Here is a 275,670-nt window from a genome sequence, read left to right as displayed (position 1 = left end):
CCCCCGCAGACAAGAGGACAAATGGCCGCCACCCACACACAGCCCCTCCCAGCAGCTGAGCGGGCCCCTGTCGGCCCTGGAGCCAGCCCGCACTTCTCCGAAGTTCAGGGACACACTCCTCATCGCTCCTGCGGCGCGGGGCCCTGTACGCCTAGCCCGCTTCTGTTCAGCTGCAGTGGGTGGGGGCAGGCCACCACGACCTCCGACCCGGGCTGCAGCTTGCCCACCACCTGCCTTGCTCTTACCCGTCAATCCAGCCTCACTGGCCCATGGAGAGCCCAAAGCGGCCAGGCCCACTAGGGGCCCATCCACGGGAAGCCCGCTGTGAGCGCAGGAGTGCTTTCCCTGCTGGCTGGCGGGCACCCAGCCACACCCTCGTCCAGCCCCCAAACGCCCGCAGCTCCTGTCAGCGGCTTCCTGTGCCACCCCACCGGCACCCGCCCTCCGAGCGGACGGTCACCCGCCAGTCCCCGGTACTCTCCCTCCTCTCTGGCAGAGCTTCCCCGGCCCCTTCTCTTCTCCGGCCTCCGGACGCCGACCCCCTGCACCCATGTCTGCAACCGTCCCCCGCTCCAGGTCGACCAACAGGGGACCTGCCGTCTCGCCTGCCAAGCCTGTGCCCCTCCGGGGTCCCCCCTGCAGAGGTCGCCCCGTCCACCTCACAGCGGGCCGTCACCTGGACAGAGCTGGGCACCTCTCCTGCAGAAATCCGGCTGCGGGTCCCCTGCGTGCTCGGCCCCAAATCCAGACTCCTTCTAGGCCCCCAGCCCCCCAGCCCGTGTGCCCACCTCACCCTGTGTTTGTGACACCAGCCCCCCTCCCCGCCGCCGCCCTCCGCCACGCCTCCGGTCGCTAGCTGCCTGAGAGATCACGGGCCAGGCTGCGCCGTCTTACCAACGAGGAAGAAGTGGGGGCCTCAGAGGCCAGTACCACCCAAAGGGGGCTGGGCCCGAGCCTCCAAAAGCCCTCAAGTCTTGGGGTCACCTCTCAGGGAGGCTGCCTAGACTGCATGAGACCAAGGTGGGAAGTGAAAGACCATTCTGTCCAGTTCCCACTCAGCCCAACCAGAGGTCACCTCCTCCAGGAAGCTCTCCTGGGGGCCACCGGGCCGCAGCTGACACTCCCAATCTGGGGCTGTCTCGAACCCCCCCCCCCCCCCCCATGGCTATCTCTGGAGAAGACGCTCCTCAAAAGTATCTGACAGACCAAGGCAGTGCGACCGGCTGCTTCTCCACCGCTCTGAACGGCATTGCCTGTCACTGCCGGGACGCCCGGCTCTCAGAACGACGACGTTAAAGCGGTTTCCTTTCATTGGGCAGCCGATTCCCCTTTTCCCCTTGCTTCCAGGAAACTCAGCATTACTCTAGGGCCCAGGGTTGGCTCCTCTGCCCTGCTTTCCTCCTGCTCCCACTGATGTCCCCCCAGAAGGCCCGGCCAACCCTCCGCCATGGCTGGGTGGAAGATGAAGACGTGAGGACAACACAGAACGCGGGCCCTGGAGGGACGCAGGCAGGGGCGGGTGACGAGGTGGGTGACAGGTGGAAGCGGGGCGGCTCCAGTGTCTCACAGCTGGTGCAGCCTCCCCGCCCCTACAGAGAGAGCGGAGACCGAAGACCAGAAGTGTCGGAGGTGGCGGGGGGCGGGGGGCACAGGGCTTCTTGTTCAGGGGCTCGGCGGGGAGAGGACAGGGCCAGGCCCAGGGCAGCGGGCCCCAGGGGTTCGCTCCAGTGCTAAGAATTCCGCCAGCACCGCATCGGCCTGGTGAGCCCAAGCTCCCGGACAGCTTTCTGGCAGTTTCTTCTGCCCTCGACCCACAGGCCCTGCCTGCTGCAGCCTCCGGGCAGTGGGTGGGGAGGCGCAGAAGTGGCTGTGCCGCCAAGGTTGGGGCGGGCCAGGCCCGGGAGGTACAGACCAGGCCTCCCGGCAGCGGCCCCTCCATCTGGGCGGATGTGACCCAGCCTCACGGCACGGGCTGTGGCGGGCAGCGGTGGGATGAGGGCAGACGGATGGACAGACAGACGCACACACAGAGAAAAGAAAAAGAAGCAAGTGGCCCGGGCGAGGGCCACCTGTCGCTCTCACCTGGCAGGCGCTCACCTGATCTACAGGCCAGATCCACGTCCTTCTCGAAGTCGGTCTGCAAGACAGAGGCGGGGCGGGGTGAGGCCCCGGGCCGAGCGGGAGCCGCACCTCGAGGGGTGTGCGTGTGTGCACGCGCGTGCCCGCCACGGAGCGCCAGGAGGGTTACAGCTCACGGCCGGGGGGCTCCGGTGCTCAGAGAACCCCCGGCGGGCGGCCCCGCCCCGGCGTACTCCGTGTGCACGCGCGCGTGCGTGCGTGCGCGCGCCTGCCAGGGCGTTTGTGGATGAGCTGGGAAGGCCGGTCCCACTGCGGCTCAATCGTGCTCCTGTTCCCCCCGGCTCTGTCTCCCCCGGCCCCCGGCCCCTGGGACTCCAGCACAAAGACCCCTCTGCCAGGGCCTCATGTCCCTTCCGGGGGGCAGGGCACGCAAAGGGTGTCACGCCAGAGCCCCCGGGGCCGCCGCCTGCTGATGTGCAGGGCGTGGGGGGCCCGCCCCCATCACCTGCGTGGTCCTCCCCACAGCCCCGGGGATGAGGAAACAGAGGCCAGCCGACCAGAGAGGTGGAACGGGTTCAGGCACAGATGTCCGGTGCCAGGGTGAGGCCAGCTGTCCCCTGAGCGGTGGCTGAGATCCCCGCTGCGGCACCTGCCCCACCCCAGCCCAGGAGCTCGGTGGACTGGGAAAGCCGGCTCGGGCCACCCCAGGCTGTGGCGTGGCCTTCTCCAGGGGCCGTAGGGCCGGGTCCTAATCCCAAACCTGGAGGCTCCTTCTCTGCAAACCAGAGGTCGGGTCGGTGGGAAGACTACAGAATCTGAGGGGAGAAGTGGGGCCCGGAGCGGTATCGGGGGCCCCTGCCCACGACCGTGAGGGTACAAGCCTCCTCCCGGTGCCGGCCGCTGGCATCTGCTGAGGTCCCGGCTGCGAGCCTCACAGCCGCCACGAGGAGGCTCGGCACCCCGAGGACTGAGTGAGCAGCTCCCGGCTGCCAGGCTCACTGCATACCGGGGGGGGGCACCCAGTGGGCGGCAGGCGGCGAGTGACAGCGTGGAGAATTCACCCAGGGCGCTGCCAGGACCTGAACAGGAGGCCTGATGGCACGGGTGGGGGCGGCGGTCAGGGAGGGCTCCCTGGAGGCGACGTCTTAGCAGACACCGTGAGGTGGGCAGGCGGGGTGGGCAGTACCTGGACCCGAACGGCACGTGTGATGCCGGAGGGCCTGCGTGGACCCGCCTGGGGACAAGGCCACGCGGGGTGGAGGGTGAGTGGACAGGCCAGGGCTGGTCCGCCCGACGGAGGCTGAGTGAGCCACGTCCCACACCGGCTGAGCCGGAGGACAACGAAGGGGGCACGGGAGGTGCAGAGATGGGGGCGCCGCAGCTGAGGCGAGGGCCCGAGGGCACTGTGGCACCGGGGGCGGGCACGGGCCGGTGGCAGCCTCGCCCAGATGCATCATCTGGGCCCTGCCCGTCCCCAGACCCCGGACCAGGGATTTCACCTTGGTGAGCCCCAGTCTCCCCAGTGTTGGACTGGGCTCGGAGCTCTTCCTCAGGGGCCGCTGGAGCCCAGAGCAGCTCCGAGCAGGGCGAGGAGACACCGCCGGGGGCACCGCGCGCTGAGCCCCTACCATGAGCTGGGCATGGCCGTTCTGGAAGGAGCCCCCCGAGTCCCCGTTGCCCTCCTCCTGGCGGTCCACCACGCGACACTTCACGGCGTCCTGGACCTGGCGACGGAGAGCAGAGCGGTCAGCGGCAGCCCTAGACCGCTCGCCCGGCAGGGTGGCGGGAAGGCAAGGGCGAGGACCGCGGGGCGGCCCCTCCGTGAGGGCGGCCTGCGTGCCGGGGCCCCGCCTCCCTTCCCGTCTCTGAGATTCTCTCCGTGCCCTTTGGGGCACGGAAATTCCAAACTCAGAGAGTTCCAGGCCTGCTGGGGACGCGCTGCAGCCCTCCGGGCCGGAGTGTGTCCGTGAGATCCGGCCGTCAGGCTGAGGAGGGGCCTGGAGTCCACACCCTGTGCCGAGTGACCACGGCCTCCGCTGCCCCCACTGCCCTGGAGGCGCTCCGCCCGGGCTCCACGAGGGCCCTGGGACGGCGCGTCTGTGGTGGCGGCGGGTCCCAAGCTGCGTCACTAACAGCACGCTCCACTGAAGGGGATCTCACCCATTATGGCCATGGACTCTTCAGAAGGGCGGGGACGGCGGCTCTGGGCCAGAGGCCACCCAGGCATCCGGCACAGAGCGCTAGAGGAGACCTGCTTCTGCAGGGAGGTGCTGGTCCGTGAGCGTGAGGAGCAAAGGCCGCACCTTCACCCGCGGCTGGGGCAGCAGCCAGCAGAGCCCCCCTCGGGGAGCGGACGCTGTGGGGCCATGATGCGCAAAGGGAGTAAGCGAAGGCACGGGAACAGTGAAAGCACAGAGGGCTTCCTGGAGGAGGTATCTGGAGTGGGGTGGGCAGCTCTGGGAGGAGGGGGTGCTGAGGCTGGGGCTCCTGGCTCCCAGACCCAGCACAGACCCGCGGACCTGCCCCCACTCACTCCAGGTGCTGAGCCCAGGGCGCCCGACGCTCCACGGCTGATCGGAGGTGGTGCTGGGGTCTCGCCGGCCTCAGGGCCACTGCCTGGGCCTCCCCTGGCAGGTGCACCTTCCTTCCATCCTTGTGACTCACCGAGCCACCTAGCAGACATCTCTAAGCACCTACTGTGCGCCCAGCGCAGGCAGGCCACGGGCCAGGAGACAGCAGATGGGAAAGCAATGTCTCCATTGGCACAGAGAGCAGATGTTCTCCCAGAGGGCCTCGTGGCCCCTCCTCCAGGAAGGCCATCCGGCCAGCCTCATCCCCTCTGCTGCCCTCAGGAGACTCAGACGACCACGTTGCTCATCCACCTGCCAAATGTTCCATGCCCTCCCCACAGAGGCCCGACTTTCCCCTGGTGGCAGGGTCCCTGTAGCATGGGCCCTGCAGGTGGGACCCAGGAGGTCACAGAGAGCTTATGGGGAAGTCCAACCATCCTAGGAAATCATGCGTCTTCGGGAGTGCCTGACTGTCCCCCAGAGCAGGCCCCTGAGGCAGACATCCCTGCTCTCCACCCTGGCAGCCTGTGCCGGGTCCCTGGAGAACCTCCTATTTGGGTCAGGTGGGCCTGCAGAACGCGCCTTCTGTTTTCCAGTTTCCACCTTCTCTCCTTTGCAGGACACAGCCTCTGTTTTATCCGGTTACTGAGCTTCTCCGCTTCTGTTCTCATGCTTTGAATTCCCACAAGCTCCCTTTCTGTTCCTTTTTGGTAGCCTGCTGTTCTTGTTTCACAGAAGCCGGGCAGCTGAGCGCCAAGGGCATGAGCTTAGAGCCTGGTCGGTGACATGTGCTCACACCCCACCGAGGCAACCACCCCTGTGCTGGCCTTGGGCCACCCCATCCATAGAAGATGGAGTAACTAGCAGTGAGAATTGGTAGCACGGATCAGTCAGACCAGAGCCAGGCACGCGTGGCTGCCAGGCTGGGGGCGTGAGCGCTCTCTCTGAGGACGTCGCCTCTGGGCTGTGGAACAGCTTCTTCCTGGGCTGTCTCTGGGGCCCGCGGCTGCCTGGATCTGAGACTCGTCCGGCACAGGCTCCCCTCGGGTCCTCCGGATTGCAGAGTGGACACGCGGGACCGGCCAGACGTGGACGTGTGGTGGAGACTGTGGCGGCGGCTTGTCAACAGGGCTGTTCCAACATCAGAAGCTTCGGTCTTCGCCATCTGGTCTTTCCCTGTGGTCGGAGCCCTTGGAGGGGGGTGATCACCTCTCCCCCAGGCGGTCTGAGGCTGGGGGCCCCAGCTGTCAGGGTGACCAAGGGCCAGCACACAGGTCTACGCACCCGTCTCGCCATAGCACCCCAGGGCACCCCCAGACCAGGGCCCCAGAGCCCCCACCTGGGGCGGTGGAGCTGCATGTGGGGGAGGTGGGGTGGGGGCTGCGCTGCCAGCCCGGGGCGGGGGCGTCCAGACTGCTACCTAAGCGGACAACCAGCCATCCACCGCAGACCTTCCCTGGGCATCCAGGGCCCCTGCAGCGCCACTTCTGGAAGCTCTCTGGCCTCAGTGCGCTGGGCCCGCCCCACCGCCAGCTGTAGACCCGGCTTCCTCAGGCGGGCTGAGTTCCTGAGCCCTGTCCTTCTCCCCGAACTCCCAGGCTTCACTGCGAAGCCCTTCTCCTGCTTTCTTTGCAATCTGTGCTTTAAAATCGCTTTGCCATCTTTCTAGGAGGTTCTAGGAAGGGGAGGTAATTCTGCGTGTCTGCCCACCCGCTCCGGCCCCTTCAGCCTCTGTGGACATCCTGGCTTCCTCTGGCCTCATGAGGGCACCTCTTCCGCCCACGTCCGGACGCACGTTCTCCGCGTGTCTGCCTTCCCGATGCGAGAGCGCGTCACCGGAGCTGTGGCCACCGGGCAGGTGGCCGTCGGGAGAGTTTGGTGAAAGCCTCCTCCTGCTCCCTCTGGAGAGGCCCAGAGACACCGGGCCAGGAGTCTCCGCCATCGTGAAAGCTACTGACGTTTCCGGTGGCTCTTGGTCCCACCGAGCCCAGGAGGACAGGACCCCTCCGGTCTGAGCCGGCGAGGGGCGCAGGGGCGCTTCCAGGAGGGGGCCTTACGCAGACGACGGCCCTCGGCCGCCCCAGCTGTGCCGCGCATCCCCGCCTTATGGAGCGAGTGGGGGTCCCGAAGCCGCGCCCCCCGCCCCCCGCACCCCTCCCGCAGGCCGCGCACCTCTCGGCGCAGGATGCAGTGCACCATCACTATGACGAAGCCCTCCAGCGAGTCGAAGACGGCGAACAGGATCTGGAAGAGGGCGGAGCGACGGTCGGTGACGGCGAGCACAGCCGACATCCAGGTCAGCGCCAGCAGCGGCAGCACCACACAGGAGCTCCACAGCGACGCCCTGCGGACAGCGCAGCGGGGGGCCGCGTCAGGGCTGCCCCGGCCGCCCTCCCGCCAGGGGGCGCGTTCCTGGGGGGGTCCCGCTCGGCGCCCCTCTCCCGGGGCTCTCCACCCGCTCCGGTCCTGGTCCTTGAGGAGGCCCCGGGCCCTCCTGGGGAGCAGAGTTCTGCCCGGCAACCCGCCCGGAGTCCAAGGGCTCCCAGAGACTCGGGAGGGTGATCTGCGGGGGGTGGGGGCTGGGCAGTGGTGAGAGAGGAACTCTCTGGAAGACCCGGGTTCCTAACTGTCCAGTAGGCCACAGGAGGGGAGGTGCACTGGAGGCAGGAGCTGGGGGGCTACAGGGTGGCCACTGGGGGACGGTGTTTGGCCAGGCCTCTGAGCTCTGGACAGAGAGAAAGAGAACAAGAGAACTACTCCAGGAGGAGATGACAGACAGACAGGGCCAGACAGGGGTGGGGGTGGGGACAGAGACGAGAACAGAGACCCACAGGCACCTCATCGTCTCGGCAGGCCCCGCTCCGCTGGTGCCCCCAGGAGCCCCCCACGGCGGCACTGCCCTCTGCAGCCTGGCACCTCCTGGTACCACTATGGGCCACGCTGTGGCCGCTCTGAGCCTGTCGCGTCTTCCGAACGGCGCAGTCACTCTTTCGTAGCCTCGGGGCCTGTCGTGAGGGCACCAGCAGTGGGGCTGGCTCGAATCCATGTCTGGGAATTGTGCCTGACCCCACCCTCACCACTGTTACAACTTCCGGGGCTCTGCCCCCATGGGCAGGTGACTGCCTTGCAGGAGCTCCAAGGAGCCTCTGGGGCCATGGTCATTCCCACCAGGGGTGGGGGCTGGGGTCCAGGCCACCCGCTCCCCTCCTTACAGGACACTCTCATCAAAAGGATGAGGCAGGTGCAGGTGGGGCAGGAGAAGTGCAGGGGCCGCAGGAGCGAGGGGCACGAGGAGGGGAGGCAGGGGTGAGGGCCACGAGGAGGGGCCGCAGGGGTGAGGGGGCACGAGGAGGGGAGGCAGGGGTGAGGGGCACGAGGAGGGGCCGCAGGGGTGAGGGGGCACGAGGAGGGGAGGCAGGGGTGAGGGGCACGAGGAGGGGCCGCAGGGGTGAGGGGGCACGAGGAGGGGAGGCAGGGGTGAGGGGCACGAGGAGGGGCCGCAGGGGTGAGGGGGCACGAGGAGGGGAGGCAGGGGTGAGGGGCACGAGGAGGGGCCGCAGGGGTGAGGGGGCACGAGGAGGGGAGGCAGGGGTGAGGGGCACGAGGAGGGGCCGCAGGGGTGAGGGGGCACGAGGAGGGGAGGCAGGGGTGAGGGGCACGAGGAGGGGCCGCAGGGGTGAGGGGGCACGAGGAGGGGAGGCAGGGGTGAGGGGCACGAGGAGGGGCCGCAGGGGTGAGGGGGCACGAGGAGGGGAGGCAGGGGTGAGGGGCACGAGGAGGGGCCGCAGGGGTGAGGGGGCACGAGGAGGGGAGGCAGGGGTGAGGGGCACGAGGAGGGGCCGCAGGGGTGAGGGGGCACGAGGAGGGGAGGCAGGGGTGAGGGGCACGAGGAGGGGCCGCAGGGGTGAGGGGGCACGAGGAGGGGAGGCAGGGGTGAGGGGCACGAGGAGGGGCCGCAGGGGTGAGGGGGCACGAGGAGGGGAGGCAGGGGTGAGGGGCACGAGGAGGGGCCGCAGGGGTGAGGGGGCACGAGGAGGGGAGGCAGGGGTGAGGGGCACGAGGAGGGGCCGCAGGGGTGAGGGGGCACGAGGAGGGGAGGCAGGGGTGAGGGGCACGAGGAGGGGCCGCAGGGGTGAGGGGGCACGAGGAGGGGAGGCAGGGGTGAGGGGCACGAGGAGGGGCCGCAGGGGTGAGGGGGCACGGGGAGGGGAGGCAGGGGTGAGGGGCACGAGGAGGGGCCGCAGGGGTGAGGGGGCACGAGGAGGGGAGGCAGGGGTGAGGGGCACGAGGAGGGGCCGCAGGGGTGAGGGGGCACGAGGAGGGGAGGCAGGGGTGAGGGGCACGAGGAGGGGCCGCAGGGGTGAGGGGCACGAGGAGGGGAGGCAGGGGTGAGGGGCACGAGGAGGGGCCGCAGGGGTGAGGGGGCACGAGGAGGGGAGGCAGGGGTGAGGGGCACGAGGAGGGGCGGCAGGGGTGAGGTGCACGAGGAGGGGCCGCAGGGGTGAGGGGGCACGAGGAGGGGAGGCAGGGGTGAGGGGCACGAGGAGGGGCCGCAGGGGTGAGGGGCACGAGGACCATCAGGCAGGGGCCAGGGCCACCAGGAAGCAGCTGGGGGCACGGGGGCTGTTGGGAGAGAGGCTGGGAGGACCTGGGGTTGGGGCTGGACCTTGCTCACCGGGCGGGGGCAGGAGCTCTCCCCAGAGGTGCACCCTCTCTGCCCTGCGGTGGGGAGCCTGCCACAGGCCCTGCCCGAGCCATCGTCCTCCTCTCTCCAGACCCTTCTGGGTGGCCTGCACAGAGGACAGGCCTGTCCCCTCCCTGTCTTCTTCCTCCTCCTTTCCCCTCCCCCTCCTCCCCCTCCCTGCTCCAGGACCCAGGTCCCCATGGCAGCCCCAGCCGCAGCCCCATTTCTTCTCCAGGACAGCCCCCCGGCCAGCTGCCCAGTGGCTCGAGCCCGAGCCAGGAATCACCCCGAAGCCCCCACGCTTCTCTCCTGACCACTGCGTGGGCTTCAGACCTAGACCTCACAGACCCGTCTCCCCTCCCCTCCCAGGGTGGGGGACCTGCCGATCCCCGGCCCCCCTCCACCCCCGGGTGCTGAGGCCCCCAGCCGCGGTGCCCGTGCCCACGAGGGGTGCTCTGCCTGCACGAGGGGCACAACCTGAAAAAGTGGGCCCTGTAGGACTGTGCACACACTGCCCGGCTGTCCTTTTCCCTTCCCGGCTCTGAACCTCTGTGTCTCCACCGTGGCCGGCAGGGCTCCCTCGTCTCTCTCCTCCCTCCCAAAGCGGACCCTCTCTGGCCACCTTCGGAGCAGGAAGGCAGGGCAGAGCCCCTGGGGCGGGCAGAGGGGCAGTCTCATCCTGCTGTGAGCCATCTTCCCTCGGGCCGGAGCCCTGACATCTACAGCCCGAGGTGGCTGGCAGATGGCCCGGGCTTGGGGACCTGCCTTAGTGGCAACCCCGCAGCCCCGAGTTCTGCTGGGGCCGTGAGGAGGAGCCCGTGCGGGCCTGGGTGCGATCAGTGGGCAGGAGAGGGGCTGGCGGGGAGGCCCGAGGGCAGTGGTACCGTCTGACCCTTCGGAAGGTCAGATGCCCCTGATGCGGAGGAGGGGCGTGAGCCTGGCTCAGGGTGGGCCGGGCCACTGACCGGAACCTGCTGCGTGACCTAGCAGGGAATGTCCCCCAGGGCTCTTGTGACAGGCCCAGGATGGCACGCTCCACCCCGAAGAGACTGGCGTGTGAAGCAAACAGTGCGTATTCCCGGAGCCTCGTCCCTGCCTGGGCCTCCCAACTTGGTTTCTGTCTCAACAGATCCGTCCCGACCTGAACCCGGGTCCCCCCACGGCCAGGAGTGCCCCGCACACTCCCCCGTGCTCGCTCACGGGACATCCCCCCACCCCCCCGCACCCACCCACTCACGCACACGTGCGCTTACAACACTCAGCGCACAACCCAGACCCCGGCACAGCCACACGCCGATGGCAGGCCGGTGCACAGTGTTCCGACGCTGACCCGGCCCCATCCCGTCCCTGGCCGCACGGAAGAGGGGAGCCTGGCGAAGGGCCGGGTGGGGAGGATCCCCAGAGTGGATGGCAGAGGTGACAGAAAAAGCTTAAAACAAGCAAAATGTGACTCAGAGAGCAGAGCCGGGGGCGGGGGGCACTGGCGAGGAGAGGCACTAACATGGCGTTACTGGCGGCTTCGGAGGCGGCGTCGGCCGCAGAGGGGACTCCCCACTCGGCACGTTTGAGGGCGCGCCCAAGGGGGGCCCCCGGCGGCTGACTGCAAGTGAAATGCAAAGGCAGACACTGTTCTCACGGAAACGGGGCGGGGCAAAGCAGGCACACGGACCAGAGCAGTCCTGCCTGAGCCTTCCTAGGCCGGCCGGGGTCCCAGGAGTGGGCTGGGGGTCGGGGGACCGGGTCCCGGGTCCCGGGAGTGGGCTGGCTTGTCAGGGGGAGGGGGAACCGGATCCCAGAAATGGGCTGATTGGGGTGGGTATCGGGTCCCAGAAGTGGGCTGGTGGTGGAGGGGGGGACATGGTCCCAGGAGTGGGCTGGCTGGTGGTGGGGGACCGGGTCCTGGAGGGGAATGGTGGGGGGCCCCGGTGCCGGGAGGGGCTGGGGGTGTGGGGACCGGGTCCTGGGAGCGGGCTGGCTGGTCAGGGGGAGGGGGCACCGGGTCCCAGAAATGGGCTGATTGGGGTGGGTACCAGGTCCCAGAAGTGGGCTGGCTGGGGGGGGCGACGGGTGGGACCCGGTCCCAGGAGTGGGCTGGCTGGTGGTGGGGGACCGGGTCCTGGAGGGGAATGGTGGGGGGGCCCAGTCCGGGAGGGGCTGGGGGTGTGGGGGGACCGGGTCTGGCGGGTGGTGGGGTGGGCTGAGTCCAGGGTTGGGGTTGGGAGGCTGGGGGGACCGGTTCTGAAGGGTTGTGGGAGGGACCAGGTCTGGGAGGTGGTTAAGGGTGGGGGGAGGGCACCAGGTCTGAGCCGGGTGGGGGGGACCGGGGTAGGGGGTGGGGGCTGGGGTGGGGGACTGGGTCTGAGTCGGGTGTGGGATGGGCCCGGATGGCTCCGAGGGGAAGGAGGGTTGCCACAGGAAGTGGGTGCAGGCTGGGTCCTGGGGTCAGAGGGTTTGGGGTCCACGAGATAGATAAAACAGGGTCCTGGGGGACGGCAGGGCCGGTCCTCGCACACATCCGTGTTAAGCAGAGGGTGAAACGATGTGCCCACGTTCACACGAAGAACTCCCGGACTGAGGGCATGGCCACTTGCCTCCGGTCCCCCGTATCTGCTCCGACCGTGCACTACCCCAGGCGGCTGCCCCAGCCGGGGAGCACGTGCTGTACCCGACCCCCACCAGTCAGCTACCTGGGCAGCACGCTCCCACAGGCCCTGTGTGTGCGCAGCTGTGCGTGCGTCCGCGTGCGTGTGCACACGAGTGTGTGAGCGTGGGGAGGACTCCTCCTGCGGGGGGGAGGTCTCCGCGCAGCCGTGCGGGCACAGCCGGGAGTGCGTCCGCGCCAGGGCACCGGCTGCACGCCCAGGAGGGGGCCCCAGGAGGCAGGTAGCCCCACGGACAGACGCCCTGGGCTCTGGCGGCTCAAACCCGCTCTCCCCGCCACTCGCCCCACTCGGCTGCAGGGAACGGAGCGGAACGAGGGAGCCCGCCCAGGGGCGACTGCAGAAGCCGGGAGCCGAGCCAGCTCCGAGTGAGCGCCGCGTACCCATTGCTGCAGTGCTCCGACGGGTGTGCGGCCCTCGGCCGGCCAGGGATGGGCGTGGGGGACGGTGTGTCCTGAGGGCGGGCGGGGTGGGGCGTGCCAATCCCCACTTCCAGGGGATGAGGCCCAGGGAATGGGGGACCCAGACTCCCAGCCACCGCGGGCACTCCGGGGTCGTCGTCCACTTCCCCTAAAGCAGCGTTAGCGGCTTTCTAACCAGGACCAGAGAGGATGGTTTCCTGAAGCTTCTGTTCACTAGGGTTAGCAGGAAGAACAGGAAGAGGAGGAGGGAGACGGAGACAGAGACAGAGACAGAGACAGACGACTGGCACGCAGGGAGGGAGTGGGCACCGGGGAGGGCAGAGGGATGCGCAGAGCGGCAGGCAGAGGTGAGGTGCGGAGGGCTCAGAGGGCTGGGGCAGGGTGGAGTGAGGGGGTCAGTCTCAGCCAGTAGCTGCCCCCATCCGTGACCTCAGGGCTCCCATCCCCTGGGGGGCGGCCGGGGCACACTCGGGACCAGCCTCCTGCAGAGCCACGTGCCCTGTGGCCAGACGCTGCCCTCTGGGCTCCGGCTCCCCAAGTAGGAGGAGCATCCTACCTGTCCCCTCCTCCCGTCACTGAAGCCACCATGAGGATGGGCAGGTTGTATCCTCACTCGGGGTCACCCAACCCCAGGGTAGGGAAGCGGGGGGCCAGGTGCACCCTTCCACCGTCCCTGTGGTCCCCGCGGGGGTAAGGTCTCCAAAAACAAGGGGCTTCACTGTTTCTGAGGACTAGACGGAGAAACTGAGGCACAGGGCAGGGGCTGGCCGTGAGCCTTGCACAGGCCTCTGAGCCTCCTTGGTCCACCTGCTCTGGGGCCCGGGGGCAGCGGGTGGGCTCTGGGTCTTTGACTCAAGGCGGGTGAGGCGCCCGGGGCCAGCCCTACCCTGCCCGCTCCTTCAGCTTCTTGTCCGTGATGCCGTCTTTGGACACGAGCTTGTTGAACACGAGGATCCCGATGACCATGTTCACCTGCAGAGAGGAGCAGGGCGTGGGGGCGGGGCTCCAGGGGAGAGAGCGCCACCCAGCAGGCTCGCCAGCCCCGCCGGCCTGGCCACCTCCCCCCGGAGCAGCCGTCAGGTGGGGTTCCCCCGCCACAGGGCTCCACCCAGGGCGAGGTGCTGCTGTTCAAGTCCCCCACGTGACCCTCCCACGTGACCTGCTCCCCAAGGATTTGGGAGCCCTGCCGGCAGGGGTGGACATGAGAAGGGGCCGGGCTGACCCAGCTGGGGCTCAGAGGGTGACGTGCGGGGCTCCCTCCAGAGGCTGGACCCCGGGCTGGCCTGCACTGGGCAGCCCAGAGGCCCATCTGCTGTCCCCACTGCGGTGGGCAGCGTTTGCCGAGCTGGGATGCCATCTGTCCAGAGGTCGCAGGTCAGGGATCAGGCTGGCTCTACACACAGGGTGCCTGCCCTGCTCAGACCACAGAAGGGACCTCGTGTGATCCAGCCGCCATCATGCTTGGGCGTGCCCTGTGCCCGCGCAGCCGCTCACCCCCCCGCTCCTTGGATTCCTCCCACAACAGGGAGCTCAACCCTCGCTAGGGCCCAACCGGAGGGCCGTCTCGGGGACATCCTCCCCGTGCTGGGGCCACACTGCTCCTGCGCTGCCATGGTGCCCTTCCTGACCCCCTCCCGCCAGCCACCCGCACCCTACGAAGCGCTTCCTACTGTTATCGTCGCGTGAGCTACCGCCTACGCGAAAGAGAAGCTGTCCCCAGGGTGCGCCCGTCGGCCCAGCTACGACCCTGGAGACCTTGGCCCCTTCTCCTGGGTGGGGAGGCTTCCAGCTCATTTCTGTGCTCCCCTGAAGGCCCTCCCCTTGGCTCCCACACAGCTGCCTGACAGCTGCGAGGACTGGCCCCAGACTGCTCGGATCTGGATATGGGGCGCCCCGACGCCCCGCAGCCCCTCGATCTGAGCGCTCATGACCCCACACACAGCAGCGGCCAGGCCCTGCCTTTCATCCCCGTCTGAACGGAAAGTTCCCGGACTCCGGCACCGGGGCTGGAGGCATGTTTCCTGGGTGACCTCATTTTCCGACAAGGCCAGGGGCAGAAGGGGCAGGACAGCCAGCGCTGCCACCACCCTGCCTGTAGCGGGCTCTGTGCTGTCTCTACCTGTGTGTCCCCGTGTCACTGAAGGGGCCCTGGGCTGGGGTCCAGCCGTGCCCTCTGGACGCACCCTGGGAGGAGGTGTGGGGGATGGGGGCTCCTGCCTCCACCAGCTGAGCCTCCCATCCGTCCCGGGTCGCCTGTTTGTAAAACGGCGAGCCGGCCTGGCCTCTGAAGAGCGGCATTGACACGCACAGCACGCAGCCCTCTCCCTTCAAGGAATAAAGGAGCCGGGACCCTCAGGCTAGGCCCGCCGCCCACCGCCTCCACCCTCACACGCGGGGCCTCCCCCGGGCCTGGGCCCAGGTGCCCCCGCCAAGGCGGTGTGGCCCTGCGTGGAGAGGGCTGGGCTTGGGCAGGGCGGGCGGAGGCCCCCAGCCGTGCCCAGCTCCCCCTGCTCAGCCCTAACTTGGGGACAATAACCCTGTGTGCCACATGGCATGGTTTCACATCCATCCCCAAAGGAGTGTGGGAAGTAGGGGCGAGGGAAAACAAGGAGGTGCTTCCTTCTCGAGAGCGTGACAGCTGGTGGCAGCAAGGGACAGGCCCCTGGCCCCCCAGCCTCAGGCTCTGCCGGCTCCTCTGCTCCTCACCCAGGCCTAGCTGGCCCTCCCTGCTACCCCGTCAGCCATCTGCCCACTGTCCCCACTCGGCCAGTCGCCCACCCGGTGAACTCACACCGATCTCCTGGCAGGTACACGGCCGGTGCCCGATAATCACACATGCTGTGCTCACAGAAATAAACGGCCACTCGTGCAGCCCAGCCTCTGTACTCCTGCACCCCGAGGGCAGGGCAGGGGGACCGTGAACGCCATCCACCCCTTGGTGATCAAGGCGACCCAGAAAGGGCAACGCATACAGCCCACGGCCACCTGGGACGGCGGGGAGGGTTCAGTACCAGCACGACAGCGGCGGCCGGTCCCACGAAGGCATACAGCAGTCCCCCCTCCAGGGAGAGCCAGCAGCTGGGGAGGGAGACGGGCTGGTCAGTGGCCAGGCGTGGGCCCAGCCCCCACCCCCCGGGAAGGCAGGTGAGACGCAGGGGAGCGGCAGAAGGAGCCGGGCGCTTAGCAAGCCCTCCTGTGTGCACGCCGCGCACTCACGCTGGCTTCCCAGCCCTCGGGGCCCCGGGCGGCACTGGCGGGCCCGGCTCACAGACGGAGAAGCGGGCGCAGGGCAGCGGCACGGCTGCTCGGACCCACACGGCACAGAGCCGGGCTGGCCAGGTAAGGGTGCCCTGACCGCCCCAGGCTGCCCCCCACTCTCCTCCTAGATCCTCTCCCCCTACCCCGCCCCGCCCCACGCCAGCCTCACACACAGACCCTTCTTCCCGACAGAATTCCAACATTCTGGGTCGGGCCCCTGGTCTGGCCCTCCACCTGCCCACTCAGCCCAGGCCCCACAGCTGGGGGCACCCGGTGCTCTGCTCACACATCTGGCCTGGTCCTGCCTCATCGCACGCATGGTCGCCAGCCCCGCCACCCACGGTGGCCCACGGGAGCCCCGAGCCCAGCGAAGACACTATTCTTCTGCGCCGTGGCCTCTGCCCTGAGCATTCCACCCCATGCTGTCAGACAAACTCCTCTTCGTCCTTCAGAACCCCCACTTTAATGGCCTCACCCTCCCCTGATCCGCCCCTGACCCTCTCAGCACTGGGGACAGTGTCCATATTTACCTCCTGGCACTCACGCTACTGGGGTTTCCGGTCAACGGGTTTTCATGTCCACTGTCCCTGCTGCCCACGTGGGGCACTGCTTCAGGGCCCAGCCGTGGCCTGTTCCTCTGGGGCTCCACAGAGAGCCAAGCCCATGCAGCCTGCATCAGTCCCTCCCCTTGCCTCTGGCTCCCTGTTCCTCCCCTGTGGCCTATAGCTACAGCTCCCGGCCTTGGTTCCTCTACCCCAACCCTGGGAATCATCACACTGCTTTTAGGATAACCCCAAGCTTCCTGGCTTGGCATTCAAGGCCCCTGGACCTCGCCCAGCTGACCCTTCAGGGCCTCCCTGACTTCATCTGCAAAATAGGCCCCCTACCACCTGCCTTGCCCTGGAGCTATGCGCCACCCCTGTCACCACAGTCATGCAGAGGTGCATACGTGGGTACAGAGGGGAAAACAGGCCACCGGAGCTGTCCGAGGTACCTAAGGAGGAGGCGCAAAACTCCAGTGGCCCTGAGCCTCATGTTTCTCCATCCTGCTGCCCAGTCCGGGAGGAGCTGGCTGATTAGGGGAAGCAGCCCCTCGAAGAGCCCAGCCTCCAGCCCCGGGGCCCCCACCCTCTCCCAGCCTTAGGTCTCTCCTCTGTGAGACGGGCACCCAGCCAGCTGTCACCTTCTAGGGCAGTGGGAGGGTCTGGGGGAGCCGAGCGGCCTCCACCCCATCCCCACCCTGCCCCGACTCACTAGTTCATGGTGCTGTACCCTTTGGCCTTGGTGAATCCCACAGAAATGGCCACGACCAGCGCAGGGAGCCCTGGGGAAGGACCAGAAAGAAAGGGAGTCGGTCCCCCCACCATCCGAGCCCCGTCCACCCTCTGCCTCCTTCCAGCCCCACGGGTGGGGTGAGGCGGGGCACAATGTGCCTCTGAAGCCCCTGAATGGGGGGTGACACCTAGCATAAGAGAAGGGGACAGGAGGTGGACGGGGATGAGGGCCTATGGAACCGTGGTCGTGACAGCCAGGTCAGCAAACGACATACAGGACACCGAATCACACTTGAATTTCAAATAAAGAAGGAAATATTTTGGGGGCACCGAGGGACTCAGTTGGTTAAGCACCTGATTCTTGATTGCAGCTCAGGTCACGATCTCACGGTTCGTGGGGTCGAGCCCCGCATCGGGCTCTGTGCCGACAGCGTGGAGCCTGCTTGGGATTCTCTCTCTCCACCCCCCTCTCTCTGCCCCGCCCCAGTCATGTGCACGCACACTCTCTTTCTCAAAATGAATGAATAAGCGTCAAAAAATTTTCCAAAAAGAAAACACGTTTAGTACGAGCGCATCCCAAATATTGAATGGGATGTACTTTAAAAATCAGTCGTTACCTGAAATTCAAATGAACTCGGTGTCACATTTTATCTGGCCACCCTGTGGAGGCCCAGGAGGACGAGGGCAGGGCAAGGGGGGAGGGGGAGGGGCTGCAGCAGGGCAGGCCCAGGGAGGGGCAGCCCCACCGCCCACCTGCCCCGGCACCGCTCACCCCAGCCCAGGCAGAGGAAACGCTTGCGGATGAGGCGGTTCCGGAGGCGGCCGGTCACGGCCATGTAGGACTGCCAGGCCTCGGTGAGCACCCAGCAGAAGGAGGACAGGAAGAAGAAGTGGAGGAAAGCAGCCACCAGAGTGCACACCACCTGGGCGGGGCAGGCGGGCAGGTTAGGCCGGGCAGGTGCCCACTCACCTGTTCCCTGCCCGCCCCGAGTGAGGCTGACAGAAGCTCAGTGTCTGCAGCAGCAATGAGGCCAAATCCCCAGGCACGAAGCCACCGAGGGGTCCCCCGGTCCACTGCCTGTAGGAGGGCTGCTGATCGGCTAGCCGCCGCCCCCCCCCCCCCCCCCCGGAGTGCTTGTGTCACCCGGGCCACAAACTGCCGGGGACAGAGCCCCCTCTCCCTCCATCTTTCCCGACTACCCAGAGATACACCCAACGCCGGCGGGAACCCGCTCAAGGGCTCTGGGTTCAGTCCACCTGTTCAGCAGGTGGTGAACCCGACACCCAGGGAGGACAAATCACCCTCAAGCCCGCATGGCACAGACAAGATCAGACGGTCTGGGCCCCAGTGGTGGGCCAGGGCCAGGGTCCTTGAACCGGCTCATCTCAGAGCGCCAGTCCGGCTGGAGACTCCAGACATCGGGTCCTGGCCGGATGACAGCTGCAGTCGGAGGAGAACGGGGCACTGTGTGTGGCCCTACGCTCTCCTCCCGGAGCTTCCTTGGGATCCTTTTGGGGGGCATCACCGTCACCCCGTCCCACCCGGGCACGCTGGGGTGTGCACGGTAGGGCAGAGGTCACCTACCTTATTGCGGGTCTGGGTCTGCCCGACGAGGATGAGGGCGTTGGAGGAGATGATGGAAAAGCAGAAGTTGATGAGGATCACAGACCGCTCTGAGCGGATGTACCTACGGGAGACAGTGTGTCAGTGCCCCACGGGGCCTCATCTTCACAGGAACTGGGGTCCTGTGGATGTACCAAGACCAGGGCACCGCCTCCTCCCTGCAGACCTCGCTGCGGTCACTGTCACCACCACCGCCCTACCCTTCCTGTCTGCTGCACGCTAAATTCCAGCACGTAGTCAGGTGCCAGGGAGGGTTGTGGGGAGACCCTGAGCGCAGTTGACCGTTCCCGCTGGGGACGGCTTATCCTTAGAGTCGCTTCCCCTTTTTGCGTCAGATCTTCTCCCTGTCACCGGATCCCTTGGACACAGATCATTTCTGGGCTCTCAGTCTCTGCCTGCTCCTGGTTTTCAACCTAGCTTTCCCCCTGTCCCACTAGCCCTTCCCACCCCGTTTGATCCCGACTCCGAGGCCAGAAGACAAAATGGTTCCGAGTGGGGGCTGCAGTGGCTTAGCTATACTCCAGCTGTGCAACACTGGGCAAGTGGCCCAACCCCTCTGTGCCTCCGTCTTTCCATCTGTGAGACTGGTGGAGGGAACAGGATCTGCTGCTCAGGACGGTGACTGAGATTCAAGGGGCAGGATACAGAAAGCATTAGCCCCCATCACTTTTTCTCCCATTTTCCAGGGCAGCCAGCCTCCCAGTGGCCTTGGGGGCTGAGATCCAGGCAGGTGGTGAGCAGAGGGTACAGGGCTGCCCCTCAGGGGCCAGGACGCGGTCTGATGTGGTGTGTGACCTTGTGGGGGGGGTCACTTTCCAAGGGGTTGGGGTCCTGACTGCGGCTCACAGGGGCAGTGACTCAGCCAGCAGAGCTCAGAAAGGAGGCGCTTTGAAAACCTTCAGCAAAACCCTCAGAACTGCAGCAGGCAGGGACGGAGGGCGGGAGCTGTCCCAAGCCTCCTTTCCCAGAAGTCTCTGGAAACCAAGGCCTCAGGGGAGGGGCTGGCCCAGTGGGCCAAGCGCGCCCACGGGGATTGGGACAGATGGTCTGAGGAGGGGCTGAGTGGGAGGAGCACTGGGTGCTGGTTAGATGCCGGGGGTTTGGTGGTTCAGTGCTCCTGCCCTAGGGGAGGGTGGGGGGTACGGGGAAACAGGCCCACCCTCCCCCGCCAACACGACACATCGATCTCTCCTTGTTGGCCTCAGGGTTCGGCATCAGTTCTGCTGCCCATGGAGCCAGACACCAAGAGGCAGCTGCAGGGCTATGGGGTGGGTGACCTTGACTCATACTCCCAGTCTGAAACCTCAGTGGGGCTCACAGCAGGGCTCTGAGGGCAGGGAGGTGAGAGCTGCCTGCAGGCGCCCCCGTGCCCGCACACACTCATGCTCGTCTGTGGCCCGCGCCTGCGCATACATGTCCCTTATCCCAGGGCTGGGGACGGCTAGGGACTGCTGCCTTTGCCCCACCCTGCCTGGCAGGGGGAGCAGTCCAGGGGTCCTGTGACGAGGCCCCGCGGCCCGGGAGAGGGGAATGAGGGGCAGAGAGGCCAGTGGAGGCTCTTGCCCTGAGACCTGACCCCGGGCTCAGAGAAGACCTCGCACGCCCGTGCGGCAGGACACAGAGTTTGGGGGCTGCGGGGTCCCAGGGCAGGGCGCTTGGCTGGGGAGTAGGCTGGCTGGCATCTGCCGGGGGAGGGGGCATTCCGAGGGCAGGAGGACGCGTGGCCACCTTCTGTGTGCAGCAGCGTGGGCACAGCAGAGGGCAGGAGAAAAGGGTGACCGGTCGATCCCCGACCGACACCTGCCCCACCTCTCCAGTGCTACCCGGCATCCAGGCAGCGGCCCTCAGGGAGCCCGTGGGGACTGTCGGGGAGGGAGGGGGACAGAGGGAGGAGGGTGGTGGCAGAGGTGCGGTGGGGGTGCGGTCCATCTGTGATGGCGGTGGGCAGGGGGAGACAGGGGCGGGGTGGTGACGACAGAGGGGACGGTACCGCCGACTGGGAAGGGGGCTCTGGACCAGCCTGTCCCCGTGGCCGCCCTCCAAGAAGAAGGGACAAGACTTGACCCCGGCCGCGGGGTTCCTGGGGCCCACAGGGGCCGGCCCCCCACCCCGGCCCCTGCCCGCGCTCAGGCAGCACCTCCACACGGAGACGTAGATGATGATCAGCATGAGCAGGGTGAGGGACGACACGCCACAGCCCACGATGAGCGTCACCGATGGCACGGTCCCCTTGTCCATGTTCTGAGGGTTCCAGGGCGGAAGAAAGCGGAGTGAGGGCCCGGCCTCGTGGGCGCTCTGTGGCCCTGAAGGCTGGGGGGCGGGGGTGCCAGGGCGGAGCCTTCCCTCTGCACCCCCAGCACTCCCCACCCCCCCACCCCCGTGCTGCCCCTACCCCTGGCCTGGGCAGTCCCGTGAGGGGCTTCTCCTCTCTTGCTGGAGGCGGGGCCTTCGCTGGCGTAGGTACAGTCACCTGCTGATGAAGCCTTTGCCTACACTTCACAGACCTCCCGCCCCCACCCGATTCCAGAGGAGGCTCTCCCCGTGTCACAGGCAGGTCACAGGCCCCCCCCCCCCCCCGCCCCGCCCCAGACAGCTCTCCCAGCCTGCATGCCTCTGGAAGGCCAGCCGACAGCAGAACGCGGGGCTCCCTGCGCCGGCCCCTTGGCTCCCGCTGCATCCGACCGGCATCCGACTGGCACCTCCAGCCTCCACTGCCTCGAACCCCGTTCCCTCCGCCGACACCGCTGCCCCGCAGCCCCTCCAGGCGCCCCGGCTTTACGCTCTTCCCTCGACGTCCCTTCTGCTCTGCCAGGTCCCTGTGTTTCACCTACCGTGCTTGGCCCGCTGATCTGCACCCCCACCCCTGCCCTGGCCTGCCCCTGCCCCACAGCTCTTCTCCAAGTGGTAGCCAGAGAATTTTGTAAAATGCCATTAGAGGCCACGTCCCTGCCCCACTCAGAATGCCCCCTGCCCCGCTGGAAGTGCTCCCTGCCTTGCTCAGAGTGCTCCCCTGCCCCGCTGGAAGTGCTCCCTGCCCCGCTTAGAGTGCTCTCCTGTCCTGCTCACAGTGCTCCCTGCCCTGCTCACAGGGCTCCCTACCCCCCTTGGAGTGCCCCCTGCCCCACTCAGAGTGCTCCCCTGCCCTGCTCATAGTGCTCCCTGCCCCGCTCAGACTGCTCCCCTGCCCCACTCAGAGTGCTCCCCTGCCCTGCTCAGAGTGCTCCCCTGCCCCGCTCAGAATGCCCCCTGCCCTGCTCAGAGTGCTCCCCTGCCTTGCTCAGAATACTCCCCTGCCCCGCTCAGAGTGCTCCCCTGCCCCGCTCAGAATGCTCCCCTGCCCTGCTCAGAGTGCTCCCCTGCCCCGCTCAGAGCGCTCCCCTGCCCCGCTCAGAGTGCTCCCCTGCCCTGCTCAGAATGCTCCCCTGCCCCACAGTGCTCCCCTGCCCCGCTCAGAGTGCTCCCCTGCCCCACTCAGAGTGCTCCCCTGCCCTGCTTACAGCACTCTGTGCCCCACTTGGAGTGCCCGCTGCCCTACTCAGAATGCTCCCCTGCCCCGCTCAGAGTGCTCCCCTGCCCTGCTTACAGCACTCTGTGCCCCACTTGGAGTGCCCGCTGCCCTACTCAGAGTGCTCCCCTGCCCTGCTCAGAATGCTCCCCTGCCCTGCTCAGAGTGCTCTCCTGCCCCGCTCAGAGTGCTCCCCTGCCCCGCTCAGAGTGCTCCCCTGCCCCGCTCAGAATGCTCCCCTGCCCTGCTTACAGCACTCTGTGCCCCACTTGGAGTGCCCGCTGCCCTGCTCAGAGTGCTCCCCTGCCCCGCTCAGAGTGCTCCCCTGCCCTGCTCAGAATACTCCCCTGCCCCGCTCAGAATACTCCCCTGCCCTGCTCAGAGTGCTCCCCTGCCCCGCTCAGAGTGCTCCCCTGCCCTGCTCAGAATACTCCCCTGCCCCGCTCAGAGTGCTCCCCTGCCCTGCTTACAGCACTCTGTGCCCCACTTGGAGTGCCCGCTGCCCTACTCAGAATGCTCCCCTGCCCCGCTCAGAGTGCTCCCCTGCCCCGCTCAGAGTGCTCCCTACCCACGCCCCACCCCCAAACTGTGAATGCTCCCAAGGCCACTGGGCCTAGCCCTGCCCACCTTCTGCCTCCGCCTCATGAGACTGCCCCGTCACCTGGCTGCCTCCTTGTTCCCACCTCAGAGCTTTGGCACCAGACCGTCCCTCTGCCCAGAACACCCTTGCCAGTATGTCGGGGGTGGTGCCTCTGGTGCCTCTCAGAGGGGCCTCAGGCTGGAAAACAGACCAGTTTCTCCCCCCCACGTAGCTCAGCGCAGCCCTGAGCGCCTAGCCGGTCCGTGCTTACGCACGCACCACGTGTTCGCCCTGCCCCCCGCGTGACTGCCGGCCCACACGTCCACGTCAAGGGCCACGCCGAGCCCCAGCGAGCAGGGCACCCTGCTAAGCGGCATGCTGGCACGTGGCAGGGGACGGCACGCTTGTTGAGCACTGACCGCGGCTCCTCGGCGGGAGGGACCCAAGAGGATGGTCTCTGCGGGCCCTCCCCGGCCCGCTGCCTCTGGGCTTGAGGGGGACCGGGTGTGCTGGGGACATGATCAGGAAAGCATGGCTGGGGGACAAGGGGCTGCTTAGGGGCCCCCACCCTAAGGGGGACACTCCTATCCCTGCTCCAGTCTGACTCGGCCGACACTGTTCAGGGCAGCTCTCAGACCCCGGCTGAGCCCGGCGCCCTGTACCGGGCCTCTCCCACTCCGCTGGCTCCTGAAGGCCCAGCCCCGCAGTTTTGCCCTCAGATGGTGCCTCCCGCCTTCCTCAGGCACCTAGAGTAGGAGCCCCCGGACAGGGCACCCACACCCACCCGACAGCGTGGGGTCCACCCATGTGCATGCTGTTCCTGCGGCCTGGACGGCCCTTCCCCACGCTGGAAACACCACTTCCCGCCCCCCAGGCCCTTCAGTTCCGGCCTGGGTCCCACTGCTGGGGGAGGCTGGCTGTCCCTGCAGCCGGTGTCCTCATGTTCCTGAGCCCCCTTGGGCCAGGCCCGGCCCGGACGCTCAGTCGATGAGGCCGGCTGGGTGAACGGACACGGGAAGGCAGGCTCCAGGAAGATGAGGAAAGTCGTCCAAGGTCAGCCAAGCGGCCAGCAGTCCCTGGAGGCATGACCCAGGGTGCAGCTCCCACACAAACTCGTGTGTCCACACAGGGAGGTGGAGAACCCCAGGGAGGCGGGGGCTCGAGGCCACGGCCCGCACCCTTGAACTTGCCAGGTAACCCTGAAGGCCGGCTGGCCACGCAAGTCACGGGTGGCCAAGCAAGTGGCTCGCACCCGCTCCGTGGCCGGCTGCGGCCCTGACCTCCGTGGCCATCTGCCTCCATCTGCCCTCATTACGCCTGGCAGCCACGTGCCTGCCCACTCCCTCCCCCTCCACCTGGCTCATCCGTCACTCCTGACAGCCCCGGCCCCGCAGGTTCTAGACGACGTGGGGAAGAGAAGGGGACAGGATGAGTGGGCAGGGGTCCCAGGGAACTCTAGCTGTTGTTGGGGGTTGGGGGGGCAGATTAGAAATCTCCAGGGCAAGAGACTGGCTCCGACCCACACACAGAGAGAGAAAAGGTAGAAGCCAGCCGGCCTCCTGCTGGAGACAGGCTCCCCAGCCAAGTTCGGTGCCACCCCAGGGCCTTTGCACATGCTCCTCTCACTGCCCAGTGCTCTTCCTCTGACCTTCACAGGGCTGGCTCTTCCCTCAGCTTAGATGTCACCACCTCACAGAGACCCTCACTGAACACTGAGTCTGAGCCAGCCCCTTATCTCTCCGCCCCCTCATCTCCTTTTGAGACTTTCCAGGGTCCCGGCCCTCCCCCTACCCAGGGGCTCTCTCTTTTGTCGTCTATGTGGTTACGTTCATTGCCACCACACCAGCTCCCTGCTTTCAATCTTCTCCCCAACCGTGTGCACATCCGATGCATCCTAAACACAGATTTCCTCCTTCCGGCACCACCATGGCTCACAGCTCCCACGTAAATGAGTCCTCATGCCACCACAGCCTAATTCCTGCCCCACTGAGGCTCGACCCCAGTCACAGGCTGAGCCCTGACCCTGGTGAGGCTAGGAACACGGTTTCAGGCACATCACAGAAACACCACCGGCAACAACCGTGCTTTATAGAAGCCCGTACTTGCCAGGCCACGCTGAGTGCTGTGAATATCTCACGGGGCTCGGTCCCCGCTGCAGCTCGGAGGCAGACAGCATCGCCCCCTCACAGATGTGACTCAGAGCAGTTACTCAACCTTCCAGCGGTCAGCGGCACGGCTGGCATCTGACATTCTGCTTCCACGCAGAGCTCGGGCGGGAGTGGGGGACACCTGGGCCCTGTCTCCCTTCCCTCCTTGCCCTGGCCCGGGATCTCATCTGTCCCTGGCTCCTGGGGTGTGATCACAGCACCCCATCCGTACCATCATCTCTCGGCCCCGGCTCTGGACTCCAGTCCCTTGTGGCCACTCCATACCGCAGGATTCCCGGTGCGTCCACCTGCTCAGACCCGGATCCCCACGCCTGCCCAACCCCATCCCGCCCCAGCCCAGCCCAGCCCACCTCTGCCACCACCCCACCTGCCAGCCGGGCTCTCGTGCCGCCACTCCTGCTGGGATCCCTCCAAGACACCAATCCCACACCGTTCTCCAGCCCCCCCCCACAGCCCCCCCCGGCTCCCCACTGCCCTCAGGACGCAGCCCCAGCTCGCCCCAGCCCTGGCCTTGCCACGGCGCCCGCACCCCTGCCCTCTGAGCCCCACCTTGTCTCCCGCTTGCTTTGTGCTGTCCTCACTTTGCCCGGGACGACTGTCACTCCTCTCCTCTAAGCTCAGCTGCTGAACTCCTGCTCACCCCTCAGGGCCCCATTCCAAACCTCCTCTTCATGTGCGCCTCCCGAACCACCCCGCCCCCCCAGGAGGGAAGGAGGCTGCTGCCGTGTCCCCCGCCTGTCTGAACACACATCCGTCCCCCGCATCGGACCCCGTGCTCCTCCAGGACGGGACTAGACCTGGCACGGGCCGCACCCCAGGCACTCACAGGGCTCGGACGGGCTGATGGGGTGCACGGCAGCTCAGTCCCTCCCGCTCAGGATCTCTGGGGTCACCCCTCACTGGGGCCAGAGCCGGCCGGGAAAGGAGAGGGAGACGCTGGCAGGCAAGCACGGGGTGGGGGCAGAGCCCACCCCAGCTCTTCTGGCGCTCTGACTCGGAGCTCACCCCATGTCCTTGAGGGGGTCACGCGATCAGGCAGAGCCAACTCTGGCACCGTCTTACAGATGAGGAAACCGAGGCTCGCCGTGGCCAGGCAGCTTGCCCTCGGTCCCGCGGCCAGTGGGGGAGAGCTCCTGTACCTTCCGCCTCAACTCCTTTCAGGGGGACAGGGACGGGGTCCCACCTTTACGCACACAGACACGCTGGGTCCGCAGCTGCCGACCCCCCTAGCAAACAAAACCTCAAACTGTTCACAGACCGAGACTCTGTGCTCCCGTCCGCCCGCCCCGGCACAGAGGCCTCCAGACGCTTGCCCCTGGAGGCACCCGGCGCAGGTCGGTGTTCCGGGAGAAGTCCGGGACACCAAGGCCTCCGCTCCTGGTTTCACAGCACCACCACCCACCCCTCACTGGAGCTCGGCCCCCGGCCCGGACACCGCCTTTCTGTGGGAGGCTCTGTCTGCAGCACACGGGGGCCCTCCCACGCTGCAGACCCTGGAGGAGACCCCCCCCCCCACATCAACCGGTCGCCCCCTCACAGTCACCCTGAGTAACACACGGCCACTTCCGTTCTATAGGAGGGGAAACAGAGGCTCCGAGGGATGGAAGGCCAGGCCAGAGTCACTGTGTGTCAGGGCCAAGCCAGGGTTTCAACACTAACTCCAGGCACGCATCCCACTCTGGAACCCTCCCCTGCCCCGTGCCTTCCTCCTCATGCTCCGGAGAATGAGCAGCCACCCGGGGGTCCTGTTTGCTCTGGCCTCGCAGGGGACTCAGAAAGCCCCCAGCCCCACTGGTGACAGAAGAGGCCTGCTGCTTTAGCACTGACGACTACCTATGTAGACAGTCACCTCTTCCAGGGAGCCCCCAGGGTGGCCCTGGCTGCTGCCTTCAGGACCCTGGCCCAGAACCAGCAACACCAACAGCCCTGTCACAGGGACAGCCGGATGGGGGAGGGTACACTGAGGTCAGGCCCAAAAGCAGAGGCCCCCCTGTCCAGCTAGACTTGCCCCAGGACCTAGGGCCTTCCCCAGAAAGGCTGTAGACCCTGAGGGCACGCTCCCCAGGCCTCAGTTTCCCTGCCTGTTAATGGAAGGTTTACGGCAATGACCTCTAAGGTCCTGTCCAGCTCCATCCCCATCAGGGACCCTGGCTGACAACGTCACTCTCCGTACCCACGTCCCACTGGACAAAGAGGGTGGTGGGCAGAACATCCCCAGAAAGGCCTGGAGCTATTTTCCACACGGAACCCAGGGGTTCCTGAGGGCAGATATGTGATACCCCCATCCGACGAGGGCCTGCTACCCCAAACACCCAGGAAAGCCCGGTCCCCCCTCCCCACGGTCCGTCCTCCACATCTGCTGCTCAGTGATCCTTCCCCACCGGGCTTGGACCCAGGGTCTCTGGGGGCAAAGACCCCAGCCCCTTCCCTCCTCGGGGGACCCAGTGGATGGGGGGGCTTCCTGGGACCCCGTGAATGGAGCCCGGCACTGGGCAAGACGGCCCATCAGCTCCAGTGGGCCAAGCCCAGCACCCAGGGCTCCAGCCTGGGAGCTGGCCCCAGATGCCGTCGCCATAGAAACCGGCAGCCCCCACAAGAATCATGGGAACAAAAGGGAGGCCCCTGAGATGATGGGGCCTTCCCCAGGAGGGCTGGGGACCGGGGCCAGACCCAGCGCCCTCAGGCACTCCAGGACTCCTACCTGGGGACACGGCTGCCTCCAGAGGCCAGGGTCTACTTGGGGAGGTTGGGGAAGGTCTCCCATTTAGGTGGCAGCTCCTCCCTCTCCCAGGCGGGCCAGGACCCTGCCCCCCAGCTGAGGAGGACGCCGACCAGGTGAAGGGGGACGCCAGCTCCGCCAGGCCAAGCCTTCCCCCACCCGCCCGGCCCCCAAAAGCCTGGGCCCAGCCTGCCCGGCTCCCCGAAGGGTCGGTTCCCTCCAAGGTCCCAAGCCCCCAAGGAGAGTGGGGGAGACTCACCCATCAGTCACTGGGGGGGGGGGGGGGAGGGAGGGGAGGGGTGCCCAGCCCCTCCCCGGCCAGTCCCCAACTCCACACCGCCACCCACCCGGCTCCCACCCGCCGTCTCCAGAGGCCGGCCCCGGCCAGGCCGCGGGGGGCGGCCGGGCGCACGGCCCCGGGCAGGGATGAGTCCGGCCCCTCCCGCGCCAGTCCTGCGCCGGAAGCGCCCGCCCCGCGCCCCCCGCGCCCCCCGCGCCCGTCGCCCCCGCGCGGCCCGGCCGGGGTCTCACCGCGTCGGCGCTGAGCTGGGCTAAGATGGCGAAGGTGGAGAGCCGGTCACAGAGGCAGCGCGTCCGGAGGGCGTCGAGGGGCACCGTGCGGCAGCCGCGCCACGACCAGGGCCCGAGCTGCGGGGGGGCGGGGGAGGAGGGCCTGGGGGGGGGGGCGGGACACACGGGGAGGGGGGGACAGGGGCGGCGTGAGCGGCGGGCGGCCGGCGGCCCGGCCCCCTGTCCCCGCCGGCCCGCGCCCGCACCTGCGCCCGCAGCCGCGCGCCCGCCCCGCCGCCGGCCCCCGGAGCCCCGCGCCCCATGGCCGCCGCCGAGCCACGGGAGAGCGAGTCGCGGGAGCGCGGGGCGCCGGGCCCTGGCCCCGCGCCCGGAGAGCGCCCCGCCCGCCGCGCCCCCAGCGCCGGAGCCGAGCCGGAGCCGGAGCCGAGCCCGAGCCGGACCCGGACCCGGACCCGGAGCCCGAGCCGGAACCGGAGCCCGAGCCGGAGCCGGAGCCGGAGCCGGAGCCGGAGCCGGAACCCGAGCCCGAGCCGGAGCCGAGCCCGAGCCGAGCCCGAGCCGAGCCGGGGGCGGCGGGCGGGGCGGGGGCGCGCCGGGAGGGGTGCCGGGGCCGCCCCCGCTACTCCGCCCCCGGAGCCCGGCGCGGCGCTGGTGACCTTGGGACCGCCCCCGCCCCCGCATCCACCTCCGCCGGGCTGGTCGCCCCCCGGTGTGCGCCGCCCGAGGCCTGGGACAGAACAGCCTTCCCCGCTGTCTAGAGGCCCCTCGTTGCGCCTTGCCATTTAAACACGGGGACTGAAGGACTCCGGCGCTCTGCGCACCGGTCGCTGTGGATGCGAGTCCCCCACCCTTCAAGGCCGGCCCGCGGGTCCGGGAACTTAGGAGCCTCCGGCCGGCACACCTGGTCCTGTGCTGGGCCTGCCTTCCCTCTGCCTGCCGGCCGCCCGGCAGAAGGCGCCCATGGGGCGCGGGCCCCGGGGTGGGGAAGGGGGCTCCGGGAGGCCTGAGGGGGCCAGACTGCAACTCGGCACTTGAGGCCCCACAAAGCTGCGCGTGCCCTGCCTCTGAAGCCGGAGCCACAAAAGGCCTGCCCTCTCCCCAAGTAACTGGGGCCCCGTGCCTGCCCCCAGGACTTTCGGGGAACATTCTAGGTCTCGGCAGCGAGGGTCTTCCCAAGGCCCGCCCCGGAGTCCCGCTTCAGCTTCACTTCCTCGGAGCCGGAGGGAGCCACAGAATGCCTCCAGAACCTTCCGCTCGCCTGCTTCCCCCCCCCCCCCCCCAGCCAGCTCTCCTGTGTGCGGGGCAGGCTGGGGGCCGAGCCGCTCCCTGCCCAGTGCTCCCCACAGGAACCCTGACCACAGGCGCGTGCACGCACAGACACTCACACACACCCCCCGAGTGCCACTCTGCTAGCTGTGTCCTAGCTGTGTCACCTCGGGAAGGTTCCCGTCCTCAGCCCTAGCTCGCTCCCTCAGCTCTAAAACCGGGGGGCAGGACAGCCCAGAGGGTGAACACTCTTGAGGCGCCCGGCACAGGGCTGGCGTCTGCAGGGGTGCTCAGGCTCCGGAGCTGCAGGTACCGGAGAGCCCAGAGTCTGTGGAATTGGAGATGTTACACAACCCCCTTCCAGAGCTTCAGGCCCAGGGGAGAAGGGATATATACTCGCAGCTGGGCCGGAAGCCAGGGCCTGGGCCTTTGTCCGTTCTCCTCCCTGGGGGGGGGGAGGACACGCCCCCTTTGTACCCCGGAGGAAAACTGAGGCCGGAGGGGGCTAGGCCCAGGAGCCAGCCCTAGGCTCTGCGGGCTGCATTGCCCCGGGAGTGCCCCCCGCCCCCAACCCCGTGCTCCAGCCAGTCTCTGAGTTCAGTGAGAAAAGAGGACGCCCCCAAGGGTTGGGGCCCTCCATAAAATGAACGCAGGAGTAGCCATTAGCCCCGGGGGAGGGTGGGGGGGGGCAAAAATCAAAGCCTACTGAGGCTATGGCAGACACCTCTCCTCTTCCTTCCTCCCGAGAGGGAAAGACCTCTCACCGCAAACGAGAACCGACGACGCACGATGGAAGGAATGCCAAGGGAGTCCCGGAGCTCCCAGTGACACCCCAGGTCCAGCCTGGTCCTCCCCACACCATTGGCCAGAGGTTTGTCAGGGCCTCGCTGGGGTGCCCTGGTGCACCCCACGCCCCCCCTGCATCCCCCAGCACCGCGCAGGACAGGGCTGCAGGGCGCGAGGCCCTGGCTGACCCCAGCCTCTGCTCCTGCCGTCTGTCCCCGCTCCTAGCAGGAGCGGCCTGTTCTCACGCCCGGGGCTGCATGCGTAGCTACAGCCTTGCAAGCGCCAGCCACTGACCAGACCCCGAGACGGCCCGACGGCACAGGCAACGCGCTCCGAGAGAGAGTCCTGCAGGCCGATCCTGCCTGGAGACGGAGCCCGACTGCTTGTCCGTGACATTAGCCCGGCAGCTGCTCGGAAGAGCAGGCGTCTGTGGCCGGCCTCCCGAGCTCGGGTCACGGCTGTGCTTCTCACGATTCAGGCCCGGACGCGGCCTCTGCTCTCGTGCACTGAGCAGAGTCGGGCAGTGGGGTGGGGGTGGGGGAGAGACTTGGAACCCGGCTCTCTGCCTGGGAGGACCAGGCGGGGACAGCTCCCTGAGGCCTGGGGTGAGAGGAGTCGGGCTGGCTGGGGCCGGCAGCCTGGCAGGTTCCCAGCCGGTGCTGGAGAGTCTGCAGGGCGCCAGGCTGATGATAGCTGCAGGCCACCTCCTGGGAGAATGGCCTCGAAGGGCTCCTGATGAGGACGCTAATTAGCTTATCAGCCTCTCAGAGGAGGGGGTGAGGGGCCGCTGCCCACTTTGCCTGCCCGGCAGCCTCGGGCCACGGAGGGCACAAGAAAACACCCACGCCCGCTTCAGAGAGCCTCCCTTCGGGCTGCCAGTCCAGGAGGCCGGCAGCTGGTGGCGGATCCGGAAGGCGCCGGACCTGGAACCAGGGGGCCGGGGCTCATCCAGACCCCGCAGGGCCACGGGGCACGCTCCCTCGGCTGCGCCTCTCCCCGGCTCCGGCAGGCCCCCGTGGCCTGTATCAGGCTTGGGCTCCTGACATGCAGCACAGGGACAGGGACCGTCTTCCGGCTCTCTCTCACACATGGATAATAACCGCGCCCTGTGCGTTTTATTTTAAGCTTTGCAGTAACCCTCAGCTCCACTGTGTAGATACAGAAGCTGAAGCCCGGAGTAGAGAGAGAGGTGGCCCGCCCAAGGCCCCAGCCCAGGCCAGGGAAAGAGGTTGCTCCGATGGTCAGCCAAGCCTGCCGTGCTGCCCTTCACACCAGCCAAGGACTGACATCGAGCAAGACAGGTGGCTGGGTGGCCCCTGACCCGAGCACCCCATCGGCATCCCAGGCACCCCCCGACCTGGGAAAGGCCAGGGAGTTCTCGGCGCTTCTGGCGGCAAAACCTCTAGGAGGCATCTTCTTATACCTCAACATCTGGGAGCTCTTGCCACATGTGACCGGAATCCTTCCTGCCTCGGGGACACCTGTTCCCATCTCTGCAACACGGGCAGGTCATTGCCTCCTCCTGCACACAGCGACCGCACTGGGAGACCGTTTGCTGCCTCTTGTCTGAGCTTCAGAAACTCGGAATACTGGGTCATGGAGCCAACCCCCCACCTCCCTGAGCCCAGGCCTGAGGAATCTGGGTCACTGACACCTGCCCCTCCCCTCACCAGGCCCAGGGTGACAGAAGGAGCTGGGGCAGTGGCACCTCCCAGGACCAGGAGGGCGGGGGGGGGGGGGGTCCAGGGGTTAGAGCAGGAGCCCCTCCCTGCCTGGCTCAAGGGGGTCGCTGGGCCCCTTGGATCGGGGCTCCCCTAAAACGGCTATGTCTCCTCCATCAGACCAGGGCTCCCAGGGCAGAGCCACGCCTCCCTCGTCGCACCACCGACGTGCTGTGAGGCCAGGCTGGTTCTGCCCCTATGGCCCCCACGGCCACCACGGCTACCATGGCCATCATGGCCACGGCCAGCTCCCAGCCCCCGCAGCCAGGCCGTCCCTGACCCACAGCTTCCGTCTTCGGGGACCTTCTCCCATCACACACTCCACACTGCTCACGGCTTCGGGGTCCTGTTCGGCCTCCTCCTCTGGGAGGGCAGGCCCGGGCCCAGCCGCTCGGCGTCGGCACGCAGTGGGGGTGGGACGGCCCTCTGCCCCTCTAAGCTCCCGCTGCCCGAGGTCAGCCTCCAGGCCCCGCCGCCTCCCTCCCACACCTGCAGCCGGCCACTCAGCAGACCCCACTGGCCCGCTTGTAAGAGGCACCAGAGTCTGACCGCCGCTCGCCACCCCCCGAGGCACCACCCTGGCGGGACCCCCACTGAATCTCCCGGCCACTGTGGCCGCTGCCCCCCCACAGTGCCAGCGCCACGTCGTCCTCTGCTCAAGCTCCCCCAACCCCCTCCTCCCTCAAGGACCCCCACCCTCCCAGAGCTGACCCAGCACTCTGACCCTCCAGGGCTCCCCTCTGGCCACTTCTGGGCGCTGGACCCCAGCTCCCAGTGCAAGCCCCCACCTCGTTTCATGCTTAGTTCGGTGGGGGGCCACCACCTCGTCCCTCCGTCCCACGCCAGAGCGCCTCAGAGAAGACAGGCTGTCTCCCATCCGCCACGGGCCTGGTCCCCAGCCTGGCTCAGGCAACACCCCCAAGGCACCTCCCCGGGGCCCCAGCAAGGGGTGTCAGAGACCCTGGGAGGAGGCTCAGCCTGTGGCCCCTGGCCAGCGCCCAGCCCACGAGGGGGGAATGGGGCAGCCAAGGCCGGTCCCCCCTTGGGCAGATCCCATCCCGGCCACTCGGAGCTGAGGTGCCCCTCCTGTTAAGTGGGCACAGATCCTCACCCAGCACCCTGTTCGGGGAGACACAGGGACACACGGCCCACAGGCCTGGCGCCCTCATGGTATATCAGGGGACGGTGATGGGGAGGGTGTGCCGAGAGCCCCCACCCCCACCCCCGTCCACTGCTCCACCCACTGCTCCAACCAGGGCATTCGCTGCTGGTTCACGATGCCTCCTGCCAGCCCACGAAGCAGCTCTGTTACAGGACTGTGCCCAGCAGGGTCCCCTGGGGTTTGATGGGCTAATTCGCACCAGAGTGTAAATGACTCACGGGTGTCCTCCCACACAACAGGAAGAAGGGAAGAAGCCAGAGTGGCACAGCACAGCCGGATGGGGCAACAGGGAGCAGGCAAAGTGTCTCTGCAGGTGGGGGCTTCTAGGGGCTCCTCAAGGCTTCTCAGCCTGGCCTTGGAGGTCCTCAACAGCCAGGCCTCGACTTGTGCTCCCCAAACCGACTATGCCAGGCCCAGGCCCTGCTAAAGGATGCTTCACCCATCAGGAGGCCCACCTCCCACCTCTGCCTCTTGACTTTCGAGCCATAGATCAAGGCTCGTGCTGAGTCTCCTCCTCCAGGGAGCCTGCCGGGATAGCCTATGAATTCCTGAGCATTGTGCCTGACCCCTCCTTCGGGTCCTGCCCTGCTTCTGTGCTGAGACTCCCCTCCTGGGTCCTACCTCACCCAGCAACCAGAGCTCATCATGACTCCCAAGCCCCCTGGGCCCGGCAGGAACCGCTGATGACCCAGAACACGGAGAACACAGCTGCCCTCTCCTGCTTCCAGGCCTTGGTTGTGGCCGGTGCCTCTGACCACATGTCCTCCCGTCCCCTGGCTGACTCACTTGGTCCTCCAGGAGTCCCCAGAGCCCCTGCTGCCTCTGGGAGGTCTCCATGAGCGCCCCCGCCCCTTCCGTGCCCAGCCCCTGTCTGCTGCCAGCTTGTGGGAACCAGCAGGGTTGGCTGAATCTGCTGCCCCAGGGCTTGGCCCACATCAGCCCCATCCTGTCTTGGTTCAGGGCCTGGGAACAACACCCGTGGTCCTGAGGGGACCCCGGTGTCTGTGACCCGTAGACCCAGGGGGATGGATACCTGCCTGACCTGGGTCTTGCTAAGTGAGCCACCAGGCCCTCAGGCCCGTGCTCCTGCCTGTGGGGCCGCCTCTCCTGGTGCTGACAGCGTCTGGGCCTCGTGGCTACAGCACCCGTGGCCACTCTCGTTCCTCACGACGCCTGGTGCCGGCCTCCCCGCTCCCTCCTGGCGCAGCGGGCCCGCCTGCCCCGGAAACGCGGCTCTCCCCACGGTCTGGACTCTCGTCCTCACCCCCTCCACCCACCCAGGCGACCAGGGTCCCCGGAGAGGCCGGGACCCTGGGCTCCCCAGCCCTGCAAGAAAGTGATCGGGCCTCAGAGGCCAGGCTCCCGCCGACCCCGTTGCCCTCCCTGGCCCCTCCCAGGTCGGAGACCGCCACCCTAGAGGTCCTACCTGAGCCTGTCGCTTCCCTCAGAACTTTCCCTGGTGCTCATCCAGCCAAGCCGTCCATCATGTCACCTGCCCCTGCCAACCGGGGGGCCACTGCCCTGACACCCAGCCCCGCTCATGCTCCAACCACGGGCTCCTTCGCTGGTCATTTGGGAAGCGTCTCCCCGACCTGTGTGTGCAGGCCCTGAGCTGAGTGTCCCCTGACTGCGACAGATCCCAAACCCGGCCACCCGCCGCAGCCAGCCCCGGTCACCTCCAAGATGCCCTCACCGCTGCCCCCACCCTGCGGTACCAGCAACATCGCCACGTCACCGCCATGTCGCCGCCACGCTATTTCCAGCCACGCCGTCCGCGTGCATGGGGCCGCCACCACCGTGCGGCACGAGAATGACGCCATCACACGGCCACCGGGGCCATTGCCACCGCCAGCAGCAGCTTCGAAGCCATGGATGCCACCGTATCTGTCCCCTCCGCGACAGCGTCAGTCCCGCCACACCCGCGACCGCCGGCCGTCCAGCCCTCGCGGCCACCGTCACCACCCGCCGCCCACAGCCGTGCCACCAAGAGCGCACTCGTCACCACCACGGTCACCGCGCGGCTGTGCCCGCATGGTCCCCGGTGTCACCTCCACCGTTAGCATCACCATCACGCCCGCCATCACCGCCTCAGAACCAGCCGCACGACTAGCACCAAGAGGGACGCTGGCTCGCCACCCCCGTCACCGACACGCAACGGCGTCTCCTCGGCACCCGCCGCATCTGGGGCGCTGCAGAGGCGGAACCCTCACGTCCCGCCAGCCGGGACAGAGTGCGCGCAGGCGGCCAACCCCCGGGCCCCACGCCGTCGCCGTGGCCTGCCCCTGACCCCACCTTCCAGGGAATCACCTGACTCCCAAAGGCCCGTGATTCAGGCCACCTCACGGCCGTCCCACCACCCCCACTTCTAAGGGCCTCTGCAGCGAGGCGTAGAAAGGAGGGCGGACAGCCACCACGGCCCCTGGCTGACCACCTGGGAGTCCTTCCCGGGCCTGCCCCGCGTGTGGCCGGCCCACGGGCAGGCAAGCAGGCAGTCACCGCCCCCCAGGGCCACCAGCAGGGGCAAGAGGCCGGGCCCCCCGGGAAGTGGGACTAAGACCTTCCTGCCACAGAAAACGAACAGTTGCGCCCCGGCAGAGGGAAGCAAGTGTCTCACGGGAGGAAGATCACCTCCCAAGTCCACCCCATGGCACAGACGCCTGCCTCAGTTCCTTTGCACATGCTGCACCGGGGCCCAGAGAGCCTCTGCCACCCGCCTCCGGGTTTTGCGCCCAGCCCAGGAGCCCCCTACCGGGAAGCCTGTCCCCCACCGGTTTGGCCCCTCGCCCCGGCCCCCCCCCGAGGGCACGTGCTGTCCCCCCAGGGCACCGTGCCAGCTAGTGACACTAGCCCCCTGGAGTAGGCTAAGGATGGCACCTACTCACCGGTTATTTCCCGGCCCCACAATCTGTGCTCGACACACATCACCTCGCTTCAGAGCTGTAGCAACCCGTTTACAGATGTGGAAACTGAGGCTCAAGGAGACGAAAGGCTCGTCCACGGCGACCCCATTAGTAAGAAATGGGGCCGAGATTTGAGTCCAAGCTGCGGCAGATCAGACGCCTGCCCCCTGCCCCCCGTTAGCTGCTGTGTCGTGGTAGGACCCTGGTGGGCACCCCAGACACGTGGGCGTGGGCAGGGATGGATGCCCACGCAGGGCAGCCGGTGGTGTGGGTGGGCCTGGGAGGCCGTGGAGAGCGGGGCTCCCACGAGGAGGAAGGAGACTGGGCTCCAGCGGGAGGCGGCAGGATGGGGTCTGGGCAGCGGGCAGGCCCCAACCCTGACCCCTCCTCCGGGGAGGATGATGTGGGGCCACAGGGCTAGTGGGGTGAGCCTCACTGTGAATGCAGTCTCGGCAGAGCACGCGTGGAGGGACAGAGGGACGGATGAACGGAGCCCCGCTAGGAGCACCCTAGAGCAACTGTGTGCTCGTCAGGCCCAGGCCCTCCCCAGAGCCCCCTGCTCTGTCCCCACACGCACCCCTTCCTGCGCCAGCATGGCCCCACAAGGCAGCTCCCCCTTCACCCCGAGGCACCCACCCCTCCAGCCCAGGGTCCTAGGGCCAGCACGGCTTCCTGTGGGCCCACCCCCTCCTCCCCGAGGGTGACTCCGGGCCCCTTTTCCTCACTCCCCACCTGCCCCCAAGGCAGGGCCTGGCACGGGCTCACGGAGCAGGGCCTGTGGGGTGGGGGTGCTGAGAGAAACGGCCCCGCTTGGTCCCGGGCCCCTCTTCCAAGGCCTCTGGCTGCTCGGTCACGTGACCAGGGACAGGCAAGGTGGTTGACTCAATCTGCACCCACAGCCACCCTATCTCCCACCCCTACAGGCCTCCCACCCCAGCCAGCCACGTGCCACCCAGTGTGACCCCACTCTACCAGGCAGATCCCGTGAGCCCCGGGGCCTGCCCTCCCTGACTTGCCACGTTGGCTCCCCTCCCCTTCGCTACGCTCACCGGGCCGCCTGCGGGTGTGGAGACGCTAGACGACGGACAAAGGGGGACCCGGTCACAGCTGGACACAGCCCGCCAGGAGGCTCGCGGGCCCTGACCCTTCTTCCAGGAAAGGCCCCCACCCCCAGATGCCCCCTCCACGCCAACGCCCGCGGGTCCTCGAGCACGTGTCTGCCACCCCCACGGTGCCCCCGGCAGGTTCCGCCCCTTCCCCTGCGGAAGCCCCTCTCCAGACACGCCTCACCAGCACTGTCACCGGCCGAGCAGCAGCTGGCAGTGCTTTTCCTCGCAGAGAAAGAAAGGAGAGCAGGGGAGGGGGCTGGGGGAGGGGGCGGGCCAGGGGAGGGCTGGGGCCAGGGCCAGCTCTGGGCCTCCACTGGCAGTTTCCACCCTCTGCCGTCGCCTGGGAGGCGCCTGGTGGGGGCTGGGGGCTGGTGGGCGCTCATCTCGTCCATTGCACGGTCAAGGCAACCGAGGCCGGGGCTTGCGTGGCCAGTGTGAGCAGAGCCAGGGATTCCTGAGCTGGAGGGAGGGGCCATCCTGACCAGCCAGCCGTGGCTATTGGACCCCCACAGACCCCCAGTCGTTGGGACAAGCAGGTCCAAGAGGACCCCCAGTGGGGACAACTTGGAGCCGTGTCAAGGGCAAGCTCAGGTCCTTTGACCCTGCCCTCCCGGGAGGACCCCTCTCACCCCATATGTGAGAGTGGGATGGGGGTGGGCTCACCCGGGTGGATATCCTATTGGGTGGGTGCTACGGGGGCACCTTGATGGCAGGACATTGTCACCGAAGTCAGACCACGCTGGGCAGATTGGATGCAGGAAAGATGTGTTCAGGGAATGAATGAGTGAATGAGTGAATGAATGAATGAATGAATGAACAAATTTCCAGTCCCCCGAGGATGAGGGGACCCCCTTCAATGGGGCACATGCCAGCAGCCTCCTCTGTTCACCTCCTGAGGATCCCTGGCAGGGGAAACTCTTGGGCAGCAGAAGAGACCCTGCCCTGGGGCGGGGCCCACATCCTGCAGGGGGAGAGGCAAGCAGGAAGCGGGAGCTCGGGGACCCTCGGACTTGCTGCCAACTGGGGTCTGAGCTGGGAAGTGGTGGACAGGAGTGCGGGTGTAGGAAAATGGGCGGGAAGGTCTCTGAGCCTCTCCGAGCAGGCGGCGTTTGAGGCAAAGCACAGCTGGGCACAGATGGGCTGAGAGTCCCGGCTGCCCCGAGGGGGAGGCCGTGAGGGGGCCCGTGGGGTGCAGAGCAGTGGCTGGGGCAGCCGGGCTGTGAGCCGGGGTGCAGGACACTGGAGCTGTCAGCGGGCCACGACCTGGGGACCCGTCCGCCCCCTCCAGCTCCCGGCCCTGCAAGGAGACTCAGCAGCCCCTTCGGGGGAGGGCAGGCCCACAGGAGGGCCCCGCCAGCCCCCTACCCCCCAAGAACAAAGTCAGGGGAGGCTCAGAGGAGGGAAGGGCACTGGCGAAGGGGCTGGGCAGAGTCCAGGGCTGCGGAGGGTGGGTGGTTTCGCCATCCCCTCCCGTCTCCCCCCTGCCTGCCTCCTCTGCTCCCATCAGAAACCAGCCTTCGTGGGAGGAATCCATCTGGGAACCAGCCGCTGACAACGACCCGGGGGCCCTGCCAACTCTCCCTTCCGCTCGCCACCCCCCCCCACCCCCCCGCGGCCTGCCCCTCACTGCTCTCTCCAAGGAAACCAAGGATGGGCGCAAGGCTCTTAAAGGGACCAGGACACACACAGGTGCAGGGACCCCAGGGAAGGGGCCGGGCCCCGGGGCCTGAGTATCCCTGTGTGGCAGGGCCGGGGAGGGGCAGGGGCTGGGGCTGCAGCACAGACCGGCATGGGCCGAGGGGGGGCCCCCGCTTGTCAGACAGCACCCTGGGTCTGCCTCCCCGGCAGACCGAGAGCTTGTGTGTGCAAACGAGGCACATCGGAAGAGCCTGCAGCGGGGTCAGGCTTTAAGACAGGAGCCCCATGGAGCGTGCAGGACGCCGGCCTCTCGGCCAGCCTGTCCCAGTGTCCACTGTGCCGGTTCAGGTGGCAGAGAGTAAGGGTGCCAAGAGCCACCGCACGAGGGAACCCCCAACCCGGTGGGATTCCCAGAGCCTCCACGGCCGATGTGAGCGTGGGTCCCGGAGCTGGGGACGCGGTGGGGGTGGCACCCGGCCCTTCCCGGGGCCCCTGCGTGGCAGGCCCCCAGCAGACACCCCCAAACGCTGGCGTCGCAGGAGGAGCCCTCTCGGAGAGCCCCTGCCCCCGGCCGGCACGCTGGGCCTCAGCGTACCACAAGCAGGTCAGGGCAAAGCCCACGTTCTCCGAGGATCCCACCAGCTCTGACTCTCCCGCTCTAAGTCAGCGACGGCCGAGGAGGACAGCAGCAGCTGGCTCAGGAGCACAGGCCCCAGGTCCCAGGAGGTGCTCCGGGCCTTCGCGAGCCCCCATCACCCCCCGGCCCCCCCATCCCGCGCTCATCAGAGTCCTGAACGGAGCTCTGCGAGAACCCCTCTCTCTCCCTAACACCCCCACTCCGCAGGCCCTCGCTGCTGCCGGGGCCGGGCCGGCGGAGGGCTGCGGGGGACGGCCCCGAGCCACGCTGCTGGCTGAGGTCCCGGAGTGGGCGATCGGGGTCTTTGGCGGGGAGGGCGGGATTCGGCCACATGACTGGGGCTGCTGGGGCAAGGGGGACTCCAGGGGTCGGTCAGGGCCCGTGTTTACAGAGACGTCAGGCGTGGGCGTCGAGCCTTCGTGTGGAAGTGTGTGTAGCTGGGGGCGAGGCAGGTGGAGCGTCTGTACTGTGGGTGGAACCCTCTGACTCATTTTTTCTAAGACAAGCGAGTCACATGGTCAACTGTCGCATGTGTCTGGAGGAGGCGGTGGCCCTGCAAGCATATGACACACGTTTTGTTATATGTGCACAGGCATGAGTGATTTCAGATAAGACACAGGGGCAGGGCTCAGAGCGACCAGGGTCAGGGCTCAGCACGCGAGCAGGGTCAGGGCTCAGAGGGTGACCAGAATCAGGGCCCGGAGTGTGACCAGGGATCAGGGCTCAGAGTGTGACCAGGGTCAGGGCTCAGAGGGTGACCAGGGGTCAGGGTTCAGAATGACCAGGGTTAGGGCTCAGAGCAACCAGGGTCAGGGCTCAGCACGTGAGCAGGGTCAGGGCTCAGAGTGTGACCAGGGTCAAGGCTCAGAGTGACCAGGGTCAGGGCTCAGAGTGTGACCAGGGTCAAGGCTCAGTGTTTGATGAAAGTCAGGGCTCAGCAGGTGACCCGTGTTAAGGCTCCATCTGTGATCAGGGCCGCCGGGCTCAGTCTTGGATCGAGAAATCACTCTCTCTCAGCTGTGGCCACTGGCTCCCTCTCCCCCAGGCCCCCACCCACAATCCTGCAGATGCCTGGCACTCTTTCTCATCCCGCCTGCACACACAGGTCCATGCCAGCACAGACTCAATTCCTGGGCACACGGGTGGAAGTGGACCGGGGCCCCTGCCCTGGACCCTGTTTCAGGTCACCTAGGAAAACCTGGGCTCTCGCGAGCCCACTCACGTGGTGAGGAGCCGCCCACCCGGCCATGGAAGGAGAAGGTGTCCGGGGCAGAGCAGAGGGGGACCCGGGGGACAGAGCCAGCTCCCTCCAACCCCCACCCCCCCAGCCTCTGACCCTTCCCCGTGGGCCCCGGCTGCCCAGTCCTGGATCAGACGCCTCAGCTCCCCACCCCGAGCCTTCAGCTGAGTCACGGGCCTCTAGGAGGCTCGGCTTCCTCAGAGGTGACAGGCACCGTCACCCAGGGCTCCCAGGGTCGTGCCCAGGACCAAACAGGGAGCGGTGTGCAAATGCCATCCTTGGGGTCCTGGGTCCCCGGGCACAGATGTGATCCCAAGCATCCAGAGGTGACCAGGGATGGATGGGGCACATTGGAGCAGTGGGCAGGCCCCCCCACAGCTGAAGGAGGACGGGCAGGTGGAGTTCACGGCCAGAGGTGAGAAGTGGGGACCTGGCCACAGTGCTCTCCCCGCTCCCACCCAGCTCCTACCCGTGAGCGGGCGGACTCTGGCCACAGGATGGGAAGCCGGGGCTCCGGGAGGGCGGGGGGGGTCTGCCCCAGGCCGCACAGCCACACGGTCCTCCTTGGCTGCACGAGGGCCCCCGGGACAGTGAACTGGACATACTCTGGGCTGGCCTGACCTCCCACAGCCTGCTGTCCAGGAAGGGCGAAGGGGATGAATCCCACCAGTCTGGAAAGTAATTTACTTCCCAGAGCTTAAAACTGTCCAGGGACTGGACGCCAAGGAAACAATCAGAAATGTGGGTGCAGCTGTCCGAGAGGGTGCGGTGTTTTTCCGGAGAAAGCGGGAGGCCCCTCCAGCGGGGGTCAGTCATGTGCCCCGGGGGCTGCAGGTGGCCTCTCAACAGCCCCCGGGGAGCAGGCTTCTAGCTGTGGGCAGGGGCCAGGCGCCATGGACTTGAAGTCACAGCACAACCCCACCGCCTGCAGACGTAAGGCTCTGGGGGCTGGGGGGGGGGGGGGCGCAGGCCTGTGGGCCCCACCTCAGTCCAGTCAGACACAAGAGGCTGTGCTGCTTGTAAAACTCGAGAAAAGCAGTGGGACAACGACCAGAGCCAGAGTGCCAACTCGCCAGGGCTACAGGTGACCCAGCCCCCACTCAGGCCTGTCCCCACGCCCCAGGCCCAGGGCAGGAAAGGCCGGTGACGTCTGCCGAGTGGCCCTGCACGCCCCCAGAGCAGAGACCTTGCGCGGCCTGTCCCTTTTGCCAAAATGCCTCTCTCCAGGCACCCACATGCACATGCTGTGTCAGGCCTCTGCTCAAACATCATCTCCTCAGAGAGGCTTCCCCACCTGCCACCAGATCCATCTGGCTTTGCTCCTTGGCATGTGGCATGACCTGACATTTTCATAGGAATCGATACATTCCTGCTTTGCTGTCCGTCCTCATTGGAGACAGGACAAGAGGACAAGGCTGAGGGTACAGCCGTGTCTTTTCCACGGTCAGTAATCACTGGAGGATGGATGGGTGGATAGGTGGGTGGATAGGTGGATGTATAGGGATAGATAGATGGGGATAGTTGGATGGAGGGATGGATGGGCAGATGGATGGATGGATGGATGGATGGATGGGGCTAGCTGATGGATGGGGATAGATGGGTGGGTGGGTGGATGGATAGATAGATGGCAGTGGATGGATGGATGGATGGATGGATGGATGGATAGATTCGGATGGATGGATGGGTGGACGGATGGATGGGGCTAGCTGGATGGATGGATGGATGGATTGATGGATGGATGGATGGGGATGGATGGGTGGACAGATGGATGGGGCTTGCTGGATGGATGGATGCATGGATAGGTGGATGGGTGGATGTGTGGGTGGATGGATGGATGGATCGATGGATGGATGGATGGATGGGGTGGATGGATGGATGGTGGATGGATAGATGGATGGATGGATTGATAGGGGTGGATGGGTGGATGGATGGATGGATGGATGGGGATAGATGGGTGGGTGGGTGGATGGATAGATAGATGGCAGTGGATGGATGGATGGATGGATGGATAGATTGGGATGGATGGATGGATGGATGGATGGATGGATGGATGGATGGAGATGGATGGGTGGACGGATGGATGGGGCTAGCTGGATGGATGGATGTGTGGATGGATGGATGGATGGATGGATGGATGGATGGATGGGGTGGATGGATGGATGGTGGATGGATAGATGGATGGATGGATGGATGGATGGATGGGGATGGATGGATGGGGATGGATGGGTGGACAGATGGATGGGGCTTGCTGGATGGATGGATGCATGGATAGGTGGATGGGTGGATGTGTGGGTGGATGGATGGATGGATCGATGGATGGATGGATGGATGGATGGGGTGGATGGATGGATGGTGGATGGATAGATGGATGGATGGATTGATAGGGGTGGATGGGTGGATGGATGGATGGATGGATGGGGATAGATGGGTGGGTGGGTGGATGGATAGATAGATGGCAGTGGATGGATGGATGGATGGATGGATGGATAGATGGATAGATGGATTGATAGGGGTGGATGGATGGATGGATGGATGGATGGTGATACCATCTCGACAACTTCCATAGTTCCTGACACAACCACTGCCACAAACTGGCACCACCCTGTCTGTTTTCCAGTCACCTGCTCTTCCTGGCCACACCTCATGTGCCACCTGTACCTTCCAAATTCCATGTTTTTGCTCAAGTTATGCTTCTGCGTCCCCTCCTCTGCCAGGCAAACCTGTCTTACTTTAGTGTCAGCTCCTCCGGGAGGCTTCCTGACCTCCCAGGACACACATTTATCACCACACCGCCCAGAGCACAAGGGATCACCGCACATACCCCCAGGCGCAGGGGACCAGGCTGCACACACTCATGCTCCTGGCCGGCCTAGGGCAGGGGTGCAGGGGAGCCTAAGAGAAGGTGGTGCCAGGGCTGAGAGAGGCAGGTGGTGGCGGTGTCATCCAACTTCCTGACCATACCCTCCCCAGCCGGGGAGGCCTAGCTGCCCCCAGGCTCACCTGGCCCACCGGGATCCAGCCACCAAGCTCTCTCCCGCACCATGTGTCCCCAGTTCTGACCCTCCTCTGGAGGCTGCTCCCTCTCTGGGGCCTTTGCACAAACTCTTCCCTGAGAGGGCTGGGAGGCAGGCTGGGGTGGGGGGCTCCAAGCTGCCTCAGAGCCAGACCTGGGCAGTGGGGGATCATTCAAGACAGACGGACGGGAGGACACGGCCTCCAACCTGAAACCGCAGCCCTCCCCTGCGGGTCAGCGCCCCCCCCCCCCCCCAGCCCCGGTCCACCCTGGAGGCCCCCCCAGGCCACAACGTCCACGTGAACTTACACATCTGTCTCGTCCCACAGGATACAGGTCTGGTTGGTGGTGCCCTGGGGGAGAGAGAGGAGTCAGGGTCATGTGCCCACCCTCCAGGCCCCACCCAAGGTCACTGCTGGGACCCACCCCAGGCATGCTAGGCGGGTGCTGGGACTGTGCGATTGCCCCAAGAGGTGGAGTTTGAGGAGGAGGACACTGAGGCCCAGAGTGGGGAAGGGACTGGCCCAGCCCCCAAGCCCAGCTGCATGGCCTTGAGCAGCTCTTGTCCCCTCTCTGAGCAGCTCCCGGCAGCAATGGCTGCGGTCCGTCTCTGGGTGCCCAGGCGGCCAGCCCAGCTTAATACAAATGGTGGAAGAGGGAGACCCCTTCCCAGGGGCCCTGAGGGGTAAGCGAGCAGGAATGAGCAAACGCGCCTGTCCTGCAGGCCTGGCGTGCCAGCACTGGGACCACGGAGGTGAGAGCGGCAGGGTCCGGGGCCCTCGTGAGGGGTGGTGCGCTCTAAGCACTGGTGGTAATTGTTCAGTTCTCAGCCAAGCCTCTAGCTCACATCTGATAAGGGAGAGAGCCCAGGCACAGAGAGGTTGAGCAACTTGCCCAAGGCCACACAGTGGGAAAGAGCAGGGCTGCAGGAGAGGACTGAAATCTGTCTCCCACACAAGCTCGCTGTGTGAGCCTGGGCAAATCGCTATACGTCTCTGAGCTGCAGTTTCTCCTCCCTCGTTCAGGGATCAAAGCGGCTCTCCCGCGAGGCGGACATGAGACCCAAGGAGGCCGTGGGATCCCCCTGGGATCAGGTGGGAGGAATCAGGCACGCGTACACAGATGTACACGCGTCAAGGGCACTCACGTTATACACGTGGGCGAACTCGATCTCCAAGGGCGTGAGCAGGGAGCGAGGCGGGGGCTTCACGGTCACCGAGATGACCTTGGAGTTCAGCACAGTCGTGTTCCTGGGGCAGAGCCAGCAGGCCGCGTCAGCGAGCCTTCCCCGAGACCCAGGCCCACCCCGGAACGCCCCCCGCAGGCCCACACCCCTCGCTCGGCCCATCCCTCCCAGGCTGGGCCCCCCACCTCTGCAGGGCCAGGAAGCTGCCCAGGTTTCTGTAGAGCACGGTGCCCACCACGAACACAGATGAGTCGTCAGCCTCTGGAAGAGGGCGCCGCGGTCACCTCTCCCGGCCGCCCCCGCCTGGACCTTGCTCCGGCGAGGGAAGTGTGTGTCCCCAGGCGGAGGCCCGGGCTCCTGGGTCATGTCCACCCCCATCACGCGCACAGCGCTGCAGTCGGAGAGCTGGGGTGGCTGCCTAGGTCCCTCTAAGTGACCCCCGAGGGCTGGGGGCGGGGGGCGGGCAGGGTGGGCCTCCCGTCCCAGGAGCCAGAGTGGCAGCTGTGCGCCTCCAGGCGGACCCCTCCCCTCCCTGCGGTGAAGGTCCCTGGTCCATTCAGCAAAGGTTGTCTGGGAGCCTCCAAATGCAGGGAGGGCAGGGAGGGCTTCCTGGAGGAGGTGCGACCTCAGGAACACGGAGAGGAAACGACTACTGGCCTGGTCCTTAAGGTGGCAGGCCAGACTCCAGAAGGAACCTCCCGGGGGGGGGGGGGGGGAGGTGAGTCTCCCGTAAGGGCCCCTCCCGCAGCCTGGGGCCCCTCACCTGCCAGCCCCGTGGAGAAGACACTCTTGGACACGGTGACCCTGTCCTCCGGCACCTTGGCCCAGTCGCCCGTGGCCCGCCAGCCCTTCATGGGGAAGCTGATGTCTGTGGCTCCGCTGGCCGGGAGCTTGTGGATGCTGAGGACTGGGCGGAGGGGACGGCCAGAGACATGGGGACGGACGGACAGAGGCGGAGGGCAGTTACACGACAGGGGCCTTGGCCCTGGGGAGCTCCCGGCTCAGAGCGGGCACCAACAGGGGCAGCTTTCCCGCCTTGTCCGAGCCCTCAGACAGCCCCCACCTCCCACCCCAGCGGGAGCCCCCCGCCACTGTGAGGACCCAGGCTTGGATGTGGCCCCCAGGGCCCCAGGAGGGGTCGAAGGCGGCTTCTGCAGTCAGGCCTGCAGCCACGAAGGGGTGCCCGGGGGGCCGGGTCCCCTAGGGGCCCCCCTTCCTCCCTGGGAGGCTGGAGCCCGGGTCCCCTCCCTACAGGCTCTACAGAAGGGGTAGGAAGAGACCCCACCTCACAGGGCATCCCTGGGGGCCGCATGGCACACCCGGGACGGGGGTGGGGGGGTCCCGGTGTCTCCAAGTCCCCTTCATCCCGGCCCACTGGTGTCGGGTGGACGCCTGCTCCCCTCACCCCGCACCCCGGGGCCGGGTCGGGGCCCCCGCGGAGCTGCCCTCGGCGGGTGTGGGGTGAAGGGGGAGGGCCTCCGGGGCCAACGGCCTCCGCCACGGCGCCCGGACGCCTGGGCCTTCGCCCACCTCCGGGCCCGTCCCCCGACAGACACCCACCCCCGCGGCCAGTTCACACCTCCGTCCGTGCCTTTGTTCACATGGGGCCCCCTGCCCGCGCGCCCGTGCCCCTCCAGGCCTGGCTACCTGCCTGGGCCCTCCTTCACCTGTGGGGCCAACTCTGGGGACCAGGGCGTCTTCCCTCCATGAGGACGTGGGGACAGATGGGGCCCACTCTCTGAGTGCGCAGTCCATGGAGTATGGGGTGTGTAGGTATACGAGGTGCGTGGGGGTTGGGGTGCATAAGGTGTGTGGGCATGTGGATATGAGGCGCGTGCGTGTGAGGCGTGTGGGGTGTGAGGCGCGTAGGGGTGTGCAGGTGTGAGGCGTGAGGGGTGACGACGGGCACAGCTGCGGCTGCGAGCACAGCTCCCGATACCCCTCAGGCGGTCAGGGGCGCGGGGCCGCCTGTGTGAGGGCTGCAGGGAGGCTGCCGGGCCCGTCCCCGTAGACGAGGGGACGCAGGCGGGAGGGCCGGGGCTCACCCAGGTTGTCTGTGACCTGGTACGCGTCCCGCAAGTCCTTCATGCGGAAGCCGATGACGTCCACAAAGTCCTCCACCAGCCGGAAGAGCTCCTTGGCGTTGGGGCCCATCTGGGGACCGGGGGGGGGGGGGGTGGCGGGGGGCCCAGAGCAAAATGAGGGTGTCCCGGAACACCCCGCGCCCGGCCCGGGTCACACCCTCCCGTCCATTCGCTCTCGCATCGGTGGCCCCCTCTCCGGGGTCCCGGTGCTTCTTTCCCGGTGCCCGGACGCTCCGGACCCGACTCTGGAAGCAGAGCGGGGTGTCCGAGCACCCAGCACCTCTGCACCAGCACCTCTGAGCACCCAGCACTTCTGAGCACCGGCACCGTTCTGTGGAGTGGAACCTTGAGCCCGGGGGAGGGGGCTGCCGTGCTGGCGGGCAGGGGTCCAGCCCGGGGAGACCGGAGGGGTCCCCGGACACCCACGCCCCCTGCGCTGACTACTGTCCTGGGGTCAGTCCAGGAGGAAGGGAGGCTGACCCTGTCCCGGTGGCCCTGACTCACGCCACGTGGCCCACACGTTTTCCCACGCCCACCACTGAGCCCACGAGGTGAGCTACCGTCCCCTGGCGGATGGGGAGACGGAAGCTGGGCGGGAATCAGCTTCCTCAAAGTCATGCCGGTGCAGAGGCCGTGCTGGGACGGGAACCCAGGCCACCACCCTCCGCCCCGCTAGCCCGGGCCCCAGGGAGGGAGGAGACACGCCCGTGCCCACCCTGCTGCCGTGACCGCGGGGCCCAGACTGGCATCCGTACCAGCTGGGCCTCCTCCCACTTGTCCCGGTTCTCCTCTGCCAGCAGGTTGCTGATGATCTGCACAAAGTTCTGGAAAGAAGACGAAGAAGGGCCAGTGAGCCGAGAAAAAGCGCCGGAATGTGGCTCGGCGCGCGAGTGGGGTCGGGGCTCTGCAGGGGGCCAGGTCGGGGTGCTCCCCCTTCGTCCTCCCCGAGGCTGCCCTCGGGGGCCCCACCTGCGCGTCCCCGGGGGTGGGGCTATAGTACGCCCTCCGGAAGATCTCCGTCATGTTCCTCAGGACGTCGATGGTGGAGAGGAGGTCCCCGCTGTAGCTGGTCCCGTCCTGGGAGATCTCCACCAGTGTCTGGATGACCTCGGAGACCCCCTCCCCGGGCAGCCCACGCTGAGCCTTCGCCAGGTGCTCCCGGGTCTGGGGAGATGGAGGGCGGGTGCCACGAGTCTGCAGGATCCGCCCGGGCAGGTACCGAGGACCCCCACGCCCGGGCCCTCTGCAGCCCCCAGCCCGTGGCGCCAGCTGACTCGCATCCGCGGGGCAAGCCACGGGGGCCACGGGGCCACGTCTGGGGTTAAAGGGCGGCGGAGTGCCGGCCAGGGCAGGAGACCCCAGCGGCCACCCTCACCATCATCTGGATGTTCCGGTAGTCGATGGAGACGCAGCGGATGTAGGTGGGGGGCTCCCAGTAGGCGATGCCTTCCTCGTCCAGCTCACAGCGTCGCAGGATGAGGCCTGGAGAGAAGTGGGTCATCTCTGCCTCCAGCGCAGGGGGCCCACCCGCGGCCCCCCGGCACACGCCCCTCCCGCCCCGGAAGCAGGGACTCGCCCACGGCCTTCCACGGAGAGCAGGGCCAGCACGCGGCCCGGCCTCCCTGGTCCTTTCCTTCCACACAGGTAGCAGCGGCTCCTGAAGTCAGGTGCCCGGGACCCCACGTGCACGGGGGCAGAGCGGGAGCGGGGCCTCTCCTGCAGCCCCCCCCAACCCAGAGACCCCGGAGAGCCAACGGCCTGGGTCCCTGCCCAGCGTCACCCACAGAGCACTAGAGGCCTCAGAAGGCCCTGATGGCCCGTCGACACTGAGGGGGCACCTGGCATCAGTTGTGACCCAGAACTTACTCCCAGGAAGTGGCCAGGGACCTGGGCATGGCTGCGTGTCCAACAGTGATGGCCCCAAAGAACTGTCACGACCCTGTCACCTGGCAGGAGCCACTGGGTGGGAAGGGACCCCTGTCCCACAGCGTGGTGCGGGATCACGAGGGGGAACAAGGTCATGGGGGCAGGCAAAAGGCCAGAGGTCACACCCCCGGGACCTGTGTTTTCTTTGCTTCTGTGAATTTGCAATAGGCTACCAGGAACGTGCAAACAAAACAGGAATGGGACCCCACCGTCGCCTCCACCGCTGCCCCCGCCCCGTGTGGACCCCTCTACCGCTCGCTTATGACAGCCCTGTAGGGAGAGCCCCAAACACCCTCCTTTTGTAGAGAGAAGAGGGAGGCTCAGAGAGGTCACGGCACTTCCTAAACGTCACACGGCACACAAGGGTACGCAAAGTGCCGCGCTCCTTCAAACAAGAGGGGAAAGACCGCCAACCCCTCAGGGCGCTAAGCCCCTTCCCCTAGGAGCACGCCCCGCTTTTCCACACCCCCCCCCCAAACCCTCCACAAGAACGCATGGGGGTTAAGGCTGCTGGCTTCCCACGTATTGGCCCAGCAAGCCCAGGGCAAGTGCGGTAACTTCTCTGCGCCTCAGTTTCCCACCCATAGCTGGGCACCTGCGAGGGGCACGATGTGCAGTGGGTGCGGGTGCCGTCTCTGGGTGAGCGCTCCGGACACCACAGCCGGCGGCGGCGTGGCTCCTGGCCGGGCCGTCCTGGCTTCCGTGTGCCAATGGAGCTGCCTGGGCACGGCCTGCAGGGGCCCCTCAGGGCCTCGCAGGGTGGGACGGGAGTCCCTCACCTGTGGCATTGCGGGGACACCGGACCGCGGCCACCTCTCCTGCCGGAGTCTCCTTCCAGATCACGGTGCCGAAGTTGTCCTCGTCACAGATCTCGTGGGGTTCTGCCAGGGGCCGGAGGCAGTGGGTGCGGGAGGGCGCGGGGAGCGGGGCCGTGAGCGGGGCGGCAGGCTCACGGAGGGCAAGACCCCTCCGGAACATCTGCCGTCCGGGGTTGTTCCCGGCAAAGCGAAGCCCCAAGCCCACCCGGTCGCCGGGGCGCCCCTCCCCCAGAGCCCCGTCGCAGGGCAGGAGGACCCTCACCAGGGCACCGCTGGGCACTGCACTGCCGGTACTCATCCTGCGGGCCCTGGCACGCTGCTCCCCCGAAGAACGGACCGGAGCAGAGGCGCTCCCTTCGCTGCGTGCCGCCCCCGCACGTCACGCTGCAGCCGCCCCACGATGCCCAGGTCTGCCACTTCCCATCCACTGCAGGGCACGGCCAGGCATGAGGGCACACGGGTGGCGACCAGGCGGGGACAGGTCCAGGAGTCACGGGGAACCAGGGGTCCAGCAGCAGGAAGCCATGAGGAGAAGAGAAATTGAGACCGGGGGAGCGGAACCGGAGCTCAGCTTGGCGCAGAGGAACGCAAGCGCCTCCCGGGTACCAGTCCCCACGGCCACCCCCGTGTCCCACGGACCCCACCCCCCCGTGCCTCACGCCCTTCAGGCCCCCCACCCGCAGGCCCCGGGGCGGGACCCCGACCTGGGCACTGCTGCAGGAAGCAGTCTCGAGTCTCCACCCAGTGGCCCTGGCACTCGGCGCCCCCGTAGGAAGGCCCGTTGCACTCCCTGGTGCGCTGCTGCCGGCCCTGCGAGCAGCTGGCAGAGCAGGTGCTCCAGCTTGACCACTCGTTCCAGTTTCCGTCCACTGCCCGGCCCGGGGGACGAAGGGGACAGGAAGCCAGCGTGAATACCCAGGGCCCCACGTCCAGCCTGGGCCACGGGTAAGAATGCCCCCGTGGTCTCACCCCACACCAGGCCTGGGGCACAAGTGTGAACACCCCTAGGGGCCTACCACTCCACCGTGCATTCTGGGTCATAGGTGTGAACACCTCTGGGGCCCACCACACCGTCACGAAGCCTGGAGCATGAGCGTCACCACACGGGGGGCGGGGGGGGGGGGGGACACCATCCCAACGCCCATGACACGTGAGTGAGAATCCCCTAGGGTCTCCAACCTCTAAGCAACCCAGCAAGCTGGCCTTGGACTCCCGTGACCCGGCCCTGTGACCTGCGCCAGTGGTCCAATGGGCCCTTCCCCACTTCCTTTTCTCCGCCGCCCAGCCCCCCGCCCAGCTCCCCCTTCTCTCACCTACCAGGACACAGGGCAATGTTGCAGAACTTGGTTTGCTTCTCAGGGCCCTCACAGGGGTTGCCTCCAAACTGGGGGGGCCGGCAGGTGCGCGTCCGGTCCCGGAAGCCGCGGCCGCAGGTGCTGGAGCAGAGGCTCCAAGGCGACCACTCATCCCAGGCGCCGTGCACTGCGGAGGGGACCGGAGGGCGCCCGCCGCTGGGCTCAGCAGCCCCGGGGAGGGGGGTGGGGGGGTGGGGGTGGGGGTGGGGGTGGGGACGCGGCTGCCCCGCCGCCCCGCCCCCTCCCAGCTGCTCCTCCCCCACCCGCCCCGCCCCCTCCCAGCTGCTCCTCCCCCCGCCGCCCCAGCTGCTCCTCCCCCCGCCGCCCCGCCCCCCCAGCTGCTCCTCCCCCCCGCCGCCCCGCCCCCTCCCTGGCCCACCTGGACACACCGCCGAGTTGTTGCACAGCCGCTGCTCGCGGAGAGGCCCGCTGCACTGCGTGCTGTAGGAGGAGGACACGCAGAAGCGCGTGCGGGTCTGCCAGCCCTCGCCGCAGGTGCTGGAGCACACGCTCCACGGGGACCACTCCTCGGCCGCGGGGTCGCCTGCGGGCCCAGACCGACATCCTCGCAGGCCTGCGGCTGCCTCTGCGCTGAGGCTGCGCTCAGACCCCCAGGAGCAGGGCCGCCGCGCTGGGCAGCGGGCACCGCAGCCAGGCTCCTAAGGCCCTGGGATTCCAACCCGGGCTGACCTGCGGGACTCGCCGTGTCCCCTAAAAGGCTGAAAACCCCTGGGGGCGGCTCGTGCCCTCTCTGGGTCCGCGGGATCCAGCCCCAAACAGACCCCTTCGCCTCACACCAATCTCCGAAAGCCGACAAGGGCCTGGCACCCAAGAGGTTGGCCTAATGGTCAGTTGTCAACGTTATTACTTAGAATTAGCAGCAACTAATAACGTAGAGTATCTGCCCAAAGACCCAGTCCCCGAAACCAACCTTCCCCACTTTACGGTGTCTTAGTCCAACTAAAACGGCCCATCCCGCGGCTCACCTGTCTGTGGGGACGGGAACCCGAAGTGCTGCAGCTCATCCCCCAGCTCCTCGCGCCGCCGGGCATCCGTGGACCGCAGGGACTGGCTCCGGGAGCTGGTGCCACCCGCTGCTGCAGGAGCGGCTCGGGTCAGTGTCCAGGCCACAGCCTGCAGCACCGACCCCAGAATGCGAGAGAGGCGCCCTGGGCCCTGTGGCCTTCAGTCCCTGGCCAGGCTTGCCACACCAGGGCTATTTTGGCCCCACTGGACAGCTGGGAAAGCTGGAGCCAGGACAACCCCGGCCTGACACCAGCCCCTGTCCGGTCACCATGAGACCCCTTCCTGTGGCTCCCCTCTCCCCCTTCCTGTACCCCGTCCCTCTCTTCCCCCTGGGGTCCACCTGCAGGACTGCTAGTCCCAGCGGCTGCTGCCTTCTCCTGCTCAGCGTCCCACCAGCGCCCCTGTCTCCCGTGGCCTGGCCTCCCGACACCCCAGAGCCCTCCCCAGGTTCTTGAGATGAGCTCCTCTCTCCAGGAAAGGTTCGTCAGGGAATAAACCACCCGAAAAATGACAGTGTCATTATAACTTGATTTAACGTTATGGAAGCGACTAAAATATGCATAAAGACATTAGAGCCTTATTACAGAAATTCATTCTGGAGTCAGGATAAGGCTGGGGCCAGCAGGTCTGGCCAGGGCTCCTCGGGTGGGGGAGAAAGGGGCAACCCCACAATCAGCCCTCCCGGAACACCCCAAAATTCCCAATCCGCTCGAATCCGAAGAAATCTCCACCCAGTTCCCGCCTAACTCCGGGCGGGGTGGGGCGGGGCAGGTCCCACCCCTCCTCCTGGACCTTTAGCTCCCTGGTCCTGGCCCTGCCTGCTCCGGGACTCGGCCCCGCCCCTGGCTAGGCTCCACCTTCCTGGCCCCGCCCCGCCTCTTTCAGGCCAAGGCCCCACCCCCACCCGACCTTGCCCTGGGGGTTTCCGCTACCTGGTCCCACCCCGCCCCGGTCTCCACCCTCCCCTCCCTTGGGCCCCGCCCCGGACTCCTCCCTCCTCCCCGGGATCCTCCCCAGGCACCCCCCCCACCCCGCGCGTCCGTCCCCTGGCCCCGCCCCGGACCCACTCCCTCCCTACTCCTGGCCCCGCCCCGGGCTCCTCCCTCCTCCACGGGTTTCTCCCCTGGCCACGCCCCGAGCCCCCCCTCCCCTCCCCTGGCCCCGCCCCGGCCCCCCACCTTCCTCTCTCCTAGCCCCGCCCCCGGCTCCCTCCCTCCCCGGGCCCCGCCCCGGGGCCCTCCCTTCTCTCACCTGGCCCCGCCCCGGTCTCCTCCCTCACCTGCTCCCCCCGCGGGCCCCCTCCCTCCACGCGGCCTACCCAGCCCAACCCGCCCGCGCGTCCGCGCACTCACGGCCGCAGGCCTTGCGGTTGCACAGACGGCCTTCCTCCAGCACCCCCTCGCAGCCACCGCCCTCGGTGCCGGGAGCCGGCAGGCAGGTGCGCGTCCGCGTCTGCAGGCCTCCCCCGCAGTCCCGCGTGCACTCGCCCCAAAGGGACCACAGCTTCCAACCACCTGGGAGGAATCAGAGGGCGGGGGTCAGGGCCAGGGGTGGGACAAAGGGCTGGGGTGTCTTTCAGGGAGCGACCTCTGGGAGTGTCTGCTGGGCGGGAACCTTGGGCACAGGCCACCACCCCCTGCCCTCCCCCAGCACGGAACACCCGCAGGTATGAAGCCAGCAAGTCCCCGGCTGTGGAGGCAGGGCTAGGAGGCGAGTCCATGGCCTGTGAAGCAGAGGCAGGCAGGGACAAGGAGGGGCAGAGGTGCTGGGGTAAGGGTCTGCTCTGGGGGGATGGCCTTGGGGGCCTGGTGTCCCTCTGGGGTGCCAGGCCTCTGCCCTCCAGCTCTCTGTGTTCAGGTACCTGTGCCAGGGTCTCTACTGGCTTTGAACCCAGGTCCCCAATGTAGGGGCTGGACACAGAGCTGGAGCCCCAGGGGTGTCTGAAGAATGAATGAATGAATGAATGACACCCCTGCCCACCCCAATGGCTGCCTTATAAGCTTCTGGTGATAGGCCCTAGGGCAGCAGGGGCCCTCCTTCCTGGACACACATCTTCAAGCCCTGTTGGATCCCTCCCCATGGTCCTCAGTACAGTGTTCCCGGAGGCCCCCACCCCTGGCCACGACCTGTGTGCTCTTTCCCTCACCCCGCGCAAGGACACCAGAGGAGACCAATGTCCCATAGCTGGTGGCCGCACTGGGGCAAGCCTCCCCCAGACCTGACCTGGCTGGCCTCTGGCTGCTGACGGACCCTGGGAACAAAGGCCTCCACACCCCTCCAGCTACCCCCTGCTCCGACCCCAGCCGCCCCCTTTCAGCCTCTGTCATGAGCCTCCTTCATCTTTGCCCTGTCCCCCACAAAACTCAGGACCTCATTTCCCTGCGGGGCTGAGCCCCCTGGTGGCCCTAGTGCGCTAAGGGCACTGGGCAGGAGAGCCTCCAAGCACTGGGGGCCGCCGAGGGGCGGGCGGAGTGTGGAGGCTGCATTGATGGGCTGAGGAGGGGGCTGCTTCTGTCCAAAGGCCATGCTTAAGGGGCCCAGACGCCCCCACTGCACTGGACTGTGGCCACCGCCATCTCGTTTGTCCTCAGGGGCGCCAGGGCCCCCTCACCCTCAGCGAAGCAGGATCAGAGCACGCTCAATAAGGGTAACCAGCTTCCCCAAGCACCTCCTGTGGGCGGGCACCCTGACCTCACACCCACTTACGAAGTGGCCAGGGAGAGGACATTGCCAAAGCCCAGCACCGGAAACTGCACTCTGCACTCGGGCTGGGCCGCTGCCCCACCCCACCCCACCCCACCCTGCCTGCCTGCCTGCCTGCCTGCCTGCCTGCTTGCCTGAGGCTAGAGCAGGGCAGTCGGGCTGGCCAAGGGCAGGTCACACTTGGCCTGTCAGAAGGGCCCCAGGTGCCTCTTGGAGTCTGGTTTTATCTGTGGCTTAGGGAAGTAGGCCCTGCCACATGGGGAGAGAATGAGGCCTGCGGGAGACCCCGGAGGACAGGCCCCAGAACAGGGGCTCAGGGCGGGGCAGGAGTGGAAAGACCAGGTTTATGCGGTGCCCCGCCCCCTCCCCCCCAGGCTGACCCCGGGATGGTCCAGTCCATCCCACCCTGGCCTCATGCATCTCATCTGAGGACAGTAGGGGGGCTACTTCCCAGAACTGAGTACGTGAAGATAAATGGCCCACAAGGGCTCGGAGAGGGAGGGAGTGGGCAGACGCTGGGGTCAGAGTTGACCGAGAACCCACTTTGATTTGTAGCAAACTTGTCGGGTGCCGATCCGTTCCCTAGACGGCCACTCTTAAGGTGCTGGCCACCTCCTCGTGGTCTGTGTGCCTGGAATGGGAACCGACCAGCAGGGGGAGCCAGGGGCAAACACATGGGAGGCACAGGCCGAGGGCACCGCGTCCCCCTGGGCCCAGAGAGGCAGGCCACGCCTGCCAAGGGCACACAGCGGTTAAGCCTCTTGTCCTCCAGGGCACGCGGGCATGTCGGTGCTGGATGGAAGGGGAAAGCAGGTCAGCTAATGCATCCAGACCACAGGGACCAAGCCCGAGGGGCTGGCTCAGACCTTAGCCACTGCCCCTCAGCGGGCAGGCACGGACCCTGCTCGCTGGGGCTTATACACCGTATAACACGGGGCTCCCAGATGTGCTGTGGGGGGGCCTAGGAAGGCACTCTCCAGGGCCACACGGTGGGTGCAGGGCTGCGTTTTTCGTGGTGCCTTGCCCTAGGGGGCAGAGGGGCCTGGTTTGAGCCCCTTCTTGGGGTCTGGGACAGATGCTCTCATCGGTCACTGAATTCCCACAAGGGACACTTCGTGGGTCTCATTGTTCATATGCGAAAACCAAGGCCCAGCAGAAGTGGAGAGGTGCCCGCGCCCCCCAGCGTCCCCCCAGCGAGGAAGAGACAAATGGGAATTGAGCCAGGCTGTTGGACCCTACAAGAAAGGTTGCTCTTCCCCCAGCTACTGTGGCCAGTTCCCCCCAGGGGACGGACCTCCTGGGTGGGGAACTCTGCCCCTGCCTCTGCCCCTCCCCTGCCCCGTGGGCTCTGTCTATGACAGGTGCCTCAGCACAAGGAGCCTTGAATCCCAGCCCAGCTGGGAGGCAACTTGCAGCCCATTTACGGCGGAGGAAACTGAGGCTCAAAGAGGGACGGTCTGGGCTGCCGGGGGGGGGGGGGGGGGGGCTAGGGCGAGGCCACCGCCGGAGGGTCTGCCTGGAGGGAGCCTGAGCCTCGGAACATGGACGGAGCCAGGGTCTCAAGTGCTGGGTAAGAACCATAAATACGGAGGATAGTACCTCAATGCCACTTCCTCTCAAACTGCAAATCTCCTGTGAGGACTCCAGAGAGGTGGGGCTGGGGGGCCCTGGGAGAGGGGTGGGGAGCCCCCAGCATGGCCTCCGCAGGCACGCGGGTGAGCGGCTCAGGTCGGACAGTGGAGGCCGACCGGACATCTGGCCCGCACGCGGGGGTCTCGGCAGCCTCACGCCCCCGCCGCTGGGTGGGCCGGACGAGGAGGCCAAGCTACCTCCCTGGACCAGGAGAGGGGCCGGAACTGAGCCCATAATCAGCCTCCAAAAGCCCCCCTGTGCCTCCAGATGAAGGCCGCCTGCCAGGACTGACCACGAGCCCCAACCCAAGGCTCCAGGCCTCAGTGCTGTCACCTGCTGAAGCTATCCCGTCCCGAACCGCGGACCCAAAGGAACAGAGAGCGCTGGAGTTCAGGGGGCCGGGCCTGGTCACAGGGTCAGGGGGCGTGTCCTGCCTGTCCCTCCTGGCTGCCCCAGCCCAGCCCCCACAAGGAAGCCTGAGTGACGTGGAAACTGGCAGTGGGTGGGAGAGAGAGGGTGTCCAAGCCAGGCTAATTGGAGGATGCCACTCGGTTCCCATGGCAACTGCTGCAGAGCTCAGTCTTTCAGGATAGACTCAGGTTAGGCCTCAGCTGCCAAAGCACCCACTATTTCAGGGCTGGTTACCTTGGTGACCCAGGTGGTGAGGATGGGGGGAGAGGGGGTGAGGAGGAGGGGGTGCACCGGGAGAGGCTGGGGAGGGGGGGGCCACCGGCTCAGAGGACAGACTGGCCCCAGATCTAGCTCTGATCCTGGTCCCACACTGATTCCTGGCCCTGATCACACACTGAGCCTTGATCCTCATGACAGATTAACTTGTGATCCCGGGCACAGGATCCCTGCTCCCCCATCACGTTTGAGACCTGGTCCCCGTCACACACTGGTCCCCAACCTTGGCCATACCCTCACCGCTAATGAACACTCAGGACATGGAAGCTGCTATTTTTGTTGTCATTTTTATTTTTAACGTGGGTCCCCACACACGGCTGATGATGTTTGTTGAGCGAACACGTCCGCGACAGGAGTCCCCGTGTAAGCACTCCTGGCCCCTCAGCGCTGGGTGGCCACGGTGTTCCTGGGCTGAGTGGGCTTCCAGGGGCAGCGGAGGAGTGGGCAAGGCTGGGGGGGTGGGCTGCCCCTCCAGGCGCGGAAAGAAGCCCCCATTCTTCCCCACTCAATGCCCCTCTGTCTCAAAGCCTCATTTCCATCTCATTAAAGGATGAATGGGGCCAATTAATGGCCGCCAGGCAGCCTGGCCACCCAGGAGAGAGGGCCGGCGAGGGGGCTCCCGGCCTCCTTCCCACCCCGGTGCCCCAGCCTGGAGGCTGTGGTCTCCCCAGCCTCGGCTGGGGATGGGGGCGCTCCCCCAGCTGGGCCGCGCCGACTTCCGGGTTCCCCAGGCAGGCGGCCCGTGTACTTCCCGTCTCTTCCAGCAGAGGGCTCCCCAGTCCGGCACGTGGGGTCAGCCCCAGGCAATGGCACCTGCAGGGCTCCCCAGGGGCCCACCGCACAGTCCAGCTCCCTGGGAGGCCCCTGCCCCCGCCTCCCCCACCAAGTTAGGGCCCATCCAGGGGCACCCAGGCTCCTCCTCTCCGACCCTCGCGTGGATGTGCAAATGGGGACCACGGGGGACAAGACATCTCTCTGATGCCCCTCCCCAACCCAACCCCCGTCCACCGGCCCCTCACCCCACACGGCCTGACACTGAACTGATCCTCCAGTGGGGCCCACAGCTCCCCCTGCGAGGGCCCGAGGGGCCAGCAGCCCACAGCACTGCGGCAGGTGCCGTCAGGCCTCAGGACAGGGCTGAGAGCCGTGCCCACGGGCCACTCCCCGGGTAAGGACAGGAGGGCTCCTCCAAGCACGTGCACTAGAGGCACCACCTCCTTTAGCCTCGCACAGACCCGGTTCGTCTCAACCCGGATCACAGAAGGGAAGCTGAGGCTTGCCTAGGTGGCCGGCTTGGCCGCGGCTGCAGGGTTACATGCTTTCTCGTTGCTTCCCTCTCGCGGTCAGGCAGGCGTCCCCTGTCCCGGGGAGCGTGTCCTGTGAAAAGCCTGGTGGCCGAGCCCCAGCTCTGCCCTTTGGCACTGCGTGGCCTGGACACACTCCCGAGTCCAACTGACCCCCGTCTCGCCATCTTTCCGGGACATGGGACCCAAGCAGGGCCGTACCGCTAGGCATCCCTGGCATCCTGGGCCGGGGGAGCGTGGGGGGAGCGGGGGGGGGGGCTCTGGCCTCAGGGGGGCTCGTCCTGCTGTTCCATCTGGAATGGGCATTGTCTACGACGGGGCCTGAAACCTTGTTTTCCCGGAGTTTTATCAACTGGCCCTTGTGCACTGTCCCTGCCACCCCCCAACCTCCAGAGACATCTGGAGACCCCATTCTTGCACCCGAATCCCACACCCAGCCTCCTTCTGTAGCCTGTGGACCCCAGAGAGGGGCTCCAGACACTTCTTCCCAAGGGAAGTTGGGGCGGACCGAACTTCGGGTTGGGACAACTCCCGCGCCCTGCAGGGGTCATATGTGCCACGGCAGGGGCCACCCCAGCTGAGCGTGACAGGCCTGGAGGCAGGGCCGCGTGGCCTCGGGCGGGTCTGGCTCCTCCGCCCAGTGCCTCAGTCTTCCGGCGCCCGCACACGGCCCGGGACCTGCACGCCTGGACCCCACTCCCGTTCCAGCCCGGCAGCCCCGGCCTGCGCGGGCACGCGGAGGCGGGGCGCACACACACGCGAGCACAGGGACACACACAGGGACACGGACACACACACGCGCGCTCGCTCCCAGCCCCCAGGATGCTGCTCTTTCATTATCTTACGTGTTGCTTCTGCAATAAAATTCTTTGATTAAAACATGAATATTTAAAACAGCCCTTGAGAGAAACGGCCCCATCTCACCAGAGGTGGAAAAGCGCAGAGAGAGACTACGGGAAAGAGACGGGGGCACGGGACACGGGAGCCGGCCCTGCCCGAGAGACCCTGGAAAGGGGTGGCCAGGCGGGCAGCCGGCCGGCAGCAGGGAGGAGAGGGGACAGTTGCTCTGGCCTGAGGAACGCTCACTGGCTCGGAGGCGTGACGTGGCCATGTGGCGTTTGGACAGGCCAGGCTGGGGGAGGGCTGAAAATGGGCCACGGGCTGGCCAGGCCGCCTGCTCGCTCGCAGCTCAGCCGTGCACCGCCTTCTTGGGGCGCAGATGGAGAGGACGTGCCTGTCCCAGCCTCCCCTGGCCAGCGTGAGGGGGCGAAGCTCCCTGGGCACCAGGCTCAGCAGACGAGATCTGGGGTCTGGCACCTGCCCAGCTCGGCTGCAGGCCTTGAGTGATCGCTGTACCTCCTGGTCCAAGCGCCCCCACACGTGCGCACGCGGCCCTCCCGGAAGAGATTATTGTGGGCGAAGACCCCGGGCGGACCACCAGGAAGCCATAAGCCGGCTCTGACGTCAGCCTACCCCTTCCAAGCTGTGTGACCCTGGCTGCTGCCTCAACATCTCTGTGCCTTATTCTTATTCACCAGCGCTCATCAGGTGCCTGCTGCGTGCCCGGTGCTGTTCCACGTGCCGGGGGTTACGTGGGTGACCGCGGCACACACCCTGCCCTGTGGTGCTTACAACCCGGCAGGGACAGAGAAGGGGGCGCGGACCTAACAAATAGAGGAAATTCTCAGTGCGCGGTGGACAGAGAAAGGGACACAGTGTATGGGGGCGGAAGGGGGGGCTCCGGCTGCTGCCATTTTACACAGCACGGTCAGGGTTTGTTGAGAAGGTGATGTCTGAGCAAGGACTTGAGGGAGGGAGCCCCGAGGGGATCTGGGGAAGAGTGTTCCGGGCAGAGGGGACAGCCAGTGCAAAGGCCCTGGGGCAGGAGGGTGCTTTGGTGGGCCTATCTGACCGGCTGCTAGAGGGAGCAACCTCGTTAATATGTGGATGCTTCCGGCACAGAGGAAACCCTCAAGACGTGGCTGCTGTTAACACTACTAAGATGATTTTTACTCCCAAGGTCCCAGAAGTATCAGGGCCCTCTGGATCCGGGGACAGGCACTGGGGTCCGAGCTATCTCTGGGCCTGTGTGACCACCGTCTGGCCCACCTTGCCCAGTGCAGAGGAGCCCTCCGCCGCCCCGTCCACGTGGCGGGCAGTCCCAGCCCACACACAGTCCACATCGCCTTCCACAAGACCGCCAGCCCCTGCCACGCAGCCCCCCCACGCTGAGCTTTGTCAAAAGCGCTGAAATGGGCCCTGTGCAGAGCCCGGCTCAAAACACACGCGTGCACTCACACCTTCCTACCGTCCTCTGAGCACCACCTCCCAACGTTCCCTTTCCCGGAATCTGTGTGCAAGCCCCCCACCCCCCGCCCCAAGCGCCCTCCTCCTCCTGTCTGCCTCTTTGCCCCCGAGCCCTCTGCCTCCCACCTAGTGATGAACCCGAGGCCCCGGCCGCATCGCTGCCGTCGTTTTGGCTTAGACGCACTTCCACCTAGGTGTCATTCCTCGTGCCATCCAGGAAGGATTAGTTTTGCTGTTTCTGTTTTAAAGACAAGGGGCCTGAGGGGCTGACAGCTGCTGGGATTGGCCCAGGACTCACAGCGTGCTCGGGTCAGGCTGACCCGGCCCTGTGCTCCAGGCCCCAGAGTGCCCCACTCAGATGCAGCCCCACCTGGGAGACCCCCGGGCATCCCACGCTGAAGTCCACTCTGACCTCTGGATCTTCCTCCCCACTGTGTCTCCACCCAGTGCTTCCCCAACCCGGCTGATGTCCTCATTCCTAGCTGGGAATCTGGGGGGTGGGGGTGGGGTATCTAGCCACCTCCTTCCCCAAATCCTGCTCCAATCCCCGCCCCCCGCCCCAGACCGGCGTCCTCCCACCCTGCTGCTGCCCTGCCCCACCCAGGCCAGCATCAGCTCCCTCCTGGGTGCCGGCCCGGCTGCCTCCCCGTCCCCGGCTCCCCCTGCCCAGTTCCAACGCTCTTCTGCATTTACAGCCTAGGACCATCAGCCTGTGTCACTCTTCTGCTTCAAGCCCCTCGATGCTAACAGAGACCAGCTCTTTTGCACAGGTGCCTGGCCCTGGGGCCGTCATACCCCATGTGGCACGACAGTCCTTCAGGGGGGAAATGGCCGCGGGGGGTGACCCGGCCCTCGCTGGTCCTCCCACCCCCCAAACCAGCCGCTGCCTGGCCGCTCTGCTCCTCCGGGTCCCCTGAGGACCACTCCCATCCTGCCACGCCTCAGAAGCTGCCCAAGCCAAGGTCACAGCGACCTACATTTGCCCAGCCCACGGATCAGCCCTTCCAGACTCCTACCCTACGGCTTTCTGCCGGATTCCTGAACACCCCGTCTGCCCCTGCCCCCAGGGGCTGTGCCTGCCTCCTCCTGAGGCCACTGGAGAGGCGCTGGCCTGCCCCCCTTCCCCTGCTCCTCTCCAGTTATGCTCACGGCTTCACGGAGGTTTCTGGAATCTACAGCCGGGACCATGATTGGAACCGTGTTCCAGGGTAACTGGCTTCCCCTGTAACCCCTTGGGGCTTCTTTTCTGCCTTTAAAGACTCTGTTCCGAGTAGGGCGTTGACCTCGTTGGCTAAGAGCCCTGGAGAACGTCACCCGGCCCCGCAGTGACCCACCCAGCGTGGAACACCCAGCCAGGCCTGGTCCCTGGACGCCCAGCACCTGTATTCTGCTGGCAGCCCCGAGGTCTGAGGTGGGCTGCCCCCTGCTGCTCCAGCCTCCCAGGGGCGCCCAGGAAACCCCCGGGCAGCCCGCCAGGGGTTCTCGACCACCAAGCGCACACAGGACTGACCTCCTGCCCACTGCCCACTGAGCCCCACCCACTTCCGTCCGCCTCGCCACGTCCTCCGCTCGGGCCCCATCTCTCCGAGGGCCGACAGTCACACAGGACGCCCCGACAGCTGTGCCGGGCACCCCAGCACCATCCACTTCCGGCCTCTGCCCTGCCCGTCCTGGGCCTTCACTGCCCTTCCCACCCCCACGGCGCTCACGTGCACCCCTCCCAGAATCTTGAACACGGTCCCCTGGTGCAGGTGACCCTGACCTCCAGGCGAAACAGAGGCTCCACCCCCACCCCCCCCCCGGGGACCCTTCCCCTGCGCTGTTTCCCAAGACGCCCTCCCCTGTTGCTGCCTGGCACCTTCCCCTCCCCCCGGCCGCAGCCTCACAACAGCGGGTCTTTGTGGTTGTTTTTTGTCACGGCGTGTCCCTGGAGCCTGGACACCTTGCGAGCGCGGTAACCAGCTGCTGGGTGAATGATGTGTGCCGCCGAAACGCACGCGATCCCCAAACCTCGTCCCCTGGCCGCAACTCCAAAGGGCCCACCCGGCCCAGGTCTCCACGCGGCCTGCAGCCCGAGGGGCCCCCGCAGACCCTGGCCACGGGCCTACTGGCCCAATAGCGTCGTCTGCCTGCCACAACGGGAGGCCCCTCCCCCAGCCAGGAGTTAAAGCTCCTTCATCCGCGGTTCGGTTCGGTCCTTCACTGACGCTCAGCACACACCTCCGGGGCCCGTGGCGAACACCTCAGGTCGCCTGCCCTCAGCGCTTGGCTTCCCCGGGGGGGGGGCTGCCCAGGGGCAGGTGGCCGGGGCAGCCCCCCCCCCCCCCCCCCCCCCACAGAGAGGACCCTCTCCCACCGCCCTCTGCCCAGAGAGCCAGCCCTCTCCCACCCGGCCACTCACCTGGCACGCCGTCCCCGCCCCGATCCTGGGTCAGGCTGGTGAGGCAGTTCTCGGGGCCACCGGCCACGCCGTCCCTCAGGCAGACGTCCCCTCGGGGGGTCAGGGAGCCAGAGGCAGGGTCGCCGGTGTCGCCGCCCAGGCAGGCACAGGGGGTCTGCATGATGCCGCAGGGGTGGGAGCTGCGGCTGCCGGCCAGACAGGCGTCCAGCCAGCGGCACAGCATCTGGCAGGCGGCCCGGCTGGGGTTGCGGTTGCCCACGACCAGGTACTCCACGGAGAAGTCGTCGCCGGGGCTCTGGGGCGCGGCCGGCAGCCCGGGGCCCGGCTCGCGGGGCGGCTGCTGGCGCAGCATCTGTAGGAACTGCTTGCTGGCCTGCAGGAAGGCCAGGGGCGCCGAGGGGTCGCAGAGCTGCAGCACCTCGTCGAAGCTCTCCACGCCCAGGTAGGTGCGGGTGGACTCCAGGAAGGAGTCGAACTGGTAGGCGCGGACGCGGCCGGGGCCGCCGCAGGGCGCGGGCGCCTTGGCCACCTTCATGTAGAGCGTGTAGCGCCGCGGGTCCGGGTTGCGCAGGGTCCAGGAGCAGCGCGAGGCGTTGGCCGGGAACACGGCGGCCGCCTGGAAGTACCCGAAGAACTTGCCCTGCACCAGCGTGGCGCACGGCTCGGCCCCGGGCCCCGCGGCCGCCCGCACCCAGCGCCCCAGCAACAGCAGCAGCAGCAGGGACGGGCAGAGGGGCCGGAGGGGCCCCGGGGCGGCGGCCTGGCCCCTCATCCTAGCTCGCGGGGCCGCCGGGGTTCCGCGGGCTGGGCAGGCAGGCGCAGGCCAGGCCTTGACATGCCAGGGTCCGGCGACGGCGGGGCTGGGCCGGCGGGAGCCGGGGGCGGGGGCTCCGAGTGGGGGCGGGAGAAGGCTCCGGACGACCTAAGGTTCAGGGCCCCGACGCTGGCCTGGGGCCCTCAGCAGCAGCTGGAAGAAGAGGAGAAGAGGGACCGTGTGAGGCCAAGCCCCCCCCCCCCACCCCCACCCCCACCCCGTCCCCCGCCCCCGCCCCGGGGAGGCTGGGACTCTGGGCACTGGGGGGCCGTGCCTGCAGCCCGCCAACGTGTCCGCCTGCAGGGGGACGGTGGCCTCCTCCTCCACCTGGCCTGAGCAGGGAGCGGTGGGCAGCCCCCGGGCCGGGCCCGCCCGGCTCAGACTGGCCCCTGCGGGTCCCGGGGCTGCCTGCTCGCTCACGTCATCATGGCCACGGCGGCCACTTGGCCCCTGGGCCTCTGTGTCTCTCCCTGGCCCTGTGGTGGGGGGGCTGGGCGCTCTCTCCTGGCCGTGTCCCTCATCGGTCTCCTCTCTCTGTGCCCTTCCTCCTCCCCAGTCCCTGCCAGTCAGGGAGGAGAGTGCAATCCTCACAGAAGGGGAAGGGGAGAGGTCATTCCGGCCATCCCCCAGCAGTGGGAGTGCAGACCCTGTGACAGTGTGACGGGGGTCACTGCCGCCTCTCAGGCAGTCTTCCTCCCCCTCTGGGACCCACTGGCCCCTGGGCCCGCGGCTCTAGGAAGGCAGGGCTGGGCATGGACTCACCCAGAACCGCACACCTCCAGGCCTCGGCCTATACTAACCCCTTCCCTCACCCCTTCTTTGTGAGGCTGGCACTGTGACCCACCCCTCCACTTCACGACGAGGACACCGGGGCTGAGAGGGTAAGTGGCTCGCAGGAGGTCTCAGTGAGAGGCGGGAAAACCCACACCTGAACCCCTTCACGGCCCCAGCCTTGTGCCGCTGGGTCCCCTCCCCTGCTCTGGGAGTGAAGGTGCCGGCGGTGTGTCGCCCCCTCACTCCTGGGGGAAGGGGACGCAGCTGCCAGCCCATTGGAGCAGGGACACAGCGGAGCCGCCCAGGGCTCAGAAAAGGATGATGCCCCTGCTGGACCTGCCACCATGTGGACCCCGGTGGGTTCCTTCTGCTTCTAGGCCTCACTTTCCCCAACCGTCCCTGGGCTCCTAGCTGGGCCAGGCGCCGGCCCCATGCAGCCGCTGAGCCGGTGGGTGAGGAAGACAGCAGCCCCCCCCCCCCCCCCCCCCCCGCCGCCAGCTGCTGGGCCTCCTGGTGCCCGTGGCCTCCACTATGCAGACCTTGCACATGACGGCCGCCTGCCCCCAGGGACTCGCCACTTGGTGGATCAGGGAGCTGGGCACAGGTGGCCTTGGGCCCTGAGAGGACTGGCAGCCCCTTCATGGCTATGTAGCCTTGGGCAGTCCTCACCCCCTAGCCTCAGTTTCCTCATCTGTATAATGGGGGAGAAGCCTCACGGTCTCAGCAAGAGAGTAAGGTCTAGACCTGGGGGTTTACCCATGTTTGGGGCAGGAGGCAAGGAGGAGGAGGGGAGAGGAGGCGAGAGTGAGGTTCTGGGTCACCAGGGGGAGCTGGGCCAAACCCGGCCCCCCAGGGCTCTTTAGTGGCAGACATTCAGGTGCCCTGAGGAGGGAATTCCCAAACTTCTCATCCTGGCACCTGTGGGCAGGGCTGAGCAGGCCGTGTGTTCCAAAACCTCATCTGAGCCCCACTTGCACCCCCCCCCCCCACCCAAGTCCCGGGCTGGGACCTAATGTGGAAGCCAGTCCCCGGCCCTGGGACAGACTCTCCCTAATGCCCAGAGGGTCCAGGGGACTTAGCCCCAGTCCCAGAACAATGTCGGCACTGATCCCAGCTTAATGCTCACCTTGCTGCGCCCCATCACTACCCCCAGGGGGCCTGCGTGGTCTGAAATGACCCACGTGAGGGCCCACGTCACCTGTGTCCCCTCTCCGGCCCGGACACTCTCTCGGGGCCTCGGGGGCAGGTAAGGGAGGCAGGCTGGTACAGGGGACGGTGGTGGAGAGGGAAGGGGGGACGCTCGGAAGAGGGGCTGGTTCTGGGGGACCTGGGGGGCCAGGAGCAGGTACAGGAGGTGACGTACACAAGCACCAACCACTGAGGGCCTGTGCCGGGCACGAGAAGTTCTCCAGGGCCTCAGCCAGCCCCTCTGGAGAACGGTCAGCCATGGGGCTGCGGGGGAGAGCACGGCCCCCCGCCTTCCGCGCCTCCAGGAGGACTCGGCATTCTGGTGAGCCCCGTCCTATGCCAGGCCGTCGCATCTGTACAGCAGCAACCCCAGGGGCACCTGTTAGAGCTCCATTCTGCAGATGGCGTATTTGGGACCACAGAGGAGCCGTGTCTTGGTGGGGGCTGGTAGGTGCTGAACGCCAGAGCCAGGATCCAAACCCAAGTCTGCCAGTCAGAGCTGGTGCCCTCTGCACCGCCCAGCACTGCCCTGGGGCGGGCAGAACCGGACCTAAGCCTGCTCCCGTCCCAGGCCACGCCGAGGTCCTCCTGGCATGTCTCCCGGCCAGCCCTCCTGGTCACTGGCTCACTCCACAACCGGAGCACCTGCCGGGGGCGGAGGCCCCCCTGCAGCGTCCCGCGTGGCAGGACAGAGGTGGCAGCTGGGTTAGAAGCAGGACAGCGCTCCAATCAGACGGGTCCCTAACGAGGGCAGCCCGGGCGGCCCATGGTGGGGGGAGTGGGCCTCGGGGGGAGGCAAGGGGGGCACGGTGGGGCAGGGGGTGGTCGTGGGGAGGGAGGGGGAAGATGCTCAGGAGATAGGACAGAGAGGCCCCAGTGGCCAGCTGGGGTATGGGATGTGGAGGGGACACTTCCGCCTGGACACTGAGGTGGCAAGTGCAGGGGTGAGTGTGCGGTAAGGGCAGGTCAGGGCAGAGCTCAGGGCCCTTTCAGGCGGCGGCGCCCCGAGACCGAGGCCCCGAAGCGGGCCTTCAACGGACTGCCAGGGCTGGAAGATGGCCTGGAAGTGTTCACCCATGGGGTTCTCAAACAGGGCTGCTGTGGAGCTCTGGGGCTCCAAAAGGGGGGACCCCAAGGGCCGTCAGGGAGCCAGGGCCAGGTGGGAAGCAGGAGGCGTCCTCTAGAACATCTCTGACTCGAACTGCTCCATCCACACCCTGGGCGTCGGGAAAGGCTCTGCCAGCCAGAGGGCTGTGCCGGCTATGAGGACACCGGCCTGGCCTCGCTTCTCCCGGCTGGGTCGCAGGGCAGAGCTGGGCAGGAGGCCCTGGCTGCCATTGTGGATGGCCCCTGCCCCTGCCAGTGCGCGCTGTCCCCCTGCCTCTCCACGCCCCGTCCCCAAGCGGCTCACAAGGCCTTTCTGGCCAGATGAGGCTCCTTTATCCTCATTAACTACCTAGCTGACCCCCAACGAGGCCTCGGATAAATGGCTCAGAGGCCCCTCCCCTCTGAGGCTCCTTGCACCAAGGCAGGCCCAGGAAGGCAGAGAGCCAGGCAGGCTTGGGGCACGCTGGTGTCAGGCCCCAGGTCACATAGCCATGGTGGAGGACAGGTCAAGTCCCTCCCAGGCCGGGGCAGTTGGTGCTGAGACAGGGTGGGGGCATACGGCGGGAGGGGGGGACCTGGCACTCGGGGTGGGGTCCTGGAGGGAGGGGACAGCATCTGGGAGGGGTCCTGGGACGAGTGGGGGTAGGGCCTGATCTGACTTCATTCCCGGGTCCCTCTGACCGCTGCGGGCGGGTGCAGGCAGGGAGAGCGGAGGATGTGGCCTGTGTGGGATCTGAGCGGCGGGGGGGGGGGGGGGGGGGGGGGGGGGGGAGCCAGGGTCTCAGAGACGACCAGGCTTCCAGGTTGGGCAAGTGAGCGATGGGCGGTGGGGGCCCTCACTGAGATGAGGGGCGGATGCGTGCACACACACGTGTGTGTGTGAATATGCGTGGCTACACGTGCACCTGCGCGCAGATGTTTCCCCGTATTCGTGAGCACACGCGTGACCGTGCGCACGCGTGTGCTTGCACAAGGACACACGGCAAGAAGAGAGCCGGGCTCGGTGTGTGCTCACTGGGACGTGAGGGGCCGTGGGGTGGACACCAGAGCTGGGACGGGAGGGCTTGCCGGAGGGGACCGTTTAGGGAGCGCCCCGTGGCCGGGCCAGAGCCCCGGCGGGCCCAAGGGCCTCTGAGAAGGAGGGCCGGGTGGGGTGGACGGCCGGTATCTCTGGCAGCACCTCCACTGTGTGTCCCTGGGCTGGCTCAGGCCCCCACCCCAGCCTCACCTGGCACCCGGGCCTCTGCTGGCCAAAAGCCAGGCGCTGGGGGTCTCTGGCCGTCCCCAGCGATGGGCTTTCGTGTGGCCACAGGTCACTCCTTTCCGTGAACGCTCACAGTCTCTCCCAGGGCACTGTCTCCTCCCCTGACACAGGCCACTTGTCCTCCGATCCCGGCCTGGGTCACTGAGGCTTTTGTTGCCCACTGCCCCCCTCAGGCTCCCAGGGACAGCGACGACTCACGCCCAAGCCCCCATGATTCCTGCGTGGGGGAAACTAACCAAACTGCCCTTGCTGCCAGAAAGTTCCTCCCGGTGTCCGGCCCCCACCCTGAGGCCCGCTTCAGCCCCGGCCCATCGTCGCAAGGCCTCCCAGAGGCCCGGGGGCTGGCCTCGGGATGGGGGCCAGGGAGCCCTGTGGGTGTCTGAGCAGGGTCGCAGGGTGGAGGCTGCTGGGACAGGAGGTGGGTGACCGTGCGGGTGAGGGACTGAGAGCGAGCCGGGCAGGGACGGGAAGCTGGGGGGTCAGCCGAGGAGGACCCCTAAGAGTGACCGCCAGTTCCTGAGTCCCGACCACAGGCTGGGACTGGCCTAAGCTCCACGGGAACCCCTTGTTGGATGTCACGGCCCCGTCATGAGGTAGGAGCAGAACCAAGCCCCCCGTGACGCTCACAGGGTCACCATCAGCCGAGGATCCTGCGCCCACCTGCCACACCGTCCCAGATGTCTCCCTGACGTGCAGGCCAGCGGTGACCCCGCCCCGACATCAGATGCCCTGGGTGCCTTGGTTTCCCCGCTCCCTCAGGCGCTGTGATTCTCCAGCCCCACTCCAGTCTGTCCGACCCTCCTCCCCAGGCTCAGCGCCCTCCCCCGCAAGGCCCGGTGCACACACGCAGACCCACCCCGGGCCCTGCCTCCACATCCCCTCCCCACCCACCCCAGGCCGCCAATGGCATCCCCAGATGCCAGCCACAAAAGGCACTCTGTTGTCCTGCCCGGCCCCCTGAACAGTGCCTGCCTGTGTGTCCTGGGAAAAGGCTGCACTGGGGGAGGGGTGGGGTGGGCGCCCTCAGCACCGAGGACAGCCCAGGGGCTGGCTGGCGGGCAGGGGCCGGGAGAGCAAGCAGATGAGGCCGTCCGGGGACGCGCAACCACCCCTGCCCACGCAGCCTGCCCTCCCTGCCCAGGGAGCCCAGGGAGCCCTACGGATCCCTCCCAGGCCGAGGCAGCCTGGGACCCAGGGGGCCGCGTGGGTTCTGGGAGTGGGCGGGGGGGGGGGGGGAGGCGTAGATCCAGGACAACCCAGGACGAGGGGCCTTTGTCCGTGAGCACAGACGCAGGTGGGGCGTGAGAACGTGGCTCCCCACCCCACAGTCACCTTGTGTTCGTGCTCCCGGCCTGTGCGGACCGGGCTCCCCTGAACCCCTCCGCTCACCTGCGGGGAGTCCCACGCCTGCCCCGAGGAGCCCCCAGGTCACTCGCACTCAGCAGAGAGGTAGGGGCAGAGCAGGGAGGTGCCACCACAGGGCCGCAGTTGGGGGGGGGGCGGCCCCGAGAGGCCCACCGCATCACCACGCCTTCTGGCCCGGCCCCTCGGGAAGCCCCCTTCCCTTGCGCCCTGCCTGGGCACAGGTGCCGTGGCGGGGAGTCTGCCCAAGAGAAGAGAGAAAGGCCCCCCCCGCCACCCGAAGGGCCGCTGCTGGGGGCTGGGAGGGGGGGGGGGCCCTGTGTGGCTCGGCCGCAGCCCCCCGCCCCGCAGCCCCACGAGGGCGAGGCGGTCTTCACCCTTATTTCACAAGGGAGGCTGGCGGACTCCCCGCACCAAGGGTAGCTCAGGAGCTGGGGCCTGGAGCTGGGGGCCAGCTCCCTGACGGGCCTTGTCACGCCTCCTCTTGCCCAGAATCCCATCACCCCAAAGCCCTCGCAGGCCTCGAAGCCGCGCTGGGCGCCAGGAGCTCCGCCCCCGTTCCTGGCCCGGCCCTGGCCTGGGGAGCGCTCGTCCTCCAGGACACCGAAGCGGCCTGCCCTCGAGGGCCTCACCGGCGCCTGCCGGGCCCTCCCCAGAGTGGGCGTGTCCTGCACCCGGAGCGCGCACGCACCCAGGCACGCAGGCGCAAGCGTGCAGTAGCATATGCGTGCACACAGCCAGCCTCTCCCGGAGACGGCCCTAAGCGGGGACGCGACGGCATAGGTCCCAGGGTGGGGGTGGGGGACTCTCACGAGGAGGGGGTGGCTGACTGTGCTCTCCTCTCAGGGTCGGCCGGCGTGGCGCCCCGGGGGGGGGGGGGGGAGCCGCTGAGCCCCGAGGCTGCCCTGGCCACCCGGCTGCGGGCCTGTGAGTGATGCCCCCATCCACACCCCACACCGGGATCTGTGCTCCCCGGGTCTCCAGAGGGAGGGGCTCGTCCGACGTCACCCGCCCAAGGTCGCATGGGAGAGGGCAAGGGGACAGCAGGAAGGTCGGAAGAGGTGGTCAGGAAGGGGCCCGGGGGCACACCTAGGCCCTGGGGCTGCTCTGTGCTGAGGCTCCAGGGCATCGCGGGCGGCCCGACTGGGTGGCCTCAGCAGAGTTCCTGACCGCTTGCGAGGGGGGGGGGGGCGGGGGTCGAGCAGCGACCGGCACTTAGCCCGCACCTGCTTCGTGGAATCGAGGTCCTCCGGCTCCCAAAGTCCCCTGTACCTGCTCCAGCAGCACAGCTGGGGCGGCAAGGCTGACCGTCCCATCCCAGTGCTCAGAGGAGCAAAGGCTCCCCCAGCTGGAGGCTGCACCCGGGGCCTCCCCCGACACCCACGGGGTGACCTCTCCCCTCTGTGGGGGGCAGCTGAGGAGAAGGACGGCCAGCGAGGGTGGGGCCGGGGCTCAAGGTCACAACCTCTGCCCACGGTCCCCCAACTCTGGAGGGAGGCGGGAGCAAGCAGACGCGGTGCCCCGCCCCCCCCCCCCCCCCCCCCCCCCCCCCCCCCGGCCCCGAGCAGGACCAGAGGACCAGGACGGTGGGGCCCACGGATGGACAGGCCTGGTGCTGAGGAGCGGGTGTGGGTGCAGGGCGGGAGCGTACCTACGTGTGCACACGGTGTAGGAGGGAGTTGCATGTCCCAGGACAAGTGGGGGGGGCTTTGTGCGGGTGAGGGAGCGTGTGCGTGTGGTGCGAGTGGACCGCGTGCAGGTGTGTGTGCGTGTGCAGGCGTGGGTGTGCGAGTGGACGTGCTGCTGTCCACAAAGGGCTTCTGGAGGCGCCACGTGTGAGGTGGGGCCCAGGGGCGGGTCCAGCTGGGGGCAGGGGCAGGGGCGGGGGAAGACGCTCTCTCCCGCCTGCTGATTCCCTCTCCTTTCCATTCAGGTCTTGCAGCCCTGGTCACATGCCTTTCCCGGGGCACCAGATGTCACCCCCCGGCCGGATCAGGTCCGTACCAAGTCCTGCCCTCGACAGCCCCGAGGCTGCCCTGCCTTCTGCAGTTCTAGGCTCTCTGGGGCACAGGGCGGCAAGGCTCCCAGCCCTGAGTCACCAAGTCTCAGAGAAGCGGCTGCTCCAAAGTCACCTTGCCACGCGGGAGGGAGGTTGGGGCCATCAACTCCCTTGCAGGCTCAAGCCTTAAAGGGGGGTGGGGGTGGGGGTGGACGGCGGCACAGGCTTCAGAGGGTGGGGCCTGGTGCTGTCTCCACAGCCCCCCCTTCTGGGTGGAGGTCAGTGATGAGACCAGGCCATCCCTGGGTGGCCCTGCCCACCAGCCCCCGGCGTCTCCGCCTCAGAGACCTTCAGCCCTGAGACAGCACCCCAAAATCGCAGCCAGCCCCGCAAAACTGCCTGGGCTGGGGCTCAACTCCGGTGCCTGCCCTGGAGCCTCTCCTGGCTTCTGGTGGTTGCTGGGGCCACAGAGATCGACGGGCTGGAAGACGGGCGGCAGGACCAGCACAAAGATAATGGAGGTGCCAAAGGTGATAACTGGGAGTGGGGGTGTGGGGGCGTAGGCGGCGGGGTGCCGGGGCATGGCGGGTGAGCCGGGTGCCCATGATGTACACTGAACACTTCCACTTGCCCATGCAAGACATATGCAGTTGTCCTGCCGAAGCACAGAGCGTTCTGGAAAGACAACAGGGAGTCACCAACGGGGTCACTCGGGGCAGAGGACCTGCGTTTGGGGGCAAGACGGAGACTCCTATTTGCTCCCTAGCCCTTGGTGCTTCTTTAATTACGAGGCAAGGGTCCCTACGGAGAAGGGGGACAGGGGAGGTGGGGCCGGAGCGGGACAGATGTGCCCCCGTAGCGCACTTTGTCCCTGAGCTCGTCTTTGCCTCCCCCTGCGAGCAGGACTGCGTCCCCCCGCCCCCCCCCCCCCCAGCTGAGAACACCGAGGCAGGGAGGCTCCTTAGCACCTGGTGTCAGAAGACCCGAGCCCAGGGGTCTGCATTCAGCAGACCCTCTGCGGGTCTTAGGGGCTCCTTGCCAAGACCTGTCCCCTGCAGGGAGGGACTCAGGCTCCATCCCCGGCGACTGTGCGACTGAAACCTTTTCCCCACAGTCGAGCAACACAGTGGGGCCCAGAGTCCAGGGCGTTCTGTGTGCTTGTCTTTATGGGATCCGTGCACCCTGACGATGACGTGGGGGGTCTCGGGTGGGTCAGGGAGGTGGGCATTTTGTCACGATGGCTGCAGTCTGCAGTGCAGCTGTGGGCACCTGGCGTGAATAGGCGTGTTCTGCCTCCTGTAACCCCGCTGCCCGCAGGGGGCCCCCGCCGTTGGTCGGGCCAAGTCACCACCCCTATTTAAGATCCCCTCGGTACTCCCCCAGCTTCCGGGACACGGCCCAAGGCCTCCAGGGCTCAGGTCTGGCCCGCCTCCCCCTGCAGCCCCTGTCCTGCCATTCACCCTCCTTTCCAAGTCCCGTCCGTTCCTCGCAGCTGTCCTGTCGCCTGCCACAGGGCCTTTGCGTGGCTGTTCCCTCCCCTTCACCACCACCCACCCACCCCTTCTGTGGGTCCCCATTAGCCCGCCGCTTCCTTGCAGCAGCCTCCGTGGGAGCCCCACATCTGGACGCCTGCAGGCTTCTCCTTATCCTCCACCCTCTAGAGCTGATTCACAGAGCTTGTCAGAGCCTTTTCACTCCCAGATTCCCGTCAGCCCTCATCCTGCGGGGGGGGGGGGGGGGACCGTGCCCTCCTCACGGCCCTCACTGCACCCCCAGTGCAAGGGTACACACGCGGGCACCCACACGTTTAGTGTATGTGTGCACGAGGGCCCCCGGGCCATGCGTGTTTACCCAGCAACCACGGCTCTGCCCTATGGCGCAGCTGCAGCCAGGGAGGCCGGAGGCGGGAGGGTTCCAGAGGACAATGGGAGAGTGTGGGTTCGCCGGCACAAATGGGGTTACCGAACCCCTCCAGGTGCGGGGTCTTCACGACAGAGCTTTAGTCTCCGGCCCAGCTCTTGCGCACGGAGCCGACCCGGCGCCCGCCCAAGGGTAAAACGCGGCTCACTTCAACACTGCCATCCGGGCTCACATTCACGGCAGACCCGCACCGCGCCACGCACACAGATGTGACAGTTTGCATGCCTGCACACACATGCGGGCAGCGTGCACGGCGCACATGGACACAAACACGCTCGCCCGTGGCCGCGCACCGTGCGCCGGGGCACGGGGGCCGGGCGAGCCGGGAAGAGCCAGGTGACAGGGCCGGCCCGAGACGCCAGCGAGCGGCCCCGGCGGGCGGGCGGGCGGCGGGGCGCCCGGCGGGAGGGCGGGGCGGCCGGGGGCTGCCCAGGATGGGGCGGGCGCGGGCGGGCGCGGAGGAGACGGAAGGGGCGGGCAGGCCGGCGGGCGGGCGCGGGCGCCCTCTCCCGGCCGTCCGGGGCAGCGCGCCGCCCTCTGCCACCGCCACCGCAGCCCCGCGCCGGCCGCCCGGGCCCCGGCCGCGAGTTTGTCCCCAGGGGGCGGGCTCGGGTCCCCGGACCCGCTCCGGGAGGCGGGGCCGGCCAGGGGACGAAGGCGCCGCGCGAGTCGGCCCGCGCGCGGCCGCTCGCCCGGGGCCGCCTGCCGGCGAGGCCTCGCAGCCGAGTGTCCGCAGGCGCCCCGCTGCCTCGGGACCCGGCCGGCCCGGACGCCGCAGCCCCAGCACGCTGCGGGCCCAGCGCGTCGGATCGCGGGACGAGCACCAGGGGCCTCGGCTGGAAGGCTCCGAGAGCACAATCCGCGCTCCCATTGCACGGACGCGGCCGCCGAGGCCCGCGGCGGGCCGGGGCCCGCGGACAGGGGAAGGGACTTGGAGGGCTCGGCAACTTAGCCGTGTCTCCTCCCCGCCCGGGGTCGGCGGAGTGCGGCGTGAGGCCGAGGGCAGCGAACCGCCCGGTGTCCGCCCCCGCGCGGGAGCGCGGCGGGGACAAGCGCCCTTCTCCGGGATGCGAGGCAGAGAACGCCCCGCTCGAGCCCCCAGCGCCGTGCCCGCCCGCGGAGCCGCGCGCCGCCGGGGCGCATTCCCGCCGGCCTCGGGCTCGGCCCCCCGGCCGCCCGGGCTCCGCGGCTCGCGGGCCGTCCCCCGCCCCCCAGATGCACGCGCAACAAGTCTGAAAGCAGCGCGGAGGAGCAGCGAGCGAGCCGGGGAGGAAGGCGGCGGGCTCGGCGCGGGGCGCTCCGGGATCCCCGAACGCGCGCAACGTCCGCCTCCAGGGACCGGGCGCGGGTGGCGGGTGCTCGGGTGACTCGGCGGGCGGCCCACGTCCCCTCCCTGAGCTGCGACTCTGCGCGGGCGGGGGCGCGCCCAGAGCCCCCGCCCCCTCCTTCGGCGGCGTGACCTTGCTCGGGTACTCAAAGCCGGACCCGGCGGCACCCGGCGTCCGGGCGCAGAGTTTCTCCATCGCCCGCGGTCGGGGAGGGAGCGGCTCCCTCCCTCGACCTCCTTCGCCGCCTCCTCGGCTGCGGGGGTCGCCGGGGAATGGAAGTCTTCAGGGTTCTAGGAGACGCCATGGCCGCTGCTCCAGACCCCAAAAACCATATATCACCTCCCGGATGCGACAAGGGACCCCAGGCTCCGGTTCCCCCCCTCCCCCCACCCCACTCCACCGCCCGCGCGGGCGCTGCTCAGAGGGGGTGTGTGTTTGTGTCTGTGGGGGAGGGCACCAACGGTCTCCTTGGGTCCCGAGGGTGGGGTGGGAGAGCAGACCTCCGGGCCACCTCCCCAACACGTCCGCCGAGAGGCTCTTCTGGGGCGGGGGTGCGCGCCCCCTGCCCTCCCACGCGCCTTCACGCCTTTCAACTCCTCCCGAGTTGCAGCTAAGGAACCCCTGCCCCGGACCCGGGGGAACCGGGCGTGATGGGGAGTGCGCCGCGGGGAAGGGTGCTAGGGTGGGGTGGGTTAGGGCTCGTCAGGTCCCAGCCTGGGTCCTCGCGCTCCAAGAAACTTGGAAGCCCAAAATAAAAGTGGGAAGGGTAAGGTGCCCAGCGGGCCGGGGCCTGGCTGCCAGGCTGGGCTCTCTCTCTGAGCTGCCTGGGAAGTGACCCAGCAGGAGTCGCTGGGGCTCGGCGGAGGGACCCGGGCTCAGAGCCGCAGCCTCGGACTCGTCCTCCCGGCCGCCTGGCTCCCGGCGATTCTCACCTTCGTCGTCCCCTCCCAGACAGGCCCGAGTCGCGGGTTGCCCGGCCCAGGGGGCCACAGGGACCCAGGAGAGGGTGTCTGGCTGGGCCCGGCGCCCCCAACCTCCCCAGGAGGGGGCAATGCTCATTCCTCGAGGCAGCTACGCGCGGCTCCCAGAGAGAGCAGCCGCGGCGGAGGGCCGGCGGCCTCTGTTCGCTGGGGATGGGGACCGACCGAGGAGTGCCGGGTGCCTCGCCTCGCTGCCTCGCAGGGAGAGGGCGCAGGGCAGACCCAAAGTTCGAAGCGGCTTATCCGCGCGGCCTGTCCGAGCGAGTGGAAAAGAAGAGGAGAACGGAAAGAGCCAGGTCGTTTGTGTGTGTTGGGGGGGGGGGAGGTGGTGGGGTGGTGGGGGGCACTAGGGTAGTCCTCCGCCGCTTTGGGATGCGGGGAGAGAGCCTCCAGGGGTCTCCAAAGCCAGTACCGGTCTAAGGGTGAGGGCTGAGGGGGAGCCTGAAGGCTTCTGGCGGCAGCCCCGGGGGCTCTGCGTGGGGGGAGGACACCTCGGGCCCCTACACTGTCTGTAGGGGGCTCTGAGGGTGGTGAAGGGAAGGAGGGACACACGGGGGTGTCTCTCCTCAACCTACCTGGGTCTATGTGTGGCCTTAGGGGTCACATCTGGGTCCCCAAGACCCCTGCCAGCATCTGTCTGTGTCGGGGACACAACGGGAACGCCTTCTCCAGCCTGCCCCGGGTCTGTGCATGTGACGGGGAGGGATGCCTTCCCCAGCCCAGCCTGCCAGGCTGGCCAGGCTGCGTGTGTGGACTGGGGGGAGGTGAGCAAAGCCAAGGAGCCTCTACTACGTCCAGGGTCGCCCCCTCCTCAGCCCGCCGGGTGCGGGCACGCAGAGACCTGCCAGATTCCCTGGTTGCCGCTGGAGGAGGCAGGGGGCTGGGGGGGGGGGGCGTCCAAAGTCCCGAGCTCCGAGCGCAAACCTCGGAGCTGCGAAGCCCCAAACGGCGAAGTTAGGAAGTCCGGGCGCCCGCCCCTCCCCCGACCCCCTCCCACCCTCGCCGCGCCCCCGGCCCCCGGCCCCCGGCCCCCGGCCCCCGGTCCCCGGCCGGAGTCTTCCTTACCTTCCCCAGCAGCAGCGGCACCGCCGGCGAAGACTTGATCCGGCGAGTTGCAAATCCCCAGGAGCGCCCCGCGTCGCCGGCGGCCGAGCCGGGCGCCCGACCCGAGGGGGGGGGCGGGCTCCTCCTGCCGCCGCCGCCCCCGGACCGCTCCAGGCCTAGCCGGACGCACCCCGGGGTGCCCCCGCCGGCGCACGCAGGCCCCCTCCCCTCCCCCCCGCCTGCTGGAGCCCCCCGGGCGCCGGGGGGTCCGGATGCCCGGGCTGCAGGCGATGCGGGGCGCGCGGGCCCGGGCCCGGCCAGGACGCGGCGCGGCCGCCTGTGCTCCCGGCTCGCCGGCTCCGCGCTCGCTCCGCCGGGGCCGCCGCCAACGCCGCGCCCGCCGCCGCCGCCGCCTGCGCCCGCCGCTCCCTCTCCGGCCGCCGCCGCTCCGCTCCTCTCGCCTGCCCCGCTCTTCTCGCCTTTTTTCCCCTTCCTGAGGGGGGGGCGAGCCGAGCCGAGCCGGGGGCGGGGCGGCGAGGGGAGGAGGAGGAGGAGGCCGAGGACGGGGAGAAGGAGGAGGAGAGAGGCGAGCCGCTTCCCCCCACCGGGCTGCCGGCGCTCCCCAATCTCTTGCTCTCTGAAACTGGATCCCGAATCGGGAGCCAGAGACTGCATTACGGATTACATCAGGCTTTATAGAGCTTCCAGATCACACATTAGAGGGGAGCGCGAGCGGGGGGCGGGGTGTGGGGGAGGGGAGAGAGATAAGGGGGGGGTACGGATAAAATGCACACACGCGCGCACACCGAGGAAAGCCCAGCTCCTGCCCCAGGCAGAAGGAACGCCAAGAGTTGGGTCTCTGCTCTCTGTCTCTTCCAGGAGCCGAGGAGTGGCTAGTCACCGCCTGGTTGGTGGGTGGATGGATGGATGGATGGATGGATGAATGATGGGTGGGTGGATGGCTGGGCGGGTAAGTGGATGGATGGATGGATGGATGGATGGATGGATAGATGGGTGGATGGATGGATGAATGGGTGGATGGATGGGTGGGGGTAGGGTAAGTGAATGAATGCATGACTGGGTAGGTGGGTGGATGGAGGGGTGAGAGGGTGGATGGGTGGGTGTAAGGTAAGGGAATGGATGTGTGGGTGGGTGGATGATGGATGGATGGATGGTTCAATGGTTGGATGGGTGAGTGGATGGGCGGATGGACAGAGGACATATAGGTGGAGGGAAGTTGTAGGGGCTTGTGCATAGACAATACAGGCACATGGAAGGAAGGATGAGGTAAGGGGGTGTAGAGGAAGGAGGTGTGTGGGAGGATGGATGGACCTGAAGCCTGGAGAGGCGGGCAGGATGTGGAATGGAAGGGTGGAGGGCGGGTGCATGGAGGAAAGAGGCAGGAGAGTGCGGACTGAGAGATAGGCGCATAATCAGAAGCACGGCGTGGTGTGGCGTGGTGTGCGTGCAGGGCTGAAGAGGTGGGTGGCCTGTGAGGGTTGGCGGGGAGGACGCATGGGGAGGTGGATGAGAGTGGGTGGTCGGTTGAATGGAAGGAGAAAGGAGTTATGGGCAGAAGGTGGAGTCGGAAGCACGGACTCTGGACCCCGTCCAGAGCATCAGGGCGGGGGAAGGCCGACTGGTACCGTCCAGGTTGGGTCTGTCCAGTGTGTGCTCAGGGGACTCCTAGAAACACTGAGGGAGGGGCCTTGGAGAAGAGCCAGAGGCGGCGGGTCTGGAAGCAGGCCACCGTAGAGCCAGCGTGGCTGCCCTCACTCGCCCCTCGCCGTTCTCACCCCACGCCCATCCTCCTTGGACCTGGTGACAGTGGGGACGTCCTGGGTCTATATTTGGATTCTGTTTTCCATAAACTGAGGGCAGTGGCCCCTTTAGCTGCTTTATCTTCCACCTTAAAGTGCCCGTAACCCCTCTTCTCCGGGGACCTGTAGCCAGTTACCCACAGGGGGCCTCTCTAGAATGAAATCCAGAGTCTTGGAGGAATGACCTCAGGGAAATTACTTCCAGATTCTTCTCTACTGGGATGCTACTGCCTCCCAGCTCCTTGCTCTTTTTACGCAACTTGTGGTCCACTCTGAATGCAAGATCCTCTTTGGCTCTGCTTGAATACTCAACACTTTACACACCTTACCATCTCAGCACTTTACCACTTGTGCTTCTGCCGTCCAGGCCCACTCTCTGGTGCAGCTGTCTGCTTTTCTCAGCAGACTCAGCGGGACACTGAATCGGGGTGTCGTCATCGTCACCACCAAACATTAACTCACAGTCCTCGCTGTTCTCGACCTGTAGGTTGGCATCCAGCCCCGTACTGTGCTCCTCGTGACCATCACCACGACCCCCGGCCAGTGCCACTGTAGCACCGTCACGGTCAACACCATCACTGGTCACCGTCAGCACCCCCATCACAAGCGCCAGCCCTTGGTGGGGAGGGGCAGGGGAAGGCAATTCAAGATGGCTTGGGCGCCCAGATGGAGCGCCCTCCAGGGGTGGAGCTCTGTCCAAACCAGTCCCTCCTGCAAGGCCAGCCTGGGGCCTAAACCTCCCCTGGTCTCTCTAAGGGGCTGGTCGGGAGGGCTGCGGAGACAAAGACCACAAGGCAGCGGAGGGCCCTTCCCGGTACAACCTCCAGGCAGTCTGTCTCTTGCCTTCCCTCCCGAGGGAAAGAGCCTTCCTCCCCAAACCCTTGAACTGGAGGAAGACATGGAGGTGGTGCTGGGGGGGGGGGCTACCTCCGGGGCCCCCCAGAGCAGCGCCCGCCCAGCCTTCGCATGGCCAGTTCCCCTGCAGCGGCCTGGCCTCCGCGTCCTCGTGCACTAGCAGCCCACGGCCACCAGGGGGCCTCTGCTATTAGGCCATGAGGCAGAGCCCAGGGTGCTGGCGGCTCTGAGTCAGGATTTCAGGGGCCGCTGTGCCCACCAGCCCTTCTCCCTGCTGAGGGGGGAGGGGCAGCCGTCCCCACTCCTCTGCTTCGGGGCCTGGTCCCGGCTCCCAGGGCAAGGTGGTGTCCCCTTAGACGGGGGCTTCGCAGGGCCATGCCAACCCCCCTCCTCGCACGGGGACTCCTTGCCTCCTTCCCTGACCTGCCCCTTTTGGAAAATTGACCCCTTGTTCCAGTTCCCGATCCAGGATCCAGATAGTGTGCCCACCTGGAGGCAGAGAGGACCTGTACCCCTCATGCTCCTCCCCGAGGAGGGACAACAGTCAGCTTGGAGCCTGAAGATCAGATGTAGGTAATTCTGCCCATTGTCGACCGTCCCCCCGACCCCCCCCCCCCCGGCTGTCAGCTCAATGACCTGAAATAAACAGGGTCACATTCAACCCACGGCAGCCTCAGTTTCTCTGTTGGTGCATAATGGTCTTTTCTCAGAGCCCAGACACTCCCAGACTCTAGAGCTCTGAACTGATGGCCACGTTACCAGAAATTTGCTACCAATTTACATCCAGCAACCTCTTCCCAGACCTTCGACCCTCGCCACTTGCACCTAACACTGGGGGCCCGGCCACAGCTGGACGAAACCCTGGGTGGACAGGGCAGGTTGAATAGACGGTCCTCGGCTGGCGTTACCTCATCCAGCTGGAAGCCGGCTTCCAGAACCTCCTCATACAGCCCGAGGGGGATATGACACTTGGCACCTAAAAAGCCCTCTTCATGGTCATAAACCAGTCCCTGACCACAGCCATTGACTCAGCTGAGACTCCTAAATGACTTTGAACTCATTGATCACTGACCCTGTCATATTCTGAGCCCTGACCCTGGGCACACACTGGCCCCTGACCTTGGGCACGCTCTGGGTCCTCACCCTGGTCACTCTCTGGGCCCGTTTCCTCGTCAGGTTTATGCATCCGGCTCCTGAGCAGCAAGGCTGAGCCTGCCCTGTACGGCATCCCTGAGGGATGGAGAACGGATTGTTGCAGGGCTGGGAGGAACCAGTGTGGAACCACAGGAAACACATCTTCGGGGCCTGTCCATTTCCAACCGCGTTCACCGGAGACCATCCTGGTCTCAGAGGGAGAAGTAAGGGCTCAGGAAGGGGGTTTGTTTGAGGCCCTTCTGCGGGGGTGGGGGTGGTCTAGACCGAAGCTCACTGGCTCTGGTCCATGGTCCCTCCACCCTGCCCGCTGGGACAGAGGTGGAGTGAGGTCACTTGGTGGCAGGGGAGGAGGGGACGGCACAGGATTTCCCTCCCAGGGCATCCCGCGGTCCCTCTCCAGCTACTCGTGAACTTCGCAAGCCTGAGGCAGAGGGTGAGGGGTGGGGGCTGAGCTCGGTGAGCAATTAGCTGATTCACAGGCGCGATAATTAATTGTGGAAGCAACAAGGCCCAATTAGCCTCCCAGTCGGGACAGACGTGGCCTGTGGGGCTGCTGCTCTGCAGAAATGGCCCCGCCCTGTGCCCTCGGGCACCCCCGCCCCTTCTCACCCCCAGCTGGGCCCTCAGTCCTTCCAGGTTGCCAAACTGGGGGGGGGGGGCAAGTAGAGGAGCAGCTGGGGAGAAAGGAGGGGCTCCCACCTCCCTGGGAAAGGCCCAGGTTCTCGAGAATGAGGCTCAGGAGGTGCCCGGGGGCTCGGTCGGTTGAATATCCCACTTGCCTTCGGGTCATGATCTCAGGTTTGTGAGTTCGAGCCTTGAGCCTCGCATCAGGCTTTCATGGAGCCCCGCTTTGTTATTCTCTGTACCCCTTTCTCTCTGCCCCTCCCTCCCTCTCTCTCCCTCAAATAAATAAACATTAAAAAAAGAAAAAAGCATGAGGCTCAGGAGACCCCTCCTCTTGGAAGCCCTCCCTCCCTCTCAGCAGGCACGGCCCCTTCCTGTGTTCCAGGCACGGGACAGATACTACTCTGGGACCCTCCCTGGACCCTCCTCTTGCCTGGGCCCAGAGAAGGACAGTGGCCAGACCTCCCCACTACAGAAAGGCTCTGCATCCCGGGCCGGCCCAGACCTGGGCTGACAGGCAATCATCCGTGGGTCCTGGGAAGACAGACGTGGTGCATCCTCTGCGAGCCGATGTAGTCGCTGCCGCCAGACTGCAGGGTTCTGTCCCAACCGCTCCATTTTCTAGCTGTGTGACCTCAGGCGAGTTACTTACCCCTCTGTGCCTGCCTGTCTGTAAATTGGGGGTGATAACAGCACCCACCTGCATGGTCTTTGTCAGGCTCAAATGAGCAAATTGCTTAAGGAGGCCTGGCACAGCCCGGGATACCAGTGGAGGTCCGAGCCCCGTTCCCCCCCTTCTCCCGCTCTTTGGTGCCCCACTTCCGGGCCAGGGCCCCGCTCTGGCCCCGCTCCCGCCTCCCCTGCACTGACTCAGTCCAGGACCCCCTTGTTCCAGCCCCTCTAGGTCAGCGGGCGTGACTGTGGCGGATGACGGCCCCCGGCCTCGCCCCACTCCAGCACCATAGAGGCGATTCGGGGACCCACCGTGGACACACGCTCAGCACAGCCCCTGGCCCCGTGGGCCCAGCTACGTGCTGGAGCCCAGGGCTGGCAGGGCAGGAACACAGGAGGGGAGAGCGCCTGCCCCCTGGAAGTTCTCCCCACGGCTGGTCTCCAGCCCTCGTGCTGCGGCCTGTGCCCGGCCCTCCGTCGGATCCCTCTCACCGTGTCTGTGTGAGGCCCGGGAGAAGGCCAGGCCTGCCCCACACAGAGATCCTGGGGCAGTGTCTCACCTCACAGACCGCGGGGTCACTCGGGGGGGACGCCGGGCCTGGAGAGACTATGGCCCCGTCAGCTAGGCGCTTCCACGGATGGTGTCAGACCTGCGGGGCACCGTGGTGTGGGCGCTCAGAAGTGAGACACGTGCCCTGAGACCTGGCCCCACAGGCCGGGAGGGGGCAAGGGACAGAGCAGGGTTGGGGAAGCGAGGAGAGCGGCCAGTCCACTTTGCTGAGCTCACGTCTGTGGCCACATCTGCTCTTGTCTGGGCTGGGCGGCATTATTTCCCTGTGTTCTACAGGAAAGCCTCAGAGAGGGGAAGGCTCCGGCCACGGCCACACAGCGAGTCCCCACAGACAGGAGGGAGGAGGACACTCAGGACCAAGTGCTCTGAAGGACTTTGTGCACACAGCCCTCAGCCCCTGGAGAGCCTGCCGGGCCAACCGGCTCTCCCTGGTCCAGGCCCAGACGAGGGGCCTGGCTGCGGGGACGCCCCTGCTCGCGAGTGCCCGTGTCCCCAGGCCCTCTCTGGAGAAGCGCAGGGGTGGGGGTGGGGTGCCACGGGCAGGCTTATGTAACCCGAGTGGCCCTGCCCACTCCTTGGGCACCCTTGCCTGCCCCTGCCCTCCCGGGGGTGGGGGTGGAGGGAGGCCAGGTAGTTCCAGGCTATTTTCAACCACTGGTTCTCACAACTCTCAGTGAGAACCGAGTGCAATTGTCGGGTTTTCCTAACACCCCCGGGGGGGGGCGGCAGGGGGGGGGCTGGGCAGAGGAAATGCAGGTCAGGGAGAGGTGTGGTGGCCCCGCGGGGCTGCTGTGGGGCGCCTGGGGCCGGAGGCCAGCTGGGGAAGCCCTGGGGCCGTTGAAGCCCCTGCAAATGGTGACGCCTGGGAAGACAGTCCCCTGGCATTTCCTCAGCAGCTGCGCTGTCTCCTTCTGCCCTCACGGGGCCATTCCAAAGCCGGAAAAACGGAAGCTCAGAGAGGTGATGCGAGCTGCCCAAGATCACACAGCCAGGGGCTAGGACTGACCCTGAAGCTCTCACTCTGACCAGGGTGGGGCCCAGAGTCAAAGACTTGTTCTTCAAAGGGGGTCTTCAAGATTGTCGTACAAGGGGCGGGAGAGGGGATGAATGGCCCCGGCTAGGAACGGCTCTGGATGCTTCCCAAGTGCTGTTTCCAGCCCTCACAGCCACCTGACTGAGGCCTGGCCCTGGCCCATATCCCTGATCACAGACTGAGCCCAGACTCTGAGCACATACTGATCCCTGATCACTGACTGAGCCTGGATCCCAGACATACACTGATCAGTGATCCATCATGACAGACTGAGTCCTGACCCTCCAATACCCCACTCACATCCTGGGGTCAAGCATCACCTGCAGTCATTGCCCCGTTTTCATCAAGCCCCTCTTGTGGGCCTGGTGCCCTGCTCCCACCCTAAGCAGGCCCATCCCTCACCCCCCTGGACGGCGCTAGTCCCCAAAGCAGAGGCTGGGTAGACATTAGGGCCTGAGCACACAGCTGCCTCAGCTTCCCCTCCAGGCCCTCTCTCTGGGCCTGGCGAGCCCCGGTGAATGCAGGATACCAAGCGAGCCCTGGGACACCTTCAATGGTGGAGACCAAGCGTTTAATAAACAGTGCCGTGAGTATCCGAACAGACGACCAGCGGGATCAGGGAGCCGCAGGTGGCTTCTGCACAGTCAGCACACAGCAGGCTCCCGGTGGCACGGACTGCGAACCAGCCGCCTCGCTCCTCTTGGGGGCAGGCCAAGGTCTCCCTTGCCCACCCGGTGCCCGCCCGGCCCCCACTAAGATGGCACTCTCCCGCACATTCACAGCCTCTGCACGCTCAGCACAGAGACGCAGACGTGACCTGGGCCTCCCCGCACCCCACACTCCAGGCCCCGATGTCCCAGACCCCTGGCCCCACCAGGAGGTCTCACCGTCTCCAGCCGTCCCTGGGGTGGGGTCTGGTCCGGGCACCCCAGGACGCAGCCCAGCCTGGGAGGTGGGTGCACAGACACACTGATCCTCATTCCCGATGGCAGACTGAGCCCTGACTCTGAGCACAGAGGGCAGTAGATACATAACTCCACACCAAGGTTTCCCAAAGGGTGGCCGTGGACACTCGGGGGTTGATGGGGTTGACATGCCGGGGGTGGGTCCCGTGGGTCCTCATAGCCCAGAAGTCTGAGATCCACCCGGGGGGAGAATACGGGCTGGGCCTAGGTCAGAAGCTCGACCCCCACTCTTGCCCCGAGCCTCCCAGCCCATCCCCATCAGCCTGGAGGTCATTTCTCCCTGCCTGCCCTGTCCCAGCAGGGCCTCCGCTGGGCGATCCTGTGTGCTGGATGGGTCCCCGCAGTGCACACTCGACGGGAACACTGACGTGCCCCACCGCGTAACGGCAACACCCCCATAAGGTGCCTCACTTCCTAGCGCCCCTCCCTGAACTGTGACACGTGACGGGCTCCAGCCGATGGAGCGCCAGCCCATGGGGTCGGGCCCTCAAGGACCCCCAGACTTTCCCCCTGCTTCATAAAGATGACGCCAGGCAAGATCTGGGGCTGGCAGGCCACGGACGGAAGGGCCTGGGTCCCTTGTGACCGTGTGACAGAGACTCTCCCGGGATGCAGCCGCCCCAAGGAGGGGGAAGGAGACCAGGGCGTGCACGCCAGGGAGCGGGGAGTGTGAGGGGCACGGAGGCACCCGTGAGCCTGTGTCTGTGTGCAAGTGCGCGTGCGCGTGTGTGGGCCATGGGCCTGGCATCCGCCTGGGGGCGGGGACGGGGTCCCTCCACCTTGTCCTCCCCTCACACTCCCAGAGCGGACATGGGGCTGAGGGCAGGCCCCAGCAAGGACACAGGCACTGCCTCAGGACAGCCGGCCCCTCCCAAGCAGACTGACAGCAAAGAGGAGAAAGAGATAGGATGTGACGCAGACACCCCCCCCCCTCCCCCCCCGCATCCCTCCCCACCTAGACGCCAGAGCAGGGTTTCCAGGGCCTGGGGCCGCCCGGTAGACGGGCAGCGCTGGCTCGGGGCCGGTGAGGCCGCCTCCGCGGGCCTCCCTCCCCACAGGCAGAGTCCAGGCTCCTCCAGCCGGCTAGGCTGTCACCAGGGCGATGGTTGCGGGGGAGCCCTGCTTAGGGCTCAGGTGATGACGTGGGGGCCGCCTTGGCTTCTTTCCTCCCGTGTCAGCTGCCGCAGGGAGTGCCCCTGAGCGCAGTGCGGGGCCTGGGCCTGGGGCGCCCGCACCTAAGTGTACCACAGCAGGGGACAGGGCTGGGGGTCAGCTCGCAGGCAGCGTGGGAGGGCCGTGGATCCATCTGTGCGCAGGACGAGCCCACCTGCCCACGTGCAGGAGGGGCCCTCTGCCTTGGGGAGGGCCAAAGGGCACACAGGCGGGACCTGAGCCGGGACGCGTGGCCGTGGGCCGGGCCTTCCCCGCCTGGGCCTCACTATTCCTGTGGGTTTAGTGGAAGTTGGGTCTTGGAAGCCTGGGGGGCGCTCAGTCGGTTGGGAACCTGACTCGGTTTCAGCTCAGGTCATGATCCCAGGGTCGTGGCCTCTGTGCTGAGCCTGGAGCCTCCTGGAGACTCTCTCTCTCTCTCTCTGTCTCTTCCTCTGCCCCTCTCCCCCACTCTCATGCTCTCTCTGTCTCTCAAATAAAAACAGAAAGGAAGAAAAGAAAGCAAGAGAGAGAGAGAGAGAGAGAGAGAGAGAGAGAGAGGGAGTTGGGTCAAACATCGGGGCTGTTAAGCCGGACTCTGGAGCTACCACCGGCAGCTGAGACCCTTCCGAAGGCAGGTGTGACCACGTCTGTCATGGGCATCGAAGCCTGAACGGGCTGTTTCCTGCCAAAGAAGCCCCAACCCAGGCCGGGCCGAGGCCTGTCCCGGTCCACCCGGCTGTCCCTCCAGCCTCATCCTGAGCATGTCCCTGTCCACCCCGCCTGCCCCGCCCCTCCATCGCCCCTGCCCCGCCCCTCCATCCCCCCTGCCCCGCCCCTCCACCTCACCTGCCCCCCCATCCCACCTGCCCCCCCATCCCACCTGCCCCACCCCTCCACCCCTGCCCCGCCCCTCCATCCCGCCTGCCCCGCCCCTCCATCCCGCCTGCCCCGCCCCTCCATCCCCCCTGCCCCGCCCCTCCACCTCACCTGCCCCCCCTCCATCCGCCCTGCCCCCCCTCCACCTTACCTGCCCCCCCATCCCACCTGCCCCACCCCTCCCACCTCACCTGCCCCGCCCCTCCATCCTGCCTGCCCCTCCTCTCCATCCCCCCTGCCCCGCCCCTCCACCCCGCCTGCCCCCCCTCCATCCCACCTGCCCCGCCCCTCCACCCCGCCTGCCCTGCCTCTCTCCCCTTCTGAGCCAGGTTCTTCCTTGCTCTCTAAGCCCCTTCCGGATATGTCCTCTGTCTGGGACACCCCCTCCCTTCGGACCATGTCATCCTGGGGGAGGACTCCTGCCTTTCCCCGAGGTGAGTGTGACCAGCCGCCTCAGTGTCCCCAAATCCCTCTGCGTATGGAGTCGCTGTTGTGGGACTGGTGGGACGGTGGGGTGGAGCTTGGGGGGGTCACCTCTTGTTTGTCCGTCCCTGAAGCTCCACTGCCATTGGGGGAGACGGGATCCAAGGCCTGCCCAGGCGCCGGGGAAAGTTGGAGGAAGGGAGGGGAGGAGGGGAGGGGCCGGGGCCCCTGGGGGACGGACGCCGGCACCGGAGGCCGTGAGGGGCGGCCTGTAAACACGCGCTAGTATTTGGTGGAGCAGACCCTTGGCAAGAGCGGTGCCCCCTGAGGGCCCAGTCTGGAGCTGGTGTCTGGGGCCTGCCTTCCTCTGCCTCCCACAGCCCCGCCCCTCCCCGCATCCTGAACAGAGGCAGGCAGCAGTCCACCCCGCGCCAGGCTGGGATCTCCCAAAGGAGCAGAGGCAGTTCTGTGCTCATTTGTATGTTGTTTGCGTTCTACTCAAAGGTGGAGCCATTCATGTAGCTCCCGGCCTTGGTGTCTGGAACCGTGGTTCTCCCGAGACCCGTCAACGTGTGGTTGCTGGTGGCCGGCTGAGAGGGGAGCATGACGGGGACTGAACTTCACATGGTGATACTTTAGAAGTCACGTGACACCTTCAACGATTTCCAGTTATTTCGCTGTCAAAACAACATCAAAAGGTAGTGAGGGCAGGGGGCATAATTTCCTCCTTAAAGGTGGGGAAATGGAGGCTCAGAGATAGCAAGTCAATTGTGCAAGGTCGCATGGCAAGTGAGTAACTTGGCAAGGATCTGAGAGCGCCAATCCTCTCTGCTCTTCTCTACCCTCCGCCCATCCCCATTTGACTTATTTAGTCCTCTGCCAAGAACCTAATGGGGGAAGATCATGGGTCTGCCCGGTTTGGAAGGACTCAGGGAGCCAAGAACAAGGATCTGTGTGGCCCTTTCCTCAATGCCTCCAACGCCAGTGGCCGGCTTATTCAATGCCTGTGTCCTCTGCCTCTGGTTGGTCCACTGTCCCCTTTTCCAGTGTGCAGCACTGGGAGGGGGTGGGCTCCCTCTCAATGCTCTCCCTACATCCTGTTCTCCCAGGCGGCCCCTTTGCGGCTGTGCCTCCGTCTCCCAGCGCTCGGGTGGCGTGGCCTGGTCCGTCCTGATATCTGCATGTATCCCACGCTGAGCTGAGGGGAGGGCTGAGGGGCTTCCTTACTTGACCAGTGTCTGATGAGTGGAGGCCTAAATGAGTCCAGATGTGAAGATAAGAAGGCAAGGGGAAGAGTCCCACAGACCCCGAAGAGCCCTCTTGCTCTGTTGCCTCCCTCCTGCCCCTGCCCCTGCCCCTGCCCCTGCCCACCGCCACGTCCCGGGCACCTGCTACTGCCCCCGTCTGCCCTCGCACCAGAGCCCGGTTCTGCAGGGCCTCTGGGGCCCCGTCTGCCCCATGTTCCCTGCTGGGCTGTGGATCCCACCTGGTCTAGTCCCGGGCGTGCAGGCACGTGCGCGCACACACACACACACACACACACACACACACAGAACCTGTGGACACCGACAGCCACTGACACCCACGTAATCACACACGCTCCCGTACACACACAAGCAGCACGCAGGACCCAGATCACACAGCCGGGCAGGGTGGAGCCGGTCCGAGCACCTGTCCTCCTGGACCCTGGATCGTGCTCACCGTGCCCCGCCCCACTTGGCCTTCAATGCCACCTGAGCCTCTGCAGGGGCCCCAGGTGGGGGTCGCCTGGACCCTCCCCCCCAGGAGCCGGCGTCGTTCTCTGTGACACGGAGCCACGCCCACGGCACAGCTCCGTGCGTCCTCTTCCACGCTCTGATGCCCCGTCAGGGACAGGCCACAATCTTCCACCCGTTCTCCTGTCCCGGCCCCAAGCCCAGAGCCCCTGGGGCATCGCCCACAGTAGATGAGGTGTCGTGTCCACCACACCCGAGCAGTGGCCAGCACGTGCAGGAAGGCTCGCAGGCTCCCTCCACATCAGGCTGCACGGAACGTCCTCCTGGTGACCTCTTAGGTGCGGGGCGGGGGGGGGGGGCCTGGAAACACGCTCACAGGTCAAAGGGCGGGCACACCTTGCTGTCCATCATGGATGCTCGTCGGGGGTGCTGGTCCCGCCTGGGGGCCGAGGATGAGCATCTTGCGGTCTCCTGGTGTCTGTCCCCGTCCCTCATGTATCCCCCCTGGCTTTGGAGACTGACGGGGAAAGGGACCCGGGACCCAGGGCGGGGAGGCTGGGACAGGTCGGTGAGTCCCATTCCAGGCAGGAGTGCTGGCAGATGTCCCGCCCAGTGGCCCTGGAGGGGCAGGAAGGCCGGGTTCAGGCCTCCGCCGTGAGCACCAGTGGGGGTGGCAGCCAAGCCCGGACCAGAGCCCCTGAGGCCTGGCGGCGGTCTTCGCTCCCGTCGTCTCCAGCCCTGAGCAACACTGAGCCTTCCGGACGCCAGAACCCCATCCCCCAACACACCTCCTTCTGAATCCCTGGACTCAGAATGTCCTCCCGGCCAGCCAGACACACACTTGGGTAAGCGAATGAGCCGGAGGCCGCGTGGACGGATGAACGGACAAGCCTGCCGGACTTCACTTGGGAGCAAGGTGCACAGTACTTTAGGCACGGGACGGTCGCTTCCGGTCAACGGGCTGCAGGAGATCTCTGGGTGAGTGGAGGCCCGGGGTCTCCCCAGGTGGGGCCAGGGGACACGGGCGGGCTCTTGCCTCCTGTGCTCCGGCACCCTTGGCTCAAGGACCCGGGGACTGGCAGGTGCAGCCCTTACCTCTGGGGCCTGGCCCGGCCTGGAGCGCTGCGGGCAGGAGAGAGAGCAGAACAGCAGATTCCAGTTCGGCGGCAAGGATGGGGTTGTGGGAGCGGTCGGGGGTCTCCAGGGAGGTGACAACGGCCTCCGGGTGGTCTGAGAGGAGCCTGGCAAAGGGGATGAAGGGTTGGAAAGCGGTCCCAGGAAGGAGCAACATGCGCCTGGCTGGGGGGCTCCACCGCTCACCTGCGGGCAAGCCCTCCCTTAGTACCTGACGGGCCCCTGGAGAGCCCCCCACCACCCCGGCTCCGGCTGAGGGTTTGGGCCCCCGATGCCGATGCTCGCAGCCAGGGGCTTCCTGCGGGGTTCCGCGGTGGCGTGCGGTGGGCCCTCTGCGGGAACGGACGCCGCTGGGGCCGGGGAAGCGCCTGGCCGCGCCGGGCCTCCTCCCGGGGCTCTCCCCGCGTACCGCTGGCAGGACGGGCGGGAGGCTGGTGCGCCCGGTGGCCTGGAGTGTGACTCAGCCAGAGCTGTGTGCCAGCGAGTGGCAGAGCGTTGCCTGCCAGATTAAATTAGGCGCCTCAAAATTAAAAATACATATTTATTTTAACCGGTCGGGGTGTTCGGAGAGAGATGAAAGGGCGGGGAGACGAAATATTACAAATTAGATAATTAAGGCAGCGGAGAGGAGAGCGTGTGGAATGGGAACCAGGAGGGTGAATCGCGAATCCCCACGCCGTGCCAATTTAGAGGAGAAAAAAGAGTGAGGCACGCAGGAGAAAAAACAAACAGGCAACAGAACCGAAACGCAGCCCGGAGGGTTCCCTCAGTGCTGGTTCAGGGAGTTAGCGGAGGGGAGCGGCGGCCAGCAAGGTGGGCCCGGGGCGAGGGACGGCGCAGGCCTGGGGGGCACCGCGGCCGTGGGGGGGGGGGGTCACCTGGTGCCTGGCACAGGGAGAGCCCACGGTGGTGCAGGGAGGGTGCGTGGCGGGTGGCGGCCGGGCCACAGTGGTGTCTGGGGTGTGTCTGGAGAAGGCAGGGTTGGCCACAGACCCGCGCCGTGTGCCCCCTGCCCTGCTGCCGTGATGTGTGACATCACAGCACTGAGGACGTTGGTGGTGGCGCTGGGCTGGCGGGGTGGAGCACTGGTCAGAGGAGGATGACGTGGCATTAAGGGGACAGGGACGTGGCGGTGCTGATGGTTTAGGTGGCTTCTGGGGGGCCGGGATGATGCTGATGTCAGACCAGTGGTGGGGGCACCTAGTACCTTCTGCCGGGTGGGGCCAGCTCAGAGCCCAGCCGGGCCCCCAAGAGTCACCACCCTACTGCTCTGCTGCCTGTGTTCCTTGAGGTCATGTCCTGCAGACAGAATAGTCCCCAAGGGCCAGAGGTGGGTGGGAACACGGCAGGTGGGCAGTGTCCCTGGTGGGGTTGGGGTAACGCAGGCAATGGAGTGGGTGCCGGCCGGGTCCCCACGTGAAGGGGCTGCCTGTCCAGCTCCCACCCCGGCTGGCCCAGAGTCCCACTCCTAGGATGGGGAGTGGGGGGCGGGCGCGGGCCTGGGGCACGCCCCCCAATGGTGTCTATGGAGACGGCTTGCTGGGAGCGTGCGTGTGTGTGTGTGTGTGTGTGTGTGTGTGTGTGTGTGTGTATAAGGAGGTGATGGCCTTGGCACACATCCACTCCCACCCACACCCCCAGAACCACACGCCAGTGTGCATGGCACAGTCCAGGGTGGGACAGGCAGGCGATGTGGGTCACAAACGGGGCCACGGCTGTGGGACTTGTCCCTCCTGGGCTGACCTCCTTAGGGCCCATATTTAGAGGGTGTGAAGGACAGCTGTTCCCCAAACCCCGAGAAGGTGGGGAGGCCGCTTCCCAGTGCGTGAAGGAGCAAAGACGCAAGGACTTCTCTCCCCGTCCCCCCTCCCCGGGTCGGAACAGGAGTCAGACAGACAGGCCCTTGGAGCCCAGAGCCGATCAGACGGTGCTGGAGACTCTCCCTCACCCTTAGCCGCACAGCCCCCGCCTGCAGCGCCCCAGGGTCGGACCGTCTGGACCAGGAGCGGAGGCCGGTTTCCTGCCAGGGGAGGGGCTTGGCTCACGGCACCCCCCAGCCCCTGCCGGCTCTCGCCGAGGTCCCCTGGGACCTGGGGAGCAGCGGCCACATCAGGGTGACTCTGGGGCTCTGACACACCAACTCGGCACCTCTGGAGCCTCGTTTTAGAAATCCAGGGAGCGGGCGGTTCCCCAGGACCAGGCAAGGGGGGACCGCGGCCCTCCCGACCCAAGGCTTTCTGCATACCCCCTAGCCCCGTCCCTTTCTGCCTTCCTCAGAGGCCCGGGAGGGAAGGGGACGCCCATTTCACACATGAGTCACCTGTAAAGGGGGCTCTGGCCCGAGCTCTGATGTCGTACGGAGCAGCGGACACAGATCTGGATTCCCGGGCCTCTGCCCGTGGCCGTAGCAGTGTCCCCGTCTGATCGGAGAGCCTCAGCTCTGCCACAGTGGGGGCCGGAGAGTTAGTGGTGGGGGCGCCCCTCAGGTGTGACTGGGCCCCAGCTCACCCGGCTCTCCCCGCCCCCAGGGCCTCCGTCACTGCTGAATCTGGAGGGGGAATGTGTGTGTTAGCAGGTGCCTCTGTGTGCAACACGTGTGTGTGTGTGTGTGTGTGTGTGTGTGTGTACATGGGTGTGCGCACATGCATCACGTACACACAGGAGTGCACACGGACATGCACACGCACACTCACACCACACACGTGCGCACCCCACACTCACGCTTGGGCGTGGATGCAGGTGTGAGGGCAGAGCACAAACGTGTCTAGCCCGCACGCGTGGACACGTATGAACACACGAGGGGTGTGCAGGCCCCACAGTATGAGGGCACAGGTACCTGTGTTTGTCACACGTGTGTGCGCATGCCTGACACGTGCCCGTGGCCGGCGGAGAATGGAGTGGCAAATCCCCGTGGCCTCGAAAAATCCGGGTGGCGTGTGAAATAAACCTCCCAGATTGTGTAAAGGTCATGCTGTGCTTTTCACAGCTCGGAGGAAGGTGTGGGGAGCTACCTGTGAATTTTAAATTGGGCCAAGTGGAGACTGGCAAAGTGTCCGGGGCTTGGCAACCGCGGGTGGCCAGGCTCTTGGCCCTAGAATGGCTGCGGCTGGGGGCCGTGGCTTCTCCCTGTCTGTGGGACTGGCCGGAGTGTGGCCAGCCCCTATGCCCTAACCCCCCGACCCCCGTATGGAATGTTCTTATCCCCTCCCCTCCAGGGCTCCTCCTCCTACAAGAAGCCTTCTGCATGTTCCCCAGGCTTCTTTCCCTCGTCAGGACTCTCCTCGCACAGGAGGACTGAGCCGTATGCCTCTCTCACGGCACATGTGTCCCCCACAGTAGCTTTTGGGAAGCTTCATTGGCCTGTGACAGAAAATGCCACCCGGGCCTGCCTAAACCATAACGGGGATGGATTGGTTCACGTAAACGAGAAGTCTGAACTTTGTGGGTTTCAGGTCAAGTGCGATCGGGGCTCCAGCTACCCACGTATTCTGTTGTTCAGAACTTAGACCACGCTGCAAGGCAGGCTGGGGAGTGAGGCGTTTATTCGGGCAGATTCTCACCCAGCGAGACACCCAGGCTTCCATTCTTGTGGAAGAGGGGCAGGAGATAATGGAGCCCGGGCCAAATGGCTACAGACACCACCTCCTGGGAGCCCCCCGCCCCCGGGACATCCCAGCACAGGGCCTGGCATCCAGGCTCAGCTGGCAGCCGGACTCAGTGCCCATGGGCAAGCAGAGTGGCGCCTTGCTCCAAGAGCAGCAGACGGGGCAGCGGGCGAGTCAGACACTGTGCTTCCCCTAGGTCACCCACACCCTGGTGGGGACACAAGTCTTAGAGCAAGGCAGCGGTAGCAAGGGACACGGGAGAGAGCCAGACAGAGCTGAGGACGGGCTTCCTTCCAACGCTTCGGGCAGGGAGAAGGCAGGGCCGGGCAGGCCAAGGCAGAGAGGACCCCACGGGTGGCAGTGGGGTACACGATCCAGCGGCCGCCCTACAGCGGCCACGCAGAGGTGCGCTGTGCGGCCGAGGAGATGGGGGGCCTGCCGCCCGGAGAGCGGAGAAGCGAGTGCCCGTGCCCGGCCGGTGTCAACGGGCTGGAGGTGGCGCGTGACCGGCAGAGAGGGCCCCAGGCTCCCGGCCTCCCCACCCTCCCCACCCGCCCCTGCTGCCTGCTTCCTGCCCTCCTCGCCTCACCCGGATCCTCAGAGCCATGAGGGCTGTCCTCCCGGGCCGTCCGGGGAGCCCGCGTGTCATGTGCTTAGCTCACAAGCCCTCCCCTGCTTGGCAGGAGGGTCTCAGCACAGCTGACTCTGACGGCTACCGGAGGGCCGGTTGGCAGGCAGGCGCCCAAGTCCGGGCCCCCACCCCAGAGGCCCTCAGGTGCCGAGCCCCCACTCCGGCATCCCCCACACTGGGGGCCGCGCGGAGGCCTCTCGGGTTTTCTGCGCGGGTTTCCTGCCCCCGCCCAGCACGGCGGCTGCCCAGGCTCCACGATGCCCTTTGACGGTGGGCAGAGGTGGTGCGGACCCGACCTGAGGACGAGGCAGAAACAACAGACGTCAGCTGTGTGCCGGGAGGGTGGCTGCTGGCTTCGGCCCGTCCTGCTTTCAAATCCCGGTCCCTCCTGCACCTGGGCTGCCCTGGGGCTGGGCGTCTGTGCCTGTCGCGTGGGGCCAGCGTCTCCACCGGCAGAGGCCAGCACACTCGAGGCGCCCAGGGAACCCCAGTCTGCTTGGAGAGCAGCCAGTCCGACGAGGAGGGGGTCCCCCGCCCTTGGAGAGCCCCTGGGGGAGGCACAACACCCAGAGAGAGGAGGAGGGAGGCAGAGGCCGGGAGGCCACAGGTGCAAATAGAGAGGGGGGCGGAGGAGACGCTTGGGGCCAAGCATCACCCTTGGCCATGATGTCACCTCGAGAAGGACGCGGGGGCCCAGCCAGGGCGCGGCCGCCTGCACCCCATATGCTCCCACCAGGAGTGGTCCTGAAGCCTTGTGTCCCTGGGGTTGAGGCTTTATCCTCAACAATTAAAGATAATAGATTAACCCGTGGAATTCTAGGAGTTTTGACATGTTTCTGTATTTGCGCATCTGTCATCACAGTCTGTGTACGGAATGACGCCATCACCCCACACACTTCGCGGGGCCGAGAGTCGCCAACGCTGGGCACACAGAGGGCAGCGGTGCTGGGAACCAAGCCAGAAGGAGACGGCCCGGGCAGGCGGGCGGGCAGCCCCAGAGGCGGCTGCGTGGGGTGGGGGGAGGGGGCCCCCCGGCCAAGCGTGAATTGGTTCGCTCCACACTTGCAAACCCTCTAGACATTTGACTTCGGGTACGGAGCTGCTCAAAGAGGCAGGGAGGAGAAAAGACGGGTGTTTGCCGTCGCGCCTACCGCAACCCCAGCCTCTGGCCACCACTCCTGTGACCTCTGTCGTAATCGTCGCGTCCTTTCCAGGACGTCCTGTGGGTGGGCTCGCGAGGCTCACAGCCCCCAGGGGCTGGCTTCTCGGACCTGAGATGCAGCTGCGTCGTTGGGTCGACCAGCAGCTTGTTTCCCTTCCGGCTGGGGACTCTTCCGGGGCGTGGGGCTGCCCCAGGTGGCTTTGCCGTCCTGCACGGAAGCCTGCTGGTCGGTTTTCAACTCGGGGCTCGCACAGACAAAGACGCCGTGCACGCTTGTGGGCTGTTTGTTGCACGTGGGTAAATGCCTCGGGCGGACACCCTCTTGCCAGAAGGCCGTCGGGGCCCGTGCACACCTGTGTGCAGCTCGGGCAGCAGCCACCAAGCTGTTGTGCAGAGCGGGGGTCCGTGCGTGCTCCCGCCGGCAGGGCCGGCAGCGAGAATCCCTGTCGCCCACTCTCTCACTGGCACCTGTAGTTCAGCTGCTCTAACGGGTGTGAGGTGGAAACCCGTAGGGTCTGGGTCGGCATTTCCCTGGGGACTGACGATGTTGCGCGCGTGCTTTCTTATCACCCAACGCCCTCTTGGGTGGGGTGTCTCTTCTTTCGCCCTTTTCCTTAACTCTTTATTTCAGGACCATGACAGGCTCATGGGGACTGGCACAGGTCCCGTGGGTTTCCTGCCTCTGGGAGCATCTCTTTTTGTCCTCTGATCCCGAAGGATAGTTTAGCTGGACACAGAACTCTGGACCCCAGCTCTGAACGCATTGCCTCACTCACCTTTGGACGCCACGGTTTCCCACGAGGCGTCCAAAGCCTTCGGATGACTTTTCTCATAAGCGATCTGTGATGCTTCTCTGTCCCCCTTCGGGGGCTTGTCCTCTATCGCTAGTTGTTCGTTTGAGTCTGATGCGCCCAAGGATGAACGTTTTGGTTTGTTGACCTTGAACCTGTAGGTGTGTGCATTTTACTAAATGTGGGAAAATGTCGGTCACTCTTTCTTCACATTTTTTTCTGCGTCATACTCCTCCCCATCTCCCTCCGGGACCCCACATTTGTGAACATTAGGTCCCGGAGGTTCTGTTTCTGTTCCTGTGCTATTTGTGCTCCTGGTCGTTCCGTCCCGTCTGTTCAGCTTTGAACTTAAACCACGAGTACGTTTATTTTGGTTGTCTCTTTCACTTCCCATGTTTCCTTCTGGTTCCTCTTTATATGTGCTCTCTCCCTCTCTCTCTCTCTCTCTCTCTCTTTTTTTTTTTTTCTGAGCCTTTCTGTATTTCTGCTTGTTTCTAGAGTGTTTGCTCTTACCTATTGAAATACTTTTTATGATAGCAGCTTTTCCGTCTTTGTTTGCTAATCTTCACATCTGTGTTATCTTGAGTTGGCTTCTGTTTGTTGTTTTGTGCCGTACGGAACGCAAGTTGTGATTCTCCCGTTTCTTCATTTGCCAAGCCGTTTGGATCGTGTCCTGGAAACTCTGAAGATTGTATTAGAAGGCTCTGGCTCTGCTCTAAGTCGTGTGAAGGTGTAGACACTTTCACTCGCGGAGGCAACAGGCCAGCTGCGTGCAGGCTGCAAGTTCCAACCGGCCTTCAGGGGTCGCGGTTCCTCCTACCAGTCAGTGTGGACAGGCTGTCGGTGCTGTTCCCATCTGCCCCATGCGGGCCTCCGTGGCCGCTGTGGGACTGGCTGTGTCCACCCCGCGGCCGCCTCTCACCGTGGGTGGTGCACCGTTTAGGGGCCACGCATGTTCGGCTTGGGTTTGTCCTCACCAATCAGAAAGGACTATACGCAGTTACTTTCCCCGGCCCCTTCTCTGTGTTCCCCGGACATCTGCCCTTTCCTGGGACCCTCCCTTTGGTCTTCTGGTCAAAAGGTGGGGATTCTCATTAGGACTCTCTGTGTTCACTGCCTGCCGCTGTGCCTACATCTGGGGCCACGTTGGATGAGGACAGATTGGAAAAGCGTGGGTCCGTCTCACGTTCTTGGGGGCACAGGTCCCGATCCGAGAGGGACTTTTCTCCTCTTGCATTCACGCCGGGTGCCCGCAGACCCACTGCTGCCGTGCCAGCCACCGCAGGTGCTCCTGGGGCCGGGTGTGGGGACAGCAGAGAAGGAAAATCAAGCAAGGAATGTCTCCCACTCTCCGTGATAGGAGTGCTCTTTGTTGTTCTGGGAACCAGAACTGGAGGGGTTTTCTCTGAGCTCTGGCTGGACACCAACACCCACCCTGGACTTGAGGACACCAGAGGGGTGACCCGAGGGTTCCTTCGAGTTGCAGTCACCGGCTGACGCGGACTTTCCAGAGTGCTGATACGGCTGTTCCCTGCGCTCTGTCTGGGTGTCGTAGCCACGTTCGGTGGGAGGGGGCAGTGAGTTCTCTGTCCCACCGAGGACCTGAACCCCAGGTACTTTTAACACAGACCCCCTCCTCCCCATGGTCTCAACCCCGGGGGTGCCTACCTATTTCCAAGTGGGAGGAGAAGGCACAAGGGGGTGGGGGTTCCCCCGAGTCACCGTCTGCCTTTCCAACAGTGAGGAGTCACAGACCCTCCTGTCTAAGCCTGACCTGTCAAGCCAAGGCATCACCCCGTGTGTGGAAGGTGGGGGCAAAGCTAACCAGGCCTAATGACAGGGCAGGCCGTGGGTGGGGCTTCACCCTCCGAAGCCGTCACTGACCATGCGGCCTGCGCACTGCTCCCGGATCATTCCTGAGTTCAGATGGGTATGGGTTCTTGTCTGGCCTGAAGATTCTTTGACTCTCTCATAAAGTGAAATGTTCTCTCCCTGCACTGCTCAGACTAAACGTCCCTCCCTGACCCTTCAGAAAAACCTCTATCTTCTCGCTGGATGCGGCCGATAGATGTTTGTCCCCAAGCTTCTCATCCTTTCCCGTCATCAGTTGGGCGGGAAAGCCAAGCATCTGTGAGACCAAGTGCAGCCTCCGGGGGCCGAGGAGCCCGTGACATGGCGGCGGGCCCCCCAGCGGGTGTGGAACGGGCGGGGATTGCACGGTGACGTGGTGCAGCAGAAGGGACATGGGTGGCACCGTGGCACCGAGGGTGGTGGCGATGGAGGAGCTGGTGACCCCGCGGTGATGGCAGGGGTCAGGGGTGGCGGCCAGGCGGAGATGTGAAGTTGGTGTGAACGCTCGGACCCACCCGACGTCGGGCACCCCCTCTCCCCCCCCCCCCCCCCCCCCCCCCGCCACCACTTGCCTTCTGGTGCAGCCCATCCCGACATCGGGCAGTGGCCGAGTCAGGCATGTGGGGACTGGATGGGACGCCGGCCCAAAGCCCACAGGGGCGCGGGCACCGGGCTAGCCTTCCAGTCCCCGGGCAACTGTGAGCCCCCTCTGGACTCTGGCCACCCCGCCAGGGCCCGGGTCCGCCAGTGACACTCCTTCACTGTCCGTGGCGGGTGACAGAGGAGGGCAGCAGGGAGCTGAGGTCCCAGCATGGGGTCCTGGCCAGGGGCCGCCCTGCCGCGAGCCTTACGCTCTGATTCCTGCCATCCGTCAGCCGTCCTGTGAAGATGTCTCGCACGCAACCACAGAGAAGCCAAGGTTTCTGCACAGCCCAGGCAGGGGCCACGTGGGGAGCAGACCCAGGCAGCCCGGCCCAGGGGCCTCACGAGGCAGGGCTGCAGCCATGTGGCCAGTCTGGGAGGCGGACAGGAAGAACGTGCCGGGCGGGACCGTCCCGGCAGAGGCCAGCGGCCAGCTCCGAGGGGTCCGCGGGTGGGGGCCTGGGGACACGAGTGGGAGGGGCCCGTCCTCCCACTCTACGCAGGGAGCTTGCGCTCTGACGGGTGGGGGATGCTGACCGGCTGGAGCCCCTCCAGGACGGGAAGCAGTGTGCGAAGGGTCCGGACACCAGCGAGGCCAGGGGCCGCGTCCCCTCTGCCGTGTGAAGGGCGGGAGTGCACACCTGTGCTGGGGTCCGTGGGGACCCGGGACGCTGGGGAGGATGCACGAGGGACAAGTGCGACAGGCCCCAGAAAGGCCAGGCTGCCCTGGGTCCTCGCGGGGGGCCCAGCAGGTGAGCCTGGGTGCTAGTGGAGAGGGCGGGGGGAGGGGAGGTCAGGGCTCACAGAAGGGCGCTGGAAGACTGGAGGGGGGTCTGGCCGTGGGGATGGGGGCGGGAGGACCTGCCAAAGCCAGGACTGGGGTGGGGGCGGGGCGGGCACAGCGAGTCCTCGCCGGCCTCCCCTTGGAAGGAGCGACTTTGGATTTCAGGACGGAAGCAGCACAGCTTCAGGTGGTCCCGCTCTTGGTGTGGAGCATTTCTGGGAATCAAAAGCTCCAGTCAGGGCACCAGACTCTCCCACCAGGTTTGGGGAGGGGGTCACCGGGGAGGCCCTGGGAGGGTGGCCGGGTCCAGGACCCCGAGGGCCCATCCTGCAGAGCCATGGGCATTTCACGACGTTTTCTGGGGCAGCCCAGCCCCCCAGAGACCCTTCCGACGGCCTGGTGTGGCTCTGTGGGTGGGGCCCCTGTGCCCAGGGGAAGGGTGGAAGGTGGTCTGCCGAGATCTCCCAGCCCCAAAATGGAGGCCCAGAGAGGCCCCACAAAGCTGCTGGACAGTGGGTGAGATGAACCCCTGGAGCAGGGGCAGGGCCGGGAGAGCAGAGTGTCCGTGAGAGAGGTGTCCCGGGGACGGCCCGGGGGGTGGCCAGCCCACCACACCCGCACAGCACGGCCTGAGCAGCCTCCCTGCCTGGGCGCCCACCGGAGGCCTCCTGCCTCTGCTGCCCCAGCCCCCCGCCCTCGCTGCCCTCTGGCCCGCAAATGCCCATGCCTCCTTGACCCCGTTTCAAGGCGGCCTGCCCCTTCTGCACCTCCCAGCCTGTTCTCACCCCCGAGTGTGGCCAACACCGCTCAGAGCCGCGGGCACACCTCTACACAGCCGAGGTGGCTGGGCTGTCCTCACCAGCCCTCCCACCGTCCCCCACCACCCCCCTGCAGCCGGACGCCGAGGGCTGGCAGGGGCCTGGCCCCTGGAATCAGGCCCAGGCCCCTCAGTGGCCTGAGTCCTGGCAGGTCCCCAGCAGTGGGGCAGCAGAGAGGTCTGTCCCTCTGTCTTAGGGCTGTTAGCCACTCCCCTTCTCAGAGCCTCCGCCTCCCCGTGTCTCATATCCACTTCATGGACTGCAGGTTCCAGAAGACTCTGCCCGGGTGGCTGGGCAAAGGGGCACCCAGGGACCCAAGGCAGAGAGAGCCGTTGGCCCACAAGGGAGCGGGGGGCAGGCAGGGCTGAGGGAAGGAGAGCTCGGGGTCGGCTACCGGGCACCCTGGTTTCTGCCAACAGAGGGATGTCTGTGTTGGCCAGCAGCTTTGGGGGGTAGATGGCAGGCGTGGTGCTGGGGGGGGGCCTGCACGGGAGCGAGGCAGGCAGGAGTCCCCTCCACGGCAAGCTGACGTGCTGGTGGGCTGGGTATGGCCCAGATGACACCGGGCCTGGTGCCGCTCTCTGCCCGAGCCGACCTGGCTTCTCCTGGGACCCTCTTCCACCCGGCGGGGGCGGGGGGGGGGCCCAAGTTGCAGTGGCCACGGCCCCTTGTGCAGGGCCTCGTTGTGGGGCCCGGGTCAGCTGACGGAGGGGCCACCCCTGCCCCTCCCCGGGGGACAGGGACCCCGGCGCTGCCCCCTGGAGCCAGCGGTGGTGGGCTGTGATGGCCGGAGATGACCTTCGGGGACACAGCAGCTGGTGTCCCGAGCTCCTGGTGGCTCGCACGGCCCTGAGCCACGTCCAGTATCCTCAGCGCACCTGGCGGCCCTTCAGCGTCCCCAGCCTCCCCACTGGCAAGGTGTCTCCCGACTCACAGAGCTTTCACGGCCAGGCCGGTGGGGCTCCGAACTCAGAGGGAAAGAAAACCCAATAAACTCCCATACATTCCTGGCAGGATACTGCTTCAGGCCCGGGTGGATCTAGGAGCCCGGGGGGTCCCGCACACACCCCATCTTGCTCCTCAGCTCTCAGACGAGCTCCCGCCTGCGGCACAGAAGCCGGTGCCTTCACAGCAGAAAAGGCTGGGAGGGCCTGACTGGGAGCGGGGAGCATCAGGAACGGGGTCCACAGGAAAGAGGGATTCAGCCAGGACGCAGACCCTGAGACTGAGATTTGCCTGCTGGGACTTTCCTAGGGAAAGCTGCTGGGAACACGTGGCAGGGGGGAGGGAGGAAGAGGCTGCCGCGTCCCCGAGGCCTCAGCTGGCTGACAGGAGCAGGGATGGCCCCGAGGAGCTGTCCCAAGCAGGGACAAGGGTGCGGGCCTCTGCAGCGCACATCAGCCAGTCCTGGGTGTGGGCTGCCCCACGGACGGCGAGCGAGCGAACGCCGGTCAGCCAGGGTCAGTCCCACAGACGGAGGCGGCACACGAGCGGCGGGGAGCCGGCTCCCTTGGCCTGAAGGGGAATCTGGGGTGTCCACGGAGGCCACTGCAGGCTGTACGGCCAGGGAAGGGGACAGGCTTGGTGGCAAAGCACCTGCTTCTGAGGCTTCCCCACGTGAGGCGAGGGTCTCCCAGGTGAGAAGGCTCCAGTGGGGGGTGGGATGTAGCTGGGGGGGGGGGACTGCCCTCTTTGGAGGACAGGGATGGGGAGACCTAGACAGGGAGGGGCCACAGGGTTCCCATCATCTGTGGAGCACTGTCCCTGCCGCGAAGCACTCAGGACAGTCTGTGATGCAGAGGGATCCAGACCACAGGATGCCTGATGGGGACACTTTCAAGTATACATAGGTTCCCAGATGGGACCTGAGTACTGGTCCTGCCTGGAGATCAGGACACATGCTAAACCCCAACCCTTAGCACATTCTGACCCTGGTCACACCCTGAGCCCTGACCCTGGTCATAGGCTGACCCAGACCCTGGTCCCAGGCTGATATGCACTAACACAGGCTTTGGCCCCACGGAGGCCTGGGTGCGAGAGGCAGAGGGCAGGAGCGGCGCGAACCCTGCTTCAAGTCGTTCACGGGAGCCCACTGACATCCACCAACACGTCCGCTCGTCACCCTGCGCCCCTGCCTGTCCCCTGCAGGCCCCGCCTCCAAGCAGGAACGGCGAGACCACACTGTGCTGTGCTCTGCGGTAACTCCCAAGACTGCACTCACTTTATTTTTATCCCCATCAAGCCCTATAAATACGACAGTGATCACCAAACACAGGCAATGCGCCCAACACCTCCCAGCCCAGCACTGGCCCATGGTCACCAGGGGAGGCCAGCGGCAGTACACTGCATGGCCAGGGACGGGGCAGGGACAGGTGCGTGAGGCTCTCGAGGACAGACCTCCTCTCCGCTCCGTCTTGGACGGCCCAGCACTCCCCTTTCTTCCAGTTAGGGTGCGAAATACAAAGAGCTGCGTGCCAGGCTCTGCGTACGTCCCAGCCACGTGGCTGGTCCCAGGCACCCATTGCCCCGGGAGGACCTGAGGCTCAGAGAGGCAGAGGGACTTGCTCTCAGAGTCACAGAGCAAGGAAGAGCAGCAGCCAGGTCTGAACCGGGACAAGGCTCCGGGGTGCCTCCGGGAGCCACATCTCACGGGGCGTGGCTGGGCCGTGGAACAGAGTGGTGCCCAGTGGCCCAGGGGAGCTTGGATCCCCCGGCTGTGGTCATCACAGCGCTGCCGCTGCTGGGAGCCCCGCCCGTCTCTGCCCGGCCAGCCCCTCGGCCCGGAGTCCTGCCCGCAGCCCCCTTCCCTGCCACCATGAGCCTGATCAACCCACACTAGGATCTTCAAAATGGAGGCTCCCTTCCTCCCGAGGCCCCACCCCTGCCTGCGCAGGGCCCAGAAACCCCCTGCACTTGCCTTGGACGGACCCATCTGGGACCCTGGTGGTCAACGGCAGGTAGCTGCAGCCCCGTGTGCTCCAGCCCTTTCCCTGCGGAGGGGCCAAGGGAGCGGCTCACCTGGGTCCAGCCCAGATCACCTTTCTCTCGGCCTCCATGACCTCCATGGGGCCAGAGATGCTGTCTATCCTGGTGCCCACTCAGGCCCCACGAGGTCTGGAGGTGAAGGAGCGCAGGGCCCATCAGCCCCAGAGCAGAAGCCCCCTGTGGTACGTCAAGTCCCCTCGGCCTGCTGTTCGTCAGAGCCCGCAGCCTGGCCAAGGGGCAGGTATCCAGGACAGAGGAGGGACAGCTAGGGGCTCTGGCTGGGAGGGCACTGATGGAGCGTGGGCAGCAGTGAGGACCCAGGGGTGTGGGAGAGACAGTGGGGCGAAGGCAGGGTCCCCAGCTCCGAGGACCTGTCCTGCCACCACAGCTGGGAGAGGATGAGCTTGCCTGGGGGCCAGGAGCTCAGGGCCAAGGCCTTGGGAGGCCGCATCCTCCCTCTGGGCCTCGGCCTCCCTTGGAATAGTCCAGATCATCTCCAAGACCCCTTCAGCTCAGCCACACGAAGCCCATCATTCATTCCCTCACTTGGTTATTCGTTCGACAAACACCAAGCAGAGCAGCCACGTGCCAGTCGCTGCCGACAAGTAGCTGACAGTTCAGGGGGGCAGACGGTGCTGTCGGTGCCGTGGGAGGGGTAAGCTTGGAGGAGGCCCCACACGCAGGCCGAGGAGCAGAGGCGAGAGTGTGGGGAGGGTAGCCTCGCAGGCCGGAGGAAGTCACCTTCCAGGCAGAGGAACCAGGCTGGGTGGAGGCCAGGGGTGCGGGCAGAGGTGGCGGTCGCGGGCTCGGGGCAGCGTCCGGAAGGGTCCGGGACGCCAGGCAGGGAGCTTGGATGTGACCCCGGTGTGATGGGTGGTCCAGGAGAGGCACATCCCCCACCCTCCCCCAGATCAGACCAGGTGCAAGAGCCGGGCAGAATAGAAGCCCTGCCTGGGCAGGGCCTGGGGCCAGGAGCTCCTCTTCCTGCCCTCCCCGGACCCCGTCAACAACCCCAAGAAGTGGGGCTCGTGGGTGCTTTCTGCCCACACACACGGCGCTGTCGTGAGGTTTGGTGGCATGCTTGTGGCGGGAGGGGGGGGGGGAGCCTCCGGAGGCACAAAGCGTTGTGATTTTGCAAACTGCTATTCTCTGTGATTTTTACCTTCGCTCATTAGCATCTCATTACCATGTTTCTGCGCAACAACGGTGGGGGCTGGGGGCTCGGGCTCCTGGGGTGGGGTGGGGGGGGAGCATACTGAAGTCAATTCTTTGCTCCGTGAGTGTCTGGGACTGTGTCTGTGGTGCCCGGAAGGGGGGGAAGGAAGGTGGGGGCTGGGGCAACCCCCGAGCGCTATATTTGAAATAGGAGTTTGGGCAGAAACGGACACAGGAGGGGGATGCGGCAGCCTTCTTCAGCATCCATGTTAGACTCACGCTGTTCCTGCCTGACAAACTCCTACTCACCCTTCAGCACCCAGCCCAAATGCCCCTTCTCCGGGAAGCCTTTCCGACATCCTGGGAATGGCGTGCTGTTTCCTCACACACCCTCCCGATGACCTTATGGCTCAGCAGGGGATTCTCCGGTCCTGTCTGTCCCCTCTGCTCCTCTGAGACGCTCTGAGGGTGCCATCCACATGTTCTCATGTGCCAAAGGCCAGGGGGCCAGGTGCTGGGCTGAGGGCTCCTGAAAGCTTCCCTGGCACTGACCCCCTCAAGCCTCCCGTTAACGCCACGGAGTTGGAAACGCTGTGGTCTGTGCCGCTCGCACGCGTGAGGAGGCGGCTGGCTCGGGGCAGGTGTCTGACTGACTGCTGCCCACCTGGCAGGCACGTGGTGGAACCAGGGGTCGAGCCACACACCCCAGGGAAGGCGCCACGGGGCCGGCGGGAGGCTGGGGCTGCTGGTTGGCTGCGGCCAGTGGGCTGGCGGCTCAGCCGGAGGGAGAAGAAGGGCAGCGGCGGGGGGGGTGGGGTGGGGAGGTGGACCCCACCTGCCCCTAAACGGATACTCGTTACCAGGAGGACAACGTGTCGTGTTTGCAGAGCACCTCGGAAGAAACCACAGCGGGCTGCAGGCTGTAGGTAGGTTAGTTCCGGTGTGAGGGTCCCCGGGCCTCTGCCCCTCACTCTCGGGAAGTTCTGCGGCCAGGCCTGTCGTTCCAGCTTTGCCCTGAGAGAACTCCCCCTGAGGCGCCCCCCCCCCCCAGGAGCCCGAAGCCCAGTCTGGGGGAGGGCCCCCCATGCAAAGTGGAGGGGGGCTCCCCCCTGAGGCTGGCACACCCCTGCCGCCTACTTCTCTTGCCCCCGATTTTCAAGCCCCCCCACTCTCTCTGATGAAACTGCTGTGCTTACCGAGTCCCCGGGAGATGGTGGCGACCTGATGCACCTGCCCCCAAACCCGCAGGTGTGGCCTGGGCTCAGAAAGGCGAAAGCCCGGGTCCTGCAGAGGGCGGTGCCCTTGCCTCTGTCCACCTCCTGCAACCCAACCTTTGTCGCCCCGAAATCAGTCACCCCCTAAGAAAGCTAATTGCCCGTCCTCTCCCTCCTGTGGCCGGTGCGTCAGCATGGGGCCTGGAGAGGCTGAGCCCTGCCTCTGCTCAGGGTCCTGTGTCTGGGGGCCACCGGGAGCCACCGCACCGCCAGGGAGGCTGGGAACTGTGCCGCTTCCAGGGGGACAGAGATGAGCGTCAGAAGTGTCCCGGCCACGGTGCCTCTCCTACCCCCTCCCGTGCTTACCTCCTGCTCACTCCTCATCGTGAGCTGTCGCTGGCCGCCTGGGTGTCGGGCCAAGGTCCCTGGTGCCACCCTATGGGGGCCGGGGTCTATCGCACAAACAGGTGCCGGCGTGAGAAGGCTGAGCTGTGTGCCACCGACCGTGAAGAGAGGGAGTGGCAGGGCCGCGTCCACAGTCCGTGTGTCTGCTGTGGCCGGGGTGACGCGGCCCCGTGTGCCCCTCCCACCTGGGGGACGTGCAGCAGAAGCAGTGGTGGAGGGCAGGGGTTCTGGAGTCAGCGGTGGCTGCAGGGGTCAGGACGTGGGCACAGAGGAGCGTGTGACAGCCCTACGGGGACGTCCCCAGGCTCCTCGCCCACCTCAGGATACCCGCAGCCCCCTCCCGGAATCGCTACCCCTCAAGGCTTCCCTATGCCAGCCTCTTTGTTGGGGGGGGGCCTCTTGCTCCCCAAGACCCCCGTTCTGCTCCCGCATGGCCACCGCTCGGGTTCCCAGTGCCCATTTGTGGCTGCCAGACTGTGAGCACTGTGTCAGAGGCCGTGTCCTGACGGCGACTGCTTAGGGGAGCCACTCCCCGCCTCGTATTAGGCACAAGGGCTCCGAGGGCAGCTGGGAACCGAGGCCCCAGGGTGGAGGCACTTCCTAGCCTCCCGTGCCGCTACAAGGGACCCGGCTCTGGCCAAGGGGGTGGGGATCGGGGAGGTTTCCTCACGAGGGCAGGACCAGGGTGGGAGCGTGCCTATACGCCTCTCCAGGGTCCCGTTCTTCCTGCAGGCTGGAGAGCAGACATGACGGCCGCAAGGCAGAAGATCTTATCTGAGGGTCACGGGAGCAACCAGATTAAAGGAATCTGGGGTCCTGGTGACCATGAGGTCACCTTTGCAGCCCTATTGCCTGCCTGGACTCGAGTGTGCAACATTAGAAGCAAACACCGATTTTGTCTCAGCCGACGTTATTGGGGCTTTCTGTCCTTAGCAACTGAATCTAATCGTATGGTATCCCCAGGGCCTGGCACGTTGCCTTGACATGGGAAGCAAAGATTGTTGAATGAATGAGTGACGGAGAGCAGGGTGAGATTTGGCGAGAGAGGAGGGAGCGCCCTGCCAGGTGGCGAGCCCGGGGTGTGGAGACGCCCCCTCCCTTGGGGACGGAGCATGCGTGGGCTCTGCCGTTCCCAGGAGGGGTGGCAAACCCATCCTTCACTGAAGATGTGACTGGCGGAGACAACACTCACGGTTTGCTTTTGCTTTTTTCTCTGCCACTCCTTCTTGGTGTCAAATACCTTGGGAGGCTGTTACAAGTCTCACGCGGAGTTGATCTCCTAGGAGCCCAGGGCTGTGACGAGAGCGGTCTCAAACGCTTGCCACGTGCTGGGCCCCTGCCACACCTTCCCCGTGTGTGCCCCTCTCCACGTGTCCCCTGCACAGAAGCCTCGGCACCCCCGCGCTCCCGGATTCGCCCAGCCCTCTACGTCGCCCGCGCTTGGGCCGGCCTCACCGAGTTATACGGGGGACGCCGCGCGAAAAGGGAGACCGGCAGGTACAGCTCACGTGCTCACTCATGCCCTCGGCGCTGCCCTTGAGGCCACGCCGTGCGCCAGGCCATCCTCTGTGTGCTGCTGTGCAAGCCTCCCCTCAGGGGACCCCTCCTGCTGTGGGCAGGACAACACCTACCAGGGTGATGGTTCCATCCTGAGGCACACAGGGGTTGTATCTGCTGGGAACGGTGTCATCAGCAGCACGAAGGAAGCAGGGGCCTGTTTCTCCCGTGACGATGAGTCTGGGGGCACACTTGGGGCAGAGGCTCCCCGTCCTCGGCTTGGGACCCATCTTCTTCCTCCCGGAATAGCTGCTGTCCTCCGCACACTGCCCACACTCTGGGCTGGGACAGAAGAGAGCAGGACAGTCAGATGAGCTGGCTGGCCTCCTCCATCCCTTCTGGAGGGGCCTGAAGACTACTGTGCCTTCTCCCATCATCCCCCCGTCAGGACGGTCACACGGTCAGCTCTATCTAGCTGCCAGTGACGCTGGGCACATTCCCGCCCTGAACAAAACTGGAGTTCTGTCGGTAAGGGACAACTGGAGACTGGGCCACAGTGAGTCAGGTGCTCACGAGACTTGATGGATGGACAAATGAGGGCTACGGGAGCAGTGCGGACTTGCAAACCTTGCAGTCTGGGCAGGGGTGAGGGAGCCAGGCTCCAGAGCATGGAGAGCAAGGGTGGGGGAGGGTGGCTCACTGCAGACCCCACGCTGACAGTGTTTGACCCGGAGATCCAGCATAACCATGGAGAAGCCCGTGTTGCTCCTGAAGCCAGAGCAAGCATTTCCAGGGCGGCTTTAGTGGGAGCTGCACGGAGGCTCCTTCTGGAGACCCTCCACCCATCCCTAACCTTGTGGCTCACACCCCTGCTGAGGCCTAAAGGGAAGATCCACACGGCCGGGGGGGGGGGGGGGGGGGGGCGGGGTGGTGGTGCTCTGAGCTAAGCCAATCCCTGCTCTCAGGTAACAACCCTCCCTGCAGGAGCCGATGCCTGTCACTCGTCCTGTGGGCCATAGAGTTCAGCCCAGTGGTTGGCCTCACACTCCAGCAGAGCCAAAGCGTCCGGCTCTCAGGCGGGCATCTGTCTCGGGAGACCTCTCCCTGGAAGCGCCTAAGCTGTGGTCAGCAGTCACCATCACAGCCTCTGCAGGGCAAGGGACTGGCTTCCTTTGCATTCCAGCTGTCCTGGGGGCAGGGCACGAGCTCTGACGGAAGTCGGGTTGGCCTGTGAAACGGGCACAGGCCATCGGCCCCAAGGCTGTGGTGAGCACACGAGGCCCAGCCCCGGCACAGGCTGATCTGAGCCAACGTGTGCTGGCCGGCTCTTGTAGCCTCTTCCTCCCCACCCGTGCAGGCAACACACAAGCACACACACGTACCACACACGATCATCCCCCTGCTCCCATCCGAGCATACCCGCTGCACACCCTTGTGCTCACACTCGTGTCGTGCACACGCATTTGCCCAGTGTCCATGTGCACGGCCTTGCACTTGTGTGCCGTGCACGCACGTACCCAGGACTCGTTCACACACCCATCTGTGCCCAAACCGAAGATCCCGTAACGTCACGGGCATCAGGGAGCAGGGCGATCCAGGAGTCCCGGCAGACAGGAGGCGGCCCGCGCCCAACCCCTGCATGGAGATGCTTGGCCTTGTGGGGACAACCCTGCCCACACCCCTCCAGGCCTGATCACCAGCAGTTGTTAGGACGCTGCCTTGGACCTGGGCCGAGGAGGCAGGGCTGTTACGGAGGCGGGAAGGGTCCAGCCCCCGCGACGGCTCTGGGCTCGCCTGAGGGCAAGCAGGCTCAGGCACAGGGCATGCGGGCCGGAGGGCACACGGCCACCGGTCTAGCTCTTCAGGGGGCGCAGGCAGCGTGCAGGAGGGAGCCCGACCCCACGAAGGTCTCCAGAGGGCCAAGTGCCGCTCCTGGGCAGAGGCCCCGCGGGGCTGCCACCCGGGGCGGGGCGAAGGCCTCTGAGGCCGAGGGCTGGGCTCGCCTTGTCCAAGCTCAGTTTCGTCCTCATCCTCCTCGCCCCCGCCCGCCTTGGTTCCACGGATGGGAGACCGAGGCTCGGGGGTGACAGCGCACCTGCCACCCCAAGGGGCTGGGGAAGGGACTGAGCGTTTCCGGGGACCCTCGTGCGGCCCTCGAGGACCGCGGCCTCGACGCCAGCCAGGAGCGCCAGTCAGAGAAGGCTTTCTGGCCCAGCCGGCTGCCGTCTCCGGCCGTTTCCGGTCGTCCACGCGGGGCAGTTTGGGACTTGTAGTCCTGAGGCGCACGCCGTCCGCGGCGCGGCGCGGCTCGAGTGGCCATTGGCTGGCGCAAGGCGCCGAGGCCGATGGGACTGGCGGGTGGGGCGCGGGGGGCGGTCTCGCGGCGTTCGCCCGGCGCGGGAGAGGCCGTCACGTGATGTTTGGGTCCCGGCTCCGCCCCCTGCACCGCCCCTCCCTCCGAGAGCGAGCGGAGCGCGCCTGCGAACCACCCCGGCCCAGGTGAGGTGGCGGGGTCAGGCCGCGGGGCCAGGCAGGGCCAGGGGGGGCCCTCCCGGGAAGGGCGCGCGGCCCGAGGTGTGGGGGTGCGGGGGTCGAGGGTCGGGAGGGACGCGCGGGGCCTGCGGGGGCGGGGCGAGGGGGTGGGGCCTCCGAGGGAGGGGCTGGCCGCGGGAGGGGGCGGGGCCGGCGCGGGGCGTGGTCACAAGGGGGCGTGGTCTCGGCGGGAGGCCCGGGTGGACGGGGGCGGGGCGGACGGGAGGGCCGGGGGCGCTCCGGCTCCGCCCCCAGGGCGCCCCGGCTGGGACCCCCCCCCCCCCCCTCCCTGAGGGCGCATGCGCGCGGTCTCCCTGAGGCCTCGGTTCCCACTTGTGGGGCGCAGGGGGCGGCCCTCAGCCCCAAGGCCTCGGGGGCGGCCCCTCCGCGCCTTTCTGCCCTCAGCCACGTTTGGCTTACGAGGCGCCTCCCGGTTCTGAGCGCGAGGTCCTCCCGCCCGAGTAGTCTGCAGGTGACCAGGTGTGACCTGGCCCCGTGGGAGCCCAGCTGGGGCCTCCTGTCGGGGACCTCGCTCACTGCTCCGGGGCTCCGTGTGCGCCGTCCGGCGTGGTGGCAGCAGCCACGCGTGGCACAGGTATGGAACGCTGCCCCGTCGCAGGAAGTTCTGCGGGCCTGGCCGCTGGACGAGATAGGCCTCTGCGGTCGCAGCCTCACCTGGCCCCCTCCCTCCGCTGTCCGCCTCGGCCCTCCCTGCTCCTAGTTCTGGGGGCTGGGGTGCTCTCCTGACTACCTCTCCCGCCAGGGTTTGCCTCCCTGCCTTTCTGGCTTCTCCTGTTCTGTCACTGCCACGTGTGTGTGCCGTGCCTGGGAGGCAGGGATGGGGGTTCTCCACTCTACCCCAGCAGGGGCACCGAGTTTGGGTGAAAGACACAGGTGACGCTCGTCAGTCTTGCAGTGTCCAGCCTGTTTAAGAGGGTACTCTGGTGAGGTTCCGCCTCTCCTGTGCTGGGTCCTTGGTAGAAATCTGGTGCAGCAAATGCCTGCCCAGGACAGCACGGGATCAGGAGCCAAGTCGCCATTGCAGGCAGCTGTGGGAGATGGGCAGATCCGAGAAGCTTCCTGGAAGAGTGGCGCTTTGGCCGGGCCACCTCCACATCTGTCCTCCGTTGGCCTGGCTGCCCTGTGTCCAGATGACTTCCCTGTGCGGGTGAGATGGGTGCCTGGCCACAGGAGCTGCTGTCTGCTGGCTCACAGGCAGGCAGGCGTCCTTAAGCCCCTTCTCCAGCTCCCTGCAGCCTGCAGGGTGAAGGTCGGGGTGTGGCTGCTGCCTGTCCCTCCAGTCACATCTTCCACGGCCTGCTTCAGGTACCCAGCCAGTTCGGATGCTTTGTTTCCTGCATCCCACGTCGTTTTTTCACCGACATGACAGTTAGGTCCTCTGCTTGGAATGCCCTAGTGTTCCTGATATCCCCTTTGGAACCTTCCTGTCTCCTGCCTCCCCTGGATGAGGTTCACCCACAGGCTCGTGGCCCAGGGCCCCGATGCTTAGCTTGCCTTCTCTGCTGCACTGAAGTGATCCGTGTGTGTGTGTGTGTGTGTGTGTGTGTGTTTATCTCGCACACGTGGCTGAGAGCCCCTGGGGCATAGGGACCTCCGTCTTGGTCATCCTTGCATCTTGGGTGCCTAGCCCAGAGTCTGGAGTGGTGTGGGCGCCCAGCAGGCTGCGATGAGAGAGTGGACTGGTGACACAGGGCAGCAAAGAGTACATGGTGAGAAATGCAGTCATGGCTGGGCGTGTGTTCAAGACGAGGGGAAGCCAGAGGCAAGGAGGCCGGCTTACCTTTTGGTTACCTTCCGGTTGGGGAGAGAAGACTCGTACTGGACCAAGCACGCCCTGGGCCCTTAACAACAAGGATGGATGTGTGCTGCAGGTTCCCAGAGAAGGGGGAGGGGTTCCCAGGGTCCCAGAGAAGGGGGGGGGGGTCTTCCCGGGGTCCCAGAGAAGGGGTGGTCTTCCCAGGGTCCCAGAGAAGGGGGGGTCTTCCCGGGGTCCCAGAGAAGGGAGGGGTCTCCCCAGGGTCCCAGAGAAGGGAGGGGTCTTCCTGGGGTCCCAGAGAAGGGGGGGTCTTCCCGGGGTCCCAGAGAAGGGAGGGGTCCTCCCGGGGTCTCAGAGAAGGGAGGGGTCTTTCCGGGGTCGCAGAGAAGGGGGAGCTTCGCAGGTCATGGGCTTTGAGCTGGGCCAGGCAGCACGGTGATATCTGGTCAGCCAGAAAGGGTGGGTGGGTGTCGTGGGGGTTTAACACTAGTCGTACCTTCCGTGCTCACGTGGTGCTCTGGGGGCCAGGCTCTGGTCCTCAGCTGTTTAGGCTCCCTAGCTCAGTTCATTTCCACAGTGAGCCCGGAACAGGGCCTCTTATGTTTTCATAGTACAGATGAAGAAACTGAGGCACAGGAAAGGAGACTTGCCCCAAGTCCCTTAACTGTGAAGTCCTAAGGTACCACCCATCCGGCCTGGGACACCGAAGCTTCCAAGGTTCGGGCACTTTGTTGTTACTCCTGTTTGGGGTGTGAACAGCTGGCCAAGGCCGAGGCCTGATTGATTGATCGATCGATTTACTTATTTACTTACTTACTCAGCTTACACGCCGTGTGCGTGGTCACTGGATCCGTTCTGCCTGCCGTGTGTGTGTAAGTGGAACTGGGTGTGCGGCTCAGGGCGGCTGGAGTCGATGGCGTTTGTCAGAATCCGGTTCGGGTGGCGACAGTCGGACGGACTCGCTGGTAATCTGAAGGTGGGCGTCCCGTTGGACTCCGGTTCTGCGCCCCCGGCCGCCCCGCGCTGCCTGTCTCCTGAGCCGACCCCGGGCCCGTGCCGCAGCCTGGGTGACAGAGCAGACAGACCAAAGGGACGGGGTGGGGGCCCTCCTGCGCGGCCAAACGTCTGGTGGTTCGGCACTGGTGCTGGCCTGTGCTTCTGCGCCCTGCCGTGAGCAGCCTGATCCCGCTTGGGTGTGCGGAGGCAGGTGACGAGAGTTACTGTACCTGTTTCCAGGTGACGGCCTGGGGCCCGGGGAGGGCTCCTCCTGCACCCGAGCTGGGCCTCCGTGGCAGATGCAGCCGGCCCGCCCCCCGACCCCCCACCCACGGGAGCCGCGCCTGTGAATGCCCGTCTGTGGCCCAGGCCTGGAGCCGGTGGCTGCTGGCGGGTGTTTGTTGAAGAAGTGAGGTTGGTTGTGACACAGCCGGCTGGAACCTGCGGTCAGCGCTCCTGTGGAGCCAGGGAACCTCTCCTAGGAAGGGAGTTAGTTGTCTTGGCCCACATCCCGGTGGAGGAAACAGGACTCACCAACGAGCTGAACCTGGTGCCTTGCAGGTGCCTGAGCCAGCCGAGCAACGGGGACAGTGGTGTCTCCCGGGGGCCCTTGGTTCCGTGCGTTCCCTGCAATCCAGGGCTGTCCTCCGCAGCCTGATACAGCTGTGGGATTGTCCCCATCAGCCCGAAACCCTAGTAAGGGCTGGGACAGGTGTGAAGTAAAGGAAAGGTAATTCCACACTTGGCTTCAAACCCAAACCACACTGGGTGGAGCCCTTCCCCGCTTGTAGGTCCGCCCCAGGCTTGGGGAAGCCTCGTCAGGACTCGACCCAGTTTGGGGGGCTGCAGGTGTCCTTACAGGTGTGCTGGGCCGATGCCTGAACGCACAGGATCTCTGGCAGGGCCCCTCCCACGGTCTCTGCTCAGGGCTGCCATCTGAGGTGTGGAACACTCTTCCGGGAGTTTCGAAGGCCGGGTCTTGCACAGAGGCTCAGGGTACGTGGTGAGCAGCTGGGGGCCACCCCGACGGCTTTCCTGGCGTCCTCAAGGATGCTACCGTGCATATGTCACAGAGTGAGGTCACAGTGAGTGGTCAGCGAGGGTGTAGAGAGGGCCCCCGCTCTGCGTGTGGCTGTGGGTGGGGCTGGAGGGTCTGGGTACATACCTGGGAAGGGGTCCTGCGTGTTGGTGAGGCCTCAACTGACTCTTGAAAGCTGAGCGTCATCCGGGCTCGGGGGCGGGAAGGAGGCTGCAGGCAGCAGGAGACACGAGGGAAGGCATAAAGGGGTGCAGGTCTCCCACAGGCCAGCCCGGCTGAGGATCGCTGGGGGAACTAGGCTGGGGGGCGGAGCAGGGGTCTGGGTCAGATGGCACCCAGGGCTGGTGGTGGGAGGCTGCCGGGGGCAGTGGGAGGTCCAGGCCTATGGGCCCCGTGGCTCAGTATCACGTGGCTGGGTCCGTGGTGGTGTAACAGTGCCGCAGATCCCCTCGGTGGAGGGATCACGGGCCGGGGACCGGGATGGCGGGGTGCTCGCGGGGCTCCTGCTTTGAGAGAGCAGAGCCTGGTCGTCACGCTGACCCCATGAGCCCCCAGCCTGGAGCTCTGGCCCGGTAAACCTTTACTGTTTTCTTTAATGGATTGACGGGAAATGGTCTTATTTTCTGTCTCTGATGTCCCCTGAGAGGGGACTGGGACCAGCCCTGACTGAGTTAGCATCCTGCTACGGAAACAGCGAGGCCCTGCAGATGTGGCAACCCAGGGTCTTAGTTGTAGCGTGCTGACTGATGTCCTCATTAGTGTGTCCCCGAGCTGGCCCTTTGTGGTCCTGCAGCTATCCGGGCAGCGGGGGCCGTCGCAGGGGCGGACACTGAAGCCCTGGGGTGGGGGAGGGGTGCCTAGGGTACGGCGAGGGGGGGTGCTGTGGGGCTGAGGGAGTGCCCCCCTTCTGAGTGACCTCCGGCTGGAACCCCCCCTTCGGAGGGCCGGCTCTGCTGGACGGGGAAGGTGAGGTGTGGGTCGTTTTCGAGTTGGATTAGCAGGAATGCGGGGGGACCGACCGTAGTCACCCCTGATTATTGACCTCTGGTGTCTGCCTGGCCCCTGCTGGGCTCCTTGTGTTCCTCAGATCAGGAGACTTCCCCGGGCTGGGTGGCTCATCCACAGGCACAGGCCCATAAGGGACCCGTCCGGTCATCCCTGAGCTGCCCCGTCTGCCCCGCATTCTTGTCCCACTGCTTGGGGACTGGAAGGCGCCTCCGCCCTGAAGGATGCCCTGTGAGTTAGTGGCCGTGTTAATGGTGCCGTGATTATGTTATACAGACTTAATCCTGGGCCCCTCTCCCATTTGGAGCTGCCATCGGGCTCATTCTAAAGGAGAGCTTGGCAAAGGCCTGAGGGCTTTAGGGAATCCAGGTATCAAAGTGCAAACCAGCACCTGGGGACTGGAGGCCGAGGCGGACCAGTGAGGCTGGATGGAAGGGGGTGGGGGGATGGAATGAGCTCATCGGTGGCTGGTGGCTGGCTCTCCCCGACCCACGGAAAGATGTCCTGTCACTGAGTCAGCATTCTCAGGGCTTTGGGGCCTGGTGCCACGCTTGGGCACCCACCTGTTCACGTGTGTCCTCCTGTCCCCTGGGGCAGACCCTGGGTGTGGTCTGAGGGGTGCAGACTGGGCCCGCAGGGGACACTGGGGCTGCAGGTGGCTGTGACGGAGGAGGGGAGATGGCCTCTGGGGAAGATGGCGGGAGAGGGGGCAGACAGGCACCCTGAGGGACAGTGGGGGCATTAAGGTGCTGGACAGAGGCAGCACGGAGGAGATGGGTGCACCCCCTGGCCACCTTTGGCTGCCTTCCACTGGGATCCATAATCCGTCCCAGCCAAGTCTTTGGAAGGGGGCATGTTTTTGAACCAGCAGCCCGGAATCAGTCTTCCCCCACATTAGACCCACCCAGCACAACAGCCCCCTTCCCGGGCTGGGCTCCTGCTCCGCACCAGCTTTTAGAGTCGAGGAGTTGGACTCATTACTCAGGTCTGACCTCCTTCCCCTGCCTCGTCACCCACAGCGAGGGCGCTAATGAGTGTGGGCCGGTAGTGCGGGCAGAGCCCCGTCTCCTCCTTCCTGGCCCCGGGTCCAGAGAGTCTGCAGCCTCCAGCCGGGGCTCCTCGCTCACTCCTCAGGCTGTGGTGTCCTTGTCGAGGCGTGGTGCTGGTCGGTCCGTCCCTCTCCTGCGGGCAGCACTTGGGGGGTGCTCGCACGGTAGGGCCGCCTCCCTCCCTCGGCTTTGCAGCTCCTCGCCGTCTGACCTGATCCCCTTTCCGGCCTTCGGTCAGCCTGCCCTGCCGACTTCTTGGCCTCCCGAGCCAGATGTCAGCTCTGCTGTCTGTCTGTCTGTCTCTGTCTGGAACAGCTGGTGCCAGCCCTGCCGGGTGGTCCCCTCCAGGTGAAGGCTGGGTTGAGTTCTGCTGTCTGGAAGCCTGCCCCGTCTGTGGGGCCTGCTTGAGTCCTTCGGGAGGGCAGGGCACACAGAGTCTCACCTGGCTGGTTCCTCGCTGTCCGTGGTGTCGGGCTCCCCGTGCGCTCCCCTGGGTCACCCGTGGCCCCAGGCAGGGATTGGCACATAGTAGGCACTCGATAGACACTTGTGCAAGCACCAGCTAGCAGTTGGAAAGGGCTGTTACCCTCTGCTGGGCCCCTGGTACACCTGGGGTCACCCCCACATCTCCTGCGGGTGGGAAGCTGTGAGGGGCGCTGAGAGCATGGGTGGGCCCGCCCTGAGCAGGGTACTCACATGTGCCGTGTGCACTCCTCACAGCAAAAGGAGAGGGCTGCTTGGAGCTGGAGCCGGGGCGGGGCGGGGTGGGGGAGGGGTGACTCCCAGCTCCCTGCTTCCCAGGACAGGGGTGAGCCGGCCACCACGGACCTTTGGCAGGTGGGTGCGCAGTGCCGCGGGGGCCCTGAGGAGCGCCTCAGGCTCTGAGCCGAGTGCACGGTGGGTGGGTGGTCTTCCTGTCACTGATGGGAGCAGGGCAGTGGGCGGGTCCCTTCTCTTGGACTGCGAGAGGGGACTTCGTTCTCCCAAGGGCGGAAGCAAGCTCGGCAGAGCTGGGAGTGGAAGCCCGCGTGTGGGCCGTGGAATCTGGGCTCCGTCTTTCGCCAGCTGCCCCGTGGCACCGTGGAGCCTGGAGTGTGGAGAGCTGCTAGGCCAGCAGGTTTGACATCGCTCATGGGGACCGGGCACGGGGGCTCTAGTCACCCCTGCCCTGTGCGCCCCCTCCCGTTACCCGGAACAGCTCTGGATTCATGTGTCGCCTGTACTTTCCAGTACCGTGCGTCCGAAGGAGGGATTCTGTCACCGGGGACAGTTGTGAACCTGGTTCGGCACTCATGCTACACGCGGGGGGCAGAGGCCAGAGCTGCCTGCCCCTGTGGCCCCAGCCGTGCCCGGCCTCCCGGTCTGACAGCACGTTGGGGCGGACCACCTGCTACCTCTGTGCCTCTGGCCACCTGCAGGAGGGTGTGGAGGCCGTCGTGGGAGAGGGGCCCCACGGGCAGCGTGGAGGAGGGCCAGGTTGGCGGGGGTGAGGTCAGACAGACAGGTGTAGGCGCGGATGTGATCGGGCGGGTGGGGGTCCTAAGGATACAGGCTGGCTCTCGCCGCCGCCATAGGTAACAGCGTCCCCCCAGGCGATCCCCCAGGGATCGGCGGGATGGGCTCGGAGCCGTCAGAGACCCAGGCTGACCGAGCAGGCACCGTTGAGAATGTAGCCTTCCCGCCACAGGGAAAGAACTCTCGGGCTCTGGTCCTGGGAACTAAACGCTTGGCTCAGAAGGGAGCTGGGTTGCTTTTGTTCCCAACTCGTTGTCCGGAAGGACTCCGGTGGCTCTGCCTCAGGGGGCCGGGGACAATGGTGCCGCCCTGCTTCCCGAGGGAGGGCACCAGACTTGGTGGCCAGCTCTGCTGATGCTCACACCGCCTGGCCAGGCGACTTTGTGCATTTGGAAGACCACCCTCCTCTCCTGGGCTTCCTCCGTCTTCCTCCTGGGGGGGGTCCCCTGTGCACAGAGAGCTTGGGCCCTGTCTAGTCCCACATTCCAGGAGGCAGGTGCTCAGGAAACCAGGTCAGATTGAATACGGCCCCTGCTCTGTCCACTCAGTGACTCCGGGCACGGAGACGGACAGCCTGGTGCTTTTTTTCTGTTACGTGTTTAATGTGACAGAATGTGAACGTGACAATGGTACACTCACATGTCGCTGTGAGAAAGAATTCTGAGCCATCCGGTGGACACTTCCCCGGTTTCCCCAGCGGTGATGTCTTGCAAAGCCGTCGTGTGCCGTCACACCCAGGATTGCAGTTCAAGCACAGGCTGTTTTCCTTTCTGCCGCTGAGAGGACCCCTCCCGTGTGGCTCTTGGACAGCCACGCCCATCTTCCTGCCCTGCCCCCCCCTCCCCCCCCCAACTCCTGGGACCGGCCAATGCGCCCTTCTTGCTCCAGTGTCACGTCAAGAGTGTCACCTAAACGGAGTCCCGTGTGGCATGTTTCCTCTGGGGACTGGCTCTGTCCCTTGGCGCAGCTCCCTGGAGATCTCCCAAGGTTGCCACACGTATCAGCAGTTTGTTTCTTTTCGTGACTGAGTCCTGCTCTGCGGTGTGGATGCACCGCAGGGAACCCTTCTGGTGCCCTCGCATTTCTGCACTTGGAACGGTTTATGTGGTCCGTGAGCACGCACGCGGCCCAGAGTTCCAAGTCCCCCCATGGCAGCCGGCCCCGTCCTCAGCTCCACAGGTGACGCTGTTCCTGGTTTCTGATCTAGGCTGCCCGGTCTGTGAATATCAGTATCAGCCAAACATTTTTCCTTTGTGTCTCGCTAGTCGTGTGCTGACAAGTCTGTGCGCCTTGGTGTTTGTTTCCTCCTTCTAAACAAAATGCCCTGGAGATCTTTCTATACTGACACAGAGGGCTTCTCTTTTTCCTTTTGAGCACAGCTACAGGGTGTTTCCAGCACGGATGTGCCAGAATCAACTCAGTAGTCCTTTGTTGGTGGCAACGTAGGTGCTTTCCGGTCCTCGTGTGTTACAGAAGGAACAGCCTTCGTCCCTGTTTAAGGACAGTGTGTGTGCAGGGTAGGTGCCCTGCAGTGCAGACTCTGGCCCAGAGAGACATGCTTTTTGGGTTATGAGGCACGCTGCCAACCCGCCTTCCTGAGCGCAGTGTGTTTTGTGCCCCGGGAAGGCCGAGAGGCGTCCGACTGCCCCCGTGCTCTCCGTGCTGGCAGTGAGCAAGCTTCAGATAGGGACACGTCTGGATTCCCTTCGTTAGGAATAGGTGTGCTATCTTTTTATGCATCGAAGAGTCATTTGTATTTTGTTTGTGCACTTTGTTTCTTTGTTCATTTTTACAAAGCGTGTTGTTGATCTTTTTCCTATATCCTATGGAAATTAGCTCTTTGAGTGTCAGATGCATTAGGTCACTTGCCTTCTCTGGTTATTGTTTCTCTTTCGCCATCTAGAAGCTCTTCTGTGGTTCAGTTCATCAACATTTATATCGTGGCTTTGGCTTTTGAGTATAGTTAACAAGGGCTGCTTTTCGCGTTTACAAAGCAATGCAGTTTTCTCCTAGTGTTCGCTGTTTTATTTTTAAAGTTTCCATCCGTGTGTCTGTTACGGTGTGTGGTGTGAGGTACGAGTCCGACTAGCCTTTTCCAGATGCTTCAGCAGGAGTCCCATCCAGATGGTCTTACCCTGCCAGTTTTAGGTTCTAGCTTAGTCATGCCCTGAATTCCCATCTCTGTTTAGGTTTTTCTTAAAGGTGTGTTTTTTCCTAACGGCGAGAACACTCAGCGCGAAGCCTGCAGTCTTAAATGCAGGTGTACGGAGCGTGTTGCTGACCAGAGGCCCGGTGTCGTAGAGCCCATCTCTCGGCCGTACTGGTCTTGCTCGACCGAAGCTTTGTGTCCGTTGATGAGCAGCTCCCGGTTTCCCCCTCCGCTCAGTCCCGGCCGCCGTGCCCCCGACTCCGTGAATTTGGCTAGTTCAGATGCGTCGTGTAATGCCGTCGTGCGGTGTTTGTCCTGTGACTGGCCGATGGCACCGAGCACAGCGTCCTCACGGCTCATCTGTGCTGGCGCGTGTTACAGACCTTCCTTCTTTTTCGAGGCTGAATAACATTCCGTGGTGTGGAGGTGACGTTTCTCTGTGGATGGGTGTGGAGGTGGTTTCTGTTTCGGCCCCTGTGAAGGGTGCTGCCGTGAGCACGGGAGTGCTGCCCTCTCTTTGCGACATCCTGGTTTCAGTTCTTTTGGGTAAATACGGAGACGTGGGGTTGCCGGGTCATTTGGTGGTTCCAGTTTTATTCTTTTGCGGAAGCCCCATGCCGTTTTGCACAGTGGCCGTGCCGTTTTGCATGAACCGTGTATACAGGTTGCAATTTCTCTACATCCTCCCCGACGCTTGGTAGCTTTTGGTTTTTTGATAGTCATCCTGACGGACGCGAAGTAGTATCTCATACTGGTTTTGACTTCCATTTCCCTGGTAATTAGTGGTGTTGAGCATCCTTTCACGTATTTGTTGGCCATTTGTATGTCTTTTTGGAGAAATGTCTGTTCAAGTCCTCAGCCCGTTTTATAATTGAGTTATGTCATTATCTTTTACCGTTGAGCTGTAGCATTTCCTCGTATGGTTTGGAGATTAGCCCCTCATCAGCTCTCTGGCTTGCACACGTCGTGTTCCTTGGGTGCCTTCTCACTCTGTTGATGGTTTGCTTGGGTCTGCAGACGCCTCTTAGTTTGATGAAGTGACATTTCTCTGTTTTTGTTGTCTTGTGCTCCATGAAGTCGTTGCCAAGACCGATGTCATGAAGCTTCCCCCTAGGCTTTCTTCTAGGAGTTTTACAGTCTGGGTCTTATAAACATTTGCATTTTTAATTTTGAGTTGGTTTTGTGCACGGTGTAAGATGGACTCCAGTTTCATTTTTGCATGTGTGGCTTCAGTGCTCCCGGCACCTTTCGTTGAAAGGACTGTCCTTTCCCTGCTGTGTATTCTCGGCACGCGTGTCGAAGGTCAGTTGGCTGTGTGGGTTTATTCCTGGGCTCTCTGTTGTGTTGGTCCGTATGTCTGTCTGCATGCTAGTTGCTACTGTTCTAACTTCTGTGGTTTTGTGATGTATTTTGAAGTCCAGGCGTGTGATGTCTCCCAACTTTTCGCTCTTTGTTGACTTGACGGTGTTTGTTTTCTGCGAGCTGTTCCCTTGTCCGCGTGTGCAGATGTAGACGCTGCTTCAGTTACTGACGCCTTACACATCTTTGTGTGTGTGCTTTCACATCTCTGAGAACACAGTGCTCGTCTGTCCTAATTGTGGGGGGCGTTGTCGCTGAGGGTGGTGCGCTCTTGACCCGGTGGACGTGCCCCGCGCGGTCTGATAACGTAATGCGCGGAAGGGCCGCCCGGTGCTCCTGCTCTCGTTTACTTCAGCGTCCGTGTGCTGCTCGTTACAAGTCAGGTGGATCCGCGCCTTCTTCGGGGTTTGGTACCAGTGCTGTGCTTGCTTCGTGAAGGTCACTTAGGAATCTTCGGTGTTCTCAGGGCGCCTGGGGGACCCAGGCCGTTAAGCCTCCAAGTCTTGATTTCGGCTCAGCTCATGATCTCACGGTGCGTGGGGTCGGGCCCCGTGTTGGGCTCTGCACTGATGGCACGGAGACTGCTTGGGATTCTCTCTTTCCCTCTCTCTCTGTCCCTCCTGCCCCCCTCAAAATAAATAAATAAACGTTAAAAATAGAAAAACAAAAGAAATCTTGTGTGTTCTCGAGAATAGTTTGATAATGTTGAATTACACGGGGTTTTCACTTTTTATTATTTTTATTTTGCATTACGAGGTCTTTACAGGGCAAGTAGAGGTCCCCTGTGAAGCTTGTGGGGGAGGGGGCTGGGGCTTTTTTGTTGGTTTGTTTTGTTTCCGTTTTAAGAAAGAGAGTTCTTTTTTAAGTTTTCTCTGTTGGGGTCAGTCTTCTAAATCACACACATTTTCCCAGAAAAATATCAGTCTCATCCGGGCTGCCGGATTAATTCACATAGACTCGAGGAAAATGGGCTCTTATGAGTCTTAATTTTCTTGGTCTCTGGGGCTATTTCCCTCCCGTTTGCTCCCACCGCTGCTTGGTTGGGTTAGCTGCTACACTTGGCCGTTGAACACAGTGTGGGGTGGGCTCACTGTCGCCCTGCACGGCCAGAAATCTGTGTGTAACCTGCGCCTCCCCAGAGGCTCGGCCAGTGATGGCCGCCTGCTGGCTGGAAGCCTTCCTGAAGTCTGGACACCACTTGTTCAAGGGCCGACCGTAGCGATTCCTTTATGACTCTTGCTGTTCTTCACAGATTCGGCTTTAAGATGTTCTCGTTAAGTTCATTTTTCTGCTTCTCTGCCTTGTAACTCATCGCTTTTCGCTTACAGTTAAAACTTCCTTTCGTTTTTTTCAGGTTGTCCGTTTTCTTCGGTGTTTGATTTGTATGCTTGATTCATTTGCTTATGTTCTTTTCCAAAAAGTGTTTCACGTGGAAGAGCTTTTTCTTAAGTTCTGATCAAATATGTTTTCTGTATCATCACTGCTGGAAGCTCTGTGATTTTGGCTCATATTATCCTGTTTGGTCGAAGGATCGTTCAGGAGCAAGGTTTAAAATTTCCAAGTGACGTGCCTTTTGAGTCATTGGTTTTGTCATTAACGAAAGTTTTAGCTGCATTTTGATCAGGGAATATGGACTGTTCCCTTTCGGACTTTCTGGGTTTTATGCAGTTTTCCTTGTGGCCTTAATGTGGAGTCTGTTTTTGTCACTGTGTCACAGGTGCTTGGAAAGAGGCTCTGTTTTTGAACCTGCATGTATGGAGGCTGATGTGTGTACCAGTCAGTTACACAGCCTCAGCCGTGTCATTTGGGTCACACGTCCCCTTGGTTCCTGTGCGCTGGCTCTGCCGTGGACCAAGGCGAGTGAATCGTGGTCTCTGCCATTGGCACATTTCTGTCTCTTTCTCCTTGTCTCTCCTGTGAATGTTGGCTGCTGTGTGGCGTGGGGCACGGCTATTTAAAAGTATTTTATTTTTATTCTCAATTGCACCTGTTAGTATCATGAAGTGCCCTTCTCCGTCCCATTTCTGTGTTGCCTGCGTTCGGGTCGTGACAAATGGTGCTTCATCTAGTTTGCATTTGTTGGTATGCCTTTGCACATCCTTTTATTCCTGACCCTTTTGAAGGACCTCAGATGTGTCTCTTATGTGGCACATGAAGTTGCGTTTGGCTGTGTGATCCAATCTGAGAATCTTTTTTTTTTTTTTTTTTTTAATTTCACTGGAGAAGGTAAACTAAGGTACAATAGTTGGTAGGTCAATTATATTTGATTTAAGTTCTCTCATGTCCTGTGTGTGTGTGTGTGTGTGTGTGTGTGTGTGTTTGACGTCTTCTACTCTCTGGTGTGTTTTTCTTCTCTGTTTATTTTTTGAAGTCTGTATAGTTCTGACATTTAGGCAGAGTCTGTATCTGCCGTAAGGGTTCCCTTTGTTTTGCTGCCTCACGTAATGGCATTAGCACTCTGTGTGTGGGGACCACCTTATTAAGTACCTTCTGTGTCAAGCAGAATATTATCTCCTCCTGTCTTCGTCCCCCCCCGACCCTTCAACCCTGTGGAGCCACCCTAAGCCATGAAACTTGGGAGTGTGTTATGGCAGAAAGGGACTTTGCAGGTGTAATTAAGGTTGTGGTCCCTAAAAGGAAGAGTTGATCTTGGATTATCTGGGTAGGCTCAAAGTGATTCCTTGAGCCCTTAAAAGCAGAGGACTTTGTCCAGGGAGAAGTGAGAGAGTCTGAGGGTGAGAAGAACTTGTGGTGCAGGGCCGGAGTTGGCGGGGGGGGGGGGGGGCTCTGGCCCAGGGTTGACCAGCTGACCGCAGCCCTGTGGCCGCACGGACCCGTGTTCAGCCAGGGGTCTCAGCTGCCTCCCAGAGCCGCAGGCGGCCGGGCGAACTCCTGACCTGCAGAAATTGAGACCGCGGATCTGTGGTCTGCCGCCAAGTCCGCGGTCGTCGCTCGACGGCAGCGAGGAACAAGTACCCCTTCCGCGAGTCGTGGCTGTGATGATGCGCCTTGTTATTTTCTTCTCACTCGGGTGTGGTCAGCACAGTTGGTTCCCTTCCTCAGCTCTACCTTCGTGCCATTATTGCTTGCACCTTGTCACGAAAGCGTCGGCGGTCCGTCCGTCCTCTGCCTCGGAGCTCTTCCTGCCCAGGCGAGGACCTGGTTCGCCCACCTCCCTTCCTGTCCCCTTCCTCCTCCATCCCCTCTCCACACTCACCTGTGTGGTTTGCCTTCTGTCTGTCTCTCCAGCCCCACGTCTGTCTGTCTTGCACCTACGGGGAAGCTTGCTTGGTGCTCCCCACCCTTTTCATCATGCTCCCGTCGGCCCCCCCCCCCCCGCCCCCCCGAAGGCGGAGGGTTGCCCTGCACTTGCTTTTTCAGAATGGCTGATGGGCGGGGCCTGTGTGCGTGTTGAAGGGACCCTCTGACCTCTGCACGTCCTGTAGAGGCCCCTCCTTGGTCTCCTCCCTCGGAGGACGCCCGGGCCTGCCCAGCTTGTTTTCTTCCTGAGGCTGTCTTGTCTTTCTTTTGTCCTCAGCGGGTCACCTCTCTTGTCTTTGTCCTTTGTGACCCTTGTCTTTGTTTTCCGGGCCGAGACTCTCTCTCTCTCTCTTTCTGAGTCAGTTCTTGCAACTCTGCTTGTGGACTTCCCAGGTAGGGACAAGTGCTTGTGACTCTGCAGTTCAGGGCTTTGCTCTGCTTCGTGTGGGGTGTGTGGGTGTCCCTCACCTCTCGGCAGGTGTCCCTGCTCTATTCTTTGTCCCTCACCCCCACCTCGTTAGTGTCTGTATCAATGCTGGGCAATTCTCTCACTGGTCTTTTTAAAAAAGTTTTAAAATCTTTTTTTTTTTTTATTTTAGTAAAATATACGTAGCATAAAATTTGCCATTATGATCATTTTTTTTTAAGGTGAACTCTGCAGCCAGCGTAGGGCTTGAACTCATGACCCTGGGATCAAGAGCCCGCCAGGCGCCACCCACTCCAACCACTTTTTTTTTTTTTTTTTTTTTTTTTTTCAACGTTTTTTATTTATTTTTGGGACAGAGAGAGACAGAGCATGAACAGGGGAGGGGCAGAGAGAGAGGGAGACACAGAATCGGAAACAGGCTCCAGGCTCCGAGCCATCAGCCCAGAGCCTGACGCGGGGCTCGAACTCACGGACCGCGAGATCGTGACCTGGCTGAAGTCGGACGCTTAACCGACTGCGCCACCCAGGCGCCCCTCCAACCACTTTTAAGTGTATCATTCTGTGGCATTCGATGCGTTTATAAGCTTGTGCAGCCACGACCACCGTCCACCTCTAGAACTCTCCTCTTCCCAAACTGGAGCTCTGTCCCCGTTGCACACCAGCTCCCGTCGCCCCACCAGCCTGTGCCTCCATCGTTCTACTTCTTGTCTCAGAACCCGAGGCCCCCGGGGACCTCCTCCTGGTGAAGTCACGCAGCCTGTGTCCTTTGCTGTCTGGCTGTTTGCCTTGAGCACCGTGCCTTCCAGGTTCATCTGTGCCGGAGGGTCGGGATTTCCTTCCTTTTCAAGGCTGGGCGGTAGCGCGGTGGAGGGACCACATCTGCCCACCCGTCGTCCACAGACGCTTGAGTTTCTTCCGGGTTCTGACCACTGCCAACGTGGTTTCCGTCCCTTCCTTCCGTTCCTTTAGGTATCTGCCCACACGTGGAGCTGCTGGGTCACGTGGGAATGCTGTCATTTTGCACACCCACCGGGAGTGCATGCGGTTCCCTTTCTGCACATCCTCTCCAACTCTTGTTGCTTCCTGGGTTGTTCTGACAGTAGCCGTCCTTCTGAGCGTGAGGTGCCACCTCGCGGTGGCCGTGGCCTGCATTTCTCTGACACACGATGTCGAGCGTGGGTCTGCGTCACACGTCTTCTCCGGGGGAATGTCTGTGCGGGGCCCTTTGCCCGTTTGTAATAGGACTGGCCCTTCTGTTGTTGAGTTTTAGGAAGTTTCTTTATATGCTCAGTATTAATCCCTCATCAGACATGCCTGGCAAACGTTTGTCCCCGGTCTGTGGGTTACCTCTTCCCTCTGCTGATCGTGTGCTTTGATGCACAAGAGTCTTTAATTTTGATGGCGTCTGATTCATCTTTTTTTTTTTTTTTTTTCTTCTTTTGCCTGTGCTTTTGGTGCCAGACTGAACGGCCACGGCCACGTCCAGCGCCACGAAACTGCTGCTCTGTGTTTCTCTCTTGAGTTTTAGACTTCGGCTCCCATGTTTGATCTTTTTTTGTGCTAATTTTGTGTATGGGGTTAGGTAAGTGTCCAGCTTCGTTTTGCTGCATGTGGATGTCCAGTTGCCCAGCTGTGTGTTGAAGGGACTGGTCTTCCCTGTTGAGTGGTCCTGGAGCCTGGTTGGAATCACTCGACTGCATACGTGAGGGTCTGTTTCTGGCCTCTCTGGTCTTTGCCTCTGGTCTGTGTGTCCGTCTTTATGCCAACATTTATGCCGACACCACAGTTTTGATGACCGTAGCTTTGTAGTAAGTTTTAAAATCAGGAAGTATGAGGCCTCCAACTCTGTTCTTTTTCAGTATTGTTTTGGCTCTTGGGACTTTATTGTTCATTTTGGAACAAATTGTTTTTTTTCCCTGGATCAGTCCTCGTAAGACTCTCCCTGCCCCCTTCTCAGAGAGGTGGGGCAGGGGGTGCCTAGAGGGGAGCAGCCTGTGCCCCGCAGGCCACCCATCTGGGCACTTCTCCCCATAGTCACGGCTGCTGTGCTGACATAGCCTGACCGGCCTCTCGGGCTGCCTCTGACATCCCTCCTTGCCTGGCTCTGTTCTCAGTGACTCAGGGTTAGTCTGTGGCGTTCAGGGAATGTGAGGTCCTTCCGAGACCTGCCCCTGCGCTGCTCCCCCCCTCCCCCGCCACTCTGATTCCCTGCACTTCCTCCTGTGAGGACTCTGCTCAGCTCACCTGCTCTTTGTGGGTTTTTCCTGTGTTGTAGGGCTGCAAATTGTAGTCATTTCTTACTTCCTCTGCATACGAAGTGTTCAGTTAGTTTTAAGGTTTTTGTTTGATTACCTTTTGGTGGGGGGAGGGTCATCCTCCTCACCATCGTAATGTGATTTCTGGGAGGAAATAGGAAAAACTATGCTCAGTTCATTTCCTTGTATTCAGTAATCCAGACTGTGGGAAGGAAAACAGGTCGGTGTGGTTCCCGTGCCTGTTCCGGTGCTGGCACGTAGGACTCATCCACACCCCGGCCCCCTTCTGCCATGACAGAAGGGCCACCAGCCCTGCAGGGCTGAGCTCCAGGCTGGAGAGGCTGGCCCTGTGGGGGCTCGGAGCTGAGTGGGCCTGTTGCAGTCAGCACCGTGGACAGCTCCAGGGTGTCCCTGCGGGAGCCTCCGAAGTGGGGGTGCCTCCGTCCCGGGCAGCCCATCCTGCCCACAGGGATCCTCCTCCCTGCAGACCCCAGACCCCAGGGGCAAGTGGCTGGAGGTGCAGGTCTGTCCTGGTGTCAGAGCCACTGGCCTGGCACTCGGTACCAGCAGCTGGGGCGTGCAGTCAGGGGAGGGCTGTGGGGTATTGCTGGGGGCTGGGGGTGAGGGAAAGCTCTCCTTTCACCGGGAGACCCCTCTTGGGTGGGTCTGTGTTTTCAGTGCTGTGGTGAAGAGTGTGGGCTTGGGGGCCCTGGCCTGTGCCTGCTGCCTGCCACCCTGGGCGAGTGGTGGCACCCCTCTGTGATTTAACTCTAAAAGTTAGAGGGGAGCCCCTCTCCCCCCGCCATCTTCCCTGAGATCCTGTTGCAGCCGTTGCCCCCTCCAGCCGCACGGGTCTCTGCTCTTCAGCTGGTACCCTGCTGAAGTTCCTCCCGTTAAAACAACAAACTGCCACCAGCCTCCCATCCCTGCTGCAGGCGAGGAGGGGTGCTGATGGCCTGGGCGGTGGCCCTGGGGCTGGGGGCTCGTGGGAGGACAGGACACTGCAGTGGGGGTGATGGCAGGTGGCGGTGCCGGGGGGGTTTCCTGGTGGTCCTGCTGCTGCGGGGCTGCTCCTGCTGGGACAGTGTGATGGGACAGCGGGATCGGAGGTGAAGCTGGACACATACGGTGTTGATGGCGCTGGTGGTGGTGACGGTGCCTGCTGGGAGAAGGCCCCGTCCCACGTCTCCCCTGCTCCCCCTACACAGGGCTTCCTCACTGTGCCCCCAGCGCCCTGCGTCCTCCCTCCCTGAGGGGGAAGGTGCTCTGGGCACGGGGTCGTACAGGGGGTGCCGTCACGAGTGAGGTTGTTGTGTGCCCTTGCCCCCTTTCCCTGTGACCGGTGGACTCGGCCCCTCCGCGCCTGGTCCCACACAGAGGGGTCCTGGGGCTGTGCCGTCCTGCCGGCGGCTCTTGCTGGTGCTTTGGCTGTCCTTCCCTCACTGGCCTCTGTGCGCAGAGCTGGGGTGTGACGCCCCGGAACGGCTTGAGCTGCAGCCTGACGGTCTGGTCCGATGGCGGAGGCCCAGTGGGGTGGGGCCAACACAGGCCTTGGCAGGACAGGGACCTGGGTCTGGATCCTGCCTCGGCCTCTGATAGGGCTTCCTGGGCAAGTTCTTGTTCTCTCCGAGCCTCAGTTTCCCAGCCGTGAAGTATGACAGTTAAGGTTCCCTTGCCGTGGGTCCGAGGGTTAGATGGTGACCGGTCCAGCTGTGCCCAAGCCCAGCGCCCGCTCCAACCCTGCCCCCGCTGCCTGCCCCCACCCCCGTCAGAAGTCTCTGGGCCTCACGCAGCTGTGTGGATGGCTCCGCCCCCACCCCTGTGACTCAGGCTGCCTTCTTGCTCCTTTGCTGCCACCATCCTGGGCGAGGGCTCGGCTGGTGGAGCAGGCAGCTGGGCGGTGGGCTGGCCTCCTGTGGCCTTCCCAGAGAGGGGAGCGAGGGCTGGGGCGGGGGCGGCGCGGCAGGCAGGTGGAGACAGAGAAGGGCGTGCTCGGCTGGTGTCCTGACCGCCCCTTGGTGCCGTCAGCCATCCTGTTGCTCCGTGGCCCGTTCTGGGCGCTGTTCCGCGAGGTGCCTGGGGTGCCTGGCTGGCATTCTGCGTGACGCGGAGTCCACGTTGCTATAACAACGCTCCAAGGCGTGCCATCGCAGCTCCCCCAGCTGGCCTCCTCTGCCTCTGGCTCTGCGGTGCACACGGGCGCACATGTGCGTGGGGCCGAGCATTTGGCCTGGGCGTGTGGGGGGGCAGGGCAGAAATCGGTCAGGGGGATGGTGGCCTGAGAGTGGGTGAGAGCATGAACTGGGGCTCTTTGACTCCGGGTCTCTGCGCCCAGATGCACCTTAGAGAGGTGAGGGTGTGTGCCCGGGTCCCCCGTGGGAGGGGACTCGCTCTGGCCCGCAGCCAGCTCTCCCGCGGAAGGAAACGAGAACATCAGTAGTCACGATTCCCCAACACCTCTTTTGCCGTGTCCTCCCTCGGGGAGGGGTTTTGGGTTCCGGCCGGCCGGCCTGAGGCGGCAGCATCCGTGGGAGCCAGCAGCCACCCCCTGGCCACACACACGGGCCCACCTTGGCAGACAGATGGCTGGGGGACCCGCTTCTGCCCAGTTGCCTGGCGGTCTGGGGCAAGTTCTACCCCCTGGGCCTCCACCAAGGGTCTCCTGTGGCCAAGACCTGGGTGATGGCTGTGCCTGCCTCGTGGGAATGAGTCGGGTGGTAACGTCTGGGAAGGTCTTGTCGGGCCTGTCGCATCAAGGTGGTTGTGTCCACGCTCTTACTGTCAGGAAAACCACGTGGAGGAAAAGAAGGAAAGCGCCAGCCCTCAGTCTCCCTGCCTCTGCTCCCCTAACACTGCCGCCAGCCCCGAGCCCTGCGTACGCCCTGACCTCCACCACGGCCGCCCCTGCTCCTGTTTGGAGGCCGCATTGGGTGTGGGAAGGAGAAGGCGCGGGGACCCGGGCCTGGCCACCGGTTGGCTCCCTTGGTGCCTCATGGCCCCCGCACCCGGCTGCGGGAGGGAATAACTTGTCTGCAGACATTTACGGAGTGGGCCAGGTGCCGGTGATGCAGAAGTGGCCGAGATGGGGCACCGGCTGTGGGCCGCTCACCGTGTGGCCCAGCCACTTGCCGCTGGTGACCAAATCGGGGGTCAGCCTGGGCTCATCCTGGGCCAGGCCGTGGCCGGTGGGGACCAAGCGTCCCCAGTGAACGTCTTTCCCAGGGAGCAGAGATGAACAACACGGGGTGGGCCATTTGCAGAGGTTCGCGCTATGTCGAACCACATATTGGCTGCTCCGGGTCCTTGCTGCCCGGGGCAGCTCCTGGGGCACCGGGCAGCCTGTGCCCAGTGCTGGAGTGCCAGGGGTCCCTCAGCCAGCACAAGGACTCGAGCTCGCCGCCCCGGCCCCGGGGACGCATCCGTGACCAAGGCTGACACGTGCCGTGGCCTGGATGCCTGCGCGTACCGCCGCCCTCCAGCCCCTGAAACCGTCCTGTCCTCCCCGTCGTCCTGCCCTGTTGCCCAGCCCAGGAGCGCTGATGTGTGTGCCTGGTTAAGTGAGGGCATTCGTTCTATTTCTCCTGAAAATAAGAAGCGACGTGTGCCTGGCAGAGAACTCGGAAAGCCCCAGCAGCTCACACCCTGGGTGCTGGGACCCAAGCGCGGTTCATGTGCCCACGGCCTCCCCTGACCTGCCATTCAGCCGCAGAGCTCCAAGCAGTTCTGTGACCGCCTACACGTATGATTTGCACCCCCCCAGGGCACCTGTTTAGCGCGTGCGCTTCAGCGGCTGTAGCACACTCACGGGTCGTGGTTGCCGGACGCTTTCACCCCTGCGGCTGGAAATTCCTGTCTCTCATCCACCTGCCAGCCCCTGGTTTGCATCTGTCCGCGTAGACTCGTCTGTCCTGGACATTTCGTAGAAGTGGGATCTGCCCTCGCGTGGCTCTCCGTGGCGTTCACGGCTGTCCCGCTTCATCTGCCAGGGTGGCGGTCTCAGCAGGTTCATCCGACTCGTCCACGCGGCTGCCTTGACCGTGACGGAGCTGACGGACGGCGACGCTCTCAGCTCTCCTGCGCCGGGCGTGGTGAGTTTTGAGGGCTGTGTCCGCCCGTGAAACCGCCACCGCCGCCGTGGTCAACGTCCCCGCCCGCCGGCAGGTCCCCCCGCACCAGACGCGAGCGCTGCCTGTTCTAGAATTTCACATGCGTGGTGTCGCACCACGTGAACCCTCCGTGGTCTGGCTTCCCGTGTGTGATGCAACGTCCCCGGGTGTCCTGTGTCTGCAGGCCCGCCATCTTCTGGAGGGCGGGTGCGGGTTTGTCTCTTCCCCCGTGGGGACACCGACCCACCCGCCTGTGGTTTCCCCCGGGCTTGTTTCTCAGGTGGCTGGGCCGTGCACGTTTCTTCTTTGGGTTATCTGCACACAGCCTTGCTGCTTTTCATCACCCTCGAATGTGTTTAAAGATCAGTTTGTAGGGGTGCCTGACGTGTGAACGTGAGCAGCCTCTGTCCCGTTGTGGTGTGGGTCTTTCCAGCGTTGTTGCCTTTTAATCTTGCCTCTGTTGCATTTTGATTTACAAAATCTTTTTTAAATTTGATACGCTGCCAAATGTGTTTTCTTGTGTGTGTGTGTGTGTGTGTGTGTGTGTGTGTGTGTTTAATGTTACTTTTGTATTTCTGAGATGTGTCTTTTGGGTTGCTTTAGTGTTTTATTTATTTTTATTTTTTATTTTATTATTATTTTTTTATTTTAGAGAATGAGCGAGTGCAGGGGAGGGGCAGAGGGAGAGAGAGAGAGAGAGAGAGAGAGAGAGAGCATCTCGAGCAGGCACAGCCCAACGTGGGGCTTGATCCCCAGACCGTGGGATCATGACCTGAGCCAAAACCAAGAGTCAGATGCTCAACCATCCGAGCCACCCAGGTGCCCCTAATGTTCTATATTTAATACGTTTTTAAAATCTTGGGGCGCCTGGGTGGCTCAGGCGGTTGAGCGTCCGACTTTGGCTCAGGTCACGATCTCATGGTTCGTGAGTTTGAGCCCCACTTTGGACTCTGTGCAGACAGCTCAGAGCCTGGAGCTCCTTCCGATTCTGTGTCTCCCCTGCTCATGCTCTCTCTCTCTCTCTCTTTGTCTCTCAAAATACATAAACATTAAAAAAATTCTTTTAGGGGCGCCTGGGTGGCGCAGTCGGTTAAGCGTCCGACTTCAGTCAGGTCACGATCTCGCGGTCCGTGAGTTCGAGCCCCGCGTCGGGCTCTGGGCTGACGGCTCGGAGCCTGGAGCCTGTTTCCGATTCTGTTGTCTCCCTCTCTCTCTGCCCCTCCCCCGTTCATGCTCTGTCTCTCTCTGTCCCAAAAAAAAAAAAAAAAAAAAAAATTCTTTTAAATCCTCAACCCTTTAGTCCTTCTGGATTAGCTTTGTTTAGGTTTTAGATGAGGAACCAGTTGGCTTGGTGTCTTCTGGATCTTCTGTGCTCACCAGTGTGTCAAGCACTGGGTAAGGGAGGACACTGTGGCCTGGTGGGGGGAGGGGTGAGCTCCGGGAGGGGAGGGCCCCTTCCTTGGCGCCTGTGTGAACTCCGGTGAGCATCCGTCCCTCCGTCCCTCCGTCCCTCCATCCCTCCATCCCTCCGTGTGCCTGGAGTCCTTGCTGAGGACGGCGGGTCGGGCAGGGCCCCTGTGGGTGGCTGTGAGCTCAGCAGTCACTTCTCCTCGACCCTGGTCTGCGGCTGTGCCCCTGCCCAGCCTGGTCCTGACGGGGCCGCCTAAAGCCCCTGCTTCCCCAGGGCAGGTGGACTGTCAGCCGGAGTGTCCGCTGGTGGATTTGTGCGTTCCTCATTTGCACCCTGCGGGTGGCAGGGCCTCTGGTCCTCAACTTGTCCTGTCGCCCGCACCTTCCCCAGGGCTCAGGGCTCCCTGCGAGGGATGGCAGGGACGGGCGCTCCTTGTGGCCCCAGCGGCTGAGCCTGCCCCGCTGTCCCACACTCACTCCTGGGCGGCTCTGCGGGATGCGGAGTGCACACAGTGGGGACAGGATCGGCTCTGTCCTGTCACAAGGCTGGCGAGTGGCACGTGGGGACCTGGGCCTGGTGCTGTCCTGTAAAGAGGGAGCTGGTCACCGGCCTCCCGCCTGGGGTCTCCCCTCCTCCCTTCTTCCGTCCACACGTTGTTCTTCCTTTGTTGTGGCCTGGGCCTGGGCTTGGTAGGGACCGAGCCGTGTCTCCCGTGTGGGACCCCCGGTGTGGGGGCTGGGGGTGGAAGCAGGCTCCTGCTTTTGGGGCCGTGTCGCGAGGACCGTGACGTGGGCCGGTGGGTGCGATGGTGTTTTCGGTGTGAATGATCTGGTGTGTTCACTCCAGGATCAGGGCTGTGAGACACTGTGCCCCCTGCGCCGGCACAGATTGGTGGGGGCGGGGACTCGGCCGGAGACGCATCATGGACTGCCCGGCGGGTGGCTCTGTGGCTGGCTGCTACCAGGCCTGCCTGGCAGATGCTGAGGAGAGAGGAAACTGGTGCCCGCCCCAGGGCCTGTGCTGCCTGGGTGCCCACCCCCTCCCCTCCACCCGCCCCCTCCCCTCCACCCGCCCCCTCCCCTCCACCGCCCCCTCCCCTCCACCCGCCCCCTCCCCTCCACCGCCCCCTCCCCTCCACCCGCCCCCTCCCCTCCACCCGCCCCCTCTCCTCCACCTGCCCACCTCCCCCTCCTCCTGCCCACCCCCCTCCACCTGCCCCCTCCCCCGCCCACCTCCCCCTCCCCCTTCCCTTCCTCCTCCCCCTCCCCTTCCACCTGCCCCCTCCTCCTGCCCCCTCCCCCTCCTCCTGCCCACCCCCCTCCACCCGCCCCCTCCCCTGCCCATCTTCCTCTTTCCCCAGGTGGGGATGTCTTATGCAGGGGCCTAGAGGCAAGGAGGGACAGGCCTGCTGCTGCGCACACTGCCTTGCTCTGTGGTGATCCTGACCTGTCCCTGTCCCCCACAGGCACAGGGTGGGCAGCAGCTGGGAGATCACCCATGTTGTCACGGGGCCCCGGATGCGGAGTGCACTGTGGGTGCCCGGCGGCCCCGAGAGATGTCTTGGAGCACGGAGAATGGGGCCCGGTGTGCCGTGGCCCCAGGCGTGCTGTCCTCTGGCCACGCCACCCAGGTGGGGGGGGGGGCCACTGCTGGGCAGGCCCTGGAGGCGAGGTGTTCCCGGGTCGCGCCTGGTGTTCGCACCCGTGTTTCTGGTGGAAAGGGGACCGGAGCTCCCGTGTCTGGGTGCCTGCCCCGCGGGTCGTGTCCAGCGTGCAGTTGTGTGGCGGTGACGGTCTGGTGGGTTCGTGAGCCACAGAGGCCTTTCCAGGCCCCCCGAGGGCAGGGCACGGGGCCCTGGGGGTCCCCCTTTGCCGTCTGGCCTCCTTCTGCCCCCTCTCCCAGTGCCTCTTTCCCGTTTCAAACTGTTTTCATTTGAGAGCATTCTTGAGGGACCTCGGTTCACAGAGTTCCCACTTCTGAAGTGACATGCTGAGAAGCCATGTCCCCGGTGACCGGCCCCACCCAGTCCGCCCCAGGTTTGCCTTCTCTTTCTGCTGCCTCACCTTGCGGGGTCGTGTTGTGCACCCTGTGTGCTGAGTCCTCCCTTCCTCCCTCCTTCCTTCTTGTCCGTCTGCTTCCCTGCCTCCGCCTCAGGGGTCCCAGTGCCTGTGGGGCTCGGCCTGGTGGCCCGTCTCTGGAGCGCCAGCCTGCGGCCAAGAGCCTGTGCTGGGGCAGATCCCTGCGTGGCAGCAGGACCTGTTGGTGGGCTTGCCCCGCAGAGCTCCAGGGCCAAGGCCCTCTGCTGCGTGGTGGTCTTGGGGTCCCTGATGTCCGAGTCCCCACCTGTCACCGACCTGGGCTCCCGCCGCAGCCTGAGGCAGGTCCCGGGGACGGTGGCCGATGGACAGTCCTGGTGGGAGCTCTGAGCCCCACCCTGGCCTCCTCCTGGAGGGCGGCGGTCACTGAATTATATTCGCTCTGCTGTGGCTTCTTGGGCACGTTGGGGGTCGAGTAGGTGTCCGGGGGAGGGTCCGGGTTGTCCCTGTCGTCTCCCTGCCTCCCATTGGTGTGAGGCCGGGCCGGGTCCTGGGCTCCCAGGGCCCTGACCTCTGAAGGGGGTGGGGAGGGTCTGGACACCAGCCCGGTCTGACTTGTAGCTGCTTCAAAGGCCGGAGGGGGCTCTTCCCAGGGAGCTGGTCCTGGGCACCGCCCTCCCGTCTCCCGGTCTCTCCTTCCTGTGGCGCCAGAACAGACGCATGCACGCACGTGTGTCTTTTGAGAGCCCAGAGTCCCCGCAGACGGGTGAGGGAGGAAAGTGCTAGGAAGCCTGAGTGGCCAAGGGGCCTGGAGGAGAGAACAGGAAGAAAGCAGAAGCCGGGGCGGGCGCTTAGACCCCACAGGCCCTCCCGCGGGGTGGCCTCGCCGGGTGTGCCTTGACAGGAGACAGCAGGGAAGTGGCAGGAGGGCTCACTAGTTAGTGTTCGGAGGCCTCTGCACAGGCTCGCTGTCCCCCAGCACCCCGGAGGCTGAGGAGAGGGCAGGGCGCCCGTCCCGTGTGCGGTCCTTCCTTTGACGATGCTGGGATTGGGCACCCTGCTTAGGAAACTTCCCTGCGCTCGGGTGAGCTGAGAATCCCCATTTCTTGTCTGCTGCACGTGTGTGTGTACATGGGTCTGTCTTGACACTTCCTTATTCCGTTGGTCGACGTCTTCACGCACAGAGTTGCGGTTATGGAAGCACTCCAGTGTTTGTGGAGAGAGAATTCACACACCCTGAAGTTCACCCTTTGGAAACGTATAGCCCAGCGGTTTTCGGACTGTTCACAGAGCTGTGCCTCCGTCAGCACTCTCTCATTCCAGAACCTTCTCGCCGGCCTAAAAGAAAGCGCACAGCCAGGAGCAGTCCGTCCCCATCCCTCTGCCCCAGCCTCCGGCAGCCACCTGTCTGCTTTCTGTTCCCATGGATTTGCTCGTGCTGGGCGTGTCTCCTAAGTGGAATCACACACATGTTGTTTCCGTGCCGGATCCTTTCTGCCCGTAGAATGTTCTCCAGGTCCGTCCGTGTCGTGGCCTTTGCCCGCCCGTCATTCTCAGGATGTCGGGTCTGGGGATAGTGGTCCTTCCCGTTAGTTTGTTTGCTGTTTTCCTGGATATCGTCTGTTCCTCTTGCCTTTCCACGCGGACTCACCCTCAGCCTCTGAGCTCCCTAAGGAAGCTCGCTGGGGTTTTTATCAGGGTGGGACAGCGGACATCGTCACGAGGCCGGGTCATCCCATCCGGGAGCAGGGGGTTCTTTCTGCTGGAGCGGTTCTGCCCCTCTGTCCCCCTGGAGTGATTTACAGGTTCCTCTTAGTCATGCTTCCCGGTTCCTCTCTCGTTCCTGCACGTGTGTTCCCGGGTGTCCTGTCCTTTTCGTCGTCGGTGCGGTTTCTTTGCTGCTCCGTCCTCTCACCGGCGTCCGTGTGTGGAGGTTCCTGCCCTCTGATGGCGAGTTTCGTACCCTCCTGCAACACCCGCATCTTTGACTTTCGGCATTCAGGTTGGGTTTTACACACATGCCCTCGTGTCAGTGGCAAAGAGACCGTGCGTTCCGTTTCCCTTGTCGCCCCTCGGTGGCCTCTGCCGTCAGGCCACGTGGGCCGGTGTTGGGCAGTGCTGGGCGTGGCGGTGCTCCTGCCCTCTCCTGGGCCTTCTATCTAAGGGGCGTTGACCTCATCATCTCCAGAAAGTTCTCCTCTGTTTCCGTCAAGGGTTTGGTGGCCATCTGTGGACAGCTTGTAAGCTTCCCTCTGGTCCACTGCTGTGGCTGCAGGCTCCTAACGTTGAATATGCTTTGCATTCAGGGCGAAAGAAACACCTGGGGGTTTGGACTTTGTTTTCTTAGTAACCTATGGAGTGTTTTCACATCAACGCAAAACCAGTTCTCCATTTGTTTTTGGACCGCGTTTATCAGGTTTCGGTACCAATGTTATACGTGCTTCACCGAAGAGAGTCGGGAAGTTTCCCTCCATCGTCAGCGCCCCGGAATAATTTATGGAGCATTGGAAATGTGGCAGAATTCCCCTGCAAAACCATCTGGCCCTGGTGTTTTGTGGGGGTGGCTTTATGATAACGGTTTCTATTTCTTCTCTCCAGATTCGTCTGTTCAGGCTGTCTCGGGTGGGTCACTTTTGGCGAACCTCACTTTCCGGAGACACAACCCCTTTCATCTGTGTTGCGCCACTTTGGCGTGTAGACGTTGGAAAGCACAGCATTGCGATTCCGTAACCTTTTTTCTGTTTCAGCGATTCTTCTTTCTTTCTAATTTTTCACATGACATATCTCTGCTTCCTCCCTCTTTTCTTGAGCGTGTTAGTGGTTGTCTCCTTTGTCAGTAGTCGAGAAAATAGGGTTTTGATTCACAAGTCAGATCTATTGTTTTTCCATTTCTTACCTCGTTAATATTTGCTTTTATTTATGTTGTTTCTGTGGGTACTCTTGAATTATCTTACTGCTTTTTTTAACTTATTTTTTTAAGGGTAGATGTATTCATTAGAACATCTTGGGCTGCAAATAACAGGAAATCAAACTGACGTGAGCTTACGTGACGTGGAAACAGCCCACGAAGCTCACGGGAAAGCAAAGGCGGGCAGGAGGCAGGTGTTGGGGATACTGCGCTTCTCCGTGGTTCCCTTCGCGTGGCTCCCCTGTGCGTGAGCTGCTGCAGGCCCCCCGGGCCTGTGGTCAGAGGACGGCTGCAAGCCGAGGGGACACGGACGGCAGGCACAGAAGTCGACGTCATTCCTGGCACACCGTCCTCCACCCTCGGAGCGCTGTGCGCGGTGGGCACCTTAGCTGGCAGTGCGTGGGTAAACGCATGGCTTTTTCCAAACCCTTAAACTAAGAATTTTGCTTGTTTTCACCTTTTTTCACGAAATGTTCAGTGTCGTGGATTCTCCTCTGGTCACTCTCTTAAATGTATCTTATCTATGTGTTTGTGCGATGTTTTCACTGTTTGGTTCTTTTTTGGAAATTTCCAAAGTTTTGTTTGTATTTTTTCTTTTTTCTCCTAAGAGTTGTCTAATGGATCGTGCTTAAAATGGGAGGGGCTTCTTGGTTTTCGGACACGTTTAAAATACATGATCACGCTGATGCCAGTGCCTTGGTTCCCCAGCCTCAAGCGTCCGTCCGTGGACACGGCACGTTTCTTCACTCACGTACGTGTGCTCTGCTTTCCTTCTTTCTTTCGGTTTTTAATATTTATTTGTTTTTGAGAGAGAGAGACAGAGACAGAGCATGAGCAGGGGACGGGCAGAGAGAGACAGAGGGAGACCCAGAATCCGAAGCAGGCTCCAGGCTCCGAGCTGTCGGCACAGAGCCCGGCGCGGGGCTCGAACTCACGAACCGCGAGATCGTGACCTGAGCCGAAGTCGGCCGCTCAACCGACTGAGCCACCCGGGCGCCCCTATTTTATTTTTAACTTACAAGTTTTGGGGCACGATAATTGTAGGTTACAGAAGAGTTACCAGATGGATAGACGTCCAGTGTGCACCCCGGTGCCCCTCCCCACCTTGGCTTTGTGCTTCGGTGTGTGCGTGTGTGCACGCACCCGTCCGTGTTCCCTTCTGGACCGCTGGATGGTGAGCGGCGGACAGGATGCTCCCTGGTCCTCAAACACACCGTCTTACGCAACCGCGGTGCGGCAGTGCCAGTCGGGAAAGTGACACAGGTGCAGCTCTCGTCCCCGGATCTTGTTCGTGTTCATCGGGGCAGAGCTTGTGAATTGTCCTCATAGCACCTTCTTACAAAAGAAATCCAGGACCGCCTGTTAGTTTAAGCGATGACGTGTCTTCAGCCTCCTTTGCTCTGGGACGATCCCTTGGTCTTTGTGTCCCGAGGTTGCATTTGTGAAGACGGCAGGTCAGCTATTGAGTAGACGCTTCTCAGTTTGGTCGTTTCTGCTGTTTCTCGCGGCCCTCGGCGGGGGGGGGGGGGGGGGGGGGGGGGTGTAGGTCGCGGAGGTGCTGTCGCGTGCTCCTCCGTGCGCGGTGACCGTGTTCACTTAGATCGTTTGGTTAAGGGGATGTCTGCCAGCTGCCTCTGAAAAGTTATAATTTTTCCATTTTTAATTAGCAGGTATCTTGGGGAAGATCTTGGAGCCTGTGTGACTGGCCTCTCATTTAGCAGACCTGTCCCGGCAGCTGTAGCACCCTGGACACGCTTGTCTGAATCAGGGTCGTGACGGCCGCCCCTCCCCCACTCCCTCTGCGTTATGGGCTTTCTGCTCGAAGGAGGAGCTTTTCCTTTTTTCCCTCATTTATTTATTTGTGACCGTGTGGACCCGTGGGTTTTTATTTTGTGCAATGATTGTAATCCTTCGTTACTGTTACTTATTTTGGGGCTCAGACTGTCCCGGATGTGGCGGTGGAAGCCTTCCCACCGGCTCCCGCGTCCTTTGGTGACGTCCCCACCTACCTTGGAGCACTTCCCGCTCTGTCGAGCGAGCGGGAACACCCTGTTCTCGGTGTATCTGTTCCCTGCTCTGCCCCAGCCCTGGGATCAGCCGTGTCTCCAGGGAGTCTGAGTTCTTCTTGGGGAAGAATGGTGTTTTAGCATTAAGATCAGCGTGCTGGGTGTGCTTCCTGCTGTGGGGAGACAAAGCGAGGAAGCGAGGAAGTAACGAGCGTCTCTCTCTCTCTCTCTCTCTCTCTCTCTCTCTCTCTCTCACACACACACACACACACACACACACACACAGGACCATGCCTGTGGTGACATCGACCTGCACAGGCCTGTGCATGTTGACACCTGAATCCAAATGGGAGACTCCAAGCTCCGGTCTAATGGTGCTCCCTGGGGAGGGGAAGCATGCTGGGCAGAGGTGAAACAGGCTGAGGGGAGGTGTCTCCCTGCTGCTGCCCGGGGAGGGTGCCGAGGGCCGGCGGCCAGCTCCCAGGTCCTGCCTATCTCTGTGGTTTGGAGTAAGTCACTTTGTGCGTTCAGTGTTGTCATCTTTTTTTTTAAATTTTTTTTTTTTTCAACGTTTTTTATTTATTTTTGGGACAGAGAGAGACAGAGCATGAACGGGGAAGGGGCAGAGAGAGAGGGAGACACAGAATCGGAAACAGGCTCCAGGCTCCGAGCCATCAACCCAGAGCCTGACGCGGGGCTCGAACTCACGGACCGCGAGATCGTGACCTGGTTGAAGTCGGACGCTTAACCGACTGCGCCATCCAGGCGCCCCTCAGTGTTGTCATCTTAAAAATTGGGGTTTGGGTTGGATCAGGGAGTACTCGGCACCGGTGACCCCACCCCTGCCACGGATGCACAGTAGGCGTCCGTCCTCACGCAAGGCTGCCTGCGACTCCAGACGCGCCCCAGACGTTGCCTGCGTGACACTCCTGTCTTGGTGCTGGGTGTGCCCGGATCGGCCGAGCGTGCTGGGTAGCCGGGTCTTGTGACGTCGTGGCCTTCGCCCAGGGTCTCCAGGCCGGCTTGGCTTCCGCAGCACCCGTGAGGGCACGTTGGTGAGACAGGCATTTTGGGAAGCGCGGGCGCAGAGGGTAGCGGCCCAGCCTGATACTGCTCCCCTGGGCTGACTCGTGGTGTCCGCCTGCCGCGATCGGCAAGCCGGGGCTGCCCGGCCTCTGCCTGGAGCAGCGTGGGCGGGACTGGGCATCACAGCCTCCAGCCTTGCCCTCCCTGGGGACCGTGGCCGGGGTTGGCGGCTGGGCCCCGGGCGGAGCCGTGCGCGGGGCAGCGCTGGCTTCAGGTCCCCTCCCAGCGGGCCTCCTCGGTCGTGCCAGGCGTGCGGCCAGGTGAGCGGAAGGTGGTTCGCAGCGGGACGGTCCGGGCGGTGGGGGGAGGCCCCGGCCAGCTTTCCTTCTGCACCGCCTGGTACCACTCTCTTCTTCTACCCGGCCCTGCCTCCTCCAGGAAGCCTCCCCGCCTCCCTGCTGACCCCTCACACGGCAGGCCCTGAAGGGAGCCGGTGCCCGTTTGCCGCTCTCTGTGTTGGACACGTTTTGGGTTATGGCTCGGGTCCTGTCCCTCAGCCCGGCACTGTGCCCAGAGAAGGGCTCGCCATGTGTCCAGGGAGGGGCAGGGGGGTCCCGGTGCCACTGTGGCCTGACACCCACTTGGGTCTCAGAGGGGCGGGCGGGTGCAGTGTTGCCCGGAAAGGCAGATTAACCAGGGCTGTGGTTGTGCAGGGGTGGGGAAGAAGGGCAAGAGAGGGGCAGCAGGGTAGAGATGGGCGAGGACTCAGGTGAAGGACAGCGCCCCAGGCCAGAGCCCGGGCCTGAGGGCCAGGTCCCCAGGGCCGTCAGCAGGGCGAAGTCTGGGTGGGACCGAGGCAGGGTCCCCATGATGGTGCATCGGCCTCCCGCCTCCTTCCTTGTCTGTGCCCAGCTGGAGCGTGAGGCCCACGGGCAGGGGGGACTGTGTGATGCTGAGTTTGCTGTGTCCCCATCACAGCGCAGGTCAGTGGTCCAGGGAATGAGACCCAAAGATGAACTCACTCCTTGCTTAGTTCACTGAGGGCTGGACAGCTGCCCATTGTACACTTGAGAAAACAGACGCCTGCTCTCCATCCTTGGGGTCCCCTCCAGCTTGAGGGCTACCCCAGTCTAGAAAATACTGTCCTTTCTCTGCTGCCAGCAAGGTCAGCCGGGGTCTCGGGACTCTCCTGCCTCTGACAGCCCCAGGCCGATGGAAGGTAGCTGCGGGCAGAGGTCATGTCCTGCTCGGGAGCCCGTCTGGGGCAGAGCCGGCCCTGTCCTGGCCCTGGCACCGGCCCTGGAGGCCAGGCCGTTGGACTCCAGCCTGGAGCTGTGTCCGCTGCTCTCTTCTGGCCAGGGTCCAGGGGCGTCCTGCTGTCCATCTGTTCTCTCCTCTGGGGCCTAGGGGCTTTGTCCTGGGGGCAGGGCTGTGTTGCTGGGGCGTTCCCTGGCACCCCCGCTTCCTTTGCTGCCCCCAAAGCAGGATCTGGGCACTACAAGGACAGATGGCTCCCTCAGGCTGCTGGCAACGAGCCTGGCGCCAGCCCTGGGGGCGCAGGGTCCCAGGAGCCGGCGGCTCGAGGAAGCCGCTCGATGGGAGGCCTGCTCGGGAGCAGGCAGTGTTCCCGTGGCCTCCGGCAGCTCCGAGGCGGTCCAGGGCCCTTCCTGGGTACTGCGGCCCAACAGCATCCCCCCCCCCCCGCCGCCGCCCCCCCCGGCCCTCCCGTGGGCCTTGCTGCCGCTTCCGCCCGCCTGGGCCCCCAGTGGCCGCCCCGGCCTTTGTCCAGCTGCTCCCCCTCCCCGTCTGACTCCACCGCCGCCCGCCGCCTGCCCTCGCCCGTCGAGGGTCGGGGCGCGAACTGGCTGCGGGCGGCCGAGTGGGAGCGGTGTGGAGGAAGCTGATGGCACAGCCCGGGCACAGGGCGCCTGGGGGACCTGAGTGTGTGCCCACGGCCCCTCGCTGTCTCCCAGCGATGGCGGGGGGGGGTGGGGGGCGGCCCTGTTGGGTTCTGGGTCCCCCAGGGGCTGGAGCGGTGGGCTCAGGACAGGTACTGGTGTTTGGTGTTTCTGGTCCTCAGGCTGGGGCGCCTCTTTGTGGCCCTGGCAGTGGGACAGCCTCACCCCCCCCCTCCCCCCCCCGTCTGCCGAGCAGACGCTGGTGGCACATGTTGCGGGCGGTACCCGGCGAGAGGAGGTTGCGGGCCGGACGAGGCGGCAGGCTGGGGGTCTTTTCCCTTCCCTGCCTCTGCAGGTGGGCTGCTCATTGCCCTTTGCTTGCCCGGATGCAGCCGAGGGTGGCCCCCGTGGCCTCCGTTCGCCCCTCAGTGGTGCTGTGGGCTCGGCCCCTCTGTCCCTTTCTGCTGCCCTCCCTGTGCTGGGCGCATCGTGGGCTCGGGCTGGGAGTCCCTAGTGTTGCCCGCCCCCCCCCACCAGTCTCTGTCACCTCCTCTGGCAGGCCCCGGGCTCCCCTGTGTGCGGGCCGCCCCTCCCTTCCGACCCAGTCGGCCAGTCCTTCCTGCGCCCGTTTGGACCCCGCTTGAGCTGCTTCCTCTGGGGAGCTGCCAAGCCCGCCCAGTCCGGGGCTCTAGCCATGGCCCCCGGTCCCCACAGCTTCCTGTCCCAGGGGACATCCCCGCCGACTCCCGACAGATGCTCACGACCCCAAGGCTGTGCCGGGGCCCACCCTGTTCACACCGGACACGGTGCCCAGTGCGCTGTGTCTGCCTGGGGTCCTCGTAGCCCCCCAGGACAACATGGTGACTCTGGGGCCACCCTCCAGGCATCTGAAGAGAGTGTGGGTCTCTGCCTGGGTCATCTGCTCAAGGCAGACACCCCTGCAGCCCGCCGCTCTGTTTCCAGACTCCTCTTTCTGCGTGATGATCTCAGTGGAATCTTAAAAATGAAGCTTTAATGTTTCAGGATTATACACATACAGAGTGTGGAGAAAAAATGAGCCCTACAGTGGTTATTTGAGAAAAACAGGGGTTCCAGTTTCCTCTTCCCAGGGTCTGCTACTTTTGATCTTCTAGATCTTTGGGTAACTTTTCTCTGAATAACATGCTTGTTCACTACTTCTCCGTCGTTTCCAGCAGTTAGACACTATCCACTGTCTTGCAAGATGACGACTGAAGTGTCCTTTCACACGTGTGCTTGAACTCACACGCATGCACACTGGGCACACACATGCACTCACACACCTGTGCACACACATGCACACGAGCACACACACCCGTGCAACACGCTCGAGCACATGCATGCACGCACACACTTGTGCACACACGCTCGAGCACACCCACACGCTCGTACCTGCGCATGCACACACACTCGCACACACACTTGCCCTCCTCCAGCACGGCTCTGTGCTGCATTCTATTGGCAGGTGGATGAGGCCATTCCTAACTGCAGCCGCTGAGGGCTGAGCCTCGTCATTACCTGGGATCGTCCTCGTTTCCCCTTCACCGTGTTTCCCTGGGGCTCGGTTAGGTCCAGACGCCGCGGCCGTGGTTGCGCCCTCCCGAGGATGTGTGTCTGGAACCTTCTGCCGCTCTGTCAGCCAGTCGCCCCCCTGGCCCTGGCACAGCTTGGGCCCCGGGCCTCTTGGCTCGTGCCGCAGGCAGTCGTGCCTGTTTTCCTGGGTTCTCCGTCCTAGGGGGAGTGTGGACTCTTGTCCTCTCCCAAGAAGGGCAGGGAAGGGCCTGCACCGTGTCAGAAAGTGTCTTCTGTGCCCTCACGGGGCCGCCGTGGTTTTAGGTTCTGTCCTCATGGCTCATGAGGGCCGTCGCCTTGAGTTTCTGAGTTGCTCATCCCCTTCCCTTGGTTTCCTCTGTCCCCACGATTCCCGTCCCTCGGAGGCAGGAGGCCCATCCTGGCCTCCGGGCCCGTTCTGTCTCTGTTCTGCTTCCTGGGGCAGACGTCTCCCACCTTCGCACCAAGCGCCGCATTTGGGCACCGTGGTGTCCCCAGCACCTTGGTGTGCCCCGGGCGCCCCGGACAGCGTCCTGTGGGGCTTTGGGGGCAGTGCCTCCTGTCTCCAGGGATGGTGACAAGGGGCTGGGTGACCTGGATTTGCCCCCAAGGAGGCCACCTGGGGAGGTCGTGGGCACTGGGGTCGCCCCGTGAGATCCGAAACCCTTCTCTGCCGGCCGTGTGGCCTTGGGCGCTTACCCCTCTGTGCCTCAGTGTCCCCGTCTGCGGCGTGAGCAGTGGCGGGGTGTCCTCGCAGCTGCTCGTGAGGACGGCGTGCAAGCCTGTGGAGGCGCGCAGGGAAGCGTGAGTGTGCCCGCTGCTCTGGGCGCCAGCCCCGGCCGTTTCCTCGCCTCGTTACACGGCTCTTCCCGGTGCCGCTCGCTCCGGGTTGTGTCCCCGTGTGTCCTGGGCTCCGTCTTCCACGTCCGACGTGCTCCCGTCAGGGGCTGGCAAGCGTGCGGGTGCCCGGCTTGCCGCGCCGAGACCTCCCCTCCAGGCCGGCGGTCACCCCTGCGTCCTCTCTTGCTGCTGGCTCCTCCCACTCTCCCTGCGCGGCCCGTCTCCCCTCGTGGGGCATCCGGGAAGCCAAGTCCAGCGGTGACCTCGGCAGGCATCCGGGATGTGAGGCCCGCACTCCTTGGAGCAGGTGCGGGGCCCCGGGGTCCCCCCGACAGCTGCCCTGTTGGGGCCAGATTTCATCATCCGCTCCAACCACCGTTACGTCGCAGCCGGAAGCAGCTGTGAGAACCAGCGCGTCTGTCGAGCCCGCCTGCGGATTTACCGGGAGCCGGGCGGCCTGTCTTCTTGCTGAGCTGTTCTGTCCGGGCACATGCAGTCGTGTGTCCTAAAGTTGTGTCGCTTATTTAACAGCTGATGGATTTACTGTTATTCTAAGATGAGTTACTGAATATAGTTTTACAACCTTGTTTTAATTTGTAACCCAGTAAGCACCGGTGGACGTCCCGCCCGTAAACCAGAGCTCTTTGGGGTGCTCCGGAGTTCCTGGCCGTGGAGGGGCCCTGGCTGGCAGATGGCTCGGGCAGCCTGCTCCGTGGGCCCCCACCGGCCCCGGGAGCTCGCAGGTCACAGTCCTGCCCTCTCGCGCTCTCACGTGGGCTTTTGTCCAGGGCAGTGGAGTAGTGGCTGCGATGTGCTGGGAGCCCAGCCCGGCCTGCTGGGAGCGCTCTGTGGGCCACGTCAGCGCCATCGGGACGTGGCCGATCAGCCGCTCGCCGGATGGGTCTCTGTGCACACGGCACGTGTGCGGCCACCCGGGAAGCTGATGACACTGGAGGGTCCCGGCGGGCAGATCATGTCTGGAGATGTCCCTTCCGCCGCCCTGGAGCTGTGGTTCACCGGAGAAGCAGGTGGGGCGGGCAGGAGGCCGAGTGCCTGCGGCCGGGACAGCCAGTGTCGTGTTCAGGCGGCGATACAGGCGGTCGTGTTCCGAGAGTGCCGGGACCGTGGGTGTCACTTCCTGCTCTCTGTGCGCCTGGGAGGCAGGGCCTCGCGTCCCCCTGATCTTACAGATGGGGTCGCTGAGCCCACAGAGGGTCAGTGTCCCGTCCGAGCTGCATCGGTACCACGTGTTGAGGTGGGTCCGGCCCAGGCAGCCTGTCCCCAGCCCTCCCGCCCACTTGCGAGGCTCAGAAGAACTGAGCTGGAGCCAGAGGCTTGGCGGGTTCACAAGCCCCGTGGGTTCTCAGCTCGGCAGGGGTGGGCTTGCTCAGGGGAGAGGTGATTCCCGGTGTCTGTCCTCACGTGAGGACAGTGGAACAGGTGGGCACCTGAAGGGGCTCAGTTGGGCTGAGATGCAGGTGTGGGGACGACGTGAAGCCAGGTCGGTGGGCTGGGTGGGCAGGGGCCCGAGTGACCCTGGGTCTGGAGCACTAACTCCTCTCCCTTCCTGCTTTTTGTCTCCTCCAGCTCTGTGGGAAGGCAGTGGCCCTGCTCTCTGTAAAAAGATGTCCTATGGATCCATCGCTGGCAGTGGTGGCCTGGGGAGCCACAGCCCTTTCGGGGGACCCTCCAGACAAGGCTATCAGCCCCTAGGTAATGACAGTGGCTCATGGCGTTGGAAGGGTGGCAGGGGTGGCAGTGGGCGGGTCTCTGCTGTGTCGCGGTGGTGGCAGGGGTAGGTGGGCTGTGGGAGCAGTGCTGCCTGTGGCCAGGGGCTGGGGCGGGGTGGTTGGTGCTGGACTGGGTCAGCACCAGGAGAGGCTTCACTGGGAGAGGCGGCCCACCGTGGGGACGGACCTGGTGTCTGAGGCCATTCTGGCCTCAGGCTGGCACTCAGCAGGTGCCCCGAGCTGGTCTGGGGGTGCCTGGGGTACCTGGCCAACAGCTGAGTGGATGGATGGCCTAGACTGGTCTTCCTAATGACAGTGTGGTGCAGGGGTGTAATTTTCGCAACACACAGGGGAGGAAACTGAGGCCAGGCGGGCTCGGGGCTCCATGCAGCTGGCGCAGGGCAGAGCGGGGACCCCCTTCTAGGACTCCCAAGTCCCCCTTGCCCTGTCCCAGCACCGCCTCACTCTGAACAGCATGGTTCTGGCTTCTTTGTCTTCTTCCTAGTTTTGCCTACGTGTGTGTGTCTGTGTGTGTGTGTGTGTGTGTGTCCGTCCGTCCCCGCAGGGCCCCCTGCTGCCTTCGCACGTCTCGGAACTTTGTTCCGTACGATTTATTATTCTGCGTTTGCTGGCTTTGCTCCTGAATATCCCTGATGTCGAATGTCGCTGTCCCCTTGCGTCTTCCTGCTCTGTGGCTGCGTGGCACCTGCATGGGTCCACGTGCGAGGGCTAGCGTGGGCATCTGTTTGGGGCGCCGTCGCCCGGCAGGTGCAGGGGACCCGTTGGCTCTGTCTGGGCTGCCGCGCACCCGAGGCGCGTGCTGGTCCCGCTCCGGTGCCCCTGGTGCCCCGTCCTGGTCAGCTGTGCTGGCGCCACCCCGGTGCCCTTGGCGCCCCATCCCTGTCATGCCGCGTGGCAGCCGGTGGCAGGCAGTGACCGTTCGCGGTCTGTGGGTGGGGAACGATCTCTTCTGGCTTCGCTTTCCATTTCTCTGGTGACCGATGGGACGGGTCCATTTCTTCTCCAGCTGAGAACTCTTCCCGTTAATTCTCCTCTCAAGTTTGCCGTGTTCCTGCTGATTTGTAAGGGTCCCTTCTGCATCCTGGACGGACCCGTCGTCAGCTGGCCCTCCGCATCTTTGCCCGGCGGGGGCCTGCTTCCCTCTGTGGTGCCTGCTGGGCGGGTGCGGGCTGTTGGAGCCCCTGAGCGTGCCTGTGGTTTCTGTCACCTTTGCACTTTGGTTCAGTGTGACAAATCCTGGCACGAGCTGGTACCGGCTTGTTTCCTTTCCTACGACGAGATTTGGTTTTCCGGGGTCAGTCTTTCACTCACCTGGACTTCTGTTTACCGCGAGAGGTGTGTGCGGGGGTAGGGCCGTGATGCTGTTTCTCTAGTCCTGGGGCTAGTCTCCGAAGATGCCGTCCCATCCTGCAGGCCCGCAGAGCCAGAGTTCTGGGACAGCTTCCGCGTGGGCTCTCTTGGTCAGTTTTTCTCTTCCTGCCCCAAATCCCGCCTTAGTTTTCAGAGTTACGGGTTTTGGTATTTTTTACGTAAGTTGCCCTACCTGTTTTTCTCAGACATGGCTTGGGTGTTTCTGGCCCTTCGTTCTTGAACATGAACTTCAGACTCCCGCCCCGCGGGCCTGGAGCATTGGCAGGAGCTGCCGTGCACCTGCTGCACTCACCTGGTACAGGTGAGTCCTGGCCCCATCATCGCCGTGGGCTTCCGGTCCGTGAGCGCGCCTTTCTCTTCCTCAGATCTTCTTCCGTATCGTTCAGTAAAGTCTTACAACTTTTACCGTAAAAATCTTACATACCTTTCGTTAGCTTTGCTCTCACGAAGAAAACGTGTTTGTCGATGCTGTTGTAAGCGGCACCGTTCTGAATATTACGCGTTCTAAATCTTTGTTGCTGGTTCACATACATAGTAACTGGTTTTTTAAAAAAGCTGTCTTGACGTTTTATTTACTTTTTAAACTTTCAAGATGTGGACGGTTTCAAACATAGAAAAGTGGACATTGCAGCACCCGGGTGACTCACTTGGTTAAGCGTCTGACTCTTGATTCCGGATCAGGTCGTGATCTCAGGGTCATGGGATCAAGCCCCGTGTCGGGCTCCATGCTGACAGCACAGCACCTGCTTGGGATTCCCTCTCCCTCTCCCTCTCCCTCTCCCTCTCCCTCTCCCTCCGTCTGCCACCCGCCCCCCTGCTCGTGTGTGCACTCATGCCCCCTCTCTCTCAAAAAAAGAAAAACAAGGAGTAGACACCATAACGTAGCGAGCCCCGGGGCTGCCCGCTCCACCTCGTCAGGTGTCTACTCGTGGCCCGTCCAGCTCCTTGTGCCCTTGGCCTGCCCCTGCGTCATTCTGTGGAGAGTCCCAGACATAGCACGCACCCTCTGTTGATGTGTCCACGTGCCTCTGAGCACCCCCAGAGGGCCTGGCCGGATGTGCCCCGCTGTCAATCACAGCTCGGTGGCCTCGCGCTGGGAAGCGGGACCCTGGGAAGACCCGTGTGCTGACAGGCCTCCTACGTCTCTCAGAAGCTCAAGCTTCTCCATCGTTTTGGCCCTTTTTTCCTCGAAGTTTATTTCTTGAAACCCTGTTTTTCCTGCAGAGCATAATTGATTTTTGCCCCCCAACTTTATATCCTGCCGTTTTGCCAAACTCCTATTGACCGTACTCATTCTGTCTGGATGGTGTCATTCGTAAATAGTGACTTTTTTTCTCTTCTTCCCCAGTGCGTTCGCCCTTCTTCTGCCTTCCTGAGCCGCTCAGAGCCTCTGTGATGCTGAGCGACAGGGTGTTTGTCTCCTGTGTGAGTCTCTGGAGGGACAGGACTCCGTGTTCCTTAAGTGTTTCTGGATTTTGCTGTAAAAGCATCCGGGCGTAGTGTTCCCTTTGGGGAATGCTTTTTAGATTAGCACTTCATGTCTCCAGTTGTAAAAACTACCCAGGCTCTCTATTTCCTCTTGGGTCATTTTGGTTAAATCAAAGTGAGACCTCCGTCTGCTTCATGTAAACGTTCGAATTTATGGAAGTGAAATGTAGACAGTAGCCGCTGGTTGCTGATGAGGCAGCCCTGTGGCGTCGCTGAGGGCCTGGCCGGGGGCCGCCTGCCCTACGCTGCCCCTGCCCCACCGCCTGGACGTGCATGACCTCCCACGGACCGCGGCAAATCCCAAAGGCTGGGAGCGCCCACTCTTGCGGTGGCTGCTGTGTTACTAACAGCCACGGTGTCTGGATCGCACTCTTTTTTTTATTCCGATAGAGTTTATTTGTACCTTCCTTATTTTCTTCTTTTACGATCGTGTTGACTGAGGCTTGGCAGTTTTGTAAGTCTCTCTGACGAACTGACTCCTGACTTTCCTGACACCTTCCGGTACATGCGTCTGTACGTGATTGATCTCTGCTCACATTTTTATTGTTTTCTCCCTTTTTTCTTGAAGCTGGAGCTGTTTGATTTTTCTGACTCCTGAGGAGGATGTTTACCTCATTCGCGTTCAGTTTTTATTCTTTTGTAATAAAACCACTTTAGATTATAAGTGTTCAAATAATCACTGCTTTCGTTGAGCGTCAGACATTTAAAAGTATATAGTATTCTTAAGTTAGACTTCGGGTGTATTTTCTCATTTCCGTTATGATTTCTTCTTTGACTCGGGATTTATTTCAAACTGTGGTTCATCGTTTCCAAATATATGTGTTTTTTTTCTGGCTATCTTTAAAAAATGATTCTACTTAATTGCATTTTTGCCAGAAGAGGATCTATATTGTCCTGATTTGTTGACAGTTGTCGGGACCCGGCTGCTTATACTGTGTCCTCTGCGGGGCGCCCTGAAAAGGGTCTGGGTAGGGGCCTGGGCGGTGGGGCCCGGCGGAGACCCCCCGTGTGCGGGAGCGGCTGCTGTCACCCGGGACCCGCTGTGCACCGAGCCCTGGGGTACATGCGACCCTGGAGGGAGTCATGCAGAGCTTAGGGTGACCTCTTCGTGGAGGAGTCACAGCAGGAAGTTGACTGGCCGACTGCTAACACGTGAAGAACTCACACAAATCGAAGGGAAACCCGACAGTCCTCACGCAAGCGGGCCAACTCGCGAGCTCACTGCGGACGGGAGGCCCGGGCCTCACCGTGCCCAGAGAGACGGACTTGGAGGTGACCGCGTGCCGGCTTGCTCCAGAGGGGAGTGCACGGGCGGTTCCCGGACCCCGCAACCTGCCCTCTCCTGGCCCGGTGCCGCCGCCTCCTGGACGGCTGGGAAGTCACCGACCTGTGGGCAGGGGTGCCGGGTGCGGCGGTGGCCAACAGAGGATTCGCTGAGCGAGCCGGCGGGGTGAGGCGCAGCCTGGGTTGGGCTGTGATGGCGGTGTTAGCATCAGTTGAAGGTGGCTGGGCGGCCTCTGCACACGTCCAGACGTGGTGACGGGTGTGCTGACTGGAGGACGCGGAGCCGTGGCCGGAGTGTTCTAATTGTGCGCGACCCCTGCCCCCGCGGTAACAGTGCTCGTCTCCAGATGCCGTCATCACAGATGATCTGTATCGTTTTCTTATAACTGTCTGCGTTCGAACTTCTCGCAACCGTGTGTGTTCTAATAGTCAGAAACAATAGTTGTCTCCGGACCCCCTCAAAGTTCAAGGGTCATGTGATTCCGGAGGGCAGGCCACGCGGGCCCCTCCACAGGTGTCTGGGGACCGTGTGGACTGAGCAGGAGGAGGTGGGCAGGGCCCGGGCTTGCTGTGGCCAGATGCCAGCGTGGCGAGGTCATCGGGTGGCGATGCGGGCGCCAGCTGGGCCTCAAGTCTCCCTGCCTCCACGGGGGGAGCTCTGGGGGGCCCGAGCAGAGGGTGACCCCAGTTGCCAGGTACCTGGACGCTGTTACCCGGGGAACGCGCGCCTGCAGGGGCGCCTGGCAGGTGTCTGGGGAGAGGACCCGCCCCGCAGGCTCCCCACGAAGCCCTTCAGGAAGAGGGGCTGCGGGAGACGGGCCCTGGCCTGGAGGCTCGTGCTCAGACCCACAGATGCCTCCGTGTCGGCCCTGGGCCCCCCGCCTCTCTCTCATGTGCCGTGACCATCCGGGGCCGCGCCTGCCTCCCCACACACGGAGGAGAGTTCTCTCGGTCTGACTCAGAGACCTGCTTGTTGCAGTTCTCCATGGCCGGGGAACCTCCACCCTCAAGTAAGCCGGCTGCCGTCCTGCCGTCCCGCGTCCTTCCCCTGATGGCACAGGCACGGGGGCCACCTTCCCGGAAGGGTGGAGGCTCCTCCCGAGGGGTGCCCTCCTCCCTGAGTCTGGCCGGGGGCCCCGGGGCCTGCCTGTGTGCTTTGGGTTCTTGCTGCCTGGAGACCTCTCCCACCCCGGGTGGGGTCCTAGGGGGATTGCTTGGTGCAGCCCTTCTGTTCCTGTCACACTGGGCCGCCGTGCCCCTCCCCCGCCCACCCCCTGCAGAGCGGTGTCCTTTGCTGTCCCCTCTGGGGAGATGCAAGTCTCAGGCCTTTTCCGGGAAGGAGTTGCCCCTTCAGGAGCTCTGAGCTGGGAATGGCCTGGGACAGGCCATGTCCCTGGGTTTCAGAGCAGCTGTCAGTGTGGTCAGGTCAGCCGACACCTTCTAGAGCTCGCTCCCTGGAAACTGCCTTTTCAGAGAGAGCTCCAGAGAGAACAGGGTCACACAGACAGCCCCGGGCTCTGCTTTGTGTGGCCCCAGGCTGCACGCACCCCCTCATCGACTCAAGGTGCCATGGATTGAAGGGCACATCTCTCAGAGACGTAAAGGTGTTTTTATAAGGCGTGTCTTTGGTTGACACATTACGGGAAAATGTGTCCAGGAAGTGTTTTTGAATACATGAAAATTACCAAGTGTCTCCCCTGGGGGACCAACCCCATGATGGGAGCCTGTTGGGGGCCAGGGAGCAGGAGGAGGCCGCCCAGGTGCCCGGAGCCACTGCCCCTCAGCTGTGCAGCCGAGAGGCAGGAGGGCGGGTTTTATATTTATCTTCACTGCCCAGAAGCCACGGAACAACGTTCTTACAACAGAATGCTCCCGTGCCTGGTTGCTGTGGTGATTTTGAACTGCCATAAACATCCCTGAGGCCTTGCTCCCCGTTTATGTACATCATTTGTTGCAGACAGGTGACAGGCAACACCCGCTGAAGGCCTGGCCTGGTCTGTGGGCCGTGCCTGAAGGCCCTGCTCTAGGCGATTTCGTCCTTGCTTGGGGTCACCTTTTGGAGTAATTGTGGTTCAAAGAAAGATCCGGAGCATTTAAAGTATTGAACTCGGAGCTGGCCTCCGGCAGGGGGTTTGGCAGTCTGGGAGGGCTCCTTGGAGGAGGTGGGACTGAATGGAGCTTCTTGGCGTGGATGCTTGGAGGGCTCAGGGCACCTGCTGTCCTGTGTGGGGGCCTTGCTCTGCCAGCAGCACCCGAGCTGCTCTGTGGACGGGCCGGGTGTAACTGTGACTGTCCCTTGCTGTCTGTAGAGTGCGCTGAATGTTGGACCGAGTATGGAATACGCCATTTCCCCTGCCCGTCGCCAGAGAGCAGCCCGCAGGACCCCTGTGTGGGCAAGGACGGGGAAGGTGATCTGGGGTCGGCGGGCACGCCCAGAGGCCCGAGGGCCAGGAAGCGAGGTACTTCCGCTCGGGTGCTGGGTCCGGGAGGGTTCCGGGGAAGGCCGCCCAGTGACGCCCAGCGCCGAGGAGGGAGGGTCAGCAGGCGGGAGCTGGGCGAGGCGGCCCGAGGCTGGCCGGGATTCTGGTTGGTCTGTACCTCACCCCCGCTAGCCTTTCCCTTCTCCAGGGACGGCAGATGGTGTAGCCGGGCTGGACTGGTGACAGAGGGGTGCGGCATGAGGACTTGTGCTGATCGGGGCCCCGTGGGCTCCAGGGATGAGGCTCAGACCTATGGGACTGGTTCACTCGGCCCCTTCACTCCGGAGCCGGGATTCTCCCCGCAGGGGGCGCTGGTGAGGGAGAGTCGGGGTCCCTGGCGTGCGCTGTAGTGAGGGCAGGGGCTGTGGGCCTCTGTAGAGGTCGCCTTCTGATTGACGGGGACCTGGAGGGAGACAGGCCGGGGCGGGGGGCTGCTCTCTGCGTGCTCCGTGGGGCTCAGACATCCCTCTCCCCTTGGGGGCTTTCTCCTCACGTCTGGGAAACCTGTGGTCTGATGGGGGAGCTGCCTCCTCTGCCCTTACAGATGGCCCCCTGCACCCCCGGCAGGCATGTGCCGGCTGGGGACAAAGCTCCCAGCTGGGCAGAGGCCCCAGGACCTGCTGCTTGCACGGCCAGCCCCGGACCCCCGTGTGTTGAGGACCGCAGGCTGCGGGGGCTCGGAGGGGTGGGGCGGGGCCTCTCAGCCAGGGCCGCCAGGAGCGTCCGTGGCCAGGCTGTCCCCTGGGGAGGGATGACCTAGGAATGCTCCTGTCTGGTTCCTTGGCTCCCGATGATGGCTGCCAGAGGTGGCCCTTTCTGGAGACATGCCCCGCAGCCCGGAAGTGAAGCGCCTTGCCCGCGGAGCCCAGTCGGACCTGTGGACACCCACAGGGAGGGGCCGGCAGTGTCCTGAAGCCGAAGCCGGAGAGGAGGCGCCCTGGGGGCCACCCCGCCCGCCCAGGGCCTTACACACCCGCCTTTTGGTGCCGTTCCAGGGCCAGGGGTCGCCCCCGAAGGCAGTGGGACACCAGAGCCCGGCTCACCGCCTGCCGCGAGCCCGAGGAAGGACTCTGCCGGCGGGGCCCACGGCCGGCTGGCGGGGCCCGGCGCCACACGGGCCAAGAAGAGGAAACCCAACTTCTGCCCGCAGGAGACAGAGGTCCTGGTGTCCAAGGTCAGCAAGCACCACCAGCTGCTGTTCGGCACGGGGCTGCTGAAGGCCGAGCCCACCCGCAGGTACCGCGTGTGGAGCCGCATCCTGCAGGCCGTGAACGCCCTGGGCTACTGCCGCCGGGACGTCGTGGACCTCAAGCACAAGTGGAGGGACCTGCGCGCTGTCGTGCGGCGCAAGCTGGGCGACCTCCGCCACGTGGCCCACGGCCCCGGCCGGCTCCAGGCCTCGGCCCTCACGCCTGTGGAGCAGGTGGTGGCCGAGACCTTCTCCTGCCAGGCCCCCGCCTCGGAGGGCCTCGGCCTGGAGCCGCTCAGAGGTGAGTGCCTTGCCCCGGCCGTCCGGCCGGCGGGAGGCGCAGGCCCGCGGTGGCCTGCTCGTGGCCAGGCCTCGGTCCTCCCGCCACGCTCTCCTCCCCTCTCCTCTTCCCCACCTGCACCACCTCCGGTGACTCCCGCCCCCGGACTCGCGCACTCGCCTGCCCACGCGGGGACAGCCTTCTGAATGTTCTGGCGCGGCAGGTGAATCCACCTCAGCCCTGACCCTCGCGGCTGCAGAGCGGGGAGCCGGGCACACGACACGGTCGTGTCGAGACACGGTCTTCCCCCGAGGACTCTGCCTCCTGCCTCTGGACCCCGGCCCCCAGGAGGAAACGCGTTTCCTGTTGCTGTCCCGTGTACGCGCACACACCCGAAACACGCGGGTTTCGTGCGCTCACCCCACGTCACCCTCTGTGCCTCGGCGTGTCCCTCTCTTGCTCTCCTGTCCCGTCCAGGGCTCTTAGCCTGTGCGTGAAGTAAAGCGCTCCCGCCGACTCTCTGGTTTTAAGGCCTGGGTGGTAGAGCTGGGGTTTGGCCTGACGTCCAGAGCCGGCCCCGCGGCATCGGGATGCGGCAGGGTTGGGGGGGGGGTGGGCACCTTGAGTTCTCTGGGGCGTGCTGCCCTGTGGGGGTCACTTCTCGAAGGTTCCTGTTGGGCACAGGGGGTCGGGGGACCCGTGGAGGTCCAGCGGGGCGTCAGAGAGCCCAGTGGGTGGGTCCCAGACAGGTGCAGGGACTGCTGGGTGGGGCTTTGCAGCGGCAGCAGCCTTGGGGCCAGAGGCGGAGGAAGGCCGGTGGGGAGGGGGAGGGGACGGCAGGTACAAGGGAGGTGTGGGGGGCGTGCAGGTCATCTGTGCGTGACTCCTTGGTCATCGGGAGTGCCGGTGTTAGGTCCTGAGGACCGTTTCTGAGTCCGTACCTGGTGTTCGGCTTTGAAACGGGGCCAGAAAATACACAAAGAACGTCAGAAACAAAACAGAAGCAGACACGTGTTTGTGCAGCAGACAGGACAGGCGTTGCGTCGCTTCTCCCCCACCAGCCCCGCATTTGGGGACGTCGTCTCCGCCGGCGGCGGGCAAGGCAGTGGTCTGGGTGCCGCTGCCTGCGGTGTCCTCAGTGGCACCTGGTGCTGGCCGGGGGCCACGAAGCAGTGGGATCCCGAGGCTGAGGGCCTCCTGCTCTGTAATGTCAGGCGTGGACACCTCCGTGGCCTGCCGTGGGCAGCGGGAGAGCTCGAGGTGCCCAGAACCTGTGCCTCCGTTCCTTGGTTCCTGTGTTCTTTCTGGACGGAGCCCAACGCTTGCCTCCCTCCTCCAAGACCGGACTGCTGCCCCGCACCCCGAGCTTGAGGCCCCCTCCTCCCTGGCCCTGCTGACCCTGAGCCCGCTTGCGGCCCTGCTCTGGTCCTGGCCCCAGACTGAGCCCTGCGCGGTCCCTCGGGCTCCCCTCTGCCTCCTGGGTCTCCCCTTCCCCCCGTGGGGGGAGGGGGGCCGGTGCATTCGGCTCAGGGTGGAGGTGCTCTCACTGGTGGGGGACCCAACCGCACACCTTCCTCACAGCCCCGCCCTCCGGCTCCTCCCCCTCCAGCACTCTCCCCCTCCCCCTCCCCCCAGGTCCCTGTCCCTGTTGCAGGCCCTGAGGCAGGAGTGTGGCCCCCCTGGCAGGGCTCCCTACGGGCCCCTCGGGCCCTTGGCTCCCAGCACCGGGCTTTCCCGGCTTTGTGATGGTTGTCCACACACCTTCTCACCTCCCTGGCACCGTGGCCTGCCGCATACCTGGGTTTCGGGGGGTGGCTGAGCATGTGTGGGAGGCTCCATGGTGTGGCCCGGGTGCAGGTGGCGGGCCTCGCTCCGCACCGGGGACGTCCTGCTGCCCTCCCAGACTTGGATCTGGTCACATGGCCTTTCTTCCCCAGAGCACTTTGCGGGGGGGCTGTTGCTGCAGAACAAGGAGACGATCTCTCCGGGAGAAACAGGAAAGTACAGAGTACCTGTGTACTCAGGGTCATACCCCTGAGATTTGGTGCTGTCCCTGCCTCTCCCTGGAACGCAGCCCCTCCCTGGGTCCTCCTTGGTGCCCTCAGCACGGGCCCCGGGCCGAGAGCCAGGCCAGGCGCCCCCAGCCCCACACCTCCTCTCGCCCTGTCCAGTGGGGGCTCCCTGCTGCTTAGGAAGGAGGACGCCTCTGATGCTCAGAGGATCCCGTGCTGTCCCTCTTTCCTTCCTGTGCCTCATGCACACGTGGGTCAGGATCCACACCCCACCCCCACCGCCGCCCCGCTTCCTCCCTCCGCTTGGTGCAGGGGCAGAGATCCAGCCTGTGTCCGCAGGGTGAGTAGACCCAGAAGTGGAGCGTCCTGTGACGCCCGAACGTGGTGACTCCGGTCTGCTCTTAGAGCGCCTCGGTTCTGAGTTTCCGCTCCGGTTGGCAGAGGTGGGGCTGGCCAGGGGGTCTCCCTGTGCTTCTGCTCCAGCCGTGTTCTGGGGTGTGGGGTGCACCCGGTGGGGCTCCCCGTGTTGTGCAGCTGTGATGAGCATGTGAGGCTCAGAAGGGGGATGCCCTCAGGGGACTGGTCCCCCAGCTCTGCTCACTGTCTGCCCCAGTGCACAGTGGCCCCGTGGGGTGGGAGGCAGGCGGGCACTGGTGACCCCGCTGGGTTCCACGGAATCGGCAGCTGCTTGGCTGGGCCCGGAGGCCAGAGGTGCGTGGTCCCCTGTGGAGGCTGGGCTGTGTGTGTGTGTGGGGGAGCCGAGGGGCCGGCCAGGGGGCCTTGTCCTGCCCTTTGCCGCTGGTGCCCGTTGGGTGTGCTTGGACTTGCCCTCACTGGGGGTTGCTCAGCGTGGGGCTCGCGCATCCCTGCGTCCTGTCTGTGGGACGGCCAGTGTCGTCCGGGGAACGGGCTGCTGCTGTCATCACCAGCCTCCTCGGGGCCCTGGGTCTGTGCGGGCGCGGTGCTGGCGGACCCCCAGCAGCCCACCTGGGCAGCAGTGCCCGCGCACTGGGCCACTGGGTTTCTCCCAGGCCTGTCTGCTCTGGACCCGAGAGGCCCCCTGACTTCCTTGCTCGTCCCGCGTCTGGGGCACCGTACTGCCACTCGGCCTCCTCCTGCCCGGCCCGAGTGGGCACGCAGTCCTTCAGCCAGCCCTCGGCAGCGGGGCAGAGCCCAGCTGTCCGGCCGGCCCATGTGACGGGGCAGGTGGGGGCGATGTTTGGCTCCAGGGGGCTCCAGCGCTCCAGCACTGCTGGGTGGGCCGCTGCCTCTGGACCCGGCGGCATGAAGGGCAGGTGTCTGGAGCAGACGTGGAGCTGGGCCCTGTAGGGGACAGAGGGCATTGCCAAGTGTGCATTGGAAGCCTCGAGTCCCCGTCCTGCCCTGGGCACCTGTGTGGAGATGCTCAGGTGGTTCCCCGGATTTGCGTGCTCAGGAAGGAGCGTCCCATTGTCTCTGCAGAGGGCGGGGGTGCTGGAGGGCCGTCCGTGTGTCTGTGTCCCGGGAGCCTGTCCTTCTGTCTGCCCTGATGGATGGTTTTGTGGTTGCCAGCTTTTGGCCGGGTGGAGGTACTGGGAACATTTGTATAAAATCTTTGCCTTGACAGATAGTGTCACTCTTGTGGGGGTTGATTGATAAACTTTCCAAGAAAGTGTCTAAGAAACGGGCTGTCCCACTATTGGGTCCTGCAGCCATGAGCTTGGGTTTACTCTTCATTCCCACCACCACTTGGGGTTGATTTTGGTCTTGCTGTACTGGGCTGTTGGAGGGGCCGGGCTGTGCTGGGGTGGGGCGGGGCTGTGCTGGGGGCGGGGCTTGCTGGGGGTGGGGCTATGCTGAGGGGGCGGGGCTTGCTGGGGTGGGGCGGGGCTGTGTTAGGCTGTGCAGGGATGGGGAGGGGCTTGCTGGGGGGGGCGGGGCGGGGTGAGGGTGCCTGGGGGCGGGGCTGTGCTGAGGGGCGGGACCGGGCGAGGCTGTGCTGGGATGGGGCGGGGCTTGCTGGGGGGTGGGGCGGGGTGAGGCTGTGCTGGGGTGGGGCGGGACTGTGCTGGGGTGGGGTGGGGCTGTGCTGGGGGAGGGGCTGTGCTGAGGGGGTGGGGCGGGGTGAGGCTGGCTGGGGGGCGGGGCTGTGCTGGGGGTGGGGCGGGGCGAGGCTGTGCTGAGGGGGCGGGGCTGGGTGAGGCCTGCTGAGGTGGGGTGGGGCTGTGCTGGGGCGGGGCTTTACGGGGGTGGGGCTGTGCTGAGGGTGCGGGGCGGGGTGAGGCTGTGCTGTGGTGGGGCGGGGCTGTGCTGGGGAGGGCGGGGCCTCATTTCCGTGTCTGCCCACACATCACTGAGCATTGCCTGGTGTCTCCTCTGCTTTCACCAGAGGCTGCCCTGATCTGTGGGCCTTCCTGTGTTGCACATGTCCGTTGCCTCTGAGTTCAAGGGGCCCGTCTGAGATCTGGACTGCAAACCTCTTCTGCAGGCTCTGGACTGCCTTTTATTTAAAAACTTTTTTTACGTTTATTTGAGATAGAGCAAGTGAGGGCGGGGGAGGGGCAGACAGAGAGGGAGAGGATCCCAAGCAGGCTCCGTGGTGTCGGCGCAGAGCCCAACACGGGGCTCAATCTCAAAACCTGCGAGATCGTGACCCGAGCCACCAGGTGCCCCCTGGACTGCCTTTTATTTTAATTGTGTCTTTTTTGAAGGATTTATATTTCAGTGTTACCAGCGTTTTCCTTGGGATTTCTGTTGTCTGTATCCCACCTGAAAAGTTCTTACCCACAACAAGGCCGCAAATTGTTGTGATTTGAAGTCTTACAGTTCCAGCATTTATGTTTGCATCTGTGAGCCAGGCTGAGTGGGTTCTCAGTTTTGTTGATATGGGTCGGGGTTCAGTGGCTGTCCAGTTGGTCATCATCGTTGGGGGAAATGACTGAGTCACCTCGACGCTTGTGTCTGAAACCCCGTGACTGCTCACCTGGGTGTTGACCCGTCCGTATCGACCTGGGTCTCCACTTAACATGATACGGAACTGCCTTGACTGGCGTAACTATAAAGTGAGTCCTGAATCGAGTCGGGAATTGGTTTCTCCTGTTTTCTGAGGGTATGTGTGGAATTGGTATTATTCTTCCCTTAAACATTTGGCGGAATTCTCTAAGGAAGCATGTGAGCTGAGCATTTTCATCGTGGGAAGATTTGAGACTGCAGTTTCTTTAACCTTGCCGTGTCACATGTTACATGGTACAGCGTTACAATGTTGCGGTATCACAATGTACACGCCCTAGCATACGTGTTAATGTTGTAGCCATAGCGTTACGGTGCCGTGGTGTTACGTGTTACAGCCGTAGGTGGCAACGTTGTAGTGACACAGTGTTACGTGCTGTGGCGTCACCGTGTCACCGTGCTGCAGTGTTGCCCAGGTTTCTGCTGCTACTCACATGAGTCAAATTTGATCATTTGTGTTTTCAAGGAACTTACCCACGTCATCAGACTTGTAAAATGTACTGGCACAAAATTGTCATATTGCCTTAGTGTCGTTTGAATGCCTGTATGGTCAGTAGTAAGACTGCCTTTTTCATTTCTGGTATTGCTGATTTGTGTTTTCTCTGTTTCATACTTGACTCGTCTCACTGTGAGTATACCAATTTTATTGATTGTTTTAAAGAACCAGTTTTTGATTTCATTAATCTTCTCTATTTGTTCAATGTTGAGTTAATTGATTTTTGCTCATCTTGATGATTTCCTTCCTTTTCCTTACTCTGGGGTTAATTTGCTTTTGTTAGATCATTGACGTGAGACCTTTCTTGTTCCCTAGTAACGGGTATTTATTGCTGTAAATTTTTCCCTGTGCATTGCTTTACTTATACAATTTTGCATATGTCGTATTTTCATTTTATTCATTTAAAAATATTTTCTAATCTCCTTTGTGGTTTATTCTTTAACTAAGGGTTGCTTAGAAGGGTATTGCTTAATTTTCAAATAATTCTCTTTGTTTCCAGATACCTCTCTGTTATTAACTTCTGGTTTAGTGCTGTCCTGGTTGGCGAATGTTTCATATGGTTTCAGCTGTTACACATGCATCGGGACCTGCTGCACACTGGAGGTGCATCGTGTCTTGTGCGTGTTCCCCGTGTGTTTGACAAGAGTGTGTCCATCTGTCGTTGGGGATGAGTGTCCAATAATTGTCACTCGGGCCGAGGTGATCGACGGTGCCATTCAGGTCTTGGTATCCTCACGGATCTTCTGTCCCCCGATCTATTTTCTGCTGAGAGGATGCTGATGACCACGGCCGTGGATGTGTCTGCTTCTCCCCTCAAGCCCGTCAGTCTGTGCCTCGCACGTTTTCCAGCTGTGCTGTTAGGCGCGTTGAACGTTGAGGATTTTTGTCTTCTTCATCCATTGCCCCCTTTGTCACTGTAAAACTTTCTTTTATCTCTACTTTCATGTGTTGTTCTGAATTCTCTAATGTTAGCGTGGCAGCTTTCACACAGCCATGTCACACAACGAATCTTCCGGTCCCTTTACTCACAGGTGCGTCTGATTTTCTGTAGGAAGTGCCCTCCTCGTAGCCCGTGTATTTGGGGTTTGCCCTCGGCCCCATCTGACCGTCTCCGCTTTGCCCAGAGCGGTGGCAGTGGTGCTGTCCCGTAGGGCCTTGGTGATGATGGCGTGGCCACCGCTGGCCACTTGGGGACCGCACGGGTGCCTCAGGTTTAGGCAGAAATACCGATATGTTCAGGCTTACATCCCCCATCTCGATATTTGTGGTATTTCCCTTTGTTGTTTGGGGGTAATTGTGTTGATGATGATTCCGTTGCTGATGATGCTAAGTCCGCTCTTGGCGTATTAGTGACCCGCTCTGTTTGTGCTTTAGCGCTAGCCGTACCCACACCTGTGCTCGCAGCCTGCCTCCGGGTAACACGGTGTCGCGCCGTGTGACGTGGGAACCTCACAGAGCCGACCCCGGACGCCACGTTGTTGCTGGAAGCACCTGGCTGGCAGTTTGCTTTATCAACCGATGGCGTCTGAGATACCTTTAAAATGAGACGTGTGCCTCCCTCCCACACTCTGCTTTCTCGTGTGGATCCAAATTGCCTTCTATTGTTTCTTTTGACCCGACAGACTTCTTTCAGCTTTTCCTATGGTGCACATCTGGCTGAGACAGTCTCTCGGCTCTTTTGTCTAAAATAAATCTTTATTTTGCCTGTATTTTTGAAATGTATTTCCATTGCATGCAGAATTTTGGTCGAAAGGTGTTTTTTGTTTTCTCTCTCTTGGCACTTTGAAGATGTCCCTGCAGCGTGTTTGGGCTTGGCTTCCGCAGCTCTGACGGGGGCAGGGCGACCTTTGTGTTTCCTTCTGGGGTGGGGTACGTGCCTCTCTGGCCCCTCCGAAAGGGGCCCCTTCGCCACAGGCTTTCTGCGGTTTTGACTACTGTGCTTTGGGCTTTAAATTTTTAACATATGCATTTTTAAATGTTTATTTTTGAGACACGGAGTGAGCAGGAGAGGGGCGGACAGAGAGACCGACGATCTGGAGCAGGTTCCGTGCTGACAGCAGTGAGCCTGATGCGGGGCTGGAACTCACGAACCGCGAGGCCATGACCTGAGCCCCACAGGCGCCCTTAGACTTTAGTATTTATTCTGCTTGTGACTTAATGAAGTTCTTGGAACTCGGTTTTTATTGGACGGAATTTGGATACTTTGGGTTCTTACTTCTTGAAACTCTGCTCCCCTCTGTGGCTCTGTGGCTGCCGGGTCGCCGGGTGTCGCCCCGAGGTGCCCCGTGGCCCTGTCACCGCAGGGAACCTCGGTGCAGCATCGCACCCGTGGCTGATCCCGTGCAGTGGGAAGTCATTTCAGTGTCTCCTTGGGTGTCGGGGGGGGCGGGGGGTGGCAGGCCTGCGGCCTCTCCGGGTCTCCCCTGCTGATCTGCACGCGCCTCGGTGTCCCGTCAGCCTTTTGCAACTTTTACGCCTGTTCTTCTGCACTAGTGAGGTTGTCTCCACCATTTCTGGGCCTGATTTCCTGTTGAGTGACCTTTCTCGCGGTTTGGGGTCACGTGCTCCTGCCTCTTCGTATGGCCCGCGAGTTGCGAGTGTGAATTTTGTGTCCTCCCTCCCCGGGTTTGGTTGTTCTCCTTGCCGGAGGACTGCACTCTGTCCAGGGGCAGTAAACCTGCGCGGGGGTCACGGTGCTGTTTCAGGGCACTTGTGCTGTGGCTGCGGCCTCCGCGGGCCCTGCCCGACACCGCGGGTGCTGGGCGGCGTCCTCTCATCTCTCCTCGTGTGACTTCCACCCACGCACACTGACCCTGTGTGGGGGAGGGGGGAGTGGCCTCCAGCTTCTTGTGCTCCCCGGGTCCTCGGCCGAGGGGCGTCTTTCCCTGTGTGAGCACAGACGTGTGCTTGGCCAGGGACCAGGGCACCGGGACCGGCTTCTGGAGCCCTTCCTGCCTCATCGCCTCAACCCTATCTCCTGCCCCAGGGCAGCCGCGGCACCTGCCAGGCCCCGGAGTCCCCCACCCCCGGACCCAGTGACGCCAGCTCCGCTCCGACGAGCCCTCCTTGCTCTCAGTCTGGACTTGCTTGTAGGAGACACCAGGCGACGAGCCGTGGGGGCCATGGGGCCGCACCAGGGCTGTCTGTGGTCAGAGCACCGCTTCCTGGCTTGCGTGCAGGGGAGGGGGGGCCTGGGCCCTGCCCTCCCCCCCCCCCCCAGAAGCTCAAATTGATCTGCCGCCCTGCGTTGTCATTCCGTGAAAAAGTGGCTTATGTTTGGGGGATTAATGTCCCTGTTCCTCCTCTGTGTTTCCTAAGCTGGTGGCCAGCCCCCCTCCATCCCCAATCATGCCCACCAGACACGACATCCTCCCTCCGCCCCTGTGAGTCCCACCTCCTCCAGTCCCATTACCTCGTCCTCCCACCCTCCCCCAGCCCCCGGTCCCTGCCCAGCATTGGTCCCCTGTGCTGCGTGCAGAGGCCCTGCTCGTGCTGTGTGGTCACCGTCTTGCTGCTTCCCTGTCCGACGGCTGCTTCGGTGTGGGATCTGGGCACACGTGCTCCAGGTGAACCCGGGCCCTGAGTGCCCCAGCCGCGTGTATGCGGACGCCGGCCTCTGTTGGGGTTCCGGCCCCTCCTTGGCGAAAAGTAAAGAAGAGGTTAAGCTGCCCCCGCGATAACACGGAGCCTCCGTTCCCCTCATGCAGCCCCCCCCCCCCCCGCGGCTCCCCCCCCCCCCCGGCCGTGGCTGCGCCCCCTCGGTGGTGTCCCTGGGAGGGACGTCACACCCCATCGTGTCCCAGCCAGGGAGAGGGTGAGGGGCAGTCCAGGGCTCCAGCCTCCTTGTGAGAACAGGAGGGGAAACTGCCCTCGGTTCTCTCGTTCCAGGGTGAGACTTAGTCACGCGGCCCCTCCTGGCCGCAGGGGGTGTCCCGGGCTGTGTGGTCAGGTGCCAGGACCAGGGAGAGGCCGGGTCTGAGGGAGACAGCCCGAGTTGCCCCACAGCTGCGGCCGGCATCTGGCATCCCTGGCATCCCCTCTGCTGAGGTTGGAACCCCCCACGGCCTCCCCGCGGCCTCCCCCAGACCTCCGTGGAGGTGGAAGGCTGTCTGGGTGGGGGACTTGCTGTCCTTGCTGTGGGGCTGGGATGTTTGCCAGTCCCCCCCCTCCCCCGCACCTGCCCTGTGCATCTGCCAGCTGCCCCCTCCCCTGGTTTCCACAGTGGCTCCGAGATGTGCCCCAAATCCCACGGTGGTGGTGGTGTAGACCAGGCTGGCATGCCCACCACTGCCCTGCTGGGGGCCTCCCAGGCCCAGGCACCTGCCCGCTGGCCAGAGTCCATGCCGGCCCTGGATGCAGCTCCTCGGGGCAGTTTTGACCCAGCCCCCACTGCCTGCTGCATCCCACCCCTCCATCCCCTGCATCCCTATCCCCCCGCCCCTCTACCCCTCACCCCTGCCCCCCACACCCCACACCCCTGGCCCCCACACCCCAGCCCCTCGCACCCCTGTACCCCGCTCCCCACACCCCTGTCCCCCATACCCTGCCCCACTAACACCCCTCGCCCCTGGCCCCCCATGCCCCTACCCCCTGCCCCCCTGCCCCCCACATCTTGCACCCCTCAGCCCTGGCCCCCCATGCCCCTACCCCCTGCCCCCCTGCCCCCCACATCTTGCACCCCTGCCGTGCTGCCCCCTGCAGCCCTGCCCCCCACACCCTGCACCCCTGCCCCCAACACCCTGTATCCCACACCCTTGACCCCCACACCCTCGCCCCCTACACCCTGACCCTAGCCAGTAATGGGCCCAATCACCTGCTTGCCCGCCCTGAGGGCTCTGCACTGACGGGTGGAGTGGAGGCTGGAGAGCTGCATCTGAGGTCTGGTCTCCTGCTGAGACCCTTAGCAGCCCTGCCCCACCCTGCCCTGTGGGATGTAGCTCTCCTCACCTTTGTAAAGGCTGCAGTTCCAGTCCCCCCTTTGCCCTTTCCTGGGGCCACTCTCTGCGCCTCTGGGAGCTCAGCCTTGTCATCCTTGGTTTGGACACAGAATGTCTCAAAGGCCATAAGCTGGTGTCATCTGGAAAGACGCATGCCCCGTGGGGTCAGGAGTAGACAGGGCACCGGCGGGAGCAGGACTTGGCCCAGGGCACAGGCCACGGTGACGAGCCAGGGGACGGGCTTGAAGAGATGTCCAGAGGAAGGTGGCTCTGAGAAGGGTGGCTGTTTGTCCCAGTGTAAGTGGCCTCTGGAATCACCTACACACAGACCTGGAGAATAGGAACGATTCTTGGAGCTGGATCTCTCCTCCCAGCATTTAGCGGATGAGGCAGGCGGCCAGGCTGCGCCCCTGCCTGTGTCTGTCCTGTAGGAAAACGCACACCAGCCTCCCCACGTGTGGGCTGAGGCTGCACAGCCCAGGCGGGGCCCGGAGGCCACAGCCTCCCACCCGTCTGCCTCTGCGTTAAGCTCAGAGTGTGCACCCTGACCTTGTCATGGTGCACAAATCCCTGTCTGGGTCTGGCCCATTCAGGCCGAGGCGCCAGCCTCCCTGGGGGCCGGTAGTAGTGGGTAGTATAGACACACGTGGGAGTCGTTCCTGTCCCAGGCTTCATCAGGTGAGGGGCCCTGTGCGTTCCGTTGCCGGCTGGTGGCAGCCTTTCCAGGTTCTGAGAATGAAGCCACCGTGAGTGTCTTACACAAGCTTCGTGCGGGCACGTTTGTGTTTCTGCGCGTAGCTACCCAAGAGGCCGTGGCCACGGGAAGGGCCTCGTCCCGTGAAGGGGGCAGACTTTTCTGTAGCGTCCACAAGACTTTCGTGCTCGCCTGGTGGAGTGGGCCTTCCCGTCCCCCTAGGAGTGGGTGGTAACCACACGATGTTCGGCGTGGTCTTTCAGATCGAGATAAAGTTCACACAACGTAAAATTCACCACGTTATCCACCTTCACGTGGACGTTTCTGTGGTTGGTGGCGTATCCTGCAGTGTGCGCGACCATCCCCGCGAGTAATCCAGAACGTTCTGTCACTCCAAGAGAACTCGTACGGCCGTCAGCAGCCATCCTGTCCCCTGGCCCAGCCCCCGGCAGCCACGGGTCTGCTTTCTGTCCCTGGACCTGAACTCTTCCCGTACGCGGAGCTGCGTGGTGGGAGTCCGTGTCCGGCCGCGTTCGCTGGTGTGACACCGTCGCTGTGCTGTCGCCACCAGGTCCTTCTCGAGGCTGCGTGGTGCTCGCCCTCGGCTCGCACCCCACGTCGTCAGATGCCGGCCGTTGGGTTGTTGCTGCCTTCTTTGTGTTAAAAACGTGTGTTTATTTTGAGAAAAGTCACCTGAGCACGAGCCAGGGAGGGGCGGAGAGAAGGGAGAGGGGATCTCAAGCCGGCCGTGCTGTGTCAGCACAGAGCCGGACGTGGGACTGGATCCCGTGAACCGTGAGATCATGACCTGAGCAGAAATCGAGAGTCGGACGCTTAACAGATGCTTAACCGGCCGCCCCCCAGACGCCCCTGTTGGGTTGTTTCTGTTTTGTGACCCATATACAGCTGCAGTGACCTCGGCTGTGCAGGCTCTCGTGTGGGCCTGGGCCCTCGTTTCTGTCAAGGGCGCCTCGTGTGCAGGTGCAGGGGTGCTGGGGGCAGCTGGTGCCTGGGTGGGGCTTTTCTGAGGGGCCGCCCCTGCTTTCCTCCTTCTCCAGGGGCTTTGGGTGCCCCGGGGCGGGCTTGCTGTTCCCTCTGTGACACTGTGGGGCCACCCCAGCTGGGAGGGTGTTGCTGCCCCCGCTCTGTGAACCTGTGTGCTCCCTCTCCTGTCTTCTAGCCACCCAGGTGGACCCAGGTGACCTCCAGGAGCTGTTCCAGCAGACATCGGCCAGCGTCTTCCGGATCAACTCCAACGGTGAGTCCATGGTGGGCCCAGCCTCACCCCTCCCCACCTGGCCGCCCGGGCCACCGAACACGCCCCAGGAGGTCGAGGTGACTGGGGGAGGTGGCGTGCCCACCGCCCTCCCCTGACCCGGCCACCCTGCAGCCCAGACCCTGTCATCTCTCTTAGGATAGCATGGGCTGAGCCCTGGGGTCTCAGGGCTGGGCGGGGCGGGGCGGGCCCGTGTGTGCTCCCTGGCCCGGCTGCTGTGATTTGGACACATCCCCGAGGGGGAGGGCGGCCTCAGAGCCTCCCTCAGACCGTCAGTGCAGGTCAGCTCACGGTCGAGGGTACTGGGGTCAGGAGCGACAGTCACGCCTCATGGGACTGGGCCAGGCCTTATCCTTATTAGCTCCTGCAGACGGTGGGGGGGGGGGGCGGGGGCAGGAGGACACGGGGACACAGGGGTGGCTCGCCGCACTCTGTGGGTGAGGGCTAATGTTTGCCGTGAACCCTGAGTTCTGTCAGGCCCGCCGGAGAGTGCTGACCAGGAGAGGAGAAAGAGATCCCCAGACCCAGGGGCCCTGGAGGCTGAGGGCCCTGGAGGTGGCTCCCAAGAGCCTTTGCGCCCACAAGGGCCTGGGGGCCTGTGCCCGAACAGGGGGAGGGTCCCTGCCTGGGAGGTTCTGCGGGGCTGGGGCTGGGCCGTGGCAGAAGCTGCCCCCAGTCACCTGGGTGGTCTCCCTGGCCTTGGCCCCCATGTCCTGGGGCCCCCCCGGCCCTCCTCTGCTGGAGTCTGGGGGTCTCCAGGGGGGAGGTCTTTCTGTTCCTTATGTCCTTCCTTTCTCCTGGCAGTGACCTCCTTGGAGCAGAGCCTCCGGTCCCTGGGGACACCGAGTGACACGCAGGAGCTGAGGGAGAGCCTGTGAGTGTGCAATCGTGTGCGTGCCCGTGGGTGTGTCCGGGTGTGCCCCGCACCCCCTCGCACGCCTGCCTGTCCACGTCCCGGCGCAGCAGCTGCCCGGACCCCACACCTGCCCCACACGCCCGAGGGCCAGCCCCGCTTGCGCCCCGAGCCCGCGCGTGCCCGGCGTCACCCTCTGGGGGGCACACTCGTGCCGCCTGCACGTAGTGGACACACGGGCTGGGTTGGAGAGTGGCTTGGTGGTTTTGATTCTGCCCCCAGGGGCTCCTGCTGGGGTTGCCTAGAGGCCGGCCCTGGGTTGGATTGGGTGAAGCAGTGGCCTCGGGTGAGTTCCTCTCCTGACGGAAAGGCTTCTCGGGGGCTGGGTCCCTGGGGAAGAAGGAAGGGGACCTCTGCAGGGGGGTAGCCTGGCTGGCAGGGGGCAGGGGGCAGCGCTGCTCACGCCCTGCCACCCTGGGCCTGGCGGGACGTGACAAGGCCGCCACGTGGTCCCGGCACGGCGTGGGTTGGGGGGCCCCGAGGCGGGGTCCTGAGACTTGCCGTGAAGCCGGTGTTCCCCCTGCCACCTTCTTGCCGGGGACCCCGGGCGGGTCCTGTGTGAGCCTGGGCCTCCCGCCTGGGAAAGACGACGGTGTGGATGCCGGAGCAAACGTGCTCGGGGGGGGGGGGGGGGGGGGGGGGGCGGGGGCGCGGCCAAGACCTCACGTCTCTTCCTGGCAGTGATGTCCGTTGGAGAGGTCACGGCTCCCTCTGTTCATTCACCCACCCGCCTCACCCACCCGCCCGCCTGTCCTCCGGCCGTCCGTACGGGCTGCCTGAGACCACTCCTGCCAAGTGTGGGGGTCCAGAGCTTGAGGCAGCTGAGGGCCCTTGCAGATTTTCTGTGCGGCTCTTCTTTTAATTATTCTTTTTATTTCTTTTTTAAAATAACGTATTGTTTTCTGATCGTGGAAGTAGCATGTGCTCATCATAGGGAATTTGGACACACAGGGTGTCTGAGGAGGCACTGTTAACGTTCTGGTATTTCCTGCCAGCCTCTTCTCAGATCCTTACGCGTCTTGCAGATTTGGATCTCAGTGAATAATGTTCCGGTCCCGCCTTTTGCTGTTCGGGTTCTGGGGTGCGTGTGCCCTTAATCACACACTAAAAGCACGTTCTGTGGAGCCGCGGAGGACACTGTCCAATGTGCGTAGTTACTGTGCTGAGACCTGGAGCCGTATCTGTGGCTCTTCCCGTTTGTCAGCTGCATGACCAGACCCCGGGAGGGCGCTGGGGTTGGTCTCTGTGTTTGCCTGCTCCAGGGTAGGTCCCTGAAGTGGTGTCCCCTGGCTCAAGCAAAGGCATTTTCAGGGCCCCTGGCCCTCGAACACGTTTCCTGGGCTGTGTTGCCCAGCTGGCCGAAGGCCGACGTCACCAACGTGGGTCTGGAGTGGAGAGCTGGCTCCTGCCTTCCCGGCCGGACTCTGGGCCTGCCCGCGGTGACTGAGGGCTGTGGGGGCCTCTGCCCCGTCCGCCTCCACCTTCAGATGCAGCCACTCTGGCCTTTAGCACCTGCCTGCCCCGCACCCCACTCCCTGACCATACCCGCCCCCCCCCCCCCAATCTGGCTCCTCCTCCCGAGGGGCAGTTCCTAACCAGGCTACAAGCCTGGAACCTTCCAGGGCCCCATTCATCGTGGACTGTTAGTGTTTTCTAAATGATGGAGACCAGCATAGGGGGCCAACCAGCTCTGTTTCCTCCACGTCGACATTCATTGGCTTTTTTATTTTGCCAGATAAGGACATTTTAAAAAGTCCGTTATGGCATCTGTTATTGCCATCATTTTGTGGAAGGCAAGACATTTCAGTGTGACGGACGGAAGTAGATGGGATCCGGTCTTGGGAGAGAGGACGTTCCTTCAAGATGAACAAAGCTAGTGACCCGTGAACCTCAGGGCTGAACGTGATTTTCTCGCCTTGCACGAGACAGGTGTGGACTTGGCCATCTTTGTCGGGACCGTGAGGGACCCTGCCTTGGGCACACCATTGTAGGCTCCCAGGTTGGCCAGGGTGGCCGGGTTGTAGCTCTCTCTCCCCTGTGGTGTGAAGCTAGGTGACAGCGGGACCTGGTTTGTCTGTCTCTTGGGGGTGTCACCCAGAGAGCTGTTGAACAGATGGATGGTCATTCCAGGAGCCCTGACGGGAAGTCTGCCCGCGGCACCCTCAGCCTTGTAACCACGCAGCGGGGCGGCCCTGGCTCCTGTCTCTAGGGCCCCAGGCACGGCGTCTGGATGACCTAGCTGTCATCAGCCTGGGTTCGCAGCCGACAGGAGGGCCCCCAGCTCCGGCGCTCTGCTGGTCCCGGCTCCGAGCAGGCATGGGGCCGCGCACACTGCCCGAGTCCGGTGGTGGTCGACGCCCAGACAGGCCCTCCCCTCTGATTCTCACGGTGCCATCTGTGAATGGGCTGTGGGCCCCGGCCTCGCTACGACGGAGCGAGGGGGTGCCGGGGCACTGGAGGCTGCAGTGAGCCGGGCTCCAAAAGCAGAAAGCAGACGCAGGTGGGCGGCCCTGCCTGGGGTGCACAGGGGTGCACGCCAGCCCCCGCCTCCCACCCTTCCACCTTCACGGGGGGCATCACTTCTTCCAGAGCCCTCCTGGTGCCACCTCCCTCAGGGGCTGCGACTCACCTTCCTCCACCCGAAACACCTGGCCTCTTGCGTCCTGCTCCCGTGACCACAGACGGCCCCGGGCCGTTGTTCGGGTACAGGCCTGAGCCCGTGAAGCAGGGGACCCTAGGGATGCATCGGCCATCCCACCCTCCAGCACGGCCTGCCTCTTCTACTCCAGAACCCCTCCCTCAGCGCACCCCCACAACGCCCCATGGTGCTCTCCCCCGTTCCCCGTCGCACCCCCCAGCACCCTGCCGCCTCTGGAGCCTGGTGCCTGGGCCGGCTTGGCCCTAGACCCGTGTGCTGACGGGCCGCGGCAGTGGGGCGTGGGGAGGGCCAGCCTGTCCCCTCCCGGCTGCGTGACAGGCCCTGTAACCTGGGCGGGCCCGGACCCTTCTGGGTGATGTCCTGTTGGAGGAGGCAATGACGGCGTCTGCGCCCGGTGCTGGGCCCGGCCCCACAGAGATCCAGTCAGGCCTGGCTGCAGCCTGATGATGATCCAGGGGGCGGGTGCAGGGGGTGGGTGCACACTGGGAGCAGAGGGTGGTGTGGGGCGGGTGGCAGTGCTCCTGGAGGCTCTGGCGGCCGCCGGGCCCGCAGCTCAGGGTCCCTGCCGCAGTCGCCAGAGCTCCAAGCCCCTCCCTCCCCGTTGCTGGAGATGTTGGCGTCTTGGGACTGAGGCCTGTGTGTGGGCGCTCACCAGTCCACCGGGTGTTTTGTGGGGTCTCCGCCTGGAGACGGGCTGGATGGGGCAGGTGTGCGTGGGGGTAGGTTGGGTGGTGTGGGGCCCTGACCCGTCCTCACGGGGGTCTCGGCAGTGCCCCCTTCCCTTAGTAACCGGGCCGTCCCACCTGAGTCACGGGTACACAGGTGCACGTTTGATAATGGAGGCCACGCCTGGCGGGGGCACCTGATGGGGTGCCGAGGGCCCGGTCCCATCCCTGGAGCCGGACTCTGTTCGCGTCCCAGCCCCGGCGGCCGCCCTCCGTCTCCCTGGGGGGCTTGCACCCTGAAGGAGGGAGGTGACCGCCCAGTGTTCCGTTCCTAGTGTGTGACAGAGGGGACCGTCTCCCTGGGGCTTTCTGACTGGCTGCCTCTGGTCTGCGGGGCTGTTGCCTCACCCTGTGCAAGTCGAGGTGGCCCTGAGTGGGGGTGTCTGTGAGAGACGTCTGCCCAGCTGCCGCCCAAGGTGCAGGGCCGAGGCCCGGGGTGGGGGGTGTGCAGGGAGGGGGTGGGGCCCTTGGCCCAAGTGAGCAGCCCTCCCTCTCCTCCCCACGGCAAGGATTTGTGTGTCAGGATGGGCACCCAGGGGACCGGGGGGGCCTGGATCAGGGTGGTCCGCACCACGCGGGCCGGGGCTCTCGGAGGGGCTTCGTGCCGACGGCCCGGTGCTGCTGCAGGGGCACTGGACAGGCTCTGTCCCTCCTCTTTCCAGAACTCAGACCACCCGAGCTTCTGACTCCAGCCTTTCCACAGCTGCGCAGACGCCGAGCTGGAGTTTGCTAGAGAACCGGGGTGGGGGGGGGGTGCCCTCTGCAGCCCGTTCTCTTATCGCTGATCTGTGATGGACCCTGATCACCTGGGCTGACCGGAGACCTGCCCCTGACTCCCTGGAGCTGCCTCTGGGGTCGGAGCCTCACCGACCAGGTCTTTTTTTTTAAACACATGAGGAAACTGAGGCTGGGGAGGGGAGGGCTTTCTCGGGGCCACGGAGCGAGAGCAGAGCTGTGGAGGACCGTTCCCCGGGAAGTGGACGTGGTGTGCACCTGTCGTCTTGGGCCTGGAGACGCCATGGGGACTTGGACGTGATGTTGGGCCCCGTCTCTAGGGGAAACCGAGGCCAGTGGGGCCGAAAGCCACAGAGCTGGTGAACCACAGGTCAGCAGGGCCAGTGAGGAGGCCTGTGCTGCCTCCAGACGTCTGGGACTCTGCCGGGAACACTCAGAGCTGAGGCGACGCCACAGCTGGGGCTGGTGCGTCTGCAAGCTTCTTTACTGACGATGGGCCCCGCCAGGGCAGCACCCACAGCGTCTGCACACGGTCTCTTGTGGCACGGCGGCCTCACGGTGCTGCTTCAGCACAGGGCTCCACGCAAACGCTGCTGCAGAGACGGTGGAGGTGACCCCCTGGACCAAGGAGAAGGGACCCGCTCCACCTCAGGGGAGGCTCTCTTTCCAAGCTGCCATACGCTGTAGAGCACAGTGGTCGTGGCACGTTCGAGGAGCCAGGAGGAGGGGCCCCCCAGGTGCCCCTCATAATTGCTTTTGGAATGGTAGGCCAACCTTGCGTTCCTTGGATGAACTCCTCTTGGCCACGATGTATCATTCCTCTTACGTATTGTTGGATTCAGTGACTCTGGTGTTAAGGGTTTCTGCTCCCGTGTTTGTGAGTGATGGGAGGTGTTTTTTCTTCTAGAGTCTTCGCTTGGGTTCTGGTGTTGGTGTAACGCTTGCCTCAGGAGAGGTGAGCGGTCCATCGGTGTTTGGGGAGCATGTGGTGTTGGTACAACCTCTGCTTTAAACATGTGGTGGAGAGGCCGTCTGTCCTTGGGTGTTTGCGGGAATGTTTCTAAGAACATATATAAGTCCTCTGATAGAGACAGAGCTACTTGGGTTTTCCCTTTCTTCTTGAGTCAGTTTTGACGATTCGTCAAAGACAAAGACGATTTGTCTTAGTTATGAAATCTGTTATCATAATAGATTCGTAAAACCTCCTAATAAACTTTTTCATGTTGGAGCTGGAGTCCTGTTCTCTCTTTTAGTCTCGGTATTGGTAATCTGTGAGTTTTTTCCTCAACTTGTCTAGACAGAGTTGTGCAGTTTGTTTTATTTTTGCGTAGTTGACGCGGTGTTTCGAGAGCTGTGCAGTTTTTTGGTACTTTCAAAGAATACCTTGTGATTTTGTGGATCGCTTCTATTACTGGTCTGCTGTACTTCATTAACTCCTGAGCTTCATCGTGTCTGTCGTGTCTCTCCTCTTCTACTTCCTTTGCGGTTGGCGGCTGGCTTCTCGGGCAGCCGTACGACATTCATTTTCCGTCTCCTCTGCTGTGGGCAGGTGAGCCCCGCTTCCCCTTCCAGGGCCGCTCGCGCCGCGTCCGCGGCTCTCGTCCCTTGAGTTTCATTTCCTCCCGGTTTCCCTCTGTTCATGGCGGCACAGGTGGCCTGCACCAGACGCCGCTCCGCGCTGCGTCTCTCGATGGGGTTCCTTATTAAGACGAACAGCATGGAGGTGGGCCACGTCCAGACGTCCCTGTGGGCCTGGCTGCCTTGCCCTGACTGATGGCTGCCTGCCCCCCCCACCGCCTCTGGAGCCCCAGTCACTTCTGGGGTGTGCTGGTTGCCATCCCTCTGTTTGCCGGGGGCCTCAGCAGAGTGGTGTGGTGCCTGGGAAGGGCCGGGTTGGGTAGGGAGGCCTCGCTCGCTGCACGAGCGGTCGCCGTTCCTGGGGGAGACAGCTCACCGCCCCCAGCACGGGAAGCGGCCGACCGTCTCCTCACACTATTTCTGTGTTCTCGCTAGAGGCTCCGTGGAGCCGCGGGCATGGCTGGGCGGGAGCGGGGGCACTTTGTGACCCGTTCCCTGCCAGGAGTTTGGTGGCATCAGGGAGGGCAGAAGTGGAGAGGGTGGTGGGGGCGGGGCGGGGGCGGGGCGGGGCGGGGCGTGCCTGCCTGCCCTTCCCAGTTCGCGGAGGCACTTGTCCCACTGCCCCCGCCGCGGCAGCGTCCTCTGTCCAGGCGGCTGCGTGCACCGTCCGTCAGGGTGTCTGAGGAGGTGGCAGTGGGGCATGGGCAGCGAGGCAGGGGTCTGTCCGGCACATTGGGAACAGGGGGCCGTGGGACCGTGTGACACAGGTGGGGACCGCACTTCTGCAGGAACACACGCGGCCACGTCGGGGAGCTCAGGGGTCCGGAGGGTGTGGGGGAGCTGCGGGCACCGAGGGCGTGGGGGGGCCGGCGGAAGGCGGCCCGAGTCTGGGTCTGGGTCTGGGTCAGGTCTGAGGGCCATGCCTCCCTCAAGAATGAGAGGAGAGAGGCTTCGGGAAGAGCGGCCCCAGGGCTTTTTCTGGAGGGACAGAGCTGCCCCGAGCTGCCGTGGGGGGCCTGCAGAGAGCGGGCTGGGAAGGGGGTAGGGCGGTTTGGGCACGTGGACATTGAGATGTCCGCTGGACCTCCGGGGCTGTTGGAGGGGCTGGGCCCGAGTTCAGGCCCAGGTGTGGGTGTGACTGGGGGACGGCGGCACACCTGCGACTTCAGGCCATGAGGCCGCATGAGAACACCCAAGAGCCTAGCCCAGGGAGTGAAGAAGGTGGTCCAGGGTCTGAGCCCCCAGCTGAGACACAAGGAGGTCAGAGGGACGAGGGGCCAGCTGAGCACCTTGTGCAGGATGGCCTCGAGCTGGGAGGGCGCCACGGGGCGTGGGAAGGAGTGTGGGAGCCACGGGACGTGGGGAGCAGTGTGGGCACCAGGGGGTGGGGGGCAGTGTGGGGGCCACGGGAGGAGGTGCGGCAAGGTGGATGGAGGGCTCAGTGGTGGGTGCGACCGTGTGAGTGAACCCTTCCGCTGGCGGAAGGGGGCTCACACGCTGCACTCCCCAGGCTGGCCTGGGGTCTCCTTCCCATCCTGTTCCCCCCTTCACCTTCCGGCATGGGCAACTCCCCCTCTTTATGCCACATGTTTGTATGGCCGACAGGCAGGGGTCAGGGACCCAGGCCCGCATCTGCGAGGCGTCCACCTTGTCGGATGGTGCCCCCACCCCCACCTCTGCCACACGGGGTCCTGCAGGGAGCAAAGGGGGGCATCAGGCTGCAGCTTGAAGGGTCAGGAGGGCTCTTCTCTGATGTCTCTCCGGCCCAAAGCCAGGCCAGGGTCCTTTCCTTGCCCCACGTGTGTGCCTGCAGAGGCCCCGAGGCTGGGTTTGCCACCCACCCCCCCACCCCGGCCCGGTGTCACTCCATCCAGAGGGACAGCAGTCAACCCAAGCAGGTGAGGGGCTGGTCTTTTCAGTCCCTTCCAGGTCACCCTCGAACCGTAAATTGTGAGCGGGGGGAGGCCCGGGCCCAGCCTCCCTGTGCTCCCTGTGGTCAGGAGGTGGGAGTGTCCCCCCAGCCCGCAGAGCCGTGGTCCCAGGCATGTCTGCGGCCCCTCTGCTCCCCCAGGTTCCCGACTGTTGCTGACCCTGGCGGGGGGTGGCCCTCTCCCCAGGGAGGGCTCGTGGCTGGCCTCCTCGTGCTTGCCTGTGGGGTGTGGGGCCGCCGTGCACAGAGGGGGTCCGTCCCGATCCAGGCCTCACTCCTATCGTTGTCTCCCCCTTCCTCACCCCTGTCTCTGCCCCAATTCTCTGCTCCCTGCTGCCTTCTCCGTCTGTGGGGGTGTCTGTCCGTCCCTCCCTGGGCCTCCAATCCTTGTCCCCTCCCATGGCCGTGGTCTCCTGCGCCTCTGGCTCTTTCCTTCCTGGGATTCTCCCCTCCCGTGTTCTCGTTCACCACATGTGTCTCCTGCCCTCCCCCCCCGCCCCTGCCCTCGTCTGTCTGGCCACCTTTCTGCTGCCCCTGCCCCCACTTCCTCTCCGTCTCCCCCTCCGTCCATGCTGGTCCTGCTCCCACCCCCACCCCGTCCTGGCTCAGGCACGCGGCGCAGCGGGGGACCAACGAGACCGTTGCGGCCAGCGCCAGCGCCTTGAAGCAGATGGCGAAGCTCCTGCGGGGCTGCTCCCGGGTAGGTGGTCCTGGAGGCCGTGGGAGGGGGGCCGTGGCGGGGGGCCCCGGGGACACTGGCGTGCCCAAGATGCCCACGCCGGCCTGGGATCGGCCAACGTGGCTGCCCGGGCCGGAGCTCAGCGCACTCATCGGGCGCCCACTGTATGCTGGGCGCTGCTTGGAGTCCGTGTCCCTGCTGGGTCATCCCGACGGAGACGGATGAACTCCCCCCCCGCCCCGACATCTCCCTTGCCACCCAGCCTGCCAGCCCTCACCCTCTTTGTCACCACCGTCATCTCTGTCCTCGCCAACGCCACCGCTCGTCATCAGAGCACAGGCATTACCGCTGTGGTCACCTTCACAGCCCTGACCCTCATCACATCTCCCTGTGGCCCTCCCCCCTGCAGCCCCTCCCCCATGGCCACATCCCCTCTGTCCTGCAGCCCCTCCCCCCACAGCCCCTCCCCTGTCATCTTCACCGTCGGCCCCTTACTTCCCTCCACCCCCATTTGCTAGGTCAGCGCGCCCCTGTCTGCTGTCCCTCCCTGCCCTGCCCAGTCCCCAAAGGCTGGAGGGCGCTTGTCACGAAACGGTAAATACCCTCAGACCCTCAGCCGCCACAGAGCGGGATCGTGCTCTTAAGTTGTAGTTTTTCCCCTGCCCGTCACACGGTGCCGGGGCCCCCTCCCGCTGCCTCGGCTGACGCGGGTTCTGGGGACGCCCAAGTCCGGCCTCCGCAGAGAGAGGCGGGACGCTGGTGAGGAAGGCGCACCGTGGCTTTCCGGTGGAATGCCTGAGATGCCAGCTGTGCTGCCTGAGGTCCGCTCAGTGACGGAGGCCGGTGCAGAAGCCACGTGTTGTGTCATGTGGCCCCGTTCGCACAAAGGGTCTGCAAGATGCAGACCGGGGCGGACAGCAGGGGTGGGGGCTGCGTGGCCGGAGGGGAGGTGGGACGGCCCGCGGGGCCCCGGGAGCTCTCTGGGCCAGTGGACGGGGGCACGGGGAACGGTGCTTTTGTGGTGTTGGCCACGTGTGTGGCCTCCTCACGCGTGGCGTAGCTCTTTGCTCGTGGGCTCCGTGTTGCCTCCTTCATCCAAGAGCACGTCTCCGGGGCCTCCCGTGCGCAGCTCTGCACGTCGCATTCGCGTTGGGTGCTCCTGGCGTCTGCGCCTTGCTGTTCCCACCCCCGTTTATATGGAAGGACCCTGAGGCTGGGAGAGGGCCCCGCCCCGAGCTTTGCAGCCCCAGGGAGGAGCCTTGGCTAGATCGCAGCCCTGGTCTTTCTGGGGCCAGAGTCCGTGGTGTCGCCGGTGTGCACCCTGGAGGCCAGGGGTCAGAGCTTGAATCCCTTGGGGGTCAGAGGGATCGCTTTTAGCCTAACGTGTCCTTCCTTGTGTCCAGCCACCCGCCCGCGTAAGAACCCAGCACACGCTGAGCACCTACTCTGTGCCCCTGGGAGAAGGACACAAGTGGGGTCCCCTCTGAGGTGCTCGTGGTCCTGTGGTAGCACACGTGGCCGGAGGGGCTGCAGGGGCTGCTGTCCCCGCAGAAGAAAGGCCGTGCCCTCACGTGGGCTGCTGCTGGGTCTCACGGACCGGAGAGCCGGAGGCGTTTTCTCAGTGCCTGGGCTCTTAGCTCTGTCCCGAGGTGCGCGTGGGGCCCCTCGCAAGGGCCTGAGCCGGACGCTCAGACGGGGCTCCGCAGACCCGCGCCTGCTGGCATTGCTGAGGGTGAACAGCCTGCCTGCGTGGCCGCAGCTGGTCCTCCGCGGGCTCGCATGGGGGCGCAGGGTGGTGGTGGGGGGGGGGGTGGGCACCAAGCCCAGGGGCCGAGTTCAGGTTGGAGGTGCCCAGGTTCCTCGTCGGTGTCCTGTCCTGGGGCGAGGGCACAGGGCGCCGGTGTGACTTTGTCTGTGCCGGTGCTGCGTGGAGGGAGGGGAGGGGAGGGGCTCCTGGCGGCCTGTGGAGCTCACACGACCCCGGCAGGCAGCCTTCAGGGCTTGCTCGTCCTTCCCTGCTCTGGAAGTATGCCCGAGCGCCACTTTTCTGCCAGGCGTCCTTCTGGGCACCAGGGCGTACCGGCAAACACACCAGGTCCTGTTGGGTGCAGGGGTGAGGCCGTGCTTGCTGCCAAGCTCAGTGGTGAGGGGGACGGTCCGACACTGGGGGCGTCAGCTGCAGCCTTGCGTGTGGTTGGGTGCAGGGCTCTGGGTCAGTGGCCTGGCTCTGGGGCCTGGCTCCACCACCTGTGTGGCCTTGAACCGGCCCCGTGGAACTCGGACTGAGGTCTCCCGAGCCCTCAGGTAGCGAGACATTGTGCGGACCAGACACGCGTATGGTGTCGGCCCAGCGCCTGGCTCCGCGGCGGGTGCCGAGGGCGTCGTGCGTGGGATCGCGGGGGGAGGCGTCTGCGGGGATGCAGGCCGAGCCCGTGGAGCCCGTGCTGGTGTCTGAGGTGGCACGAGACGGCATGGGGCGAAGTGGATGGGGCCGAGCCCTGTTCCCAGGGCAGAGGCGTGATGGCAGTGTGGGGCCGGATGGGGGCTGGGGGCACGGTGTGGCCCGTGCCCTGAGGGACGGGGGGCCGAGGAGCGTGAGGAACTGAGCGGCTGGAGGAGGCCACGGGGCAAGATGGGGCCTCGGCTGCCTGTTGAGGCCACACTCCCTCTTTGCAGCAGGAGCGTCTCCAGCTGGACCGCCTCAGAACTCAGCTGTCGGATGCCATTCAGCGCTACGGCGCGGTGCAGAAGGTGAGGCACCCCTGGCGGGGGCGGCCGGCCAGGCGGGGGTGGGTCTCGGTCCCTCGGGCACCCGCTCGGGCCCTCTTGTCCCCGGGTTGGCCTGGTGTGGTTCTGGCCCCCAGAGCAGAGGGCTGGGCCGGGAGCCACAGGCTCCCAGTGTGTGCAGTGGAGGAACCTTACCGTCTGGTGCCCAGGAGGCATCAGCAGAGCCCTGCCGGGAGGTGGGAAGACGGGAGACCCTCGTCCTGACGGAAGGACATGGAGACCCGGAGCTTAAGAGTGTGGGAGGGGGCCGCCCCCTGGGTTGTCGGCAGAGCCCGTCCAGGTGCCCGGCCGAGCACCCGGCTTTCCTGAGACCTGGGACGTCTCCCTCCGGCCGCGGAGCTGACGGTGTGCGTTGCTGTCGGTGACCGTCCCGTACTGCGTGCTCAGCTGACCGTCTCTTCTCTCCTCCCCACCCTTCTGTTCCTCCCGTCTCCCTCTATTATTTAACAGAAAATTGCAGAAAAGTCCAGAGCCCTGCTTCCCGCCGCACAGAGGGGCGGCACGCAGCAGGTGGGTGCTGAGGGACCGCCACAGTCGGGGGGCGTTAGGTGACGGCACAGAGTCCACTCGCTGCCCTCGGTGCTTGGGGAGGCGCAGGGGCCGCCGAGGGCAGAGGCCCCATCTGGGGGAGGGGGATCTGACTTGACGAAGGACCTTTTAGAAAGCAGGTATTCTGGCCTCAGTCCTCTGGCGCAGGCTCGAGACGGGGTACTGGGGGCTGACCGTCTGCTTGCCTTCAGGACGGGCTTGTTCCCACCAGCCCTCCCCGGGGGAGAAACGGGTAGAAACTGGAGTCCTACACGAACAGGGCAGGGAGTGGACGGGAACCGCGTCTGAAGGTGCAGTGGCTGAGACTTCTCTGAAAGTGTCCAAATATTTCAAGCCACGGGTTGAAGAGCCTCCGTCATACATAGGATGAATTTACCCTGTTCCTTAAAAACCACCCTTACTCGTATCATAATAAGATTTTGAAAACCTAAGACAGATAAAATCCTAACAGCAGATTAAAGCCTGAGGAAAGAAGTCATGTTATTTTATTTTTTAATGCTTGTTTGTCTTTAATGTTTATTTATTTTTGAGATAGAGACAGAGCATGAACGGGGGAGGGTCAGAGAGAGAGGGAGACACAGAGTCTGAAACAGGCTCCAGGCTCCGAGCTGTCAGCACAGAGCCCGACGCGGGGCTCGAACTCACGAGCCGTGAGATCATGACCTGAGCCAAAGCCGGACGCTCAACCGACTGAGCCACCAAGGCGCCCCAGTGTTTATTTTTGAGAGAGATAGAAACCGAGTACAAGTGAGGGAGGGGCAGAGAGAGAGGGAGACAGAGTCTGAAACGGGCTCCAGGCTCCGAGCTGTCAGCACAGAGCCCGACGTGGGGCTTGAACCCACAAACCGCAAGATCACGACCTGAGCCGAAGTCAGACGCTTAACTGACTGAGCCGCCGTGGCGCCCCAGTGTTTATTTTTGAGAGAGATAGAAACCGAGTACAAGTGAGAGAGGGGCAGAGAGACAGGGAGACACAGAATCCGAAGCAGGCTGCAGGCTCTGAGCTGTCGGCACAGAGCCCGACGTGGGGCTCAAACTCACGAGACGTGAGATCATGACCTGAACTGAAGCTGGACGCTCAACCGAGTGAGACACCCAGGCGCCCCAGAAGTGATATTACTTTTAAAGGAGCGACAAGACTCACACCCGACTCTAAGGTAAATCAGGAGAAGCCGGAGGACAACGGGCAGAAAGTAATCGCTCACGTGGAAGTTTGCATTTGGTGAAGATAGTTTTCAGAAATGAAGGTTGAATGAAAACATTTTTAGAGAAACACAAACCGAGGGCATTTATCGTCGACAGAACTCTGACGGTAGCAGAGGGAAAGTGGTCCCAGGCGGACGTGCGGCAGCAGGAAGGGACGGTGCGTCCTGGGAACGCTGACGTGAGGACGCGTGTGAGGCAGTGCGGCTGGTGAATAGTGGCCCTGGCCGTGGGGCCTGGCTGTGGGGCAGGTGGAAGCGCTCGGCCGGCAGCACAGGACGAGGAGTAGCTGCGAGAGAGCATGCGGCGTCCCCGTCCTCTGAGGAGTGACCAGAACCCTGATCTGAGGCGGCTGCCTGTTGCGTTAGGCAGGTGACACTAAAGGACAGCATAAGAACATGAATTATAAACTAAGAGGAACATACGAGATGACGAAGGATTAATTTAAAAGAAACCACGGGTGTCTGAGTGGCTCGGTCGGTTAAGTGTCCTTCTTTTGGTTTTGACTCAGGTCATGATCTCACGGTTTGTGAGTTCAAGCCCTGCATCAGGCTCTGCACTGACAGCACAGAGTCTGCTTGGGATTCCCTCTCCCTCTCTTTCTGTCTGTGTCTGTCTCATGTTCTCTCTCTCTCTCTCAAAAATTTGGAAAGAAAGCAAACAAAGAGAAAAATCAACAAAAAGCAGGAAGGAAAGTAGGAAACAAGTTGCACCATGGTAGACTTATAGCAAATTCACTTATGACTGTAGGAGACTGGCCTAACCCCTCTGATGAAAAGGCACATGTTGTCAGATCTGGGGAAAAGAAAAGAGTAGTGCTTGTAAGCAGCACACTTGAAATCCAGGAGAATGTTGAAAATACAAGGACGGTCAGAGATAACTATGAAACCAAAGAAGACTTGTGTCCGGTGCTAATATCTGAACAAACGAGTCCGTGTGAAGAAATGTCGCTGCTGACAGAGGTGTGCTTCACGGGGATGACACGGTAATTCAGATGTAAGATGTAATTCTGTACAGGCGCCTAATAACAAAGCCTCAAAACACACAAGACAGAACTGATAGTAATAAAAGGAAACATGGCAAATCCACAACCGTAGTTGGAAGTTTTAACACAGCCGTCCAAATGACTGATGAGGTGAACAGAGGAAAGTTCAGTGAGGATCTAAAAGACTCGTCACAGTTAAGGAATACACTCCGCCCAAGTGGACACGTCACTGCAGCCAGCCGCAGGGGAGCGAGCGTTCTCTGCAGGTGCACGGCACATGCCGAGTCCGGTCTCGACGGATTCCAGAGGGTCGGTGGGACCCTGAGGACACTCTCAAGGTGGCGCAATTAAAGTCACATTTGGTAACAAAAAGGAAATTGCCACGCTTGAGGAGTGAAAGAATACAGTTTGAAGGAACCCATGAATCAGAGAAGAAGTCACAGCAGCAATTAGAAACCATCGTCACCAAAAATGAGAGTGGCACCGAGTTAAGACCTGGGGGTGCAGCCAAGGCAGCTCCCAGAGGGAAACTCACAGCTTTAAAGTCTTCCACTCGGAAAGAAGGAAGGATGAAAAATCACAGATCTGATTCTCAACCTCAAGAAGCTAGAAAAGCAACAATAAATTAAATCCTAAGAAAATGTATAGGAAAAAAAAAACCCCAGGAATCAACGAAGGGTAAAATAGATATATAGTAGACAAATTCAACAAAGCCAAAATTTGACTTTTTAGAAGGATTAATGAAAATAATGAACTCCTACAAGATTAATCACGATACAGAGAGAAAACACAAATTACTAGTATCATGAATGACAATGACTGTAGCACGGATCCTACCAATTAGAAATAACGGAGGTATGACGATATTGTGATACAACTTTATGCCAATAAATTTGACAACTTAGGTAAAACATAAATTGTTTTAGGAAAATGTAAGTTACCAAGACATACGGAGTCTGAAAAGTCCGGTGTGTATTAAAAAATGAAATCAATAACTAAGTAATTTCCTTAGTTAAAATCCCACCAAGAAAACCGTAGACCTAGATGGTTTTATTGGTGAATTCTTCCAGTGTTTGAGGAGTAAATATTACCAGTTTATACAAACTCTTAAGTATCTTAAATAATCAAGAGGGAACACCTCCCACCTGGCCTTAGGAGGCCACCAGACCTTGATTCCAAATTCTTCCGAGGATATCACAAAAAGGAAAGTAACGTTCTCTCGTGAGCACAGGAGCAAAAGCCCTAGCCAAATCATGAATAGACCGAATCTAGCAATATGTGACAGGGCAGTACATCATTATAAAGTGGGTTTAGTCTGGGAATGCAAGGTTAGCTGACATCCAGAAATAACCTGTGTCAGCTGCCATGTTAATGGAGCAAGTAAGAAAATGTACTTGATAGTCTCAGTAGGGAAGATCACTTGGTGAACTTCAGCACCCATTTAGGGTGAGGAGAGAGACTCTCGGCGGCCGGCTAGGTAGGAATGCCTTTAATCTGATGATGGGTGTCTTCAAAAGCCCCACAGTTAGCATCGCATCTCCTGGGGAGATGTTCAGATCTTTCCTCCTGCGACCGCGGTCAAGACCCTGTGTCTAGTCGTATCCCCTCTACTCCCCGCTGTGCTGGAGGGCGTGTCCAGCGCACTAAGACATGAAAAATAAATGAAAAGTAGGAGAACTGGGGCGGAGGAAAGCACTTCAGAGACATGACTGCATTACTAGAAGAGGTGATCGGATCTGCAGATAAACTTAGAATTAGTGAGTGGCTGTAACAGGGTCAGTAGACAAGGAAACATCGTGCTAGCGAAAGACAGCTTGAAAGTGAAATTTAAAACAGTGATGCCCCTGGTATTAGCATCAAAACTAAAAGAGGCCTTTGAGCGGCTGTTTGAACAAGAGTCCCGCCGTGCAGTGGGGAATGGAAGGTCCGTTCAGGGCTCGACGCCGGACCGGCCGGGGGCTGGAAGTGGGAAGAAGGATCCTGTTGAGCAGATGGCCAGTCCAAGTGCAGACACCCCAGCCCCTGCATCCCGGTGTCGGGGTCGCCAGGGAAACGGTGCCGTGCTTACACAGAGACTAGCTGGCAAGGCCGGCTCCTGCGGTGGGCATGTCCTCCGTGGCCAGTGGGGCCCTCCTGGTGATGAGGCGGGGTCGTTGGCTTGCACGCGTCCCTCTTGTGCTGCAGCCACGGGCCCCTGTCCACCCCGCCCCCGCCCCCCACCCGCAGTGGGCTTGGCGGAGTGCCACGTGATGCAGGTGCTTTGGCTGAACAAAGGAGGACGAGTTGAGTCTGAAACAGGGAAGGACGTTGTCGTCCAAGGCGCCAAGCCCGGCACAGCTGTGAAGGCTCTGTCTCTTGGTGAGAAAGTGCCCCAGGCCACGGCCCGTTCTTACGTGGCCGAGAGGGCCGGGAGCCCGCGTGCACGCGACTGCCGTCGCCAGCAGATCCTTTACCGTAACCCACCCCGTGCACAAAGAGCACTTCAGCTGGATCACAGACATACATGTGAAGGATAAAGCAACGAAGCTTCTAGAAGATACCATAGGGGTCTATCTTCACATCTTTATGGTGAGCTAACGTTTCTTACACAGATGAAAATGTACTAAGTATAAAGAAGAGACTTTGTTAAATTAATGCACCCTGAAGAGAGTGAAGAAGGCGACCTGTGGCATTAAAGAAGGTGTTTACATAACGCGCACCTGAAAACGATTTATGTCCGTAACATGTAAAGGTCTCCAACAAACCAATAAGAGAAAGGCAGACAGCTGCTTTCAAAAACCTAAAAGGACGAAAGCCATAGGCACGTCACAGAAGGGGACATCCAAATGGCAGGTGGGGACACGTGTGCTCAGCATCTGCCATCAGAAGAGGGAAAGTGACCCCACGGTGCTGTCACCACACGTCGCCCTGTACCACCAAAGTAACTAAGAACAGTCAGACACGCAGGAAAACACCCAGTCTGGTGAGGATGTGGGGCGGCCGGCAGCCTCGTGTCCTCCCACTGGAGGCGCGGAGCGGCGCCGCCACTCGGGGACGCCGAAACGTTCACTGGAGTCACGCGTTTTCTTTCCCGTGACCTCGCCGTTCCACCCCAAGCACAGAGCCGGGGGAGACGCACACGTGTGCCCACCAGAGGTCACACTGAAGAATGCCCGTGGCAGCCGGACACGAGACAGCAGACTCCTGGGAAGGGAGCCAGCCTTCAGCGGAACGGCGAGATCTTCAGTGCGGAATTCACGCGCAGAAGCCTGTCGCCAGCCAGGCCCCCCGGTGTGACCTCGGACAGGATGGCGAGCCAAAGAAGCCTGAAACCGAGGAGGACAGAGATCAAAAGCAGGCCAAAGTGGTGGGCAGTGTTAGAAGCCAGACGGTGTTTTTCTGGGCTGGAGGCAGCCGAATGACCGGGGGGCTGGAGCGGCCCTTCTGCGGTGCTGGGACACTGGCAGTGCTCGCGGTCTCTCCCGTCTAAGAATTCAGACCCGTACGCTTCTGATTTGGGCATCGGACTGTACGTAGATGTGTTGTGTTTCAGCAGAATTTTTAGAAAAGGAAGGGAAGGGTCAGCAGTGCTTCTGAGAAATTGTGAAAGATCAGGTTATTTCCGGGAGTTCTGCAGACTGGAAACGACGCGATGACAATCGTCCCCTGTTCGACGCGGGCACCGTTGCTGCCCCGATGCCGCAGACTGTGTGGCTGCTGTCTGCCGGCGGCGGTCCTGGCGGGAGTGAGGGGTGCCCGGCGGCCCCCTTCTCCCATCTGAGCCGAGTGTCCGCCCTCTGGGCCGTGGCTGGCGGCCACGTGGGCCAGTCTCAGACCAGGTGAGGGCCAGGCGGTGTGTGTGGGCTGGCTCCCGCCCCTCACGGGGGACCGTCCGCAGTCTGTGCTGCCGTCGGCCGGCTCGGCACGAATTTCCACCGGAGGTGCGCGTGGCCACGGCCGCGGCGGGAAAAGCACGCCTCACCTTCCTGTGCTCCCCGGAAATCCTGCCTCACCGCCCCGCTGGGCACAGGGCGGGAGGGCCCCGGCTCTGTTACTTCATGTGGGTGTTGGGGGAAGGGTTGCTACAGTCCTGCCAGTTCCGACGTTCTGGGCTTTGACAAGTCTCCAGAAACTTCCGTTAGCTCACAAACAGAGTCATTTACTCTGTGGGGAAATTGATGACCAGGCTTGGGCTGCGAAACAGAAGCAGTTTTCCCAGGCCTGGGACCGGCTCGCACCCTGACCCCTGCCCTCCCACGGGTCACGGGTGTTCCTGCGCGGAGCCCAGGGTCGGAGTGCGCGAGAAAGTGGCCCGTTTCCCAGAGCCCCCGGGGACCCTGGGACCCTGGTGTGCCTCCTCCCCGCCTCCCTGAAGGCGCCGCAGGCCTTGGTTCTTCTCACGGGAAACCACTCACAGCCCCGAGGTCCGGCAGTCACGTTGGTTTGTGGGTCTCTTCCGTACAGAGCGGGACCCAAACCGTCAGCCTTGGAGGGAGGAGAAAGCCCTCTTTGTTGGCCGCCTCTTGAGCTGGAAAACCATCACAGGGCTGTCCCCTCCACGCCGGCCCCAGCGTCTTGCCAGCAAATCCCTAATCCCCAAATCGGGTCTTTGTGAGGAGAATAAAGGGACACTTTCTGATCCTTGCACGAGATCAGGCGTTCAAGCCATTTCTTGCTGCCCTGTCTTGTCACGAGCCGCTCAGGGAGTGCGGCCCGTACCTGGGGAGGCGTGGGTGGGCCGTACCCCGGGAGGTGAGGGCACCTGGGGAGGCGAGGCACGCAGACTCCCTTTGCTCCCAGCTTTCGTGCTGCTTCCGCGGAGCCCCAGACTCCGGGGGGGTCACGTGGTGCCCCGTGGCACGTCTGTCACGGGTGTGTCTGACTGCTTCCGTTAGTGGGTCTGTAGGGGTCCTTGTATAGGAGCACTGTGGTCTTCCAGTCCCTTCTCCGGGAGCAGATGCAGTGAGGGTTCCTGTGTCCTGTCCCCGGCTGCACAGTGAGGGGGCCTCGGGGCAGCTGTCACCACGGGGGATTGTCGCATGTCCCTGGGAAGCACCAGGCCCTGTGGAGCCTCCCGCTGCTGCTCTGGGATGGCTTGGGGGGGCGGGGGTGGGGGGGAGGCGGTGCACATGCTCCCGTCTGGGGGCGGCACCGTGGCTTCCACGCAGGAACCCGCGTCTGTGTCCCGAAGCCTACCTGCGCTCACCTCCTTTCCTTGTGCGCCTGCGGACGGCAGTGAGGTTTCCCGTCCTGACCCCGGGGTGGGGTGTCAGCCCCGTGCCGTGGGGGTGGACCCTGGGCTGGGGGATCCGGGGAACTCCCCAGGGCCTTGCCACCCGGGCCAAGGCGCCGGCAGGCAGCAGGGGGGCCCCACAGGGTCGCTCCTGGGGGGGGAGCTGCTGTGTGGCGGGCACCCGGGGGTGTGGGGTCGTCGTCCCATTCTGCAGATGAGGACGCCGAGGCCCGGAGAGCGTGCCGGCAGGCGCTGGGCCAGACGCCGTGGCTCGGCTGCGTGCCAGCCCCTCCTGGCACCGCTCGCTTCCTCCCGCCCACACTGGGAAGGGGGGGTGGTAATTGCCACCTTGGACCAGTAGTGCTTGTCAGCGGATTTTTTGGTCTTTTATTTTATATTCACGTATCCACGTATTTATTTATGTAAAGGCCTCTGCTGACTCTGGGGGAAGGGGCTCTGCCCGTGGCATGTGGACTGGGGGAGGACGTGGGCTCTGGAAGGAGAGCTGGGTGAGTGCGGGCCTCACGGTGCCTTCCTTGCACGAGGGTGAGCGCGTCCACCGCACGGGGCGTGGGTGGCACTGGAGAGAGCACCTGTCCCTCCGGGGCTCCTAGCGGTGGTCCCGTGGTCACGAGGGCCTCCCGCAGGCAGGTCGCCCGGGCCGTCCAGCCGTCCCTGTGTTTCCTCGGTGTCGTCGCACATGCACACGTGGCTTTCAGGGTGTCCTGGGCCTGCCCGTGCTGGCGTCGGTGAGAACTGCGCTGAAGCCTTTGTGTCTGTGCACGGGGCTCCTGGCGTCCGTCCGCCGTGTCCCCAGGCCTGACGCAGGGTGGGCGGTCACGGGCCCTGAGCGCGCGCGGCACAGGCTGTGTTCTCCCTGCTGCCCAGGTCATCTGAAGGCCGCCTGGCGGGCCGTGGTGGCTGTGGCACGGCCAGCACCCTGCCACGTGGCCGAGTGGCACAGGAGAGCAGGAAGGTGGTCTCGTCATGAAGGGAAAGGAGAGGATAGGCAGGTGGTAGCTTCTGAAGCCTCCTTGCGGGCTGACCACCGCAGAGCGACGTGGAGTCTGGGGAGGGAGGCCCCGAGACGGACGTCCCGCCCTGCATTTCGGCCCCGGCCCGTCACCGGCACGCACGAGGGGCTCAACGGAGCTCGGGGCTGGCACTGGGTGACTGGGGGTGGCAGCTGTGTCCTGCTCTCTGTCTCGGGGCAGGAGGAGGAGCCGTGGGGCCGGATGGAGGGCAGGAGGGGAGCTGAGGAGGCCCCGGTGCGGCTTGGGGCGCAGAGTCGGCCGGGGAGGAAGCTGCTCCAGCCGTGGGCTCAGGCTCGCGCCCCCCTGCCACCCCTGGGCTGGGTGCACCACGGAGCCTTCAGCTGGGTTTCACTTGCTGCCTCTTGTGGGTTCCTTGGCCTCTCGGCCCCAGTGTCCTCGTTTGTAAAACGGGCCCATAGTGCTTTGTCTTTTGCAGGCGGTCAGGAGTGTCAGAGACAGCTGGCTCGAAGGAGATTTGACACTGGGGGGATGGGGGTGGGACCTGGGGCTGCCAGGTGGCTCCGCCTGTCCTCCAGCCTTCCCGGTTGCCCTTTTGATGTCTTTCTCTTACACACACACATGCACACATGCGTACCCACACTCACCTCTCTGACATGAAGGAGAGCTTGACTGACCCGGGGGTGGCGGGCGGGGGGTGGGGACCTGGGCTGTGCCGGGCCCGGCATCCCGATGGGGGCAGGGCCAAGGCGCGCACATCCTTTGCGTGAAGTCACAGCTCCGGCGTGGGGCTCACCCCTGCCTCCCGCTCTCCTCTCCCCTGTGCGGTGCCCAGGGTGGAGACAGCGCCCCCCCAGCTCCCCCGCTCAGGACCTGACACTCACCTCGCTTGTACTCAGAGTATCCCGTCGGAGAGCAGATGGTTAATGGAAGGGAAGAGCCGCCATTTTACTGGATCCCCAAATTTGGTAAACTAAAGAAATCAGTAAAGAATGAAACCACGTGAAAAACCCTCTGGCTTCTCTTCCCCGCGGCCTGGTCACAGCGAAGGGGTTCGCAGGACGACACGCGGTCCCCGGGGGCACGCGCCCCCAGCCGTGTGGGAGCCCACACCTCGGTTTCCGCAGCTCCCGCTGGGACCCACGGCCGCCTCCGGAACCGGTGGGCGCATGGCCTCCCGTGAGAAGCTGCGGTTTGTGTTGGTGTGTGAACAGGTTTCACCAGGAGCTGGGGATGCCGGGACTCATGTGCTCCTGCGGGGTTGTGGGGGTCTGCCGGGGGCGCCCCGCAGCCGGCCCTGGGATGGCCAGAGGCCGGCACGGCGTGTCCACCGGACCCTGATCGCTGGGGCAGCCCTGTGAGGGCGTCCCCCCCAAGGCGGCCCGCCAGAGGCCGCGTCGGGGCTGCAAAACCCGGGCCGTGGGGCCTCTCCCCTCCCAGGAGTGCGGGGTGGGGGGGCGTGCACAGCCCCGGAGGCTCCTGGTGCCCAGAGCCGAGGCTTAGCCCCGACGTGGAGCTGCCGCTGCCGGCCCGGGACGAGGCCATTTCCTGGGCCGCACCCGGGCTAACCGGCCTGTCTCTGTTGCCAGCAGAGTCCCCGGGCCCCTTTTGCTGAGCTGCCCGACGATGAAAAGATCTTTAACGGGGGTGACGGCGTGTGGCAGGGCCAGGAGCAGGCGCTGCTTCCCGAGATCACCGAGGAGGACGAGGAGGCCATCCGGCTGCGCGAGGAGGCCATCCTGCAGATTGAGGTGAGGCCCTGGCCTGGCGAGTGTGCGCGTGTGTGCAAGCGGGGGCGTGACCGTGTGAATCCCTGTACCGGTGGCCCCTGTCCCTGGACACCGGAGGTGCATCGGGAATGCAGGAGGGCTGCTGGCCCTGCCAGTGGGGGGCTTGAAGCCCTGTGAGCCCCGCCCCCCCCCCTTCTCCCCTGGGCCTCCCTCTGCTCATCTGCAGGGGGAGGGGGAGCCTCTTGCAGGGGCTGGGGTTCTGGACAAACGTCCTCTGAAAGCAGCTTTGTCTAGAGAAACAGGGACCTGGGCAAGGTGGTAAACTGAGTCACCAGCTCAGGACCCGTTGCCGCGGCTCCTGTCCCACCCTGAAGGAGGTGGATGCCCCCCCAGAGAGGCGGGGTTCGGCCCCTTACTTCTGGGGTCCCCCCACTGCAGCCGCTGCCTCGGTGAAGCCCCCACCCCCTCACCCTGTCCTGCTCCCCCAAGGGGAAGGTGCACCTGCTCGGGGCCCTGGCAGGAGGCAGCACCGGAGACAGGCCTCTGCTCTCCCTGAGACACCAGATAAGGACCAAACACACGCACGCCCACGCCTCTCTGTTGGCACAGCAGGACTGACTTTCTGCCAGAGGCTGTCGAGGGAGTCCAGGCATGGTCACCCTTAAAGACATGGGGGGCTGGGGTCCCTAGAGGGGGATCTGCTGTTGTCTCTGGCTCAAGAACTGAGGTCCTGCAGGAAGGGCCCGCAGCCCTGCTGGCACCGTGGGCGGTGGGGGCAGGGACAGGGGCCAGGCTGCTCTCCATGATGGGGCCTCGTGCTGGCGCCCAGGGAGCTGACCCTGCCGACCAAGTGCATGGCCTGGGGCCCCTGAGTAGGTCAAGGGCCCACCTCTGAGGTGGGCTGTGGGGTTCCTTGTGCCCTGCTGTGGTTCTCTGTGTGGTGAGCGTAGGTGGAAGGGTGGGCTTCACCAGGGGTGATGGGCCCCACGTGGAGGCCTGTGCGGGGCAGCCGAGCTGGAGGGGCCTGGGGCTGCGGGCCAACCTGGGGCCTGAATCCAGTCAGTCCTGTCTGTGGGCCTCGGAGCCTGACGGGGGTCAGCGGGGGACTGCACGGACTGTGGCCGGCTGCGTGCTGAGCCTCAGTTCCCTCCTCTGCCCCACGAGGGTGGCGTGGGAGCAGCCAGGGGCTTGCCATGGTGCTCCCAAGGCCGCCTGCCAGTGCACCTGCGACGTCCCCTCTCCCTCCCCCAGTGCTGCAGCTGGTCCCAGTGACAGCTTCTCCATGTGATGAGTGAGCCAGGGGCAGAGGCCAGGCTGGAGTCCCAGGGACAGACGGGTGTCCCCCGGCCCCCACGGGGCCAGCCTGGAGCCTAGCTGCTCAGGGTGATGGGGGTTGTCCGTCCAGAGCTGGAGAGGACAGCGGACCGTGGTGTGGGCGGGTTGTGGGGAGCAGCCTCAGGAGACACAGGGGTGTCTCACACTTGAGCTGCTGGCAGCTTCCCTGTGGAGCTGAGCAGGCTCTTACCACCCCCACAACCTGCCCCCCACGGTCTCCCCTTTGCCTCTGGTTGCTAGCCTGTTATTGTCCAGCAGAACAGGGGCCTCACCTGTCAGGTGTCCGGCCCAATCCCCAGGGCCCTCGGCAGCTTGCTCGACAGATGTGTTGAATGAACCCAGACAAGTGGTCAGCCCCCCCACCACAGGGGCCACTCCCCCTAGCGATAGAGGCCTGTGTCCTATACCCATGTCTGGGCCGCCCTCCTCCAGGCCGGGTAAGGACCCCCGTAAGCAGCCTGTCATCCTCTAGTGGCTCCCATGTGGGAAGTTGCTCCTGTCCACCAGGGTCATCAGCTGCTGCCCTTCAGCTTGCTGTCCAGGAGGGTCTCTGCCTGCTTGCCCAGCCCTGGGCCTGCTTTTTGGCCAGGTGGCTGTGCAGGGCTGGGAAGGGGGCCTGGAGCCCCACAGACGCGGTGCCATCACCCGTGTCCTTTCCCCGCCGGCCCCACGCAGGGTCCCTGTGCCCAGACCGCTGGCCCAGAAAGCTGTAAGCAGTGTCCCTGTATCCCCTGCTTTCATCCAGCTCTGCTGCTTCCCAGCGGAAGTGCTTGGCCCTGGGACGGGGTGGCCCCGCCCCACCCCTCCCGGCTTCAGCCCCGCCCAGCTCCGCCCTCCCCAGCTCCACCCCGCCCTAGTCTGCCCTGCCCCGCCCAGCTCTGCCCTGCCACGCCCCTCCCCTCCCAGCTTCAGCCCCGCCCAGCCCCGCCCTCCCCAGCTCCACCCCGCCCTAGTCTGCCCTGCCCCGCCCAGCTCTGCCCTGCCACGCCCCTCCCCTCCCAGCTTCAGCCCCGCCCAGCCCCGCCCTCCCCAGCTCCACCCCGCCCTAGTCTGCCCTGCCCCGCCCAGCTCTGCCCTGCCACGCCCCTCCCCTCCCAGCTTCAGCCCCGCCCAGCCCCGCCCTCCCCAGCTCCACCCCGCCCTAGTCTGCCCTGCCCCGCCCAGCTCCGCCCTGCCACGCTCCTCCCCTCCCAGCTTCAGCCCCGCCCAGCCGCGCCCTCCCCATCTCCACCCCTCCCTACTCTGCCCTGCCCAGCTCCGCCCTGCCCAGCTCAGCCCCGCTCAGTTCCCCCCCACTCTGCCTTGCCTAATGCAGCCCCGCCCAGCCGCACTCAGCTCCGCCCTTAGCCCTGCTCCGCCCTGCGCTGCCTCGCCCTGACCCACTGTGCCCTTCCAGTGCCATGCCCCTGAGGGCCCTGCTCAGTCTGGCTCCTCCCTGCTCACAGATGACCTTAGCAAAGCTGTCCCCGGGCTTGGACTCAGCTGTCCTCTGTCCTGACCCCTGGCCTCCTGGGCCTGGACTCTGCGTGCTTTCTCAGCCTGGGCTCCATCCTCCTGCCACCAAGTGCTGGCAGGCCTGTGGCGGGCCCAGGCCTTCCCTGGGCCTCACATCCCCTCCCGTGGGAAGCACTGGCTGGCTGTCATCAGGCTGCTGGAGTTGTGGAGTATGAGAGCAGGGCTGCAGGGCTGCCTTGTAGGGCTAGCCTGAGACACCCCTGCCCCAGACACTCTTCCTCACGGTCTGGAGGCCCGGGCTGGTGGCCTCCCCCTTCTGTTCCCCACGGGGAGATTAGGGTTCAGAGGGAGAGCTCTGGGGACACCCACCCACAGAGAGCTGCGTCTGGCTGTGTCATGGGGCCTCACCGCCCCAGGGATGGCCGCGCTAGGCCTTCGGGCTCAGACGGCCCTTTCCAGTGAGAAGCTCAGGGCCGGAGCCCTGCACCCGCGAAGGGAGCCGTGCCAGCCCGGGCACCCTGGTCCCAGGCACGTGCTCACAAGTCAGGGCCCTGTCCCCCACTTCCCAATGGGGGAGGCCACGCTGCTGGGGCCCATGCGGCCCGGGCCCTGGCCCCTCCTGGGGGAGGTGAGCAGCGCACTTGCAGGAGCCAGGTCGGCGGTGAGTCCGTCCCACAGGGAGTGGAGGGGGCTGGGACACAGCCCACTTTCCACGGGGCTAGCTCTTGGCCTCCTTGGGGCTCCTTCTCCTGGCCCCTGATCTGGAGGCGGGTGGTCTCTGGCTTCCAAGCCTAAGGCCCCTTCCTGACGTTGGTCCCAGATGGGCCAGGCCCTAGGTGACCCCAGATCTCCCAGGGTTCCAGGGGGCACGGTGTCAGGGATGCTGGGGCAGGTGTTGGTGCCTGGCAGCCTCCGGGCCAGCGGCCCCGTCAGTAGAGCAGAGGGAAGGAAGGGAGGGACTGCACGTCCCAGTGGGAGCTCAGGCTTTAACTGGGCGTGGGCGGGAAGAAGCAGGATCCACGAGCCACACAGTTAAGTCATGTCTAGGAGCTGCTGCCCCTTCCCACCGCGGGTCGGTGGGTGACGGGCGGTGGAGCGTTCTGTCCCCAGGCCCGCGTGCTGCCCCTTGCCAAAGCTGTGCCAAAGCCAGTGCCGGCACTGCCGGCCGACCCCTCCTCTCTGGCCGTCCTCTCCTGGGAGTCTGGCCCGCAGGGGTGAGTCCCTACTTCCTGTTCCCACTGACGACGTACCCTCGGCCACCGAGCACATACGGCAGGGCCATCGCCAGCCTGGGCAGAGCCAGCTCTCCGAGCCACAACCTCTCCCGTCCCTTCTGGTCTCAGGTCCCCTCTCTGAGCCCATTTCTTGGTCCTGTGGGGCTGTCAGAAATGGGGAACCTCAGACAATGGGCTCTGGGGATCCCTGGGGGCACCGTGGTGACTTCAGGTGGAGCTAAGGGTCAGTAACAGGAAGGCGCCCCTCGAGACCTTGGCTGAGCTCCCTGCCCTGGGAGGTGCCTACCTCCCAGGGGAGCAGAAGGTCGTGTCCGGGACCCTGTGCTGCAGGCCCGTGGGCGAGGCTGCCCCTCGCTTCTTCCTCCCGGGAACGAGGCTGCCCCTGGAAGGTGGCTTGCCCATTGTCCTCACAGCTGCAGCCGGGACCATCCCTGGGCCCTCGTGGCCTGTCACCACCAGAGCTGCGGGCTGTGGCGGAAAGAACAGTCCCTCGCTGCAGGCAGCAGGCAGGCCAGAGCCTGGAGGGAGGGTGGAGGCAGGGGAGGCCCCCCCCCAGTGGCCAAGGTAGAAGCTTCCTTGTTCCCTTGTGGGGAGGGGCTGGCTGGCCTCGGGCATCTCTTGGTCACAGAGGGGAAATAGAAGTCTGGCCCAGGCTCCCAGCCCCAGCCATGCCACTGCCTGGCCACGGGAGCCCCGGGGTCTCTTGCGGAGGCTTTAGTTTGCCTGTGAGAGGGGACAGTGACACCAGTCTCTCCTTGAAAGGGTTAAGGGACCATGAAAGATCTTTGTCAGCCCACGGGTGACAGCGTGCTGCAGAGCTGAGCTGCCCGGCAGGGACGTCACCTGGGCAGAGTCAGCGCTGGCAGGTGTGGCTGGGGCAGCGCCTAGGTGACGGCGGCCCCTCCCCGCCCTCCCTGGGGAGCTCCTCTGAGGCCCCTGCCCCAGGTCAGACCCTCCCCGGCCTGGCGCAGCCTGCTGCCGACTGGGGGTTCACCCGGGTGCGAGGCTCCGCTGTCGCTGAGGTGCTGAGGTCGGCCGAGAGCCTGGGTGCCAATGCGGTAATGGCAGGGTGGGCCTTCCGGGTGCCGGCGTTTTCCCAGGGAAGGAAGACTCTGCTGTCTCCAGGTGCTGGGGTCTTCCCGGCTTCTTAGCGTGAAGAGTCCATGGTGCTTTTGTGACTTAGCCTTGGAAGTCATACAGCCTCGCCTCTGCCCTGTTGGTTACGGCACTTCCGGAGGCCTGTGCGGGCCCACCCCTTGGTGGGGCATGCCAGGGTCCCTTCTTGGGAGAAGCACAGCAGGTATGTCGGGGTGGCCATCTCTGGGAGGTGCAGCTTCCAGGCCCCCCCCCTCCCCCGCAACACACACGCCATTTCGTGGACCACACTTTCCCCGTCCCTGTCCTCCAGCTGTCCTGGCTCTTTCCACACGCTGGCACAGACACTCGAGCAACTTACTCCTTCTACCTTTAGGTCTTGGCTCAAATGTTGGCCGTCTAGAATTCCAGTGTCCCTCTTCTTTGTCTAGCATACTGTACAGTGCTTTATGTTAGTATTTATCTCTCTTCGTGAGAATGAAGCCCCACGGAGGCAGGGATTCTTGTCTGTTTAGTCACTGCAGCGGTCCCAGCACCACAAAGGACACATGATGCTATCTGGGCACTTGATGACTGTTCCTCGAACAAGCAAATAGACGAGTGGAAGGATGAGGGATGGATAGATGGGAGACGGATGGTAGGTGGACAGATAAGCGGATGGATGGATGGGTGGATGGATGGTGTGTAGGTGGATGGATGGGGGGGTGGATGGATGAATGTGTCTTAAGTGTTGGGACTCCACAGCAGATCTGTGACTTAATGAGAGGGCTCTGTTGCCTTTATTTATATGCATCATTTTAGCAGCCCCCACAAAAGCTCTGTGAGAGTGAGCATTCCCGTGTTCCAGTTTTATCGGAGACGGAGCGGAGGCTTAGAGAAGCCGCGTCACTTGGCCTGGCCATGCAGCTCGTGTGTGGCAGAGCAGGGATTCGAGCCCAAGCTGCCTGACTCAGGAGCGGGGCTGTGCCGGCTGGCTGCAGCGTCTGACCCCTGCCTCTCAGCCTCTCTCCCAGATGGGAAGGATGCAGGCTGTCGCCGAGGGGGCGCGGGGCCCGGGAGCCGGGAGCGGAAGGAGCCAGCCCCTGAGCCCCAGCCCTGCCCTGCCCACGGCCACTTAATCCTGGTTGAGGCTGGCTCTTCCCGTCTGGAGGGAGGGCAGTGCCTCGTCTCCCAGGGTGGGGGGAGGTCGAATGAGATGGGCGCGTGCCCCTAGCCGCTGCCAGCGTGGGGCAGGCTTGCCGGGCTCGGGTCTGGCTGACCGCACCGGAGCCCTAGTCGTCTGTCCGCTCCCAGCCTGGGCAGCACCCCCGGGCCGGACGGCCGTGTCTGCGCGGGGCTCCCCCCCAAGCCCACCTTACCTGATCTCACCTGTGAGGACTGGTGCTCCCTGCCCCCTCCGGAGCCGTGTGCACCTGACCCAGCACACCAGCTGGTCTGTTGCCATGGCTGCCTGGCAGGCCTGGGAGGGAGGAGGCTGGGGAGGAGGCAGAGCCACGGGGCCCAGCTACCCTCCCTGAAGGTGGCATTGTGCAGCCAGAAGGCGGGGGGCGGGGAGGGGGTGACGTGGCTGATACCTATAAATATGGGAATAAATCAGTGAAGTTTGGCTGTTCCATTAACTGGAACAGTCGTGTTCATAGGCGGATGGTTGCCAAGATTCTAATTATAAGAAGAGATCGCGTAATAGAAAAAGCGCAGTGGTATTTTCTTTCTTTTCCTTCTTAAAAGTGAAGGAACGCACAGGTGCGCGCGCACACACACACACACGCTTATCGAGGTTTTATTATGTCCCGTGCAAGGTTGTTATTACGTGGTGCCAGCAAAGGAACAGAAAAAAGATTCCATGAGAGCTTTTAATGAGCCCTAGTTTTAGAAGCAATCAGGAAAATAATGGCATGATTTAAACATTTACTAAGTTAAGGTGTTTTGAGTCTCTCCGTCACCCACTCTCCCGCTTTCTGGTGCCCACGCCAGGCGCACGGCTCCCAGCGCCCGCCGCCCTCGCACACCACAGCCGCTGCCGCTTGACGTCCCTGGTGGGCGCCGTCCTTGGGTGGCTCTGGGGGCTTCCGGGCCCCCAGTGGAAGCTCACCTTCAGGCCCGTGGGCAGCCTGGCCCCGAGCCGTGCCCGTGCGTGGCTCCCACCCCGGCTCCTGGTGGGATCTACGTCTCAGGGGTGCCCCTGGGCCTGCCTGGGAGTTGGGCCCGCCTGCCCTTGGCGTCCTCCTCCGGGAGCTGAGTGAGGCCTGCCTGCCAGGGTCCCGGGCGTCCGGGACAGGGGCTGGGGGGGACACTTGTCAGTGTCAGTTGCCTTTGCCCAGATGTTCCCTTTCTGCGTGCTGCCTTCTGCTGCTGGGGTGCCCGTCTGCGCCTCCTCCCGTGGGCCCTCCCTGTCCCGGCACATCGGGGGCTCTGTCCCCGGAGCCTGCCTAGTCCTCATGACCCCATCCATTCTGCAAACAGCCACTGGATGCTGGGGCGAATGAGACACAAACCCCGCACCGCCGGGATGTCCCGGCGCCTCTGAGCCACCCTTCAGGAGCCACAGAACCAGGCACAGCTGTGGGACCACCTGTCTGGGGAGCACGGCTGCCCTGCCAGGGCCCCCGCAGGGAAGCCATCAGAACGCAGCCCTGCCCTGTGGCCTTGTCTGCTGTTCGTGGTGGGTGTGTGCATCCCGCTTACCTCACCAGGCTGGCCCTGCACAGGGGCCCGGCAGTCAGCCCGGCCCCCTCGAGGCGTCCCTGTCCTCCCGCTCCCGTGCCTGCAGCCCTCAGACCTGGCAGAGACCAGCTGCAGCACGTGGGGCTTTGGGACACTCTCACACCCCTCATTCCTCCCCCACAGGGCTCACTTGCTTTGTTGAGCGAGGAGAGTCTTTATTCAAAAGGATCGTCACAAGCGGATGTCTCCATCAGGTGACCTCCGGGGCCATAGGCTGTGCATACGCCCCTAGAGCCGGGGAGCGGGGATCCTCTTGTGTCTGGTGGAGGGGTGGGTGAGGTGTCTGGGTTAGGGGGTGTCCAGGCCCGGGCAGCAGACACACTGAGCTCAGAGTCTGTTCCCAAGCCTTTTGTCCTGACAGGCCAGGGGGATGATGAGCATTCAGCACAGGGTGGGAACAAGGGCTCTGCGTCTGGCCTGGTCCTGGGTGAACAGGGGGTGTCCTTGAGTCTGTCCCATGTGGCGAACGGGTCTAAGTCACACGGGGAAGGGATTCTCTGCTTAGGGCATTTTCCAGAACACAAAAGGGATGGGATGGGGAGGGGGCGGTTTAGTGTCACTGTTTCCGGGAGCCCAGCCTGAGCTGCCGTTCAGGACGGATGACGTGTTTATATGTTGCTGAATGACGGAGAGCATCGTGTGTTACGGGTCTGGGGGGTGGAGCAGGGCCTCAGGATGATCTGCTGGGACGAGGGCCAGCCTTGGTCCTGCAGAGTCGCCTGAGCCATCCGCTCGGGGGCAGGTGAGGGTCAGGGGTCTGAGCGTTGGGCGTTTTGAAAAGAGGGAGGCCCAGAATAAAGAAGGGTGTGTGTGTGTGACAGGTGACCTTGACCGCCAAGGGGCCTGTGCGTGGGAACCTCCCAGGCGCGCAGCCCTGAGTTGCGGGTGCCCTTGACCCGTGGTCCAGCGTGGGTCACCCCGCGTAAGGTCCCCTCCTCCATCCTGCTGCCGCCCCGGGCACCGAGGGCACCGAGGGCTCCGGGAACCCCCGCTCGTGCCAGCAGACCACGCCGTCTCTGCTCCGGGTTGCCGGTCCACTGGGCCAGTCGGGAGCAGCCAGCAGGCCCAGGTGGGAGTCCACCCGGCTCCGTCTGTCCCTCGATCAGGGCCCCACGTGCGGGCCCGGCAGGTGTTACGCTGTGGTTGGGGGCGAGGGCAGGGACCCGGATGGGCACCCCCGGCCTGAGCTGCCGGGCCGTGGATGGCTCTGGCAGTGTGCTGAGGGCTCCCTGCCGCAGGAACCCCCTGCCTGGGACGAGTCGGGCCCCGGCAGGGAAGGTGTGTAAGGCCGGCCGTCAGCCACGGCGCCGGTGTGTCTGCAGGTGGGAAGGCGGCCTCGGCCACCGCGTCTGTAAGGGAGGTCTCCCCCGAAGCCCAGAACGTGAGCCAGATGGGGCCTCTGTGCTCCGTCTGGGCCTGTCCCAGCCTGTTGGGGTCAGTGCCGTGCTAGTGGCTGTACGGTGGCCACCTCTACCCTGGCAGGCCCCGAGGGGGGCACCGGGCTCGTGTCCCCTGCTCAACGACGCCCCTCTTTGCCCTGTCCTTTGCTGAGGCTGTGTCCCTGTGGGCCGGACAGGGCCGCGGGCAGCACCACGCCAGCCGTGGCCCTCAGTGGCCCCTGCCCGTGGGAAGCAACGCCGGACGTGCCCATTAATCCCACCCGTGCAGGCGGCCGCGCCACACGACCTCCCTGTGTCACTCCAGCAGTGCCGTCTAGGTGGGCGGTAACCTGGGTCAGGTGATTTGCTGCTCACCATTTATCAGCCACATGCCCTTGGGAGAGTCCCTTAACCTGTGGGTGACTTGGTTTCCCTGCCTGACCTGTCTGCAAAGTGGGAGTACCAGAAGGCGTGCTTACACACAATAAGGGGGGACTGAGTTAGCATAGAAAGGCCCCCAAGAGTCGAGTCCAAGTGCATCCAGGGCCAGCCTCGTGTGAGAGAGGCCTCAGTGGCAAGGTCAGGGTTGGGTGTGGCTGGTCTGAGCCCAGCCTCTGACAGGGTTGGGGCGGAGGCTGGGGAATCTGGGCGGCAGGCAGTCTGACTGAGGCCCCGCTGGGCCTGCAGCCTTTATCTTGTGACCTTGACGTCTCCAGGTGGGGGTGGAGCCTAGGTTGGGTGCCCCCCCCCCCACCACCGGTGGCCTCACTCAGGGGAGGCTGTGGTGACCGAGCTCCCAGAAATGGGCCCAGGCCCAGGGCTGCCCAGCACCCACTCACCTGCTGCAGTCCCCGGGGCTGAGGCCCACAGGCTCCACCCTGACGGCCACCCTCCCGGCCACGGGCCGCTTCCACAGGGTGGCCATCTGCCTGCACCATGGTTAAGCCTGTAATTGAATTGTAGTTGGTAGCACACGTGGGTTTGAGATCATGCTAATTGCTTCATTTCCGAGAACACTCCTAAAAAGAAAATGAGTTTCCCCATAATATTTTGCAGCGACCCCTGTGGAAATCGATCTGAGTTCCAGAATGAGCTGTAGAGTGGGTGGGCCTGGGGTAGGGTTCTCACCGCCCCCTCCCCGCCCCTCTCACTGGCCTGGAGGAGCCTTCCCTGACTGGGGCTCATCCCTGGCCACAAGCCAGGCACTGAAGGAGGAAGCTTTGGTTTGGATCACACGGTAGGTGAGGAAACCTGGCCCCGAGGTGAACGGTCTTGCCCAGGGCGACCTGGCTGGCCAGTGGAAGAGCTGGTCCCTGCAGGGTGGCATTCGGAAAAAGGGTGGCCTTGGAGCCAGTGGGCCCCGGTGCCGGTACCAGCCCTCCCCCCGTCTGAGAGGCCCCGGAGGTCACGGAGCCTCTTGAGCGCCCAACGTCTACTGTCAGTTGGGCGTTTTGACCTGGCCTCAGGATGGTGTGTGACATGCCCCCAGCATGTGGCCTGTGAACGGAGGGGCCGTGTCCCTCACAAGCATCACTGCTAGTTTTCTGGCAAATGGAGTTAAGCAGTTGGGCAGCATGGAGGAGTGAGGTGCAAGACCCCCCGGGCCAAATTTCTAGTCCTTGCCCTGTTCACCAGCTTCATGAAGCCACTCAGTCTTTCCATGGCAGTGGGACTGCCATCCGTCCACCATCCACTGTCTATCATCCACCCACCTACCGTCTCCATCCGTCTCTCCATCATCCATCCATCCATCCATCCCCCTGTATCACCTACCCATCCATCATCCATCCATCCATCCATCCACCCCCCTGTATCACCTACCCATCCATCATCCATCCATCCATCCATCCATCCATCCATCCATCCATCCACCCATCCATCCCCCTGTATCACCTACCCATCCATCATCCATCCATCCATCCATCCATCCATCCATCCATCCACCCATCCATCCCCCTGTATCACCTACCCATCCATCATCCATCCATCCATCCATCCATCCATCCATCCATCCATCCCCCTGTATCACCTACCCATCCATCATTTATTCATCCATCCATCCATCCATCCATCCATCCATCCACCCATCCATCCCCCTGTATCACCTACCCATCCATCATCCATCCATCCATCCATCCATCCATCCATCCATCCACCCATCCATCCCCCTGTATCACTTACCCATCCATCATTTATTCATCCATCCATCCATCCATCCATCCATCCATCCATCCATCCACCCATCCATCCCCCTGTATCACCTACCCATCCATCATCCATCCATCCACCCATCCATCCCCCTGTATCACCTACCCATCCATCATTTATTCATCCATCCATCCATCCATCCATCCATCCATCCATCCATCCACCCATCCATCCCCCTGTATCACCTACCCATCCATCATCCATCCATCCATCCATCCATCCATCCATCCATCCATCCCCCTGTATCACCTACCCATCCATCATTTATTCATCCATCCATCCATCCATCCATCCACCCCTCCATCCCCCTGTATCACCTACCCATCCATCATCCATCCATCCACCCACTCTCTATTCATATGCCTACCATCTATCCACCCATCCATCTATCCGTTCATCTGCCCACATCTACCCACCTGTCCATCCATCCGCCATCTATCCATCATCCATCCACCACCCGCTCGTCCATCCACCCATCGTTTATTCATCCACCTGTCCACCATCTACCGACTCGTCTGTTCATCCACCCATCCACTGTCCATCCATCCACCTGCCTCTCCACCCACCCACCATCCCCTCATCTACTCATCCACTGTTCATCCGTGCATCCACCGTCTGTCCATCTATCTATTATTCATCCAGCATCCAGTCATACATCTATTCTATCCATCCATCAACCCATCCTGCTTCTTCAGGATTTCTTGAGTGGCACCCGTGTGCTGACTTATGCCAGGTGCTGGCTGTACAGAGAGGGAAAGGTATCCTTCTATCAAGGAGCCCCAAAGCAAGTGTGGGGAACAAGGTGTCTACAGGACTCATGGGCCTGTAGGAGGTGCAGGCAGTGTTGGTGACACTGCTCTGCACTTGACTGCAGCTCTCTGAGGGCCAACCCTGGGTCCTCTGTACCCAGTGAGGGAGCTTACAGCCCTGGGATTCTCAGAGAGCTTGGGGTTTGGCCTTGGAGTCAGGAAACAGTATTCAGATCCCAGCCCTGTCTCTGACTTGGTTGGGAGGGGGGACCCTAGGCTTTCTTGGCTTTCACCTAGCACCCTCTGATGGCTGTGCCCTTGACCGCTGCACCTAACACCTGCCTTCTTGTTTCCACAGAGTGACTTGTTGGATGTAAATCAGATTATCAAGGACTTGGCCTCCATGGTTTCAGAGCAAGGAGATGCCATTGGTGGGTATCTGAGCCACCTGCCCCACAGCCCCTTGCCCTTTCCCCCAGGTGTGGACAGGGCTGCCTCCTGGATGAATGAGACCCAGGGCAGTTCCAGGCGTCTGAGGATCTGCTGCCCTCCTTCTCCATGTCCCCAGGTCTCCCCAGCCCCTCAGGAAGGCCGGAGTCAGGGAGCCTCATGCGAGAGGGTGGCCCATCCATTCTGCTCATTGAAGAGCCCGGACCTTTCTCCCACCCAGGGACCCCCCCTCCCGGGCGAGGACAAATTGTCCTTGGGTGGGGGAGGGGTCGAGGCTGCAGCAGGTGCCTCGGCAGAGAGCACTGGATGTGTGGTGCCCAGAGTCACCTTGGAGGGGCTGCTTCTTGGGAAATGGGTGCGGTGGGGGCAGGGCCGTGCCGGGAGCAGGCTGATGTCCCTGCTCTTTCTGTGTTCCCTCCACATGAGGACCTCAGCCCCCCTCAGCCTGGCCTCTGCACCCCACATGGCTACGTGGGCCCTCCTAGTGTTCGCGTGTCTGGGCACCCGGAGTGTCTGGGGTAGGCCAGAGCCACTGGCCGGCATAGGCAGCCCCCCGCCAGCCTCTGCACCCCCGTTCCAAGGTTCTGGCATCCAGCCCGGCCGTCCCCCTGGCCATGCTGCACCCCCAGGGGAGGGTGGGGCCGGCTCCCTCCTGGGGCTGCTGTCCGGCAGGCTTCCCCTTCCCTCCTTCTCAGAGCCTGGGCTGCAGGCAGGGGTTTGCTCGACAGCTGGACAGCGGGCGGCTCCAGCGTGCCCTCGAGGCGCTCTCTCCCCAGACCCCTGCCTGGGCCCACGTCCCCCACCCCTCGCCCCCATTGGCCTCAGCACAGCTGCTGCGGCTGGTTCCACCTCTGGCTGGCTGTCTCCGGGCATGCAGAGTGCGTGTCCACTCCAGATGGATACCCGCATGTCACCCAGATGGTCACTCAGTCCCCGTGATGGGCTGATCAGGAGGGGCCGTCTCCAGGCGGGGAAGGGGAGAGGGACGGGCAAGGGCCGACCTGTGGCAACTGTGGTCCGGGCCTGGGGACCGGAGTAGCTGGGACTTCGGCATCCCGCCGCGTGCTGACGCGGGTGATCCCACCACGATGGATGACGGGCAGGGGCCCGTGTGCGCTCCTGTGGACACAGTGCACGCCTGGGGTTGTGAGCCGGGCGGCGCTCTGCTGTTCCCGGCCCGCCTGCTCCTTCAGCCTCTGGTGCCTTTCCAGGGTCCAGCAGCGGCAGGGCCACGTGCCGGCGGAGCTCCAGCCCCGAGCCAGCCGTGGCGCCCCTGCGGCCGGGCCCCCACTCCCGCACCAAGACCCGCAAGCCCAACTTCAGCCCCCAGGAGACGGAGGTGCTGGTGCAGAGGGTGGCCCGCCACTACCCGCTGCTGTTCGGGGCGCTGCGGGGCACGCCCTCCCGGAAGCACCGAGTGTGGAGCAAGATCCTGCAGGCCGTGAACGCTCTGGGCTACTGCCGGAGGGACCTGGGCGACCTCAAGCACAAGTGGAGGGACCTGCGAGGGGCGGTGCGCAAGAAGCTGGCGGAGAGCCCGCGGGCCCCCGGCCTCGTCCTCACCCCTGTCGAGCACATGGTGGCCGAGACCTTCTCGGCCCCAGCCCCCCTAGGCGAGGGCCAGGCTGCCGAGCCCCTGCCAAGTAAGTGGCCCCCACCGCCCCGGGCCTGCCCCCCCCCCCCACCGTGCCCGGGCTTCTGGGGAGTAGGACGCTCAGGGGAGGGCTGCGGGCCTGTGGGGGTGACCACCACCCACGTGGGGCCTTTCTGCTTCCAGATGGGAAACAGCCTCGGGTCGGGGAGGGGCCGGCCCACGTGGGGAGCAAAGGAGCTGGGGCTCAAAGTCAGGCTCATCCTGGCCCCGAGCTGGGACCCTTCTGGGGGTGCCCCCACCGTGACCCAGCACAGCCAGGTGCCTCTGGAGGCTCAGGGAGCAGACGACCAGGGGCTGCGCTCCTCTCCCTGTCCCCACTCAGTGCCACTCTCCTGGTGTGGGGCGGGGGAGACCGCCCCTGACCTCTGACCCCTTCCTGTGCTCTCATTGTGGGGCTCTTCTCCCCAGGGCCCCTCAGGCCCCAGACCAGGCCAGGCCGGTCTCTGGTGGCTCTCAGCTTCCCAAGGCACACTGACGCCCCACTCTGAGCCCTCGCGCCCGCCCACAGGGCCCCCCTTTGCTGGAAGTTTCTGTGCCTGGTGAGGCAAGCGTAGGGTGCTCGATGGGCTCTTCTGCCGCACCCAGCCTCCTCTGGCCTCCAGAGTGGTGCCGCCTCGGACTCCTGTGCCGCCTCCTTCAGTGCTCCCTCCTGCTGTTCCTCCTCCTCAAGACACCTCTGCACGTCCTGGTCAGTCTGCTCGGGGGCTGCGCCCCTCCTCACGGCCAAGACGAACCCTGCGCTTCTCGGGCCGCTGGTGGAAGCATGGTGGGGATGAAGCCTGGAGCAGGACGGCTCCCTCGTGAAGGCCGCGGAGTGGACCGCGGGACTCGGCCCTGCAGAGACAGGGCCACGAGCCCCTGATGACGGATGGCCGCTTCGGAGCTGCTGGTGGACCCGCTGGGGGACGTGTGTGGACCTGCTGCCGTCCCTGGGGGTGGCCTTGATCGCGGCCAGCCTGTCATCCTGGGGGGCGCCCCACTCTCCTTACAGGCAGAGCAAGATCCGGTTTTGGGGTCCAGGGTGTGCCCCCTGGAGGGGGTGCTGGCAGAGGTGGCACTGGTGTGCCCGGACCCACCCCCCCGAGTCCCCAGCCCCGGAGCAGGGCAGGAACTTGGTGGCTGTGTTGCTCCTGAAGGTCCCCTGTGCTGGCTGATGGTGGGGCCTAGTCCAGCCCAGACAACTCTGTCTGCCCTGCTGAGCCAGGCGCCCCCTTCCCTAGACCCTGCAGCCCCATGGGGACAGCTGACCGACTGGTCTCTTAGCGCTTGGGGCTCCTCCTGGGAGTGTCCCTCCTGGGACAGTGCTGATTGTCACCGAATGGGAATGCATGGGGCCGGCCTCCCTGGCAGGGCTGAGCTATGGGGCAGGGAGGTGGCTGCAAAGCCTGATCGGGGCGGGGGGGTGGGGGTTGTGCAAAGACTGCTGCTGAAGGTCCCACCAGTTCCTCTATCTGGGTCAGCATTGGCCCAGGGGCTGGGGCAGGGTCAGGCTTGCAGGGGCCCCGTCAAGGCCACAGGGGTGAGGACAGCCAGCTGACAGTGTTGTGGGGCCTCCACAGGGTGCTATCTGCTGCACCTTGGGGTGCATCCCCCTGATTTCTGTCAGTGTTTGGGGGAGCAGTGCTAATGGGGGGTCTGTTTGGGCCCTGGAGGCCTGGCCCGGTGCCCAGATGCCCTGTAGCTCTCCGCAGCAGAGCCCTGCAAGGTAGCTCCCACTGAGCAGCCCTGCAGGGGGCCTGGGGGTCAGCTCAGGGCTCCTGCAATTTGCCCTTGACCCACCTGGGATCTTCAAGGTGAGGCAGAGGCCGTGTGCTTCACGGCCAGCGGAGCACTGGGGTGCCCATGCCTGCCTGGCTGCCCCTGGGGCTCAGGACGAGGGAGCTGGCTGTGAGCGGGTGGCCAGGGGCAGAACTGTGATCCGGGGAGGGCTTAGTGCTGAGTGCTCCCGTTCCTGGTCTCAGCTGGGCTTCTGCTGTGGGGACCACTTGTGAATCTGGGCAGTATTTTACCATCAGAGTTGGGCTCTCGGTGTCCCCAGGACCTTGCTGGGTGCAGACCAGACCTGGGCTTTGTCGGAGCTTGAGCGCAGGGTCCTGGGGCAGCCCAGGCTCCGTGTGGTTGCCGGGCACGGGAGAGACCAGCTTGGAGTGCGGCCCCCAGCGCCCGGCACGGCCGTGGCCCTGCTGTCTTCCTGCGCGTGGTGGCAGCTGTTCCTGCCCCGTGCACTCGCCTCTTTCCTCAGCGGGAGCCAGGTGGGGCTGCTGCCGCCCACGGCCTGGGGGCGCAAGGTGGCTTCTTGGCATAGGAGCTGGGCCGTGGCAGGGGCAGGGGCCTGGATGGACGCTGGGGGGTGGGCGCCGCACTTGCGGGAGAAGCAGGGGTGACCCGGCGCAAGGAGGGGCCAGGCTCTCCTTCCTCTCCTTCCAGTGGGGCTCCGCGTGGAGGGGCTGTGCTTCGTCCGAGGGGAAGGAGCCCCGGGGAAGACACCCCCGCAGAGCGACCCACTGGGCAGAGGGCGCGGTGCCCCAGAGGCACTTGTGTCCATCTGCACCTTCTCTGTCCCCGGCCTCGGGCCTCCCACGTCGCTCGGCTCAGGTGGTGCCCGGGGTGCCCCGGGGGAGTGGTGCCACTTGAACTTACCTGTTTCTGCCTCCGAAGTCCTAACCAAAGTTCAGGCGTTCGGAGGCCTGTCTCCTTTTCCTTGAAGAGGGGACCCCGGGCGTTTGCAGTGGCCAGCAGTGAAAGCAGCCGGTCTGGGGAGAGAGTGCCTCTTGCTATGGTCACACGCTCCCTCTGTCTGGCGCCACCAGGATCCCTGGTGGTAGGAGAGGAAACGGTGTAGCCGCATCCCTCACCGGGACTCCAACCCAGTTCCCACCGTGGGCGAACGTCCTCGTCTCAGCTCACCATTGCTCCGCCCGTCCCCGCGGCCTGGCTGCGTGTTCCGAATGGGTCTGGTTATGAATTCGGACACGTTCTCATGATGCCGCCTCTTTCCCGCCAGCGTTGCTGAGTGGAATTTTCTGGTTTCCTAGGGCTGCTCTGGGCCTCGGGACGGTGGCTTAGGTGTTGCTGCCGGTGTGAGGTGTCAGGGGCTGTGTGGACACCCCCACCAGGCCCGTGCCCGGAGCCCCGCGCTGAAGTGGCCAGAGGCCAGCGCGTGCCGCTGCCCGGCCCCCTGCACCTGCGTTCACGGACCCGGTCACGGTCATCCTCACGGCGGCTCTGGCCCCTTCTCAGAAGCAGGGGCCATGGTCAGGAGTTGGAGGACGGCCCAAGGGCGCAGAAAAGTAGCAGGGCCGGGCCTCTTTCCAGGCTGGCCCCCACCTTTCCCGAGTGGGTGGCCCCTGCCCCGAGGGCACCTTCTGACGGCTCTGGCGGCCAGCACCTGCCCCAGCCAGGTGGCCCAGCACCTTGCAGCCTCCGCTTCTCTGGAGTCTGGACTCCTCACCTGGCCTCTGGTGAGGCCAGGACGGGGCCTTAGTGGCCACGGGAGGGCAGGCCCCGCTCCAAGCCCCTGGGCCTGGGCTCCCTGGGCTCGCCCTCGTCACACCCTCAGGGTCGCCACTCTGTAATTGCTTCCGTTGTCTTGATTTGCAGATAGTATTGAAGCCAGCCTTGAGGCTGCGTCCTCGCACACAGAGGCGGCCAGCGAGCTCCTGGCCGGAGCCAGCCGGCACCAAGTAAGTCAGTTTGAGGGGACGGCCCGGCTGGCCCGTGGCCCCCTCTGTCCCCTGTCTCCCTGGGAGGCCCAGGCCCTGCCCTGTACGTGGGAGGGGCACGCCCACAGGGTCTTTTCCGAGCCGAGGAGGACCGGTGTCCGGGAGGGGAGAGGCAGGACGGCGGGGTCTGCACCCAGGACGCTGTGCACGGTCGCCCGCCGTCTGCACCCCCGCGAAGGCAGGTGGCCAGGGCCTTTGCCGGCTAGCTCTATGGAAGCTGCAGGGAGGGAATTGGTCGAGAGTGTGAGCGGCGCCCGCCCGGGAGGTCTCACTGTGTGGGTGCACACCCATGGTTTCCCAGGACCACTCACCGAGGTGCCCTATGGAAAGCTCTGTGGTCTCTTTTCCCCAGAAAGGCGACGTGTGTCGGGCAGTGTCTGCCTCCTTCCCAGAGGGAACCGGCCATGGAGAGGGCTCCTCCGACCCTCCTGTTCCTGCACCTGCAGTCTAGGTGCCTGTGTGTTTCGGGTCTGCCTTTGGCCTGGCCCCGGGCTGGAAGCTGGGAGGGACCCTCTCTTCTTGGAGCCAGTGGAGCTTGGCTTGGGACCAGTTGGGTGGCTCAGAGGGAGAGAGAGCAAATATCAGACCTTTGTTCGCTTGAGACGGGGCTTAGAGCGGCCTTGGGGACGGACCACTGAGCCTCTGTGCTGACCCGCGGCGACCATGTGAGCACCTGATCAGGCCAGGCGGGCTTGGGCCTTGGTCCGGCCGGGAGGGAGGGCTGGGGAGCCAGCGCCCATTCATTCATCGCTTACACACTGCCCTCTGCTCCACGCTGGGCTCTGACACGCAGATGGACCCCATGGAGCCCGCCTCTCCACCAGTGGACATCCTAAGGGGGGGTGGGGCGGCGCGGATGGTCCAGCCTGGCGACAGGGGGACCCCGGGCTAGCGGAGCAGGGACGGCTTCCTGGGAGAGTACATGCTCTGTCCTGAAGGCCAAGTGGGATCGTCTCGGTGGAAAGGACGCTGTGCTCGGAGGCCAAAGGAGGAGCTGCCCGGGCAAGCTCAGGATGCCACACACAGGCTGGACGCGACCCCTGTGTGGGGGCCGTGGTGGGCAGGAGCGGGGCAGAGGGCTCTCGGGAGAGGTGGGCGGATGGTTCCCTGGGCTCTCGTTCCCTGGGTCTCCGGGGAAGGCAAAGCCGTGTCGGCTTCCTCTTTTCTCCGTCAATGGCCGTCAGACTTGAAGTCAGGGTGCCTATGGGTGGGTCACACGTGGGAGCTGGTCAGTGCCACACCAGGAGAAGACAGGGGCCGTGGCAAGGTCTCATCTGCAAGATGGGAGCAGAGGCAAGAGAACAGCAGCTCGGTGCTCCCCGCCCGGCCCACGGCCCCTGCCACCTTGTGGTACACCGAGGGCAGCCAGGCCCCCACCTGGGGCCTCTCCACCGGGCTTGGTCCTTCCGGGGCCTCCCGGAGCGGAAGGTTCAGGTTGCGAATGAAGCGACACAGACTTGCCAGAAGCTCAGGGCCCGGCCTCTCTCTGATGGAAACTCTTCCGAGTGGCGGTGCCTGCCCGAAGCCCTCACCAACAGAAAGCCTCGTCTCGAGAGGGAAGCAACAGGCCAGCAGGGTGGCTCCCTCCACGAATGCCCTGGGGCCATCCGAGCAGGACCTGCAGATGCCAGGACCCCAGAAGGAAGGTGTGACAGCGGAGCAGGAGGAGCAGCAGGAGGCGGGGGAGGTGGCATGGGGGGCCACCTGTGTCCATGGACACCTCATCAGGCTCAGACCCCTACCCCAGCCCCATGTTGCTCATCGGACCCTGTCCTCTGGGGTGATGCCGTCACCACCCCATTTCCGTGGCAGTTGAGGAGCCCCTGTGCCCTAGGTGAGGTGAGTGGGGCTCAGACTGACAGGTGCGGCCCAAAGCTGCTGCCACGCAGGAATGTCCTTCCTCTCACCTCCACTGGATGGAGGGGTGGAAGTGTCCACCAAGACAGGGCATGACATAGCCCCACGTTTCAGGTTCAGGTTTTCCCTGGGGCATTGACCAACGTAACCTCCACACCCAGACAGGAGGGAGGATTAGCCCTTAGCCAGACCTTTCAGGTGCAGATTGAGGACTGAAGGTCCAGAGCAAAAGGGTTTCCCAAAGCCACATGGGTCTCAAGGGGAAAAGCTGATTTTGGAGCCTAGGCTGTAGGATTCCATGTCCAGGGCTTTTCCTGCTGCACTGGGAAAGCTTTGCTTCATGTACACCCTCCCACCCTCCTGGAACATCTACTTGCTGGAGGAGCGCACTCAGAGGTTGATGGATGGGTTCCTGGATGGATGGGTAGATGAATGGAGGCGTGGATGGACGGATGGGTGAATAGCCATAGGTAAATGGCTAGGTGGATGGAGGATGAATGGATGGATGGATGGGTGGATGGATGGACGGACAGATGGACAGCGGCATGGGTAAATGGATGGGTAGATGAAAGATGGATATGGATGGACGGATGGACAGAGGTGTGGATGGACAGATGGGTGGATGGATGGATGGATGGATGGATGGATGGATGGAGCCATGGGTAAATGGGTGGGTGGATGGATAGGTGGACAGGGCGTGGGTAGATGGATGGGTGGATGGATGGTGGATTGATGGGTGGATAGAGGCAGGGGTAAACGGGTGGGTGGATGGAGGAAGGCTGATGATGGATGGATGGATGGACGGACGGATGGACAGAGGTGTGGGTAAATGAATGGGTGGATGAATGATTTGTGGGTGGGTGGGTGAATGGATGGATGGATAGAGGCATGGGTAAATGGATGGGTGGATGGAGGATGGATGATGGGTGGATGGGTAGACAGAGGGGTGGGTGAATGGATGGGTCGATAGAGGATGGATGATGGATGAATGCGTGGACAGAGGCATGGGTGGATGGATGAGTAGATGGACGATAGACGGATAGTGAATGGATGGACGGACGGAGGCATGGGTGGATGGATGGGTGGAAGGAAGATTGGTGGATGAGTATAAGGAGAGATGAAAAGAAGGAAGGAGATGGATGGATGACGGATGAAGAAATTGATGGGCAGATAGATTGGTGGGTGGTACGCGGAGGTGAACAGAGGGACAGACTGGATGGTAGACCACAGCCAGCTGGGTGGAGTGTAGACAAATGGCGGCATGGGGGACAAGCACCGAGGCTTTGCGGTTGCCAGGCTGAGGTTTGGACTTAAGTGTTACTAGAGGAAGACTCACCTCTGAGTCCTGGTTTCCTCATGTGGGTACTGCTGCCCACCATGGAGGGGCATCAGGAGACCAAAGTAGGGCCATGTGCGGAGGGCCCCCACCCGTCACCTCCCCAATCCCTCTGAGGTGTTGCCCCAGAGTCATGGCTGCTGGAGGCTGACATTTCCTGTCCCCCTTCACCAGCGGACGAGGAAGACGAGGCCCCCAGCTGCCTGTGGCTACCCTTGAGGACCCTGGATGGGCCAAGCCTGCCCGAACCTGACCCCCTGGACCTACGAGGAACTGTCCCTGCACCTGCTTCCTCACCCTCCCCGCCAGCCTCTCCGGCCTCGGTGCCCCCTGCAGCTGCATTCCCAGGGGCCCTTGGACCCTCCCCGCCCTCCACTGTGCCACCCCCGCCCCCTGGGAGGCCCGCAGCGGAGGCCTCGGAGTTTGAGCAGCGACTGCTGGACTCCCATCGGCGACAGGGCGCCCTGCTCTCCCACTGGTCTCAGCAGCAGAGTGCACTGATGGCCCAGCAGAACCTGCTGCTCCAGAGGCTGGCCGAGCAGACCCAGCGGCTGGCCGACGGCGTCGAGGCCCTCAACCGGACCCTCGAGAAGCTGGTGGAGGCCTGCCCGGCCCGGGGAGCCTCGCCCACAGTCCTGGACGGCACCCCTGCTGGGGGAGTGGCCTCTGGGCCCACCAGAGGCCCCCAGGGCAGCCCCCAGGGCCTGGAGGTCTTCTCAGGGATGATCCTGAAGGTGGAAGAGGAGGTCTAGGGTCTGGTCCCTGGAGGGCTGCACGAGGAGCGGGGACCCCAGCCCTTCTGAGAGGCAGGCTGGGGGACAGCAGGGCGGGGTTGGGGCCTCGATGGAGCCGGCAAGGACACAGGACACACTCGTGCAGGGAAAGGCTCTGGGGCCGGTCGGTGGTCCTGGACAGAAGTCTACTCAGGGACGTTGTGGCTGGAAGACGCAGAGGGGCGCTGGCGGGGCCCGGCCTCCGCTCCCGTCCCGCGCTCTCACCTGCTGTGCCGAGTGCCTTGGAGGGCAGAGCCAGCACCCCCCTGTGGCCACAGGGGCTATAGAGGGTTCGGTGTCCCCAGACCTGGAGGGGTGGCTCAGCGGGGTGTCAGGAAGGTCCCCAGAGGGTGACCCGGAGGGCCCGCCGGAAGCCTCCTCCTCCTGGACGTGTGGACGCTGCGGGCTGGGCTCCTGCGGTTTTCTTGGTTCTGCACAGGACGCCCCCGTCTTGCAGCCTGCGGTCATTTCCGCCCGGTGTTAGATCTGTGTCTGACGGACACACGTGTGCATATATGCCACCTGGTACTGTGTGGGGCGGGATACCATTTTGTACCTACTGGTGTTTCTTGCAAAAAGAATTATTTTTCCTACATAAGCATAAAATAACAACGGAGAAGGCCCTGTCGGTGGTGATGCTCGCAAGCAAATGAGACGGAGCCCGGTCCTGTTCCTCACGCGGGCTGTGCCTTTGTGTTCGGCCCCGGCAGGGAGCCCTGAGCGCTTGCTGGGTTTTCAGATCTGCTCTCTCCGTTACCTCCTGTGCCCCGGGGGGGGGGGGGGGGGGAGGGGGGGGGGAGGGGGGGTCCCTCAGGGAACTGGGGCCCGCCCTTGGCCCTCTCAGACCGAGCTTGGGCTGCAACCACGCAGCCTGGGAGGCTGTTGGGGGGCCAGGAGGGGAGGGCAGGGGTCCCCAGGGCCTCGCTGGTCTTGGGCCTCGTGCCCTCTGCCCGCCTCCCCTTTACTTCCTTCTCCTGACCCTTGTGGATAAAATCCTTCACGCAGGAGCCTGAAGGATCGGCATGGGCCGGGCAGCATATTGGTGCCAGGGCTCCCGGGGAAGCCCCCGCACTGAGGAGGGCCCAGACCCGCGTCACTGGCACATTGGGCGGACCCTCTTCTGGTTTTCCGTCTTCACCGCGAGCCAGCAGCGTGTCGGTGACTTTGTCTACAGAAGGGAGCCAGAGCTCTCTGGCGATTCAGCCAGCTGCCCCCCGCGACACGGCCTGGCCGCCCTCGCAGCCTCCTCTCCCTCTAGTCGCAGGTGGTGCCGTTTGTCAATGGCCGCCTTACTCAGGTGGCCCCGCCCTGCGAAGCCTTCCGTCCGCTCCGCAAACCTCGGATCCTTCTCCACACGCTCTCGAAGCCACCGTTAGTCTTCTCTGTGGGTGGAAGGGATGGGCTGTCCTTGTCCGATGAAACGTGCCTGACTGGTTGGCATTCACCTCCCTACTGTCCGTGAGCACTGCTGCCCCTTGCTTGTGCCACCTCCAGTGGAGACTGAGCCCTGGCCCCGGTCACGCTCTGGGCCCTGATGTGGTCACACGCTGGTCCTCGATCCTGGTCACATGCTGCGCCCTGACCCTGAGCCCTGGGCCCACTTACTTCCATAGCGTCCATCAGGAGCCCCCTTGGGGCCTGGCCCTGTACTAAGTGCGAAGATGCACAGGTGACCAAGGGAGACCAGAGGCCTCTCCTCCCAGCACTCACGGTCTGCTGTAGGAAGCGACACTAAGCAAGTAAACACATGTCAGGCAAGTGTTTTCTGTGTAGAAGGTCACAACTAGATCTGGTTGTATTTGGGAGAAGCCCCCGGTAGCATGTTGTAGATAATGGCGACGAGTATGACTTTTACTTGAGAGATTTCTGTGGCGAGTGGTCCTCGAGGACCCACGTGGCTTGTGGCCCCCTGCTCCGTGGCGATGCTCATGGTCCAGGATGGCTGCAGGACTCCCACCATTGCGCTCATGTCCCAGGGAGCAGGGTGAAGAGAAGGGATAAGTAGGCACCTCCACTCCCTCCGAGGACGCCTCTCCTTGCGTCTCCTCCCATGGGCGAGGAAGTTAATCAGGTGCCCCCACTAAGTCCTAATAGAAGCTGGGAAGTATCTTTATAGCTTTAGCCCAAAATGGAGGTTCTGTTACTGAAGGCAGGGAGATGAACGGACGACCAGCAGCCCCACCATGGGAGCCAGGGGTACGACTGAGTGGCCCTGAAGCCCGGGTAGAAATGCGGCCAGGGGAGCGGGTGAGAGGGGCAGGGCCGGCAGAGAGTCCAGGGTGAGGCTGGGGAAGAGCGACCCCACCCTGCTGGGGCCTGAGAGGTGGGGCGTCCAGGTCCTGAGGCCGCCGTGCGCCCTCCGGCCTCTGCGGCTGGAGCCCTGTGCCGCACACTGAGGGCCGGGGAGGAACATGGCGGGGACAGCGGCCCGGACTCAGGGATGCATGAGGGGGCCGGGCGATGACGCGGGGAGGGCAGGGGCCCCGGCCAGCCCCGAGTGCGGGTCCTTGTGCACGGAAGGGGAGCCGAGTGGTCCTGGACGCCGGCCTCGCACCCGCTTTGGGTGCATCCAGAAGGTGTCTGCGACCAAGACGGGAGACGTTTCTGTGGGTCTGTGGCTTGACCACAGGGCCTTCCGTGGTGTGTTCCAGAAGGCCGGAGAGGCTGCGGGTCACCTGACTGCGCCCCTTGTACAGATGGAAAACCCGAGAGCCTGGGGTGCACTGGGGGTGCAGGGGTGACGCCCAGGTCCTTGCCCTGTCCCCTCACGGCTCTCCCCGCAGACCAGCGAGGCCGGGTCCCGCCCTGGAGTCGCCTCGGGACATGCGGGCCTTTGGGCACATCTGCTCTTGGAGCTTAGCCAGCCCGGATGGCTCTCCCGGTATAGAACAGTTCAACGTGGGAAACCCACGATTTAAAAAGCTTGGCTTCCAGGGCGCCTGGGTGGCTGTCGGTTAAGTGTCTGACTCTCGATTTCGGCTCAGGTCATGATCCCGAGGTGGTGGGGTCGAGCCCCGTGTCTGGCATGGTGCTGAGCACAGAGCCTGCTTGGGATTCTCTCTCCCTCCCTCTGCCCCTGCCCCTCCCCTGCTCCAGCGTGCTCTCTCTGTCTTTCCCTCAAGGAAAAGAAAAATGCTTTGCTGCCTTGCAAAGAATAAACAAAGTAACTGGCCTGGCTCCCTGCCGGCCGTCGCCTCCCCCCACCGCCCTGATGGAATGTGCTGGAATGGGGAACAAGTTTAGGGCTGGCTGACCTGCGATCCCAGACCTGCCAGGGCCCTTCACTGAGGGAACAGGACAGTCGGGCGTCTGTGCTGCGCACAGAACGAGAGGCCCACGTGAGCCCACAGTCGGAGGTCACCCCGTGAGTCACGGGGCCGCTGAGTGGAAAGCTGAGGACACAGCAACAATGGCAGGAATGACAAAACAGGCCCCGTCATGAGCCGAATCGTGTCCCCGGAGCCACACCCGAGTCCCACCCCCAGGGCCGCAGGGTGACTGTGCTCGGAGATGGGCCTTTGCGGAGGTGACTGAGGTAAAGGAAGGCACTGGGGGCCCTGATCCAGGCTGGTGTCCCCACAAGAAGGGGAGGCCAGGGCGCAGACACGCACGGGGGTTGGGGGGGGGCGACCACGTGAGGACACGGGGAGGGGACGCCCCCCCACATGCCGGGGACAGGCCTCAGGAGGACCGGCCCTGCCCGCTCCTGGGTCTCGGACCCACGGCTGCCACGGCCGGGAGGAGCCCGTATCCGTGGTCTCAGGCGCCAGCCCGTGGTGTCAGTTGTCCGCCGAGCTGACCACACAGGCCCCAGAGTGGCTTCAGCTGTTGGAATGAATCAAGCATGTAACATAGATAGTTCTTACGAAATATTTTCAAATAAGATGGAATCACAAAAGTGAACAATGAGAGGTTATCAGAAGCGACCCAGTGTGTCTGGAAAATCAAGTGCAACTTTAAGTCATGAAGAAGTTCACGGAGGGCCGCGTGTCCGGGCGTCTGGTCGCAGAAAGTGCCAAACAACAGATGAAGGGAACCCCGGATATGCTACAGTGTTAGAGCTGTGAGCCGGCGGCGGCGAAGAGAAGAGCTCGTCCAGCCCGCCATCCAGGACGGGGGAGGCAGAGGGACGCGGGCGGCAGGCCTGCGGGGAGAAGCGTGGACACCAGGGTCCCAGGGAAGGGATCTCGTCGCAGCGAAGAGAAGGGAAGAGGCGACTGTTTTACATCAACATCGGCAAGGAGGGCAACTGCAGAACCAGGAGGGAGGCTGACCGAGCGCTGAGCAAACTGTCAAGGTAACGTTGTGTTTCCAACAAAACGGTCCTTCAGGAGCAAAGACAAAATGCAGATGTTTCCATACATGTGGGAACTTGGAGGGCTCACCACCAGGAGACTTTCCCCAGAGGGGTTTCTGAAGGATGGACTGCAGGAAGGAGGGAGCAAAGCTGGAAGGTCTGTAACACAGGTGAATACGGAGGCGGGTCCAACAAACGGGCGTGTGAAATAATAAAGTTATTCTGCGATAAAATAATAATTGTGACAATAGCGTCTGTTTCGCGGGTTGCATTTTTAGAAAGCACAGGCCAACAGTCGGACAAAGCTCGTATGCCGGTTGGGACGAATGGTTGATCCCATCTGTTATTTGCAGGGAAGTTAAATATTGGTTAATTTTAGCTTCTGTTAATAGTTACACTTGGTAAAAACTCAAGGGTTCCTTCATCAAAGTTAAAAACTTAGCCTCTGCAAAAATCCCTGTTCAGAGGTTGGGAACACAAGTTACTGACGGAGAGAAAATATTTGCAAGTCACACATCTGACAGAGGACTTGTATCCTGTATATATAAAGAGTTCTCTGAATTCAGCAGTAAGAAAATGGGCAAAAGATTTGAGCAGAAATTTACCAAAGAAGATGCATAGATGGCGTTGGAGCGTCACCAGCTGTTGCAGAAATGCAAACTGGCACGTCAGGAGCTCCCACCGCCAGCCTGCCCGAGTGGCCAAAGGAGGAGACGCCCAGACGCGGGGAGCCCGGGCTGCCTGTGCACCGCCGGCGGGACGGCCACCCTGGAAGCCCGTTTGGGAGTTTCTTAAGTTAAATACACTGCCACCAGTTGCATTTATCCTAGAGAAGCAGAGAGTCACGTTCACAGCAAAACCTGCACGCACATGTTCGCAGCACCTGTGTTTGTAAGAGTCCCAAACCAGACATAGCCAAGGTGTCCTTCCGTGGTAGATGGGAACTGCAGTGTGTCCACGCCGGAGGGCTGCCCAGCGGTGAAGGAGGACGAGCAGCCTGCGGGCTCTGAGCCCACCGGCCAGGCCTGGGGGTCATGTGCCGCGTGTGTCCCTGTACAGAACGCTCGCCAAGTGGCTCTGCAGCAGGAGTCTCGCACAGAGAGTCGTGACACAGGCTTTTCTTTCCGGAAGCAACTTTATTCTTGCCGGCACCGCTCAGTTGGGTTTGTACCCAAAGGACTGAGCCCCGAACGCCGTGTGGCATGGTTTTCTCTGTATCTTCTACTTCTTTGACTCCCATATATGGTAACACGCAAACGTGTAGTCTGATTCGGTGATCTCATGTTACAAGGTCGTGACGGAGTTGTCAAGTAAGCAAAGAGCAAGGTTGCCTTGAGGTTGCTTTTCGCTCCTTAGGGAGGGGAACTGACCACTGCCGCGCTGTGGCGATGCGTGGCGGAAGGGCAGCCGAGGTGGCCGGGCGTGGCTGCGGGGGGCTGCCCGAGGGAGCCCGAGCGCCGCAGGGCAGAGGTGTGTGGGTCACCACGGTGCTGGCCAGAGTCTGTGCGTCTGGGAGGATCACACAGGCCGGACGTGCACAGAAGGAACTAGTAAGAAGTACGAGATCTGCGGCAAGGGTCACCTCTGAAAGAGGAGGGTTAGGGTATCTAACTTCCAAACCAGTAAAAATGGAGTAAGAATACAATTAAGCAAACAAAAATTCTCTTTGAACATGAAAAGAAGAAAACAAGGAAACAAAAATAATATAGAAGAAAAAAATACAGCAAAAGGGAAATGGGCAGTCCTGTCCGGGAAACACATTTCTGCAGGTGGGTTCAAAGAGCCCGGGGAATGTCCAAGATCGTCCGACTGGAGGCAAAAGGTCTCTGCCGTTTATAAGAGGACAAGGTGACGATGTAGCTGCTCCCGCTGAAACCCGCCCCCCCCCGCCCCGCCCCACCGCCTACGGTGCAGGAGGCAGTGTTGGCTTCAGACAGTGGACGTTAGGACACACACATGTTCGTAAATACTAGGAAAAGGAGTAAATGAATTAAATGTGATGAAGAGACTTATCCTGTAACAGTGGCCTCCCAGCAGGAAAATGAAAACTCCACACCTGGATACACCTAATAGAACAGCTCAAAATGAGGTAAGTCACGGCCTTCCCTCCCCAGAGGGAGCCCAGCATCCCGGACGCTCCAGCCGCACGCGGGGCTCACGCACAGGAAGTTAGCAGACAGGGTTCCGCTTGCCGACACTCACTGAACTGCACCAGTGAGCACACGTGGCCCTTCTCCAGTACGCCTGGGACCTGTGCACGCTTCGACCACAAATTAGATATAAAGGGTCAATAGACTGCAGAGCCAGAGTCAGTGCTGCATAAAACAGCGACTTTTAGAAAATGCAGTTGGAGAAATGCAATCTTTAGATGTAAGTAACTTAAAAAATACGTTTTTTTTTTTTTTTTGTATGTTTGGAAATTTAAGAAGAGCTCTAAGTAACTCAGGTCAAAGAAGAAACCGTCAATGGGTGTGTGAGAAAGACGTGAGCAAGTGACAATGAAGCGGGCCATGTCCTAGTCTGCGGACGCTTCAGAGATTGCTGGCCCGAAACGCCTCGACCACGAACCAGGAAGAGGCGGAACATTACTGTATGAAGATATTAAAGAGATTAAGTAAAAGAACCACAGAAAAAAACCAGAGAGTTAGAAGGGAGAACCGTGTAGAGACGGGGCATGTTCAGTGAGTCACAATAGTCTCCACAAAGCCAAAAGCAGATTGTTCGGGAACGCCGTGAAAATAGACAAGCCACTGATAAGATTGATGCAGGAGGAAAAGAGCAGAAATTCCAAAATAAGAATTCTGTGAACAATTTATGCCACCCTAGCTAGAAACTTAGAAATCAAACGGGCCGATTCCTGGAGAAGCGCTGGGCCGCCACAGACCAGGCACAGGGCCCCCAGCGGCTGCCGCGGAGAGCACTGGGCCCGTGTGGCCTCTCAAGTATGCTCCTCCGACCTCCAGGGAAGAGGTCCGGCCTCTACAGACTTTTCTAGAGAGCAGAGAGAGGGGAATTCCAAATTCGTGATACAGGGTCAAATCAGAGATGGCCACACGGCAAAGGAGCATGGTGGGCCCGCCTGTCCCAGGACCGTAGACACGGCAATCCCGAGTAAAGCATCAGCCAGCCACACTGTGTCCGTGACCGACCTTTCCAGAGCTTGAGGTGCAGGACACACACGTGTTCACACATGCATGCATGCACGTGCACACTCGCACGCACACACACACACACACACACACACACACACACACCTGCACGCATAGGGGTCTTTGCTGCAAGGACCAGGGCTGACGACAATACCTGTGTGCTGCACACTGACTGACTGTCGCCCTGTGGCCCCTTGCCTGGCCCTCTGCCCACGAGCCCAGCTGCCTGACCCGTGGGAACCGAATAACCGGCCCGACTGGCAGCAGGAAGTGGTGAATGTCCATCTTGGCCCAGGGCAGGTGCTCAACCAGTGTGGGTCTCCTTTCAACCCCGGTCACCCTCCCCTTTGCTTTCCTATCAGAGAGGATCCCCCTGGTTCATCCCCTGCGGCTGGCACCCCCGTGCTGACCCCGTGCCGACTTGTCTGCTGGGGCACCGTCTCTCCCAAGTATGACACTGGCTCTGCGAGGCAGGGCTCTGGCTGCGTCCCTGCCTGGTGCCTAGGACAGTGCTTAGCATGCAGTAGGTGCTCAGTAAAAGCACGTCGTGCAGGAATCGGTGGGGGTGGGGCTTCACAGGCGCCCATCCCCCTCCCCCCCCCCCCCCCCCCGGGAGGAAAGGCTGGGCCTGGTGCATTGGGCAGTGAGGTGAGGAGGCACATGAAGGTCCTGTGGGGTCAGGCCTGGAGTCCTCCCCTCCCCTCCCCTCCCCTCGCCTCCTCCCTCCTCCCTCTCCCTTCTCCCCTCCTCCTTCCTCCCTCCCCTCCCCTCCTCTATTCCTTTATCCCCCCTTCCTCCCCCTCCCTCCTTTCCTCCTCTCTCCCCTCCACTCCCCTCCTCCCTCCTCCCTCTCCCTTCTCCCCTCCTCCCTCCTCTTTCTCCTTTCTCCCCTCCTCCCTCCTCCCTCCCCTCCCCTCCTCTGTTCCTTTATCTCCCCTTCCTCCCCCTCCCTCCTTTCCTCCTCTCTCCCCTCCACTCCCCTCCTCCCTCCTTCCTTCCTTCTAGAGTCAGTTGACCTTCCCTGGTGCTCTGGGCTGCTTGTCCCCTGATCATGACTTGACCTTTTCCACTTTCCTCTCTGTAAAATTAGAGGTTTGGATCTGGTCAGCATCTCAGATACTTTTGCTGGGTGCCTGCCAGCCGTCAGGTTCTGGGCTCAAGCTGTCCAGGCCCGAGGAAGGGGTCATCCCTGGGCCCGGGTTGGGTGGGTGGAGCCCCTCTCCCGCTCCTGAAGGCCAGCTGGCTTCCTGGCCACCAGCCAGCACCCAGAGGAGGCTTTGGGCACGTTCTTCCTGGCATTCTTGGTGATGGGGTGTTTTCAGCACAACTGCCCAGAGACCCTGCTGCCCCTGGCCGGGCCTGTTGAAGCCTGCCGTGGGGGGAGGGGAGTGTGTATTGATGGGGTTTGGGGCTGCCTTTTCATTTGGAGACTGAGCAGGTTAAATAAGCAGCAATTTGATTTTGTGAGGGCCCAAGTGTGTGCGATGTCCCTGGGTGCAGGGAACAATCTCATTTTCGTGATCAGATTGTTACAGATTCTCTCCTCCGTCTGCTGAGAAATGTACATTCGAACTGTGTTCCAGACAGCTGGTGGGAACGTGGGGGGCGGTCAGAGGGTGACCCTGTGTGCACTTGGGCCCCAGGGCCTTGCCCTTCCCGTCTGCAGCGGCTGTGCGGAGACCCACCGGCCCTGCTCTGGATGAGCGCCGTGCAGGAAAACAACCCTCGGCCAAGATTTAGATCAATCCGCTCAGTGTTTAATAAATGCCCTGCGTGCAGCACCCGGGAGCCAGAGCCGCAGACCCCCTCCCACCTGCAGGGCGGGGCTGGGGTGGAGGACAGGCCAGGGGGGCCCAGCGAGGGAGGGGGATGCTCTCCTACCTTCATCAGTGTGAAGCAGCCGGGCACTCTGTCCCAGAGCCCCCTGGGAGATGAGCTCCTGACAGGGCCCTGCACCTGACTCAGCCCCCCACCTACCTGTCCCACTGTCCTCGGCCACTCGGAGCAGCTTCAGATCGGGCAGGCCTGAGTTCAGGGCCGGCACTGCCACAGCCCTGCTCCATCGTGACTCTGGGGTGGTCCCACTCCTCTGAGCCTGCTGTACGACACCCAGGATGTCGGGGACACTGGGTGACAGGTCTGGTCTCTGGGCTGGCAGTGGGGGCATCCTGGGGTTGGGGCCTGTGGAGCCTGCAGGCACGCGGGGCGACGGGTGCGGGTCCTGGGGCCAGGCCTCCGGGCTGCTCTGGGCTGCAGGGAGCTCCCGCAGGGGGCTCCCCCCAAGCCTGACGCAGCCCTCCAGCCCCTCCCCGGCAGAGGCCTCGTTACCCTTTCTTGATCTGCCCAGATGGAGAACAGGGCTGGTCCTGGGGCGTGACTGTGGAACCCCGTGTGCCGACCCCACTCCGTGTTCTTGTCTGGCTGGTCAAGAAAGTGGGCGCGCATTTTCGGCGCTGGGAGGGTCAGCAGGACGCCGGCCAGCAGGCTGTGGGAGGGCGACTTGAGGCGGCTGGCCAGCCTGGCCACCGTGTTCCTATTTTATGGGCCAGGGTCAGGGGTGTCCTTGAGGCCCAGGAGAAACTGCCAGAGAGAGTGGCTAATTAAATGCCAGCACTGTGGGCTGGACAAAGGTGGAGGATAAATCAGCATGGCTTAGGTTGACTGGGAAAGGCCTCCCAGAGGAGGGGAATGAAACTGCTTTGAGACACCAGCGGGATCTTAGAGCTGGAAAGGCCTACCCCCTAGGGTGGGGGAACTCAGACTTGGGTCCTCACAGGGACCCCATGAGGCGAGAAGCCTGTCACCCCATCTCACAGGTGAGGAACCTGAGGCCGGAGAGTTGGAGACTTGTCCCAGACTCAGTAAGCGCTCAGGGAGCACCTGCCCACAGCCCCGGGGGAGACAGGCACAGGCATGCCCTGGGGGCGCCGGCGAGCTTTTGTGTGTGTGTGTGTGTGTGTGTGTGTGTGTGTGCACGCCGGTGTGTGTGCACCTGAGCACACTTGCCTTCTGGGGCGGTGATAGGAGCACAGAGGAAGAAGTGGCCCATTTTCCGGATGTGGCTTCTCCAGGAGCTGGCCAGCTCTGCAGGAAGTGGCTGAGGGCTGATGGGGATGCAGGGAGCTGGGTGGGGGGCGGGGAAGAGCAGCGGGCCCGGGGGCCCGGCCCCCAGCCTCTGAGCTGTCCACCCCACCGTGCGAGGAGGAAAGGGCGTCCGGCCGCACCTCGCGACCGCCCAGGCCGCTTGCCAGACAGACCCTTGTCTAGGGTGGATCTCCAGAGAGGCCCAGACCCGGTCCACAAGTGCCTCTGGATTCTCACTTGGGGGGCCGGCCTCCGGGGGCCCCTTTTAGCCCAGCTTCTGGCTAGCCCGGCAGCTCCAGGTCCCAGATTGAGCTCCGGAGGAGGACTGTGCCTGCAGGGAAGCTGCTCAGTGTCCCTGAGCCCTGGCCACAGGGCGGGCAGGTGGGAGGGCCGGGCCTGGAAGACGGTGGGTGGCCGGGGAGGAGGGAGGAGCGCCCTGAGGCTCTGGGCTGGGCGGGCAGCTACCAGCCTGCCCCTGGAGAAGCACCTGGCCTCCTGCCCAGCTCCTGTGTTCAGATGCACGAGGCCGGCTGTCAAGGATGTGACAGGCTCACAAAGAACCCGTGCCCACGCCAAGCGGACCTGCTCGGCCTCTCTGCTGCAGGAGAAGTCGGCCTCCCACCCTGCCCCGGGCCAGCTTTGCAGGCTTCAGCTGGGAGGGCCGTGGGAAGGCCTAGGTCCTCCAGAGTGAGGGACTCTGTGTCTAAGGCCACCCCCAAGTGGGGAATTGCCTCCTTGAAAGGGGTGACGAGGGGACGCCACCCCACAGCAGGGTGATTGGGGGTGGGTGTATGCGTGGGAAGGTCCCATTCAAGACCGAAACAATGCGGTTTTTAAGGGACCGGGAATCTGGGCTTATTTTCAGCAGCTGTATGCAAATTATATGCAAATGAACCCGTTTTCCTTCCAGTACCTGTGGCCCCGAGCAACCATGTTCTAGAGGCCCAGAGTCAGCCCAGCCCCTTGCCTCCTTCACAGCAAGAATCCCCTTCGCCAGAAGCTGTGCTGCTTAGGGCCAGCTACTGCTGTTTACTTAACATGGGTTCTAATCCCAGTTCTGTGAATGACTGCTTGTGTCTGACCATCAGCACATTGCTTAATCTCTCCACTTCTCATGTTTCTTTTCTGTAAAATACACACCAGTAATGCCTCAGAGGGTTGCATGCGAGGCACTTGGCAGAGTGACTTGTTCTGGTGACAGTGGTGGTGGTGATGATGGGTCCTCTTCCCAGGCATGGCACAGAGCACTGGGATAGTGGAGAAGAAAGGCATCTGTGTCTTTGAGACGCTTGTTTATTATGCAGAGGCCTCCCTAGTGTGGAGCCGGTGTCCCAACCTGTGTCCCTACCCCACCCTGTGTCCCGACTCTCTCAGCACTGGAGGCCTCTGTCCCTAAGAGCTCCACTATTCAGCTTCTCTCCTGTTAGTGGGGACCGTGGCTGACCTTTTCCAGAGCCCTTGGAAAAGAGCCACGCCAGGCAGGTGGGAGCATAGGGGAGGCTGTGGCCACATGGCCTGGCACCCAGGACCACACCCTGTCCTGTCTTCCCTGTGGGCTGCAGGGCCCTGTGACTTCCTCAGTACGTCAGGGCCCCCACCCCGCTGTCTTCATTACACCCGAGGGGCCTGCCTCCCAGCTGGCCTCCGGCTCCCGGATGGAGGGCCCAATCTTGTCTCTCGCTGCCATTCTGGGGGTCGGCACGGGGCTAAGTGCAGAGTGAGGGTACAGGACCTGCCAGAGGGCCCCGCTTGGCCTTCTCGGAGCTCCCCCTGGGGCACTGCCGGGTGGTAGAGGGCATGGGGCACCGAGAGCTCCCCGGGTATGGTCCGGTCCCTTATCCCACTCTTGGGCCGACGTGCCGTCCACGATTGGCTGCTGTCTGCCCAGTTTGTAGATATGGACTGAAACCCCAGAAGGCTTGCGTTTGCCTTGAATCGTGCACCTGGGAGGTGATGGAGCAGGATTGGAATCTAGGTCTCTCTGATGGCCCGGCTCTCCCAGGTCCCTAAACACTTCTGGCAGAGCCAGAAAGGCAGGAAGGACCGGTATGAGGGAAGAGCCACAGAACGGTGGCCCGGGGAGAACCACGGGTGCAGCGGCCCCAGGGGGCAGCCCTCACTCCCACCCACCGTGCACAGAGAGGTGTTCTGAACTTTCTGGAGGCTCAGGGACTGTTTGGTGTACTTGGAGTCTGGAGTGGGCTTGACGGGACAGGCAGCTTCCTTCGGGGCCGAAGGGGGTTGGCTGGGCAGCTCGGCTGAGGGAGCCATGGAGGAAGGGAGGGCCCGCGTGCCAGGCCGTGCAGGTGGCCGCCGGAGAAGCCAGTGCAGCCCGAGCCTTGGAGGCGGCTGAGTCCAGCTGGCGGAGCCCTGCCTTGTGCAGACAGACAGACACAGGTTTGATTTCATTGGAACACCTCAATGCTGCCAGGCCCACGGGACCAGGGCCCACGGCTCTGCTGTGCTTTCTGCCAGGAAAGAGGGAAAGGAGACGCAGAATTGTGTTGCTCTCAGCAAAAAGCTGGGAATACCTGTGTGAAATCATTCCTGTCTTCTGGAAAGGGCTCCGCTCTTCCCACATCCCTCCTCCCAGTCCAGCCTGGCGTCTGAAGGGGGCTGGAGGCGGCAGGAATGAGCAGCAGGCCATCTCCTGCCCTCTCGCCAGCCCCGCTGTTAGTGTGGCCCCCGCCGTCCCTGCTGCGTCACCGAGAAAGGTCACGCCCAGCCCTGGCTGGGCAGGGCCTGGTTGTGTGGTTCAGAGCCCCTCCCGCCACCGAGCCTGTTCCTCCGTCAGCACGGCCTGCCCAGTCCAGTCTCCCTAAAATGCCCCCTGAGGGGGAGCTGTGTCTGGTCTGAGGCCACTCATCTGTGTGAGCCACAGAATGCCATCCTCCGGGGTGCAGGACAGGGGAGGGGGCCTTGCGTGCTCCTTTGCATGTCCTCGTACCTGGGCAGGACCTGACAAAGAGCTAGCCTGTCCCCTCGTCACTCAGCCCGGCCTCACACCTGTCCTAGGCCAGAGACAGGGCAGGAAGTGACATGCCCATCACACAGATGAAACAGCCAAGGCGCAGGGAGGTTAGGGGACCTGCCTGGTGCAAGGAGGAGCCAGGATGGGGACTCTGTGCCGAGCCACCTCAGGCCTGCCTCCCAGCCACTGCAGACAGGAATGATGAGGGCGGTGACGGCCATCGGTAAACCAGGGCACCTCACTGTCCCCACCAGCTCAGGGTCGCGGAAGAAACAAAGGTTGGAAGTGCCCTGACCTGCGTCCTGGCTGTGTTAGTTAATTGCTGCGGGACTTTGAAACCACCGTCTCTGAGCCGTCCCTCGTCATCCAGAATGTCTCCTTCCCAGGTCTGGGGGACTCGAGTGACACCATGCAGGTGACTGCCTGCCGGGAGCTCAGCACACGCGGTGCCTCTTCTCGCACTGAACACAGCCACTGCCAGCACCACCTTGAGCTCAGGGCCAGGCCAGGTCCCAGCCCCGAGCTACATCTGAAGAGAAGAGGCCCCGGGAGGCACAGCGACTTAGCCTGGGTCACACAGCCGGCCGGTGGCCCTGCCTGGCCTTCTTCCCGCCTGCTCCAATGCATTATTAATCTGGCCCAAGATGAAGCAGTGTGTCTGTTTACCTCTTGACAGCAGAAAGGGAGAAGAACAAAATTAAACCAAATAAATCGCTCAGACGTCAAACAAGCTCTCTCTCAAAGCGCGTGCTCTGTGATAGAACACGGTGCCCGGCCCGCCAAGAAGTTACCGCAGGACGTGACCTGCTCCCCTGATGAGCCATGGCCACGTCTCGTGGAGCCGCAGCTCCGAGAGAAGCCCCCGGAGTGGGCTTCTCGGGATGAGGACCCAGTGAACAGGGGATCAGAGTCTGGAGAACAAGGATGTGCCCGAAGTGCGTGGGGTGGGAGGTGTGCATCTGATTACAGATGACTTGGGGTCATCCACCCCTCAGTATTCCCATCCTGTAAATGGGCTCTCTGGTCCACGGAGGGAGTTTCGGGCTTGAGCGACAGCACCACGGACAGCCCCCTTTCCCTCCGGAGGCAGGGGCGAGGCTGGGCCACTGAGTCGTGCAGGGTCCCCGTGCCCTCCTTGCCCAGGTGCAGACCCCGGCCTCGGGGAGAGTGGTGTGCCTTCGTCACTGTGCGAGCGACACGGGAGGGGACAGCCGGGGAGGCCGTCTGTGTGTGGGGCTCTGCCCTTCTCCACCTGACCCCTCGGGTCGCCTGCCCCTGCGCGCGGTGGGGTCAGGGGTGCCGGGCGGCCATCCGGTCTGTGCGTTCCCGGGCTGCGTGGACTGTGTTCTCCACCCCTCCGTACTGGCTGCTTCGGGAACGCCAGCGAGCGCTGGTTAATGGCACTATCGGCGAGACAGATGAAGAGGCCCTGAAGGAAAATACAAAAGCACAGGGACGCCTGTGGTCCCAGGACTGAGAGACCCCCGCACATGCTTTCATTGGAGAGCAGGCTTTCCCGCTCGCTGACGAGGCTGTGACGTGTGGCTGCCCCCCCTCCTCCGGCCCAGCCTGCGTGTGTGACCGGTGCAACCCCCGCCGAGCTGCCACCGTGCCACCCATGGTCCCTACGGCTGGCGGCCACCAGAGCCTCCCTGTCCACCTTGAGGAAGGGAGCAAGGGCCCCAGAGTCACACAGCAGGTTAGTGGCGGGATTTGCCGACAGCCCTTCCATTGATCGGAGCTTCTCACGCGCCTCCTGGCCTCAGTCGGCTGTGTGGCTGTGGTCACAAAGGATCCCAAGTCTCGTGGCTGGTTTTTCCTGGTTTTTACACGTCCACGGCGGGTTGGTGGTGGCTTTGCTCCTGTGCTTCTGACTCGGGGGCCCAGGCTGGCAGGGCAGCGCCCTCCTAGACGTCGCCGGGCTCCGGGTGGAGAGACCAGAGTGGAGGAAGAGCCCGCCGTGGCTTTGCAGGGTCTTCGTGGAGGAAGCCGGGGACTCCTGCTCGGGTGCGCTGACCGGAGTTTCCAGGGGCGGTCCCCCTGCCCTGAGGGAGGCAGCGGAAGGCGGTGGGCATCACGGAACAGAATGCACCCTCTACATCCCCAGAATTGCCCTCCCTCTCCGCCGTGCCCCTCCCCCCCTGGCTTTCATCGGCCCTTCCTCCCCTCCCCTCTGCCAGGCCCCGCCCACCTTGGGGGTCTGGGAAACTCACCCGCTGCTCCTCCGCTCCCGGACTCAGCTCTCTGGGGTGAGTTCCCAGTAGCAGACTGCCCCTGTGCCAGGGAGGGGCCCCGGTGCCATCCTGTCCCCCCTACTCACCTTGACCACCCTCCACGTTTGGACCTTGCTCTCCTCACACCACCCCTGCGGGCCCCGCTCTCCTCAGCCCTGCCCCGCTGCTCAGTCCAGCCCCGACAGGGGACTCGCCTGGCACAGGGCCTCAGCCAGCTGTCAGGTCTCAGCTTCCACCTCTGGTCCAGGTGGGGCCTCAGGGCCCTGGAGGAGCCCCCACTCCCCGCCCCTCCCTCCTCCCTTGGGCGCCCAGGCTCGGGGCTTTTGCGGGTGTAGTGGATCCAGGGCTGAGGGCGTGCCGGTCGAGGAGGAGAGCCGTGCGTGCGGGGCGCTGTGTGGCTGTGGCCACTCCTGGCACTCGTGCGCACGAATGTACAGTTGTTGAATCCGTGAGGGCTCGATGGGCACGTGGAGGACGGCACGCTGTGGCCACTGTGGGCAGCAGCCTCTGTGATATCCTCACTCAGCCCGTGCCCAACAGCCCAGGGCACGCTGGCACCTGTCAGGTGCTCCACAGGCTGGCAGAAATTGCTCAGGAAGAGGCGTGTGTTGGGTCCCCCGCAGGTGGAGGGATTCAGAATCGACCAGCTTCTGCCTTGTGTAGACGGCATCTCACGGAATCCTCAGTCTGTGTGCAAGGACAGGGCCAACACTCAGCGCAGCTGAGGGGCTTTCCCCGAACTACACTCGACTGGGACCCTGTGTGCTCAACCCCAGGCCAAGGGCCTGGCTGTCCTCCTCTTCTGAGGATGAAGGAAGGAGCCAGGACTGTGCCCAGAGATGGCAGGGGAAGGGGGCGGGGGGCATGCCGGGCAGACGTTGGGCAAAGGTTTGGAAGCTGGCTCTTGGCTCTTGACTCCGGCTCTGGGGTCAGGCTGGGGCTGGGGCACGGCAGCTGGAGCATCTTTGGCTGAGCCCGAGAGAAGGGACCCCTGACCATCAGCACAGGGGGAAGTTTGTGGGGGCCTCTCATGGGGGGCTGCCGTGGGGGGGGTTGTGGGATGTGGGCTGGGGGGGTGTGAGGCACGGCCCTCTTCAGTGCTGGCCAGCGAGGACGGGGCCCCCGTGGCCTTGCAAGCGGACACATCTGGGACCTTTCTTCTCATGGGATGGGTCTTTGGGACCTGACATTGGTGGGAGGGGTCTCATGCTGGATGTCAGGATCTTACCCCTGGGCACACAGGCAGCACCGCTGCATGAGAAGAGCCATGAATTCTGCTAGAATCTTAGAGCCCTAGGGTTTTAGAGTCCCGTTCACAGACAGGGAAGGTTCTGTGATGGTCCAAGATGATGTATCAGGGAAGCCCTAGCAGGTCTCAATATTGTCATTTTTTGTGATATTTTCCAATCTATTATATATTTTTAAGTTTTTAAAAATGTTTATTTTTGAGAGAGAGAGAGAGAGAGAGAGAGAGAGAGGGAGACACAGAGTCCGAAGCAGGCTCCAGGCTCCGAATTGTCGGCACAGAGCCCCACGCGGGGCTCGAACTCACAAACCGTGAGATCACGACCTGAGCAGAAGTCGGACGCTGAACCGCCTGAGCCGCCCAGGCGCCCTCCAGTCTGTTACTCGATACTCACACGAGGTCGTACGTATCACAGGTGCAACATGATACAAGGTGTAACATGATGAACTTGGGTTGACGGCTCCTCACCTGACGGCCCAAACTACCCCTCGCGTCCCCGTCCTGCCGTCTGCTCTCGCCACACGTAAGCTCTCCCCTAAAGTTTGCGCGTGCGATCCCCTTGCTGTCACATAGTTTAAAATAGCTTTGCATCAAACAGACAACGTCGGTAAAACGTGTTGCTCGCTGAGCGGCGGATTGTCTAGTTTTGCTTATTTTTAGCTGCATAAGAATCAAGCCGCACCATTTGTATTCTTCCAGGACTCGCTTTTTTCATTCCACTTCGTTTCCAAGACCGGGCCACGGGCTCGTGCACAGCTGTGCTTCCTCTGGTGTGGCCAGTGATTCTCCTGCCAGCGGGCCAGCCCTGCCCCGAGCCCGCGTGTCCGCCTCGCTGCAGGGCGTGGAGTTTCCCTGGGTCTGTGCTCGGGGCCAGGGCCACCCCGTCCGTGGTCGTGGCTGTGCTGGGGCGCGAGGCTCCGCTTTACCGGGCGAGACCGCGTGGTTTTCCAGGGCGGCCGTGGGTTGTCCTGTGCTTGCCAGCGACGTGAGAGCGTTGCCTCTGTGCTATTTGACATTGTCAGAATCTTTAATTTTTGCCAATGCGGTGGGTGTGAAATAGTATCTAATTGTGGTCCTCATTTGCATTTCTCTGATTACTAACGAGGTTGGAATTTTTCATATGTTTATATTTGTGTTTCCTTTGCTGTGAAAAGTCTGTTCATGCCTTTTGCCCATTTTAAGAATTGGATTGTTTGTTTTTTCCCCGTTTAATGGCTTGTGGAACATATACACACACACATATGGGCGAGTGTGTGTTCTGTCTGGATGCCACTTGGTCTGCACGTGTTGCAAATAGCATCTCCCGCTGCGCTTTTCCTGCCCCGTCCCTCGTGGGGTCTCTTGAAGACGCCCCGATTTTGTGCGTGCTTGTGGACTCCCCATGTCCCGAGTCTGGAAGACCTTCTCCTTTGTTTTCTTCTAAGGACTTGGCACTTGTGCGTTGACATTCCTCCCCCGGCTGTTCAGTGGCCCCGCACCGCGTGTAAGACGCCCTCCGTGTCCGCCCCGTCCGCTTCCGTCAGTCACCCAGTTGGTAGTGTCACTGCCATTGCGCTGACTCGAGGTAATCCGGCGAACTCGAACATTTCACGACGCTGGGTCTGCCTGTCTGTGAACCTAGGTACCTCTCCATGTATTCCTATCTTCTTGAACGCTGTTACGTACATTTAGACGATGAATCTCTCCGCGTATAGCTTTCGGATCTTTTTTCAGATTGATTCCTAAACGGATGTTTTTGTTTGTTTCCCTGAATGGCCCACGTGGCAGCGTGTTGCCTGTGTGCATGGATGGGTGTCATCCCATAAGCTGAGCGCCAGCCAGCCCCACACCAGGGGCTCAGCATTTCTGGCGCTTTGCTTGAGGCTTCGGGATAATCCTGTCATTGCCGATGACCTGGTTGTATGTCCGTCCTTGGCGTAGAGACCTCGCTGGCTGCCCTCCCGGGTCCTGCGTGGGGGGGGTGGGGGTAGTGCCGGCCCAGGGGGAAGGCCCCGTGGTTCCGGTCCTGCCCCACAAAGGGAAGAAATTGTACATTTATTGTAGATACTCTGGTCAGATCGAGGAAGTTTGCCCAGGGTTCGAAAGTTTTGGGTGGTCGTTTGTTTTAAATCCTAGACGGCTGTTGATTTTCATCTAATATGCTTTCGATCCATTGAGATGGCTCAGTTTTCTCCTTCACTCGGTTAGCGTGAGCGACACATGCACACACGTCTGGCACTGAGCCGCTCTAATTCAACGCGGCTGGTTCACGGTCATGGAAGCGTCTTGTGTGGTCCTATTTTATTTAGAGTTTTGGCACCTGTCTCGGCCTCTACCTGTCCTGACTTCTCCGATCTTGTCTGATTTTGGTATCGGTTTTATATCAGCCTCACATAACGAGTCAGGGATCACTCTTTTTCCTCTGTTATGTACCGGATATTCTGTGCTCACAGCATATGTAAGACCGCTTGGGTCCTCTCTTGTTCTGGAGTCGCTTTGGGTAAATGGTATTTTTCCAAGACGGGGATTCGTCCGTCTTCCCGGTTCAGACCGCAAGGCTGCAAGCGTGTTCATACTGTTCCCTCGCCTCTGCGTGATCCCCACTCCGTGTCCTGTGCCCAGTCAGTCCCAGTCTTATTCGTCCAGTGACTTCTCGCCTTGATCAGTCTTTCTAGACGTTTGTCTTTTTCATTAGCGTCTGTGCCTTGTCGTTCTGCTTCGTGCTGGTTGGGGTTCACGGTGGGGCTTTCTGAGCCCCTTCTTCTCGCTGCCAAGGCCTGAAGCTCCAGCCTGGCACTTTCTAGAACTCCGAGCCGCAGCCTGTGTTTCCTGCGCCTCGCACGCTGGGACCCCGTGTATTTTCATCAGTGCTCAGTGTGATGTATGATCACTATACAAGTTTTTCTTTGACCCATGAGCTATTAAGAAGTGAATTGTCAAATTTTTTTAACCCATGAGCATTTTAAGTGTGCTTTTTTTTTTTTTTAATTCTACTGCATTTCGTTCAGAAAATGTCTTTTATGTGATGCTGGTTCTGTGAAATTTGTTAAGACTTGCTTTGCGTGAGGCGTAGAGAATGCCATCTCTGCAGGTGTCCCACGTGTGCTTGAGAAAGGGGCATGCCGTGCGAGCCGCGTGCGTGGACCCCTCTGTCGGCGTCCGTGAGTCGAGCTTGTTAAGTTGCTAGCTCAGAGTGTCTGTGTCTTTGCCGTGTGTGGTCAGTCGGGCCCGTCACGGAATGAAGGAAATAAGGTGAAGTCTCGCGCCGCGTCACTGGATTTGGAGATTCCTCCCTGCAGGTCTGTGAATGTTTGTCTTCTGTATTCTCTGGCTGTCGTTTTCAGGCTGCAGGTTAAGAATCACGTCTCCTCTTGGCAAAATGAAGCTGTCAGTGCTATGACGTGACTTCCCCACCCCACGTGGCGTCTGTCGTCAGTCGGTCTGTGCCAAATTTCTTTTGATTAGTGTGTTCACGATATGTTTTTCTACTCTTCATTGTCAGCGTTTCTGTGCCTCTACGCTTCCGATACATCTGCGGTGAATAACGTGTGTCTGGGTGTAAGTAATCTCCTGTAACAACTCCCGTCTTTCCACCGGCGAGTTTAATCCATTATTGACGTATTCGCACCGGTTTCTCACATCTTCCTTTTCGATTTGTATTTATCTTTATTTTTGAAAGCTTCTCTGGTTTTTAGTACTAGAGTTTCTAACTTTTTATTTCCTTAAAAACTGCAAATGTGCACAGCAGTGGCAGGGATAGAATGTGGGGTCACTACGTACCTTAGCCATGCTCCCCGTCACCACCTCGCTGCCACTCGGGGATCCGCACTCCTCTGTCCCGCAGCCGCGGTGGATGAGCACTGGACACCATGCCACTCGCCATCAGCAGCACACAGACACCAATCAAGTATCACTGTGTAATCACAGATCCCATTCAGGTGGTGCCGATTTTTCTAGCACATTCTTTAAGAGCCCAGGATCTGGTCCAGGGTCTTGTCCGGAACCTGGTCCAGGATCTGGTCCAGGGTCTAGGCCAGGATCTAGGCCAAGATCTGGTCCAGGATCTAGGCCAGGATCTGGTCCAGGATCTGGTTCAGGGTCTAGTCCAGGATCTGGTCCAGGATCTGGTCCAGGATCTAGTCTAGGATCTAGGCCAGGATCTGGTCCAGGATCTAGGCCAGGATCTGGTCCAGGATCTGGTTTAGGGTCTAGTCCAGGATCTGGTCCAGGATCTGGTCCAGGATCTGGTTCAGGGTCTAGTCCAGGATCTGGTCCAGGATCTGGTCCAGGATCTGGTTCAGAGTCTAGTCCAGGATCTAGTCCAGGATCTGGTCCAGGATCTGGTTCAGGGTCTAGTCCAGGATCTAGGCCAGGATCTAGGCCAGGATCTGGTCCAGGATCTGGTTCAGGGTCTAGTCCAGGATCTAGGCCAGGATCTGGTCCAGGATCTAGGCCAGGATCTGGTCCAGGATCTGGTTCAGGGTCTAGTCCAGGATCTAGGCCAGGATCTGGTCCAGGATCTGGTTCAGGGTCTAGTCCAGGATCTAGTCCAGGATCTAGGCCAGGATCTGGTCCAGGATCTGGTTCAGGGTCTAGTCCAGGATCTAGGCCAGGATCTGGTCCAGGATCTAGGCCAGGATCTGGTCCAAGATCTAGGCCAGGATCTGGTCCAGGATCTGGTTCAGGGTCTAGTCCAGGGTCTGGTCCAGGATCTGGTCCAGGATCTAAGCCAGGATCTGGTCCAGGATGTAGGCCAGGATCTGGTCCAGGATCTGGTTCAGGGTCTAGTCCAGGATCTGGTCCAGGATCTGGTCCAGGATCTGGTTCAGGGTCTAGTCCAGGATCTAGTCCAGGATCTGGTCCAGGATCCAGGCCAGGATCTGGTCCAGGATCTGGTTCAGGGTCTAGTCCAGGATCTGGTCCAGGATCTGGTCCAGGATCTAGGCCAGGATCTGGTCCAGGATCTGGTTTAGGGTCTAGTCCAGGATCTGGTCCAGGATCTGGTCCAGGATCTGGTTCAGGGTCTAGGCCAGGATCTAGGCCAGGATCTGGTCCAGGATCTGGTCCAGGGTCTAGTCCAGGATCTGGTCCAGGATCTAGGCCAGGATCTGGTCCAGGATCTAGGCCAGGATCTGGTCCAGGATCTGGTTCAGGGTCTAGTCCAGGATCTAGTCCAGGATCTAGGCCAGGATCTGGTCCAGGATCTGATCCAAATCTGGTCTAGGATCTGGTCCAGGATCTGATCCAGGATCTAGTCCAGGATCTGGTCCAGGATCTGGTCCAGGATCTGGTTCAGGGTCTAGTCCAGGATCTAGTCCAGGATCTAGGCCAGGATCTGGTCCCGGATCTAGGCCAGGATCTGGTCCAGGATCTGGTTCAGGGTCTAGTCCAGGATCTGGTCCAGGGTGTAGTCCAGGATCTAGGCCAGGATCTGGTCCAGGATCTAGTCCAGGGTCTAGTCCAGGATCTGGTCCAGGATCTAGGCCAGGATCTGGTCCAGCATCTGATCCAAATCTGGTCTAGGATCTGGTCCAGGATCTGATCCAGGATCTAGTCCAGGATCTAGGCCAGGATCTGGTCCAGGATCTGATCCAAGATCTGGTCTAGGATCTGGTCCAGGATCTGATCCAGGATCTAGTCCAGGATCTGGTCCAGGATCTGGTCCAGGATCTGGTTCAGGGTCTAGTCCAGGATCTAGTCCAGGATCTAGGCCAGGATCTGGTCCAGGATCTAGGCCAGGATCTGGTCCAGGATCTGGTTCAGAGTCTAGTCCAGGATCTGGTCCAGGGTCTAGTCCAGGATCTAGGCCAGGATCTGGTCCAGGATCTAGTCCAGGGTCTAGTCCAGGATCTGGTCCAGGATCTAGGCCAGGATCTGGTCCAGGATCTGATCCAAATCTGGTCTAGGATCTGGTCCAGGATCTAGGCCAGGATCTGGTCCAGGATCTGATCCAAATCTGGTCTAGGATCTGGTCCAGGATCTGATCCAGGATCTAGTCCAGGATCTAGGCCAGGATCTAGTCCAGGATCTGATCCAAGATCTGGTCTAGGATCTGGGCCAGGATCTGGGCCAGGATCTGGGCCAGGATCTAGGCCAGGACCACCTGTTATGCTTCATTGCCGTGGCTCTAATCAAGTGAGTGTTTAAAAATTAGCTCATGCTTTTCTTCTTTTATTTTTAAAAATTTTCTTATATACTTTATTTCAAACTTTCATTTGATTTTCTTGAGCTTTTGCCAGGTGACCCCTCCCTAACGGAGTCTGAAGTCGGACTGACGCGGCCCCCACCTAAGGCTGGCGCCTTGTGGCACGAGCTCTTCCTAAGCACGTGCCACTGCCTCCCACTGTTTCCTGCCCGCACACGGGACGCGGTCACTCACGCAGCTGGGGCCGAGCGGGACTTACACAGACGTGCGATGTGTTCCTGCCCGGTCCTCATTCCTTTATCTCAGCTCTTCCGGCCTCTTTTCCTTCTTCCCAGAGCCTCTCCTTAGTGCGGGCCCCTTGCTGGTACCCTGACGGTGTGTGTGTGTCTGTAGTGCTGTTTGCTCACGTGTTTCACGGAGAACGTCGCTCAGCAAAGACTCCTGGTTTGGGCGCGAACTTCATCCTGCACCTTCTGGGCTCCATCGCTGTCTGTCCATCTGTCTTGATCGTTTAGGGATCTGTCTTTCTTCCTCTGGCCAGTTTAAGGTCTTGTTTCTGTATTCAGGGTTCTGTAGTTTTCCCACGATATGTCTGAGGATGGATTTTTTTTTAATTATATTTGAGAGAGAGAGAGAGAGAGAGAGAGAGAGAGAGAGAGAGAGAATCCCAAGCAGGTTCCACACTAGGCATGGACCCTGACGCAGGGCTCAATCCCACAACCCCGGGATCATGACCTGAGCGGAAACCGAGAGGCAGACGCTCAACTGACTGAGCCACCCAGGCGCCTCTAGTATGGATTTTTTTTTTTTTTAACTTCTGCCTTCTGTGCTTCTCAGGTCGGTGGACTCCCGTTTTCGTGGCTTGTGACAGTGGTCGCTGTCACTCGTCACATGCCGCTTCTGCCCGTTGTCCCGGCGGCCCTTTGGGGGCGCTGACGGCGCCTGTGTTAGACCCGCGTCGCCGCGTCCCGGTTTGCAGCCCTGGGCGTCTTGTGGCGTCTGGGTAACTTACTGGGGCGTATCCCCCGCTTTGCAGCTGGGTGGAGTCTGCCCAGGCTGCCAGCAAAGTCTTCAAAACTTAGGTTTTGCTTCCAAAAGTTTCTTTTTTTCTTGGATATCTGCTCCTTCCTGATGGTCTCGTGCTGCCTTCTATGGCCACATCCTGCACTCCTCAGACCCCTGACCCCTGTGTCCCCGCCACTTTTATATCCTTTGCTTGTCTGGCCCGTTCTTGACGTGTGGCTTTCTGGCTTGTTGGATGACGTCTGACTACGAGCCTGTGACTGGGCTTCACCAGGAACCGGGAAACTCTCTTCCAGAGGGCATTCCGTTGCGCTCTCCCAGCCGCCAGGGCCCTCGCTGGGCTGTGAGCTGGCCTTGGGGTCTGGCGTCCCTGCAGGAGGTGGGGCTCACCGTCGAGGCGGCCGTCGCCCCCTGTCCTCCCTGCCGGCTGCGGCTCGGCCCGCTCAGGCATCACTCTCTGAAGCAGGGGCATCCCTGGGGACCAGGCCCACCTCGAATGGGACTAGCGTGTCCCGGAGAGTGCCCCTTGCAGGGTCCCGCCCAGGCGGCAGCACCGTGAGCCTCGCCACTGAGCGGAGCCGGCCGATTGGCCTGCACTGGGCAGGCTCCGTCCCAGCCAGGAATCGGGTGGGGTGGGAGCAGCTGTGGCAGCCTGCGGGCACACCCCCTGGGAGGGGGGCAGCGGGTGACCTGTGCTCGGGAAGGTCGGTGTCCACACCACACCTCCCCAACACGCGCTGGTGGTTCAAGCTGGATCTGGGTTTTTTTTCCTGACCCCAAAGGAAACACTCTCTAATGGTGCAATTCTAAGTACCAGGAGCCGGCTTGGGGGTGGGGGTGGGGGGCTGAGCTTCGCTTCCTGCCAGCCACCGCCTTGTGTGACGGACCGGGGGGAGGGTCCCAGTGCTGGCATTGCAGGGGACCCCTTTCCGGTCTCCTCTCCTCGTCTGCCCTGTGGGCCTCTCGTCTGGGGCGGGGCTGGTGGCCACAGCCTCAGCAACAGGCAGACGCTTGTCGTTTCTGGGCAGCTGTTCCGTCCCAGGCTCCGCGCTCAGCGCTCACTGGGGTGACCTTTCTCGGTGCCCCTGCAGCCCTAGAAGGGGGGTGCTCGGCCCGTGTCAGAGAAGGACACAGAGGCGCAGACAGGTTCACGGTTTGTAAGAACTAGTGAGTGGTAAGGTCGGGCGTAGGTCGGGGCGTCTGGCCCAGTGCCCGTGTCTTCACCAGCAGACCTGTCCCCGCACAGGAGAGTGGAATCCCAGGGGGGTCACCCTGGAGGAGGCGCAGGCTCACTGCCCACGCCACAAAGCTTCCCCAGGCATCTCTCCCTCTGCTCACATCTTTGGGGTCTCCTGCGGGCGGGGGTCCCCAGGGCCAGGCTGCCAGGTCCCCGAGAAAGCACATGGCACAGGGGCAGGACTGGGACCGGCCAGCAGGCTCCTCGGGGTTCCTCACCCCCGCCAGCACACTCCCGCCTCAGGGCCTTTGCTCTGGCTGTTCCCTCTGCCCAGATGCACTTCTCCACCGCCCTGCTCGACTCAAATATCCCCCCAGTGAGCTCCACCCTGAGGCCTTTTAATCGCCACCCCCTGCCCACGCCTCGCCTCTGCCCTCGCTGCGCACCATCTTCTTTCCACCACGGTTTCTGCCTGCTCACCTACCGTCTGATTTCCGGACACGTTGTGTTTATCATCCACGTGTGACACCCCCCCCCCCACCCCCGTCGGCTCCCCAGCGCCTGCAGGCGCCCCTGTCCTTAGATGCTCTGCCCTGGCGGACCCGGCGTGGATCTAGCTCGTGAGAGCGCTCGGTAGGGACTGTTTACTCCTGTCATCCCGAAGGTGGCCACGCAGGGCCTGGGACGGAGCAGGGGCCCCGCGCGGCAGCGGCAGTCAGTGCTGCCCCTGAAGCGGCGTGCACGGGTCAGCGCCCTGGCGACAGGGGCAGGACCCTCCACACAGGCTCACGCCCTTCCCCGCCTGCGTGGCAGACTGGGTTTGGGAGGGAGCAGGGTGGGGACCTGCGAGTCAGGACCACCTTCGGCGTCGTGGGGAGACAGAAGCAGATGGCTGAGGTGGGGGCTCAGGCTCCTCCTAGGAAGGGGCCGTGGTGGGCCACACTTACGCAGAAGAAGGTCGGCCCTGGTAGGGGGATGTGGCCGCGGTGCGGCCTCTGACTGCTAGCAGGACCTTGACCTCGGAGCTCGGGCCCATCCACCCTCTCCCCTTCCACCTGCCCTCGCCCCCAGGACCTCCTCCGGGAGCCTCCCCCCGACCTGCGCCTCTCCTCCTGTCCCCAGGCGCGGCTAGCGCCTGTGCGTGTGTGTGTGGGGGGACCCAGGGGGGTGGAGGCGGCCGTGGGTGCTGCAGGCAGGGGACAGGGGCTGATGTCCCACTGAGGGTCCTGCTGGAGAATGGGGTTCTGGGGAGCGGCTGGCAGCTGGCACCCTGGCGGCACGGCGGGCTGAGCTGCAGGTGGGACCCTCCCTCTGTCCTCTGTGTCTCTGCATGTTTGTCCGGGACGCCCCCCCAGCCGGACGAGCTCAGCTAGCGGAGGACAAAGGAGGTGGGAGGCGGGGGAGCGAAGCTGGGGACTGGTGCTGATGGGGGGCAGGGTCTGGGGGAGCTGAGTACCTCCTGCGTGGCCTGGGAGGGGCGGGGGTCCTGGGGCCCCAAAGAAACAGAGGGGCGTCCTTCTCCCGGAGAAGAGGCAGGCGGGGGGCGGGGGCTCGTCGGTGAAGCGGCCCGGCTTCCTCTGCTGGGTGGGGCTGGCCGCCGCCCTCAGTAGGAACGCGCAGACCCAGGCGGATGGCGCGGGCCAGGAGGGAAGGACAAGCAGACAGCTGTCTCCGACCGACCTGCCAGCGGTCCCGACCGACACTCGCCTGAGTGACACGCGGGGACCCGCGTGCGGTGTCATCACACGCACCTGCCCGGCGAGCAGTGTCCACTCTACCAAGATGCGCATTTCCTCCAGCTGTCGCTCGGGGTCCAGCGGGGTCCCCGGCCTGCTGGGGCAGCAGCGTCACAGCACCATATCCTAGAGTTTGGGGACATTTCCTTAACAGGAACGAGAGGGTGTGCGTTTACAGCACGAAGTGAAGTCACCAGGACCACGGGCGTCCCCGCCGTGGATTCCACGAGACCGTTCGTTACCGTGTTTCGTAGACCGGAAACCGAGGCTCAGGAGGCCAGGTGCCGGCCAGCGCCCAGGGGCGGAGCTGGGAGACCTGCTCGTTCCGTGAGAGCCGCCTTCACGCCAGGCCCCTTCCGGGGACGAGCGGGCGTAACGCCGTGGATTCCCCATGTGGTGATGCTTAGCAATGCAGCTCCCCCAGATACCAGCCCCTCTGTGAGCCAGCCCCGGTCCTGGGCCCGTAGGGCGGACACGCTAGTCGGGAGAGCCGGACACAATCGGGAGTGCGGGAGGTACCCAGCACCGCACGCGGGGAACCGAGCGGAGGGCGAGGAGGCCAGGGTGGGCACGGCCGGTGTGCATGAAGAGGGCCGGGCCCTCTTAGGATGGCCGGCGAGGGTTTTGCTGACAAACGAGCAAAGAGCTGCAGGAGGTGAGGCTGGGCTGTGCCCAGGTGGTGTGAACAGTGCGTGCAAACGTCCTGAGGCCCGAGGCCTCAGTCCTGCTCTCCGTTGTTCAGACCACACCAGCCTTACCCCCTCATTCCAGGGGCGCCCAGGTACTCTCTGCCTCAGGGCCTTGGCACGCACAGACCTGCTGCCTGGACCATTCTCACAAATCTGCTGACTCCCTCCCTCCCTGCCTTCAGGTCTAGATGGAAAAGTCAGCTTCGTAGTGATGCCTTCGCCGATCGGCCCTGAGCCCTGCTTCTTCTTCTCCTACTCTTCATTGCCCCCCCTGCGCCCTGTGGGTTTTCCCGAGAGCCTGCTTCTCACCTGGCTCCTCCTGGGAAGCCGCCTCCACGCCGAGGCATCGTCGTTCCCCGCTGCCGCTCCAACGCTGGGACGGTGCTTGGCACACGGGGGGTGGGGGGGCCATGCGTGTTTGTTACTAATTCTGGGAAAGGAGAGACGAGCTCGGGGCAATCAGCTGGGGGTGGGGGTGGATGTCGGTAGGGGCCTTCACTTGTTCACACGGCTGTCAGGGAGCTCCGGCAAGAGGGGGTCTGGGGACGCGGCTGGTGGGGAGCAGCTCAGGACTGGGTCACGGAGATGGGGTGGGGGCCGGGACCTCGGTGGGACGTCCGTGCCTGACACCTGCAAACTGGCCCCTGGCTCGTGGGGGCTGGTCCTGTCCGTGACCTCCTGGGGGCACGAGTCCCAGCCCAGACGCTCTGGCCCCACTGTCCCTCGTCCCACAGCCCGGGCAGCTGGGAGGAGCCCCAGGGGGTCTTAAAAGGCTTCCCATTCAGACTTGTGTCTTTATCACAGAAGCTCCTTGAAGCCAAAACACAAAAGCAAAAATCAAACAAAATAGAAGCTCCCCCCGGAGAAGAGCAGTGCCGGGAAGTGACAGTGGTGACGTGTCTGCAGTGACCCGACTGTCCTACCTGTGCACGTGTGTCTGTGACGCGGACGGCTGCCCACGGGCACTGTCTCACGCTCATTCCCACTCGCGCGTCTCGGGGCCTCTGTCCCGGCAGCACACGGACCCCCCTCTGACGCCGCAGGAGGCTGGCCGAGGGGCCGATGCACTTGCCCAGTATGTGGCCAGTGACCTTCGGAAGCTAGAGTGGCCTTGGGATGAGCTGTCCCCCAAGTACTCCCCAAGTGGCATTGCTGGGCCTGGGGACTTTGTTCGGAGGCTTCTACCTAATGCTGTGTCCCCTTGAGCCCTGAGGAGGTCCCACCAGGGGACCCTCCGCTGAGTGCCCGGAGACACCTGGTCCCCGACGGAGGGAGTCGTTGGTCAGGGTTGACTCCATCCGGCGTGAAAGCACAGGCTGGGTTCCTTTCACCGACAAGACGTTCTGTTGGAGGGACTGGCCCTGGTAGGTGCCTGCTTTGGGTCCGGCATATGGCAAGTGCTCTGCCAACCCCCGGGGCCCCCTCGGAGGGATGCCGGCCTCACCCCTGCACACACGCGTGAAGGGTGGTCACCAAGCCTGCTTTCTACAGCCAGCGAGTGAAGACCGCAGTGCACGGAGCCTGGCTCCCTGGCCCGCTTCTGTCCCCACCAGTGACACTGCCCAGGGTGGGAGTCCTGAGCCTGGCATGATTGAGCCCTGCCCACCAGAAGTCATGGGCTCAGAGGGGAGGGGAAGACAAGCCCACCATCCTGATCACAGAGGGCAGCGACGAGGGGTGGGCAGGTGGGCATCCCCTGAGGCATCAGGACATACTTTCAGGTTGGAACCTGAGCCACGTGGGAAAGGGAGTTAGGATGGTTCAAACAGTAGGAGCAGCAGTGCAAAGGTCCTGGGGCTGGGGCCATATTTAGGGAGGAGGAGGCAGTCTGGTGAGGCCTTGCATCAAGCTGAGAGAGGCAGGCGTACAGGTGGGGTTTTTCGTGGGGGTGGGTGGAGTTGGGGTTGGGGGGCCAGGCTGGTGTTCAGCCCAGGAGAGAAGAATGAGGCCTGGCCGCCCCAGCCCCAACCCCTCCACGTCCCAGGCCCCTGGATGAGCCAGCTCCTTCCCCGGACCTCAGAACCTCCAGCCCCACCTCGGCCTCAGACACTAACCTGCACCGGCCCCCTCCTGCCCTACACCCTGTCGGTCCCCTGGGGCGGGTGCCAGCACAGTGGAATCAGCACTCACCTGGCGGAGTGTGGCATCCACCAAAGCCCCTGGGTCTCCGGCCAGTGCCATCCTGGGGTGAGTGCCCTTGCGCCCTGTCCCGGGGAAGGTGCCCCGTGCCCTGTTCTGGAGCAGGTGCCCCAGTGCTGTCCTGGGACAGGTGCCCCTTGAGCACTGTCCTCAGGACACAGAATCCGTAAATCAAGTCATGATTCTGTAATTTTCCCCCAGCAGAATGTGCCCATTTCAATAATTACAGCATTTGTGATCCACTTAGAAAACATGATATTTTTAACGTGAACACTTAAGAAACAATCCGTTCCACACCCATCTATCCAAATGGCTCCGATTTTGAATAATTCTTTTGAAATGGAGTCTAAATATATACAAATAGATGTTTCTGAAATGTCATGTATTCTGAATACATTTGCATGGGAAGCGGCTTCTGAGGAGTGGGGTGGGGGCTGGGCAGCTTTCGGGGGGGCGGGGAAGGAGGGTACCGGTGGGTCAGAGGGCAGGGGCGGAGGGGCCGAGCTCCCGGCCGAGAGAGGGCACAGAGCTGTGTGGGCTGGGGGCATGGGGTCTGGCCCAGGGGTCCGGCCCCCTCACTGGGAGGCCCTGGGCCAGTCACTGCCCTTCCCTGGGCTGCGTCCTCACCCGGACCACCAGGCCCAGTACTCGAGGCCTTGGGTGTCAGCAAGGGTCCCTGGAGGCGAGGGCAGGGGCTGCCCTTGGTCCCACCGAGTCCCAAGCCCAGCACCTGATGCCCCGATGCCCTCGCCCCCCCTCAGCCTCCATCCTGCTTTCCCTTCTCTTGGCTCCTTTCTCCCCAGTGAGCCCATGGCTGCTGGAGACGGGTTTCCAGGACCCCCACTTGGCCCTTCTGGACCGCTGTGACACAGGACGGCAGGACCCAGAGGCTGAGGGCAGCGTCAGGTCAGGCATAGAGGCCTCCAGCTGCCCTGGACCCCTGAAGAGGCTCTGGCTTTAGTGAGCACCCACCGGACGCAGGCCCTGCTGGCCTGGGTCACCGGCCGCCTGTGCAGGGGCCTGCCCTAGAATTCGAGGCTGAGGTGTGCAGAGATGCGCCATCCGGGTCCGGGCAGGCGAACACCTTCAGAGAAGCGATGAGGGGTGGTATCGCCCCTCCTGTCACACGAGGAAGCAGGCTCAGAGCGGGAGTCTTGGAGGGAAGGGCGGGTCACCCTGGAGCCCCATCCAGGCCCTTTCCGGGCGGGGAGAGCCAGGTGGAGGCCGGAGGGGAGCAGGTTGGGGGGCCCGGCCTGCCGGCTGGAGGCCTGACACCCCACTTCGTGGCAGCTCCGTGGGCAAGTGTCCTCAGTTCCTCAGGGAGTGTCTGGGCGGCCATGCTTGTCACTAGGTCACCGGCGCACCCCCAGACCCCGCCCCTGGTGCTGGTCGGGCAGCTGGGGAGTGGGCAGAGCAGGCTTCCCGTGCTGCCCCGGGGTCCTCTCACCCCACAGTACCGCCTGGCTGCTCCCTGGCCCGGCTCTGGGAGGCGGGCCCCGCCCCTCGCGCAGCCTGCAGGTGCAGGGGGCAGGGCCTGGAGAGCTTGGGGGACTTGCCCCTCCCCCCAGGCCTTTCCCCCCAGCCTGTCCCGGGGGCGTGTTCTTTGCTCTCCGAGGATCGTGTCAGTTGTGCGGAGTTTCCTTCTGTTCCTGCACAGACTCTGGTTCTTTGAATTTCTTTTTTTGTTTGCTTTGTTTTCCGTCCCTTGTGATGACAGTGCTCCCCGCTGTGTGGGGTCCTTACGCGGTGCTGTATCTGAGGCTGCGGCACCGAAATGCTGCTAAGAAGGGTGCGCGCGCGCCTTGGGGCTTCACCTAGTGTGAGCTGGCCGTGACCTTTATTGGGGCGCACAGAGGCCAGGGGTTGCATGGGGTATTCCCAGAGCCTGGCCCGTGGGCCTTTGGAGAAAGCTCTCCCAGGTTCCGGCCAGCCAGCCCCTACTGTGATCACAGCTTTGGCTCCCTCCACTGGGCCTGGAGTCCCAGAGAATTGCAGGGGTGGGGAGGAGGGAGCCTGGGAGTCTCTCCGCTCACCCTCCCCTGCTTCTGAGGCTGGCTCCGGCCTTGCTTCTCACCTGACTGCGCACCTCTGCAGGCCCTGAAGCCCCTCTCCCCTCAGCTGGGCCCGCCCGCCCCCTCCAGCCCCGCCGCCTCAGTCCCTGTGCTGGGGGTACACCCTGTTCCCTCATTTTAGCGAAGGGGGAGCAGGCGGAGGGTGGCGGCACCTGCGTGTGTGCCCCCTGGACTGATGACCCAGCGTCCGTCCTCTCTCAGCGTGGACACGGAGCCTGTGGAGGCCTGAGGGCGGCGGCAGGGCCCCACGTGGGCACAGCCGGCCCCCTCCCCTTGGTCCTCTGGCTTCCGCTAAGCCCTGCCCAGGTCAGGGCAGCAGTCGGCCAAACACGCTCCCACCTGCGGTGTCCTAGTGGGAGGAAAGGGGCCGAGCTGGCGCAGAAGCAGCAGGTTTTGTGTGGGAGGAAGCACGGGCTGGGGGAGGGCATCCTGGAGGTGGCGGTGCCGGCCTGGGTTTTGCGGATGGAGCAGGAGTTCTGTGAGTGACGCCCGGTAGGCAGAGGAGGAGCCGCGGAGCAGGGCCCTCCCGAACTAATTTAGACTCCACCCACCCCTGTAACTTAGACTCCACCCACCCCTGTAACTTAGACTCCACCCTCTCCCTGTCTCCACCCACCCCTGTAACTTAGACTCTCCACCCACCCCTGTAACTTAGACTCCACCCACCCCTGTAACTTAGACTCCACCCTCTCCCTGTCTCCACCCACCCCTGTAACTTAGACTCCACCCACCCCTGTAACTTAGACTCCACCCTCTCCCTGTCTCCACCCACCCCTGTAACTTAGACTCTCCACCCACCCCTGTAACTTAGACTCCACCCACCCCTGTAACTTAGACTCCACCCTCTCCCTGTCTCCACCCACCCCTGTAACTTAGACTCCACCCCCTCCCTGTCTCCACCCACCCCTGTAACTTAGACTCCACCCCTCCGCCCCCTCGGAGGCCTGAGCAGGCCTGGTAGGGGCCACATTCCCCCAGCTGTTACTGCGCAGGAGCTTTTGACCGCACAGCTGACACTAATTGGGCCCCCATCAAGAGCGTAATTCATAATTTGGGTTCATTGGCCCCCCCACTGTCAGCCCCATCAGCTCCTTCAATGCAGGGCTGTCATTTAAGAGTGATTAGTCACAGTGGCTTCTTGGAGTGTGAGGGAGCCAAGCGGAGAGAGGATCCAGACCCCACTTGGGCATGAAGGCAGGGCTGGGGTCCCTGTCCCCTGTGGTGTCTTCTCCCTGCCCTTTCCTTCCTGTCTGGTCCCCGGACAGCTTTGTCCCAAAACTACACTGAGGGGCTGGGAGGGCGTTTCCCAGCTTCGGTGTTTGCATCTCTGAAACGGGCTGTCCTGAGCGTCGTGCCCGGTGTGTGGTGCCTAGCGCCATCCCTAGGAGGATGGAGACGGGCAGCCATCAGGACAGGGGGACTCTGTGTCTTGGAAGTCTGGTCACTGGGGGCCTCGTGACAGCCCCTTGGGTATTGGACATGGGTAGAGGGCTGGGGGACCCCACCCTTACTCCCAGAGAGTGACCTGTGGCCCCTTGCTGCGGGGGCTCCCCACCTCTGGGCAGTGAGGGCTTTGGGGAGACCTGGGCAGGGGAGGAAGGGACAGCTCTTCTCTGGCAAGGGTGCCCAGGCTGGGCTGGGTGAGGCTGAGAATTGGCTCCGCCCCTGAGCTCTCCATCAGGAGGCCACTCTCCAGGGTCAGCAAGGAAATGGCTCCCGGTCTGTTCAGTTAATCACCACAGATGGGGCAGCTGAAAGGCCAGCGTTCACTGTTCCATAGTCTGGAGACCAGAAGTTCAAGGTCGAGGTGTCAGCAAGATCGGCTCTTTCTAAATTAATTTTTTTAAAGATTTTTTTAGGTTTACTTATTTATTTTGAGAGAGAGAGAGCATGTGCAAGTGAGTGGGGAGGGGCAGAGAGAGAGAGAGGGAGAGAGAGACTCCCAAGTAGGTGTCATCCTATCAGCACAGAGCCCAACTTGGGACTCGATCCCACAAACCATGAGATCATGAGCTGAGATTGAGAGTCGGACACTCAACCCACTGAGCCAGCCAGGCGTCCCTAAGATTTAATTTTTGAGTGATGTCTATACCCAACGTGGGCTTGAACCCATAACCCCGAGATCAAGAGTCTATGGACTGAGCCAGCCAGGCGCCCCGAGGCTGGCTCTTTCTGAGGGCCGTGAGGGCGAATCTGTTCCAGGCCCCTCTCCTTGGCCGGTAGACAGACAGCCGTCCCCGTGTTCACACGGCGTTCTCCCTGTGGACCCGGGTCCAAATTGCCCGTCTTACGAGGACACCGGTCATGATGCATCAGTGCCCACCCGATGAACTCGCTTTAACGGCATCACCTCCATAAAGGCCCCGTCTCCAAGTGAGGCCCCGTTCTGAGGTCCTGGGGGCTAGGACTTTAGCATATCCTTTTGGGGGGACACAGCTCAGCCCGTGCCACCAGATCGCCCAGGTCAGTGCTGTGGCATCACTGTTGGCACTTTCCCTCTAACCACTGAAGGGCTTGCTGTAGATGAGGGTGCCTCCCCAGCACAGGGAAATGGGGGGCTCATGGGGCGCTGTTCTGAGGCCCCAGCCATCCGCCCACTCAGCAGCCCCTGCCTGGGTCCAGGGCCCTCCTCCAGCCTTTAAAAATGGCCCGAGCTTGGCGCCTTGTGTGGCCTCCTCCCCTTTCAGAGTCAGCGATATTCAGTGGGAAAACCCTCCCACCTCCTTAAGGAAGTCTCTCCATGCTTTACTGGAAGGTCACCAGGGAGCCAGAGAGGTCAGCCCATCAGGTGACCCATGCCCTGCCCTCTGCCCCGCATCTTGCTGCTGGACGCTGAACTGAGGTGACATCTTCAGCTCCTGGCCAGTGGCCCCCTCAGGAGTTGGTGCCTCTGCACAAGGCTCCCTCCCTGCAGGGGAGGCGGCAGGTGCTGGGGGCTGGAGCCGAGGTGGCTGGGGGTGGGGCTCTGCCTCGTGCCAGGAGGGGAGCTGCGGGTTGGGTCTGCAGAGCTCCTCATCAAAGGACTGCCTCCGCCTCCACCATATGTCCTAGCCTGGGCTTCTGGCAGCCCCTGGGCCCTGCCTGTCACGGCCCCACCTGCCTCTTCCCCTTGAAGTCAGTGGAGAGACCCAGTGGCAGTTTGCTGGTGGGGTAGAGAGGGGACTGGAAGGGGCCAGGCTTGGTGGAGGCTGCTGTAGGTTTGGAAGGTGCCAAGGAGTCACTTGTCCCCCCCATTCCTCTCCAGGTGATCTCTCCTGCCTCTCTGGGGATCCTTCTCCACCCTAGCCCAGTCCCTTCGGCTGTTTCTGTGTCTCCCAGCTTCTCCGCCTCCCTTCCCTGCCTCAGCGAGGTGGAGGGTTGGAGGGTACAGGTGGAGAGACAGGTCTGAGTGCAGATAACATCCAAGGAGGCATTTGGCTGCCATCCAGGACAAGGTCACGGTCCGGGAAGGTTGATCTGGGCCCAGGCAGAGCAGGTGTGGACACAACCCTGGCAGATGGTGAGCATGAGGCCATGCAGGGTCCCGTTGGCTGGGCTCTGCCTGGGCTGCACAGATGGGATAGCCAGACACCGGAGCCTCCGGGAGGCGAGCGACATGCCCTAGGTCATGTCGCTGTGCGCATGTCACGGTGTCACGCATGTCGCATGTCACGGTGCTGTGCTCCGTACGGCACATTGCCTCCCCTGGGGGCTCCCAGATCCGTGCGGGGGATGAAGCGTGTAACCGGTTCCGTGCGTAAGCTTCCTTTAGGGGCCGGATGTGTGTGGAGGGTCAGACCTCGGGGCATCCCATCTGTGGGGGGCGTGCAGTGCTTAAGAGCTGGCTGCGTCGCTGGAGGCCAGATTTGAATCCTGACCCTGCAGCTCACAAGCCGGTGGCTTTGGACAGGCTACTTCACCTGTCTGAGCTGTCATCTGCAGACCAAGGTGTTGACAGGGCACCCTCTGAGCTCTGGGTGAGGGTAGTGTGAACAAATCCACACAGCCTGCTGTCGGCACCACGCAAGGCTCGGGAAAGGGCAGCTGTCCTGCCGATGAGGACGGGGCCTGTGCGTCTGCACCACGGACAGAGACACCAGGGTCCTCAGCCCAGGCGCTGTCCTGGGTCCTGAACTGCTCCCTGGCTCAGGTTCTCTTTCCCTGTTAGCAGGGCTGTGGGTTTCTCTGCCCTCCCACCCCCGGCTCTTAGCAACTAGAGGTCTGTTTCTCATTTACTCTGGGCCTCCGGCCCCTCCTTGCCTCCCTCCCACACACAGTTGGCATGTGACTCGTGACAACAGCTGGGGGCAGGGAGACCTGAGTCTCAGATCTGTATGCACCATCTTGGAACCCCGGGGTAGTAATACTGCACTCAAGGCTGGGAAGCAGAGCTGTTCAGATGATGGCTGATCTTCACATGGCGTGTGCGTCCCTTCCAAAGCAGAATGACACCGAGGCAGCTTGAAGGAGCTAAATACCCATCCAACACCCAGCAGACCCCCCCCTGCCACCCTACAGTGGGACTGGACCCTCACCCCAAAACTCATTGTGGACACCATCCCCCCCAAACCCAAGTTCAGTCACACCTACTCCAAGAAGCCCCCTGACTCCCCTCGTCGCCACCAATTCCTCCCCTCACTCATGGCTGAGTTTCTGTGCCTCACCCCCACCCCCACCTATAGCCATTTTGAGAAAGATGGACAGAGGGTGGGTGGATGGGTGTATAAGTGCATGGATAGGGAGTTGGGTGGATGTATGGGTGGGTGGATGGGTGAATGGATAGGCTGATGGGTAGATGAGTAGGTGGGTGGGTGGATGGATGGATGATTGGATGCATAAGTGGGTGGGTGGGTAGATGGATGGAGGGATGGATGGATGGATGGATGGGCAGATGGATGGATGGATGGAAGGATAGGTGGATGGGTGGATGGGTGGAATCAATGGATGGATAAATGAATGGACAGCCAGAGCACCCACGTGATGACCCAGATGGGCAAACTGGGGGAGTCATCCTTGACTTATTTACCTCACTTCCCTTGCATACTCAGTCACAACCAGGTGATTCTGAGGATTCCTCTCCTGGTCTTGCCTCTGTCCCCTCTGATCCTCCCTTTTCTCTCCAGACACCTTCCCTTCCACGGATCAGCCTTCCTTGTGACCAGTCTTCATGGTTCTTCTCCACTTTCCAACCCACCTTCTCTATTTGCTTCCCAAGTGGCCTCTTCACTACACTCTCTCCCTGCTTAAAATTCTTCACTGTCTTCTGTGCTGTCCCTGGATTTGCTGCCCAAACCCCTGTACAATCTGCAGGCCCATCCCATCTGTCTCCCTTGCCTTCCTACCTTCCCTGCCCACGCTGGCCACTTGGTGACCTACCAGATCATTTTAAGCCCCCATTCTCCCTGGGTTCTCCCTTGGTCCCTTGCCTTCCACCTCCTGGCCTTCCTGGAGAGTCCCCACCCCTCCTCCAGGGCCCAGATAAAGTATCTTTTCTTCCAGAAGCCTCCCAATCGTCATCCACCCATGAGTCCCCAGCACAGATCTGTGTGTCTCCCTCTCCATGAGGACTTTGCTGGTGGGGCCCAGAACCTGTTCAATTAATAGTAACCACAACAATATACAGGAATAAGAATATCGGGTGAGGGCTACATTTTGTACTTTCCATGCCTCATCTTAATTAAGGCTTTCAAATGTCCCCCCTGGAGTCAGGGGCATCAAACTGTACTTATAAAGAAAACAAGGTTCGAAGAAGGGCTGTGGCTAAGGACTCCCCCCCCCTCCCGAGCTAAAGGGGGCCAACTGGGCATTACATCGAGGCCTGGCTGCCTCCTTCCCTTTGGGCCTGGCTCCAGGGCCAGCCCGAAGCATGTGTGCCAGCTCAGGGCAGAGCGCCTGGCAAGGGACAGGCTCTTCCTGGCCCACAGCCCAAAGCAGGCATGTACCAAATGCCCCCAGGATGGGAGGCTGAGTTACAGGTCACCATAACAACCTCTCTCCCTCTCTCTGTCTCTGTCTCTGTCTGTCTGTCTCTGTCTCCCAGTTCTAGAGACGCAAGATCAAGTGTTGCTTCCTGTCGGCTGGAGTCACTGTCCTGCTGGTCATCATCCTCATCACTGCCACCTCGATCCGAAAGTAATGCCACCGACGGTGAGTGTCCCAGCTGCCCCCACGCCATCTGGCCCTCTACCCTTCCGCTCATCTGTGCATCCATCCAGCCTCCTCTGTGCCAGGCGTGGGTTTGGCCCCGGTGACCCAGCAGGGGATGTGGCAGGTGGGGGCCCTCTTCCTGGAGCCCACAGCTGTGCGGGCGGCTGACCCAAAGCTCCCTTCATATAGGCACCGACTTCCGAAGGGTCCCGACTGGCAGTTCCCCTGGGCCGGCCAGCGAGCAGAGCATGCTGGGAGGTGCAGCGGGCGGGTGCCGGGACCCTGGTGGGGGTGCTGGACAGTGGAGAGCAGGTGCTGGGCCTGTCCTGGGGCTGGGCAGGAGCTGGAGCGGATGGGAGACTGAGACGGGGCATGGGATGCGGCCGCAGCAACAGTGGGAGCCGGCACGGCGTGCTGAGCAGGTGTCTGGCTTCTCTGTGGCTGTGAAACAGATTGGCTTAGAGCTTAGTGGCTAAAAACAGCAATAAACACTTACTATCTCACAGGTTCTGTGGGTCAGGAATATGGAAGCGCTGCTCAGGGTCTCTCCCGAGGGTGCAGGCAGATGTGGGCTGGGGCTGCACCCAGATCACTGGGCATCCGTCTGTGGGGCCCCAGCTTCCTCCCAGGAACCTCTGTGTGGCTCCTGCAGACGTGGGTCATGGCTTCAGACAGCAAGATGTCCCCCAGGCCCCCTCTGTCCTGCTGCCCTGCCAAGCCTCCTCCGCCCCTTCTTCTGAGCTCGGCACACGAGGGGCCCAGCACACGAGGGGCAGGATGATCCGGTTGGAATCTGGCTCCCCCAGAGCGAGGGGTCCCAGGGAGCCAGGCAGACGCCGTACCTAGTCACTTCTGCGGCACCCTACCACTCCCTCGGGGCCAGCCCCGCGGGTGTGAGGGGCGCCTCACTGGGCGTGACTCCAGGGAGGGCAGACCAGGGGGTCACCCTGGAGGCTGGCTTTTGTATCCAGGCTGCTGCAGAGGCTTTGCACTTTAGAAGGGTCCTTCTGGCTGCAGGGAGGGGGTGGGTGGAGGGGGGCAATGGTGCAAAGGGACGTCTGTCTCCTCAGGGCACCCTGGTGTCCAGCACCTGGGCCCAGCTCTGGGACACTGCGGGTGCTGGGCGGGGGTTTCAGGGAGGAACAAGCAGACCCCACTGGGCTCCATAGCCTCCCTCGGTGTCCCCCCCAGTCATTGTCCCCATGATCCCCATCACAGCCTACGGCAGTGTCTGTGGCGGGCAGCAGGTGGGGGGGGGGGCTGCAGGGTGCTCTGTGGACAGTCAGTACAGCCCAGAGCCCTCAGGGTCCCGCATCCAGACTTGTCTTAGAAGTCCTGCTGTCTCCAGGTGCCTGGGTGGCTCATTTGGTTGAGCGACTAACTTTGGCTCAGGTCATGATCTCGTGGTTCATGAGTTCAAGCCCCACGTTGGGCTCTGTGCTGACAGCTCAGAGCCTGGAGCTGCTTCGGATTCTGTGTCTCCCTCTCTCTCTGCACGCACCCCCCCCCCCCCATGCACATGCACCTCTCTCTCTCTCTCTCTCTCATAAATAAACATTAAAAACAAAAACGAGTGCCACTCTCATTGAGAGCCACCCCAACAAGGCAGGAGTGGGGAGCCCTGGCAGCCCAGAGCCCTGTCCTGGCGGGCAGCCTCTGATTGGGTCACACTGTCCCTACGGCTGGGCTGGGATGCAGGCAGCCAGAACAAGGAGGGGTGGGGGTGGAGAGGGAGACCCGTTTGCTGTCAGCCTGCAGGGACTGGTCCTCCTGGTGCCCCGAGCCGGGCAGGGTCCCACCCTGGCTGAACCCTGGGGCCAAGGGAGCCCCGGACTCAGAAAGAAGGTCTTGGCTTTCCCCGGGAGCACGCTGCGTGCGAACCGGCCCTGGCGCCCAGTACTCGGCTTATCCCTGGATCTGCTGCAGAACTTCCCGAAGACACACGGCAGCCCCGCGTGGCCTGGCTCCCCCGGGGTCCCTTCGCTGCTGAAGTTTTGGGCCCGCAGAGAGAATTCCTGCTTGGGTGGTGGGACTATGGGAGGGGCCTGCTCTCCAGGTGAGGTCGGCAGCTTGCCTCAAGTGGCAGGCTGGGTGGGGTGGGACCCCCGAGGGGGCAGAGGCCTTGGGGCCCCGCGAGGGGGGGGGGCCAGGGCCCAGGCAGCCTCCCTGCCCCGCCCTCGTGGCTGCCCTGGTGGGGACTGTCATCCTCCTGGGCACCTGGGGAGCCGGTGCCTCCTGCCCCCCGACCCGGGAGGTCCCCAGCTGGGACTCAGGAGCAGTGAGCCTGTCCCCGGCCCCCTCCTGCTGGGGTCCACAGCTGGTGCCCCTTGGCTGGAAGTGTGGGGACCTGGGCAGAACAGGAAGCATCTTCCCCTGGAGGCCTTGTGGACACGGGCATCCAGACTTTGGCCTCCACGCTGTGGGAGAGCATTTCCTGTTGGTTTAAGTCACTCCATTTGTGGTCACGTGTGACCACAGCCCCAGGACACTGCCAGAGCTCCACTTGTGTGACACCTGAGGCTGGCAGGCATGTTACCCACGGGATGGACGCCCCTCAGCACTGGTGCCCCGTTCTGCCGGGGACACCGGCCCGTTCTCAGGGCTTGCCCTCGGTCACGCAAAGCCTGGGCCCCTCGTGTGCCGAGCTCAGAAGAAGGGGCGGAGGAGGCTTGGCAGGGCAGCAGGACAGAGGGGGCCTGGGGGATATCTTGCTGTCTGAAGCCATGACCCACGTCTGCAGGAGCCACACAGAGGTGCCTGGGAGGAAGCTGGGGCCCCACAGACGGATGCCCAGTGATCTGGAGGCGAGGCGAGGCGGGGCTGTAAGGGCCAGACCCTCCCCTCGCTCCTCCTCCAGGGCTGGGTCTCTGATTCCTGCCAGCACACCCTCTCTCCCCTTCATATTCCCCCTCCTTCCCTTCTGGGGCTGGGGAACAGTCGAGGCCACCCAGCCGCTTCCCCACTTTGCACCCTGGAGCCCTTTCCTGGGCCAGGGGTCCCCGCGGGCCACGCAGGGACACATCAGCTCAGGTGCGCCAGCCGGGCCAGAAGAGGGGCCGGGCACCCCGGTCTGTGAGCAGCCTGCCGGGGCTGCAGGGTCTCGCTGGGGGATGTGGAGGCCGCCCTCCGGCTCGGGTCCCAGAGAAGCGGGCCTGGGGAGGCTGCCCTCTTTCCCTCGCCGCCCCACCGAGCTGCTCTGAGGACGAAGGCAGCTAAATATAAACAGCACTCTGAGGAAGGAAGAGGCTTGATGCAAATGCTGGGGTATGATTTCCTCAGAGAACAGCAGTTTCTGGGGGAGGAGCTCGGCTCCCCGACTTGGAAGAAGGCCCCCCACATGACGGCCGGGTGCACGTGCCCATTTCTGTGCGACGGGTGAGACCCTGCCATCCGGGCAGCTCCAAGGGGGCAGAGGAGCCCCCCACAACCGACGTCACACCGCGGTCTGGCTCACCCCCTGTGCACCCCCACCGTGGCTCAGCTCTTTCCCATTTACCAAGGGCCTTGCACATCCAGCTCGCACCCGGTCCTCACGGGGCCTGAGGGACGAGTCAGGAGGGGGAGCTCACTCAGGTGGGGACGGCGGCTGCCACCAAGCAGGCGTCTGGGGGACAAGTGCCAGGAGGCTCCACAGTGGGGAAGGTGCCCCCAGAGTCCCCGCACTCAGTTTATGTAAGCGTGAAGGCTGGTCTGGGACTGAGTCGGGGCTCCGGGTGTGACCAGAGTGTAGACTGAGTCTGTGGTCAGGAGTGGGCTTCCTTGGCCCTGGCAGGCAGGTGGAAAAACACAGTGGGACAAGCCCACGTGCCCATTCTCCTTAAGTCGCCCTGGCCTCGAGCCCCGATGTCCCTGTTGGAACCCCCTTTCCCGCCCAGGAAAGTGCAACTGTTTCCAGAAGCATGTCCAAGCCTGGCCATTTGGTGAGGAGGCCTCACACTGGAGATGAAGTTCGGGGTCAGGCTCGCATGTTGGGCCTGGAAGAGGAAGTTAGGGTAACTCCGGGTCCCCAGCACTGCCCACAGCACTGACGTGTCTAGAGGTGGCCACAGCTCCCCCCCGGCAGCCCAGCTGGGAGTCCTTCGGGCCCAGGGGTCCGAGGGCTCTGGCTGCAGGCACACCGTGTCCCTCGTTCCCGGGCTGCAGTGGGCACACAGTAGCCGTCTGAGCAGACCGGGGGGACGGGCTCCCGGTGCGCCCCTGTCCAGATCTTGGCTGTGGAACCTCGTAGAAGCAGGGGAGTCCTTGGGCTCCGGAGAGCCCCCCACCCCGCCGCCCTCCTGAGCACACACGGCTGCAGCGGCCGAGCCCAGGACCGCTTTTCGTGTTGGACTTTGGTCGCCGTGGACTGTCCGTGGGTCCCTGTGGGATGTGAGCCGTCTGTGGTCGCCGGCCAAGTGCAGCACCCGGGGCAGAATGGGTGAGTGAAGGGGGTAGAGGGCCAGCAGAGCGCTGACGGGTGCCTGTCCCGGGTCCCCGGCTCCCTGCTGGACTCACAGGCTGGGCTTCGAGGGACAGAAGATGACAGTATGTAGGCAACAGTCAATGGAGTGTTTTCCATGAGCCCCCAAAATTTAAGGGGCTAAATGGAGGCTTCTAGCAAGTCATGTTTTTAATGTTTTCTGAAAGCTGTGAAATATCGACCAAAAGACATTGATTTCCATTTGGGAAACGTGTAGCCTGGACTTTTATGTCCATGCGTCTCTGCTGTGCATACACGCATGTGTTTTCATGTGTGTCTGCGTGTGTCTGCGTGTGTGCGTGTTTCCACGTGTGTGGTCAGGAAAGACCTTTCCCTGCCCGGCCCCGCTCCCCGAAGCTGTAATTTGAATAAGGGCCTGAGTGTGTCACCCTGTGGCTCTGTTTTCTGCTCATCAAGCGCTTAGTAGGAGCTTCGCCTGGGGATTGTCTCACTTCATCCACAGCCTTATCAAGGAGGTGCTGGTGGATCCTTGTTCAGACGAGTGAACTGAGGTGCAGGCCGATGGAGGGCCGTTCCCGGAAGTGGGCGCCCTGGGGGAGGGGATGATCATCCGCCGTTGGGACTGTTAGAGAAACCCTTGCCCGGAGGTGAAGTGCAGCCCCGGGCCACACAGCTGGGCGTGCCGTGGCCAGGCTTCCGACCCGGTCTTCGTGCCCCTGAGGTGGATCCAGGGTCTGCGTGTGTTCCGGGTGGCTCCAGATGGCTCAGTGGTGACCGTTCATGGTCGGGGCATGGTCGTTCGTGGTGGCACCTTTCATCCCCAAAGTTTGGGAGATGAATTGGATGAACTCTCTGTGCTGAGCCGAAGTCCCGAGAGTCCAGTCGCCGGGGATCTGGTGGCTTTGGGCCGCCCTGCTGCTCTGCCTGAGCCTGTAAGCACGCCGGCCAAGGTTGGCCCAGGCCTGGGATGCTGGAGGCTTCCTTGGGTGTCCTGGGGGCTCTGTGGGGGTTTACACATGGAAATCTCTCCTCTGGGGCCCAGGTCCTGCCTCCCAGAGCTCCTGGTCACAGGGCAGATGGGACAGAGACCAGTAAGAAGGCTGGAAGCAGAGATGAGGGCGGTGGGCTTCACCATGGCCCTGATCTCACCCTCGGTTTCTTCTTCTGTGAAATGGGGGCATACTTTTTGGGGGTCACGGTGAGCATTAGTGATGAAAGCCTGCTGGGCGCCTGGCCCGGAGGGGGTCTGCACTCCATGATGGTGGCTGTTTTCACTGTCCCCATCATTGCTACCACAATTAATCGTATCGCTGTTATTACGCACCTGCTCTGCTTTATGGAGGTGCGACAAAGCTGGCCTTTTCCCTCCCATGTTCCCGTGTGGCCCTCCAGCCAGCAGGGCCATATCTTGCTCTCTCTGTTGCCTAGGGCAGGGCTCAGAGCCACCTAGAGGTTGGTGATGTGTCCATGTGGTTCGGTAACTACCCCAGTCCCTCCCTGTTGGCCAGCTGCAGGTGCGGTCAGATCCGGCACCACCCTGAGGAGCTCACAGCCTCAGGGAGAGGGAGGCCCTTGAGGTGTGAACTGCCAGGAGCACAGTGGAAGCCGTAAGAGGGGCAGTGCTGCTGGAGGGCTTCCTGGAGGAGGCGGCTCTTGAAAGCGGAGTATTGACAGGTGGGCATGGCTCCTCTGTCAGCCCAGGAGGAGGGCACTCCAGGCCCAGGACACAGCCCAGGCAGAGGTGTGACGGCAGAGTGGGTGGAGCACTGAGGCAAGAGCTGGGTGGGGCCGGATTGTGCAGGGCCTCGAGTAGGAGAGAGGTGGCAGGTGGAGAGGCCGAGAGGCCAGAGTCTCCCTGGGGCACTTGTCCGGAGCAGTTCTTTCCTAGTGGGCCTGAGGGAGCCATAGCAGACGCCAGACCCCCTCCCTTTGCATGTGGTTGCCCCGCCCCTTGGCACTCCCACCGCGGCCGGGCAGATGGCCATATGAGGAGGGCAGGACTGAAGCAGCCAGTGGAAACGGCTCTTGGCCAGGAAAAAGATGAAAAAAAGAAAAAGAAAAGCACGAGCGTGCTGGTGGCCGGCACAGAAGGCGGCAAGTGTGTGAGTGGCGCGGGAGGTGTTGACGGACATGATGCAGTTTGTCAGCCAGCATGGAGAGGGGGTGGCATCTTACCAGACCCAGCCTGGGATCTACGGCCGGAACAGCTGCCCCGTGGTCCCTGGGTGGGACTCGGCAGGACGGCGGGACCATGGGACACAGTTGGGGCCGCTGGCGGGTTGGCCAGTTTCCCGCTGCAGGTGGGGTGCTGCATGGGCAGGCGGGTGCTGGAGCTGGTGGACCCGGCCGGGTCTGGGGGCGGGGCTGGCCTGGGACGAATCTGGGGGCGTGGCTGAGGGAGGGGCTGGGCTGACAGGCGGGACTGGTGGCCGGACTGGCCTGCGATTGGAGCTGCGGGCGGGGCGGGGCGGGGCGGGTCTAGACCTGGGGGCGGGGCCGGGGCTGGAGGGCCTGGTCTGGGAGTGGAGTCAAAGGACCCGGGCCGAACCCTTCCGGCTTTCCAACCTTGCGCCGTTGGGTAGGTGGCGCGTGGAGTCCCAGGTTCCTCCTCTTTGGGCCCGGGACACTCAGACCTCGCTGGGGTGTTTTATACGGCTTGGGTGAAGCCATGGGTGCCCTTGGTGCACGCAGCTGGTGCACACATTTGGTGCGTTTCCTCCCCCCTCCCTACGTCCTGTCTTGCTCTGGGCCTTGGCCTGACCCCTTCTTCTCTGTACAGCCCCATCTCGAGCGAACTGTCCCCAGACTCGCCACTGACCTGGCCCCACCATGTAGCTCCCCAGAGTGGGGATTCGAGTTCCCCCGCTGAGCCCTGAAACCTCGGCCTGGGGTAACATCCCCCAGACCTGAGCTGCCAGGCCCCTGTCCCGGTCACAGGGAGGGAGCGTGAGCCCTGTGGGCCACCCCACCCTCATTCCTGGAAACAGGGTCGGGCTTAGCCCCTGCCATCTATCTCTCCACCCTACCTCCCTTCATCCCCAGCTCCCACTGGCCTCAGATTTGGTGTCCACGACTCCTGGCTCTGGGCCAGCGCCCCTCCACTGGGCCACGCCCTCCTTGCAGTGACCACGGTCACTACAAACACACAGCAGCCTGAGGGCTGTGCCAGGGCACTGGGCCCTCAGTGAGCAGGAGGGTGGGAGCGAGAGTTTGTAGCCACACCTGATGGGTGTCGGCTGAGTCTCTGAGGGGCTCATCCAGGGCAGGAAGAAGGTCAGAGCCAGGCCTGACCCCCATGCCCGCCTCGGCCTTGGGGCAGAGTTCAGGGTCAGCCCTCCCAGCCAGCCACACAGGCATTGCTGTGTCCCTTGCTCACCAGGTGGCAGGAGACACGGGCTTGCCTGCCCCAGGACATTTGCTCTTCCCCCAAGGAACACCCAGCAGCAGATGAGGGAGGGAGGAACCCTCCCCTTCACTGGGGAGGTGTGAGCCCCCTGCCGGAAGCAGGGCACGATGACCCGAGGACCCGATTGACGAAAGACCTTGTCTGTGATGGTGGGATGGCCCTGGGTTTGAGTCGCCTACTGTTCCCACCAAGCCACTGAACGTCGTGGAACATTGGCGTCAGGTGTGAAATGAACCAGTCTCTCCCTTAGAGCAGGTCAGCGGAGACATGGGCGTGCCTGACCGCTTTCCTCCTCCCGTCTTCCTCATCCTGCTTCTCTGGGCTGTGGCCTCCAGCGCAAAGCAGAAGGAGACGGGACTCTGCCTTCAGGGCCCCTTTAGACGCAGGGATTCTGGCCCCACCGAAGGGGAGACACTTGGGCGGGAGCGTCCTTGGCCCATCCTGACAGAGCAAAGAGGGTTTTTCTGAAGAAAAGGACGCTTCAGGGGGACCCAGGAGGACCCCCGCTGGGCAGAGTCGGCCAAGCCAGCTGCAGGTGGCAAGCCCCTCCTCTGGTGCCATCTCCCTGCTCGAAGCAGGCAGTTTTGCTTCTGGGTGCTTCTCAGCAACTGCAATAATAAATTGAATAATTAAGCTAAATCCACAGAAGAGAATTAAATATTAATCTCTAATAAGCTATTCAGAGAGTGTCACCAGCAAGGACCACTAGAATATGTATGCCCCAGGGTGCTCCCCGCCAGGCCCCCAGGAACCCCCTTCCCGGGGCGGGACTGACCCTCACGGGCCTCGGTCCAGGAGGGAGACAGTGTGCTAGCCCGGATGTGCTGTCACGCCCTGGCCACACTCTGCCAGGAAGCCGGCAGGCCCATGAGGCTGGCATCGGGCCATCGGCAGGAGGAGGTCCCACAGGGTCTGGGTGGCACCTCCCTGGCAGCCGAGGCCCCTCGTCGCGGGAGGGCAGCAGCACCATTTGGCGGAGTGGTTCGTGGACGAGAGAAGGACGCACCTGAAGGACATTGACGGTGACCTGAGAGGTGGGGACTGTCCCCACCAGGACCCCGGTGAGCCAGGCCAGGGCTCTGTGTGACACCTGTGCTCCGGGCCTCTCAGCCATCACCACGCAGCCGGGGGAGCTTACGGGTGGCCTGGCCTCAGCCGGTCAGAGGGCATGCTCCAGGGTGCGTGCGGGGCATGACCTGGACACTCTGAGCCCCGACCCTGGTCACTTTCAGAGCCCTGACCCTGGTCACACCCGGAGCCCCGACCCTGGTCACTTTCAGAGCCCTGACCCTGGCCACACTCTGGCCCCTGACCCTGGTCACATGCTGAGCCCTGACCCTGGTCACTCCTTGAGCCCTGACCCTGGTCACATGACGAAGCTGGTCCCGAACCTCTTTTTAAGAGATGAGAAAGCTCAGACCGTGACAACTGTGTTCGGCTGCAGCAAAAAGCCGGTGATGGTGGAGAAGGTAGGCAGGCCCGGGGCACGTTTTGGAGGGCGGCGAATGCAGGCCAAGGGACCGGTCTCAGTCCAGTGTCGTTGGGGCACTGAGGGTGTTTGGAGCCAGGCAGAGCCGTGGCAGGGGTGGTGCCCCTGACTGTGTGGATGTGCTGGCCCCGTGATGGTGGCCCCTGCCCAGGAGACTGGGGCTGAGTGGGAGGGCCCGGGCTGGAAGAGGGGGTGCGCCGTGCCCGGGGCAGGGGGAGCGGAGGGGCGGGCGCCGCGAGCGGTGGGTCCCCAGGAGGGCCTGCCTGGGGCCCGTACAGCCTGTGCTGGATCCAGCCAGGCCCTGCTCCCTCGGCCCGGGGCCGGAGGCTGCTGGGACTACTGCCTGAGGCTCACCTTCCACTGGGCCCTCCGGCCTTCAGCTCGGCCCCAGCTGGCTCCGCACCCGAATTCAGCCCCGGGGCTCTGTGTCAGCACCCTGATCCCCCAGGCGCGGTCGGGGGCCGAGCAGCAGTGGGCACCGAGAGGCCCCAGGCAGAGCTCAGCCAGTCGACGCCCCTGCCATAATCGCCAGATTCAGCCGACTCAAAAGAGCTCGGTTAAATGTGAACTTCCAATCAAGAACAAACCATCTGCTGGTGTGAGTGTGCCCCGTGCAACGTTTGGGACGTTCTTGCACTAACGCAAGCGTTCACCGCTCCCGCGACATGGAGGCTGGCGTCCTGCATGTTGCCCGCCCACGCGGCAGGGCCGTCCGCCCCTCCCGGGGCTCCTGGCAGCTGCGTCCCGGGTACAGGAGAGGTTGAGAGGTCACCGCAGGAGCCAGTGAGCAGGGGTGAGGCGCAGGGAGGAGGTGTGGAGGGGGCGGAGGAGGAGGAGGAGGAGGAGGAGGAGCCTAACTTTTCCTCTGAGCGTCCTGGCAGGTCAGGGCTTGGGTTCAGCGGGGTCCCAGCTCCGCCCCCGCCCCAGGCTGGGTCCCCACCCTGCAGGCTCTTTTTAGGTTAAATGAGCAAATCCAGGGGAACCCCTAGCGTGTGACAGGCTCTTGGGAAGTAAGTGTGGCCTGTTGTGATCGTGGGGCTCGGGGCATTTGCGGGTCCGGGTGAGAGGCCCCTCAGGCCCCTTCCGTCCATCCATAGGCACTGGAAGTGAAGGTGCTCTCCCGGGAGCTGAGAGGAGCGGCCTCTGCCCTCTGCCTAGGCTCTGCTGGGGAGGCCGGTGTGGGCCTCGATGGTGGGACAGGGGTTTGGGAGACAGGGGCTGGGCTCGGTGCTCCAGGGTGGAGGGCAGGGGGGCTTGGAGGGCCAGAGAGCAGGCCTGGACCCTGCCACCCGCTGTCCCTGCCCCCACTCAGTCATTGGGGGTCAGCCAGGTGGGAGGAGTGAAGCTGGGAGCCCAGGCATCTGGCTCCTGGGGCTGGAGGGCCCCACCATCATGGAGCACGGCCTATGGGGTTGCCCGTGGCAGGTGCTCTGTTTTCCTCGTCCTTGGCGCCAAGTCCTGTGATCTGGCATCCCCGAGGTCCCTGGCCCTCAGCCACACGCTCCGGTGACACAGCGGGTGGCACAGCTGGTGAGGGACACCCCCGAGCCCTCCCTGGGCCGGGCAGGGACCGTCCAGTTTGCTAGTAGCCCTGTCGCTCTCTGCCCAGGGCCAGTTTGGGCAGTTTCTTTGTGTCCATCCACGGGCTCCCTGTGGACTTTGCCTGCGAGTCTGCTGGGTCACCCCAGAGTGTGTGTGGCCCAGGGATGCGGGCACATTTGCTGCTTGGGAGGAGAATCGAATTCAACCTGAGGGGTCAGTGAAAACGTGCGCCCGTTTTCAAGATGCGGTGCGTGGGCTGCCCAAGGACAGCAGCTGGGAGGGGCTCCCTGACCCCTCCTGTGCCGACCAGCCCCCGCCCCCTGTCTGCGGGGACGTGCATGAGCCAGAGGAGGGACACAGGACAGGGAAGTTTGTATCTGAGGTGGCTACGGAGAAGGTGGCCACGCGTGAGGGTTCTCTGAGAGTTGACAGGCAACACGGGGCAGAAACAGAAGCAGGGTGTGTGGGGGGGCCGGGAGGGGTGGCTCTGGGGGGCCGCAGCCAAGGGAAGAGGTGTACGGGGGCCACCGACCGGGGAGGGGGAGGGGCAGCCTGGAGAGGGACAAGCCCCAGCCCCCTGAGAGCAGATGCCCTGCTGGCAGTGCAGGTCCCAGAGGCCCCCTAGGACCCCAGCCCAGGGGCCACCTGCAGCCCAGCCGTTCAGGAAGAGCCTGGGCGTCACCTGCCCCGCCCGCCCCCGCCTCGCCCCTGTCCCTTCCGTGGTCCACCCAAATCCCGTGTGCTGGTGCTTCCCTCTATGTGGCTTGTGGCTGAGGCTCTGTCCAAAGGGGGACTTGGCCGGGCACCTGGGGGCTGGGGACACACTACCATGGCGCCGCGCTGGGGTCCTGCGGCCAGGAGGCACCTAGAAGAGCTGGGAACGGGGTGGGTCCCCCTCTGAGACACCCCCCACCCCCGTCCGGCACGAGGCCACTCAGCTGCGGGTGCCCCCACGCCCAGAGGCAGGCAGGGGGCTGGGGTAGCGTGGCTGACTCCAGGACGGGCCAGCCGGGCCCCAGCCCTCCGGGAAGGTCCCCGGAGCCACGAAGCCAGCCTGAGGGGTGCCAGCTGAGACTTCCTCAGTTTGTCACGGAGGAAACCAGGCTCGGGAGGCATGGCCCGCACCTGGCTCTTGGGACAGGGCCTGCCTGGGCCCAGCTCATGCTGGGGACCTCCTGTGGCTGGGCCCTGGGATCAGGGGACAGGGGGTGCGCCTCCTGACCTCGGGGCTGGGGGTGAGGCTGCTCGTGGTTTTCAGCAGGGTGCTCAGGGCCGCCTGTCAAGAGGGTGACGTTTGAAGAGCTGCCCAGTATCTCAGGGAAAAGCATTCCAGATGGACGGAACGGCGTGTAACCACCGGGAGGTGGAGGCGACCCCAGGCAGGGCCCCGGCAGAGAGCCCAGTGTGTGGGCCGGGACACAAGCTAGGGGCGGTCCTTCCCGAGGCCCGGCGCCTCCGGACCCTCCCCAGGCCTGAGGAGTCCTGTGGAGGGACGTGGGAGCCGGCATGTCACGGGAGGATGCTGGAGAGGCCCCCCTGTCTGACCTGAGGCCCGAGCGTGATGGGCAGGCAGGGGGGCCTCTGTCCGGTGTCCACTTATGTTCCGGGCAGTCCGCTTTCTGGTGGGCTCACCACCCAGAGAGACTCGCAGAGGTCCCGGAGCTCCGTCCCCTCCTCACCGGCCCAGCTGCAGCCCTGGAGAAATGGGCAGGGTTCCCCGGTTCCCTGGAGCTGGGGTTGTTGGTGGGGTCCCCAGGCGCGTGCACAAAGGGCAGCGGAGTCGGGGGCTCAGGCGGGCCGGGGGGTGAGGACGGGGCGAGCGGGGCGGGAGGGCAGTCTGACCCGGCCGGGAGAGTCTGTGCTGGCAGCCGTGGTCCCCGGCAGTCACTGGCTGGCTTCTGATCCGTGAAATAGAGACCTGTCCTTGGGGCGGAGGGCACCCTCCTGGGGCAAACCCGAGGATGGCAGGTGGGGAGGGTCACCAGGGTGGACTTGCTGCCTCAGGCCTTCCTGCCCAGCCCCAAGCCCCCCCCCCCCTCCCCGCCCCGGGTGAGCTGGAAGGGGGGCCCCACCTGACTTTGTGGGGGAGCTGTGGGCTCCCCGAAGAAGGGGCTGTGGTGGAGAGAGCCGGGGGGAGCCAGCGCCCCCCCCTCCCTCCCATCCTGCCCCCAGGCCTCCTCCCCACGCCTGAGCCCCCACTTTCCCAGCTGGGAGTTGATGGGGTCTGTTTTGCAGATCGATGCTGTGACCTGGCCTGCAGGCACCCTGGAGAGCTCGCCACCTGCCTGCCTCCCTCCAGGGCACTACCGGACATCTCTACTCCGACCTCTGGCCGGGCCTGGCCTAATAAACCGCCCGCTTCGCTGGCCGTGGTGCTGCTGGCCCCGGTCTATGTCTTTTCCGGCTCCGGGGCCCCTGGGGACGGACCCTGGGCTGCAGTGGGCAGGAGAGGCCGTGGCCGGAGTGGGAGTGTGTGTGCGTGTCGTGAGTGTGTTCCAGGCGGCATGGTGACACCCGGGTGGCTGGACCGGGGCTGCCCCTCCCCCCACAGCAAGGACCCAGCCCCTCCCTGGACCTCGGTGTCCCCACCCCGGAAGCAGTGGCCGGGGGTTGGGGGTGGGATGTAGCCCTGAAGCCCCCTCCTGCTCCCTAGCTAGAAGCTTCTCTGTCTCCGGGCATCCCGCTGAAGGGCAGGGCGTGGAGAAGGGGGCAGGGAGTGGGGGAGGCACCCCTAAATAGGAGTGGCTGGAGCCAGAGAGGCCCCTGGGAGAGGGCAAGAGGCAGCTCACGGTGGGGAGTGGGCGCCGGGCGGGGGACTGAGGGCCCCACGGCACAGCGCAGGGTCAGCAGTGCCCTTCCGGAGCCCCTTCCGGAGCCCCTTCCGGAGCCCCTGCCGAGCTCAGGACCTCACGGGGGGGGGAGGGGGCGCGTGGCTGCCCACCAGATGCCCCGGGTGAGCCCACCTGGGAGGCACATTCCAGAAAGGCCTGCCAGAATCTGCTTCCAGCTCACATGGGCAGGAGCGGAGGGCCCCGCCCCTCCCCACCCCTCCCCACCCCTCCCCACCCCTCCCGTAGCCCCGGTCCTCTGCTGGGGCTGGGGCAGCTCTAAAGCTTTCTGCATCCTGGCTGCTTTGTTCCAAAGATGCTTCAGAAGATTCTGTGAAGCCCTGCGTGTCTCAGCTCTTTCTCCTCCAGGGGCCTGAAGGTGTGGGCCATTGAGGTGTGGGCAGCGGGGACAGGTGGGCGTGCATGGACCCCCCCCCCCCACCCCCGCCCGACGCCTGAGCTGTGGCCGCCTCGTCAGCTTTGCGCAGTGGCTGTGGGCCGGCCAAGCCCCGGGGGAGGCGTTGGGAGCAAATTGAATTTTACACCTCCAGCTGCAGGTGCGAGGGAAGACACGAAGACACATAGCCGGCCACTCAGCCCGTGTCTGAGCCCGCAGTCCTGCAGCTGGTGGCCGCGTCCAGGATGGGCCCCGGGGGCAAGGCCAGCCCTGGAATTGGGGATGGGGGACCGGGAGACCAGAGTGGTGGAGGGCAATGGCTCAGGGGCCGCACACTGAGGTCCCCGGGCTGGGATTTTGGCCTCAGTGTTCCCGGGGAGGAGACCGGCTGGGACTCCCTCTTGGCTGCATGACCTTGGAACGTGGGATCCACAGGGCCCCAGGCATCCCCCGCGGCCCCGTCGTCGGCACTTGTCGGTGGCCCTGGTGGGAGCAGGTGTTCTGAGGTGAGGAGTTCAGGCCGGCGGGCCGAGGGCAGCACGGGGCCAGGCGGAGGGCACCGCGGACAGTGCTGATGGAGGCGGCCGCTGCCACCAGCTGGCGGGACTCAGCCTCTGAGCTCTCGAGCGAGGTGTCTGAGTGACCTTCAGCCCGCGCTGCAGGGGGCAGGGGTTGGCTAAGAGCCAGAGGGAGGCCGGAACGCCTGCGGGTGCCTGTCTGGCGTGGGCACGGCGTGGACCCGGTGGAACCGGCGGCTCGGGGTGGAAGGACCCTCCCCATCCCCCTTCTGGAAGGAGGACCCAGAGAGGGACCGTGAGGCACAGGCAAGACTGGAAGCCGGACTTTCCCAGGCCGGACAGGGTTCATGGGGGCCCCGGGAGTATTGGGGCCGTGGCAGATCGCATCTCAAGAACCACGGAGCCTTCCCTCCCCCATTCGTCGTCAGCCCACACCTCCCTGCCCCCCAACCCCGCAGCCCCCTGCCCACCTCCCTCCCTCGGGAGCCTGAGCTCCTCTGCTATGAAGGGGGGGAGGGGATTAGAGCCTTCATCACAGGGGGGCAGGTGGGGGGCAGGCTGCAGAGGTGTGGGGCTCAGCCTCCATCCCACCCTGGCTGGGCCGTCTGGCACCCTCCTTGCCAAAGGAGCCCACGAGGACCCTGCCGTGGGGACCCTCTGCCCGGGAGCTGGCCCCGGGCGCTTTGGGCCCCTCTGGCTGTGAGCCGTGGGTCTGCAAGAGCCCCCAGCCGAGCCAGCCCCTGCCGGGGCCGCAGGCAAGGGCGCCCTGCAGCTCAGGGCGGACACTGTGTCTCCAGCCTTTCCGTTTAGGATAGAACTTGGGCAAACAAGCAAACGACAGACAGAGAGCAAAACCCCTTCCCCCTCCCGTGGGGGGGGTTGCTCAGGTCCGTCCATGCGGCTTTGCTCTTAATCAGCACACTTGCTGGCACTGCTGTCACCAGGCGACCACAGTGTCCTGTGCTAAGTGGCAAACTAGTCCCCTCAGGGTCGTGTGGTGCTGGAGGGGGGTGGGGTGGGGAGCGGCGCAGTAAAGAAGGGAAACGGCCAGTTGCCGTGACAGACCGGGTGCCAAGCATCCCCCACCTGCCTGTGGGGCTGGGATCGCCTGATGGCTGGCTCGGTCACATGCCTGCCGGGCGCTGCTGGGCGTGGCTCCTCCCGTGGTCAGGGCTTCCTCGCAGCCTGGCACACATCCAGGGCAAGCGTCCCCAGGAGCGTCCCGAGGGGCAGCGGGGCAGAAACCGTGTCCTTTTACGGGACCCCGTCTCAGCATCCCCTCTGCCGCGCTCCTGTGGCTGTCCGGGTCCCAGGGGAGGGCCAGGAGACGAGCCCTCTCGCTGGGAGGGGTCAAATGACCGCGTTTAGAAGATGCAATCTGCCCCAGTTCTCCTTTGTTTCGGTCTCAGCTGGCTGGAAGTTCTTCCTCTGTATTCATTCTGAGGGCCTCACGGCGTGGGGGTCCTGCCTGGGGGGGAGGGGGCGCCGAGGCATCCTCCGCCGGCGACCGCGTTAACACGCACGGCACCGGGACTTCCTCTGGGCTCCGTCCGCCTCTGCCTCGCCCCCACCTTCTTGCTCTGGGCTGTCGGGCCCAATCACCTGGCCACGGCCTCCGTGCCTTCTTTGCCCTCAGTGGCAGTGGACAGTGGCCGCCACTGCAGCAGAGCCGGGCCCGCGACCGCCAGCAGGAACGTTCTTCCCTTGGGCACTAACATGGGCAGTCCCCGGGTGGAGACGTTGTGACTTGGTGGAGGGCGTAACTTTGAGAGACACCAGCTTCATCAGCTCTGACGGTGGGGGAAGGGGCCCCAGCACACGCCCGTCCTGCAAGGTGGCGCCCACTCCTGATGCTGCGTGGTCCCTGGTGGGTCTCCACTGTGCTCGAGGCTAGTTGCTCTGGGTGACGGGGAGGCCAGTGGGTCCTCTGAGCATCATGCATTGCTTTGCTCTTTTTGGCTTCGGAAAGGGTTTCTTGGTTGGAAGCTGAGGAAGGCTCCAGAGTCTCAGGCACAAAGTTTCTTGCAGAGAAGTGGCCACTTGTCCTCAAGAGCTCAGAAAATATCCATCAGTCTCTTTTATCTGTCCATCCACCCATGTATCCATCCATCTGCCTGTCCACTCATCCACCCAACCATCCACCCACCTACCTATCCATCCATCCCACCCCCCATCCATCCATGTGTCCCCCACCATCCATCCATCCACTCACCACCCAACCATCCACCCACCCATCGTTCATTCATCCATCTATCCATCCATGTATCTATCAATTAACCTGTCCATCCATGTATCTATCCATGCATCCATCCATCCATCCATCCACATACCCGGCCAACCATCCACCCACCCATCATTCATTCATCCATCTATCCATCCATCCATCTATCCATCCACTCACCCACCCACCCATCATTTATCTACCCATCCATCCATCCACCCATCCATCCATCTATCCATCCATCCATCCATCCATCCACATACCCGCCCAACCATCCACCCACCCATCGTTCATTCATCCATCTATCCATCCATGTATCTATCAATTAATCTGTCCATCCATGTATCTATCCATGCATGAATCCATCCATCTATCCATTCATCCATCCATCCATCCATCCACATACGCGCCCAACCATCCACCCACCCATCATTCATTCATCCATCTATCCATCCATCCGTCTATCCATCCATCCACCCATCCACCCATCCACCCATCCATCCATCTATCCATCCACTCACCCACCCACCCATCATTTATCCACCCATCCATCCATCCACCCATCCATTCATCCACCCATCCATCCATCCACTTACCCGCCCAGCCATCCACCCACCCATCATTCATCCACCCATCATCCATCCATTCATCCACCCACCATCCATTCATCCACCATCCACTTATCCATTTGTGTATCCTCTTGTCAGCCGCATGTCCTCCCACCTGGTCTTGTTTCAAGAAGTAAACCAGGACCCCTTCCTACCACGAGCTCCCGGTGTGCAGGCCGATTCACACATGTAAACAGAGAAGCCATAATCTGTTGTGGAGGCACAGTGGAAGGGCACAGGAACAGCGGTGTCACAGAGCAGGTAGCCGTGTGCTTCGGCTGGGGTCTAGGATGATACCCAGAGGTGACCCGTGAGCCGCGGGCAGGGCAGGAGCAACTGACCTCTTTCCAGCCCAGAATTGCTGGCTTAGTCTAGCAGCACTGGAGGCTCAGAGCCAACTTTGGGCCCGAAGTCTTCAGTTCTCCCTTTCACCAAATCCCTGCTCCCTTCCCCTGTGAGTTTCCAATTTAAATACCCAAATTGTTTACTCGCTGAAATCAATTGACAAGGGACCAGCATGTATTTGAGATTCAATTGACTATGATACACAGTATTACAATTACAGCGTGAATGGATTTCTTTTTAATTTATTTTTCTCTTAACGTTCTCCTCCGTCAGTCATTCCGAGACTAATTGTCCTGGAGTTCATCCTCATCAACTGAAGAAGGATAACGAATTGCCACAGTTCACAGAGGCTGTGCTCCCGGAGCTGCCGCGGCCTCGGCGTCTCCTTCCCTGTGTCCTCCCTTCCAGACTGCCACCCCTTGTGATCTGCGGTCCCCATAAAACCCGTCTCCCCAGGGGGCTCCCCCATCACCGCTCAGGCCCCGCGGGCTGGCGCTAGGCCACCAGGGGAGGCGGGGATCCTGCCCTGCTCAGTGCTGCTCCTGGGTCCCCCTGCAGGAGGGAGGCGGGCGAGAGGCATTTTCAGCTCTGAGGGCTCTGCTTCTGCTGGGTATTCCTGAGCAAAGCTCTTCTCCTCTCTGGGCCTCAGTTTCCACATCTGCAAGGTGGGCCGGAGGTCGTGGGGTCCTGCGGCTGTGACGTTCTGTGAGTAGGATCAGGAAGCAGGACTGCACGCAGTGCTGGTTCGGGCCTTCTGTGGCCCCCCTGTCCCCCCTGCCCCCACCCCGATCCTCGTGTTGTCCTGCCCGGAGAGCCTCTCCTGTTGTGACGCACAGCTGCTCTGAGAGGGGCTTCCTCTGCCCATCACCCTCCCCCGTCACCTCCAGGGGGATTGTCACCTCCAGCGGGACTGTCCGCTCTGGGCTCCATGCCTGGGGGCTGGCATAGGCCACCTCGGTGTGCAGGTGGACATTGTCACCACCTCTGCTTTCCAGACGGGAAACAGAGGGTCAGAGGGATGGGACAGAGTGTGGACTTGCCCAGTGCCCGCGTCTGGGAAGCCTTGGAGCCCAGGGCGGGGTGGCTGTGCAGACACCTCTCTGGCTGAGCCCCACACCCTGTCCCAGCATGTCCTGTGGGAGGCGTGGGGGGACCTCGGCACCCAGACGGCCAGGGGGTGACCCTGCAGGCCAGGCCACCAGGGAACAAGAGGCCATGACCGCATGGCCACTCCCCTAAACATGAAACAAAACTGTTCTCTGGGTGTGTGTGTGTGTGTGTGTGTCTTTTTTTTTTTTTTTTAATTTTTTTTCAACGTTTTTTATTTATTTTTGGGACAGAGAGAGACAGAGCATGAACGGGGAAGGGGCAGAGAGAGAGGGAGACACAGAATCGGAAACAGGCTCCAGGCTCTGAGCCATCAGCCCAGAGCCTGACGCGGGGCTCGAACTCACGGACCGCGAGATCGTGACCTGGCTGAAGTCGGACGCTTAACCGACTGCGCCACCCAGGCGCCCCATGTGTGTGTGTGTGTCTTTGTGCCTGTGTGTGCACACGTTTGTGTGACCAGGGCGGTTCTCAAAGCCTGAGGGAACAGCGTCCTGGCTCCACGCTGGCCCGCCCTGGGAGACCTGGGGCAGTTCATGTCCCTGTCTGGGCCTCAGTTTCTCATTTGTGATGTGGGTTGTGGATGAGGGACATCTGTGTGGCCCTTTACAGATGGCCAGATGTGGCCTGACCCTTACACTACTGTGGGGCAGGGGTCAGTCACCTGCCTGTGATGGATGGGGAAAGCAAGGACAGGGACCGTGGCCGAGCAGGCCCAGAGTCTGGTCTCTGTCCCCTGGAGCCTTCCCCACCCTGGTGCATCCCGGGAGGGGAATGGCTTCCCGGGTCTCCGAGCAGATTTATTTGGCGGTCCCCAGGGCTAGGTGTGTCCATAAATCAGGAACCTGTGGAAACACAGCCCGATAACTCCATCCTGCACGGCCTCGGCCTGAAAAATTCTTGCACGATGGGGATTTTTTTGCTATTTTGGGATATAGATCTTTGTAGCAGCCAAGATGCCGTTATCATCCTGTGCACCCCGTCTGTGAAAGGAAGAATCACTAACTGGAGTGCGAGGAAGGGGAGGGCCCCGAGCGGGAGCCCTGTGCTGAGCCTGACCCTGGGAGGCCAGCCCCACAGCCTTCCAGAAAGATCTGGGGGAGGGGAGGGCCTGGCCTCGTTACAGCTGCTGCAGGCGATGTCGGCAGGGGTGCTGGGCCGGGGAACGAGCAAGCCCCACGGACTGGGGGCTGGGAGAGCGCCTGCGGCACGGCTGCACCCCTGCAGGGGGCAGGCCCCAGGGCCCTGACACGGGCTCACAGCCAGCACTTCAGCCTCGGGGAAGCGGGCGTTTCAGCTTCGGGGTCCTTATCCATAAGATGGGAAAATGATAGCTTTCCTTAGGAGTTTTGAGCAGATGACCTGAGCCAACGTAGGTAGGTACTCGGCCAGTACTGTCCCCTGCGCCCTCGGGCCTGGGGGGCTGGCCTCTGAGGCCCTTCCAAGTGAGGTCAAAGGGAGAGGCGGGACCTCCAGGGTGACCTCCAGTCACCGAAGCGACTGGTCCCTTGACCGACCTGCCCTTGTCCTCGAGATCACATTCCTGTGCCCTGCTGCTGGGATCACACCCCATTCCGGTGTGCCGGGGCCAGGAGGGATCCGTGCCCCGGGCTGGGAGCGGGGAGGGACCCTGAACCGCACCGAGATGCCAGGAAGCCCAAATCCAATTACGCACCAGGTGTTATGTATGTGATTCCCCAGGAATGCATCGATCCCTCAGGGTGACAGATCGGTTATGAATCAGGCAGCAGACCAGCCTGTAAATGAAATACAGGAGATGGTGCAGGCAGCCTGGCTGGGCATCGGCTTGAGGGGACTGGGGCAGATCTACGAACCTGGCAGGGCGGCGGGGGCAGCGGCCGCTCACCCACCGTGGTCACTGCCGCTGGACCTGGGCCCAGAGCCCAGCTCACGGGGGCTGCGTGGGCCAGGGACTTGCTGAGGGCTTACCTGGGTCCCCTGGATGATGCTCACCCCCACCCCCTGCCCCGGGAATCCGATGGATCATCATCCCGGGCTGCAGGGGAGAGCCAGGCTCAGGGAGGTTAAGTGACTTGCTCTGGTGTCACACGCAGAAGGGCCAGACCAGGGGTTTGAAGCCAGACAGACTGACTGGTGCACCTTCCTTCCCACTCAGCTTTTCCGAACTAGGCTGGGGGGCAGCAGGGGTGAGGACCCGCAGCGGGGTCTGGGCTCAGCCCCAGGGCTTGGCCTGAATGACCTTGGCTTATACACACTTCAGACTAGGACAGGGACCCCGCACAGAGCACCAGGGAGGAGACATCCAGGAGCAGGACTTCGGTTTGCTTGAGGGCCCCAAATAGGGGCAGGCAAAGCTGGAGGGCCCTGGGGTCAGAGTTGGCCGGGGCGTGGGAGGTGAGGGGGGGGGCTCCCTGCCCCCCATGGAGGTGCGCCAGGGACTGTGTCTCAATACTTGGGCGACCACAGCTGTCTCTCCCTGCCACCCCCCACCACCGCTCAAACTCGCCGAGGGCAGGGACCCTGCGTGAGACGCACAGAGGCAGCCGGGGCCGGGCACACGGGGCACTGGGGGAGGGGCTGGTGAATGAGTGGGTGCCATCAGGGGCTCTCCACCCCTGGGATCAGGACTCTCCTGGGCAAAAAGTCAGGGTTCATTTTATGACCAGGTCGGGACTCAGGGTCTGACCAGGGTCAGGGCATGGGGCACCGCCCTGTGACAGAGCGAGATACTCTGGCCACATGAAATGAAATTGTTAATGTCTCGGGCCCTTTGCTCTCTCCATTAGCCACATATCTGAAATGCACAGAAACTTCCGGACCTCTCGGGCCCTTTGAGACCAGCAGCCTTGGGCCCACCTGTCCGTGCCCCGCTCTCTGCTGCAGCCCCCGGGGAGCGGCCCCTGCGTTTCTGGAAGGAGTGTATGGGGGGGGGGGGGGGGCGGGGCGGCGAGGGGGCGGGGCCCAGTTTATCTCTGTGCGCATCTCTCCTCAGAGCTGCCCCGGCTTCTCAGTAATCTTTATGGGGTTCAATTACTGTATCTTCAATTGATATGAGTGATCTCAATGGTTCTTAATGTTCCGTAGTAAATCTCCCGTGTAAAATATCTTTAATGTTCGGCATAAAACACCCAGCCATTGCCGGTAATGTGGCCACCGAGGCCTTGACGGGAGCCCCGGGCCCTGTTCGGCGTGGAAGGGAGATGTCGCCGCCCCCGGGCCGTGTGTCAGCCGGGGCAGGGGTCCTCCTCAAATCCTGGGGCCGCGATGTTTGGTGGGGAGAAGCCAGGTTAAGGAGGGGCGCTGAGGTTTGCGGCTGGGAGCCAGCGCCCTGCGTGAGTCTTTGCGAGGCCGCGGCTGGTCCAGAGCTCCAGCCTGGGGGTCAGGGGCTACACCCCCCGTGGCCAGGGGGCTGCTTCCTCCGAGAGGCTCCGGGGGAACCTGCTCCTTGCCTTTCCTGGCTCCTGCAGGCGCCTGCCTTCCTGGTCTGTGGCCACATCTGCTCGTGTGGGCAGGCCTTCTGCCACCACCCCCCCCACCCCCAGGACCCTTGTGACTACTAGGACTCACCCAGGAATCCAAGACTGTCACCCATTCAGGGCCCTAAAGTGTGGGGACAGGAGACGCTGAAGACGTGCGGAGGGGACAGGGTCCACCCAGACAGCCCTGTGGGTGGGGAGTGACGCCCTCCAGGCAACGAGTTAGGAGAAGGCTTCCCATCATGCCTTCGGCCTCAGGGGGTGAAGGGCCCAGGGCCTGTGGTTAAGAGCAACCTCTCTCCTGAAATCCTGTGGCCGTTGAGTGATCTCAGGGCCACCAACATCAAGGACCTCATGTCCACATCCAGTTTGTGGCCTTGACCTGGCCCCCCAGGTGCCTCACACTTGGCCACCAAGGATCGTCCCATAGCCCCTGCTGTCCTGCCCGTGGCCGTGCACACTCAGTGTTCCTCTGGTAGGCAAGTCCCTCCCAGCCCTTTCCCACAGGCAAACTTTCCTGTTCGTGCTTCAAGACCCAGTGCTGATGTTTCCTCCTCTAGGAAGCCTCCCCGGATTGCATCCATCCTCCAAAGCTTCTTCCACTCCCCTGTCCTCCCTGTGAGCTGCTGCCCTTGCCTGCGGCCAGTTCCCCTGCCCAGAGCAGCGGTCTGACCTCTTCTAGGGGGGGCTTCCCCACACTGGGCTCGGGTGCTGCACGGCCACGTTATCTCACGTGTGACTGATGCCTCCTATCACTTTCCTGGCTTCTTGGAACACTCTCAGGGTTTATCGAATCTGGAAAGAAAGGAGAGAGGGAGAGAGAGAGAGAGCTGTGTATGTCGCACAGATCAGTTGTTCTGACAATTTTATTAAATAACGGGTGGTTCGGTCCTGTTGTAGAATAAGGGCTCCAGGGAAGGGGGGGCAGGGCTGGAAACGTGGAAGGAGGAATCTGGCCTCTTCCAGAATCAGTGCGGAGGCTCATTCAGCCTGCAGAAAATGTGGGTTCAAACCCAGGCCTCCCAATTAGCAGGTGCCAAAAAGGCCCTGTCCCCAGAGGGCTGGCGGCCCCTCGCTCCGTCCCCGAGAAGCATGGCCTGGAGCCCCTGGGAAGTGCCAGGAATCCCGCGGGATCAGAGCCTCTCACAGGGCAGGGGCAGCAGGGAGAGGGAGAGCGGGACTGGGCCGAGGACAGAGCCGGCAGGGGAGAGGGACCAGCATTCACGGGGGACTCGCCTCGTGCCTGGAAGCAGCCGGGTCCTCGTGACTGGGAGCCCCGGTGGGCAGGGGCCACCCCAGCTCCTGGGCAGGAAGACAGGCTGCCTCTGCTGGGGTGGAGCTGACCACGTGGTCCTTCCGTGCCTCCCCTTCCGTGGCCTTGCCTGGGGGTGATGACGTTGAACCCGGCACTTGGGGTTATGGGCCCAGCGACACCCCTCCTGCCCTCCATGCCACCTGACACGTAGAGAAAGCGAGTCTCAGAGACACGCGGAGTCCGGGCCTGAGTCCACCGTGGGGTCGCTTGTGCTTGGGCACGTGGGCAGCCTTGCGGAGTTGCCTGGGGGTGAGGTGAGCAAAGGCATGGAAGGTTCTGGATCGAACGGTCGGCCCGTGGGGAGTTTGCATCAATGGCGAGGTTCACGCACGGCGCCCCATTTTTGTACGGACCCTCAGCCCAAGCAGGGGGGCAGGAGAGTAGTCACACACAGGGGCCCAGAGAGGCCAGGACATTTGTCTGGGGCCACACAGTGCTCGAGAGGCAGAGCCCGGGCCCCAGCCCTCTTGCCTGGCAGTGCCCCCGTGATCACCTGCGGCACCGCGTGAGGCCCCGGGGCGGCCTGCAGACGCAGAGGGGACTCTGGCCTCGGCGGGAGCACCGGCTGGTGCCATCCATCACAGCACTCCAGGCTCCTGACGCCGGTCCCGGGGCGGGAGAGGCAGAGACAAACCAATGGGGCGTCACGGGCTCCGGCAACATTCGCGGGTAAGCTGTCCATAAACCAGAAATAATCGATCTTCTCCGGGCTGGCAGGACACCCAGCAGAATACAACATTTATGGCTCTTCTGCTTAATAACCCTTCCCTCTTCCGAGGAGCTGACGGTGCCCCGGGCGCTGGCTTGCTTTTCCCGACCAGTGGGGTCTAGGGGCTGGGGGGGGGGGGGTTGCCCCTTCCTCTGAGAGCCCCAGGTCCCGGGGAGGCCGAGGCAGGCACTCCCTCGCTGGTGTCTGTAGACGGTGCTCACGTATCGTGGGGCTGGACTCGTGGACGTGACCCGCCCCTGTCGGTGGGTTGTGCAGGCAAGAGCCCCACTGAGTCACAGCTCCCTGAAAAACCAGAACAAAATAATGGTTGCTCAACAGTGGCGCCCGGGTGGTTCAGCCAGTTGGGCGTCCGACCTCGGCTCCGGTCGTGATCTCGCGGTTCGTGGGTTCGAGCCCCGTGTCGGGCTCTGTGCTGATAGCTCGGAGCCTGGAGCTGCTTCGGATTCTGGGTCTCCCTCCCTCTGCCCCTCCCCCACTAGGCTCTGTCTCTCTCTCTCTCTCACTCCCTGTCTCTCAAAAATCAATAAACTTTACCAAAATTTATGAACGTTCTCACCTGGAGAACACTTGGCACAGGGGCTCCCATTGCTGCCGCTGTCACTGCCTTGGGGAGGGTCCTTGCCCCACAGCTTCCCCAGTCCTGCCCTGCAGACCATCCCTCACCTGCCCCTTGGGTCCTTACCGGCCGCTGCGGTGTGCGTGTGGACCCACTCCAGCGGCCACCCTCACACCGGGCAGCGAGGGTCAGCACGTTTTCCCGGCAGGCCTGGGGGCCCTGGCTGGTCGGCCCTGGTGCGGGCGAGGGGACGGCCACTTCAGTGTCCAGCTGACCTTCCGTTTCCAGGAGGCGGCAGGGCACGACCCGTCCCCGGCCGTCTCCCAGGCCCCCGCCCCACCCACATCAGAGGCCCTACCTTTCCCCTTCCCCTGGGGCAGGCAGTGCAGCGGACCCTCAGGGAGCCTGGGCTTAAATCCAGGCCTTGCCCCTGTGCGGCCGTGACCCCGGGCACAGCCCTGCTACCTCCCTGTGCCCGAGTCCCTACATGTGCAATGCGGGCATCCCCGGGCTCTGCTGAGGGGTCACATGTCTTCATAAGCACATGTGCTCAGCAATAGACATCACTTCCGCCACCGAAACTACTCGGGGCGGGGGGCGGGGGGGCAAGGAGACTGTTCTCATTCCTGCTCCGCCTTCGGGCCCCCAGCCGGAGCCGAGGAGCCGGACCCTAGTGCGGGCCCTCCTGGCTGGGGCTTTGGGCCAAGAGCCAGAGGCCCGTCATCAAGTAACTCAACAAACGCGTGGTGGCCCCTTTCTGAGGCAGGTCCTGGGCGGGGCAGCAGGGGTCCCCCGGGCCATCAGACACAACCCCCAGGAAAGGAGCCAACGGGCAGGCGAGGGATGGCCTTCAGAGCAGGACTGGGGAGGGTGTGGGGCAAGGAGCCTCCCCAGGGAGAGTGGGTTCCAGGTGGGAAAATCAAGCAGAGGCCGGGAGTGCCTGGCTGTCCCCAGCCTATGAGCAGGCACCAAGGCCACCGCCCCGGGGTTTGTGGGAGGGGCTGGTCCCGCGGCAGGAGCCCGCCCCCCCCCCCCTCCCGCCCCGGGATAGCTGGCCATCTGTCTTCCCCAGACTCCTTCTGAGAGGTGTCCCTCCTCCGACCCCCACGTTGGCCGGGACCAGGGGCTGTGGCTCACCCACCGGGCTGACCTCCCACCTCTGACCCTTGACACGTTGCAGCGTAACCCAGATGGCAGGTTGCCGTTGCAGCAAAGACCTGAAAAAAGTGAGTTAAACAAATCCTTGGAGAAAGCAGTCTCCTCCCACGCGGCCCCCTCCCTCTGGCCTTCTCTCTAAATAGACCAAAACATGGT

General features: G+C 63.5%; 2 protein-coding genes and 1 long non-coding RNA gene across 27 annotated transcripts in view; 2 read left to right on the top strand and 1 right to left on the bottom strand.

Moving 5' to 3' along the window:
* Positions 1–77,442, bottom strand: part of ADGRB1 (adhesion G protein-coupled receptor B1) — an 81,059-nt gene extending 3,617 nt beyond the window's left edge. For 2 of the 13 annotated variants that reach the window (XM_058699262.1, XM_058699263.1), the window contains exons 1-28: positions 76,777–77,442; positions 62,976–63,942; positions 53,294–53,455; positions 51,902–52,012; positions 51,295–51,459; positions 50,878–51,042; positions 50,265–50,429; positions 49,823–49,987; positions 49,522–49,623; positions 48,192–48,298; positions 47,786–47,980; positions 47,572–47,640; positions 46,778–46,886; positions 45,496–45,639; positions 44,918–44,993; positions 44,694–44,796; positions 43,856–43,899; positions 28,075–28,216; positions 20,709–20,812; positions 18,533–18,635; positions 17,720–17,870; positions 16,928–16,997; positions 15,427–15,493; positions 13,302–13,387; positions 7,487–7,654; positions 6,822–6,993; positions 3,708–3,803; positions 2,083–2,137 (exon numbers count right to left, since the gene is read on the bottom strand). In XM_058699262.1, the coding sequence (XP_058555245.1) occupies positions 2,083–2,137; positions 3,708–3,803; positions 6,822–6,993; positions 7,487–7,654; positions 13,302–13,387; positions 15,427–15,493; positions 16,928–16,997; positions 17,720–17,870; positions 18,533–18,635; positions 20,709–20,812; positions 28,075–28,216; positions 43,856–43,899; positions 44,694–44,796; positions 44,918–44,993; positions 45,496–45,639; positions 46,778–46,886; positions 47,572–47,640; positions 47,786–47,980; positions 48,192–48,298; positions 49,522–49,623; positions 49,823–49,987; positions 50,265–50,429; positions 50,878–51,042; positions 51,295–51,459; positions 51,902–52,012; positions 53,294–53,455; positions 62,976–63,747 (3,868 nt within the window). In that variant the 5' untranslated portion in view covers positions 63,748–63,942; positions 76,777–77,442. Of the gene's footprint in view, positions 1–2,082; positions 2,138–3,707; positions 3,804–6,821; positions 6,994–7,486; positions 7,655–13,301; positions 13,388–15,426; positions 15,494–16,927; positions 16,998–17,719; positions 17,871–18,532; positions 18,636–20,708; positions 20,813–28,074; positions 28,217–43,855; positions 43,900–44,693; positions 44,797–44,917; positions 44,994–45,495; positions 45,640–46,777; positions 46,887–47,571; positions 47,641–47,785; positions 47,981–48,191; positions 48,299–49,521; positions 49,624–49,822; positions 49,988–50,264; positions 50,430–50,877; positions 51,043–51,294; positions 51,460–51,901; positions 52,013–53,293; positions 53,456–62,975; positions 63,943–68,782; positions 68,886–76,286; positions 76,304–76,776 lie in introns of those variants that run through there. The other 11 variants (XM_058699261.1, XM_058699255.1, XM_058699259.1 and 8 more) reach the window with 11 other exon arrangements.
* A 32,258-nt stretch (positions 77,443–109,700) lies between these two features.
* Positions 109,701–229,965, top strand: TSNARE1 (t-SNARE domain containing 1). 13 transcript variants are annotated; one of them, XR_009253567.1, is made up of 16 exons: positions 109,724–109,789; positions 125,861–125,981; positions 146,042–146,167; positions 152,658–152,807; positions 153,824–154,318; positions 166,605–166,682; positions 167,505–167,574; positions 175,850–175,940; positions 178,596–178,670; positions 179,157–179,216; positions 189,237–189,398; positions 201,916–201,988; positions 203,219–203,650; positions 207,262–207,344; positions 228,746–228,853; positions 229,755–229,965. XR_009253567.1 is itself a non-coding variant. In XM_058699252.1 (15 exons), exons 2-15 carry the CDS (start codon positions 125,972–125,974, stop codon positions 229,773–229,775), a joined length of 1,926 nt encoding a protein of 641 aa, XP_058555235.1. In that variant the 5' UTR covers positions 109,724–109,789; positions 125,861–125,971; the 3' UTR covers positions 229,776–229,964. The 13 variants fall into 13 exon arrangements, 12 of the variants coding, with proteins under 12 accessions (XP_058555229.1, XP_058555235.1, XP_058555233.1 ...); XM_058699252.1 differs by lacking the exon at positions 228,746–228,853 and having other exon boundaries at positions 229,755–229,964; XM_058699250.1 differs by lacking the exons at positions 228,746–228,853; positions 229,755–229,965 and adding an exon at positions 210,751–210,921.
* A 24,987-nt stretch (positions 229,966–254,952) lies between these two features.
* LOC131494715 (uncharacterized) lies at positions 254,953–262,654 on the top strand. Its single transcript, XR_009253568.1, has 2 exons — positions 254,953–256,136; positions 262,509–262,654. It is a non-coding gene; the product is annotated as an uncharacterized LOC131494715 (long non-coding RNA).
* Positions 262,655–275,670: the final 13,016 nt, after the last annotated feature.

Source organism: Neofelis nebulosa, chromosome 14 (genome assembly GCF_028018385.1).
Source record: "Neofelis nebulosa isolate mNeoNeb1 chromosome 14, mNeoNeb1.pri, whole genome shotgun sequence".
In the NCBI taxonomy this organism is placed as follows: Eukaryota; Metazoa; Chordata; class Mammalia; order Carnivora; family Felidae; genus Neofelis; species Neofelis nebulosa.
This window is presented reverse-complemented; position numbering and strand designations above follow the sequence as displayed.

Bases quoted from the DNA above. Each gene is read 5' to 3' on its own strand.
- TSNARE1 (XM_058699242.1), top strand. The intron at 166,683-167,504 runs GTGAGTCCATGG...TTCTCCTGGCAG, and splicing joins CTTCCGGATCAACTCCAACG to TGACCTCCTTGGAGCAGAGC. The intron at 167,575-175,849 runs GTGAGTGTGCAA...GTCCTGGCTCAG, and splicing joins CAGGAGCTGAGGGAGAGCCT to GCACGCGGCGCAGCGGGGGA.